This window comes from Tamandua tetradactyla, chromosome 3 (assembly GCF_023851605.1).
Source record: "Tamandua tetradactyla isolate mTamTet1 chromosome 3, mTamTet1.pri, whole genome shotgun sequence".
Taxonomy (NCBI): domain Eukaryota; kingdom Metazoa; phylum Chordata; class Mammalia; order Pilosa; family Myrmecophagidae; genus Tamandua; species Tamandua tetradactyla.
The window spans coordinates 15,426,659-15,715,016 of NC_135329.1; the positions used below are offsets into that span (position 1 = coordinate 15,426,659).

General features: G+C 37.3%; 3 protein-coding genes across 10 annotated transcripts; 2 read left to right on the forward strand and 1 right to left on the reverse strand.

The window, feature by feature from the left end:
- Positions 1-17,741: 17,741 nt before the first annotated feature.
- On the reverse strand, positions 17,742-128,278 carry ADAM2 (ADAM metallopeptidase domain 2). Of its 3 annotated transcripts, none has more exons than XM_077152557.1 (21): positions 128,049-128,277; positions 127,380-127,456; positions 124,191-124,246; positions 120,816-120,894; positions 104,625-104,701; positions 104,053-104,221; positions 86,358-86,414; positions 79,837-79,908; positions 79,251-79,417; positions 78,102-78,183; positions 70,315-70,451; positions 62,799-62,979; positions 61,439-61,537; positions 60,917-61,112; positions 39,665-39,770; positions 31,400-31,583; positions 26,923-27,000; positions 26,564-26,702; positions 22,568-22,727; positions 21,310-21,372; positions 17,742-18,249 (listed from the first exon to the last, which is right to left on the reverse strand). In XM_077152557.1, the coding sequence occupies exons 1-20, from the start codon at positions 128,101-128,103 to the stop codon at positions 21,339-21,341; spliced, it is 2,205 nt and encodes a 734-aa protein (XP_077008672.1). In that variant the 5' UTR covers positions 128,104-128,277; the 3' UTR covers positions 17,742-18,249; positions 21,310-21,338. The 3 variants fall into 3 exon arrangements, with proteins under 3 accessions (XP_077008672.1, XP_077008673.1, XP_077008671.1); XM_077152556.1 differs by lacking the exon at positions 17,742-18,249 and adding an exon at positions 20,231-20,893 and having other exon boundaries at positions 128,049-128,274; XM_077152558.1 differs by lacking the exons at positions 17,742-18,249; positions 26,923-27,000 and adding an exon at positions 20,218-20,893 and having other exon boundaries at positions 128,049-128,278.
- A 41,379-nt stretch (positions 128,279-169,657) lies between these two features.
- IDO1 (indoleamine 2,3-dioxygenase 1) lies at positions 169,658-182,496 on the forward strand. Of its 4 annotated transcripts, none has more exons than XM_077152562.1 (11): positions 169,733-169,846; positions 172,049-172,220; positions 172,401-172,496; positions 172,618-172,737; positions 175,847-175,965; positions 176,895-176,909; positions 178,511-178,610; positions 179,151-179,268; positions 180,289-180,340; positions 180,748-180,896; positions 181,851-182,496. In XM_077152562.1, exons 2-11 carry the CDS (start codon positions 172,182-172,184, stop codon positions 182,204-182,206), a joined length of 1,164 nt encoding a protein of 387 aa, XP_077008677.1. In that variant the 5' UTR covers positions 169,733-169,846; positions 172,049-172,181; the 3' UTR covers positions 182,207-182,496. The 4 variants fall into 4 exon arrangements, with proteins under 4 accessions (XP_077008675.1, XP_077008678.1, XP_077008677.1 ...); XM_077152561.1 differs by having other exon boundaries at positions 172,049-172,159; XM_077152560.1 differs by lacking the exon at positions 172,049-172,220 and having other exon boundaries at positions 169,658-169,846.
- An 18,888-nt stretch (positions 182,497-201,384) lies between these two features.
- Positions 201,385-262,798, forward strand: IDO2 (indoleamine 2,3-dioxygenase 2). 3 transcript variants are annotated; one of them, XM_077152566.1, is made up of 10 exons: positions 201,385-201,459; positions 212,671-212,766; positions 233,495-233,614; positions 237,323-237,441; positions 239,390-239,404; positions 240,769-240,868; positions 244,806-244,923; positions 250,424-250,475; positions 258,241-258,389; positions 259,594-262,798. In XM_077152566.1, the coding sequence occupies exons 1-10, from the start codon at positions 201,391-201,393 to the stop codon at positions 259,950-259,952; spliced, it is 1,197 nt and encodes a 398-aa protein (XP_077008681.1). In that variant the 5' UTR covers positions 201,385-201,390; the 3' UTR covers positions 259,953-262,798. The 3 variants fall into 3 exon arrangements, with proteins under 3 accessions (XP_077008681.1, XP_077008680.1, XP_077008679.1); XM_077152565.1 differs by lacking the exons at positions 201,385-201,459; positions 233,495-233,614; positions 237,323-237,441; ... (4 more) ...; positions 258,241-258,389; positions 259,594-262,798 and adding an exon at positions 222,815-227,370 and having other exon boundaries at positions 212,670-212,766; XM_077152564.1 differs by lacking the exons at positions 201,385-201,459; positions 233,495-233,614; positions 237,323-237,441; ... (4 more) ...; positions 258,241-258,389; positions 259,594-262,798 and adding an exon at positions 212,844-224,934.
- Positions 262,799-288,358: the final 25,560 nt, after the last annotated feature.

Here is a 288,358-nt window from a genome sequence, read left to right on the forward strand (position 1 = left end):
CAAGGAAGTGGCTCAAATGCCCATGCCCCCCAATCTTGATACCTTACCTGTTTCTCTCAGTTCATAGTTATGGTTGTTGGGTACTTAGCTATAGTTAGTTGTCTGAAGGAAAGTAAACTTGGGTTTGGTTTACAGATGGTTCTACACCAAATGCAGTGACCACCCAAAAATGGACAGCTGCAGCACTGCATCTTTTTTCTGGATCATCCCTAGGAGCAATCCCTCCTCTTGGTAGGCAGAACTTCAAGCAGTGCACTGGGTTATTCACTTTTCTTGGAAGGAACAATGGTCAGAGGTGTGTTTGTCCATGGATCCATGGTCTGTGTCTAATGGTTTGGCTGGGTGATCGGGGACTGGGAAAGATCATGATTAGATAATTATGGACAAAGAAGTTTGGGGAAGAGGCATGTTGAATAACCTTTCTGAATGGGCGCATGATATGAAGACATGTGTGTCCTATGTTAATGATTATCTGAGAATGGCCTCAGTAGAGGAACATTTTAATAATCAAGCAGATAGGAAGGTCTTCTCTGAGATACCAGCCAACTTCTTTCCTAAGGCATTCTTGTGATTGTCGAATGAGTCCATGAACAAAGTGGACATAGTTGTAGGGATGGAAGTTATGCATGAGGTCAGCAACATGGACTTCAACTCACCAAGGCCAGCCTGGCTGAGTGCCCAATCTGCCAGCAGCAGAGACCAACACTTAGTCCTTGATATGACACCATTCCCCAAAGCGATCAGCCAGCTGCCTGGTGGCAGGTCGATTACATTGGAATACTTCCATCATATAAGAAGCAATTATTTGTGGGTCCTGAAAAAAGATACTCTGGATATACCATCCCTGCATGCCATGCTATTGCCAACACTATCATCTGTAGATTTGCAGAATGCCTTATCCACAGTCATTGTATTCCACATAGCATTGCTTCTGATCAGTGAATTCACTTCTGAGCAAATGAAGGTAGGTAATGGGCCCATTGCTCATGGAATTCACTGGTTCTATCTTGTTTCCTAACATCTGAAGTAGCTGGGTTGATAGAATGGTGGGATGGCCTTTTGAAGACTCAGTTACTTTGCCTACTGTGTGGCAATATCTTGCAGGGCTGGGCTGCCAATGTTCTCCAGGTGATTGTATAAGTTTGAAATCAGTGTCTACTCTATGGTGTTGTTTTCCCATAGTCAGGATCACAGGTCCAAGAATCAGGAAGTGGAAATAGAAATGGCACCACTCACTATCATCCCTAATGAGCTCCTAGAAAAAAATATTTCCTACTTGTCCGTGTGACCTTATGCTCTTCTGATCTGGAGGTCTTAGTTCTCAGGGGAAGACACAATAATGATTCTATAGAAGTGGGACTATGAGCTTGACCCAACCACTTTGGACTCCTCATGTCTCTGAATCAATAAGCGAAGAAGGAAGTTTCTGTACTAACGGAGGTATTGTTCCTGATTACCAATGGGAAATTGGACTGCTGCCACACAGTGGTAGTAAGGAAGAGCATGTGTGGATACAATAGAAGAGATCCCTTAGGATTTCTTTTAGTGTTACCATTCCTTGTGAATAAAATCAATGGGAAACGATAACCCAATTCAGGCAGAACGACTAATGGTCCTCACGCTTCAGGAATAAAGGTTTGGGTCACTCCACCAGGACAAGAACCATGGGACCAGCTGAGGTGTTTGCTGAGAATAAAGGGAATATGAAATGGGTATGGAAGAAGGTAATTATAAATGTCAGTTTTGACCATGTTATCAGTTGCAGAAAGGAGAACTATAAATGTTATATGTGACTTTCTTATTTTTCTATGAATATCTTTTTTTTCTCCCTTCCATTATCCTCTTATCATATAACTTACATTGCATTAACTTTGTGTCCTAGGATTTAAGGTATAGGATATTAAGAATAAGACTGAACATCACCAAAGGACTTGACTCCTCTTCTGGGGCGAGGGCATGTTGTCAGTTGTACATCAGACAGTTGTATCATATTAGGTGGAAATATAATTCCACTATTGTCTTTATTTGGAAATTAAGTATGGTTTAAGGTGATGTGTATGGATGCCAAGTTGACAAAAGTTGGACTATGATGGTTAATTTTGTGTGTCTACTTGGTTAGATTATTATATTCAGTATTTTGGCCAAAGGCCATCTCTTGATCTGATTGCTACTAAGAGGTTATTTCTTACATCAATTTGCCTCGATAATCAGTTGATTGAGTCTATTGCTGATTGCATCTATAATTATTAAAGAAGACGGGTCTCAGTGATGTGGGGAGTCTCCTCTTTCATTGAGTTGGAGGTCTGAAAAGCCTGACGAATGATTTCAGAAGTCAGAAAAAATTTCTGCCTCTACCTTGGCCAGCCCTATTCCTTTCCTGAGCAACTCAGCTTCTCTTCATTAGGATTCTTTCCAGCTTAAGGCCTGCTCTATTGAATTCAGACTTGTGAGCCCCTATGTTCACATGAGCCAATCCTATAATAACTAATGTACACAGGCATATGTATCTATTTCTCTGTTTCTCTGGACAACCATGACCAATACAACTGGGGAATGCTCATAAATGTTTTGCTTATTGAGGATTTGAAATACCACTTCTGCAAATTACAGTGCCACAGAAGATTTGAACAATCGCAAGAGATGGCACTTTTTCAGAAACAGGTGTATGTGTATGGCCTAAGTCAATCCCTACATATCCGATATGACATTATGCATTTGCTGATACTTTGTTGAAGGGCCATTTCATCTGAATGAGAGCAAGTATATTGATATTTATTTTTATTATTTCCTGAGTAAAATATGAACAATATGGAAATATTTTAAAAATATTTTAAACATACAGATTTTTTAATGCTCCTAATATCTGTCGAACAAAGGGCTATTTAGTCTACTAGACCTTTTTGAATTACTATAGACACAGTTAATTATTTTTTCTTATATAAGTGAAATAAAAGTAATATAATACAAAACAACATAGTACAACATTATGGTAACATGATTTCAAAATGTATAAAATATATGTTATGAAACTTAAGATATAAATCAGCTATTTTTTACAGACTATATATTTGTTTAGATTGAAAGTTTAGGAGATATTACACGTGTATTATTAAAACTTACTAGAAAGTATAGCACATAACTGGCCCTGAAAAACGCATTACTATATGGGATAATGGTGAGAAAGTTAAAATGAGTTTAGGGAAACTGATGATTCTAGTATCCATCACTTTCTAGCTATGTGTCTAAATCAAGATAAACTTAATTTATCTGTATCTTTATTTCCTTTAACTAAAATAGATATACTAATAGAGTGGTACCTAACTCATATTTATATTGTCAGATTTTTTCCCCTTCTTTTGAGAAAAATAATATAAGCAAAAAAGCAATAAATTTCAAAGCACAGTACCACACTTAGCTGTAGAACATATTTCAGAATATGACACGGGTTGCAGTTCCACAATTTTAGGTTTTTACTTCCAGCTGCTCTAAGATATTGGAGACTAAAAGAGATATCAATTTAATGACTCAGCATTTATATTCATTTGCTAAATCCTATTTTCTCTGTTTAACTCCACCATCACCTTTGAATTTTCCATTCCTCTCTTTAGGGGTATTTGGGCTATGATCATTCTAACTTTTTCAACCAGTACCATTCCAGCCAATCCTAAAGAACACCTAGGGCAATATGTAAGATTCCACAAGGGCTGAATGTGCTAGAGTGTGTTAGTTAGATTCAGTTGTCAACTTGGTCAGATGAGCATACCTTGTCTTGTTGCTGCGGACATAAGCCAATGGTACATGAACCTCATCTGTTGCTAATTACATCTGCAGTTGGCTAGGAGGCGTGCCTGCTGCAATGAGTGACATTTGACTTAATTGGCTGGTGCTTAAATGAGAGAGCTCAAAGTAGCACAGCCAAGCAGCTCGGCATTCCTAATCTCAGCACTTGCAGCTTAGCCCAGGCCTTTGGAGATGTAGAAAGAAGTCACCCTGGGGAAAGTTGTTGGAACCCAGGGGCCTGGAGAGAAGACCAGCAGAGACCATCCTGTGTCTTCCACGTAAGAAAGAACCTCAGTGGAAAGTTAGCTGCCTTTCCTCTGAAGAACCAACAAAATAAATTCCCTTTTATTAAAAGCCAATCTGTCTCTGGTGTGTTGCATTCTGGCAGCTAGCAAACTAGAACATAGAGTAATTTTCTTGATTTGGGAAATGTGATGCATATATCCTCACCACTTCTAATCTATTAAGTCAAGACAATGGGAAAGAAAGTGTAAGGGTTTAGGAATGCTTAATCTATTTACGTTTAATGGAATTGTTAAGGTAGGATTTATGTCTGTCATATTTGTTTTCTTTTTGTCATATATTTTTATTATCATCTATTCCTTTATTAATGCTATTTTACTAGATATTTTTAGTGTTCCATTTTAATTCCTTTGTCATTTCTTTAATTTTACTATTTTTCAGTTATTTCCTTAGAATTGCCTTGGAGATTATAAGGATCTATATCAGAGTAATATCAACTTGATTTTACTAGTACACAGAATTTAGCTTCTAGATAATTCTGTTCCTTCTTTTTAGTCTTCTGTGTTATTGTCATAAATTACATCTTTACACATTTCTGTGCCTATCAACATAGATTTATAATGATTGCTTTATGTATTTGTTTTTATATTAGATTGGAGAAAAAATAATTACAAAAATACATTTATACTGTATAATAAGCAGAGTTTTTTAGGGAAACAAAATTAATAGATGTGTGTGCATGTATAATGTAAACATTATGAGGTTTTTAAAAATAGGAATTGGATCATATGATTGTGAGGATGGACAAGTCCAGATTTTTTAGGGCTGGCACAAGCTGGAACTCTGAAGGTTTTTGATGAATTTCCCAGTAGAAGCTGGCTGGCTAAAGTAGAGATGGAAATTCTCCCTTCTCTTCTGGTTCTGTCAGTGTTTAGCCTCTTGCTTCCTTTGGCTTTCTCTCTGTGTTTTTTTCTTTCCATCTGACTGAATTTCACTTCATTTATAAGGTCTCCAGGAATAGGATTAAGACACATCCTGATTGAGGTGAGCTATACCTTCTTAAGTGAAAAAAAAAAAAAAAAACTCATCAGAAGCTCCTACTTACAATGGGCTCAAACCCACAGGAATGAATTAAATTTAAGGACATATCTTTTTCTGGGCTACAAACCACCACATTCCACACACTTAGCTTCAATTTATGCACTTGGCTTCAAAATCTCCTCAGCTAAATACCCAAGTTAATCGCTTTCAAGTTCTGACTTCCATTTGACATCAGAACTCAATTTCGCCAAGTTTTCTGCCATTTTAGTACAAGGATCACCTTGCCAGCAGTTTTCAACAACACATTCATCATTTCCTTCTAAGGCCTCATAAAAAATACTTTTTGCATCCATGTTTCTATGAATCATCTCTTCAAAGTAATCTAGGCTTCTTAAAAGCAAGTATTTCACAATTCTACCACCTCTACCCACTACCCAATTCTAAAGCCATTTCCAAATTTTTGTTATTTGCAATAGTATCACCCCACTGTCCTAGAATCAAAGCCTGTTTTACTTTCCTAAGCTGCTCAAGCAAATGCCATGAAATGGATTGATTAAACAATGGCTTATGGTTTGACAAATTAGCTTGTGGCTTTGAGTCTTAAAGAAATACCAAATCAAAGCTTCATCAAGACAATGAGTTTTCCTCAAAGATTGTGGCATTCTGGGGCTGGCTGCTGGCAATGCTTGGTTCCTCCATCACATGGCAAGGCACAAGACACCATTTCCTGGTCTCTCCCTTCAAACCACAACATATGTCCTCTATGTTTATCCATGTATTTACTTTAGGAGTTCTCTTTATGTGGATTCAATTTCTGTCTATTGTCCTTTATTTCAATACTCCTTCTAGTATTTCTAATACAGCTCGATTGCAAACAAGGGATTCCATCACATTTTGTTTATCTGAGAAAGGTTTTAATTTCTCCTTCATTCTTGACAGTTTTGCAGGTATATAATTCTTGGTTGAAAGTTTCTTTAAACACTTTTAATATTTCATTCCATTGCTTACTAGCCCCCCTAGTTTCATATGAGAAATGCCTGTGATCCCTTATATGTGAGACATTGCTTTTCTCTTGTTTCAAATTTATCATTTTGTTTTTTGACTAATTGTTTTAGATGTGTTTAGGTGTGGATGTTTTTGAGTTTATCCTTCTTGGATTTCATTGAGATTCTTAGATGTATAGATGATATTTTCCATGAAATTTCAGGATATTTTTGGTCTGTTATTCTTTCAAATATTTTTATGGCATTTTTCCTTCTACTTTCCTTCTTGGACTTCCATTATGTGTATGATGGTGGCTAGCTGGTGGCCAGAAGTTCTCTCAGACTTGCACTTTCTTCATTTTTCTTTCTCTTAATCTGACTGTATAAACTCAATTGATCCATCTTCAAATTCGATGACTTTTTTTGTTTGTTTCAACTGCTCTTATCTGTTGTTGAACTCCTCTAGTGAATTTTTCATGTCAATCAATTACATTTCAACTCTAGCATTTCTATTTGGTTGCTCTAAATCACTTTCACAATTTCTACTGCTTAATTTTTTCTATTTCATAAGACATTGTTCTCATACTCTTCTTTAGCTGTTTAGGCATATCTCATTGAAAATATTTAAAATGCCTAATTTAAATTCTTTGTCTAGTATGCTCAATGTCTGGGCTTCCTCAGGTACAGTTTATATTGATTGTTTTATTTATTATGTTTGGATTATTCTTTCTTGTCCTTTGCAGATCTTTAAAAAAAATTTGGTAGAAATAATGAAATTTTAAATAATACAAAGTAGAAATTCTTGAATTCAGACCCTTTTTCCCCCAGGTCGTTATTTGTTTGGTGAATTTTCTGAACTAATGCTGTAATGTCTGTAGACTTAGTCATGTATGGACATTGAAGTCTCTACTCAGTATGCTTAGTGGCCAGCTAATGATATAATTTTAAATTCCAGGGTGAATAAACCTCTTAGAGTTTGCCAATGGGTTCTGTGTGCATGTTGAGCATGTCTTCAACACTCAGTTAGGCAGTTTACAACCTTGTCTTAGTCTTCATGTCCTAGTGGCATAGACCTCCAGATCAGTCAAATGTGAGGTTATGGGCTTTTTCAGCTCTTTCCTGAGTATGTACAAAGTTTTTAACATACTTGTGACCTTCTAGATCTCCAGGAATATGGTAGAAAATTCCTAGAATAAAAAAATGCTTCAAATTTCTGACATTTTACCTAAGCTTTCATGTAGTATACCCAAGATGAATTAAGAAATCAGTCCCTAAGCATTAGACTTTGATTTTTGAAATATGGGTATATTTTTATTTTCAGTTTGTTTTATCAGGAACTGGCATAAGATTTTCAATAACTTTAAAAAGAAGCTTTTAAGAATTTCTTCTTTAGGCTCTGGAAAAGTTCAACTTGCATAAGAAAAATGTTATCATCTAGCATATACTTGGTAATCTATTTTTGCATAGTGAAAAGTAAATGGGAATATTTCTATTTTTATTTTTGTTTGTTTTTACACAACTTGAATATTTCCATAATTAAAAAACATTTTGAGTTTTCTTCCTTTTATTGAATTATTTTTTCTTTAATATTCTTAAAATTTCTGTCCATGACCATCACCTATTTGTTTTTGAATAGTAACTAACAGAAATTCATTATATATTAAAGATGAACCCTTTGTATATCACATTACCATAGCTTTATAATAGGTCTTAATATCTGTCATTTTAAGTTATCTAAGTTAGTCCTTGTTCTTCCAGGTTGTTATGATTTTTCTTCATCCCTCGCATTTTCATATGAATTTCAAGATTAGCTTATCTATTTAAAAATGCGTACAGGAATTTTCTGGAACACATCATTTTTAGTTAAGGTGTGGCCAATTGAAGCATGGTGGAGCTTAATCTAGAATCCTGGGGGCTTTTTAAATAGAAGACCATGGAAGAAGTTTGAAGTCAGTTGAAACTTAGAGGAGGAAAGGAGAAGAGATTTCCAGGTGACAAGAGGGAGAGAAGCTAGCCAAGGAGCCCTAAGTATCACAGCAAGCCAGCACTAGAATTGTACTGGTCCCAGGAGGGAACAAACCTTCTATCCTCTAAAACAGTGAAACAACAATTCTCTGTTGTTTAAATCAACACATTGCATGGTATTTGTCATAACTGGCTGAATAACTAAGACATATACCAGTTTTGGACTTTGGCCGTTGGTTTGGCTAGATGATCAGAGACTTTGAGGGATCATAATTTGAAAAATGGTGACAAGGAGGTCTTTGGAAGAGCTTTGTAGATAGACCTTCTGAATGGGAAGAAAATGTCCAAAATGGCACTGTTCTTCCCATAGCTAGGAATCACGGATGCAGAAGTCCAAGTTGTAAATTGAAATATAACGATATATTATTACCTCTAATGATTCATGGGCAAAATTTTGGCTTACTGTCTCTACTATACTGGTCTAAGGGTGTCAGTTACAAATAGGAGTGTTTCTACCAGGAGACGAAATAATGATTCCATTGAACTAGAAATTAAGACTGTCACCTGGCCACTTTGATCTCCACATGTCTCTGAATCAACAGACAAAGAAAGCAGTTACTGTACTGGTTAGGGGGATTGATCTTGATTACCTGGAATATAGGAGATCCCTTAGGTCATCTCATAGTACTACCATGTCTTGTTCAAAGTCCATGGAAAACTACAACCCAATGCAGGCAGGATAACTAATGGCCCAGACTCCACCAAGCAAAGAACCACAACCATCTGAAATGCTTGCTGAGGGCAAAAGGAATATGGAATGGGTGACGGAAAAATATAGTTATAAATGCCTGTTATGGCCATGTGAACTAGTTGTAGAAACAATAACTGCAATTGTTGTGAATGTTTCTTAATTATTTTTAGTTAATATATTTGTTTAACTCTTTTGTTATTAACATATTTGTATGTGTATGTGCAGAGAGAGAGAAAGAGCAAAATATCTTTGTTTTCCACTCTTCTTTATTTCTTTATCCCATATCATAAGATTGATTAATAATAGTTAAGTTTACATTATGGTATTTAAGTTAAAGCATATCAAGGAGAAGAATGAACATCATCCAAGGCCTGCTATCCTCTTTTGGCAGAAGATTAGAGAATTTTAAATTGTACGCAGAATAGTTGTATCATGTTAGAAGCATGACACTACTATCTTTATTTGTAGATTAAGTATGGTTTAAGGAGGTGTGGAAGGATCCCAAGCTGACAATGTTTGGACTGTAATGGTTGGTCTTATGTGTCAACTTGGCTAGTTTATAGTACCTATTACTTATACACTAATCCAGGTCCTTCTTTGAAGATTTGGTTCTTACGTGAAGATTTTGTAGATGTTGTTAACAATTTATGGTCAGACATTACATAAAGGAGATTGCACTTGATAACGTGTGTACATAAGAGTAAGTGTGTAGGTAACGTAAGACACCTCCTCCAATTAGTTGAAGGCAGGAAGAGCAAATTGGGGTTTCTCAGAGAAGAGGAAATTCTGCCTTATGACTACTACAGATGATAATATGTATCTCTAGTATACAATTGATGGACAATAAACATTTTTGGATTTTTTTTACATACTGAAATAAAGTGACTGTTAATGGTTTGATATGTGAAAAAGTGGTGCTCATGAATGCAGTTTGTAGATAGGTGAAGAAAAGAATTGATTTTTAGAATTGATAAGCAGTTTAGCTATTTCAAGTAATCCGACAGTGAGGTGTAGTGACAACAGAGGATGAAAGAGAGGGATCAAGCTGAGGGAATATGCACTTTGGACAATTACAAAAACTAATGTGAATTAATATGAAAAGATTTTAAACTGAATAACTAAAGGAATGATGTATAGTATGAAGTTTTAGGTAGAACAGAGTCATTTTCTTTTGCTTTCCAAAAGGGAGTTCAAGGAATGGATTATAAGCATTTATTATGAAGCATATTTCATTTGAGGTAGTTATTGAAACACACAGTATGTAGACCAGAGAGACATGATAACATTAGAAATTAGAATTATCATTTATCAGAGTGAGAACAAATTGAATGGTGAGAAAGTAAACTACAAACATTTAAGTAGAATTTGGTCTTTGATTTAGTTTTAAGCATTCCTTAAACCATGGATTTCTGAGTAATGTTTGTTAAAAGGCAAGTCTGTATAAGAAAAAGGAGTTTGGGCCCAGACTGAATTTATGACAAGAACAAGACAGTGCTGCTGTGAGACTGAAAAACTTCCAGGCACAGAAGTAGACACAGATTTATTAGGACCTTATAAACAAGAGAGAGCCTCCAATGGCTGTTGGTCCAGAGAGGGGCAGGAGTGCAATGGGCAATATGTATATGATTTTAGAAGAAAGATATTCTGTATAACATGAGGCCATTAGGTCTCTAGAATAATCATTAAAGGGGCTTACGACCTGATGTTTTACTACGATTAATGGTTGAGATTAAGATACAATCAGTGCCATCCTGCTCCCATCTCTTTACATGTGTGATTACATTCTCTTCCCTCTTGGGAGGTTGTTTATCTTCTTGGCCTTTGTCCTGGTCAAGCAGATGGTTCCATGAATGGGGTTTTGTTACATTCAGGAGGGGGCCAGGGCCCTGGGCCACCAGGACATGTGCATGTATAATGGAAAAAAATCAGATGAAATTGTCTTTATTTTGTAAAGCATCATATAATTCTCTCTGCACCTCTTTATGAGTAGAATTCATAATTTTACATGAACGCTCTTGGCAAAATTGTGTTGAGATTTCTGAGACCTCGAACTTCTTGAAAATCTTACATTGGACCATAATGGGGTCGATCAGTGGCTGACCCAAATTCTCTTACTAGAGAATTATGTGTGGTTGAATAAAAGAAGGGTTAACACAATTGTTTGCTGGGTAATAACAGTGCTTCCCAAGGGAGAAAGCCATAATATACTATACTCATATTCACTGCTTTTTTTTCTCTTTTTGCACCAAACCAGAACAATAGTGTTTTCATGATGACATGATGACCATTCCTAAGACCTACATTTAATGAAAATTTATCCACCTAGGTAATATGCTTTGAATGGTATGCAATATCCTCCCAGAAAATGTTTCTCATACTTCTCAGTCTCAAATTTCATCAGATATGTCCCTGGAGTTAAAAAAAAGAAAAAACAATTTTTATCTACAAGAACAAACCAATAGGGCAGGACACAGTGGCTCAGTAGGCAGACCTCTCACCTGCCATGCTGGAGACCTGGGTTCAATTCCCAGTGCCTGCCCATGCAAATAAATGAATGAATGAATGAATTAATTAATTAATAACCAAAAAGATCTGTCCTATGAACCCATAAGCAATGTCTCCGCTTTATCTTTTTTATTTTTTTAATAATGGTCAGGCACCAGGAATTGAACCCGGGTCTCCAGGATGGCAGGTGAGAACCTTGCCTGCTGAGCCACAGTGGCCCGCCCTCTACTTTATTTTTATTACATTAATTCATAGTTTCCTAAAACTGCAGTTTATGTGCTTCAAAAAGCACAATACAATTCTAAACTTTTGAGCATGTTTTATGTATATATATGAATTTTTACGGGAGGAAATTCCATGGTTTACAATAGGTTATACAATAACTCAAATATCCACTGCCACAATTTATGTAGCATGATACTTGAGACAGTCCAAAGGATGTTGTTTAATTATAGGAATATGATGAGTTCTGTATACTTTATAAAGTGCTATATGAATGGAATATATTACTATTAATGAAGACAAATTGGAAACGGAGTTTATTAAAGTCTTCTCTTAAATTGCAACTAAATTTTCTAGGAAGAATAACTCATCCAAGTTATGCCAGCATTTACTGCCTCAGTATTATACTTAGGCATTGTTCTAGTTTGATAGCTGCCGGAATGCAACACACCAGAGACGGATTGGCTTTTAATAAAAGGGGATTTATTTTGTTAGTTCTTCAGAGGAAAGGCAGCTAACTTTCCACTGAGGTTCTTTCTTACGTGGAAGACACAGGATGGTCTCTGCTGGTCTTCTCTCCAGGCCCCTGGGTTCCAACAACTTTCCCCGGGGTGACTTCTTTCTGCATCTCCAAAGGCCTGGGCTGAGCTGCAAGTGCTAAGATGAGGAATGCCGAGCTGCTTAGGCTGTGCTACCTTGAGCCCTCTCATTTAAGCACCAGCCAATTAAGTCAAATGTCACTCATTGCAGCAGGCACGCCTCCTAGCCAACTGCAGATGTAATTAGCAACAGATGAGGTTCATGTACCATTGGCTTATGTCCGCAGCAACAAGACTTGGTATGCTCACCTGGCCAAGTTGACAACTGAAATCTAACTAACACAGGCATCTTCTGAGGACAAAGGAAACTGAATATTTTCATTGCAGTGGTCTGGAGCAATCCAGCAAACTCTCTACCCTCAGCGGAATTATGTGCTCTGTAGAGGTCTGAATTTAAGCCTTGGAAAATGTTTCCTCCTGCTCTACCCTTTTCAAAATACACTCCTTCCTTGGATACTCTCCTGCAGCCCTAGTGTTAGTAGCTTCTCTCTACATTTTTATGACCACATTCTTTCAGACTTCTCTTTTACTCCTTCTGTCACTCAGATTTTACGTTTGCAATTCTTTATATTAAAATCCTTCTTTTCAAATTATCATGGGTTCCTGTCTCATGACTGGAGTCTGACTTTACAGCATAACATCTTTGTTTCAATTGAAATTACATAGTTACATTTAAACTCCATCAAAGAGTGGTTCTGAGGAAATTGGTGGGATGATATCCTGCAAGTTATCAGAACCATGAACAGTACGTTTCTTTGTAAGTTTGTATGGAGGAGGAAATGACTTCATGATATACATGGACAGTAGCAAATATATTTGTTGGTTGGTCAAGGGCCTACAGGGATTAATATTATACCATAGCTAAGGAGGTCTCAAGGAGAGACATGCAAGTGGCCCTATGCCCATCTGTTTTCCTTATATGAATCCACACCAGTAAATGTGTACCACAGAGGAGTCACTCAATAACTAGCATTGTGGATGATTGATGCAGAGGTTGCAAGCCAGCTTTGACCTTCATGCTTTTACATGGAGTGCTCTGGATTCATGAAGGATAGGTGAACCAGTCTGGAAGGATTTATGTACTCTAGAATTAATCCTAATCAGTACTGAATTAGGATTAATCCATCACTATAGGCTGGAAACTTGATTAGGTTATCTCCATGGAGATGTGACTCAATCAGTTGTGGCTATTAAACTGGATTAGGTGGAGACATGTCTCCACCCATTCTACATGGGTCTTGATTTACTTTACTGGAATCCTTTAAAAGAGGAAGCATTTTGGAGAAAGCTTCAGAATGACATAGCCACAAGAAGCAGAGAGTCCACCAGCCAGGGACCTTTGGAGATGAAGAAGGAGAAAGCGCTTGTTCTCCATGTTCACCAAATGCGTTTCCAGTTGAGGAAAAAGTGCTGAATGTCATCGGCCTTCTGGAACCAGGGTATCTTTCCCTGGATGCCTTAGCTTGGACATTTTTATAGACTTGCCTTAACTGGAACATTTTCTCGGCCTTAGAACTGTAAACTAGCAACTTATTAAATTCCCCCTTTTTAAAAGCCATTCCATTTCTGGTATATTGCATTCCAGCACTAGACATGAGACCAACAACATAGTTTTTTCCTTTCCTCAGTGCTGATCTAACTAATGCCACTGCTGTATTCCCAACATATAACTGATGTCAATGGTGAACGTTTGTATGGCTCTATCTCTTGAGACCAACGAGAAACTTGATTGAGTATTTAGGTCCTTTTTATTTTTTCCCTGGAGGTGGCAGTAATTTTTGTTATTACTGGACATTACTATGCACACGAGTTTACTTACCTTCCTGGCTGGCAACGCCTCTCAGCACCACTATCACAGGGTTTCCAGAATACCTGTTTACTAACACTGGATTTACTAATTCTGCACTTACTTTACATTTTACAATAAAGGGGGTACATCAATAGGTTTATGATCATGCAGCATATACTGTATTATCTATGAGAAACCAGTGTAACAGAAGGCTGCAGACTTGTGAGCACTCCTGGAACAGTCAAAGCTAGCCAACACCAGAAGGGCTGCCTAAAAGAGTGCATGCTAAAATATCAATCTGCAGAATTGTAAGCTGAGCTTATTTTTGTTTTTTGCCTTTTCTAAGCTATCACATTTTGAGGGTAGTTTGGTAGTGGAAGAAACAAATTAATACAATCTTATATTCAGCAACCTAAATTCACTTGTTGATTTAATCATTTCTAGATGCAGCTGTACATTCTTTGGGGTTTTTCACATTTTTCCTTGAATTTCTGAGGGTTTTTTTGTTCGCTTTTTTTTTTTTTTGCACTGGTTATGACTTGGTATGTAAAGCAGATTTGATTATAGCATCCTTAACTCATTCTTTTTTTTTTTTTTTTTCCGCATGGGCAGGCACCGGGAATTGAACCCGGGTCCTCGGGCATGGCAGGCAAGCATTCTTAATCTCAGAAGAAAGACTTTCAGATTTTCACCATTAAGTATGCTATTTTATCTAACTTTATAGATTAAGGAAATTTCCTTATCTTTAAATCATAGATTATAAAATTTATCAAATACTTTTCTCTGAATTCATTAAGATAACCATATGGATTTTCTTCTTGTTATGATTATAGATTTATTTTTGTCCAAAGGTTATATAAATATTATTTCTGGGAAGATCAGTTTGATACTGTTATTCAACCAATACTGCCACCCAAAAGCATTTAATGACCCTTTTGAATTTGCTGTTCCACTTCATGCTTATTGGTCTACTAGATTTCTTAAAAGTTTCTTAGCATTTTTTTTAGTCATTCTTTATATTTTCTACACATGAGCCACTGTCATTTTTATGTGTTGCAAATGTTTTTTTACACTTTATGATTTGCTTTTCACTCTCTTAATAATGTCTTTGGATGAGAAGATGTCCCAGTTTGTCATTTTCATTTGTAAATTTGTTTCTCCTTATTGTGTCATGCTAAAGAAAATTGTGCCTATTCCAAGGTCATGGAGATATTCTATGTTATTTGTAGAAGGTTGTTTTATATACCACATTCACATTATTATATAGTTTAGAGCCTTTATCATATTCTTCAATACATCTGAACTTACTGTTTATGAATACCTGAAACAGGTAATTGGAGACTTTTTTCCATAATGATAGTAAATTGAACCAGTCCCATTTATGAAAAAATACTTCACCAATGTATGTATTACCAGCTGTCCGATTAACCAAATATTCATTTTGTATGATCCATCAGCCTATTAGTTTAGCCTTGAAACATGACATACTTTGATGATAACATAAATCTTATCTACCAGCTTATGTCCTCCAAATGCATTTCTGTTCTTAAATTTTTGACTAGATTATATTTGACTGCCTACATTTTGTATTAATTTTAAAATCAGCTTATCATTGTCCACAAAAAGTATCTGTTGAGAATGTACTGAAATTGGATCAAATTTATAGAACATTTTATAATAGAAACATTACTTCCTGGTGAGATGGAATATATAAAAAACCAGAAAAAGAGAATAAGTCCTATCTCTGAACTCAGTGAAGACACACTGAATAATGACCAGAAGCCTAAAATTCTGAAGAGGAGAGGACCTTGTACATATGAGTTGACTGTAGGTACTTCAATCACATAATTTATAACTTCTAGACATTGGTAGGATGCTGAGAAGTTAAGCTTTGTACTAGGACAGGCCCACATTGGGCATGATGTGCAGAAAAGCAAGAGAGAAATTAGGCAGTTACTTGGTCGGGCTGCTTCATGCCTCAGTACATTTGCCAAATTCTTTTGCCACATTTGGTTTGGGAGACAACCTAGAAGGAAAGACTTAAAACTAGAGTAGAGCTTTTGACAATCTCACAAGCCAAAGACTAGGGTTTGGAGCTCCCAACGGTTGGCGAACCACCAGGCATTCAGTAGGGATACTGAGTCTTATTGAGAAGGCAACTTCCTATGACTTTATTAGCCAAAGAGCCAAATCAGAGAGAATGGTTAATCATCCTTAGAGAAAATCAGTATTTTCTGGAGGCTCTGTATTTTCATACCCAAAGTCAGGCAACAACAATAATGATGACAATAATGTTTTGTAGTTATCCCCAAAGAAGGAACCACACAACAAAGCATTGAAATAAAAAAAAAGATAGATATTAGAAACATCACCAGTGTTCCATAAATCAAAGTTAGTTTACAAAAGCACTTTAAATTCAATTTGATACAGATGCTTGAAAAACAGAGATAAAACATTTGAAAATTTCACCAGATTGGAGTTTAATAAGAAGATACAACTGGGATTCATGACCTGAAAACTGTTAAATCTGAATTAAGAACTTATTACATTAATAGCAGAAAAGACAGTGGAATATACTCAAGGAACTGGAACACAGCTAAATGTTCAATCTAAAGCCCTCATATAAAAAGACTGCGTGCAAACATAAGTTAGAGATGTATGGAAAGAGTCCTAGAAAGAAAGAGACAGAATTTGGGGATGAAACAAAGGTAAGGATATAAGAGAAAATTCCAAACCACATCAACCCACAGATTCCAGCAGCCCTGCAAACACTGGGCATTGTAGATACTCTCCACAAACCTCATCACATCATGGCAAGAATACTGAACCCTTACGGGGAACAGAAATTTTTTAAATCAGACAGCAAATATACATACTGCTCAAAGGACTATTAAGGGGACTGAGAACTGACTAAAGCAAAATATTTTGGGGTTTGTAATATCCAGCTTTGTAATGTAATTCAAGTCATTAGGAATTTTTCTTGCACAAATGGGCTCATACTCCATAGACGAGGAATGAAACAAATGATTTTCCCCTTTTTATAAAGGGAAAGGACACAGCTGTCTTTGTTCTCTCCTGAAAGGGTTTTTGCCATCCTCTTACCTTTTGGTATGAAAATAAAGCATCTCGAGCAGCCATATTGCCTTGCATGCCTCAGATTTTAGGATCTAAAGATGCCTTCATGTTCTGGAACTTCAACACTTTTGATATGAAAATATCTAGGGTGAGAAAGTTTCTCAGGGACCCGGTGGCTGGACTTAGGTACCTAGTCTTATCTGTACCCACTCAGCTTTCTCTGGAGCATAAGTGTTTTAGTTCACTAAGGCTACCAGAATACAATACACCAGAAATGGGCTGGTTTTTATAAAGGGGGTTTATTTAGTTATAAATTTAAAGTTCCTCAGAGGAAAGGCAGCTAGTTTTCATCTCGGTTTCTCTGTCACAAGGGAAGGCACACAACATCTGCTGGCCCTCTCTCCTGGCTTCTGGGTTGAAACGTCTTTCGCTGGGGCTTGTCCTTTCTGCATCTCCATATGCCTGGGTCTGAGCTGCTCTGAGCTGGGTTGTGCTGGGCTGTGCTGAACTCCTTCTCTCTCTTCTGACCTCTCCTTTTATACCTCAATCATTGTGGAAGGCACTCCCCTTAGCCAAACACAGATATAATCAGCCATAGATGAAATCCACATGCTGATGATTTAAGTCCACAGCAACAGAACAAAAGGGCACTACCACCTGGCCAGGTTGACACCTAAACCTAACTATCACAACAAGTTCTATTATTCTTTCAGATCATGTGGGGCCAGGTAAAGGTGGTAGATTCTTTGCCCAGTGTGCTTAAAGACCAATTCCTGAGACACCAGAGATTCAAAGAGAGAAAGTTTATTGTTAGACGTGAAGCAGGAGAGCAGATGGCCTATTGGCCCCCAAAATCTGTCTCTCTGAACCGCAATAATTCTGATACTTTTGTAGTATTAAAAGATGGGCAGATTTTATTATAATGAGCACAATAGCCCTAGATGATGTAGCTAGAGATGATCTGATTACTGCACATGCATAGATTGACTATATACTTAGTCCTAGAATGTATGTAATAAAACAGTCACCTTAATATGATGATGGACATGAGTTGTAATATTATTTTGAGGTATAAATAACTTTTAGGTTAAAGATGAAGCACAGTCAGGCAGGCCCATTTTGGTTAGATCTAGCTTCGGTTAACAAGACAACGTTGGACTTGGGGTGGGTTAGTTCTGGGCTGATCCAAGATGCTTCAGGAATAAGCAGGGAAGATTTTAGATTTAAAACCATATCGTTTCTTCCAATTCATGAACATAGTTTATTTCTCCATTCTCTTTTAGTGACCATAAGACTCTAAAGTAAAAAACAAAACAAAAACAGATAAAATGGGTACAAGTGAAGGTTGCTTACGAGGTTTTGACAATCACAAGGGCACAAGGTGATGGCTACACCATCATTATCAGAGATCAAGGCCTCTGGATTACAATTCAAAGATTTCAGGTATTTCCTTCTGTCTAATATACCAGTAAGCAAAAAGGAATATCTATATATTGATTTAGCAACCATAATAATCTCTTAAACCCTAATTTATTGGCTACACGTGCAGTGTCTAGGGAGCCTAAGGGAAACTAAGCAATCCAGGAAGTTTTATTTCCCAGCAATGAGTATCAGAAAGCAACATAATGACATCTTTAATATGCTAAATCAATATAACCTGTAATGCCATAGTCCCTTAAAGTATTTTTGAAAAATCAAGGTGAAATAACAATATTTTTCAGTCAAATTAAAAATAGAGAAAGTTACCAACAAACCTGCCCCAAAAGAAACAGTCAAATGGGTTGTACAGTTAAAACGAAAATTATCTCAGTGCCAAATATGAATATCATCAATAAGTTCATTAAAGGCACTCATTGACTGCTGTCAGTACCGAGATTAGGAGGTTGGATTTGAAAACACCTAAGACACATTTTAAATATTAAAAAAAATAGCAAAAGAGCATCCAAACTCTGCAATTAATCTAGTGAAGCTCAGCTAATACAAGAGGACTCCAATGAAAAGACAAAAATAGGAAATATAAACAGGATCAATTAATAATGATATTGGGGACTTTTAGCAGAAAGATAATACATTAAAAATCTTTATAAATCCCATTTCAGAACTTCTAAATATACGAACCAACACTTGGGGAAGAGTTAAGATTTAAAACCACATTGGTTCTTCTAATTCATGAGCATAGTATATTTCTTTATTCATTAAGGTCATCTTTAATATCTCATTAATTTTTGTTTCCTGTGTAGAGGAACCACATTTTTTTTCTTTTTTAGTGTCTATTCCTAAGTATTTGATGTATTTAGTGTTACTGTAAATAGTGTTCTTAAAATCATATATTTTTAATGTTTTTATTTTTTAGAGAAATGAAATAGACATTTGTGTACTGACTTTATATCCACCAATTTTTCCAAATTCGTTCCGTAACTATAATATTTTACTTGTAGATTCTTTTGAATTTTTGGTGTGTATAATTGTTTTGGAAAAAGGATTTCTTCAAAGTTTACTTTGTCGTTCTTTTTGCAGTTATGTTTTACTGATTTAGAATTTTCCATAAAATATTTAGATAATAGTAACTTGTGTGTAATGTTAGGAGGGGAGTCTTCAAGTAAATATTAATTTTATGACTATTTTATTCCTTTCATCAGATTAAGAAAGTCCAACCTATTGTTAGAATTTGTGTGTGTGTGTGTTTGTGTATATATACATACATATACATATGTACACACACACACAATCACATGAGCCATTTATATAATATATATAAATTATATGTATTTCTAAATCATATATATAATATATAAACAGCTCATGTGATTGTGGGGTTCGTAAGTCCAGCAGAAGGGTGGAAATAGTGCCACAAGTTGATACTGAAATCTTGACTCCAAACTCTGTAGGACAGGCTGGCAGGCTGGAAACTCAGACAGGAGTTGATGTGGCAGTCTTGAGTCAGAATTTCTTCTACAGCAAATTCCAGGGTTTTGCTCTTAAATAATTCAACTGTTGGATGAGGTCTGCTCACATTATTGAGACTAACCTCCTCTACTTAATATCAACTGATAGTGGAAGCCAGTCATACGCACAAAATATCTTCACAGTAATATCTAGGCTAGTGTTTAACTAAACAACCACAGACTAGTGCAGTTGACAGATAAAATTAACCATCATATAGGCCATGTTTGTGAATCACCTTGTTGAAATCTCTCACTTCGATATTTTCATCTTTTTTTTTACTGTTCATTTTGGCTTCCTACTGTTCATTTTTGCTTCCTATACGTTGAAGACATATTAAAAGGTATACAAGTTTAAAAATTTTAAATTTTTATTAGTATATCTTACTCTTAGATTGACCCTTTTCATTATGATATATTCCTTATCTCTGTTAATGCATTTTAGTGTTAAAGTCTTCCCTGTACATTAATAAAGCTATTATCAACTCTCTTTTGTATAAAGTTCCTATATATTTAGGAAATACATATGATATATATTTTTCCATCATTCTCTTTAAACATTTATATATCGGCAAATCTGTTTGTGTAAACAGTATATGGCTGAATTTTTTTTCTGTCTTAACTATCAAACTATAACATAAGCATTACATATACAAGATACCATATTGCAATTAAAAATATAACAGTGGGCTTTGTTATGATACCATATTTATTATTATATTATAGCCTTTCCTTATCTAAAGCCTACTAACAATAAGATTAGTGTGAGATAACTTAAAAAAAGAGGAATATGAAATATAAAAACTCAAAAACATGCATTTCTTAAAAAGAAATTATCTTTTGGAGATTTTATATATATATATATATATATACACATATATAAGAATCTTCTATCTTCTATATTTTCTTATCAGATTAGATGTGCAGGTTTTGAATATGAGGCAATGGAGTTTGGGGGTTTTCGTCTCCATTTTTTCTGTCCATCATATGTAGTTACTCTGGAATAATGAATAGAGTGGAAAAAGTCACTTGTATGACTAACCAATTTAAAGTGATGGTTAATTCAACAAATAGAAAAGGGTCACACAGTTATTATGAGCTAGACAGCTACTGTGTAATTTAACTTTAATAGATATTTTGAGTACGTGAATTCTAAAGAATTCAACTTTATCCAAAAATTAAAAAAGATAACTGCAAGAATTATTTTCTAAAATTTGGCTTATGACAAACTGAAATGTTATAGCTTCACCATATCTATCATGCACTTTATAATATTGAAATATATTATCCAAGTTAAATTTTTTATGCAGCTATATTACAACAACTGTTTAACATATTATTTATATTTCTCTAATGCATTATTCATTCATTCTTTCTATCTCTCTCTCTCCACTTTAAAATATTTGAAACTCACTGTGATATCATGGATTCTCTTTGTGGACACTATTCTTTGGAGTCACTTTCACTTTCAAATTGCCTATATATTTAAAAATAAAAAATAATAAGTTAAAATTTTCATTTTCTTAAAGGTTGTTCTACATAACTCTCTACTATGAATGGTGAAACATTTGAATCCTGCTTAAGATCTGAAAGCAGCCACTAACTGAGACTATCTTACCACTGAGAATACCTTTCTCCAAGTTTAATAATGTTCCTCTTTTCTCCCATATAAGAGAGAAAGTGTGGTGATATATATTTACCTGAAAATAAACTCATATCATTTTCATAATATTATTAAAATATCTTTAATATTTTTTGCCATTAATTTTCTGCCTTATTTATTGCCATTCATTTACTAGCATATTTCCCCCTAAAATACTTTATATGTTTCTTCACAATAAAGTATAACCAATATAAGAAAATTCTTTTATTATATTTAAGTATTAGCTACATTATATTAACTATTTCGTATGTTGCATATTATTCCCACAATTTCACAAAAAATTCAAAATACTTCTATGAAATGTATTATCTTTTGATTAAGTCTTATGAATTTAATGCATATTTTAAGGATGCTTAATTCATTTTAAGCAAAATGGAAGCTCAGATATAAAATTCATAAGTTTTTATAGTAATTTCTCTAAAGAGAAGTCAACCAATTTTAATATTTATTCTTATTTTTGAAGAATATTTTCAGATATATCCATATTTGCAATATAAATGTTTATTACATATGTTGTGCAGATGAACCATAGGCATGACCTAGATTTTTCAGTCTAATACATTATAAATTAATTTTAATCCATTCCACCTCTGGCAAACTATGCTCAATTTATTTAACAGCTAAAATTTAAACAACTCTCTTGGATTTTCCTGCAAAATTTTGCTAAAATGTTTAAATATTAAAAAGTGAAGATAATCATGCTTAATGCATATTTAATAATTAAAATCAAACACTAGTTGGATAAATTTCAGTAGAAATTAGTTCCATTTAATTTTACTCCTAAGAGTCATTGAGTCTTAATAATATCTCTTTAAGATTGAAACTGCTAGCCTTTTAAAAATTTTTATTTATTATTCATCAATATATTAAGTACTAAATTTCTATATAATGACAAAATTAATTCTGAATTATTATTAGTTACAGCCATCTTGATGTTATTTATTAATCAGTTACTATATATGAAAATAAATTGTAAAAGTAATATATCTTAAATATAAAATCAATTTACTCATCGCTTGTATATTCCTCATGTCTCCATTTTTTTCTTTGGAAAGTAAATTTTACCAGTATAGCGATTAGGACACCAAGAATAATGAAGAAAGGAATGAGTAAGTACAACTGCCATCTTGAAGACGCGGATCCGTAAGTTCTCTCAATGTAGCTTCTGGCTAGGAAACAAAATATCAGAAATTTTTGAAAGTAATAACCAGGAATATAATAAAGACCTTTTTGTATTTTACTGACTATTGGAATACAAAAAATTAAAAGACTACTTCATAATTTTATAATTAACATATTTTATTTGAAATAGGTCAAGTAATAAGTTCATAAGTACAACTAATACCTATATAATAGCCCAATCCTTTACTTTCTTATTGAGAACTTTCTACTCTGAACAGTATATTTTCAGGACTGCTGATAAGAATTAAACTGTGATCCCTGAAGGAATTGAATTTTTTTCCAATACTCAATTTTCAGTAAGAAATACTGTACATAATCATAAAATTTTGATGAAGTTCAGATAATCTTTTCTTTTATTGCTTTGATAGGTATTCTCATCTTTTCCTACAAATCTTTGCCTACTACAAGGTCATGAAAATTTTTCCCTGTTTCTTGCTAGAAAACTTACAGTTCTAGTTTCTAAATCTCATGTTAATTATGAAACATCTCATATTAATTGTTAAGCACGTTGAGATCTTAAATTTCAACTTGTCCTCTGTGGATGTCCAGTTGTTTCTGTACAATGGTTTGAAATAACTTTCCTTCCCCATTGAAATTGTTCTTATTGAAATAGCAACTAACCATGCATTAGTAGATATATTTCTAAATTTTGATTATGCATATTTTAGAATCAAGTTGTCAATTTCTTAATTTTTTAATATTGGTATATTTCCTCTGTTCAAAAGACACATTTCTAGAAGTGTTTTTATAGTTTTCTCAGGATTTTCAATGTAATTAATCATATGCATATGCACATAAAGGCAGTATTATTTTATTCTTTCTAGTCTCTATGCTTGTTGTAGTTAGTAAACTGCTGGAATATGATATATCAGAAATGGAACAGCTTTTAAAAAGGGAATTTATTAAGTTGCAAGTTTACAGTTCCAAGGCCATGCAAATGTCCAAGACAAGTCTGTAAAAGTGTCTGATCTAAGGTATCCAAGGAAAAAAAGGTCATCTGATTAACCTTAAGATATAATGTTAGCTGCAAGGTTTTTTGTTGTTGTTTGTCGATGATGTTTTTTTTACCAGATTGCAGAAGCTTTCTTCCGCTAATAGCTTGATGAATTTGATTTTTAATTCAGTAATGGGTGTTGAATTTTATAAAATTATTTTATTGCATCAAATGAGACAATCATATATATATATTAATATTGTTGATTTGGTGAATTGTAGTGATTCCCTTTCAATCATTAAAACAGTCTTGCATTCTCAGGATACATACTAATTGCCTTGGATGCATGTGCTCTCCTCCTACATCGACAAATACACCATGATCTACATATTTACAACTCCACTGTTCTTGAAGGATATTGTTTTGTAACTGCTTTTCTCTTTACTTCCTTGTCTGATTTGGGCATCAGGGTTATGTTGTTCTTATAAAATGAGTAGATAAGGCTTCTTTTTTTTTAAAGTGGTATTTTTTCTTCGCAAAATTTTAGTGGAATTCTCTTGTGAAGATATCTGGGCCTGTTAATTTTGTTAGTTGTGGTTTTTCTTAATTCTAAACCCACAGATCCAAGGAGTTTAGTCTTCTGGTTTCTTGTTTCTACCCTTTAATTTATTCTTTTTTTGCCATAAATAGTGTCCTTTTGTCAGGTGAGTAGCTTTATCATTTTGCTTTCTACCCATAATTGAATGGGGTCCAAACAGCATAATGTACAATATCGATCATTTTCAGTCCAAGCCAATATAATTCCCTTAAAATGTGATTTTCTTGTATATCAAGTAAAAAAGAAATGCATCCCACTTGACAAAGGCTACGCCTGAAATCTGAGATAAGCTGTTCTCAATATTGGGTTCTGGTGAGGCTGCCATGGGGAAACCCATTTAAGATTCTTAATAACCTTATTGCTTGAAAGATTTTTTGAGGCATTCTTATACTTAGATGTCCTTTTGTCCAAATGAAAAGGTCTGAAAGGCATCACTTTGAGCTTGTCTGAGTTTTTAACAGAAGCACTTAAGAGTCATAGGCTATTCTTAATCATTATTTGAGATACAATTTTTATGCCTCCAATTTCATATTTGGTTTTTGATCATTTCTTAATGCAAGAACCTTGTGCTAGGAGAGACCAGAAATGAGGATCAGTTTTATTTTCAACACTTTATTTTAATTTAAAATTGAAGTTTGCTTTCATTAATGATAACCCACTTGTATTTTATCAAAGTCAACCTGAACAAGTCAGTTTGCACTTTAAAAATCTACCTGGAAATCTTCCCATGTGTTCTATTTTCCACAATACCACAGGGAACATTGAAGCCAAACAATTCACCATTTCATAATAAAGGACCTCTTTTTCTCCACATTCAAACAATATGCTTTAACGGTTCTTGAAACCCTCACTAACAGGTCTTCTGAAGACAATTTCAGCATATACTAAAGTATTCAATGGACTCCTGGAGACATTTTTGGCTTCCACTTACTATCTAATTACAAAGTTAATACCACATATATTTTATTCTTGTTATGGAAAACCACTCTGGTTACCAAATTATTTTCTGTTATACACAGTTGTGTAAGGAAGTATCCCAAAGATAGGTAACTTACAGCAATCTTTTCATTTGCTTACAATTTTGTGTGTCCTAAGTTTGGGAAGATATTAGATGGATGGTTTGTACTCTTGTGTGTCTCAGTGTAGTCAGATTTTATATATAGCAGATTTTTAGCAGAGTGATAGTTCCAGGAATGACAGTTCCAAGTATTCTGAAAGTCTCAGTCAGAATCTTCAGGAAGACCATGCAAACCCTATAATGTTACTTCTGCCATATTTCATTGGTCAACCATATCATTAAGACCAATGAGAATTCTAGGAAAGGAGTAGCCTCCAGTAATCATTGCATGTTCGTGGACAGAAGCAATTATATACAGACAACTTGAAGACAAGTTACTGCAAGCTAATTTTTACTACTAAAATGGAATTATCTTTATTATGCATTATATTTATTATACTTTAAAAAAGTATTAATCTATTTTCATATGCATATATAAGTTCACATTTAAATACTGGAATCGATGTAGAAATATAAAAAGTACCTCTGGCTCAGACATCTGGAAAAACAGATTTTAATAATCTGCAAATTTAGAATCTGTTTTTATATTCAGGAAATCTGGCCTTAGCATTATTGGATATGCTAGTTAAGTAGTGGCTTGCACTGAAATCCATCTCTACATTTCATCTACTTTTATCAATATGGCAGGCAACTGCATTCTCCAAGGTTCTTTACCTTTTGTCTTCTAGTTATGCTTGGCCAATGGGAATCGCTGGATAAACTTTGAATGACTAGAAGAATGAAGTCAACAGAGTATTTCCCCATCTTCCTCTCCAGTTTCTCCAAGAGTGTCTGTGGGCCTTGATTTTCACACCTCACAATGCCTAGCAGTGTTCCTGAAGTGCAGACTCTATCATGCAATTCGAACCATAGTGATATGTCGTGCTAAATGACTCAGATTTGAAGTCTGGTGATAAAAAGTGGTAGTGGATCCCTGACATTGCTAGTCTCTGGGGTGTCTTGCCTCAGATATTACCTAGTAATATCTAATGCCTTAGGGTGAATTTTTTCTGTTTGATGGACCCAGACTGATTTCTCATTTCTTGCCTGGCCTTATTAACATGTTACATGTCATTTATACTCATCTCTGGGAGTAAAACATAAATTAAGTGACCAGATGAAGTTTATTATTTTCTTTCCAAACATCTAAACATGAACTGATAAACTATTGATTATTTTATTAAATCTAAATAAATGAAAAATTTTAATTGTATTTTCCATTTGCTATACTTACCAATGGCTCCAGGCGTTTTGGGGGCAGGTGGGAAATTGCCACTATCAATACTCCCACCAGTCCAACTGTCATCGACTGTTTCACAAGCTGGAGGTAAATAGGTAGGGTTACAGTGACAGTTCTTTTTGTTATTGCACACCTGAAACCAGGAGACATATCACTTCATAAGAGAAGTAACTATGATTATAAATGCTCAAGAAGAATTATAAAATTACGCTTACATTAGAGTAAGGCCAATTTTCCTATGTATGTTTACATGAATGAGTGTGCACATGAGTGAGTACCAATGTACCTGTGTTTGACTTTCCTGGGATATGTCTTAATCGCATCTGTTCTCACCGCATAGCACTGGTACTTACCCCCTGACTGTGGCATTTTTCTGAGGTGCAATCATAACCCAAGTATGAGGAATCAACACAGTGCTTATTCCTGCAAACCTAAAAAGAAATAAGCCAAAATAGGCTAACTCACATGCTAGCTGGATTTATTATTTAATTAAATGGCTTCTATAATATACTGATATGAAAGGTATTCATTTAACAATAAGTAGTAATTAATGTTCTAACAATGAGTGCTTAATTTATATCGTTAATATATTCCCAAAACTAGGTGAGGATCTGATTATATGGCAATAAAGTAACCATAGCAGCATTCTCTCTGCTTATAATTAAGAGGTACAGACATGAAATAAATAAAAATAGAGATGAATATGTGATAAATGTTATAATGATACAATTGATGGTTTTAGGAATTCATAAAATATAAGGAACCTATTCAATATATGAATAAATAAAATCTCACTGATTTCTGATGTCAGATAGGACTTAACTGGACACAGAAACAAAAATCAGAATACTTATAGGGAAAGAAACATGTAAAATAGCTCTTCAATGGAAGACTGTATAGAACACTGTTTGAGAAAAATAAAAGGCAGTATTGATGTTCACAAATAATGACCATTGAATTATTCATTAAATAAACATTTGAGTTCTAACAATGCACCTCACCCTGGGGACACAGCAGTAAAAACAAAACCTCTCATGTTGCTTATTGGTGAACGAGGCAGGCACTACACCCAAAAATACAGATATAACGTAAGAATAGTTATTGGCAAGATTGTGTAGGGTTTTATGCCCTTTATCATAAAGTTTGTTTTTAACCTAGAAACAACAGGCTCTGTTAAGAGATTTAGTAAGAAGAAGGAAGGCTGATCAAAGTAGGTTTTGGAAAAGAATATGGAAAGGGCAAGAGAAATGTGGAGAGATAAATCAATATGCCATTACAGTAGGACAGGATAAAATGGTGAGTAAATTAACAAAATGTGTACATTTTTTTTATAAAGCATGAATATGCTGGTGAAAAAGAAAGACTAATTTTCAGGCTTAAAAATTATGAGACAATGGGAGTCCACAAAATAAATCTAAAGCTGGCATTCCTCAATGGTCATCTGTGACCAAGGGCCAAGAATTTCACTGAACGCAAACTATACCAGTGCTGGAGCTGTAATGCCCATAAATGTTTTACAGGCAAGTTCTCCCAATTGTTAAAAAGAAAAAAATAGACTGTATTTTTTAATCAGTACATCAGAAGCAAGGCAAGAGGTAAGGTTACTAAACTCAGCTATGAGAATAGTTTATCTTGTTGCCCAAATCCTTAAAAATAGCAATTAAATTCTGTCCTATATGAGGAAAATACAATCTGTGCATACTGAATTTTCTGTTTCATCTCCTTCCGTACTGTGATATAGTAAAAATGTGTGTCTGTGTATATATATATATATATATATATATATATATACAGAGTTTTATTCTTTTATATGAGGAGACAAATGGTTTATAGGTTAGCAACTTGAAGCCAGTTCCCTCTTTTCCATTCTGGATGATCATTTTCAGAGACAAAATTTATTTTCCCTGCATTGTAAAGAGCTTTCCATAAGTTTTAAAATTAGTACTCAGGAAAACCTACAGTATCGACATATATGACATGAACAGATATAACACTGCCTACGTCTTCGGGGAGATGTAAGGGTCCCACATGTCCTGGTGGGGGGCCAGATACTGGGAACAATGACAAGAAACTGGATTTTCTTGTCTCCATCACATCTACCCATGACTACCTCAACTGCTTCCACAAAGTCACGCATTGGCATTTTTTACCCTGAACCTCCTCACATATTTTCATGAGTATCTGTGCTTACTTCTGTAGACAAAACATTTTCACATCATTTTTAAAAAATTATAATGGTTATAATTTTATAGTACTAAGAAACAAATTAAAAACACGAAACATATCTTTACTGCCTTGTTTTCACAGAAAAACATGGAAAGTAGTCTCTAGCTATATTACAGGACTATGAGCCAAGACTAACTTTTGGGATCTGATTCTGCTTTTAAGGCTGGTAACTTTTTTTTTTTTTTGCATAGGCAGGCACTGGGAAATACTTTTTTAAAAAAGAAAATATACAGTGTTATCCTGTTATTTTTTTTAATGCAATTTTATTAAGATAAATTCACACACCAAATAATCTATCCAAAGGATACAATTAATGGCTCATCATATAGTTGTGCCTTCACCACCACAATCAAGTTTGGCACATGCTTAAAATTTCTGCTTGAATTCTCAGATCAAGACATTTAAATGCAGATCTCTTCAAATCCTTATTAGGTATGTTTGAAGAGCTGTGCACATGTAGGTCATAGTGTTTATAGCCATTTTCTACATCTAGTCATCACTGTTTGAGAATTGAAATAATATTTACAAGATCCAATATTTCACTTTATCTTTTTTGACAATGTGCTCACTCTCATCCAAATGAACATTTATATATGAAGTATTAAAGAAGGACACTAATTTACAAAACACATAAAACTTGTTACAGCACTCAATATACATCTACCATTATGTACTAATAGGTACTAATAGAAATAATTGACATATATATGTATATAAATAGAGAGACAAACTTGTGTGTCCCCACTGGGGGAACAGGATAAATACCTACTCTACTTTATCTCTCTACATTGAAACAAAAAATTCCCCAATACCATCATGCATTGCCTTTTTATTTTCTTGCCTGGGCAGGCACCAGGAATCGAACCTGGGTCTCTGGCATGGCAGGTGAGAACTCTGCCTGCTGAACAACCATGGCCCACCATGTATTGCTTTTTAATGATCAACAGTAACAGGTATTTGAGCTGGATGCTTAAGTAGATGTTTAAAACATCATCTTGATCATGATTAGTGTGGCAGAATAGTTGACTATTGGATATGCTGATGTTCAGAAACTGTTACGAATAAAGTTGGCTTGCGTCTTTTTTCCCCTTAGTGCTTTCCAATCTTCCTGCTTGAAATGTGGTGACAGCTTGAGTGCTTTCAACCATCGTGAAAGCTTAAGGAGGAAAATCACTGCATAGGATCTACAACTAAAAACTAGACTGAGTAGGGATCATTGATGGCATAGTGGGGCCCCAAACTGCTCTGGACTGATAATATCTGAAATTATTTTACGTATTGGGTAAGATGAAACAACAAACTGTTGAAGTCACTCTTGGTGGTTCTTGTTTACTGAACAAACTCCAACCACTACAGCCTATGATATGTTGTTTAGAAATAATGGAGAAATATAAAATTAAATATAGTCTTGGATATCAAATCCGGAAACATTTCATAAAGTAAAATTAATGAAAACAAATATGCTACAATGTATTAAAATGATTGCATTTTTCTATGAGAATATGAGATAATGATTTGTTCTCTTATGTACATTTTTGCTTCCTAATAGTCTAAGTGAATGTCAGTGAAATTAGGTTGTAAGAGGACTACAAATGTATAGCAAATATTCTGCAATAACAGATAAATATCATTTAGTTTATAATTATAAAATTAAAATATAAACAAGTTATTAGATTTTATATTTGGTTACATTCAAAACATGTTATTTTAATTCATCCTTGATTCACAAAAAATACCTATTCTCTCCCAAAGCCAACTAAATTTTGCCTTGTTCTCTCTTCTTCAACAAATTTGGTAATTAATTAGTGTCTCACTTAAATTTAGAGGCTTTATAATTTAAACAATTTTAAATTTTGGATATGAAATTAATTTGAGCTTGAGTTCCTGTTGCATGTATGTATGTAAGTATAATATATTTCCTATAGTAGAGAAATCTAGCAGGAAAGAAAATGTTGGTATATATCAACATGCATTCATATCACATGAGAAAATAGTAAAAACAGAAAGGACAATGGGGTATTTTATAAATATTTTTATATAGTTGGACAAATACATTTATATCTGTATACGTAATATGTATACAAATGGTTGACAGAAAGGTGTAAATAAAAATGAAAACAGTAGTTATATCTTGTATGTGTCACAAATTGATTTTTGCTTTATTATTTATTATTATTATTATCCTGACAGTAATGAGCATATATTGTTTAAAAAGCTACTTTTAAATAAGTATCAAAAGATAATTCATGACATTGGATTTTTCTCTGTGCAATATGAGATTAATTTAATAAAATGCAAGGAACAAACAAAATACAGTGAACAAATAGAGTACAATCATCTTTAAATCAGTGAATAGAAATAATTTCCATGAGAAAAGCACTAAATACCCAAAGAAATATTTATGGTGATATTATCTAAGTTTGATTATTGATTATTATTTATTATTTATTATGTGATTATTATTTCCCCTTTAAATTTTTTCTTATTTTCCAAATATTCTATATTGAATGTGCATTTGCATTATTAAGAAGCATGCTAAATACATATTATTTTAAAATAGATTATAGAACATTAGGTAGCTACTTAGGATAAAAGACTGCCTACCTTATTTTGTCCACAAACGGTTCCATCATTTACCCACATCCGTTTACTTTCTTTATGATCATATGCATACTCCACAGCAATGCAGATCTGTCCTTCTACATTGGCATAAATAGTAGTGGCATTTTGAAATCTCACTACAGTATTTTTATCATAGGTACATATTAATTTTCCACACTGAACATCTCTATAAACATACAAATAATGAAAATCATTATTGCCTATATTCAGAAATATTAAGATAGAATTTCCAAAGCAAAATTTTTACAAATATTTAAGTGAAACGTTCAAATCTTGCAAAAAGTATATGCAATGAATTGTAAATTACCAAAAAATATGAGGGCATTGTCATTAATTCAGTATTAATCATAAGTGAACATTTTAATAAATAAGAATTATTTCCTAGTTAGCCTGATCATTTTTTGTGTGATGTTTCCTTCATTCTTTTCTGATTCTTAAACATAATCAAATCCAAATTTATTCTATCTCAAAACACTACCCAATTGGCCACAGATGCATGCATGATTTCCAACAAGGGGGACCTAATACCATTCAATGGAGAAAGAATAAGTCTCTTCAACACATGGCTCTGGAAAAACTGGGTATCCACATGCAGCAGAACTGTAAGTGACCTGTGAGATGGTATCAAACATTCTAACATTCATGTAATTGAAGTCAGATAAACAGAAAAAAAAAGAATGAGGCAGAAAAATCATTTGAAAAGCAATGACTGATAATTTCCTAAATCTGTTGACATATCAAAGAACACAACTTCAAACCTGGAATACATAAAAAAATAAATAAAATGAAAATATGAATAGCACTCAGACAAAAATGAGACCAAAAAATTACACAAAGTGGAAAAGATATGACAAAGATGTTTTCTTATTATAAACATAACATACAGAAAACAATTGAACGATATATTTAAGATGCAGAAAATATACTGCAAACATAGAATACCATCTACAGGGAAATTATTCCTTCAAAAATAAATATGAAATAAAGCTACTTTTTTAATAAAATGAAAACTGATAATATTTATTGTCAGCAGATTTGAAATGCAAGAAGTTATATTGGGGTTTTTCAGGATGATAATAAATGCTACCACATGGTATATATTAACTAGAGAAGAACGAAAAATAAACAGCAAGTACTTTGGTCAAGATTTTTGCCTGGGTACTGCTGAAACAACACTTTTGTTGTTTCATTTCTGACTTTTTAATGACATATGAGTATTAAAAGAAAAAAATGAATTGCTATTGTGGGTTTTGTAACGTATATAAATGTAACGTGTGCAGTAAAAATGGTACAGTACAGTGTGGTGGACAAATTATGCTAATTTTGTCACAAAGTTTCTATATTTTACATTAAGTAATCTAATACTAAGAATAAGGAGACTTTAGTAAGTTAATTGTGCATACTGTAACTACTAGAGCAAATTCTAAAAATAATACAAAGAATCATAGCTTAAAAAAAATTGATGATTTAGTCTTAGGACTCCACACCTGGCACAGGACTGGGTGCTTACCCCAGATATGATAGGTGCCACACTCTCATGGACTTCATCTTTGTGACAGAAACAGCAGCTAAAATTCCTCCCACTGAGGAGACAGAATATACATTCTCTCACAGCACTGAAACAGGCCCCTACCATTTGGAGACCAGGGGAACAAGGGAGGATATTTCAAGGCCCAGATCAGTGAGGGACAGAGTCTGAAAAAAATGGATAGAGTCCATATTTGCAGTCCCGAGTCCAAAAGTCCATCCATCAAAGCCTGATCTTTGCCTGGGTACTGCTGAAAACTGGGACAGCTGAGGAAGTCCCCTGCCACAAATAAAGTAGAGGACACAGCCTTACATTGAGCCAGATTTTGGCCAACAAAGTGAGGGCACAGGAACACCATAGTTTCAAACTGCACAATCAGAGGCATCCTGGACTCTGAGGCAAATGACTTCTCAGAACAATTAAGTAATTGAACAGCGCCATCTACTTGGTAGACCGAAAAGTGCAAGAGAATTGAAGGACTCTTCATAGACTATCCAGACGCTATTTCAGTTCTACTAGAGCTGGTCTCTGCTTCCCTTGATGGGAATCAGTCCCTGTTTTGGCTTGGAAATAAAGACAACTCCACTGTTAAAGCAGTGCCCTAAAACAAACACAGGTCTTGATGGTCAGTGAAAAGCAGATAATTCGCTGTGGTGTTGAGTTCCTAATCTCAATCTCTGAGACAGCCACTGTGGGCATCTATTTTGTAAGGAGCCAGGGGCAGAGCCAATCCAACAACTGGCCAGCAAGAGAGATGAACAGATAGAGCACAAACCCGCCCAGCAAGAAAAACCTTGGCAAAAAACAGAATATGACCTCCAAAATAAACTAAGGAAGAAAATCAAAGGCCTAAACAGCAGCAAAACAAACAAACAAACAAACAAAAAACAGTGCTCAGACCAGGAAGAAGATATGGCCAAGCCAAAGAAACAAACAAGCACCGCAACTGAGAGATACAAGAGTTGAAACCACTAATTAAAGTCTTCTAAATCAAATAAGATTTAGAATTTATCCTCAACTCACTGAAGGAAAATCTGGCAAAAGAGATGAATGATACAAAGAAGACAGGGTGACTATGCAGAAGAACTTGAAAGCTTGAAAAAATAAGTGGAAGAATTTATGGGAATGAAAAGCACAACAGAAAAAATGAAAAACACAATGAGGACATATCATAGCAGATAAGAGGCAGAATGAAGGATTAGTGAACAAGAAGTCAGGACATCTGAAATCTTAAGAAAAAGAATGGTAAAATATGAACAAGGACTCAGGAAGCTGAATCACAACATGAAGCACATGAATATTGTGTGCTATGGGTGTCCCAAAAGTAGAAGAGAAGGGAAAAGAGGCAGAAGGAATAATGGAGGAAATAATCACAGAAAATTTCACAAATCTTATGAAAGATGTAGAATGACAGGTCCAAGAAGTACAGCATACCCCAAATAGAACAGATCCAAATGGACCTACTCCAAGACACTAACTTATCAGATTGACAGATATCAAAGACAAAGAGAGAATTCTGAAAGTAGCAAGAGAAAAGTGACCCAGACATACTAGGGGAGCTTGATAAGACTGAGTGTGGATCTCTCAGCAGAAAACTTGGAGGCAAGAAGGTGGTGATATGATACATTTAAGATATTGAAAAAGAAAAACTACCAAAAAGAATTCTATCTCTGTCAAAACTGTCTTTTAAAAATGAGAAAGAGTTTTAAATATTTACAGATAAACAAACACAGAGAGAGTTCACAAACAAGGCACTTGCTTTACAATAAATACTAAAAGGAGTTTTTTTTAGTTTGTATGCTGCTGGAAAGCAATATACCAGAAACAGCATGGCTTTTTGAAAAGGGAACTTATTAAGTTGCAAGTTTACAGTTCTAAAACTGTGAAAATGTCCAAATTAAGGCAAGACTATAAAAATGTCTAAATAAAAGGTGCACAGGTGGTTCAGTGGTACTATGCAGGAGACTCAGGTTTGATTACTGGACCATGCACCCCCCCTCAAAAAAAGTGTCTAAACAGGCATACAGAGAAAGACATGTTGGCTCAAGAAGGCCCATGACATTCAAGGTTTCTCTCTCAGCTGGAAAGGCACATGTGACATCTACTGGCTTTCTCTCCAGGCTTTTTCAAAGGTTCTCCTGGGACTATTTTCTTTCTTCATCTCCAGTGGTCTCTGGCTGAGTGGGCTCTGTTGGTTCTGAGCTTTTTACAAAGTGGTTCCCTCTTAAAGGGTTCCAGTAAACAACCCCACCTTGAATGGGTGGAGACAAACCATCTAATCAAAAGTTACCACCCACAATTGGGTGTAACAATCTCCATGTAAAACAATAAAAAATGATCCCACCCAGAAACTGAGAGGTGCAGCCCTTGGGAGGGCAGTGTGGTAGTTCACAGAAGGCTAGGCTTGGGGCTGCCATATGATCCTGCAACCATTTGCTCAGGATTTACCTGAGGAACTGAGTGCGGAGATATGAATGGATGGAGGTGGCCTAAGGGTACAATGACTGAGGAATGAAAGAGGGAACTGTGGTGTATACATACAATGGACTACTGAGCAGCTGCAAGAAGGAATGAAGTTGTGAGGCGTGCAACTAGGTTAATGAACCTTAATGACTGAATGTTGAATGAAATGTCACAAACAAAAAAGGCAAATATTATCATGCCTCAATCATATGGACTAACTAATAAAAAATTCGGTGAATCAAAGTTGAGAGCATGGGTTATTAGGTTGGGGCTTACTGTAAAGGGTCCTAGATTGTAAGCTCTTACAGCAATCACATATATTCAGGAGGTGTAACTGTTAATTCTGAATTCTAAGATACTGAGTTGTTTTTATATAACATAAATTTTTATATAAAGGAATATTTTGGGTGGCACATTACTTAATTTAACTTGTATGATCAATTTAGTTGAACACTGTAAGTACATGGAATCTTGAATAGGATGTGAGATTTTCTTGGTTTGCCCAGGTTAGTGTGATGCCTCAATAAATCCCATAGTGATTTGGGCAATGTATAAGGAAGTATTTGCAAAGTTTCCTTGGGAGAATGGGGAGAAAGGAAGAAATATTCAGCTTTTCTATTTGGAGAATTTCTGATATCACACAAACAGGGGGGACAACCAAATCAATAGGCTGAGCCCTCAACCTCGGGGTTTGCCCCTATGAAACATATTTCTTATAGACTAAGACCTCTTAAAATTATGACTGAGTTGCTCCCAGAGAACCTCTTTTGTTGCTCAGATGTGGACTCTCTCTCTAAGCCAATTCAGCAGGTGAACTCACTGACCTCCCCCATACATGGGACATGACTCTCAGGGGTGTAAATCTCCCCAGCAACATGGGACAGACCTCCTGGGACTTGCCAAGACCTACCATCATGGAGCTGAGAAAGTCTTCTTGATGAAAGTTAAGGAAAAGAGAAATGAGACTAAAAGTTTCAGCAGCTGAGAGATTTTAAACAGAGTCGAGAGGTTATCCTGGAGATTATTCTTATGCATTATATAGATATCCTTTTTTAGTTTATGGTGTATTTATGGAGTGACTGGGGGGAAGTACCTGAAACTGTGGAACTGTGTTCCAGTAGCCTTGATTCTTAAAGATGATTATATAATGATATAATTTTCACAATATGACTGTGTGATTGTGAAAACTTGTGTCTGATGCTCCTTTTATCCAAGGTATGGAAAGATGAGTAAAAAAATATGGATAAAATAAATAAATAATAGGAGAGATAGGGGTGTAAAATAAATTGGTTTGATTGGAATGCTAGTGGTCAATGAGACCACTTTTTCTTGAGTGATGCAAATGTCCTAAAAATAATCATGGTGATGAATACACAACTACATCAAGATATCTTGAGCCATTTATTATACACCATTGTATGAACTGTAGTTGTGTGAAGATTTGTCAATAAAAACATTTTTAAAAATAGATCCCACCCAGCAGTATTGAATAAGGTTTAAAGGACATAGATTTTCTGGGGTATACAATAGCTTCAACCGGCACAGGAGTGTTACAAACAATTAGGAAAAGACTGGGAATAGAGGTTTGGAGAAGAGTGTATAAATAATGATTAGCAGTAAGGGTAACTAATAGGATAAGAAGACAGAAAAAAAAATTAAATAAGCTAAGTAAAAGCTAAAGGAAAAAAATAGCTTAAGAATGTACTGCCTTTACAGTAATAACATTAATTGTTAATGGATTAAACTCCCCAAACAAAATACATAGATTGGTAGAATGGATTTTTAAAAAAACAGGATCCATGTATATGGTGTCTAAAAGAAAGTCACTTAAAACCCGTAGGTTGAAAGTGAAAGGTTGGAGAAACATACCTCATCCAAGCAACAACCAGAAAATGTGGGGATAGATAAACTAATATCAGACAAATTAGACTTCAACCATAAAACAATTAAAAGAGACAAAGAAGGAAACTGTGTATTAATCTAAGGGATATTCCATCAAAAAGACATAACAATCATAAACATTTATTCACCAAGCTAGAGTGCCCCCAAAGTACATAAGACAAACATTGACAGCACTGAAGGGAGAAGTGGGTATTTATACAATAACTTATACAATAACATGAATAGCTAGAACATCTAGACAGAGAATCAGTAAGGAAATAGAGATTTTGAATAACATGATAAATGAACTAGCCTTAACAGACATTTACAGAATATTGTATCCAACAACAGGAGGACATTCATTTTTCTCAAGTGCTCATGGACCATTCTCCAGGGTAGACTAAATGTTGGTTCACAAAGCAGGTATCAATAAATTTAAAAAGCTCAAAATTATACTAAGCACACACATTTCATGTTCAACTGATCTTTGACAAAAATATAATTCAGTGGGGAAAGGAAAGATTTATTTAAAATGGTGCTTGATGAACTGAATATATATGTAGAAGGAATAAAAGTCAACTTCAGTACCAACCTCATGTCATACATAAATATCAAATTGAAGTTAATCAGAAACCAAAATGTAAAAGCAAAAATATTAAGATTTTAGAAGAAAATATGGGGGAATATCTTTTGACCTTGAGTTAGTAAATTGTCTCTTAGAACACAGAAACTAATAAGTATAAAACAAAACAAAAAAGATAATCTGTCTCCATAAAAATTACAAATTTCCTATTATCAAAAAACCCAACAGGACAGGCCATGGTGGCTCAACAGGCAGAGTTCTCGCCTGCCATGCCGAAGACCCAGGTTCGATTCCCGATGCTTGTCCATGCAAAAAAAAAACCCAATAAAGAAAATGAATTAGTCATGTACACCCATCTAGAAAATATTTTCAAATTATATATATATCACAGATAACCTATTACAAATGGGCAAATGATTCCTAAGTATATAAATGTTCAATTATAAATTAAAGGATTCTATTACTAATGCATCAACAAAAAGGGTAAATTTCAATTTCAATTCATTTACTTGGTGATGGAAGTAATAGAAATTATGTATTGTGTGACTCCATTTCCACAAGGTGTTAGGACTAGCAAAACCCGTATGCATTTTTTATGTGTTCTGAGAACATTCAGAAGAATATTTGTCTTTGTGGGGCAGATTTGGAAGGTAATTGAAGACAATTTCTGAAGTTAGTTTAATGTTTTATATCATGCTAGATATTCTTTAAACTAGAATATCCAATCTTGAGAGAAAATGGCATGCCTTTAAAAACAATGCATTGAATATACATCATTTCAGTGGCTGGCATGCCAAAATTGTAAGCTGAATCTAGGCATAAAAAATATCAAACAAAGCCAATTTGAGGGACATAACCAGACTGCATTATTAAAAAATATATAGGCCAAGAAACATAAATGCAAGCAAAAAATGTTCCTGAGTTTAAAAGTAAAAATATGCATTATGTCTAAATGCAAGTTCATGCCCCTGAATAAAGTGGCCATACATATGTCATCGAGAGAACCAACAATGATTTTATATGACCCATGTTTGATAACTACAATAAAGTTTTGTAAAAAAATAAACTTCATTCTCAAGAAAGACACTAACTTACTTAGGAGTAAAAAGCACAATCTACTTTATACTCAAATGGTTCAGGAAAAATATGCAGGGAGAGAAAGCAGGAGAAAGAGAAAAGAGAGAAAAACATAATAATCAAACAAATTGGCAAAATGTAAACAATTGGTGAATCTAGTTAAAGGGAGCATGGGGGTTCCCTATAGTATTCATGCAAATGACATGACTTTGCAGAATTTTTACTTTTAGTTTCAAAGTATGTTTCAAATAATGTCAAATAAAATATCACAAAAAGATTGGGTTTCAATCATATTTCAGTTCTAAAATTTGTATAATAATATCCATCATCACCATCACTGTCATCACCATCATCAACACACATACCACAGTACCCAACCCAATGATATTGGTAGCATTTTTATTTCACAACTATAAGGATAATCATCCTTTGTAAAATTAAGATGGCACCATGCAAAATATAAATGATCAGCCCTTCCAGTGGGTGAGCAATTAGTGTACCTATATGTAAAATGAACACGTTGTAGGAAAGTACAAGTGATAATTGGGACATGTGAGAAAGAGATATACAGATGGTCTGTCTTAGCCTTATTTATAATTTGATTAAACATGAACTTCCATAGTCAACTGATATTATTGCATGGAAACTAAATTGGTGATATTTTCAAATTGAAGGCAATTAATAGATGCTGTCAAATAAATTTTCTAATACATACTCAGGTTGACACTTTGTGTATCCTGAAGGACCTGAACCACAGTTTCCAGACTGATCAGCCCTAGAATTAAGTCTAAGAAAACAGGCTTCAGTACCAAAACCCGTATCTGAAAGAAAAGCATAGTTAGGTCTTATTAAACTTCATATTCATTTTAAGTAATTAGGGAGTACATTTTGAACTTCCGAAATAGTTTAAAATGTATTTCACAAAATGAAATCATAATACAAAATTGTAAATAGATTAAATCTCAGAAACCCACCATTTAAATGTAATATTTTAAAAATTGAAGGTACCCTTGTCTAACATACAAATGCCTATTACAGAATTAGACATTATATGTTTTGCCTTCTAAATTTCCATGAGTCTATAAATAAGTATCTACAAGTCCACCACAGAGACTTTTTAAAAACAAATAATCATGCTTTTGTCAACAATTAATTTTTGAGTGAGTGTCTTTCCAAGTCAAACCCCTGAACTAATATCTTATATTTTTCATAATAATTTCCTCACACTAAAAACCCTGTTGTCTGTATTAGTCAAATGCTGCCAGAATGCCATATACCAGAAATGGATTGACTTTTATAAAGGGAATTTATTAAGTTACAAGTTTACAGTTCTAAGGCCATAAATATGTCCAAACTAAGGCATCCGGAGAAAGATACCTTGACATTGAAGAAAGGCTCATGCCTGTTACAGGGGAAGACAGGTGGCTGATCCCTGAGGCCCTTGCTTCCAGCGGCTTCCAGCTTCTGATTCCAGTGGCTTCCTCTCCAAGCATCTGAGGGCCCTCACTTAACTTCTCTGGGGCAAAACTCAAGAGTTTCATCTCTTACCTTAGCATCTCCCAGAGTCGGAGATTTCTTCTCTTCAAGAGGCTGTGTTCTGGTTTCGTATGGCTCTCTCAGGGCATCTCCTTGGACTTCTGGCATTTTCTGCATCTCCAAACGTCTGTGTCTGAACTTTCTCCAAAATGTTTTCCCTTTTAAAAGACTCCAGTAAACTAATTAAGACCCACCTTAATGGGAAAGATAACTTGACTCCAAAGAAAGGCCTATGTCTGTCACATGGGAAGGCAAATGGCTGAAATCCGCTGGTCCTTGTTTCTGGTTCTGTTGCTTCCAGCTTCTGATGCCAGTGGTTTCCAATCTAAGCCTTCACTTACATCCTCCAAGACATACTTTGGGTTCTGGCTTCCTTAGCATCTCATGGGAAGTCGCATGGTAACATCTGCTGGGCTCTGGTTGCTGTGTAGCTTCTGTCAGCTCTCTCAGCTCCTGGTGCTTCCAAACACTTGCATTTCTGTTGGGTCTGAAGCAACTGTTCCCCAGTATCTGCATCTGAGTTTTCTTCAAAATGTTTTCCCTTTTAAAGGACTCTAGTAAATGAATCAAGACCCATCTTGAATAAGTGGAGTCATATTACTATTTAATTCAAAAGACACACCCATAATGGGATGAGCCATATCTCCATGGAGTGATCTAATCAAAAGGTCACACCCACAATTGAGTGGGTCTATCTTCATAGAAAAAATCTAATCAAAGGTTTCCACCCTACAATACTGAATCAGGATTAAAGGAAATGGCTTTTCTGGGGGACACAGCACTTTTTCAAAGCAGCATAGTGTCATTCATGGTTATTTCTTATACTCAACATCTTTAGTACATATGCATAATCTGTTTGTTCTAGTTTGTAAGCTGCCAGAATGTGATGTACTAGGAACAGAATAGCTTTTAAAAAGGGGAATTTATTAAGTTGCAAGTTTATAGTTCCAAGGTCTTGAAAATGTCCAAATTAAGGTAAGACTATAAAAATGTCAAATTAAGGCATCCAAGGAAAGATACCTTGGTTCAAGAAGGCCAATGATGTTTGGGGTTTCTTTTTCAGCTGGAAAGACATATGGCAACGTCTGGTAGCTTTCTCTTCAGGCTTCTGCAATGGCTTTCCTGGGGGCATTTTCTTTCTTCATATCCAATGGTCTCTGGTCATGTGGGCTCTGTCAGTTCTGGTGGCTCTAGAGCTTTTTCCAAAATGGTTCCCTCTTAAAGGACTCCAGTAAGCAACCTCACCTTGAATGGATGGAAACACATCTCCATGGAAACCATCTAATCAAAAGTTACCACCCACAATTGGGTGGGTCACATCTCCACGGAAACAATCAGAAAGTTCTCACCCAGCTATAGTGAATGAAGATTAAAGGACATGGAATTTCGGGGGCATCTAATAGCTTCAAGCCCGAACATTGTTTCTGACAAGATCCTACCTGATAGAGATTTTCTCATCATCTCTATCAGTCACACTCAAATTGGAAGGCTAAGTCAAAAACTTCTGATAGGGAGATCAAACTACTATCCTGTATTGCTTAGAAAAGATGACACACATAAGAGAAGCCCAAGGGGATAAACCAGAATATCAGTTAGAATCCACAGATCCATGGTGGCTCAGCAGGCAGAGTTCTCGCCTGCCATGCCAGAGATCCAGATTCATTTCCCAGTACCTACCCATGCAAAGATAGAAAAACAAAAGCTCCACAGAGACAGTAATGAAGTGAAGATTAGCAGCTGATCCCCGACCCCTACCCCAGAGGTCACTTGCTAAACTGGTTATGGGGTAGAAATCAAAATTCTGTTTTTCTGCAGGGCATTGGACCATTGGATGATAGTTAAATATAAACAGATATTTAAGTTAAAGTCTTTATAATAATATTTAAACCACAGTTTCAAGAATCTCAGAGAATACCATGTTATTTTTAGAGTACTAAACTAAGAAAGTTTGTCAACCAAAAAGTCTACATTCATCAAAAGTCACCTTCAAAAATGAAGGAGGAATTCTGACATTCCAAGATAACATCAGAGAGAATTTATCCTTAGGACACCTACCTAGCAAGTAATATCAAAGTGAATTTTCATGCTGAAATGAAAGAACACTGGGCAGTAACACAAATCCACATAAAAAAGTAAAAATAAAGAGTGTTAGTTAAAGCAAGCACATAAGTAAATAGGATATATTTTATTGGATTTTTCTGTTTTAAAAGACAACTGCATAAGACAATTGCTGTCAAAATGCATTCATGGGCTTAAACAGACACTATTTATATGGCAAATAATAGAAGATAGGAGTCATGATATATAGAAGCAGTATTTTTGTTTTGCTTTTAAAATTGTTAGCATGAATTGAAACAAGGTCGTTTTAAGCTAAGATACAAATTGTAATTATGTAAAGGAAGCAAAATGAAATTAAAATATTGAACAATAAAATATTTACTAAGCACAAAGGAAGACATGATTGAAGAATAGTGGGACACATATAGAAACTATCTGGAAAATATATAGCAAAATGGCAGATGTAAATGCTAACCTATTAGTAATTATATTATTTATATAGATTAAAAACTTCAATCCAAATGAAGAGATTTGGAGAAATGGATTTTTAAAAATACATGATCCAATTAAATGATGTTTGCAATGAGCAAAATTTTGATGAAAAAACAAATAGGTTCAAAGGGCAAAGAAATACCATACAAGGGTAACCAAAAGAGAGCTGGAGGATATTTTAATATCCAAAAAGGAGACTAAGAGACAAAAATTATTAGAGACAAAAGGAACATTTCACAATGATAATGGATTCAATCCATCATGAAAATATAATAAATATAATATATAATAAATTAATAAATAAAAATATAATATAATAATTATAAAAATAAATTATAATAATTATAAACCCATATGCACCTAAGAACAGAGCCACAATATCCATTAAGCAAATACTAACAGAATTGAAGAAACAGGAAATTAAAATTAATAGTTGTTTTTGTCAATTTTAAATAATAGATAGAACATCTGGACAAAAGTACAGCAAGGAAATAAAAGTGTAGGTCAGCTACCTATTAGGTAGCTATAGAACTATCTACCCAACAACAGCAGAATGCATATTTTTCTCCAGCATAGAGAAATTTCCCACGGTAGACGAAGACCCGATAACTTTAAAAGGATTGAAATCATACAAAATATATTCTCTGCCCACAATGGAATGAAATAAGAAATCAATAATGGAAGAATATGTGGAAACTTCCAAAACACATGTAGCACTCCTATTTAACCAAGGTGCCAAAGAAAAGTCTCAAGAGAAATTATAAAATACTTTGAGACGAATGTAAGCGAAAATACACATTATGATCACAATTGTAGGATGCAACAAATTAGTGTTTAGAGAGCAAAATTTTAGCTGTAAATTCTTAAATTAAGAATGAAAAAAGATCTCAGAATGATAGCATAATCTTTCATATTAAACACTAAAAAAAAAAAAGAAACAACAAGCTAAACATAATTAAGCATTAGGAAGGTAGCAATAGAGATTAGAGCAAAGAATAATAATATAGAGAACAGAAAACAGAGAAAATCAATGAAACCAATAGTTGGTTTTTTCAAAAGACAAAGTTGACAAAACCTTATATATGTTAACCAGTAAAAAAATAGAGAAGAATCAAATTACTAAACTCCTGAATGAAAAGGAGACTGTTACTATTGATCTTATAGAAATACAAAAGATTTTTAGGGAAACTTTAATTCGTGTATAACATCAAATTAGATAAACTAAATGAAATGGAAACATTCCTACAAAGACACAAAGAACTATGTCTTTTTAGAAAAAGGAAATGTGAATATACTGATAAGAGGTAATAAATTAAATTACTAACAAGAACACTTTCCACAACTAAAAGTTCAGATATAGATAGATTTATTGGTAAATTCTACTAAAAATTCAGAGAAGAATTTTTTGGAAAAAAACCTCAATTGACTATCTTATAAGATTAGGGAAAATTTTCTGACTCACTTACTGAGGACTGGTACTTAAATGAACCAAATATATTAGAAGAAAACAAAACTCGAATCCAATATCCTTCAAGAATATAGATTTGAAAATCTTCAAGAAAATACCAGTAAGCCAGATCCAGCAACATGTGAAAGGGTTATACACCACAACTAAGTGAGAATTATTCCAGGAATGCAAGACTGGTTTAACACACAGAAATCAATCAGTGTAATTTACTATATCAATAAAAAATGCAATTATTTCACTATGTCAATAAAGACAAGCAGGATTTGAAAATATGGCATACTTTACTGATTTAAAGAAAAAAAAAACAACAAACAGAAATAGAAGGGAACTTCTTAACCTTATAACTAAAGTCCATGAAAAACAAACAGGTAACATCTTACTTAACTGTGAAAGACTATATGTTTGTCCCTTAAGTTAAAGAACAAGTCAAGATATCTGTCCTTGCTATGTCTATTTTACTAGCCAAGAAAAACAGCCAATAAAAGAATAGTTATCTATATTAGATTTAAAAAGTAAATTATCTCTGTTTTCATAGTAAGGTATTCTAGAAATAGAAATCATAAGAATACACTAAGAAAAACCAGTAGAACAGATAAATGTTTTCAACACAGTTGCAGAAGAGATTATACAAAATTAACTGATTTCTATACACTAGCAATGAATGATCTAAAATGAAAGAAAAAAATTCCATTTACAGTAGCACAAAAATAATATTTTTAAATATTTTGACAAAAGAAATGCAAAACTAATTCACTGAAAATTTTGACAACTCACACTCCTGATTTCTAAGCTTAATACACAGCTACAAAAGAGTGCTGTACTGGCATATGGACAGACATATTGATAAATGGTCTAGAATTCAAAGTCCAACAATAATCCTTTCATTTATGTTAAGTGATTTTCATCAAGGGTGTCTGGTAAATTAAATAACCATCTTTTCAACAAAGGATGCCTGGATAACTTGATATCCATATGGATGGAATGAAGTTGATATCTTCACACACTAAAGCAAATATTGACTCAAAATGGATCATGGACCTCAATATAAGAGCAAGAACTATAAAGCTCCTAAAAGAAAACAAAGGAAAAGGTATTAATGACCTTGGATTAGGTATTACTTTCTTAGATTGTAACCCAAATCACAAGCAATAAAAGAAAAAAAAAAGATAAATTTGACTTCATTATAAATGTAAAACTTTTGGTCTTCAAAGTACACCATCAGCCAGACTTTTCATAATTCTATCAGACAGAGTAGACACATTCATATGGAATATGATCAATGACCTTAACTTCCACCTCATGACACTACAAGAAGAAGAACAAAACAAAAATCAAAGTTTGCAGAAAGAGTAGAAAAATACGAGTTTTCTTTAATTAAAATGGGAACAGAGACACATTAAAGAAAATCAATGATATAAAAAGCTGGGGTTTTCTTGAGTGATGTCATCAATATGGCAACACAGGACATCCCTTGGAAAAGTGTCCCCCAGAAACAATTAATAAAAGGACAAATCCCACTTGCTTGGAACTTTGGAGAATGATAGAAACTGGAGAAGGACTCCACAAATACTGAATTGAAGAAAAATATAAAACACCAAAAGAAAGAATCTATGACTAGAATTGGCAGTCAGAAACCTTACTCTCCTTCAGTCCCACCAGGGTTAAGAGTCACACAGAATTAGAAAGGACTAGGAACCACCTGCCATTCACAGCAGTGAGTTAGAACCCCACGCATATTCCAGCACAGATACATATTCCAAGTCTGCAGAGACCCAGGGTGGAACACAAGTGGCCAGTGAGTATCACATACAAGAGGGCCCCATGTAATTAATAGAGACCATGAGAGAACAGTTCACAAGAGTTGCATGCACTCAACCCAGTCTCTGATTACCGGATCACCTAAACAACAACAAAAATGAACTTTTTAAAAACATTGACTCCATCTGGCTCCTAGAGATGGTATACTCTAATGGGTAAGTAATTGGAGGCAGAAAAGCCTCAAGGAAAAAAATAAAAGCAGTTGGGGAAACGGAATTGCTGTAACGCAGGACAGCCCCATGATATAAAAAGTATAATGAAAAGAGGGCATTAGGCAAGGGAGAGAAGTTAGACAGATAACGGGAACTGGGGAGTGGGAAGGAGATGCTGCAGAAAAACAAATGGAACACAGGAAGGAAGCTTTCTCCTGGAGGGAAACGATTTCACATAAAAGAGCAATCTTAAAAGTTGAAGCTCATGTCCAGTGCAAGAAACAAGTACAGAAGATATGAGAAAATGTGAGCAGCTAAACATGAGGTATTCTAAAGGGCCAATATAAATTGGACAGAGAATCAGAGAAGAACCTTAACAGACAGCCAATCTAGAACAAAACTCTAGGCAAGAGGGCCACTCTGACCTTCAAGTTAACACCATCAAATAATCAGCTGCCCTGCCTGAGCAGCGGCAGAAAATTACAAGCCATATTAAGAAACAGGAAGAAATGGCTCAAAATCAAGGCGACAAATGAAAATGTCAAAAGAGACACAGACTTTCAAATAACTTATCAAATAATTTCAAACGAATCTCCTAAATCAATTTGAGAAGATGAAGGAAAACATAGATAGAAATAAATTAAGGGTGGATATAGAAAACAATGTGTGAACAAAAAATGAAGAATTAGAAAGTTTAAAAAAGAAACATAACTAATTATGGGAATGAAAGGAGCAAAAATACACTCGGAGGCCTAAAACAGCAGATATGAATAGGCAGAAAAAAGACTAGATGAACTAGAATAAAGGGGACTAGAAATCATACAGTCAGAAGAACAGATGGAGAAAAAGAACAGAAAAAACTTGAGCAGAGTCTAAGGGAAATTAGTGACGATATCTAAGTGAACCAACATATGGATCATGGGTATCCCAGAGGAGAAGAGAAGAGAAAAGGTGCCGGAAAAATATATGAGGATATAATGGCCAAAAATTTTCCAACTCTTATGAAAGCTATAAATATACACGTCCAAAGACTGCAACATGTGCCAAACAGAATAAATCCTAAGAGACCAACTCTGAGACACACACTGATCACAACGTCAGCCACTAAAGAAAGAATTCTGAAAGCAGTAAGAGAAAATTGATTAATCACATACAAGGGATACTCAATAAGATTATTTGCCGATTTTTCATAAAAAACCATGGGGTGAGAAGGCAGTGATAGGATGTATTTAAGGTACTGAAAGAGAAAAACTGCCAGCTAAAAATTCTTTATCTAGCAAAACTGTCCTTCAAGTTTAAGGTAGAGTTTAAAACATTCAAGATAAACAGAAACAGAAAGTTTGTCACCAAAGAATATCTCCTACAAGAATTGCTGAAGAGAGTTCTTCAGGCTAAAAGGAAAAAGTGACTTGGACAATGTGAAGTAGTGAAGATCTTTAGTAAAGGCAAGAAAATAAATGAGTAAATTCAAAATCCAATACTATTATATCCCCATATATAACTCTACCCTTTAATTCCAATAAGAGTTAGAATACAATTGAATAATAAAGTCACATTTCCTGATAGTGAGCACACAAAATATAAAAGGTAATGTGGGGCCAAAAGTAACATATAAAGGGAAAATGGACAGATATAGGAAAAGAGAATGTGTACGCTATTCAAACTAGCTGCTATCTTTTCAAATGAGTAGATTATAGATGTTGGTTGTATGATACAAACTCCAGGATAACCACAAAAATGTATTTTTAAAATATACAAAAACAGGAATGAGAAGGGGATCCATCAAATACATCACAAAAGGTCAACTATACAGAAAGGGAAACAAAGGAAAAGAGAGACAAAAATTACATAAGCCATAAAAACCAAAGGATGAAATGGCTGAAGTAAGTATTCTTTAAAGTAATAACACTGAATGTTAATGGATTAACTTCCCAGTTAAAAGGCACAGATTGGCAGAATGGATAAAAAGTCATGATCCAACTACGTGTTGTTTACCAGAGACTCACCTTATACTCACAGACACAAACAGGTTTATAGTAATAGGATGGAAAAAGATAATTGGTGCGAATAGTCAAAGTTGTTACAAGGGACAAAGAAGGACACTCTGTATTAATAAAAGGGTTGATTCACCAAGAAGAAATAATAATCTTAAACATTTATACACCTAAGCATACTGCCCCAACATACCTTTCTCTAAGGGCAGAAAGGATTGGGAGGAAGGCATGGGAGAAAGGATAGACATACAGTTCAATGGAATAGAATAGAGTTCAAAATCAGACCCACAAAAATAGGCTTTATTTATTCTCAACAAAGGCACAAATGTAATTTCATGGGAAAAGTATAGTGATGAAGGAAATTTGAATATCTATATGCTAAAAGGTAAACTCTCTTCTTTACCTTGATTCCTACACAAAATTAACCAAAAATCAGTGGCCAACAAGTAAAATCTAGAGTCATTAGAGGACTAGAAGAAAACACAGAAACATAAAGGCACTTTTGTGAACTTTGGTTAGATCATTTTTTTTTCTTATGTATGACCCTGAAAGCATGATCTATGTTACATTATTTCAAAACTGTAGAGACAGAAAATGGCCCAATGGCAGGACAAGGAGTCAGCCGGGAGTGGGGCTGACTGGAAAGGAACACATGCGAGTAATCTGGGATAATGGAATTACTACCTTGATTTAGGTGGTGATTAGGTTATAGGACTATCAAATGTACACAAATGAATTTTACTAGATAAAAAATCACAGCTTAATAAAATAAATGAAAAAAAAACAAATGATGCCATTTTATAGAAAGGTAGATTTTACAGAATCTGGAATCAACAATCTGTAATGAATATAGAAAAATAAAAAAATTTTTTGAAAGCCTGAAAGGATACTCAAATAAATACAGATATAGAAAGTTAATCCAAAGAACAACTCAATATTATATGGATATCGATTCAATTAAAATTAATATATGTACTCATTAATCTGGTTCTTAAATTCATATGGAAAGGCAGAGAGCCATGGCAAGACATGTGAAGAAGGTGGAAAAATCTGAATTGAACTGTATTTAATATATTAAAATAATCATAAAGTTTTAAATGTGATAACAGTATGATTAGTATGATGACAATAATCATTAGGACAATGACTAAGAAAAAAGAATAGAAAATTGATAAACGCATATTTAGGTTTAAACGAGCAATAAAAAAATAAAGAAATAAAAATATCTCAGTATACAACAGATACACTGTTGTGTGTGTATATATATTTTTATATTTATATACATATAAATTTATATACATATAAAATGGACACTGCAGTCCATTTCTGGAGTATTAATAATTTTGTGCAGGTACAGTTTATATCCATATTAATATTACATTGAATGTACATCAAACAACACACACATGCACAAACACATAAACTCACATATACATACACACATATACACACACAGAGTTCCAGATAGAATAAAGGCTTGCATGTAAGGACCCGTTTTTTTGAAATTATAGTTGAAAGTATGGGATAGTAACAAGCCCTTATTTCTGAAAGGAATCTCTAAATATAAAATTAAAAATATAACTTCCATTAATAAAAATGCACCAAAAGAAAGTAAAAGGACACCATGGGTGGTGGAAGTTGAATATTGCACATAAAAGCAACAGGGGAACAGAATCCCTATTATATAGAGAATTTTATTAAATAAATAAGAAAAAAAGGCAAAAGCATGAAAGTCACATTCAGAGAGAAGGAAAATTTCATCATTTCTAAAACATAACAGATATTTACCCTTATTCGTAATTATATAAATGCAATACAGGAGCATAGCAACATGCTTTTTTACCCATTACTGGTATATCTAAGAATTATGATAATAAAAGGTGAGGATTATATGAATCAAGAGTAACTAATATACCCCGCTAGTAATAGTGTGAGTGAACAAAAAGTACTTTGGGTAAACATTCAAAATTAATTTTTAACGCTGAACTCTCTTGCACAACTACTTTTCAAAATTTACCAAACTATATACAGGGAAAATACTTGTATAGTACATAACATACTTTTAGAATTAAATAAAAATTAAAAACTGAGAATATTGATGTAATCGGTATCCATATTAAGAAACAAAATTGATGACTTTCCCCAAGTCCTATCCATGCTGCCTTGCAATGATCACTTTCAGATCTGTTACACATCAAATTATTTCTTTATTGCTATTGCTTGCTTTTTTAAATCATATAGTCAGAGCTGTTATAATTGGAGATTTCCCCATTTGATTCTGCTATTTTGTTTCATGGATTTAAAGTTATCTTATTGATTGCTTAAGGATTAAAAGCTATTCCGTCTCTTTTATTCATTGACTACTTTATCATGAATTGTTATTTATTGATAGCAATGCTTCTGACTTCAGAGTCTGCTCTCTGCTATCAATTTAGTTACATCTACTTATTGTAGTTAATATATGCATGGCATATTCTTTCCACTTTCTTACATTCAAGTTGTTTTTTTTACCCAAATTTCAACGCACAATGCAAAAGCAGAATTCAGATAAGGTTTGTTTTATAAAGCCAATCTCATCTTCTTATAATGTTTTCTAGAGTTGGATTTACATGAAGAATTTTGGTATTATTTTTCTACTTGTCCCATTATGTTCCTTATTCAAACTTTTTGTCTTCATTTTGATTAAGAAATTATTTTATCCAATTACATTCTAATATCTTTACATACACTATACTTTTTTCACACACAAATACTTTTAATACCATATTAAAAGTTCTCCTATGATCACAGTATCCATCTCAAACATTTTTAATTGTAAAATATAACACATATACAAATCAATAAAAGGAAAAAGCAATAATTTTCAAAGCACACTTCAACAAATAGTTTCAGAACAGATCCCAGAGTCTGTCATGGGCTACCATTCCATCATCTCAGATTTTTCCTTTTAGCTGCTCCAAAACACAGGAGGCTAGAAGGAATATTAATACAGTGATTCAGCAGCCATATTCATTTGTTAAATCCCATTTTCTCTGTTAAACTTTTTCCTTCTTCTTTAATCCTTCTCCCAATCTACAGGGATCTTCGGTCACTGCCCATTCTGACATTTTCATGTCGACAATGTGTGTCCACACAAAAGGGCCAGGGGATGTAATTGACTGATAATCCTGGAGAGGCTGGTCCCTCTGGATTTCAGGATTTATATGACCTAGGAACCCTCTTCTTGGCTCTCCATATGCCCCTATTATCTGCCACTTCCTTTGTGACCAAGACACATGATCCTGTCTGCTTCAAAATAACATCTCATACACCTTAAAATTAGTATTCTAGAATTTTTCTGTAAACAGGGTTTCTAGTATAAATCATCAAGTTCGTAAAACCCTATCTAGATGTGGATTTCAAAATGAGGTTGCATTGGTTATTTTCCCATATTATCTGGGGGGGAAATGCTGACTCATTTTTTGTACAAACAGGGTGACATTCACAACAGTGGGAGTCAGACAGATGAAAAAGACTGTGCAAAGCCTATCACTAACTGTAGCAGAAGTTATTAATCATATAACTCATCTTCGATAAAAACTTAGTGTTAGCACGTTGGCCCAAGTGGTAATGGATACCTTCACGGCCTTAGATTTCTTACTACCTAGTCAGGTAGGATCTGTGCTGTTGCTTCTATTTCCCGATGCTCTTGGATAAATAAAACAGGACAAGTGGAATAGGCTATACATTGGTCTAAGGAAAAAGCTACTTGGCTTTCTTAAGTGGATCCTTGGGTGTGGGGGAATTATTTGAAGTTTTTCGTTTGGGTTCCTGGGGACCTTTGCTCAGAGATACCCTAATAGAAGCACTTATTATCTTTTAAGTCATAAAACTCATAATATTCCTTATTCATTTCTGGTCTCTTAAGTCTCAAATGCCACTGTGTAGGCACTAAGTAAACAAATGATACAACAGATTTCAGAAACAATGATATTGAAATAATGTCTCAAAGCCTTGAAATGTGCGCTACCAAGCTGTAGGTGATTCATAAGACACGGAAAACAATTAGTGGTAAATGAGAGAGTACTCAATATCTTTGGCCAGCTCCGCATAACTGAGGGGATGACTAAAAAGGGGGAATTGATATTGATAAATATAGCGAAAAATAGCTCCTGGATGTTCTCAGAATCAACATAAAAGTTAAATTCCCCAAAGCAGCAGAAAATTATATGACTAACATCCTGGTCAGAAAGTCCCTCCTCCCAAGACGCTAGACCCCTTAATCCAATTAAGCCTTTGTTTAAATACATCTGGCCCAATTAAAAGTAAGGCCTCTTTTACACATAACCGACTAGTTTAAGACTAAGGATCTCTGCTCCAATCATCAGAACCTAACTCACATCCTTCTTTCTGTTTATAAAAACTGTTTGCGGACTTCCTGGAAGATGGCGGCTCAGTAAGACGCACGGATCTTAGTTTCTTCCCCAGGACAGCTACTAGGGGAGTAGAAACGATACAGAAAGCGCCCAAAGCCACAACAGAGATAAAAAAGACAGTGTACCCCATCCTGGAACGGCTGGCTGGCTGAGAGAAGCAGCTCGGGTGAGATCACCGAGGCGCGCGGGCCTCACCGGGCGGGGCGGGAAGCGGCCGGAGTTACTCCCTTCCCCCTTCCCGGGCCGGCTGGGAGAATTGGAGAGGTGGTCCCCTGAAACAAAGACGGCTGGCGCCCACACCACGCGCAGCCCCCCGGACCAACTGAGAGAATTGGATCGGAAACCCCCAGGCCGCGGAGAACGGTGACGGGTGGGGGAGGCCCCTTCAAAACCCGTGACTCCCGGGGAACGTGCACTCTCTCGGGCGGGCCGCTGCCGCTGGCGCCCTCCTGCCACGCTTGTCACCCAGGGCCGACTAGGAAATTCAGAGGGGCTCTTTCCCGGGCTGCGGCAACCAGCAACCCTCCCTGCGTTCGGACCCCGGGCCGGCTCAAGCTGCTTCGGCAAGCGAACCCCCCGGATGGCGAGAGTTTTCCAAAGTTTAAGGTCCCACAGCACCTTTTACTGGTGGGATCCGCAGACAAACGTGTGCCACGAGCGCCACCTACTGGGCAGGATAAGAAAAACAGAACCGAGAGATTTCACAGGAAAATCTTCCAAACTTTTGGATCCAATACCCAGGGAAATCTGTCTAAATGTGCAGACGCCAACAGAAGATAACCGATCACGCTCAAATAATTGAAAATATGGCCCAGTCAAAGGAACAAACCAATAGTTCAAATGAGATACAGGAGCTGAGACAACTAATGCTAAATATACGAACAGAAATGGAAAACCTCTTCAAAAACGAAATCGATAAATTGAGGGAGGACATGAAGAAGACATGGGCTGAACATAAAGAAGAAATAGAAAAACTGAAAAAACAAATCACAGAACTTATGGAAGTGAAGGACAAAGTAGAAAAGATAGAAAAAACAATGGATACCTACAATGATAGATTCAAAGAGACAGAAGATAGAATTAGTGATTTGGAGGATGGAACATCTGAATTCCAAAAACAAACAGAAACTATCCGGAAAAGAATGGAAAAATTTGAACAGGGTATCAGGGAACTCAAGGACAATATGAACCGCACAAATATACGTGTTGTGGGTGTCCCAGAAGGAGAAGAGAAGGGAAAAGGAGGAGAAAAACTAATGGAAGAAATTATCACTGAAAATTTCCCAACTCTTATGAAAGACCTAAAATTACAGATCCAAGAAGTGCAGCACACCCCAAAGAGATTAGACCCAAATAGGCGTTCCCCCAGACACTTACTAGTTAGAATGTCAGAGGTCAAAGAGAAAGAGAGGATCTTGAAAGCAGCAAGAGAGAAGCAATCCATCACATACAAGGGAAACCCAATAAGACTATGTGTAGATTTCTCAGCAGAAACCATGGAAGCTAGAAGACAGTGGGATGATATATTTAAGTTACTAAAAGAGAAAAAACTGCCAACCAAGACTCCTATATCCAGCAAAATTGTCCTTCAAAAATGAGGGAGAAATTAAAACATTCTCAGACAAAAAGTCACTGAGAGAATTTGTGACCAAGAGACCAGCTCTGCAAGAAATACTAAAGGGAGCACTAGAGTCAGATACAAAAAGACAGAAGAGAGAGACATGGAGAAGAGTGTAGAAAGAAGGAAAGTCAGATATGATATATGTAATACAAAAGGCAAAATGGCAGAGAAAAATATTATCCAAACAGTAATAACTCTAAATGTGAATGGACTGAATTCCCCAATCAAAAGACATAGACTGGCAGAATGGATTAAAAAACAGGATCCTTCTATATGCTGTCTACAGGAAACACAGGAAATAGAGAATCTGAATATTACTATAAATGAGCTAGACTTAACAGACATTTATAGGACATTACATCCCACAACAGCAGAATATACCTTTTTCTCAAGTGCTCATGGATCATTCTCAAAGATAGAACATATGCTGGGTCACAAAGCAAGTCTTAACAAATTTAAAAAGATTGAAATCATACACAACACTTTCTCGGATCATAAAGGAATGAAGTTGGAAATCAATAATAGGCGGAGTGCCAGAAAATTCACAAATACGTGGAGGCTCAACAACACACTCTTAAACAACGAGTGGGTCAAAGAAGAAATTGCAAGAGAAATTAGTAAATACCTCGAGGCAAATGAAAATGAAAACACAACATATCAAAACTTATGGGATGTAGCAAAGGCAGTGCTAAGAGGGAAATTTATTGCCCTCAATGCCTATATCAGAAAAGAAGAAAAGGCAAAAATGCAGGAATTAACTGTTCAATTGGAAGAACTGGAGAAAGAACAGCAAACTAATCCCAAAGCAAGCAAAAGGAAAGAAATAACAAAGATCAGAGCAGAAATAAATGAAATTGAAAATATGAAAACAGTAGAGAAAATCAATAAGACCAGAAGTTGGTTCTATGAGAAAATCAATAAGATTGATGGGCCCCTATCAAGATTGACAAAAAGAAGAAGAGAGAGGATGCAAATAAATAAGATCAGAAATGGAAGAGGAGACATAACTACTGACCTCACAGAAATAAAGGAGGTAATAACAGGATACTATGAACAACTTTACGCTAATAAATACAACAATTTAGATGAAATGGACGGGTTCCTGGAAAGACATGAACAACCAACTTTGACTCAAGAAGAAATAGACGACCTCAACAAACCAATCACAAGTAAAGAGATTGAATTAGTTATTCAAAAGCTCCCTAAAAAGAAAAGTCCAGGACCAGACGGCTTCACATGTGAATTCTATCAAACATTCCAGAAAGAATTAGTACCTACTCTCCTCAAACTCTTCAACATAATCGAAGTGGAGGGAAAACTACCTAATTCATTCTATGAAGCCAACATCACCCTCATACCAAAACCAGGCAAAGATATTACAAAAAAAGAAAACTACAGACCAATCTCTCTAATGAATACAGATGCAAAAATCCTCAATAAAATTCTAGCAAATCGTATCCAACAACACATTAAAAGAATTATACATCATGACCAAGTAGGATTCATCCCAGGTATGCAAGGATGGTTCAACATAAGAAAATCAATTAATGTAATACACCATATCAACAAATCAAAGCAGAAAAATCACATGATCATCTCAATTGATGCAGAGAAGGCATTTGACAAGATTCAACATCCTTTCCTGTTGAAAACACTTCAAAAGATAGGAATACAAGGGAACTTCCTTAAAATGATAGAGGGAATATATGAAAAACCCACAGCTAATATCATCCTCAATGGGGAAAAATTGAAAACTTTCCCCCTAAGATCAGGAACAAGACAAGGATGTCCACTATCACCACTATTATTCAACATTGTGTTGGAGGTTCTAGCCAGAGCAATTAGACAAGAAAAAGAAATACAAGGCGTCAAAATTGGAAAGGAAGAAGTAAAACTATCACTGTTTGCAGACGATATGATACTATACGTCGAAAACCCAGAAAAATCCACAACAAAATTACTAGAGCTAATAAATGAGTACAGCAAAGTAGCAGGTTACAAGATCAACATTCAAAAATCTGTAGCATTTCTATACACTAGTAATGAACAAACTGAGGGGGAAATCAAGAAACAAATCCCATTTACAATTGCAACTAAAAGAATAAAATACCTAGGAATAAATTTAACAAAAGAGACAAAAAACCTATATAAAGAAAACTACAAAAAACTGCTAAAAGAAATCACAGAAGACCTAAATAGATGGAAGGGCATACCGTGTTCATGGATTGGAAGACTAAATATAGTTAAGATGTCAATCCTACCTAAATTGATTTACAGATTCAATGCAATACCAATCAAAATCCCTACAACTTATTTTTCAGAAATAGAAAAACCAATAAGCAAATTTATCTGGAAGGGCAGGGTGCCCCGAATTGCTAAAAGCATCTTGAGGAAAAAAAACGAAGCTGGAGGTCTCGCGCTGCCTGACTTTAAGGCATATTATGAAGCCACAGTGGTCAAAACAGCATGGTATTGGCATAAAGATAGATATATCGACCAATGGAATCGAATAGAGTGCTCAGATATAGACCCTCTCATCTATGGACATTTGATCTTTGATAAGGCAGTCAAGCCAACTCACCTGGGACAGAACAGTCTCTTCAATAAATGGTGCCTAGAGAACTGGATATCCATATGCAAAAGATTGAAAGAAGACCCATCTCTCACACCCTATACAAAAGTTAACTCAAAATGGATCAAAGATCTAAACATTAGGTCTAAGACCATAAAACAGATAGAGGAAAATGTTGGGAGATATCTTATGGATCTTACAACTGGAGGCGGTTTTATGGACCTTAAACCTAAAGCAAGAGCACTGAAGAAGGAAATAAATAAATGGGAACTCCTCAAAATTAAACACTTTTGTGCATCAAAGAACTTCATCAAGAAAGTAGAAAGACAGCCTTCACAATGGGAGACAATATTTGGAAATGATATATCAGACAAAGGTCTAGTATCCAGAATTCATAAAGAGACTGTTCATCTCAACAACAAAAAGACAGCCAACCCAATTACAAAATGGGAAAAAGACTTGAACAGACACCTCTCAGAGGAGGAAATACAAATGGCCAAAAGGCACATGAAGAGATGCTCAATGTCCCTGGCCATTAGAGAAATGCAAATCAAAACCACAATGAGATATCATCTCACACCCACCAGAATGGCCATTATCAACAAAACAGAAAATGACAAGTGCTGGAGAGGATGCGGAGAAAGAGGCACACTTATCCACTGTTGGTGGGAATGTCAAATGGTGCAACCACTGTGGAAGGCAGTTTGGCAGTTCCTCAAAAAGCTGAATATAGAATTGCCATACGACCCAGCAATACCATTGCTGGGAATATACTCAGAGGACTTAAGGGCAAAGACACAAACGGACATTTGCACACCAATGTTTATAGCAGCGTTATTTACAATTGCAAAGAGATGGAAACAGCCGAAATCTCCATCAACAGAAGAGTGGCTAAACAAACTGTGGTATATACATACGATGGAATACTATGCAGCTTTAAGACAGGATAAACTTATGAAGCATGTAATAACATGATGGACCTAGAGAACATTATGCTGAGTGAGTCTAGCCAAAAACTAAAGGACAAATACTGTATGGTCCCACTGATGTGAACAGACATTCGAGAATAAATTTGGAATATGTCCTTGATAACAGAGTCCAGCAGGAGGTAGAAACAGGGTAAGATAATGGCCAATTGGAGTTGAAGGGATACAGACGGTGTAACAGGACTAGATACAAAAACTCAAAAATGGACAGCACAATAATACCTAATCGTAAAGTAATCTTGTTAAAACACTGAATGAAGCTGCATCTGAGCTATAGGTTTTTGTTTTGTTTTGTTTTGTTTTGATTTTACTATTATTACTTTTATTTTTTTCTCTATACTAACATTCTATATCTTTTTCAGTTATGTTGCTAGTTCTTCTAAACCAATGCATATGTACTAAGAAATGATGATCATGCATCTATGTGATGATGTTAAGAATTAATGATTGCATATGTAGAATGGTATGATCTCTAAATGTTGGGTTAATTTCTTTTTTTCCATTAATTAAAAAAAAAAGATAAGGGATAATTGGAGCTGAAGGGATACAGACTGTACAACGGGACTGGATATAAAAACTCAGAAATGGACAGCACAATACTACCCAATTGTAATGCAATTATGTTAAAATAGTGAATGAAGCTGCATGTGAGGTATAGGTTTTTTTTGTTTTTTTTTTTCTTTCTATTATTGTTTTAATTCTTATTCTGTTGTCTTTTTATTTCTTTCTCTAAATCGATGCAAATGTACTAAGAAATGATGAATATGCAACTATGTGATGTTATTAAGAATTACTGATTGTACATGTAGATTGGAATGATTTCTAATTGTTTTGTTAATTCTTTTTTTAATTAATAAAAAAAAAAAAGAATTATACAAAAAAAAAAAAAAAAAAAACTGTTTGCAAGCCTCTAGTGTCAACGCTGGTTTTGCTCTTACACATGACTGGGTTTCTCTGCTGCAGCAATTTTGGCATCCTGAAAATAATGCTGTGAATTGCAGCTCAACTCTGATTTGACTTTCAACAGTGGCAATTTGTTAAAATTCAAAGATTTTAAATTATGGCAAGTTTGCTAAACAGATCAGAGCCTTCTTCATTTAAATATTTACTTTAATGAAATTACAAAGGCATATTTTCTAATGTTGAACCATCCATGATTGATTAGTCAGTTAATTATAGCTAGATTTGATTTATACTCCAAGTTTTATATATACCTTTTTTTTTTTTAAACGAGACAACTGATAAAAACTGTTCTATTCTCCAGGTCCCTTTTGGCTGTTAGCGTTCTGATAAAGCTGAGAAAATAGCTGATTAATTTTAATCTGTATGTTTTAATAAGTTCTTCATAAAAAATAGACATTCTCTGTTCCTTTTAGATGTCTTCAGATTCAACAGTAAATCATTCAAGTGTAATGGAATTCCCATGTGTAGATATTTGATGCCTGTTCATTTTTCCCTGTGTTTACTGATCATATGAAAAGCAAAAACGTGATTATATATTATTTAAACTATATATATTTACTTGTGTTTTTCTGAATGTGTCTTAAAGTATTCCTATAATTTTATGTGGCCTTTTTAAGATTTTTTTTCTTCATTTTTTAGACTCAACAATGACCTTCAATAATTTCTCCTTGCTTTATTCTTCTGTCTTTTGGTTAAAATTTTTTGGGGGGTCGGGGCTTCATTCACAATCATTCTTTGGAAAGTAAAATATATCAGTTCATATATGCATTTTTATTTACTTCTTTTTTTTAAACATCTCTTTTTAGGATTGATGCAGAATTTCTCAATTCAAATTGCTTGCTTGACTTAAGTTCTATCTTTTTGGCAATTTAGTCAATATTTTAATTTATTTTGAAACTTTCAGCATCTTTCAATTAAAGACTTCTTTTTTTTCTCCTCATCCTTCTTTTTATTTTTCTTCCTGCCCTCTTTTCTTCCTTCCCTTTCTTTCTTCATTTTCATTGTTTACATGATATAATTGGGCATCCATATCATCTTCACCAGGAAAGAAGTTTCCCTTTATGTACATTTTCTTCTTGTCTTTTTTATGGCATTCTTCTAACCATCCATCCTTCTTGATTATATGCTCATTTTGATGGGTGACAGTAACTTTGAGATTCTGTTCACAGAGAAACAGAGTTCGAGTTGCCACTTGTTCAAATTTAGAGATGGTTGATCATTTGTTTGCTTTTATTGCAATCTTAAATATTTCCTCTCTCAGTTGCTCTTGATTTTCTAATAAAGGTGTGAAATATTGGTGTCATTGAGCTGTTTTCCTCTTGTTCAGAACAAACGTTACATACATCTTGTATCATGGTTTTTCTTTCTGTTTTCAACTTCAGAGCCTGCCATCTTTAAATGATATAATAGTTTCTGGATTTTCATGAATCTTATTTGAGATTTTGAAGAGATCTCCAGGCAGTTTCCAAGTGTGAGTACGTGCATATGTGTTATGTTTCTGTATCTATAAATTTTATTCATCGGCCTACTTACATCTATGATAATTTTAATGTTCATAGTCATATTTATTTATTCTATATTTACCACAAATTTGTGGTTATGGAGTAAGACAAGGGAAGTGTCAGTTGTGTTCATTCTATCTTCTTTATCTTGAATACAGAATATCCATAGACTTTGAACATTATTGTTTAATATTCTATGGAAATAATTCAGAATTTTAATTCCAAGTTATGTGCTTTAATGTGCTTTATTTCATTATGGTAGTCCTCATAGCACTCTACAATCCACTAGAATATTAATATTAAAATCCCATTATTAGAAAATCACAAACTTATTCTGACATCTATTTCTTCACAGAAAATACATATGAAAAAACAAATTATAATAAATACCTTCACCAAATGTTTCCGTACATTGTTTTATCCCACTGACACATTTTCCTTCCACACAGAGCCATTGGTTCTGCCCACATGGGTGACCATTCTGCACAAAAAAATCGTCTTGACATGATGCGGATGTTCCATTGCAATATTCAGTGAGGTCACATTCATCAACGGGGCTCCTACATTCTTCTCCTTTTGCCTTATACTGATTGGGTGGAGTAAATGATATTAAGTAAAGCAGAATGTGAAAACAGAAGCACTATAAAGAATGATCATTATACTTATGTGGATAAAATGAAAGCAAAATAGGGCAGGAGGGCGGGCCACGGTGGCTCAGCAGGTAACAGTGCTTGCCTGCCATGCCCGAGGACCCGGGTTCGATTCCTCGTGCCTGCCCATGTAAAAAAATAAAATAAAATAAAAAATAGGGCAGGCCACGGTGACTCAATAGGCAGAGTCCTCGCCTGCCATGCCGGAGACCAAGGTTCAATTCCCGGTGACGGCCCAACAAAAAAACAAAATAGCTCTTACAACACATTCCTCACAGCAGTCGCCTGTAATGCAATTTGACCCAGGTTTCATTTTACATGTCTCGTTATTACAGCATTTTCCTTCTGCGGTTTCACAATTCTGAAAGGGAAATAAATCAAATACTCTGAAGTATCTTCCAATTTTTATTTTCCTTGAATAGATATTTTAGTGACAGCATATTATATAATATACAGATAGTTGCTTAACTGATATGTTAGCAAATAACAACAAAAAACAATTAAATCAATTATTCATTCATTTATTTAACAGGGATTTACTGATTGCCTATTATGGGCTAAACTGTGTGTTCTTTACAACCCTAGAGGTGATTTGGTTATAAAGGTGGTAAGATTTTCTGAAGACCTGAATTCCACCACAGCCAAGACATCAAGAATATCTCCAGCTTTTGCAGATGAAGAGATAGTTAAATATGATACATGAAATAAAGAGAAGTTATGATTTACTTTTCATGATAGCTAGCCATTTCATTCTAATGACTAGTTCTTACTCAACTATAGTTCTTACTCAACTATAAACAAGTCTAATATTTCTGAAAGTTTACTCAAATTTTAATTCTCTAATGATGAGGGGAATGAAAATATTATTTCTAAACATGACTGAAATGATTCATCCATATTTTATTATACTCTGTTTTGTGCTGTGACTCGTCTAAACTCAATGAATCTCATGTTTCTAAATTTATGTTTTGAGGGCTAATAGAAGCAATAAATACGAAAGGATACTGATGAAGACAAGATATATTTACCACAAACACATGCACACTTTGGGATTTGAAAGAGGGCTACTTAGTCAAAAATTTTAGCAAGTTATACAAAAGCAAATTATGGATTTCATTAGTCTTGGTATGATTTATAGCAATATATATCAAGATATTTATTAGGACACATTAAATTTGCAGTATTCTTCAGAGTTACTCTATCCAATAAATGTGATTGCTATTGCTTTGTATACAGGAATCCATAGAGGAAATTATATCATAGGGAAATTATATCATATCAATTATATGACATTTAAAAGGCATTTAATTCAAGGGAAGAAAATACCCTTGAGTGGGATATTGCGTATCTGTTGAATAGAGTATAGATTGAGTATTAAGTCTATATTGACTAGGTATAGGTCAATTCAGTTATAGGATTATATGATCTTGAAAATTAGCTCTATAATAATCTTCAAATCACTGAGACCACATACCAATCTATGTTTGTTATAATCCTCATATGTCTTTCTAAAGTCTTCGTAGAACCCTGAGTTTGATAAAGTAAAATAGCATTGTAAAATTATGAAATTAATAATTAGGATGTAATTTTGGTATATAATATTCTTCCAATTTAGTACCAACCTCTGGAGTCCCACAGTCGCATTCTTCATCATCCTCTACTTCTCCATTCCCACAAACTGCAACCTTGTAAGTCGGATCTAAGCGTGGTTGATTTTGAAGACACTGGGACTTTGGCTTTGAAATAAAGCGTGCAAAATCTTCCAGGCTGCAGTTACTAAACATCTTCACACCACTGAAATGACTAAAAATACATCATATTTCAAAATTTTATCTAAGAGTTGTTTCCATAAATTGCCTACCCCTAGAATTCACCTTTTGTCTGGCATTAAACAATAGACCAAATGCTCTGCTTTGTTGGTCAACCTTTAATCTTTTTGTGCGCAATAAGACAAGTGTGCAAGAATTTGTTAAACAAAATCTATTACTAATAAATGATGAATCAATAAATTTCCCTTAGTTCTTATGTAACACTCATTTGTGACACTGCTGTCTTACTTTACCCTCCTACCTCACAAACTGCCCCATCTTTTGTTTCATTTGTTGCATCTTCCTCTTTTTCTGACCTTTAAGTATTGGAGTATCCTCCAATTAAAAAATAAATTTGAGCTTTTTACTTCTTAATTTTTTTCAAGAAAAAGCTTAAAATCTCAGATACTCATTTCTAAAATACTCAGATATTTATTTCTCTCAAACTTTTTTGCTGAACTCTATTTCCTTCAACATCCAATTTCTTGCTCATTGTTTTTTTTTCTTAAGCTTATCATATAAGCATCTTAAATGTAAATTCTCCAAACCCCTGATTTATCTCCCCCAAACCCTGCTCCTCATGATGGATAAAAGTGATTTACTATGCAGATTCTGTAGTCAATCAAATCACATGGGTCAATATCTTGGCTCTGACATTTACAAGTTGTTTGTCCTTGTGAGACAAATGTAAATGGTATGTGTGGTGTCAGTTTTCCCTTATGTAGCATAGAGATAAATTTTGAATTATCTCATTAAGTTGTGAGAATTAATAAAATACATGCAAAGCATGTGCCTCTTCATAGTTTCTATATTAATAATTCCAGACTCAAGAAAGGTAAACTCTGAAAGCCTGGTTGTCCAGAAAAAAAATTCTAAGATGACCTATTTATCACAAGCCCCCCTTTCATGAAATTTTGTCAAATAAACCTACAACTATACCCAGAACATATTCTCTACAACAACCACCTGTCCAAACCCTTCCTGTTCTCCCATACATTGATGCAATAGCCTTCTAATGGGTCTCCATGCTTCAAATTTTGCTCTATTGCCATTTTTTCCTCAAGATGCCAGCAAATATGATGCTTAAAAAAAATATATCATGTTCTTTCACTGTTTAAAACCACCTATGGCTTTTTATCTCATTCAGAGTAAAATCTACTTTATCTATCCGTCAATTCTTTCTCTGAGGTCATCCTCTCCACCTACTTTATCTCACATTGCCAAACTACAGTGACCTCTTTCCTGTCCCCTCCATTAAATATTTAGCTATTTTCTCTACCTGGGAAACTTTTCCTTAACACACATAAATATGACTCCCTCCTCTTATTTTGGATCTCTACTCAAGAGATAGTGTTTCTAAGCACAAATCTAAAATGTCACCCCTTTATTACTCTTCGTTCTCTTTAGTGACCTTTATTTTTCTTCAAAATATTTATCATCCCATGGGATATTATTGATTTATTTGTTGACTGTCTTCTCCTACTAGATTTGTATCTCCAGGAAAAAAGACACTGAAATTGTTTTGATTACTAGTAGAGGATAAGAGCCCATTATTTAAAAAATGAATGAGTACCTAAATAAAACCATCTGTTATAATTAGTAGATGGTTTGTTGTATAATTATTTTTATTACGAATAGTATTAGCACTATCTTAAAAGATTATAATTGTGAAAATCTATTATTTGGTAATAGAGACAGCTAATGTGAAATTGTTGAACTTTTAGTTAATAAGCTTGATGATTTCAAATCTTAGTTGTTTAGATTATTACATGAAAATAATCTTGTTGACATGAGTACCATGGGGAAAAAAAACCCAGGGATTTTTTTGAGAAAACTACAAATTTTGGTGTTATATATTTTTAGTCACATCTTCCTGTTTAACATGACCTTCAGTTATATTAACTGTATAAAATAATTTATTTTGCTTAGCCAATAATTTAGATGATATGCTTCTAAATACCATGAAAGGAAAAGATTAAAACCACTTTAATACTACTAGGAACCAAGAAGTGCACCGTATATTAACCATGTATTAATCTGTTTATAGGGATCCACCTTCTGGTAATAAAATTAATGTTATTAGAAAAAAGTCAATCAAAATTCTGTTCAATTGGAGAAAATATTTAGAGCTTGATACTTGATGCAAATTGGACAGTTGTTTCTAATTTCTATTTCCCATTTTTCCTTGAAACCAGTCTCTGATATCCAGTTGCATATGTGACCTCCTACCACTAAGCCTACATTTCTCAGTCTCCTATAAAGGTAGGAGAGGACATGTGCAAAGGTCAGAACATTGGCTTCCAACGAGGCATTAAGTTCAATTCCTATGAAGTAATGAGATAGCTTTCATATGCCCTTAGTCTTATTGGTGACTATAATTTTGGTTAAATGATAAGGTTAAAACTTTCATCACTGGCTAAGAAGTGAGCTTGGAGATAGAAGCAATGTGTAGAAATATAGTGTAAAATTATATTGTGAAATGTCACACAATTCATAGAATACTAATTTCTCAAAACAAAAATGAACTTCTCTTTGGTTTAAGCCATTATTAATTTGGGTTTCTGTAACTTCGCTCAAATCTAAACTCAGACTCACTTCTAATAAATACACACTCAAATCAGAATATTACTTTATCAATAATATTAAAATATTCTTTTTTCACTTCAAAGTTGCAAAGCATTTTCATAGGATCCAATAATCTCATAATGAGACAGAGAATGATAACACGGAACATCTTTCCTTAATCCCCAAGCAAAGCATCCAATACATTGCATCTTTAGAAGAAACAATATTTATTACAAATAAATGGAAAAACCTGTACTTAAAAGACATACCATGTTCATGGACTGTAAGACACATTACTGTTAAAATGTTGATTCTCAAATAAATTGGTCTATAAATTCATAATAATTCAAATCAAAATACACCACTGTTTTATTTTATTTTATTTTTTTTGCAGAAACTGACAACCTGATTCTAACACAGATAGGAAAATGCAAAGGATTTATAAAATATAAAATAATTTTTAGAAAGAAAATCAAATTTAGTAGACTTACACTACATCATTTCAAGACACACTATCAAGCTATAATAATGATGACATTGTGGTATAGACATACATATAGTTAAATAGATCAGTGAAACAAAATAGGTAGTCCAGAAATGGAATGGCTGATTTTTGCAAAGTTACTAATATGGGGAAAAGACGGTCTAATAAAAAGTGGGTGTGAAAAACTTGGGTATCCATATCGAAAACAGAAAATTAACCTCGTATTTGAAATTTCACTATAAATTTAAAAATTAACTTGTAATGGATTACAACATCAAAAGTAAAAGCAATTCTATTGTTATCCAGGTCACAAAAAAGCACTGAATACATGTAAAATTAAATAAATAAATTGGGCTTCATCAATAATTAATGTATTCTTTCCAAAACATCATTACAAAATAACAAAAGTTATTTTTTGCAATACATACTTCTTAAATAGGACTTCTTTTCAGAATATATATAAAATATTAAAACTTAATGAGGGGTGGGCCATGGTGGCTCAGCAGGCAGAGTGCTTGCCTGCCCTGCCAGAGGACCTGGGTTCGATTCCCGGTGCCTGCCCATGTTAAAAAAAAAAAAAAAAAAAAAACTTAATGAGAAGACAGATGCCCTAATAATGAGACTAACCATTTTAAGACACCTCACAAGAGAAGCTATATAAATAGCCAATTAATCTAAGAGATGTTCAAAACCACAAATGTAATTCTCATTAAAAACTATAATAAATTAATGATATACACCAATAAGAACGGCTGAAAAGGTTAAAAGTCCATGTTTTGCTGGAGATGTGAAACAACCTATTATTACACATAGTTTTGTGGATGTGTTAAATGGCAGAACCATTTTTGAAAAAAACTTGGCTTTTTAAAAATTAAGCACGCTCTCTTAATCTGAGCCAACAACTCCATTTCTAGGTTTATACTCAATGGAAACAAGGCATCTGCCCACCAAAACAAACCAACAAACAAAAACACCAAAAACAACAAAACTTGTTACAGAATAAATCTAAGTAGCCAAAAAATTAGAAACAACTCAAATATCTATCAAAAGGATAAATACATTATGACATATTACACTGTGAATTGCTATTAACAAAAAAGAATAAAATAGCGTTATCTGCAATAGCATTGATAAATTTCAATAATAACATTTTTGAGAAAAAGAAGCCAGTCACAGAAGAATATACTCTTTAGGATCACATTTAAGCGAAATTCTGAAACAGGCAAAAATAATCTGTAGCAACTGAAAGATTAGAGAAGGATTGACTGTAGGAGAAATGAAAGGACTCTTTCGGTGCTGTGGAAACGTTTTATACCTTGACTGGGGTGGTTCCAAACCAAAGAAGGAAGAGGAGAGATCTCTAGATTTCTAGAGAGATCTCTTGAAAGTGGAACTGAATGCGGGGGATGATTATCACTGCCTTTCCTAACTGACTGATTTGGAACTTTTCAAACTGTGCAAGTATTTTATTTCATAGATAAAGAAAATATTTATTTTATTTTATAAATAAATAAAATAATATACAGTTCTCACCGCTAGAGTGACTTCTTGTGCAAAGAACACAAATAGCAAAAAGAATAATATTCCAGAAGACTTAGGAAGAAAAAATGATTTTTTTTTTGTCATGGAGTCATCTCAATAAGATTGAGACAAGATTTAATAAATGTTGACTCATAATTGTGGGAATAAAGATTAAATGCAGATATCACAATGATTAAATGTTACTCCTTAAAACTGCTAACTTAAGAAACTGCATAAGAAAACTTTAAAAACATCCTTTATTTGTGATATGAATGAATTATTATAGTCATATAATCAGTCAGGCTCAATTACAAAAACAGTCCGAATTTATTTACACTTAATATTTTATTTAAAAATAAAGAGGAAACAGCTGGATTTTGAGGGAATCTAACCATGACGGAAGAAGTTATCAGACCTTGAAAAAAAATAACCTGCTTTCAAAACTGAATAGAGAAAACCCTGACAATATTAGGAGGAGGCAGAGGGAACAAAGTGCTGTTTAGTTTACAGTATGTTTCAAGGGCTTGTCATTTCTTCACTATTACAGCCATTATAATCAGCATCATAAGCCATGTATTGGCATCATCACTGTAAAACTCTACATTGTGGTCAAAGGTAAAATGTAATTAACATTGTCTAGCATATTAATAATATTAAGTATATAAAATGTCACCTGTCTTTGTTTAGCTTAACCAGAAGAAAAGCCCAAGGTTTGAGGTGCATTGCAGGAAGGTTCTTTGGGAGGCGATAACAGGAAGTGGGAGTAAGGGTTGGGGATAAAGAAAGAGAATTAGACAAAGTACTGAACACAACTGTCCTTAGGCAGTCAAGGGGGTGATGACCCTTGATTTTGAAGGACGGATTTACAGATGGCCTCAGGGAAGAGCCTGGTTGATATTCATGGTTATGTTGCTGACCAGGTTGTTTAACTGCCTCTTCTGAGGTGGATACTTCATGATGGGACTTGAACTTGAAATACAAAGTTCCACATGCCTCGTGTTTGCTTTCTAAATCAATTCATATGCCTCTTCCCCATATTTCCTTGTCTCTAAACGTTCCATCTTTCGGCTTCCAGATCCTTGACAAATTGCTAAATCATTTATCACTATTCAGGAATCTATGTAAATCCCAATCTCTGGCCACATCTCCCATACAAGGTGGAAAATCGAATGCACTGCTGGCATCTCTGCCCACTGGAACATTTATTTACCACTCATCACTGCCCTTTAAAGTCTAAATCTAATTGGGCTATACAGTACGGCAATAGTGATATGTATTTTCCAACTAATGTATTCAGCAGACCCATTTTTGAAACAAGCCTGAGGTGTCCTTCTTCCTTCAATCAGTTTTAAAGCACCTCATGGGGCCACTGATGTGAACTGATTTAGAAATATTGGTGCCATAGAAGCCCGTGACATGGGGATTTGAGATCCTTGCTCATGTTGCTTATTTCTGCTCTGAGGATCCTCTTTAGCCTGCTTCCAGATATGCTGCTTTGATCATTGGATAGATTTCTAGTGTGCTCATTTGATCTTCTGATTCTGTGGATCTGAAAATACCCAAATTATGTTGAAAATATTTAATTTCAGTAGCATAGTCATCTATTATTTCATGGTCACTTGCTCACCTCTACTAGGAGCTGCAACAGAACCCTAGGGCTCTGCCTGCAGATCTGCTATAGATACTTGCTATAGATTCCACGATGCAACCTAAGCTACCAGGAATATCTCGTTTCATGATTATCTTAATGCTCACAAGAACCAAAGACAGGCTTCCTGCGCCACAGCCTGGGCGCGTTACAGGGCCCTCTCTTTATATCATGTGCTGCCAAGAGGGACTGTGGTTGCTTTCAGATCATTTATTGAGCCAGTTCCACAATGATTTCATAAAGTTGAGCTTTCTGTAGCCACTTCTGGCATGATTATTTTAGTATGGGCTCCCCCAAACAGCCTGGGATAAGGACTTGAATTTACATAATTTTTTTAAGAAGTGATTATAGAAGCAGGAGTGAGAGAATGGAGAGAGTGAGACAAATTCAAGGCTAATGCTGTAGGCAACAGGGCTTGATTCTCCAGGACAACTGTGAAGCATACAGAATGCCTCCCAGAATTGTCCTGCAGAAAGCTTACAGGCCAGGGCACTTATTTACCCACTGGTTCCAGTCCCTGACTATACAATGTTTTCCCTAAATCCTGTGACATTAGATTTACTTATATACTCTAAGAATAATGATAATAAATAAATTGACGAGGTCAAAGGCTAGGTCTTTGGAGCATGATAAGTACACTGCAAAAGTGAGTGGAAAAGTAAAAGCTGGATGACAGCACTGCTGAAATCGGTAGATGTTAACAATTCAGGCCGAGCCAGTGCAGGATGGAGAAGATTCACACAACCAGAGCATACTAATCAATCGTTCTTGCATAGTGAGCACAAGCCAATATTTGGCCTTTATCAAATCATGCATTGTTTTAAAATTACGCAAGTGAACATATTAGTAAATGTAGAGTTGTTTCACATATGAGAAAGCAAATGCGACATTTGATAATAAGAAATATTGAGATAGTTATGAGGTATGGGCATTGGGGTACCTACATTTCTTGATCTGGGGGATCCGTGTCATAGCTGGTATTTGGCCATTATTAGTTATTTTATTAGCTTAGAATTCTTTATTAAAATAAATACACAAAAATTATCTCCTTAGAAATTGTATATATATATATATACATACATATATAAAGAATAAAAAGTAAAACTTCTTACACTGCTTCTGGGTTCATTATGCAAAGAGTTCCTGGGCAATGGCATTTGCTGATGTCGTCATAAGCCAACCCCATACTAAGACTCAGTAATTGAGCTAGAATAACTGCAAGTGATTCCAGACTCATGGTTCTGGGATGCTAGAAAAGAAAAAAAAACACAGATTGGTAGGTAACTACTTTACCTGGAGAGTAATGCAATTATTAAAAAACATAGAAGTGATGAAATGCAGTAGAGGCATCTAACAGAATGCCTTATCTACAGAAGTACCATTTATATTACAGGTAGCTTTGTCAATATAAAAAGTACATGAGAAATGATATCCTGACTTTTACCAAAAATCTAAATGAATCACTCCTTTTGGTGGCATAAGACCAAGAAAAAAATTTGCCAATGTATCTTGTTAACTTTAGGTAAGAATAGTTATGGTCATACATGTACCCTCAAAAACAAAATTTTTAAAGACAAACATGTAATACATACACGAGTGCTAGCTGTCAAATTATGAACAAGTGGTGTTCATTCATAATGTAATTTTTTAAAGATTTAATTTTTATATAAATGTTCCATAAATGTTTTTAAACTTATAAACAACCTCATTAAATCAATTTATATTAGGGCAATAATGACATAAGAATGCTGATTTTCTAAAACTCTTTAAACTTTTTAAAACTTGAATACCGATATGATTTATCTTTCTGTAACAGTAAGATTCTTATATAGCACATTTTATGTAGCAAGTTATATGAAGTTCAAAAAAATCAACAAATCATGCTACCTTGCAAAATATACTTAGTAATATTTTGATGACTATACTTCAAGAGATGTTTCTAGGTATACATTTCGGCTACTTTCTGTTTGCCTCTTCAGTTTCTGTTGTTTTCTGTTCTACTCTCTAGCCCAGGAGGATGACATGAATGCATTATGTCCAAGGCTTTCTTTTCCCTCTGGCTTAACCTTAATTCAGTCCAATGGGGAGGAGAGGGTGGAAGGACAGGAAAAGTAAGGCATTTACGACCATTATTTGACAGGATGCATATGTCTGGCTGTGCCGTGGAACTTGAGCTTCTATCTGTGATGACCACAACATGACTCTTACCTATCCTTCAAGCCTGAGGTGGAAAATCAATATATATTTTTTTAGCCTGAGGTCACTGCATTGTTCCTACACCTTGCATACATGTGGATAAATGGTCCTTTTTTCAAATCACCACATTTTAATGTACCATCAGGTTTCTGTTGGGAATTTTACTAACATTGTGTGTATATGCACAAATGAAAAGAGGAAGGGAAAAAAGCGAGAGGAGACAGAGAACAGCTAATTCTATGGGAAAGAAAATTAAGGGTTCCCCTACGTTTCAAGAGTTTAAATAATAGAATATTAATATTAGTGTAGTTATTTTAGATTATGCTGTTTTCAGGATATTGTAGAAAAGGCCTGGGAATTAATCATTGTATCTTTTTTTTTTTTTTTTTTTTTTTTTGCATGGGCAGGCACTGGGAATTGAGCCTGTTTGTTGCGATGAGGACATTTCATGGACTTTAATCATGAGCACGTCAGCTGCATCCACAGCCCATTCCATTTGTAATCAGCCTAAGGGATGTGTCTTCTGCAATGAGTGTTGCTTAATCTAATCACGGGAAGACTTTTAAGGAGGATTCAGAAGAGACAGGCTCTATTCCTGCTTCCGCTGGCGAGCCTCTCCTGTGGAGTTCGTCCTGACCCTCCATCGGAGTCTTTGGCTTCGCAGCCTGCCCTGCGGATTTTGGACTCTGCTTCCCCGCGGTCACGTGACACACTTTTATAAATTTTATATCCATATAAGCATACTAATAACTAAAGTAAAACATTGTACCGATCACTGATTTTTGATTGGATAATTAAATTAATTTACATTTAAAGCAATTACTAATAAGGACTTTTTCTCTTTGTTTTCTATAAGCCTGATAACTCTTTTTGTCCCTCTCTTTTCATCCTTTAATGCCTGTGTATGATTTTTCATAGTGTACCTGTTTGTTTTTTTAATTCTTTCCTCATTTCCTCTTGTTTCTATTTTTTGGATATTTTCTTAGTGGTCACCATGGTGATTATAATTAACATATTAAATTTATAACAGTTCTTTTGGAATTGATACCAATTTAAATTCAGTGCATATACACATTTATTCCTCTATGGCTCTATAATTCCCCCTTTTCTTGTAACAAACTATATCTTTCTATACTGTGGGAGCAATAACATAATTTTATGACTTTTTATGCATTTGTCTTTTATATCTTGTGAGAATAAAAAAAAGAGTTCCAGTTTAAAATGAAATAATACTGGATTTTATATTTTTCTATGTTGTTAAACGCTATTAGAAATCATTATTTCTTCATAATTTGAGTTCAAATTATGTCTACAATCCTTCACTTAAGCCCTTTAGAATTTCTTGTATGGTAGGTCTACTAGCAATAAAATCCCACAGCTTTTGTTTAACTCAGAATGTTTTTATTTTTCTTCATTTTTGAAGGTTAGTTTTGCCAGATAAAGAATTCTTAGTTGCCACTCTATATTTCAGGGCTTTAAATATGCATTCCCGATGCCTTAGGCATCCATAGTTTTTCATTAGAAGTTAACTATAATCTGACAGAGGATTCCTTTTTTTTGTGATGAGTTGCTTCTCTCAAGAATCACTTTGTCGTTGGGCTTTACCAGCTTGAGTAGAATATCTTGGCTTGAATATCTTTGGTTTTAAACTACTTTGAGTTTGTTGAGCTTCTTGCATCGGTGGTTTCATGTCTTCAATTAAATTTTGGAAGTTTCCAGCCACTATTACTTCAAATACTCACTCTGCCCCTTTCTTTCTCTCTTCTCCTTCTGAGACTCCCATAATGAGCAAGTTTCTCTTCTTGAATGTATTTCACAAGTACCTTAGGTTCCCTAAAAATGTTTTCATTCTTATTCCATTCTGATCCTCTCACTGGATAATTTCAATTGTCCTGTCTTCAAATTCACTGATTCTTCTGCCTTACCACATAAGCTTTTGAACACTTTTAGTGACTTTTTCATTTCAGTTGTATTTTTTTGCTCTAGAATTTCTATATGGTTCCATTGTACAAATTCTCTTTATTAAGATTTTCATCTTGCTCATACATAGTTTTCTTGCTTTCCTTTAGTTCATCATCCATGGGTTCACTTAGCTCTGAACATATTTAAGACAGTTGATTTAAAGTCTTTGTTTAGAAAGTCCAATGTCTGGGTTTGGTCAGGGATCATTCTCGTCAATTTATTTATTTATTTTGAATGGACCATAATTCCTTTATCTCTGTATGCCCTGTACTCAAGCCTGGAAGTCAGCCAGAGGTGAAAGTTTAATGTGTCCTCAGTTTTTGTTTGTTTGTTTGTTTTGTTTTTTTAATTTTCCACCATACTTGGGCATTGGAATGGCTTTCTAACTTCCCCAGTATACATAGGTGCTTTTCAGTGCCATAATTTCCCGTAGAAACTCTCTCCTCAGCTTTTCTACCCAATCATTTCATCTTCTACTGTAATATTTTTCCCCAAGCAGCTGCAGTGCTTTTGTTCATCTTACATTATTTTTGAGCAGTGTCTGCTACTTTTTTGCTCTGAATTCGTTAGGTAGCCTTCACACAAATTAGAACAATTCTTTGGGAATAAGGTCTGCTCTGTTCTTTCTTTTGTGGGACTAGGGTCCCACATTGGAAACACAAGATGCCATCCTCAAAAATGCCAATAAGACAGGGAGTTGGTAGGAGAATTGCAAGTAAAAATTGCTTTTTTTCCCCTTTGTTCATTGGCGATTCTGGTAGCTGTAAAACTTTGGCTGTTTTACAAAGTTCTGACAAAGTTAGTTCAATCAGTCACCCATAGCGTATTTTATGGACTCATGAATGCAGTATTTTCTGTTATCTGAGAATAGTGGTAAAAAGCATAGTCAAAGTTTCATTCCCTGTGCATAGATTTTGTTTTCTCCAAGGTGTTTTCCCATCCTGTTTGTAGATATTGATTTCTGCCTTCCTGTTAAAGGCTTTTCTCATATATGCACTAATCTGACTCATAATTACTACTGAGAGACAATAAAAAGCTCATTGAAAAGCTTTTTTTTTTTTTTCAAATAAGAGCTTACAGTTTCACCATGTGATCATGTTGTAACTTAATTTAGAAAATGTTCAAAGCCAGGCCTTTAGAGTTTTTCTCTAGTGCTTCTCAGTTACCCTAAACCAGAGTCTCCTGATTGCCTGTTATATAGTAAAGATCCTGTTGCCAGGGCTCTGCATTAATTCAGCAGAATCATTCAGCATTGATTCAGCTGATCTCAATTTCTGAAGATTATTCCTAGGCAATCAGCTGAGACGAGCACACAACAGTGCAGAAAACTGCTGCTAGTTACTGCATTCTAGGCTTAAGTGGAGAAGAAAATCTATCTAGGCACATAACTGAGTCTTAAACATCTGGTGCCCTATTCTCCCTACTTAACTTGCCCAACCTCTTCCAATCACTCACCTGCCTGATGATGTCATAAATTAAGACTTTTGGGGACCTTTGGTGTAAATTAGGATATAGAGTTCCCAGATTCCAAAGCTTTGCAGCTGTTGTCTCCTCTATTTTTATTGCTGTATTGTAGGTTACTACTTTAAAAAAATCCCTTCATTACAGTTTCAGTAGTTTCAAGAGGAAGTAAAATACATGCATTTTATCTGTTATCATAAACTGAAATGAACTGCTATTATGTTATTCTTCTTGACACATAAGTTTCTGAGAGGGGCATATTATTATTATAGAGTTATTCCTGAAGTTATTTCCATAGTGCTTTATATATTTTTGAAGAAATCTTTTTAGGTGCATGTGCATTTGTTGTAGATATTTCCTTTTGTTTTAGTGCTAGTTTAATGAGCCTTATTCCTGTTTTATATTTATAATTTAGTCTATTAAAATTCTATTTTCACATATTTATTGGTTCTTATTTCGATGAAATATATTTTATCACTTAAATTTTTAATCAGAAACTCTATCTCTTATTTGGTTGAGTTAACCTCTTTATATTTGTATAATTTCTGTTCTGTTAGGATATATTTAAACAACTTATTTGATATTTTCCATTCTAAATTATTTATTTTAAATTATTGTTCTCTCAATTATATTTTTCCTTTCTTGATTACATTTAATGTATTAATTTTACACAGGGAAGTTTTGTTTTTATTGCTTGTACTTATATATGTTCTTACTCCTTTCTAAATCTTAGCTATATGTATACTGATATCTTAAGAATTTGAATTCAATAAGTATGATTCCATGTCATTTTTACCTCTCCTTACCCTTCTCTCTCCACATCATCATAGATTATGAGCTTTGATTTACTATTGATATATTTATCTTCCCCTCCCTTCCCTGACCTGGTCCCAGCTATTTTGCATTTTAAGACTACAATGATATTTAGCAATATTTATTCACTCTTATATTCAGAAGTTTTCTAGATTTTCACTGATTTAAGTAATTTCTAAAAATATCTCATCAAGATGACATTTTGATGGATTTTTTGAGGTATTATATGCCTGAGAGTATTTTTATTATGCCTTATATTTGAAAGAATGTTTTGTTAGATATAAATCGTTACTTCAGAGTACTTTTTCTTTAATATTCTAAAGAAAGACTTTTTTTTTGCTTCCGATGTTTACTTTGTTTATAAACCTCATCTTCCTTATTATATGTTTTTCTTCCTTTGAGAAACAAAGCAATTTTCCTTTATATCTGATATTTCTCATTTTATCGATATGCACTTTTATGTCTCTTTGACCTTCTATGCACTGTCAGCATCTGACAGCCTGCTTTCCTCCTCTACCACCAGATGGTGAGGGATCTGTGAGGGATATGGTGAGACTCCAGAAAGAGTTTCCTAAAACGGGTGCACTGTCAGTCTGACAATGACTGGACAAAAGTTTCTGTTGATGGAATTCTGAGAAATTTATCTCCGTTCATCCTTCCAAAATCTTCTGGCTTTTACATTTCCAAATCTGTTACTTTTAGTATCTAGATATTGGCACTTCTATTTCTATCATTCATTTATCTTAACTTGCTTTTATCTTTACTATACTTTTTCTGATGTCCACTGGGAGAATTCATTCTTCTTCTATTATTTGATAATCTCCTCTTCAATGTCCTAATCTTACCCCTTACGGTATTTACCATAACTATGATATTGCCCATACTTATTGTTTCCAATTTATCCATTTCTAGGGTAGCTTGCACTTTTATTTGGTTTGAATTTACTAATCTGTCATTACCAATACTTTTGCTTTAAGCAGTACATGCTGCCACTTCTGAGGCAGTTTTTAGGCTTCTACACAATACAGTCCATGGGTTTATATAACATGTATCAACATTATACAAACTGTTGCCTTAGTATAAGCCTCGAAGCCAAGCCCTAGCTTACATCAGTACTGGTTAGATTGAGTATAGCTGAATGAACAAACCCCAGGGAAGAGACCCACAGACATCGAAGACCACTGCTTCCATCTGCCCAAAAGATACTCAGGTTGTGATTTAATGTATAATAATGTAATGAAATTTAATGTATTGAATACTTTCTAGGGACTATATAAATCCAATGCTATTCCAATTTAAGGAGGAATAGCATTGGATTTATATAGTCCCTAGAGAGTATGCAATTGCTGTAGGGGATTGAGTACGGAAGTGGTATGTTTGAGAATCAGAATGCTGGACTTGGTTTTCTTCAACATCTCACTTCTGTGGAAAATAACTGCTATTGATTTTTTTTCTAGTGAAGACTCAGGCAGTGATTATACCAAAGTATAATCCAAAGTTCCCTGTGAAGTCTTATGTAGTTTGAGAGTCACATGTAACCATTTGTGTAAGTCTGCCAAATTCTAGCTTTTCAGACTAAGTAAATCACTTGCCTATAAATACAAGCCACATTTTCCAAGCTATGATTTATGAATTATAAAGATAAAAGTTTGTCCCCATTTGATTTATTCATCACTTTATGTATTCAACTAGTACATAACATGTTTACCGAAATGCATTATCTCTTTCAAACTCCAAAAGACATTGTATGCAAATAAACTAAACAAAAAGGAAAGTTTTTCTCAGAAAGAAATAGCATTATAATACATTGACAAAAACCTACGATTTTCAATACCCCAAATTTTTTGCTAAGCCAAATAATGTCAAAAAGAACAAATCTTTATAGTCTTGAATTTGTTCTGTTATTCTTCATTTATGCTCCATGAAACAGTTTAAGGAAATTGATTAAAAGTTTCAAAAATTATATTTTATTCTGATTCAAGATTCTTTTTTTTTGACACAGGCAGGCTCCAGGAATTGAACCTGGGTCTCCGGCATGGCAGCTGAGAACCCTGAGCCACCATTGCCAGCCCCAGGATTTTATTTCCAAAGAGGACATTTCCAACAAAATTTAGAAATGTAAAAATCTATAGATTTAAATTAAAATTAATAAATGATTCACCCCTGAGGTTATAAAAATTATTAGCATTTTACAATTAAAATAGGGCATGACCCTTGAGAGTAACAACTTTGTAAAAATGGCATGCTGAACACTTGAAAAGAAATCCTGCAAAATTTTTATATGTACTGAATCCTGGGTCTGAGGACTTCTTATATTTCAAACATTTCTATTAACAGCGGAGATAAAGAGCCCTAGAAATATAATGCAAATATTAATATACTTATATATAATAAACAAGGGACAATTTAAATGAATATTAATCCATACAGCATTTTATCTATACGAGCAGAGTAAGCCATACCCTACCAGAGCCACACTTCCGCCATAGTTGCTGTCACACATCTTCCCTTGAAAGGTGGCACCAACGTAATTTGAATGTTCTCTGTAACTTAAGTTCAAAAAAAAAAGGAGCAAGGTCAAATAATTTTTGAAAAACCAAATGCGATTAATAACAGCTTTTCCCAAGACAATTTCTAGTTTTGCATATTTCTATTAAATTCATTGCTCTCTCCACCTAACAGTAGTGTATCAAAGAGCAGGAAGTGGCTAAATGGTTCTTCTTCTCTAGAAAACAATAAAACAGACTTAAAAATGAATAGCAGAAAGTATGCTCTTATTTGAAATTTGAGAAAATATGGAGAGTCAAGTTTTCTATTTATTTCATTATTAAAAGTAAAACAAATAAATCACGTAAAATCAAAATAAATAAAATCTCTTAAAGTTAGAAGGCTAAGGTAAGGCAGCTGATAAATGGGCAGAGTCACCCTATGGACTAAACTCTTCCTTTAATTGGATGGAGTTTACATGACAGAGCCAGGTGAAGACATGGCTTATTTATGGGACAGAGAATAAAAGGATTGGAAATTTTAAATCATATGTTATATATATACCTACACACATATATATATAAACTGACATAAATACACTTTTATATATATATATCTTACATTATATTTATATATATCAAATATATGTATTAGAGCCTGAATATTGAACAAAGACTCATTAAATAAGAAGATTTACATTTTGAAAAATACAGTACAGTGTAAATATGTCAAGATGCAGGTATTAAAAAAATACTATAGTGTTTCCTTTTGTTTGTTATTTTTTTAATGGCCATAAAGCAGGAGAAGGCCAAATTACCATATCTATATACTTTAAGGATGTGTCTTCAGATAGATTTTGCTATTATCTCATGAATATGTAGGGATATTTAACATCTTATACTCTATGGCAAAAATGTATAAGGTAATACAATTGAAGGGTTGAGCTCTTTTTACAAACTAGTATATATGGAATGATTAACATCAAAAATTCTGTTCTAAGTATTTTGTTGTGAAAAATACTATTCACACTCTACTGTGTTTCAGGAAAAATTGCGCTTGAAAATTAGGTTAACATGGGTTTGTTTTATCTGTATAACATTTAGTATTAATGCCAAGATATTGTGCTCACACAAGTAAAAATGCCACATCATGTGGACGCAAAACAAGATAAGATCTTTTCCATTTTAAAAATCTGTGTAATAACTCATTAGCATCTCCAGTGGTCGAAATTTTATTTTCATCTGTCCAAAGCTCCAATGAAGACAAAATTATTGTAATGTTAACTGAAGCAAAAATCTAAAATAGAACACATACGGGAAATATATTCAGACATTATGGTTTAATTAGATTTAGGAATATTTATTTCTACAAAAATGAACAATACACTGACAAATATTAACAACTAATCTGTAAATCCTCATTGAGTCTTCCAAAGTAAATACTGTACTACTAATATTTCAAGTAACAGTTCTTTAAATGCTGGCACTATTTAATTATTTACTAAATGCATTACTTAATTTAATTCTTACAACAACTAAATTAGGCATATGGTATTATTATTATTCCTATTTTACATATAAAAAAATTAAAGTTGTGGTTAAATATTCAAGTTCACTCAAGACTTATAGTCAGGCGGTATTATAAAAGAAGCTACAGGGATTGCTTAAGTAACATAAACAAATCGAAAGGAACTAGAAAATGAAATGAACACTTACAGCATTGGTCAAACCAATCAACTGGAAAATTTTTTGAGTGACAACAGCTGCATCAGAACCCATATGATTATACTGAAAAATATAAATACCTGTTAGATCCAAATATGCATTATTTAATACTTAATAATTGCCATTCTTCTGCTTAAAATTCAATGTAGTAAAATAGGAAATGTTGAAATTACAAAAATAGTAGTAGGTAAACATTATTATAGATATCACATAATATGAATTCAGTATAGAAAAATTGGAAGATATTTTTAAAAATATGATAAAAAGACTACAAACTAGGTATGAGTATACTATCAATTGATCTATGATAAGAATTTTTGAAGGAAATGTTAACTGTAAGGTATAATATTTAAACCTGAAAAGACTTATATTCCAAATGTGAAAATTTAATTTGGAAAGATTCTACATTAAACACCACCTCAAAGGAATGCTTGCTTGAAATTTCACTAAAAACAATGATGAAAATATGAAAGCTGGGTGAGGAAGAAGAAGATGTGGTGGTGAAAAGGCAGCACAAGAGACCCCTGGGCTGATGCAGTCGTTCTGTATTTTGACTGACAATTTTGACAATTTTAATATTCTTGCTCTAATGTTGTACTATAGTAGTTCCCGACATGTTACAAATTGAAGGACATTACTTAAAGAGTACAACAGGATCTGTCTGTATTGTTTCTTGCCACTGCATATAAATATGTAATTATCTTGAAATTTAAATATTAATTTAAAAATAAAGAATTAAATAAGACATTAGAAATTATCCACTTATGACAAACATTGATCATAGAGGAGAACTAGCTTAAGTAATTATGTAACACAGTAAACAAAAAAGGGCAATTCTATATAGAGGAAAAGTGTATTAGTGGTTGCCTATGTCTGTGGGATGGGGGTAGGGGAGAGGGATGAGGAGTGACTGCTAAAGGATATACGGTTGCTTCCTGGGGTGATGCAGGTGTTCCAATATTAGGTTATTGTGTCAATTGCAAACTCTGTAAATATACTAAAAGCCAATGAATTGGTATACTTCAAGCAAATGAACTGTAGAAATTTGGCATGTAAATTTTATTGCAAAACTGTTTTAGTAAACAACAAAAAAGAAATAATTAAACCATATTGTGACTACCCTCTCTTTTCAAATTCAGTGTCTGCACCTTGGCATGCCAAGTGAAGAGGAAGGATTTACTTGCCTGCAAGGTAAAATATGCCTGGGCTGGGAAACAAGAGTAAATTTCACAAAAGAGGAAGATTAAATGCAATGTTTTGTTTTTCAGTTTTCCAAATTGACATACATACATACCTTTAGTAAATACTGCCTGTTCAAAAGAAGAGAGGTAAAGATAGACATCTGTGCTTAACGAAATTAAAAAAGCTCATAGATCCCCCTACAATGAGGTTCCCATTTGAAAATCTCCATCCATGTTTTTAATGACACAATCTTAAAGCATAATGGCATGGTTCAAAGTATGCTCGTACGTTGATTATTACTGGCTATTTGAATGAAGTAATTAACTTAGAAAGGTGGAGGTAATTTTTATATCAGAATTCATTGGGGGATAAAGATAGAGATAAAAATGAAACTGAACTGACTGGAGACAGACATTAAGGAGCCAGAAAACATAGGAAATGTTTTCGGAGTGTTTAAATAAAGACAAAATATTGGAATGTTAGCTGGAGGAAGAAAAGGCTATTTATCTCGTTTGCTTAAGTTGAGAGAATACTTATTGCTGATGAGAATGGCCAAGTATTGATGAAAGTTCATGGTGTGGGTTGGAATTTTTAGAGCCCTACCCTTGAGGAGGTGAGTGTTCATGTAGACTTGAGGACTATCTCATCCACAGTTACAGCCAGGAAAGCAAAGTATATGATTGTATATCCAAACTAAGTGCTTGATAAGGCAGTGAAATTTGGGGAAAGTATTCTTTTCTCCCTATTTTATCAATGAAATATGTATGAGTCATCAAGGGAATCACTAGAAATTTGGGGGCATGGTGAAATTTGGGGATTTATACAATTAAAATGAGAGTATTCACTATCATTGTGTATTTTATTCCAACAGATTATTTGGAGACAGCTCCTTTTACTGGGCCTGAGGTTTTGCCAGGGAAGTGAGTACTGGAAAACAGAGTAAGGTAGTTGAAGATGTTTCCAACAGAGCGACTAGAATAGTGAACCATAGGATAAATGACTGAGTGCAGAATGGGAGAGAATACAAAAGAGGTAGAACAGTGAATGGAGGCCTTGGTGACATCATAAAATATTGAAACCTGGAAACTAGGGGTGAGATGGAAATATTATGAGGAGGTGGTCAGAAATGGGGATGCTCAAACATAAAAATAGGGAAGTAGGATACTGCAGAATCCTATTATATATTAATATAGTGCATAATCATATATAGGTGACTGAAGCAAAGTAAGGAAACTACTTTTGAAGAGGAGCTGCCAAAGTACTGAAAATCAATAGTACCGGAAGAATCATTCATGTTGATACTAAAATTACCAAAAATCAATATATGGGTATTATTGGATAGTGTGATGGAGATCCAACTGTTAAACTCTTTAGGAAAAAAGTGTGAAAAGCTGCAAAAATTACCTCATGTTCTTTTGGTTCCTAGTATGCATGCAGGAGAAGTGACTCACAAATTTATAGGGGACTAAAGCAAGGAAGAAAACTAAGATTTCATGAAAAGGTTTCATTACCAAAACAATGAAGAGAAAATATAAAAATCTAGCAATGGATAATTAGAAAGTTAATTGAATTTGAATTTACTACTAGCGGATCAAAAAAAAAAAAAAAAATCCAGGAGGCAGGACTTACAGAATGGTGAAACCATGAGCTCTGCAAAACTTTTCCACACACAAAAATAATAAAATGGGAAAAAGCAGTCAGAAATAAGTTTATCATTCCATGGCCAACTTTATCGTGGTAATTCTACCAGGGCAAACAAGCCATGAAATCTAGCGGCTTCTATACCGGAGAAGCATAAGTTGATTTGCAGCAGAGAGGGTTAAAAATACATGTGCTGACATACTGACAAAAAAATTCTGCAGGAAATGAGCAGGAAAGACCAACATCATAGCTAGTTTAAGATTTCAGCTTCTTGCTTCCACTCTGTATCTGAACTTCATTTCTTATAAAGGACTCTAGTAATAAGATGCAAACCACCAATCTACGTCCTTATGCTCCCCCAAAACATGTTCTTTCTAAATGTCTTTCTACATATTCATCCCATCACAGCATCCCGAACAGCCTTAAGTCATTTCAACAACAATGCTAAGTTCAAGTCTCATCAAAATTGGTTATGAGTGTGGTATGTCTGGGGCATAATTTCCCTCCATCTGTGGGCCTGTGGAACCCCGAGAACAAGTTACTTGCCTCCCATGTACAACAGAGGATCAAGATTCTCACTCCCACAGGAAGAAATGGAAGGAATCCAGGAATCATAGGTCCCAAACAATTCCCAAACCCAGCAGGGCATACTCCGTTAGATTTCAAGGTCTGTGAGGCATCCATGGACTGCTATTTTGTCCTCTGGGCCTCTACTAGCCCTGTCCCTCCAAGCACTTGTGCAGTGGTCATGTTCTCCAGGAATACTAGGGTGAAGGTTCTATCCTCTCCAAGTACTGGGGTGACAGTCAGACTGTGACCCAATGATTCCCCAGAATCATTGGGACACAGGCTAAAATCTCTCTGACAATGGGGTGGCAACCAGACTCTCCACAATCGCTGGGGAATATGCTGCACCCTCTCTGAAGACAGGTGGCAGCACTCTTCCTGTATAAAGGGGTGGAAGGCTTGCGTTTTCCAAGCACTGGGGCAGATTCACCCTTTCTACACACAGGGGTGAGCTTGCTCTTAGCCTGAAAAGACGCCTTTGGGTTCTGGCATTGAAGTGATTTTTCCTCTAATCTGTCCCATTCCTGCCTCCTTTAGTCCATGCTGGCAGCAGCTCTGCTGCTACAGATCTCACAAAAACAGCAACAGCAACAAGAGCAAAAACACTGGCCAGTTTTGCACATAGTTCACAGGGTGCAGATTATCAGACAAAAGAATGTTCTCAGATTCTTCCTGGACCACTGCATTTCCAATCCTGGCTCACACTGAAATGTGTGACTGGACCCATGTTGACTTAAATCTTCACGTGGGGCACTACTCTCTGGAGACTCATTTTCCAGGAGCTCAGAATTTTCCAAAACATCAATTTCTGTTTTTTTATGTGCCCAGCAGTCCAATTCTCAGCTTATCCCTTACCTCTTGCATTTTACTCTAAGCTGCAAGGAGAAGCCAGGCTGCATTTTCCACATGTTGCTTGGAAATCTACATATCCGAACATCAGAACTCAATTTTGCCAAGTTCTCTGCTAGCTTAAAACAGGGATCATGGGTGGGCCACGGTGGGTCAGCAGGCAAGAATGCTTGCCTGCCATGCCAGAGGACCACGGATCAATTCCCAGTGCCTGTCCATGTAAAAAAAAAAACAAACCAGGGATCACTTTCCCCCCAGTTTCCAAAACTACATTCATCATTTCCATCTCAGACCTCAACAGAAGTACCTTTTTTAGCATCCATATTTCTATCATTACTCTCTTCAAAGCAATCTTCCAGGCTTCACCCACTATGTATTAAAAAGCCATTTTGGCATTTGCAATAGCAGGACTCCACACTCAATACCAAAATCTGTTTTAGTTCCGAGGTGTCCAGCAAATACTATGAAACGGGTAGCTTACACAACTGGAAATTATTGGCTTATAGCTTTATGTCTGAGAAAATGTCCATGTCAATTATCAAGACAATGCTTTCTTTCTGGAGACTGGCTGCTGATGATCCTTGGCTCTTTATCACACGGCACTATCTGCTGGTCTCTCCCTTCTCTTCTGGTTTTCTCTCTTTTGGGTTTCATCAATTTCAGCTTCTTGCTTCCACTGCCCTTTTTCCCTCCCTCTTTGTATTCATTCCATCTGTAAAGGACTCAGTACCAGGATGAAGATTCATCTTGAATGAGGTGGGTCACACCTTAACCAAAGTAGCTTCATCAAAAGATCTTACTTACAATGGGTTCACACCCACAGGAACGGATTAGATTTAAGAACATTTTTTTCTGGGATACATACAGCTTCAAACCACCACAGAAGATAAAACCACAGAAGCTGGCTCAAGAAGAAATAGAATATATGAATTAACCCATAAAATGTAAAGAAATTGAATTAGTAATTAAATCTTCTGTGAAAGGAAAACCTATACCAGAACCTTCATTGGAGAATTCTATCAAACATTTAAAGAAGAAATAATGCCAATCTTTGACAAAATCTTCCCTAAAATAATCATGAAATGGAGCAGTATTAATCTAATAATAAAACTAGGCAAAACATCGTCTCCCAAAAGACTAAAAGAATATGTATACACATGAAAAGGCTCAGCAAAATATCAGCACACTGAAACCATCAACATATAAAAACAATTATATTCACTGTTCAAGTGGGGATTATCTCAAGAATGCAAGGTTGGTTTAACATGGAAAATCAGCCAAGGTAATATACTTTTTAATAGAATAAATGACTCAATAAAGCCTTAATCATCTCAGTAGACACAGAAAATATATTTCACAAAATCCAAAACCCATTCATGATGAAAATTCTCAACCCACTTAGAACCTGGTAAAGGGTTTATATGAAAAAAAATACAAATAATTTCATATTTAATGATGAAAGACTATTGTTTATCACAAACATTGGGATCAAAACAATTACTAGACATTTGAATAAAACATTTAACATTAAATTCAGATGCCAAAGCAATTAGATAATGAGTCAATATTAAAGTTAAAATCTTTAAAATGAAATTTTAATGTCATCCATAGATAGAAAAAGATTTTGTATGCATAAAACCTAAATAGGAAGTTCTGAAATGAATATAGAGGAAGTATAAAATTGCAAACTATGACAGCAAAACTGCAAATATTTGAGATAATAAAAGTTGAGAAATTGCCCACAGAGTAAAGGAAAAATTCTAAAGACAGAGAATAAAAAAGATAATTTCAGAAGTTCCATATTTTGAAATAAGTATAGTTCCATTTCATGGATAAATTCTGAAGGAAATAACCATCAAAAAAGACAGTTCCCTCCTCTATATTACCAATATATCCCTGCTTTGCAAATACACATTGTGGGGGGAACATTTAATTCCTCTTTATATAATATAAATAATGCAAAGCATTATCTTTTAAATTTACAAAAGTAATATGATACATGCCATAATTTTTTTATCATTTTCTGAAGCAACATTATCTCAAAACATTATTAAGAAACTATGCTAAAGGTAGAAACTGGTTTTATTTATATTATTCCTATAAATTTAAGATTAAACATTTCATAATATTTGATTATTTAAAATAAAATAAATGAAATAAAGTCTAAAAAATTGCCATTACTTCTTCACTGTTAAAACTTTGTTTCAACTTATTTTTATAAACTCTATTTGCTTATTAAATTGATAAATACAAATAAATCAGTGTATACTTACCAAATTTTTTTCCATTACAACATGCATTTCTATGTACTGAGCAAAGTCTGATAATGGCTGAAAAAATTCACAAAACTCATGTCAAAATTAAAGAATTCCTTATTTATTCTAATGTATATCACTACTATTGATGAACTCAAAGTTGGAATATAAGATTTTAGACTGAAAAGGTGAAAATTTAAGCCAAAATAGTAACAGAATCCTTTTCAGTTAATTTCTCAGTCACATCTTCTGTACCTACAAATCATTTAATTTGCTTATAAAATAATTTTCCTCTAAAACCATTCTCCTTATTCTCACCGATACTAGGTTGCTTACATTATTTTCCTCTCTAAAAGAAATCCTCCCATCCACTCCCCATTAAAAAAATCCTAGAAACATACAAACTACCAATATTTGACTCAAGAAGAAATAGAAGATTTCAACAAGCCAATTACAAGTAAAGAGATTGAATTATCAAAAATCTTCCTACAAAGAAAAGCACAAGGCCAAATGGCTTCACAGGGGAATTTTATCAAACATTTCAAAAAGAGCTAACACCAATTTTGTTCAAATTATTCCTAAAAATTGAAGAAATGGAGCACTACCAAACTCATTTTATGAAGCTAACATCACTCTAATATCAAAACTGAAGAAAGATGCTTCAAGAAAGGAAAATTACAGATCAATCTCCCTAATGAACATAGATGCAAAAATTCTCAACAAAATTTTAGCAAATCAAATCCAATGATATATTACAAGAATTATACATCATGACCAGGTTGGGTTTTTATCAGGGATGCAAAGTTTGTTCAATCAATGAAAGAAATGTAAAAAAATCAATCAATGTAATTACAGCATGTTAACAAATTGAAAGGGAAAAATCACATGATGATCTTGATTGATACTGAAAAAGCATTCAACAAAATTCAGCATCCTTTTCCAATAAAAATACTTCTGAAGGTAGGAATCAAAGGAAACTTCCTCAATATCATAAAGGACATGTATGTAAAAACCCATTGCCAGCATCATTCTCAATGGTGTGAAATTGAAAGCATTCCCCCTAAGATGGGAAATAAGCAAGGGTACCCATTGTCAATTCAACATTGACACTGTTATTCAACATTGCAGTAGAAGTCCCAACCAGAGCAATTAGGCAGGAGAAAGGAATAAAAGGCATTCAAATCAGAAAGGAAGAAGTAAACCTTTTATTATTTGCAAATGACATGATCCTATACTTGGAAAATTCTGAGAAATCTATGACAAAGCTACTTGAGTTAATAAACAAATTAGACAAAGTGGTGGGATACGAGATTTATGTACAATAATCAGAATTGTTTCTATATACAAGTAATGACCTCACTGAGGAGAAAATTAAGAAAAAAAAAGTCCATTCAAAATACCCTCTATAAGAATCAAGTATTTAGGAATTAACTTAACCAGGGATGTAAAAGACGTGTACACAGAAAACTATAAAACATTCTTAAAAGAAGTCAAAGAAGATCTTAATGGATGGAAAGTCCATGCTTACAGATAGGAAGATTGAATGTTCTATCAATCTACCCAAATTGATCTATAGATTCAATGCAAGATCAACCAAAATTCCAATAACTTATTTGAAAGACTTGGAAAAGCTAGTTATCCAATTTATCTGGAAGGGGAATAAACTTCAAATAGCCAGAGATATCCTTAAAAACAAGAGTGAAGTGGGAGGACTTCACTCCCACTTCACTCCCACTTTTAAGTCACTTCCTGACTTAAAAGCTTACTATGAAGGCACAGTGGTCAAAACAGCATGGTGCTGGCATGAAGACAGAAGTCTTGACCAATGGAACTGACTCAAATGTGTGTAGATTGACCATCAAATCTATGTTCAGTTAATCTTTGACAAAGCTCCCAATCCAGAGAATTGGGACAGAATAGTCTTTTTAATAAATGTGCATGGGGGAACTGGATTTCAATAGCCAAAAGAATGAAAGAGGGCCCTTACCTTACACCCTATACAAAAATGAACTCAAAAAGGATCAAAGACATTAATATAAGACAGTACCATAAAACTTTTAGAAGAAAATATGGTGAAACATCCTCAAGACCTAGTAATAAGAAATAGCTTTTTGAACATTATGCCTAGAGAACAACCTACAAAAGAAAAAACAGATAAATGGGAATTCCTCAGAATTACACTTGATCTTAGCCAAGAGGCAGAGAAGCGATGGGAACTCCTTAGAATTAAAAGCTTCTGCATCTCAAAGGAGTTTGACAAAAAGGTGAAGAGGCAACCAACTCAATGGGAGAAAATATTCGTAACTGTATATCGGATAAAGGTTTGATATCCTGTGTACATAAGGAAATTATAGGGCTCAACGTAAAATAACAAATAACCCAATTATAAAATGGACAAAATCTATGAATAGACATTTTTCCAAGGAGTAAATACAAATGGCTAAAAAACATGAAGAGATGCTCATCTTCATTAGCTAAAAGGGAAATGCAAATCAAAACCACAATGAGACATCATCTCACACCTATAAGAATGGTTGTTGTTAAACAAACAGAACACTCCAGGTGTTGGAGAGGATGTGGAGAAATAAGAACATTTATTCACTGTTGATGGGAGTGTAAAATGGTACAGCCACTGTAGGAGAAGAAAATTTGGCGGTTCCTCAGAAAACTAAATATCAAGTTAACCTATACTCCAGGAATACCACTACTAAGCATATACCCAGAAGAGCTGAAAGCAGTGACACAAACAGGCATTTTCACATTGATGTTCTCAGCAGTAATATTCACAGTCACCAAAAGATGGAAACAATCCAAATGCCATCAACCAACGAGTGGCTAAACAATGCATGGTATATACACATGATAGAATATTATGCAGCTGTAAGACAAAAATGAGGTCCTGAGCATATGCCAACATGGGTAAGCTTAGAGGATATAATGCAGAGTGAAATAAGCCAGACAAAAAAGAATAGATACAGTATGATTTAATATTATGACTGTGGTAAAGAGAGCAAACTCAAAATTATATGACTCAGGAAGAAAATCTGTACTCATATATAGCAATGAACTAGATCTTACATTTCTGCAGCTAGAGTATTCAAAGGTCTTCATAAGAAATGTTTTCCATATATTTCACATTTCTAACATTGACCATGCATAATAAAGACTCTATGAAAAAAGATACTGGCTCTCAGTTACAAAACACCTTGCAAATTTATTATGCACACAGAAACAGAGTTCACACTTCTACACTTACATACACAGAACCAATTTGTTAATAAACACAGACACGCACAAATACCTCCCACCAAAAACATTTAATTTAATTGAGAGTAAAGATATATTAATGGAATAGAGAATTTAAATCTATTTTTTTCTACCAAACAACCTAATAATTAGTTGCCTAAATTTGCCTGACATAAGCCTTGCTTATTTTCATCTCTGAGACTGGAATTGGTAATGAGTTTAGTTTCATCTTTTATCATATGTAAACTGAAAAAAACTTACTTGGAGAAAACATGAGTAGTCCATTTTAGCAAATAAAACAAAATCTAGGAAATAGTACTTAAGAGAATGCTAGGAAATAGGTGTGTTTGACAGACAGATGCCACATGTATAAAGACAGCGAAAGCCACTGCCATCGAGGGAGACAAAAGAGTTTAGATATGTGTTATATAAAGATGATTCTAATTCCAGGAAAGCTACCTTGGCCTAGAAAACATTAAAGAATTGTATCTATGCAAGAGGATTAGAGAATGCACTACCAGGATACTCCAGACTTTGGAGGGAAAATAGTTACTATGCAAATGGATTAAATGGTTAGACTTAAAGATGTTAAAGTAATCAAAATATACAGGGAATTCCCCCCCCCCCCCGTAGGACATGACTTCCAGGTGCTTAAGTCTCCCCGGCAATATGGGACATGATTCCCAGGATGAGCCTGGTCCTGACATCTTGGGTTTGACAATGCCATCTTGACCAAAAGTGGGGAAAGAAATGTAGCAAAATTAGGTTTCAGTGGCTAAGAGATTTCAAACAGTTGAGAGGTTATTCTGGAGGCTACTTTTATGCAAGCTTCAACGAGATATTACAAAATGTCATGTAAGCCAATCCCCCAAAACAGTATCCCTGAAAACCTCAAAGAATACCAAGGGCTCTATCTGAAACTCTATAAAAGTTTCACTCACTAAGTTTATTTTTCAGAAACCTAAAACCTCCAGTTTGTTCCTATGCCAGATAAGTTCTGAAACTCAGAGGTATCTGTCTCTCCAAGAACATTAACCAGTTATATCCCTCTACTCCATAATGTCAATACCCCTTTTCAACATGAAGAAGTTAGAATGGTCATTGCACATATTCCTAAAGATTGAGAGAAGGATCGGATGAGATGGAAGAGTTGTAACAACGAAGACAGTACTTACCAAATGAGTATGACTACTGAATCATTATATTGATATTTCTTTTTAGTCTCCAGTGTCTTAGAGAAGCTAGAAGGAAATACCTGAAATTGTGGAACTATAACCCATACGATACTTTGAAATATGCTTTATAATTTCTTGGTAAAATATACGTTGAAATTTATCAATGCTTTTTTTGAATTACATTTTGGTGTATTTTATCAGCTTTTACATTTGTTACTTGTTCTGGCTTTTTCTATTGTCAACTGGATTATGCTAGGAACTGTATTTCTCAGTATAATTTTCCCTCTAGGGTTCTGTGTAAGAACTATCCACAAGGGAAGAGGTAAGATTTGTGAAAACCAAAGTGAAGGAGCAGTTCTTATGTTCTGCCCTTCATCATTGGTTTGAAGTGGTAAAAGAGTAACAGCAAGGCACAGGGTGGGTTTTGGTTCCCCTATGCTCTTCCCTATTGCTTTGCTAGCTCTCCTTCTTAATTGTAAGCTCTGTTGACCAACAGTGAAATCAGGGCAATCATTAAAATGTTTTTCCAGAGGTAATAGTGAAAAACTTCATCAAATTTCCATGCAGTTCTATAATAGCTTCCCCTACTATACACTTTAAAACATGATATTGGTATAAGGATAGAAAAATAGACAAATCGTACAGAATACACTAAGATGGAAATTAGTTGGATAAACACAAGGTAGAGAAAATGCTCAAGGTACATATAGATGACAGAGAATTTTTAGAAAGGAGAAAAGGAGATATGAGCCCATGTTACTGCCACAAATTCTATCACATACAAAAAAGACTCAATGACCTTGGTTTCAAAGTACTGAATCTTTGTGTGACTAAGTAATTTTAAAAACTAATAAGCTTGATATAATCTATTACTTCTTATTTTATAATATATCATCCTTTGATCAAGATGCCATGCCGGGAATTTAAGAAGTACCCAAATTCCCTGGCACAATAAATCTCAATCTCAACTGAAGGAGAGTGGAGGTCACAATATGGGAGACATTTTACTGAAAATCAATTTAAAAAAATAAAATGAAACTAAATGCAAGAAATGTGTAAGACTAGATAGTGTCAGGTGGATAACAGAAAGTTTCATTTTACCCATTTTTGGTGAAAAACATGTTATTGAAGAAAATGCCAAAAAATAGAAAATCTAAATCTAAAATTAAATCTCAAAAGTCTGATAATTTTTAATAACCTATTAACATATGTGATCAAGCCTTTACTATCAGTATTAACAGCTTTTTAAAAATAATTACAAAATACATAATACTCCCTAAGCAAATCATTTCAAATCTTTCCTTCCGTTATTCCAGATTAAATAATAATGACACCGCCTATAAAAATCTTGGGATTTGGCTAAATTTGCACTGAAAGGAAATGTATCAAATGATTTTCAAAAATTGCTGACAATAAGATTAGTTTTTACCTAAAGTGTGTAACTTTTATTTGAGAATATAAAATTCTGAAACATGGGGATTGTGGTAGATCTAAATATGTACCCCTACAAAGACATGTTCTTAATCTTAATTCGAATTATTGTGCTTGTAAACCCATTTGCAAATCAAACCCTTTGAAGATGTATTATCAGTTAAGGTGTAGTCAGACTGAATGAGGGCAGACCTGAATCGCTATTGCTAGAGGCAAAAAAAGTCAATGGAAATGGAAGAGCTGACACAAGCAGAGAAAAACCACCCTATGAGAGGAGGCAGAGGTGCATGCCACAGTATGCCAAGGATGGAAGCAAGCCAGCACCAAAATGCTAGACATTTAGAGGAGAAAACATGGCCTTGCTGATGCATTGAGCTTTTTTTTTTTTTTCACATGGGCAGGCACCGGGAATCGAACCCAGGTCCACGGGCATGACAGGCAAGCATTCTTACCTGCTGAGCCACCGTGGCCCACCCAGCATTGAGTTTTGACTTCAAGACTGAAAGCATTAGCCAGTAAATTCCTATTCTTAACCCAACCAATTATGGTATTTGTCAGGACAGTTCTACACTCTAGGGAGTGAACTTACAATAGATAATTGTCTTTTATGGAGCCCTTCTACTAGAGGTATTCATCAATGTCTTCTAACATCTTGGACAGGTAAACAAATGATATATAAGCTACATAAGTTGCATAAAAATATAACACTTCACTGTAGATATTTAATTTATATAATATTTAAAACAATATTAAGTGATATTTTCTTGATCTCAGAATTGGTGAATACAGCTCAGAGATTAAGATAAATGGGCATGAAACATTTCTAAAAGTTGCAAAACTTCCCAAAAAAAGTTATTAAAAGGAGTGTTTATCATCAACATGGTGGCGTAAGGCATGGTGGTCCACATCTCCCAGTAGAAAGAAACAAACATAAAAGGGGCAGCTTTAACATTCTAAAACTGCTGGAAGATGATCAAGATTAAAGAGCAAATCAGCAGATGCTGAAATGGAAACATTAAAACAAAAAATCTTAAAAACAGTAGGAGAGCAACTGTCACATTTATTGGTCCTAGCTGCTCCCCCACGCTCCAATCCCTGTGGTGTCTGCATCCCAGTGGTGTCTTGGAAGCCCAAGCACGTGTAAAGTTTGGATCCTTAGAACCTGCTTGACCAGCAGTGGAGAATGGGTGGCATGCTTGCATTTCCAGGGTGGGTTGCGAGGACCTGATTACTGGTGCACCTCAGTGAGAATATATATATGGCTCTGAAGAAGACAGACTTATAATGCAGGTCTGGGCCATGTAACCCAGAAGTTAGAAGGGGCAGAAAAAGCTGCATGATAAGGGGGAGGTGGGCGATGGAAACATAGAGCATACCCAGTGATGAAAGCTGGAGTGAAAAGGCAGACCAGAGTGTGGGGAGCAAAGCTGACTTGACTGTAGCAGCTTGGGAGAAAAAACAGGACTAAAAACAAAAAAGCACAGGCCAGATCCTTAGAAGGAGAGGAACTCCTTTCCTGGAAGGGAAACTGTCACACATAATGGAGAATTCTTGAAAGTTACTGTGCACACCTAGGGCAAGATATAGGCTCTGAGTAACCTGAGAAGGATTGAAGTGTTAACCAAGGACTGTTGCATAGATTCAGTGAGAACTAATATAAGGCCCGCCCGCCCTCCTCTCCCCTCTTTGTCCACCGGCCCGGCACGTGGCGCCCACACCCCACAGCAGCCAGCCCGCCCGCCCTCCTCTCCCCTCTTTGTCCGCCGGCCCGGCGTGCGGCGCCCACGCCCCGCAGCAGCCAGCCCGCCTGCCCTCCTCTCCCCTCTTCCCCCTCCTGCTCCGGTGGCTCTCCAACCACCACCGTGCCCTCTTCCGCCTTCACTGGCTCCTCCGCCACCAGCCTTGACAGCCTTGCCACCCTCACCTTTCCTCCTCCAGAACAGTTACTGGGGGAGTGGAGACAATACAGAGCAGCTCCCGGAGCCACGACGGAGATCAAAGGGACAGCGTACCCTATCCTGGAACGGCTGACTGTCTGGGAGAACCAGCTCCGGTGAGATCGCTGAGGGGCGCGGGCTTTCCCAGGCGGGACGGCAAGCGGCCGCAGTCCCTCCCTTCCTCCTTCCCAGGCCAGCTGGCAGAATTGGGCAGGTGGTCCCCTTGGGCTGCGGCAGCTGGTGCCCCCACCACTCGAGGCCCCCCGGACCAACTGAGAGAGTTGGGTCGGAAATCCCCAGACTGCAGAGAACGGTGACCGGGGGGTCCCTTCCAAACACGTGACTCCCCGGTCTGGCTGGGAACAGTGCACTCTCCCGGGCTGCGACAGCTGGCGCCCTCCCGCCACGCTTGGCACCCTGGGCCGACTAGGAAATTTGGTCAGGCACTCTCCCGTGCTGCGGCGGCCAGCGACCCTCCCCGCGTTCGGATCCCCGGGCCGGCTAGCACTCTTCCAAGACGCTTCGGCTGCTGAACCTCCCCTACGGCGAGAGTTTTCCAGAATTAAAGGACCCACAGCAACTTTCACTGGTGGAACCCGTAGACAAACGTGTGCCACGAGTGCCACCTACTGGGCAGGATAAAAAAACAGAACCCAGAGATTTCACAGAAAAATCTTTCAATCTGTGGGGTCCAACACCCAGGGAAATCTGTCTAAATGCCCAGACGTCAGCAGAAGATAACGGATCATGCTCAGAAAATTGAAAATATGGCCCAGTCAAAGGAACAAACCAATAGTTCAAATGAGATACAGGAGCTGAGAAAACTAATGCTGAATATACGAACAGAAATGGAAAACCTCTTCAAAAACGAAATCGATAAATTGAGGGAGGACATGAAGAAGACATAGGCTGATCAAAAAGAAGAAATAGAAAAACTGAAAAAAACAAATCACAGAGCTTATGGAAGTGAAGGATAAAGTAGAAAAGAAGGAAAAAACAATGGACACCTACAATGATAGATTTAAAGAGACAGAATAGAATTAGTGATTTGGAGGATGGAACATCTGAATTCCAAAAAGAAACAGAAACTATCCGGAAAAGAATGGAAAAATTTGAACAGGGCATCAGGGAACTCAAAGACAATGTGAATTGCACAAATATACCTGTTGTGGGTGTCCCAGAAGGAGAAGAGAAGGGAAAAGGAGGAGAAAAACTAATGGAAGAAATTTTCACTGAAAATTTCCCAACTCTTATGAAAGACCTAAAATTACAGATCCAAGAAGTGCAGTGCACCCCAAAGAGATTAGACCCAAATAGGCATTCCCCAAGACACTTACTAGTTAGAATGTCAGAGGTCAAAGAGAAAGAGAGGATCTTGAAAGCAGCGAGAGAGAAGCAATCCATCACACACAAGGGAAACCCAATAAGACTATGTGTAGATTTCTCAGCAGAAGCTATGGAAGCTAGAAGACAATGGGATGATATATTTAAGTTACTAAAAGATAAAAACTGCCAACCAAGACTCCTATATCCAGCAAAATTGTCCTTCAAAAATGAGGGAGAAATTAAAACATTCTCAGACAAAAAGTCACTGAGAGAATTTGTGACCAACAGACCAGCTCTGCAAGAAATACTAAAGGGAGCACTAGAGTCAGATACAAAAAGACAGAAGAGAGAGACATGGAGAAGAGTGTAGAAAGAAGGAAAGTCAGATATGATATATGTAATGCAAAAGGCAAAATGGCAGAGGAAAATATTATCCAAACAGTAATAACTCTAAATGTTAATGGACTGAATTCCCCAATCAAAAGACATAGACTGGCAGATGGATTAAAAAACAGGATCCTTCTATATGCTGTCTACAGGAAACACATCTTAGACCCAAAGATAAATGTAGGTTGAAAGTGAAAGGTTGGGAAAAGATATTTCATGCAAATAACAACCAGAAAAGAGCAGGAGTGGCTATACTAATATCCAACAAATTAGACTTCAAATGTAAAACAGTTAAAAGAGACAAAGAAGGACACTATATACTAATAAAAGGAACAATTAAACAAGAAGACATAACAATCATAAATATTTACGCACCGAACCAGAATACCCCAAAATACGTAAGGAATACACTGCAAACACTGAAAAGGGAAATAGACTCATATACCATAATAGTTGGAGACTTCAATTCACCACTCTCATCAATGGACAGACCATCTACACAGAGGATCAATAAAGAAATAGAGAATCTGAATATTACTATAAATGAGCTAGACTTAACAGACATTTATAGGACATTACATCCCACAACAGCAGGATACACCTTTTTCTCAAGTGCTCATGGATCATTCTCAAAGATAGACCATATGCTGGGTCACAAAGCAAGTCTTAACAAATTTAAAAAGATTGAAATCATACACAACACTTTCTCGGATCATAAAGGAATGAAGTTGGAAATCAATAATAGGCGGAGTGCCAGAAAATTCACAAATACATGGAGGCTCAACAACACACTCTTAAACAACCAGTGGGTCAAAGAAGAAATTGCAAGAGAAATTAGTAAATACCTTGAGGCGAATGAAAATGAAAACACAACATATCAAAACTTATGGGACGCAGCAAAGGCAGTGCTAAGAGGGAAATTTATTGCCCTAAATGCCTTTATCAGAAAAGAAGAAAAGGCAAAAATGCAGGAAATAATTGTCCACTTGGAAGAACTGGAGAAAGAACAGCAAACTAATCCCAAAGCAAGCAAAAGAAAAGAAACAACAAAGATTAGAGCAGAAATAAATGACATTGAAAACATGAAAACAATAGAGAAAATCAATAAGACCAGAAGTTGGTTCTATGAGAAAATCAACAAGATTGATGGGCCTTTAGCAAGATTGACAAAAAGAAGAAGAGAGAGGATGCAAATAAATAAGATCAGAAATGGAAGAGGAGACATAACTACTGACCTCACAGAAATAAAGGAGGTAATAACAGAATACTATGAACAACTTTACGCTAATAAATACAACAATTTAGAGGAAATGGACGGGTTCCTGGAAAGACATGAACAACCAACTTTGACTTAAGAAGAAATAGATGACCTCAACAAACCAATCACAAGTAAAGAGATTGAATTAGTCATTCAAAAGCTCCCTAAAAAGAAAAGTCCAGGACCAGACGGCTTCACATGTGAATTCTATCAAACATTCCAGAAAGAGTTAGTACCAACTCTCCTCAAACTCTTCAAAATAATCGAAGTGGAGGGAAAACTACCTAATTCATTCTATGAAGCCAACATCACCCTCATACCAAAACCAGGCAAAGATATTACAAAAAAAGAAAACTACAGACCAATCTCTCTAATGAATATAGATGCAAAAATCCTCAATAAAATTCTAGCAAACCGTATCCAACAACACATTAAAAGAATTATACATCATGACCAAGTAGGATTCATCCCAGGTATGCAAGGATGGTTCAACATAAGAAAATCAATTAATGTAATACACCACATCAACAAATCAAACCAGAAAAATCACATGATCATCTCAATTGATGCAGAGAAGGCATTTGACAAGATTCAATATCCTTTCCTGTTGAAAACACTTCAAAAGATAGGAATACAAGGGAACTTCCTTAAAATGATAGAGGGAATATATGAAAAACCCACAGCTAATATCATCCTCAATGGGGAAAAATTGAAAACGTTCCCCCTAAGATCAGGAACAAGACAAGGATGTCCACTATCACCACTATTATTCAACATTGTGTTGGAGGTTCTAGCCAGAGCAATTAGACAAGAAAAAGAAATACAAGGCATCAAAATTGGAAAGGATGAAGTAAAACTATCACTGTTTGCAGACGATATGATACTATATGTAGAAAACCGAGAAAAATCCACAACAAAATTACTAGAGCTAATAAATGAGTACAGCAAAGTAGCAGGCTACAAGATCAACATTCAAAAATCTGTAGCTTTTCTATACACTAGTAATGAACAAGCTGAGGGGGAAATCAAAAACGAATCCCATTTAAAATCGCAACTAAAAGAATAAAATACCTAGGAATAAATTTAACCAAAGAGACAAAAAGCCTATATAAAGAAAACTACAAAAAAATGCTAAAAGAAATCACAGAAGACCTAAATAGATGGAAAGGCATACCGTGTTCATGGATTGGAAGACTAAATATAGTTAAGATGTCAATCCTACCTAAACTGATCTACAGATTCAATGCAATACCAATCAAAATCCCTACAACTTATTTTTCAGAATTAGAAAAACCAATAAGCAAATTTATCTGGAAGGGCAGGTTGCCCCGAATTGCTAAAAACATCTTGAGGAAAAAAAACGAAGCTGGAGGTCTCGCGATGCCGGACTTTAAGGCATATTATGAAGCCACAGTGGTCAAAACAGCATGGTATTGGCATAAAGATAGATATACCGACCAGTGGAATCGAATAGAGTGCTCAGATATAGACCCTCTCATCTATGGACATTTGATCTTTGATAAGGCAGTCAAGCCAACTCACCTGGGACAGAACAGTCTCTTCAATAAATGGTGCCTAGAGAACTGGATATCCATATGTAAAAGAATGAAAGAAGACCCGTATCTCACACCTTATACAAAAGTTAACTCAAAATGGATCAAAGATCTAAACATTAGGTCTAAGACCATAAAACAGTCAGAGGAAAATGTAGTGAGATATCTTGTGAATCTTACAACTGGAGGCGGTTTTACAGACCTTAAACCTAAAGCAAGAGCACTGAAGAAGGAAATAAATAAATGGGAGCTCCTCAAAATTAAACACTTTTGTGCATCAAAGAACTTCATCAAGAAAGTAGAAAGACAGCCTACACAATGGGAGATAATATTTGGAAATGACATATCAGATAAAGGTCTAGTATCCAGAATTTATAAAGAGATTGTTCTACTCAACAACAAAAAGACAGCCAACCCAATTACAAAATGGGAAAAAGACTTGGACAGACACCTACCAGAAGAGGAAATACGCATGGCCAAGAGGCACATGAAGAGATGCTCAATGTCCCTGGCCATTAGAGAAATGCAAATCAAAACCACAATGAGATATCATCTCACACCCACCAGAATGGCCATTATCAACAAAACAGAAAATGACAAGTGCTGGAGAGGATGCGGTGAAAGAGGCACACTTATCCACTGTTGGTGGGAATGTCAAAGGGTGCAACCACTGTGGAAGGCAGTTTGGCGGTTCCTCAAAAAGCTGAATATAGAATTGCCATACGACCCAGCAATACCATTCCCAAGTATCTACTCAAAAGACTTAAGGGCAAAGACACAAACGGACATTTGCACACCAATGTTTATAGCAGCATTATTTACAATTGCAAAGAGATGGAAACAGCCAAAATGTCCATCAACAGAAGAATGGCTAAACAAACTGTGGTATATACATACGATGGAATATTATGCAGCTTTAAGACAAGATAAACTTATGAAGCTTGTAATAACATGGATGGACCTAGAGAATATTATGCTGAGTGAGTCCAGCCAAAAACTAAAGGACAAATACTGTATGGTCCCACTGATGTGAACGGACATTTGAGAATAAACTTGAAATATGTCATTGGTAACAGAGTCCAGCAGGAGTTAGAAACAGGGCAAGATAATGGATAATTGAAGCTGAAGGGATACAGACTGTGCAACAGGACTCGATACAAAAACTCAAAAATGGACAGCACAATAATACGTAATTGTAAAGTAATCATGTTAAAACACTGAATGAAGCTGCATCTGAGCTATAGGGGTTTTTTTTGTTGTTTTTTTTTTTTACTATTATTACTACTTTTTTTCTTTTCTCTATATTAACATTTTATATCTTTTTCTGTTGTGTTGCTAGTTCCTCTAAACCGATGCAAATGTACTAAGAAACGATGATCATGCATCTATGTGATGATGTTAAGAATTACTGAGTGCATATGTAGAATGGTATGATTTCTAAATGTTGTGTTAATTTCTTTTTTTTTTTCCTTTTCTTTCTGTTAATAAAAAAAAAAAAAAAGAGGGAGCCATTTTGAAAAAACTTTAGAGGGAAGAGAGAGAACCTACACAGGCAGCAGAATGGACAGAGCCCTGGGGAAGCTGTTGAAGGGAAAGCTGCAGATCTTGCTGTATGCCTCTCCAGCTGAGAGAAAAACCCTGAACGATGTCGGCCTTCTTAAACCAAGATATCTTTCCCTGGATGCCTTACATTGGACAATTTCATAGCCTTGCCTTAATTTGGACATTTTCACAACTTTAGAACTGTAAACTTGCAACTTAATAAACTCCCCTTGTTAAAAGCTGTGGTTTCTACTATACTGCATTCCAGCAGCTTTCAAACTAGGACACCCAGACTGCCCAAACTTCAACAAAAACTCAGAAGGCAGAGAAAGAAACAAGAGGAGTTGGCCCACTCAGGGCACAAAATTAAACAGCAGAGGAAGCAAAAACATTTGAACAACTAATCAAAGACATTGAATCAATTCTCCTAATGGGCTAAAGGAAAACACAGGCATGGACTAAAGGAAATCAAAAGACAATACAAGAACAAAGGAGGAGTGAGAAGTTTTAGAAAGGAATGAAACAGATGTTTTCAGGGTGAAAAATGCAATAAGGGAGACTGAAAATACACCAGAGGTATTCAACAGCTGGTTTGAACCAGCAGACTAAAGACTCAGTAAACTAGAAGACAGACAACTGAAATCATTCAGTCTGAAAAGTAGAGAGAGAAAGAATGAAAAAGTGAGCAGTACCTTAGGGAACTATTGTACAACATGAAGTATACCATCACACACATTATGGGAATTACAGAAGAAAAGAAAGATAAAGGACAGAAAGGGCATTTCAAGAAGTAATGGCTACAACACTCCCCAAATTGACAAGGTATATGAACATAGGCATCCAAGAAGACCAACAAACTCCAAACCGTATAAACCCAAATGGATCCACCCCCAAAACAAATCATCATCAAAATGTCAAATGACAAAGTTGAAAATTCTGAAATCAGCAAGATAGAAATGACTTGTTGCATACTAAGGATCCCCAATAAGATTAGCTACAAAGTTCTCAACAGAAATCACAGAGTTCAAAAGCAGTGAACAACATATTTAAATACTGAAAGAAAAAAATTGCCAGCCAAGAATCCTAAATCTAGCAAATATTCTCTTTCAAAAATAAGGATGAGTGTGAGACGTCCACTGAGAGAGTTTTTGACCTAGAGACATGCTGTACAAGAATTTCTAAAGAGAGTTCATCAGGTTGATGGGAAAGGACAGCAGACCAGTAGCTCAGAGTCTTATGGAGAAATAAACATCTCCACTAAAGGCAATTACATGGATAAATACAAATCCCAGTATTACCATATTCTTGGGAGCTAACTCTACTTTTTATTTCTTACAAGATATAGAATAAATTGAATAAGAAATAGTTATATCTTATGGGCACAAAAAATATAAACATAGGAGCAGAGTTAAGTTGGTATCATTTCAAAGTAAATGCTTATATATTTAAGTTGATAAACACAACCCTCAAAGAAAAGATTTCAGATACATAGAGAAGTGAGAAAGGTGTTAATCTGTTTCACTAAAAAAAACTATTAACTATATGCAAAGGAATGCTGCAATTAAGGAATAGAGGGACAAAAAAAGGTATAGGAGATACAAAAAACAAAGGGCACAATGGCTGAACTAAGTCTTGTCCTATCGGGAATTAAAATGAATGTAAGGGCATTAAAGTCCCTAATCAAAGGGCACAGTGTGGGAGAATGGACACAAAAGCCTGATCAATTGTATGCTGATTACAGAAGACTCACCTAAGACCCAAAGACAAGAAAGGCTTGAAAGTGAAAAAATAGGAAAAATATTTCAAAATAGGTGGCCATACTAATATCAAACCTAAAATAGGTTTTAATTTAAAAGCTGTTCAAGTAAGATCAAAGGTGATGCTAAAGTTATATAGAGAAGGTAGGGATTAAAAATGAGTATGAATGCTGAATCATTATATTGATGGTTCTTTTAGCTGCTCTTGGAGCAGCTAGTTGTAAAAATCTAAAATTGGGGAACTGTAACCCACACTGAACTCTAAAATCTGTTCTGCAACTAATTGTTGCAGTGTGCTTTGAATTTTTTTTGGACATATGTTATTTTTCACAAAACAGTCAATTGTGATGATAAATGCACTGCTATATGATGATGTTGTGAACCACTGGTTGCACACATTGGATGATTACATGGCATGTGAATATATAATATACATCAATAAAAATGCTAAAAAAAACCCTGTTTAATGACAAAAAAGAAGGACACTATGTATATTAGAAGGGTCAATCCACCAAGATATAACATATATGCACGTAATCACAGAACCTCAAGAAGAAAACATTGACAAAACTGAAGGAAGACATAAGACAGTTTTGTAATTATAGTTGGAGACTTCAATATTCCATTTTCAACGATGGATAGAATATCTGGTCAGATGATCATTAAGAGAATGGAGAAACCGAACACTAATATAAACCAACTAGACATAGCAGATGTATACAGAACACTGCACCAAACAGCAGCAGAGTAAACATTCTTCTCAAGCGCACATGGATAATTCTCCTGGATAGAGCATGCATTTGGCCACAAAACAAGTCCCAATACATTGAAAAAGAATGAAATTACACAAAGTGGCTTCCCTGGTCACTTGGAAAGAAGTCAGAAATCAATAACAGAAAGAAAGTTGGAAAATGCACATGTATGTAGAAATTAAACAACACATTCTTATCAATGGGTCAAAGGAGAAATCACAAGAGAATTTAAAAAATATCTTGAGACAAATGAAAATGAAAACACAACGTAGCAAAATGTATGAGATGCAGTGAAGGCAGTGCTCAAAAGGAAATTTATAGCTATGGATGTCTATATTAAAAATAAGGAATATCTCAAATCAATAATCTAACTGGAAGAAAAATAAGAGTTAACTAAACATAAAGTTAGTAGAAGGAAAGAAATAACAAAGATTACAACTGAAATAAAGGAGAAGATAGAAAAGTAAAGCAAGGTAAAACATTTGAGAGAATCAATTAAACTAAAAGATAACACTTTGAAACAATCCATAAAATTGACAAACCTTTAGCTCGGTTAACAAAGAAAAAAAAGAGATGCAAATCACTGAAATCCAAATGAAACGGGGACATTTCTGCTAATCTGGCAGAAATTAAAAGGATTATAAGGGAATACCATGAATGAATGTGTGCCAACAAATTAGATAATCTAGAGGAAATGGACAAATTCTTAGAAACACAGAACTTAAATCTATTTGAGTAGAAATAGAAGAGCTCAACAGACCGATAACAAGAAAAAAGATTGTGTTAGTAAACAGAAACATCATAACAATGAAAAATCCAAGTGGCTTCATTGGTGAATTCTACCAGACATTCAAAGAAGAATTAACAATATTGATAAAATTTTTTCCAAAAAATTGAAGAGAGAACTTTTCTAAATTCATTCGAAGAAGCCAACATTACCCTAATACCAAAGATAGAAAAAAACATTTGAAGAAAAGGAAACTACATACCAATTTCCCTTACAAGTACAGATGCAAAACTCCTCAATAAAATACTAGGAATTCTAATGCAACTGCATATTAAAACAGTTATACACCATGAGTGTGCCAGTTTGAAACTCTCATGTACCCCAGAAAAGCCATGTTCTTTAGTCCTCATTCAATATTGCTGGGAGGGATCTTTCTTATTGTTTCCATGGATATGTGACCCAGCCAATTGTGGGGGGAAATTTTTGATTAGATGATTTCCGTGGAGATGTGTCTCCACCCATTGAAGTGGAGTTGCTTACTACAGCCCTTTAAGAGAGAATCATTTTGGAAAGAACCAACAGAGCCCACACAGCCATACAGTTTACTCCATTTTTCACCTACCTTTATACTTTGTATCTTATAGGGCAGATCTCTGGACTCAATTTCCTTCTCAGCGTATAAAGAAACACTTGCATTCTTATGTTTTATTTGATAAATCACATGTTCAAAACCAACTGAAGATTCCAGGGGTTCAATTCCATAACTGACATTTTCAAACTGCAGCAATCCCCTAAAAATTCCAAAAAATGGATGAACACATTACACATTTTTAAAAAGTCAACAAAATTCCACTTATTTAGTTGTTTTAAACATTTCATGCAGTTTATGTTCAGCCCTAGTGTTAGTAAAGTAGGAAAGCCTTACCGAGTATCCAGGAACTTATTGAGTGGCATAAAATAGTAATGCTATTGATTTTGACCTAGTTATTAATGTTTCATGTTTCATAAATAAAAAAATCTTAATCATAGAAAGCATAGGAGCCATTGAAAGAATTCCCATGTTATGCTTTGACAATGAGAAATAAGTTCTCCAAATATTCATATCACATCATAGAACCCTTGCATATTATTTTTAATTAAAAAAATACTTCCCCAAAAATCCATTTTGTAAACCATAAAATTATATATCACAACCTGAGTCCAGTACATGTGCTCACAAGTGCCAGAGAATTTGGATAATCTTTAATATATCCTTGGTAGTAGCAGAAATTCTGAAAAACAAAGATAAAAGTGCATATATCTTCATTATAATAATTCATATGAAAGAAACTATTTTAAAATATTTAAAACATAAATATATACGTTGAGATCTCTTTCATGTACTCTCAGCTCAGGAGTAAGTTAAGAATTTATACCTGAGTTAATATGGTTTTTGGCATCATTATCAAAGATAAATACATAATATATATATATATATACCTGTGTAGTTTTATCAAATACTAATTTCAAAAATGGTTAAGAATACTAAATGAACATTTGATTCAATTCTCCAAAAATTTCCATACAGATTCACAAAGAGTAAGTGCATTTTCATATTTTTCCTATTTCATAAATTAAATATGACACTGTTACTCATTAGATCAATGTAAAAAACCATCAAAAATTGATTTTTTATTGTCAGTTCTGGATTATTTTGTCAAGGTAGCAGTAAAAATACAGACTGAGTACAAAAGAGAAATGTTTCTTTTCAAAATTATTTGAGCATGACAGTGTACCTTACACTGGATTAACCTTCCCAAAATAATAATTATAAACTCAGGAAAAATATACTTAAAACTTTAACTACTAAGTCAAGCAGAAAAAATGAGAGGAGAGAATCAATATTAAGAAGAAGAGCCCTGCAAAAACTGGGATTTCCATCGTTCAGGTCCTCACCTGAGGGTACTCTCCCAGGCAGCACAGCACAGCACAGAGTGGAGTATCAACTCAGAGCTCCCTACTACTAGCCGGAGGGTGGAGGCACAACTTCAAATGTGCCTGGAAACTGAGGTGTGATATCCAGGAAGGAGGAAAGCAAAGCATGAGGCCAAAAAAAAAACATATTAACTCAGGTGCGAATTGTTAACTTACTCCTGAAACGGGAATACATGAAAGAGATCCCAAGTAGCCCAGCAGGAGCCAAGGTCCATAAAAGCTGTAAGATCTGAAAAGGAATGTTGGTTATCTTCAAACACAGGGAAACAGAGCTCTAGAAGCTGCGTCCAGCCAACTTATTTGCCGGCTAGAACAAAAATTAAAACTCTCTAGAGAAAGATAACAGAAACACAAGCTCTATAAATTAATTTATCAATGAATGTGGCCAGCATATGATAAAAAAATAGTAATAGATAAGCGAACAAATAGAAAAATACATGTGACCCAAAGTCAAAAGAAAAAGTAGGGTAGAGAAACTGGCCCTGAAGTAAATCCAGAATTTAGAAAACACAGAATATGACTTGAAAGTAGGTCTTAAAAACGTGATCAAGAATAGTAGAAAACTTAGGCCTAATAAAGGAAGTAATGAGGAATTTCAGAGGATAGATATAGGTTGTAAAGATGCCAACCACATATTCTAGAGTAAAATATTTAAGAATACACATTTACAATATTTAAAAGTACACTGAATATACCAAATAAATTAAATACTTTGGTATAAGTTTAACAAATTATGTACAAAATATTCATGAGGAAAATTATAAAACTATGATGAAATAAATTTAATAATATCTAAATAAATAGAGATATATATATGCTCATGGATACAAAGAGCCAATATTATTAAGATGTCAATTCTTCTAAACTTGATTTAAAGATGCAATTCAATCCTAATAAAAATCCTGGCAAATTGCTCTGTGTAAACATATAAACATAGTAAAGACCCAAAATAGTAAACACAATATTGAAGAACAATGTCACAAGACTGACATCACCGGATTTTAAGATTTACTGTAAGCTACGGTGATTAAGAGAGTGGGATACTGGTCAAAGAATAGACAGATACAGGACCAAAATAGGAAGTCCATATACAATGTGTTATTTATACCCACATGAAAAAAAATTGGATCTAGACACAGACTTTACATATTTTACAAAAATTAGTTCAAAATGGATCATAAGCCTAAATGTAAAACATAAAACTTTTTCATTTCTGGAAGAAAATCTAGATGGTCCTGGGTTTGGCAATGACTACTTAGGTGGAACTTTAAAAGTACAACTTCTGAAATAAAAATATGTTTGACTTGATTAAAATTTAAAAATTGTGATCTGTAAAAGACTTAAGAGAATTAAAACAGAAACAAAACGTGGGAGAAAGTATTTGCAAAATGAAAATCTGATAAATTACTTTTATGAAAAATAGACAAACTATTAAAACACAATAGTATGAAAACAAACAACCCAATTACAATATAAGCAACAACAAAAAATAACATGGGAACAGACACCTAACCAAATAGCATATACAGTTGGCAAATACGCACATGAAAAGATGGTCAACATCATTCATCTCTAGCGAGTTATAAGTGAAATCAATGAGATCTCACTACACATATATTAGACTGGCTAAAATCGAAAACACTGATAACAGCAAATGCTAACAAGGATGTAAACCAACAAGAATCTTCATTTAATGCTTGCTGGAATGAAAACGGGTATAGTCACTTTGGAAAGCAGTTTGGCAGCTTTTTACAAAACTAACATAGGCTTACAATACCATCCAGCCACTGCACTTGTACATATTTACCCAACAAGATGAAAACTGATGTCTCCACATGTGATGTGCACATGATTAGTAGTTTTAATCATAATTGCCAAATACTGGAAACAACTGAGATGTCATTCAATACTTGGATTTGATAAACAAATTCAAGCATATCTGTTCAATGAAATATTTTCCATTAATAAAAAGAAATAGGCTATCATTCCATGGAAAGACATGGAAGAGTCTTCAGTGCATATTCCTAAGTGAAAGAAGCCAATCTGGAATGGTTAACTACTGTATGATTCCAACTGCCTGACATTGTGGAAAAAGCAAAGCTATAGAATAAAAGGAAAGAGGATCAGGGCATAAAAATATTTGGGGGGAAAAGGCCAAAAGTTCACCATATTTAGTGAGAAACAGCAATTTATAAATCCAAACATCTCATCACATCATAGTAAACTGCTGAAAATGAAAATAAAATCTTGGTTACAACCAAGGAAAGGCAGCATTCAGGGGAATAATGATACAAATGATGGGTAAACTTTCATCAAATAAATTGGAGACAAGGACATAATGAAATAACACAAAGTTCTGAGACAGGGGAAAACAGGCAACTTAGAAATATACATCCCCTAAAAATTTCCTTTCAAAAATAAAGTTATGGAGGATTAAATTCTAGAATGACAGTGTGAAAATCTCTGCAGACCTTCTGCCCATTAAAATTGATCAAAATTACAACCAAACAACTATTTAGGTCTTCCAGATATGGTAAGGGAAAGTTGTCCTGAAAGAAAAATTAAGAAACATCTATTAGAGGATATCTGTGAAAATACAGTAAGAAAAATAAGAGTGTGGTGTGTGAACCAAAGTCCCTCCCTTCCTTCCCCTTCCAAGTTCCATCAGTGGAAGTGGAAACTCTACTCCAGACTGGTTCAGCTAAGAACAAATGGTTCCCTCTTCCTTAATCTCCAAGTAAGAGAGCTTCCTCCCTGACAGGATAAAGATGTCAGCATTTCTGATCCTGCCTCACCTACCTGCCACTGAGACTAAGGTCTGGAAATTTTACTCAAGAGATGTGGAGTAGCTTCTTCTGCCCAGGCTCCAATCATTGAACAGCAATCTGCCTTGGGTACAGCACTGCTGATTATGCTCTGACTCCAATGACCCTTGCTCTGCCTCATAAGGTGGCAGTTCCATGTTAGAAGAAGCAAGAGGTGACCTCAAAATACATCTCTCCTTTTCACTAAGTTCTCAGCTGCTACAGAACACACAAAAAAGTATAAGAAACACTGTCTTTACAGTAATAACATTAAATATTAATGGGTTAAAATCGCCATCAAAATACATAGGTGGGCGAAATGGATTAAAAAACAGGACCCATCTATATGCTGTGTGGTCGAGACCCACTTTAGACACAAGAACAAAAACAGGTTGAAAATGAAAGGTTGGAAAAAGTTATTTTAATCAAAGAACAATCAGAAAATAGCAGGGGTAGTCATACTAGTATCCAACAAATTAGACTTCAAATATAAAATAATTAAAAAAAGGCAAAGGAGGATACTATTTATTTAAAAAAGGAACAAGTCAACAGGAAGACATAACAATCATAAATATTTATGCACTGAGCCAGAGTGCTCTGAAATACATAAGGCAAACACTGACAGCACTGAAGGGTGAAGTAGACACCTCTACCAAAATAGTTGGAGACTTCAATGGATAGAACATCTAGACAGAGAATCAGTAAGGAAACAGAGATTTTGAATAACACAATAAATGTACTAGCCTTAACAGATATTTACAGAACATTATACCCCACAACAGCAGGATACACATTTTTCTCAAGTGTGCACAGATCATTCGCAAGAATAGATCATATGCTGGGTCACAAAGCAAGTCTCAATAAATTTAGAAAGATTTGATTATAAAAAACATTTTCTTGGATCGTAATGAAATTCACTTGGAAATCATAACAAGAAGAGAGCTAGAAAATTCACAAAAATATGGAGGGTAAACAACATATGTTTAAACATCCAGTGGGTCAAGGAAGAAATTACAAAAGAAATCAGTAATTATCTCGGGGCAAATGAAAATGAAAACACAACATACCAATATGGGAGACAGTAAAGACAGTGCTGGGGGGGTGGATTTATTGCCTTAAATGTCTATATTAAAAAAAGAAGAAATCAAACTTGAGGAATTAACTGTTCGCTTGGAAAAACTAGAGAATGAACAGCAAATAACCCCCAAAGCAAACAAAAGGAAAGAAATTTTGAAGATTAGAGCAGAGATAAATGAAAAAGCATTGAAAAAATGAAAGAGCATGAAAAAAATTGAGAAAATCAATAAAACAGGAAATTGATTCTTGAAAAAAAACAAAATTGATGAGCCCTTAGCTAGGTTGATGAGAGAGAGAGAAAGGATAGGATGCAAATAAAGTCAGAAATGGAAGAAGAGACATAGTCACTGACCCTGCAGATATAAAGGAGGTAATGAGAGGATACTGTGAGGAACCATATGCTAATAAACTAGACAATGTAGATGAAATGGACAATTTCCTAGGAAGGGAAGAACAACCAACATTGACTTGAGAAGAAATAGATGACTCCAACAAACCAATCACAAATAAAGAGATTGATTCAGTCATCAAGAAGCTCCCCAAAAAGAAAAGACCAGCCTTCACATATGAATTCTAACAAACATTTAAGAAAGAATTAGTATCAAACCTGCTCAAACCCTTCAACAAAACTGAGGAGGAAGAAAGGCTACATAACTCATTCTATGAAGCCAATATCACCCTAACATCAAAGCTAGACAAGGACACTACAAAAAATGAAAATTACAGAACAATCTCTTTAATAAATATAGATGCTGGTGATGATTGCACAACACTGTGAATGTAATTAAAAACACCAAATTACATATGTGAAGGTGGTTAAAGGGGGAAATTTTAGATCATATATATGTTATTAGAATAAAAATTAAAAGCTAAAACATAGGACTGTAAAACACAGTGAACCTTATTGTAAATGATGGGCTATAGTTAATAGGACAATTATAAAAATGTTCTTTCATCAGCTGTAACAAAACTACCATATTAGTGCAAGGTATTAATAACAGGGGACAGGGGTATATGGGAACAATGTACTTCTTACATGATTTTTTCTGTCAACCTACAACTTCTTTAATTAAAAATTTGGAAAAAAAAGAAAACAAAAACAGTGGAGGTTGTAGTTGGGGGGGCAACTGGAGGGGATTCATGGATTCAGTTAAGACACAAAGTTAAGACATAAGCTAGGTAATTTGCAGGAAAGTAGATGGATGAGAGGAGCCCTTCTGGGTGTCAGAACAAATATTTAACAGTTACCTAGGAAACTGTTCCTTCAAAGAGGTCAGACTTTGATTAGATTATACTTTGGAGCAATATGGCTCCAAGACATTGTTGAAAACAGAGCAATGCGATAATTAATGCAGTTTAACTGCTAAGTGTAGACAAAGATAGCCTTAACAAAACCACTGTAATCCCAGGGTGACTGTGGGCATACACTAAACTGTGGGTTCCAGAGGTGCACTATGTGAGGCTTAAATAAAGATAAGGGAAGAACAGACTTCAAAATATAATCAATAAGCAGATAAGAATTAGAAGTCCTGGGGCAGATGAGGGAGAGCTATACCAGATACAATATATTATCTAAAATGCCCAGGTTCCAACAAAAATGTATGAAATATGCATACAATGAAAAAAGTAGGCAACATATATATTGTGTGAGTGTGATCAGATGTTGTATTTGACAGAAAATTAATTCTAGCTTGTCATTATACAATATGTTCAAAGAACTCAAAAAACCATGCTTTCAGAAGTAAAGGAAGTTATGATGACAATGTCACATCAAATAGAGAATGTCAATGAAGTGGCATTGCAAATTTCTAGAGTTGATTTTAAAAATTACAGATTCCTAGAGTTGAAAAGTAATTAGTGAAATGAAAAATTCAGCAGATTGTAATTGGCAGAAGAATGAGCACAGCTGAGGATAGATCAATAGCGATTATGCCATCCAAATGAGAGCAAGGAAAAAAATGAAAAAAAATGAATAGCGCTTCAGAGAAGTGTCAGACCCCATTAAGTACACCAACATATGTTAATGAAAGAACCAGGAGAGAAGAGACAGAATTAAAAAAATGGAAGAAATAACAGTTGAAAATATTCAGAATTTATTGCAAAACACTAACCTATATATCCAGAAAGCCCAAAGAATTCCAGGTACAATAAACACAAAGAGAGTGACAAAAATATATATGCTTTAAAAAGTTTGAATATCAAGTAAGGAAATTGAATAAGTCATTAATAAGCTCGCAAAAAAGAAAAGTCCAGGACCAGATGGCTTCACATGTGAATTCAAGAAAGAATTAGTACCAATCCTGCTCAAACTCTTCAAAAAATTGAAGAATAAGGAAGGCTACCTAACTCATTCTATGACGCCAACATCACCTTCCTACCAAAGGCAGACAAAGATACTACAAGAAAAAAAAATTACAGACCAATCTAATGAATATAGATGCAAAAATCCTCAACAAAATTCTTGCAACTCCAATACAGCAGTACATTAAAGGAATTATATACCATGACCAAGTGGGATTTATCCCAGGTATGCAAGGATGGTCCAACATAAGAAAATTAATTAATGTAATACACCATATCAATAAATCAAAGCAGAATAACTATTTGATCATCTCGATTGATGCAGAAAAGCCATTTGGCAAAATTAAAGATACTTTCTTGCTGAAAACACTTCAAAGGATAGGAATAGAAGGGAACTTCCTCAACATGATAAAGGGACTATATGAAAAACCCATAGCTAACATCATCATCAATGAGGAAAGACTGAAAGCTTTCCCCCTAAGATCAGGAACAAGACAAGGATGTTTACTGTCGCCATTGTTATTCAACATTGTGTTGAAAGTTCTAGCCAGAACAATTAGACAAGAAAAAGAAATGCAGGGCATCAAAATTGGAAATGAAGAAGTAAAACTCACTGTTTGCAGATAATATGATACTATATGTCAAAAACCCTGAAAAATCCACAAAAAAGCTACTAGAGCTAATAAATGAGTACAGCAAAGTGATAGGTTACAAGATCAATACTCGAAAATCTGTAGTGTTTTTATACACTAGTAATGAGCAATTTGAGGGGGAAATCAAGAAAAAAATTCCATTTACAACTACAACCAAAAGAATAAAATATTTAGGAATAAATTTAACTAAGGACACAAAAGACGTCTACAAAGAAAACTACTGGAAATTGCTAAAAGAAATCACAGAAGACCTAAATAAATGGAAGGGCATATCATGTTCATGGATTGGAAGATGAAATATAGTTAAGTTGTTAATTCTACCTAAATTGATTTATAGATTCAATGCAATACCAATTAAAATCCCAAAAACTTACTTTGCAGAAATAGAAAACCAATGACCAAATTTATCTGGTACCCTAAATAGCTAAAAATATCTCAAGAAAGAAAAATGAAGTCAAAGGTCTCACACTATCTGATTTTAAGGTGTATTTTGAAGCTCCAGTGGTCAAAACCAGCATGGTACTGGCATAAAGATAGATATACTGGCTAATGGAATTGAATAGAGTGTTCAGATATAGACCCTCTCATTTATGAACAAGGCAGTCAAGCCAACTCACCTGGGACAGAATAGTGTCTTCAATAAATGGTGCTTGGAGAACTGGATATTCACATGCAAAAGAATGAAAGAGGATCCACATCTCATACCCTATACAAAAATTAACTCAAAATGGATGAAAGACCTAAACATTAGAGCAAGAGCATAAACTTTTAGAAGAAAATGTAGGAAAATATCTTATAAAACTTGTAATAGGAGGCGGTTTCCTAGATTTTATACCCAAAGCACAAGCATTGAAGAAAGAGATAAATGGGAACCCCTCAAAATCAAATACTTTTTACATAAAAGAACTTTGTCAAGAAAGTAAAAAGACAGCTTACACAATGGGAGACAATATTTGGAAATGACATATCAGATAAAGGTCTAGTATCCAGAATATATAAAGAAATCATTTGACTCAACAACAAAAAGACAAACAACCCAGTTAAAAAATGGGCCAAAGACATGAACAGACACTTCTCAGAAGAGGAAATACAAATGGCTAAAAAGCACATGAAAAGATGCTCAACTTCCCTGGCATTTAGGGAAATGCAAATCAAAACCACAATGAGATATCATCTCACACTCACCAGAATGACCATTATTAATAAAATAGAAAACAACAAGCACTGAAGAGGATGTGGACAAAGAGGCACACTTATCCACTGTTGGTTGGAATGGAAAATGGTGCAACCACTGTAGAAGGCATTTTGGTGTTTCCTCAGGAAGCTACATATAGAATTAACATATGATCCATCAATACCATCGCTAGGTGTCTATTCAGAGGACATGACAATAAAGACACAAATGGATATTTGCACACCAATGCTTACAGCAGCATTATTTTTGCCAAGAGATGGAAACAGCCCAAATGTCCATCAACAGATTAGTGGCTAAACAAGCTGTAGTATATACATACGATGGAATATTATGCAGCTGTAAGACAGAATAAAGTCATGAAGCATGTAACAACGTGGATGGACTTTGAGGACATTATGCTGATTGAGATTAGCCAGAAACAAAAGGATAAATACTGTATGGTCTCACTGGTACGAACTAACATTAATGAGTGAACTTGGAGAATTTCAGTTAAGAGCAGAGGTTATCAGGAGATAGAAATAGAGTAGAGATTGGGTAACTGGAGCTGAAGGGATACAGATTGCACAACAGAACTGATTCTAAAAAGTCAGAAATGGATAGCACAATACTACCTGTCTGTAGCACAATAACGTAAGTATACTGAATGAAGCCAAATGTGAGAATGATAGAGGGAGGAGGCCTGGGGGTACATATGAAACCAGAAGAAAAGATAGATGATAAAGACTGAGATGGTATAATCTAGGAATGCCTAGAGTGTGCAATGATAGCGATTAAATGTACAAATTAAAAAGCATTTTTGCATGAGGAAAAACAAAGGAATGTCAATATTGCAGGGTGCTGAAAACAGATGGTCATTCATATTTTAAAATTTCAGCTTCTGTTTGAGACTAAAGCAAGAAATGTTTATTTGGTACAAAATTTATATTTTGACTAGTGCATTTCCTAATTTAACTTATATGGACAGTTAAATTGAACACCATAAGTACATGGACCCTTGAATAGGGCATGAGATTTCATAGGTCTGTCCATGTTACTGTGATGCTCCAATAAATCCCAGAGTGATTTGAACAGTGAATAGAGAAGTATTTGCAAAACGAATGGGGAGAAAGGAGGAAAATTGAACTTCCCCATGTGGAGAATTCCTGATATTCTCGCAAGCAGTAAACAAAAAAAGAGTTGAATATCAAAGACAGGGAGAATATATTGAAAGCAGCAAAAGCTGACTATTCATGCAAAACAATGGTGGTCAGAAGGTAGTCAAATAATATATTCAAAGTATGCAAAAGAAAAAAAAAGCTGATACTCCTGTATCCTCTATGCACAAAAGGTATTTTTTTAAATGAAAGCAAAATAATTTCAAGATAAACAAAAACTGAGGGAATTTGTTGCCAGCACACCTGTTACGATGTTTTGAATCTGTTACATATTCTAGAAAATCATGTTCTCAAAACTAATCCATTCCTCTGAATGTGGACCCATTGTAAGTAAGATCTTTTGGTGAGCAGGATCTTAACTTAAAATGTGAATCCCCTCATTCAGGGTGGGTCTGAATCCCTCACTGTAGTCCTCCATAAGAAAACAGTTCAGACGCAGAGAAAAAGACACAGAAACTAAGAGAGAAGGCCACAGAAACAGAGAGGAAGCCCCTGAAACCAGAAGCTGGAAATAATAAAACCCAGAAGAGAAGGGAGAGAGCCACAGTGTCATGTGCCTTGCCACATAATAGAAGAGTCCAGTATCCCCAGCAGCTTGTCTTCCAGAAGAAGACACCTTGATGATGCCGTGATTTAGACATTTTCATTTGACATTCTGTCATTTAGACAGAGGTATTCTGGATGGCATATTCAGATCTGCAAACTTGTAAACGAATAAATTCCCTTTGTTAAAATCCAGCCCAGTATACCAATTATGGCATATTGCATTTCAGCAGCCTAGCCAACTAAAACACCTGTCTTACAAGACATACTTAAGTCTTCATACTGTTGGCACGCTGGTTTGAAACTATTATGTACCCAAGAAAAGTCATGTTTTAGTCCTGATCCAATCTTGTGGGGCCAGACCTATTGCTTAGGGTGAGAAACTTTTGGTTAGATTACTTCCATAGAGATGTGGTACACCCAATTGTGGGTGTGGTCTTTTGATTAGATGGAAATGTGACTCCACCCATTCAAGGTGAGTCTTGAATAGTTTATTAGAGTCCTTTGAAAGGGGAAACGTTCTGGAGAAACCTCAGATGCAGATGCTTGGAGAATAGCTGCTTCAGAGCTGACAGAAACACAGATGTTTGGAGATGCATGGAGTGCTGACAGAGAAAGCAAATGCTCACATATGGGCAGAGCCCAGCAGATGTCACCATGTGCCTTCCCATGAGATGTTAAGTAAGTCAGGACCTGAAGAGAGCCAAGGGAAGCCAAGAGATGAAGCCCAGCCCTGGAAAAGCAAAGTGAAGAACCTCTACAAGAAACAGAGACTAAAAGAAATGAAACCCAGGAGCAAGGGGACAACAGTTTCCAGCCAGGTATCTTCCCAGCTGTCAGAGGTATTCTGACGGCATCAGCCTTTAATAAGTGAAGGTGACCTCCTTCACTTGGTACCTTAATTTGGACATTTTCACAGCCTTAGAACTATAAACTTGCAACTAAATAAATTCCTTTTTTTAAAAGGTATTCTATTTCTGGTATATTGCATTCCAGCAGCTTTAGCAAACCAAAACAGTTGGGTTGTAATATATAGAAATGTAATGTATTTGGATTACACTTGCCAAAAGAGCAAGTAAGTGGGAGAGAACAAAGCCATATTGGCTAAGGAAATGCTACACATGGTGAAGTCATAATTTTAGTGTTTATAGCATTCACAGGTATAATGTAACAATTATATCTCAGAAAGGGGAAAAGTGACTAGATCTAGAGAGGAGTAATGTTTCTAGGTCTCACTGGAATTGAGCTACTGTAAATCTGAAGCTGAATCTAATAGAGTTGAAGAACTAAGCCTCTAAGGCCTAGAGAAACTGCTAAAAGAGTAACTAAATATATGGGGAGAAGCCAATAAAAGAAATTTAAATGATTCATTATAATATATTCACTTAAAACAAGAAAAATCAGCTAATTACAAATAGAGGACAAAAATGGCATAAGACACACAGACAATAAAAAGTAAAATGGCAGTGGTAATACTAACTATATCAGTGATAACAATAAACATGATTGGAATAAATGATCCAATCAAAAAGCAGAGGTTGTTAGACCAGATAAAACAGAAGATCAAACTATATGCTGTTATAATTGAGTTACAAAGATTCAAGGGAAACAGAATACTTGAACAACACTATAAACCAGTCAGACTAAACAGATATCTATAGTTCATGTCACTGCCAACCCAAAACAACAAAATATACATTTTCCTCAAGTGCACCCAGAACATTCTCCATGATAGACAATAAGTTAATCCATGAGACAAATGCCCACAAACTTAGAAGCATAGATATAAAACAAACTATGTTTTCTGACCAGAATGAAATAAAATTAGAAATCATTAATAGAAAAAAAATGGGTAACTCACAGACATGTAGAAATTAAGCAACAAATTCCAAATAACGAATGGGTCAAAGAATAAATAAGAAAGAAGTCAGAAAATACTTTGAGATGAATGCAAATGAAGACCCAACATATCAAAATTTATCAGATGCAGCTAAAACAGCTCTTATGGGGAAATTTATGGCTATAAATGCCTATTATAAGGAAAAGGAAATCTCAAATCAATATCCTAACCTTCTACCTAAGACACTGGAAAAGTGAATAAAATAAAGCTAAAGCAAACAGAAGGAAGGAAATAACAAAGGTTAGAAAAGAAATTAATTAAATAGTGAGTAGACAAATAATAGAGAAAATCAAAAAGCTTGCTCTTTGAAACAATCAACAAAATTGGCAAACCCTAATCCAGACTGACAAGGAAAAAAAGAGTCAAATTAGTGAAATAAGGAAAAAAAGTGGAAACATTACTATCAAATTTACAGAAATAAAAAAAATAGATAACAAATAAATTGGCAAATCCCTAGAAAGATACAAGCTACTTTCCCCATTAACAGTGCTTCTGCCAGCACCACCATCCATGGACTCAGAGAATGTCTTATTTACTCTCAAGGCATTCTGTATAGTGTTGATGAATATCTGATCAAAAAATATTTTAACAGAGATAGTGCATCAATGGACTCATGATCATGAAATCAACTGTCTGTCCATGTACCCTATTCTTGTGGAAACAGCTAGTCTAATTCAAAGGTGGAATGGCTTACTGAAGGCTCATTTACCTTGACATTTGGGAGACAGCACCCTGAAGGGCTGGGATTATGTTTGATCAGAGACCATTATATGGTGCTATTTCTTTGATAGCTAGCATAATGGGCTCAGGAATCAAGGTATTGAAGTGGGAGTGGCTTCTCTTACTATTAGACCAATAACTTGCAGAACTTTTGCTTTCCATACCAGCAATGTTTTGTACTTTGCCCTCAAGGAGAATTTTTCCAAAAGGGGACACAATAATGGTTCCATTATGTTAGATGGTAAAACTACCACCTAGATATTTTGGATTCCCTATGCCACTCTATGCCTGCTATTCAGGACTCTTCTAATAAGGTCTGGATCGCAGCTCTGAAGAGGATAGACTCTTCTTTATTCCAGCCCTAGAGTTAGTGGCTCCTTCCTGTATTTGGTATCCCTATGTTCTTTAAAGTTATAAAGTTCTCTTTATTTCTTACTGATGTTCCATTCTCCTGCATACTTAATAACTCTTCATATTAAACTATCCCATTCAAATTACTGTGTACTTTCTTTCTGTTGATTAAGCACAGACTGAAACAGTCCTACCTTAATTGCTTTTAATATTTTGCTAACACAATCTCATAGTGAATTACTTTGTAAATTTTCATTGTGCACTGAGCAGAATACATCTTCCACAAATCTGAGAGTATAGATATGAGGGTCTGCAGGGGCCCCTTGTTTATTTCTTGCCTAAAATGATATTTTTTTATTAGCTTCTTAACCTGATTGTTCTTGCACCAGGTAGATAAAATAGGCTAGCAATAAATAGGCTGGTAATAAGTTTGATGATGATGGGTATGAAATGGAGGTAAATACATAAATTTATTGAATTTTGAGTATTTGAAATGAATATAATTTTTTGAGTTAATTGTGTTTGTTGAATCTTTTATATTATTGCTTAATTTTTATCTATTAAACTTGTTTTGAGAGATTTTTAATTCCACTAAAACATTTTAATTTTCAAATTTCTGCTAGAATTTTCATTAACGTTTGCTTTATATTTCATTTTCCAACATTGATACCTAAGAATTTAAATAATGCCATTTTCCAAATAGCATACCATCAACTCAACATAATTATATACTAACTCCCCTTATTTTTATAAAGTTAAGTAAAATACTTTATTTTCATTACCAGTTATAGGTCATACTCTTCAATCTTTACAAGATGAAGATGTAAATACTTCTACCTTTCTATCAGCTTTGTTCGTTTTCTTCCAAACACTTGTATTTTACAGATTGCTAACATAATTCTTTTGAACAACCAGAAAGTTATATCATCTTATAAAAAGATTGATTGAAAAAGTTGGAAATCAATAAATAGATAAATTTTATATTAAGACAGGACAAATTTTCCATGGCGGGATCAAAGCACCCATTAATGACACAATTTCCCTCACCATTTTTTTTTCTTATTTTACTATTGTCATTTATCACCCTCTTTCCCTTTTTTGTTCCTTAGTGGATATTCCATTTGCACTTGAAAAGAATGTGTATAGTGCTGTTCTGTGCAGTCTTCTACAGATATCAGTTCATTCAAGTAGGTAATGATGCACAAGGCTTCAACATACTTGCTGATTTTTTTTATATTACCTATCAAATATCAAGAGAAGAATGTTTACATCTTCAATTATAATTGTGGATTTGTCTATTTCTCCTTTAATTTCTGCCAATTTCTGCCTCCTATAGTTGGATTAAATCTTAAAATATGTTTTTCTGGGGTACATACAGTTTCAAACCACTGCAGTGTGCATGCCCTTTTTGGATTATGTCATCCTTATCATTTTACCTTTTCATTATTACAAATCTCCCTCTTTTTGTCCTGGAGAGACCATAAAGTCCAGAATAAAGACAAATGACTTATATGTCTCCTGCTCTAGAAACTGGGGACAGATGCTTTATTAACTGACTGAATAGCATTTCTATAGGTAAGTCTTTTTTTTTGCCAAGATATTATGCCTTATAGAGATGACAATCAGTTGTGGATTTTATGTTAATCAAATAAAGGAATAACTATAGAGTTTTTACTTAATTTTAATTAAACTTTACTATACTGGAGACATGACTGCAGCTTTGTCAAACTAACTTATCTATACGATGCTATAATTTTTGAGGCCAAACTCAACAAATTATCATGTCCAGTTATTAATAAAGCATTCGTTATGCTTTATTAATGCATAATTAATAAACTCCCATCTTTTAAACTGTACATTCATGTCTCATGGTTAGTTCCTGGGAGGTAGAACGCAGAGTTATGTATGGCAGAATGACACAAAATTCAGGTGTGAGAATCTGTGTCCATCTTTCTCACTGACGTATATTACTCCATAAATGACTCACATACACTTTCTTTTATGTTGGGGAAAATTTAAATCAACTGACTTTTTTATTACTTCTGTTAAAACCTTAGCCTCAATAAGAGTGCTTTAATTTCAAAGTACGGGTTGATTCACTACATAAAATGTGGAATGCAATTTATAAAACTACAAAAACAAACAAACAAAGAGCAATTAGTGGGGCAGGGTAGAGGCAAAACCAAACCAACATAAAAGTGCAAAACAGTATTTTTGATATGAGAAATACCTGAAATTCTGTCCACACTTCTCTATTATTTTTACAGCAATTACACACATTATTAATCTTCAAATATCTGAAATATATGAAAATTTAACTCATCCCTCAATCTGCTTGAAATTCCTCGTGCATTTCTTATTTAGTCCTTGAACATACTTCAGACAAAACTTTGGGGTCTTAGCTTTCCTGACTCATTGTATTTTAAAACATACTGAACCCTTACTGCCACAGATCCATAGGCATGTGTCCATTCACACCAAACAAGCATCTCAGCAACATCCCAATCATGTTGGATGTGGTGTGTAACAGAGCTGACTTGGTATACATTATTAAAAGAAAATGATTTCTGTTGTAAATGGCTAAATTCAGACCAAAACAAAACAAAACAAAACATATACCCAACTCCTCATATCCTTGTAACATGTTGACCCTTAAATAAGATGATTTCGAAACTGACATGACAAAGTGAAACCCAGACAGTAAAAGCTGTACCTGGTACTGCTGCTCAAGAGGTTTCATACTTCCTGTGCCAGTATACCCATAGACTCTAAAAGTATTAGGCAAAAAAGTTCTGTAAAATAAAAAGATGAAACTTTTTAATGGGAAAATTTTGTTTCCAAGGTTTTAGTTTGAAAATATATTGATATTTTCTTACCAATATGTAGAGGGAAAGAAAGAGAAAGGAGAGGGCTTCTCTAAATAGATCCATTTGGTTCTAATCGTCACTTAAAATTCCTAATCGCAAAACCTCTCCTCACTCACTCCACTCTAATTGCAATAGTCTCCTAGCTGTTTTTATTTTTTTTCAAATAGAGCAGGTTCAGAGTATTTGAACCACCTGTTGCCCCTTGCTGGAATGCTCTTCAGAAAAGGCTCATCGCATGAGCTATTTCAAATCTTTAATTATATATTAACTTCTCAGTGAGGCCCATCTTGACAAATGAATAAAACACTGAAAATTTCCAAATCACCAAAGCATAGGAATTCCAAACTCTTGCTTTTGCTCTCTAGTTTTGCCTAAGCACTAATCACCTTTTGATATTTCTTACTCTATAAACTTATTTATTATTTCATTATCAGTTTCATCCCATAATAACATAAGCTCAGGGAATTACATCTATCTCACTTGCTAATATTTATACTTGCTGAAAACATAGTAAACACATAATATTTATATCTATGTGTTTACTAACCACATAGAACAAAGTCTGTAAAAAGCAAAAGCTCAATAATTATTTGAACTAATATAACATGAATTCAAGATTAGGTGGAACTCTCATATTAAAATGTTTTTTAATGCAAATATGAGAAGAGTAGGTTAAAAAGCTCTATGAGTAGAAAGGGTAGTGCAGGTGACCCAGTTTCATTTTCCAAATATGTACAAATAAGGATTTGTGGCTTCTATGGCACTCTGGATTTATTGAAGCACAAAGTTAAAGAGCTAATTCAAAATCAGTGACGAAGCAGAGAAAAATTTTTGTCATTCTTACAGTAATAAGGAGAACAGGATCCATGGTGAGGACTCCTAGGAAAACACAGACTCTGAGTTGAAAGTCCTGAGCTGTTGATATGCAGCCACTTCCAACTGGCAAAGCAGGAAGAAGCTGAGTATTCAACTTAGCCCAGGGAGAAAGCCACAATCGGGGAATTTTAGAAAGAAGAAACTTTGGTGGACATGCAGGATTGGAATGAAATTATCGCACACTTTAGGAGCACCAAGCATATAGCTTCTCTCCCCACAAAATCATTTGCCAAATATTGCAGTTGTGCAAAGTGGCCAAGGGGCTAAGCTTAAAATTTCATGAAAAGCAGAGCAACCTTTTTTCACTACCTTGTGACACTGAGGACACTAATGCCCTCCAAAGGCAAAAACCACAGTGAATATACCCCGTTATCTGTTGAAATCCCACGTGAGATGCACCTAAATTATGAAGAGAATTAGAGTTGTACTGAGCCTTACCAAAATGCAATGGAGCCCAGACTCTGCTCAGTGCCCAACTGAATTAAAACATTTTTAAAAATGCTATCTTTCTAACATAGGAAATGATAGATCTTTCGGATGGTAGACAAGGAAATTCAGACGTCCTTGTCAAGTGGTCAAGCAATCCCTGAGTTTACATGGAAAGGCAAAAGACCCAGAGGACTTCCATAGATTCAGATGGTAAGGAGTCATGAGGCCAAATGGATTTAAACAGTTTATTATCCAGAACAGGAAAAGCAAAGCCAGCAAAGCATCACCTTCTTGTATCTCTATTGTGTCCATAGGATAATGTACAACTTGTTAGGCCAGGTGAGAAAAAAATTGATAAGATCCCAGAGATGAAGCAAGAATATTAATCCTCAAATAGAAAAGGCACACAAAGTCTTTTTTTGAGGGGTGAGGGGTGGGAGGAGGAGGTGCACGGTCTGGGCACAAAGGCTTTTGGGAGATAAATGAAAACATATGCACAAGTAGCATATCATTAAGCTATAGCATCATACAATATATCAGAAGCACTCACTGGCATTAGTTTTACCATCTGGATTGCTTCCAAACTGTGAAGAACTCCTTGAGAAAAATAATAAAACTGATCCCTGAGAAATTCAAGGTAAACATGATGAAACACGTGCAAAGCTAATGAGAGGCTTCTGGCACCACTGAGCAGGAAGAAAACACTATTAGGAAGGAACCATCACCTTATTTTAAGGATAACTAAAGACAAGCCAGTTGGAGTTTTTTTCTGAAAATATGTATTTGCTGATAAAAGAATTCCATATCATGGGTTGAAGAGCCAAGATTGAATTACTGATATGAAAGATCAAGTACTCTCCCAGTAGGTATCAACAAAGAATAGAAATGGAAATAGGAGAGAAAAGAGATCATGAGAAAAATACCAGAAACTTAAACTTTTTTAAAGTTGAGAATCTTAGAGGAAAGGAAAAATGACCATAAATTAACAAACGTGGAAGCTGATGGAAAAAAAACAGAGTCCCCCACTTTTACTATACATACCCAAAAAGTTTAAATAAAATAGAAATTCAATGTAATGTTAAAACAAACAACTAAATGTGAAACATATTATTTAGAAATGAACACAGAGAATAACATGTCATACCCAGTCTTTGGGATGTAGCCAATGAGTTTCAGAAGAAATCCCATGTTGCATGGCTGGATGTTATTCAAAAGCACCCCTTTTCATTAGCATTAGCCTCAATCGTAAACTGTATTCCTTCTCAAATTTGACAAGAAAACCTTGAGGTGTGTGCTAAAACCAATCTTTGGTGTTCTCATTTCATGTGTTTGAAGGCCCTTGGAGATTGCCATGATGCTGTACCTGATCAAATATTTGACAACCAATTGTTGTTAGCTCTACACATTCTAGATCTATCACAGCCCAGCTGCTTAATCTATTGAAAGTACATGCGATATCACCCTCTTTATATATAAACTGTTGACCAATTCCTTAACTACCACTATACGCTAGGGAGGGGCTGCAGAAGCTTCATCGGACCAATAACAATAGTAATGGAAGGCTTCATGATTCATCAACAGTTGAATATAATGGAACTCAAAAACAAGTCATATTTATGTTTTCAGAAATGTATAAAATTACCAAAGTTCATACTCCATAAAACTACACGGGCAACCAAATAGAAATCCTGCATTATACAGGAGGAGGAAGAAGAGAACACACACTATGGATTCAAGTTCCAGATATTTATTATATGGACTGGAAAGTTGTTATTTTTAAAGTATAATATAAGATATGCATATAAACCCAGTAACTGAAAACATTTCCAAATGCAAAATAATTGCATTCTGGTTAGTTATAAGTGCTAATTATAAATAAAACAAGGAAAGATGATAAAATAATGTAGATCACCTACTTTTGCGTTAGATTCACAGTATAAGTTTTCCCTTCAATTGGAATGTTGTAGGACACCTGCAAGAGAGTAGGTGAAAAGTGCAAAGAGTGAGAAGAATGTTAAGAAGGAACCATCGCTTTTCATGATAACTAAATTTTAAAACACATTCATGTAATACAAAAGGAAAATTTGGAATTTAATGGAAATTTATTTCAATGGAATTTGATCTTAAAATACTGGCTTTTATAATACATACACATAATGGTTAGAAGAATATAATCCTGTATAATTTATTTTTGTTAATTTTTAAATTTATTCCATGAAAAGAAAATCTGAATAATTGGTTATTTTTCATACAGTAATTAGGTGACCTTAGTAAGACTGAGGCCACCACAAAAGTTATGTTAAAAATGAATGAAGTATATCTAAATTGATTACTCAGAGAAAATTTATTCAGTAGAGTGAAGAATTAGTAGCACATAATGCATACTATTTATAGATTTCATAAAATTTGTCTGTTCCATTCATTGATCCATGTTATTGAGATTAATAAATGAATTCTGAAAGGTGTCTGATAAAAGGACAATTTACTGTGTACATTTGGGAAGCTTGAGATCTTTACATTATTGGGACTTCTACTTTATAAGCATGATATACAACTCCATTTATTTAGATCTTTAAACTCTCTTTATCTAGTTTTACTATCTTCAGTGAGAAGATCTGCTTTGTCTTTATTACTTCATTTATATATAATGTAAATTGAACCTCTGAAATTTTTTCATCTTAATTTCTTTATTTATCAGAATAGAAATAAAATTTTTATATGTTGGTCTGGTTTCCAAGGAATTTTCTAAATTGCCATATTAATTCTAATTTTCAGTAATTCTTTTTTATTTTATTCTATATAAAATAATTTCAGCTGCAAATAATAATGGCCTAATTTCTTCCTTTCCAATTATTATGCCCATTTTTTTGTTCACTTGTTTGTCTTTTTTGTTTTGATTTTGTTTTCTTTCCTTATTGCACTGGCTAGTATTTCTAGGACAATGATAAATCAAAAAGGTGATAGCATCTCTGTTTCTTTCTTGCTTTCAGGAGGAAAACTTTCAATATCTCAACTTATGTATGATATTTCTTTCAAGGGTATTTTGATTTCTCTATAAGCCACCATTATTATTTTTAATTATGAAGTATTTCAGACATAGAAAAGAGATAAAATTATGTAAACACCATGTCACCAATATCTGTACTGAAAAAGATACTGCATTTTAGGTAGCTTTAACTGATATTGTCTTCTAAATTATATAGTGGTTACAGAATGTTAACTATATAGCTGCAATTTTTAAAAATATGTTGTGATAAAACCTGCAGGGTTTTATGTCTATTAGTTCAAACTTAATGTGTTTAAATCTTTTTCCTCATTAATTTTTTATTTGCTATGTTTTTCAATTACTGATTTATTTCAAAATATCCTTCTCTTGGAATTTGTTTCCTTTTTGTAGATTTTTCAATATAGATAGAAGATAGATAGATAGATAGATGACAGATTGCATGTACATATATATACATATACACATATAAATACTGTTCTATATATGTTCATATATATATATAAAATATATATGCTTGGATAAAATAGATTCATTTCTTATATGAGTTTACAATTTTAATTTCTTCCAGGAGAACTGTAATTTTACATATTTCATTATCATCTTCCCTAATTATATGCTCTGCCTTAAAGGTTCTTTTTGTATGATTAAAATATGGCTATATAAACTAATTGTTGGTTACTACTTGTCTTGTACATTTTTCTTATTTTCATATTCTTTTCTGTTTTATTGTGATTTAGGTGTTTCTCAGAGTTGTATATTTAAATCCAATCTGAATATATATATTTTCTGGTAAAGTTAATCAATTATTTTAATTTAAATTTTATTGGGATTTATTATATTACTAATACACTGCTAATTTAATGGTTCCAATTAAAATTTCATATTCAATTTGCTTTAACTTATACATCTATTCACTATTTTTCATAAGCTCCTACTTCATTTGACTCAGTTTTAAATTCTGTCTGCTAAAGTACATTATTTCAACTATTTTATCCTTATTATAATATATAAAGTATTTAATATACCCTAATTTATGAAAGATATTTATTTTGAGAAAATGATTCTATAATGCACATTTATTTAAACTCAGAATATTGAAGCTTTTATTTTACTATGTTCTAATTTCTATTGTTGATTTTGAGAGGCTTTTAGTATACTGATAAATTTGATACAGGTAATTTTTATTTTTTTCATGGCTACCTTTAAGAAATTTCTTTTACTTTGGTACTCTATTTCACTGTGATATGTAAAGGTATTACTTGGTTTTTATTTATTCTGCTTTGAATTCATAACAGTTGATCTGAGGATTCAATTTTTTATCATTTCTTAGTCATATCTGGTCTCTTGACTAGTTTTTTTTTCTCTCCTTCAGGAATGCTAATTCATCTACAATTGAATTTTTAATTTTATCCTTTTTTTTTCTTAGTCTTTCATTTGTTGCATCTGGTTAGGCTCTTCTGCTGTTTCTGATACGTTATTTTTTGCACTTTTTAACAAATGAAACTCCATCTTAAGCTACTGTTAAAAGCTTTACAACTTTCCTTTCCTTTTTAAATGATTAAATTTGAATCTTTGAAGAACAGATACATGCTTGTTTAAAGAATGATATATTGAAATTTTAAACTCTAATCTCTGTATTAGGAAGGCAAATAGATATTTGCAAAGGAAATAGTTGCATAAAATTATCGGAGCATTTACTTAACAAACAAAATAGCAAGGTGTGACATTTCAAGAAATACAATTCACTCCTTTTCAATTATTCTAGAACTTAATAAATATAAAATGCTTTCTAATTAATTCAAAGAAAACGAAAGGAAAACCTATAACCCTGATACCAAAAAGGAACTAAGATGGAATTAAAGGAATAGTTTTAATCACTAAAGTATTTACAACAAATATGTGAAAAGTACTAATATCACACATCTTTAAAATGAAATGAGCATCATTCTGTATAAGGAAGCCAAGGGGCTTTTCCACCTAGGAAAAACTACATAAATATAAAATTCTGCAAATATGCATGGTTGTAAAATGAGAGGTTGACTTAGGAACAAAATAGTTATCTGATTTTAAATTATGAAAAATGTTCATGGTTAATTACTTCTGTTTCAACTCCCCCACTTGTTTTTGACTGTATTTTCTTCGGAACTGTAATTTGCACACGTAGTCTTTCAGAATCTGCAAGGTGCAAAATGTTGTATCAGAGCCATCCCTTTTACCTCATCTAAATCCCAAATCTGAATTCTATATGCCGCCTCTCATTATTGCTGTCTTTTCAAATTCTCTCAATTTCCCACTTCTTTCTAAAACTACAAAGAGAAAGAGAGACATTTTGCTTCAGGAATATTGCGTTTAGGAGCAAGGTCTTGCTATCCTGGGGCGATAGATCGGTCTCTCCATACAAACGAGTTCAGATCCTCTGGGCTCTTCTACCCCAGCATCTAGAAGTTGGGTGTCAGCCTTCATTACCATCAAAACGGCAGAGAAGGGTCAGAAACACCATCTTTAGGCTTCCACTTGAGTCATAGAATAACCCCATCTTTGCTCTGGTCCCGGGACGAGTGGGAAAGCTCCCGCCCATCAGAAGTGAATTTTGGTCGGGGTTGGAGGGTGGGGGGGTGGGGGAGAAGGTTCTGGTGTTTAAGGCAGGTGTGACCCCTTCTTGCGGAGTGGGAGCCTCCACAGGAAGGCACCTTTCCAGAACGCCAAGCCTCACTCCAAGGAAACCTGACGTCTCCCCCAGGGATAGGGAAGGGGTTTTGCCACTTACCAATATCTCCCTGGAGCCTGCTGAGCCCCGTGAGCAGAAGCAGGAGGCTCCACATGGCTTGGCCTCCTGGATCCCAGCGCGAATAGTGGCCGTTGGCCTGGCCAGGAAGCAGTTGGGCTCACGAGGATCCCTCGCATGGCCGCGCACCCGGAGAGGCCACTGTGAGAGCCACGGTGGCCTGAGAGGGTGGCTGGTGGACCAGCACCGCTGCGCAGGCACCGTTGGCTGCAAACTTGCCTGCCGGAGCAGACGGCTATTTAATGTCATGTAGCCTCGAGGCTGAAAAAAGGAGGAGCCACTTAAGAAACGCAGGGTCAAAGAAGCAGCCAATGAACAGAAAGATTCATATACGCTTTTTAAGTGAAGTTTAATTGAAATATTATATATATTTTTAAAATAAGGTTCAAATCATAAGCGCACAGCCCAGTAAATTTCCAAATGAACAATCAAATTTAATCAACTCCCGAATGGAGAAATATAGCATAGACCCTCCAAAGCCTCCAGATTGCCCCCTTCCAATCCTTGCTTCTAACACCATAAATGAGCTTTCTCTGGTTTTTGAACGTTATATAAATGAAATCACTCATCATGGACTTTTTCATGCTTGAGATCTTACAGGAGATTGTGAGATCCTGGGTAACAATGGATGATTTTTTAAAAATGGTTCTTGTCTTCTTTTACATGTTGCTGTACATTACACATGGAATGAATATAGTACCATTTGTTATATCACTTTATTATTAATGAATGTTAGGGCTATGAAAAACAATATTTGGCCATAAGCATTTTTGTACATGTCTTTTGTTGAACACGTATATGGATTTCTACTGGGTGTATTCTTCGTGTGAAGTTGTTGGATCATATGCTTTGATACATATTTCTAAAGAGTTTGTGAAGATGGTTGTGGTCCTGTGTACTCCTGCCAGGAGTATGAGAATTCCACTTCCTCCACATTCATGACGACCGTGGTATTTTTTCCTCTATATTTCATTTTAACCATTTTAATGGACCTGCAGAGTAGTTCTGCATTTTTGTCTTAATTTGCATTTTCATGATGGTTAATGAAGGTTAGCACAATTTCATATGTTCATTACCCACTTATGTAGCTTCTTTTGTCATTGCCTGTTTGAGATGTAGGTCCATTTTCCAATTGAATTGCCTTGTCTTCTTTTATTATAAGTAGAATCTATTAGCATATTCTAGAAAATCTATTGCATAGGGGCTTTCTTTTCACTCTTTCAAAGTACTCAGTTATAGTTGATTATTTATTTTATAGTAGTGCATTAAGTTATAATTTATATTCTGTAAAATGCACAAATCTTAAGAGTAAAAGATCAATTAATTTCTGCACATGAATACATCCAGTAGACTGTCACATACATCAAGATATAAAACATTTTCATCATCACCAGAAGTTCCCTCAAATTCAGGTCAGTCAAAATATCCCCAGGAGTAACCACATTCCGCGTTCTATCACTATTTATCAATTTTGCCTACTCTTGAATTTTATAACAGTGGAATTACGTGGCATATAATCTTTTGCATCTGGTTTCCTTTTCTGAGCATAAATTTTTTATGATTCATTGATATTGTGAAGAAATCAATAGTTTGTACCCTTTTATTTCCAAATAATATTCCATTGTGTGAATATATAGCACTTTATAAATCCACTGTAATTTGATTTTTGATCTGTTACCAGTATTTTGATGTTGCTATGAAGATACGCTTAATTGTGGAATTGTTGGGTCACAGGATAAGTTCAATAGAAACTCTATTAGAAATCCCAAAAGAGTTTTCCAAAGTGATTTTAACTTTAATTTAAAGTTCTAGTTGTTCCACATTTATCACCAGCAATAGGTATTTCATGCTTTTTACTTATAGCCATTTAGTAGGGTGTGTAATGAACATATATTGAAGTTCTAAATTGCATTTTTCTAAAGATTATTTATATTGAGCAACATTTTCCATGCTGTTAGTAATTCAGCACGTGAAACTTTTTGCCACATTTCAAGTTGGCTTGTCTTTTTCTTATTGGTTTTAAGAGTTCACAAATCATTCTGGCAATGACTCTTTTATCTCATTTATTTATTGCAAATGTTTTCCCCAAGTCTCTGGAGAAACTTTTTGATGTGGAGAACATTTTAATTTTGATGCAATCCAATTTGTAAACTTTTTTCTCTTAATGATTATTTTCTTTTGTATCATGTCTAAGAAATTTTTACCAATCTTAAGTTTACAAAATGAATATATATTTTTAACCCTTACAGTTTCAGTACTCTCATTCAGGACTGTGATATTTTTCTCAGCAATTTTTAGGTATGGTGTGAAGTAGACATAAATATTATTTTTTCATTTCTATACAAATACTAAGGTGCTCCAACATCAATTATTTAAAAGACTTTCTGCTTCCTTTATATCTTATCCATATATTTGCAGTAAAGAAATTAATTATATATGTGTGTGGTTCTGTTCTTTTTTTGAGGGGGGTTTAATTCAGTTCCATTGGCTTCGTTTTATTTATTTGTTGTTTTTTATTTATTTATTTAGGTCAGTAACTCACTGTCTTAATTTTTGCTGCTTTACAATAAATGTTAAAATCATGTCATTTAAATCTGTCTCAAGTCTGTTCAAATCAATCCATGTATGTTCTCTTTTCAAGATTTTCTGGCCATTTGAGATATTTTTCACATCCATTTAATTTGAAATCAGCCTGTCACTTTCAACTAAAAACCTCGTGAGATGGGGATTGCACTGAACTGCTAATGTGTTGAAAGCTGATATTTAATCCTCTAAAACGTTTGTACATCTCTCTATTTCTTTAAGTCTTCATTCTGAGCAATTTCAACATCAATATATTGCATATTTTTTACATCTATCTTTAGATATACAATGAAATGTCATGTTGTTGTTAATGATGCTGATATTTTAATTTCATTCCTCCATTTCTTATTGATAGTATATATCATACAATTACTTATTGCTTATTGACCTTGTATCCCATGAACTTGCTACAGTCCATATCTGTTTCAGCAGTTCTTTTGTATTTTTCTTTGGACTATTCAAAGGAAGACAATCATGGCATATACAAATAAAATGGGTTTATTTCTTCCTTCTCAATCTTTCTGTCTTTTATATAATTTACCTCAGGTCATTGTACTGACTAAAATCTCCAACACAATGTTTGATTGAAATGGTAAGATTGGACATCTTTGAATTGTTACCAACCTTAGAAACTTTTGAATATAACACCACGTATGATGTTGGCAGTACGATTTTTGTAGATTCACTTATAATAATAAAACAATAACAAAAACACAGTTTCCTTACATTCTTCAGGTAATTGCTTCCAGTTCTGTTTTCATTTCTATGCAAAGTGAGATAATTCTAAATAGAATTTTAAAAATAGCCTACCAAGCACCCTTAAATATTCTTTTCTTGTAAGAAATAAAGGAAAATAAAATGTCCACATTGATATAAACAAAAGAAACCATACGACAGGCAAACTAATGGAATCAGGAGGACAAAATACTGCTAACTGTAGTTCTGCTGGTTTGTCCAGGGGAGAAATCTGGCTTTGGATTTTGTTCTCCCAGGTTTCAGATAAGAACAGGCATACTTCAGAGATACTGCAAGTTTGGTTCCAGACAACCATAATAAAGCAAGTATCACAATAAAGTGAGTCATATGAAATTTTTGATTTCCCAGTGCAAATAAAAAGTATGTTTTCACTGCATTGTAGACTATGTGTTCAAGAGCATTATGTCTAAAAATCATTGCATACCTTAATTTAAAAATATTTCATTGCCAAAAATCTTAATCATCATCTAAGCCTTCAGTGGATCATAATCTTTTTGCTGGTGAAGGGTCTTGCATCGATGTTGATGGCTGCTGAGTAGTCAGGGTGGTGGTTGCTGAGGGATGTTATAGTTGTGGCAATTTCATAAAATAAGATCACAGTAAAGTTTGCTATAATAATTGACTCCTCCTTTAACAAAAGACTTCCCTGTAGTGTGCAGTGCTGTTTGATAGCATCTACCCACAGTAGGACTTTCAAAACTGGAGTCAAACCTCTCAGATCCTGCCACTGCTTTATTATCTAAGTTTATATAATATTCTAAATTCTTGGTTGTTAATTCAACAATGTTCACAGCATCTTATCCAGGAATAGATGCCAATTCAAAAGACCACTTTATTTGCTCATCCATAAGAAGCAACTCCGCATCCATTAAAGTTTGTTTGTTTTTTTGTATGCTCTATGGCAGGGTTGTATTTCATTATTTTTCCATGTGAGTATCCCATTTTTGCAGCACCATTTGTCGAATTTTTGTTTGTTTTTTGCTTGTTTTTCTGGGGGTGGGTGTGGGGGGCATGCATGGATCAGGAATCAAACCCAAGTCTCCCACATGGCAGGCGGGAATTCTACCACTGAACTACCCTTGCACACAACCTCATTCATTAAGGTTTTATCATGTGATTGGAGCAATTCAGTCACATCTTCAGGCGTCATGTCTAATTCTAGTTCTCTTGCTATTTCCACCACATGTACAATTATTTCCTCCACTGAAAACTTGAACTCCTCAAGGTCATCCATGAGGGTTGGAATCAACTTCTAAATTCCTGTTAATCTTAATATTTGACCTTGTCCCATGAATCACAAATGTTAGTAATAGCATTTAGAATAGAAAAGAACGGTGGATCTTTTCCAGAAAGCTTTCAATTGACTTTGCCCAGATCCACCAAAGGAATTATTATCTATAGCATCTATAGCCTTAAAAATGCGTAATTTAAATAATAAAACTTGAAAAGCAAAACTACTCCTTGGTCTATGGGCTACAGAATGAATATTACGTGAGCAGGCATGAAAACAACATAATTTTATTGTGCATCTCCATCAGAGCTCTTGGAGTGACTATATGCATTGTCAGTGAGAGGTAGTATTTTGAAAGGAATCTATTCTTCTGAGCAGTAGGTCTCAACAGTGAACATAAATTATCCGTTAACTCATGTGGTAAACAGATGTGCTGTCATGCTGACTTCATGGCTCCATTTATAGAGCACGAGTAGAGTAGATTCAGCCCCATGATTTTCAAAAATGGTAAATGAGCATTGGCTTCAACTTAAAGTCACCAGCTGTGACTTTAATAAGAAAGTCAGCCTGCCTTTTGAAGCTTAGAAGCCAAGCATTGACTTCTCCTCTCTAACTATGAAATTCCTAGATGGGAGCTTCTTCCAATAGAAGGCTGTTTTGTCTATATTGAAAATCTGTTCTTGATATTAATCAATTATCTTAGCTAAGAGCTTCTGGATAACTTGCTGCACCTTTTACATCAGCAGTTGCTTCTTCAACTTGTACTTTTATGTTACGGAGAAGCCTTTTTTCCTTAGATTTCATAAACCAACCTCTGCTTGCTCTAAAGTTTTCTTCTACAGCTTATTCACCTCTTTTAGATTTCACAAAATTTAAGAGAGTTAGGGCCTTGCTCCGGATTATTCTTTGGTTTAAGGGAATGTCATGGCTGGTTTGATCTTCTATCTGGACCACTAAAACTTTTTTGATAACAGCAAGAAGGCTGTTTCTCTTTCTTATCATTCATGTGTTCACTGGAGTAGCTCCTTTAATTTCCTTCAACAATTTTCCTTTGCATTCACAGCTTGGCTAACTTTCAACTTGCAAGAGATCTAGATTTCAGCTAGCCTTCTTCACTAAGCTTAATCATTTCTGGTTTTTGATGTAAAGTGTGAAATATCTGACTCTTTCATTTGAACATGAGGCCATTATAGGGTCATTAATTGGCTAATTTCAGTATTATTTTGTCTTAAGGATTAGGGAGGCCTGAGAAGAGGGAGAGAGACAGGGAAATAACAGGGTTGAGCAGTCACAATGCACACAACTTTAACCCAGTAAGTTCACTGTTTTATGTGGGCATGTTTCATGGTGCCCCCAAAACAATTTCAATAGTAACATCAAAGATTTTACTCTTTATTTTATTTTAATAACCACAGATCATTATAACAGATATAATTGCAATGAATTAATTTGAAATATTGTGAGAATTACCAAAATGTGACCCAGAGACATAAAGTAAACACATGATGTGGAAAAATGATGCTAATAGGCTTGCCTGAGGTAGCATTGCCACACATTTTCAATTTGTAAAATAACACCCTATCTGCAAAGTGCAATAAAGTGAAGCACAATAAAATGAGGTATGCCTGTACAGCACATTTTCATCAGACCAAAAGATGTGACTCCACCCATTCAAATGGGTCTTAATCCACTTACTGGTGTTCTGTAAGAGGGAACGATTTTGGAAAAACTCAGAGCCAACACAGACAGAGACATTTGAAAACGCAGAAAGAAAATATTCCCAGGGAAGCTGTTTGAAACCAGAAGCCAAATGACCAGCTGGCAACAGCCACCTGCTTTCCAGCTCACAAAGGTGTTCTGGACGCCATCTGCCTTTCTTGAGTCAAGGTATCCTTCTCTAGATGCCTGAGTTTGGACATTTTTATGGCCTTAGAACTGTAAATTTGTAACTTAATAAATTCCCTTTATAAAAGCCAACCCATTTCTGGCATTTTGCATTTCCAGCAGCATTAACAAATTAAAACAATATGTTTTTAAGAATTATTTGAATCTCAGTGCATAGCTTAACATCTCATTAGAAAATACTGATCTCACATGATTTTAGGCTAAGCATATGTTAGAAGTTAGCCAAAGTCTGAACCACAGGAATTAATTAGAGTTATCCCCTCCAAATCAAGGCTTTCCTCATCATGGATTGGCATAAGAAACTAAATGGGAATTTCTTGGGAGTTTTGCAGAAGCCACAGATGACATGTGAAGGCCAGCAGACAATAAGGAACAAGTTTAGAAACTCAAAAACACAGTAGGTTACCATTATTTGGTGTAGTCTGGCCTTTCCTGATTCTGTGTGAAGCCTCTCCCAGATGTACCTTCCCTCACTCTCTCTTCTGCACAACCCTCTCCTCCTCTGTGCCCTCAGTGCTTTCCTCTGAAAGAGTTCAAAAGGCCCTCGAGGAGAAAGCTGGCCAGTAGTAATACCTTTTCTGCCTGCTAGCAGCTGCTGCTGGAGGTGAACCCAACTGGCAGCTAGGTATGCTGCTGGCTGGCAACCACTGATGATGGTATTTTTTTAGCCATGGCTCAGAAATGGTCAGACACTGTTCCCAGTTCGTCCTAGTGACAAGGCTTTAAATTTATAAAAAATCCTTTGGCAATTGTTTGATTTCCCTGTTCATGTGTTGCCTCTGGAAAATGAAGGAACAGGAGTCCTTAACCTAAATTTTAAATAAGGCACCATAAACATCCCATACAGGAAAAGAACAAATTCAGACTTCTTTTCTGGTACAAATGGAAGGCCAAAATATTTTGCCAGATTTTCCAGATCGTGGAGGCACCATGTCTCTAACCCCCGTGATGTAGAAGGAATAACTGTACAACACAGCTAAACTAAGTATATTTATAACAAACACCAAGATTGGCAGAATTTAAGACAATAAACTGCTTTAGACCACACTATTTATATACTTAGAGAAAATATATCTTGAAAGTTTGGGGAAGGTCTACATTCTGCAAATGTTTTTATTCACTTTGCAGTGTGACCAGGGTTGCATGGCAACCTGATTTTTTTGTAAGAATACTGAAAAAGAAGTTTTAAAATTATTAATGGTATGTTAGTATACATTTTAATAAAGTCTAACAATGCAGTAATTTATGTTATGGTTAGAAAAAATCAGCTCCATCATTAAATCAGTTAGTAGGTGTTTTGGGGAAATATTATGCCAAACATCAGGGGAGACACATTTCTCTAATGTGTCTAATTTCTAAATGGGACTTTAGATTAAATAATTCATTCTTTTTATTTGACCGGAGGTGAAAGATCCAAAATTCCATGAGACAGGCTTCAATCAGAAAAGTATTTTTCAAAGTAGTTATAACAATTTCTCTGTAATTATAGCATTAAGGAATAAACAGATAAAATTAACACTGTTGGGCGGGCCACGGTGGCTCAGCAGGTAAGAATGCTTGCCTGCCATGCCCGAGGACCCGGGTTCGATTCCTGGTGCCTGCCCATGTTAAAAAAGATAATAATAAATTAACACTGTTTTTTCAGCCCCTTTATTCATGAAGCTTCTTAACTTGAACAAGTCAGAGTTCCTAGCTTAATTGAGGAATGACACTTCCAGCCTCATCACATTGGGAGTTCATCCAGATTTTGATTATCTGAAGAGTGATTCACTTCACCTTTTATATTCAAAACTACTGTTAATAATAAAAAGAAAATTTCCTCTTTTCTGCTGAGGCATATGATGCAGAATTTCTGGGTTTTCCATAGAATTATTGCAAAGTAGAATGTATGTAGATGATCTTACAATAAAGAGCAAGAGACAAAGACTGAAGATTACTTCATTCTTTCACTCAGCTTTCTTGCAATTTTATAGATTTATCACATAGGAATGGAATAGATTAATACCTATTAAATATGTTCCCTTCCTTATGTTCCCTTTGTTATGATTTATTGGGTTAAAATTCTCACAACTGAGCTCTGTATTTGAGTACATAAATAATAATTGGGGTATCTATTGCAGGAAATATGAGAGAGATTTTTCAGGATTGGTTGATTAAATTCTAATGAGCTTTGGAAACTTAAGCTAATATTAGCGTAGATAAGCATACAGAGACACTAATCTTTATTGGATGATTACGCTGATCTGGATTTGAAATTTTGCAGGGGTACATAACAAAAAGTGAGGAGACAAAATTACTCAGGGCAATGGTCTGAGAATTATTGAGCAAATTAAAATGAAGGAGCTCCCCATGAAAAGACGAGGTTCTAAAAAGTCACTCTCTCTACCTCCACTCTAACTGCTAATTGAGGATGACCATACATTTACATGGTCTAGGTGTAATTATTCCTAATAACCATTTTTACTCTGGAAGGTATTCTTGTTAAGGTTGGTAATTTATATCACCGTACAACTAAAGATAGAGCCAGAGAGACATCCCAGCAGATTATTTACTATACAAGTATTTTTTTGTGCATTCATTACCACAGGAGATTTGAAAGCAGTTGTACCTCTAAGGGGTGGACTTCCAATAATCAGGCTCAGGATAACAATGCAAAGCATTAGGTGGTCAGTATATTGATGAGTACAATTGCTGCATGCACCAGAATATATTTGTCATCATGAAGAGTAATAAATCCCTATTGATGGACTTACATGAGAAGCCAAATAATAAACAATGCTCGGTTAGCATAAAATTATGAAAATCAGAGTTAGATAAATTACATAAATTAGATAAATTAAATGGTCAGTATGGTGCATTCACCTCACAATAGAAAAGCCTTAGGCACTGAGACCAGGCTAATATCCATTTATCACAGCCAGTGTTCAAACATTGCCACTATGATTTTTTTCTTTGTTGACACAGCTGATCAAGGCACTTATTCCAACTTACACATTAATTGTTATCAGATCTTCATTTTTATATAATACAGGTTGCATCTGATTTCAGTCAAGTCTGTCAAGCTGAAAAGCCATAGAATATTTTATGCGTTTAGGTGATAGATTAAATATAGACACAAATTCTTAGCTGGCCCTCCCACCAAAATGCAGAATCTATCTCCCTACACTTGAATCTGTGCTGGTCTTATGTCTTACTTCCACTCAAAAGTATGGCAAAGTGACATATGGGTGTGAAGCTTCTATTATTTTCTTCCTTTGGAAAGTTGACCACTAAGTTGGAGTTCACTACCATGAGACATCATCTGAAGGGTGCCATATAGGTGAGCACTGGGAGGCCTGTCTTGAGTGAAGACTTCTTGTACACTTCAGTCCAGACAAGCCACCTGCTGAGTACAGCTGAGTCAGTGACTCAAGGTGGGGTCGTATGGAATGAAAGAACCACCCAATCTAAATTGCCAACCTACAGAATTATGAGAAATAATAAATTGTTGTGTTAAGCCACGTATTTCTAGGATGTTATTACCCAGGAATAGATACTTAAATAACTACATATTTTCTTAAACATATCATCAGATAACTTTAAAATTGATTTTCAAGGAGCAGCTTATTTTCCTATTCTGAGTTCTTACAGGAAAACCTCAACTTAACCACTAAGTCTTGATACAGATAGGAGGATGGAAGATGGTGAGGCAGGAGTCAAACCCCTCAGATGGATAATCAAAGCACTTTCAGATAATGGCACCAAAGAAGTATGGAGATAACCACACTTCAAAAAATACATGATTTTGTACTAAAATTTTAAATGTATTTAAAAAATTTTTTACTTACTCTCTACTCACTCTTATTTTTCATGTATATATTTCTTTCATTCAATATGAAATTGGGAGTCATTTCATTATTTTTATTGCTTCTCAGATAGACTCACAGAAATATGGGTTATTTATTTGACCTTTGGTAAGATGAGGTTTATGATACTCAGATAACTAAAGCCTACTCAAAACCAGCATTTGTACATAATTTATACTTTACACTTAAAAGGCCTCAATAATTGATCCTAAATTTACTTAGTATTACTAATTTCACCTTTTTCACTTGTGAGATAATCATAAAAACACACTTTGTATACAATTTAGAGATAAGTTTTACTTGCTCTCACTTCTTTGCTACCCAAGGTAAGAATTTTAGAATACTCCTAAAATTTTTTCGGGGAGAGGAAATAAAAAGTACAGCTGCCTTTCTGATCTTAAGAGGGAAATAAGCATAAGAGCAGGCACAGCAGTGACAGCTGCCACATAGAACTGATAATGAGAGAGCAGCATAGTCTGCATTGGAATGCCCAGTGGGGATCAGGTGTCCAGATCTGCCTGATACCAGGGGAAAATTCAGAAGCATCAACACTCCTCTCCTAGAGACCTGGGTCAAAAAATAGATTTCATGAGTATCAGAGGGCCTTCCATTAGTAAAAGCCTATGAACATTTTCCAGGAAGGAGAAACCTACCTTCTTGGCTGTCCTTAGAAAAATCTGTTAGACTATATAAGTCTGGGGGAGCTGGAGGAGAAATATATTTTTGGACCAGTTTTTTCCTAGTCTTTATTCCATCTTCCACCTGCCTATAGGGATAACTAAAATCAGAGAAGTTTTTACATTTCCAGCAGATAGGAAGTGGGTTTGCAGTTCAGTTTCCACTAACCCACAGGAGCAGAAAAAACTATTTCCAAAACATGTAGGTTTGCCTTTTTTTTTTCTTTTGAGAAACACTGATGGCTTAGCCATATGTCTGATAGTGTACGAGAATGTGACCCAATCAGATAACAAGTCACTCAGAAGATGCAATAACAAGAGGGAAAGGATCAAACTGTACATATGGAAAGTGAAATGTCCATTGAAACGAAAGGGTTAGAAGGCATTTGAAGAGGAGGAGTAAAAGGGAATGCTGAGGAGACATCATTAGATACCACAGAAGGTATTCTGAGGAAAAGCAGACTACCCAGTTTAAGTTTCAATAGTCAAATAAATCTAGGATGATTTCTGTTGACAGACAAATTGGTGGTCTAGAATCCCAAGCCAAAGAAATATTTCATGAATGAGAGCTAAATTGCAAATAAATGTAAATCATCATGGGAGGGAAAAAAAGATAGAATATAAATTGAAGGGAATTATGGAGCTATAGAAAATTCAAGTGCACACACAGAAATTATAATGAGTAATGTACCTACTAGTGACATATCATTGGTTCTTTCTCTAAAAAATAAATCTCATATTCTCATAGGGTATTCCTTTGGCCAGTTGACTGCACCGAGAAAAATTTAATTCTGGTTTTCAAAGATCTGTACAATACACTGACCCTAATAAAAAGCAATCAGTTATGGTATTATAGCACCTCTCAGTGGTGGCTAAGAAAGTAACTGGTAAAAGAAAATCCTGCCAATGCCCTGTCCACTTTGCCTAAGAAAGGTCACCTAAATTCAGGATCTAAACCATATTTGGACAGTGGCCACTGGTTTGACCATAGATAGAAGGAGCAAGATTGGAAGACAGTTAAAAAGGAGAATTTAAGAGGATTTCTAGTTTTCTAGCTGCCAGGATGCAATGTACCAGAAACAGAATGGCTTTTAAAGTAGAGAATTTATTAAGCTGCACGTTTACAGTTCTAAGATCAAGAAAATGCCTCCATTAAAGCAAAGATATAGAAATGTCCATCTAAGGCATTCAAGGAAAGATAGCTTGGTTCAAGAAGGTCAAAGATGTTCAGGGTTTCTCTCTCAACTGGAAAGGCACATGGAGAACAGTTTGCTACCTTTCTTTCCTGGCCAATTGTTTCATGAAGCTCCCCCAGGAGCATTTTTCTTCTTCATTTCCAAAGGTCTCTGGCTGCGTGGACACTGGTGGCTCTCGCGGTTCTTTGTGGCTCTGTTTTCTTGTGCCTCCAAAATGTGTCTTCTTTTCCAGGATTCCAGTCAACTAAAAGACCCATCTGGAATGGATGGACTCACATCTCCCCCTATTAAAAAAGTGAATACCCATAAGTGGGTGTGTCACATCTCCATGAAGATAATCTAATAAAAAAGATTCCAACCTGCATTACTGAATGAGGATTAAAAGAAAGGGCTGCCTCCACAAGATGGATTCGGGATGAAAGCATGGCTTTTCTGGGGTACACAGTCCTTTCAAGCCAGCCCAGTGGAACTGTGTGAAGTGAATCAGAACATGACAATTATTCAGGCTCCAAGTAACAGCATATCAAAAAGTCCACAGAGTGAGGGAGGCTCTGAATAATCAGAGATTCCAATTTATACACTCTGAAGATACCAGTAATACTTATTTTCCGATTTTCTACAACTTGTTTAATAGGCTGATTTTTTTTTTAAGGGACCATTGTGTAATGAATGAAGGCTCTTCAGTTTTCCAGTTACGGAAATGACCCTGAGCCCCAGATATTGTACCATAAGTTCCAGTGTCTAGCTAATAGTTTCTTGAAAATAAATTGCACTGGACACTTTTCATCAGACAAGAGAAACAATACATTTTAATTTGAATGGATACCTGTTCTGAATTCAAATTTGTTTTTTTGCCTCACCTGTTTATATCAGTAACATTATTTATGGATTTATGATATTCTTCACACATGCCCATTTTAACCCACACTCTGTATTTTACCAAGGAATTAATACATAATGGAAAAAGAAATCCCAAGGATTGATATTTCTGGGACATCGCTCATTATTTTAGTGCATCATCCAAAAACTGCAAATTTAAGATGATGAAAAGGCCTACTGAAGACTCAGTTATGGATCAGAAAGGAAGATAAAATTTTAGAAATCCCATATATTTTGAACTAAAGTTATATTGTTGTTCTTTCTCCTCTAGTCAAAAAATAGCAATCAGTAGAGATTTATTAACTAATGGGAACCAAATTAGAAGTGATATGATGTCCAATTTTAAATTAAAATATTCATTTCCTTTTGAAAGAACATTTACTAAGATGAGGTAATTGTACCAGATTTTTTTAAATAAAATTTAAAACCAAGAATAAAATGTTATAAGAAAGTCTATTCTCCTAAAATATTCTCATCTAACCCTAAGACAAGGGAGAAAACTCAAAAGACATTTGAAAAAGAATAAGGAAAAGTGAGGCGATCAATAGGAATTTCTGTTAAAGATATGAAACCCAGTGCCACTCAAGCCTCAATGGAAAATTGGATGAGACAAAGGTTGTTTTCTTTCCTATTAAACCAACAACATTACTAAATGTTAAAACCATGCAAAGTTTGCTAGGAAAACTCAGAATTTGCTAACCACACAAGAGTCATGTCATACTTTCAGAAAATATGATACACTAAAACTCAAGATTTGAAATATAGGTAATGCAGGAATTTCAGTTTGCCTTTCTAAAGTGTTCTTGACTTTATAAACATGTTAATTATGGAATCTGTTTGAAGATTTGGGTTTTTAAAAAATTCCATGTTAGAAACTGAAAAGTCTGAGATTTTGCCCCACCTGACAGGGGTCTGATGGACCTACATGTCCAGGGATTTGTTCCAAAGTTATGAATTTAGGAGCTTACACAGACTGCTTGGCTTATCTACCTCTCTCCTGCCTCCTGGAGAGCAAGGAGAGTGAAAGAGAGAGAAGGCATTTGTTCTGGAATATAAACAAATCCTCTCTGGGGAGAGGAAATAAAATTCCTTAGGTCTATTACTCCTTGAAATATAAGCAACTGGCTCCAGGAGAGTTTCTAAATCTTTGCAGAAAAATCCACACTCTCTAACTTCTAAGTCATATTTGCCATGTCAAGAGACCGCAAGTGCCATCAGGTGCAGAAATGTGAACATATCCATGGAGTTTTTCTCCCAGAAAACTTAAAATAAGTTGTTTTACAACAATAAATAAGTTGAGTTCAACTTCTAGTGGCTCTAACAACAGCAAATATAAATTTTAATGGTTTATAAAAATGAAATTTAAGTCTTTATCCTGTATCAGTTAAACTGAAAGTATGCTTAGGCTGATGCATTAACTCTAAAGTATCAAGGAACTAAGAACTTTCTAGTATGGTGCTTGGCTCTCCCTATGCATGGGATGGTAGAAAATGACTAATAACTACTACATGGGCATTTCAGTCCATGGGATGTTGAAAAGAAAGGAAGGCAAGAGAGCATTCATTTTTAACACCATATCACAGAACAGCTCTGTCCAATAGTACTTGCTGTAGTGTTGGAAATGTTCAATATACACACTGCCAATTCAGTAGTCACAGCCACATGTGTCCATTGAGCGCTTGAATGGGGACAGTGCTACCGGAGTATCCCTGATAACACTTCCAGTCAGCTACAGGGCAAGTGTTTCATCTCCAACCAAAATGACTGTCTCAGAAACCCATGGAAATGATTATGGTAGATACCCTGGGGACCATAGCCTCCTATTTCTACAATAACTTCTACAATAATGTTATTGCTTAAATAACTTTCATGCCACACCACTGGAAATAGGCCATGGGTTGGGAGATTGCTAAGACAAGATTGGGCAGGACAAAGACTAATTACTTAGGGTTCAATAAACTGATTTCATTTTTTCTGATTATTGCAAATATTTAAATGTCCTATTTTCTAGATACACAGAATTCCTTACTCCTCCCCCCCCCCTTATGCTAGCCATAATTCATAAAACATTCATCCTTCCCTTCCTGCTTGGACACTCCAGAATTTGGAAACATTTGAATATTCTTATTTTTATGGCAAAATAATTATTTGCATAGGCTCAGTCAGACTCTATCCTCCTTGTTTAACAGGACAGAATTGGAGATTCTGGTTAATAAACCAGGCTTTGACTGCAATGCCATGGTTAAAAATGATGCTCATTTAGCATTTTCCTAGTGAGTCCTCTTGAGATGAGGAAGAATCGAATGGCTGCTCAAGGTCCTGCAGTTTGGAGCACAGAAGCCATTCCACCCTAGGCTTGGGCTGCTCCCAACATGGCAGGAAATTCTGTTGTCAGCTCCTTCCTCCCCAGTTTGAAGGCCTTGTACAGAGAAAACACAGGCTAAGACGTTCTTTCATTTCAAAGCAATGAAAGGCTAATATTCCTTTCTTCTGCCTGAAATGAGTTTTGAGAACCTGAGGCTATTTGGAGACCCCAGACCCAGCAAAGGGGCAGTTGTCTGGTAGGAGAAAGATCCCCAAAGAGCCAAGGATCTGAACAGAGACTCGGGGTAGAGCAGACCCACATGGCAGGTGAATGACTGAAAGGGGCTCCACTTTTCATGGTGCGGGTGGGCAACAAATCCTCCCTGGGGAGAGGAGGTAAAATTCCTTAGGTCTATTAATCCTTGAAATATAAGCAAATGGCTCCAGAAGAGCTCTGTGTCCTAGTCCTGAGAAATTGCGTGATAAAAAATATTTGCAACTTAAAGAAAAAAAAATCATACTTATTTAATCAGATGTGACCAGAAATTTTAAGGAACTAAAGTTGACAGTAAAGGGTCAATGCTTACAATACCTTCTGGAAAAGCCAGTCTGGTACCTGGCTCCAGAATTCCCAGCCTTAAAGAAAGTTGCTGTCAGGGCTCAGGTGAAATCTGGTACCCAGTTTGTAGCTTTGCTTCCTAGCCTCCAGAGGGTTTTAAAAATCCAATTGGAGGTTCCTTATGAAAACTACCAGCAAATCAAACTTGAAAAAGCCTATATGATAAATTACTATTTTTGCTGCACTACGAAAATAAGTAGGTCAGATCTAATGAAGCTAGCCTTATTTTATGATTAAGAATAATCTTCCTGCAGTTAACTTTAATCAAAAGGAGGGTAACTAGAGAAATTCTGTTTCATTAGAAAACTATAGCACACGCCTCTGGGTTATCAGATTCTGCTTTCATTGTCTGAACTACTTTGCATCCCCTTTGAAAACCACTGGTAAGGGCACGATTTTGTTACCTATCAGTAAATTGAACTGAATCCTGTCATCTGGCATGTACTGTCTACCCTAAATGACAGTGAGAAAGCTAGCTTCATATCTTTTACATAGGAGACCTCAAACTGACAAAAGAGGGTTAAGACCCCCATCCCTCTTTCATGCACGTCATCATGACTTCCCAAGGAAAACATGGCCTGTAGTGAGCAGTTATAAATATATCTAAGGTTATAAAGCAAACTTTAATCCCACTCTAAATGCAGTTTCTCCAGGCTGAAGTTGACTGCTTAGCCTGAGAGTTCTTGCAAAACAGATAGGCTCTAGATACCTTGACTGCCCGTGCACAATGTTGTGTTTATGTTAATAAGTCAGACACAGTGATAAATAACTTGAATATTTTTAAAGAACCAAGCTAAAATAATTCATGATATCAGGCTCAAATGTTTCAATACAGCTGGCAAATGTCAGAACAACATGAATTGGGCCTCTTAGTAGTTCCCTTCAAAATTTATAACAAATCTACTAGACTACCTCATTTAATTTACGCTCCTGAGCCAAACATGAGTTGCCCGGGGGTTTTCCAGCTGCTAGATGGGTTGTTGGACCCTATTTTCTCTGAAGGAAGTTAACATAAATGGAAGTATGACCAGGAACTTAACTATGATTGGAGAAATTGCTGAGTCCATTGCAAGTCTATTGCAGCACAACCAAAATTTCTTAGATTTTGAGGCTAAAATCATCGTAGATGACAGAGTTGTGCTTGATCACTTGCTGACTGAGCAAGGAAGAGTTTGCAGTGTTATCAATATTACTTGCTCTTGCTGGGTAAACATTTCTGGAGAAGTTGCTGCACCTCTCCAGTCACATGAAATAGTCAAACAAGCCACACGTGACTCGGGCAAGTAAATTCTTCGGGATAATTTTTTAATCCATTCAGTTGATTTAGGTCCTGGAGTTCTTGGTGTCAAGTCTCAGAAAAAGTGCTTTACATATAAAATATACTCTTTGACTCAGGGCCCTTCAGCTTCTTTCCCCCAGACATGCCAGCGATAACAGGAGCAATGTGTCAGAACCCCAGCAATGAATCAAATCATAAGTTAACAAGCCCCCATCCGATCAAGGGATTACACCCCACCTAGAGGGCACCCCTCCAGCGTCACTTTCCCTTTAAAACACAGCTCCCAGAACGAAAAGCTCGAACTGTTTTCTCTCTCTTTTCGCTGGCTCCCCAGGTGGGAGCCATTTCCAGGCACCCACCTGCTTTCTCCCTTTCACTCTCCCATCTGCCTTCTCCCACCTGCTTTCTCCCTTGCACTCTCCCATCTGCCTTCTCCCACCTGCTTTCTCCCTTGCACTCTCCCATCTGCCTTCTCCCACCTGCTTTCTCCTTTCACTCTCCCATCTGCCGTCTCCCACCTGCTTTCTCCCTTGCACTCTCCCATCTGCCTTCTCCCACCTGCTTTCTCCTTGCACTCTCCCATCTGCCTTCTCCCACCTGCTTTCTCCTTGCACTCTTCCCTCCATAAGCTTGTTAAGCTTTGGCTCCCCACTCTCCTGCGTGGATTCCTTAGTGACTCTGTGCCTAACACTTAGCTCAGAAGCATACTCCCAACATTGGACATTTTACTATTCATAATAATCATAACAGTTTGCCTGGTTCACTATATCCTCTTAAAGTTTTAAGTGGCTGCACCTAGCCATCTCGCCAAATGTTGTCCCTTGGCCTAGAAAGATAGACGTGTGGAGAAAACAAAAAAAAACAATGCTTCTCTCCCATTCCCCACTCTGGGACATGTTTAACTTAGAGTTAATCACCCATGAGACCTGTCTAGAGCCAGCAAATGGTCCCTGAGAGGGGTGCTTGTCCTTTAAATTTTTATCTTGTTCTCAGCTTGGCTGAGGGTCAGATCAAAAGGAGGGGTTGATAAGTAAAATCTAGTAGGCCAACGTGGAGTAGCCCACACTACCCGCCCTAAACCTTATGGTGAGTTTCTATTTCCAGTAAATGTCCAGTTCATCCAGAAGACCAAATTTAAATACAGTCAGATCTTTATCAATCATCAACAGCTAACTTCCTCATTCCTAAACGACAGCCTGATATCCAATTTGTGAGAACCCTCTAAAGTAAGATGGAAACTCCCTTATTTCCTCACTTGCTTCCACATTTGCCCTCTATGAGTTTCTTCTTTCCATCACCTGGGTGGAGCTCCCTTTATTTTTGAACAGGATATTACCAAACCTGTGAGATCATAAATTGCATGAAAAGTTTTTCTTTCATCAGTAATCACAGTCCAAAGAAATGTCACACTGGTTAAAAATAAAATGAATTCAGAGAACAATAGAGTGCTCATATTTGTCACACTAAACAATAATCCTCGTGTAAAAACAGAAACCCTTTGGGGTAATCACGGATCCCCTATAATAAACTGGTTTCCACTTACCGTGAGTTGATATGAGTCATACCATCCATCATTCTCTCACAAAATTATTTAGCTGAATTTTTTTCCTAAATAGTGAAGACCCAGTGCTTTGTCGAGCATCAAGCACAAGCAGATATCAGATGAAACTGCTTTTTACTCAGCTCTAAAAAGCAAAAGGTGACTACAAGAGCACGTTAATTGCAATATAATTAAAATCCACAAGATGGCACTTGGATTTAAAGAACTGATCACAGTTTCCTGACAGCTGGGCTTCCAATGACTGGCACTATTAACTTTTTGTTTTTTGCAAGGGCAGGCAGCGGGAATCTAACACAGGTCTTCAGCTTGGCAGGGAAGAACTCTGCCTGCTGACCCATCATGGGCCCACACTGCCACTGTTAACTTTTAACAATCCTTCAGTAATAAACAGTTTCTCTGCATTAAATTAGAAATATTATCTTGAGATATTTCTGTATGTGGGGACCTAGCCTCTAGCATATACAGGTGTTATTTAAACCCTCTCCTAAGAAAAGGAAGCTATATAAAATTATATAAATGTATTCCCCACCAAACTCATGAGAGATGCTTAGGTTTATAACACTAAAATTCAAAGGGTGCATGGGTGGCTCAGTGGTTAGAATGTCCACCTTTCATGTGGGAGACCCGGGTTGGGTTCCCGGACCATGCACCCAAAATAAATTTAGTAGATTGAAATGCTAGTGATCAATAAAAGGGAGTGGTAAGGGGTATGGTACATATGATTTTTTTTCTGTTTTCTTTTTATTTCTTTTTATGAATCCATGCAAATGTTCTAAGAAATGATCATGATGAATATACAACTATGTGATCATATTGTGAGTTACTGATTATATCTGTAGAAAGGAATGATCATATGGTAAGAATGTTTGTATTTGTCTGTTGGTATACTTAATAAATAAAATGAATAAAAAAAAACAAAAAAAATTCAAAGTGATATCCATTAGTAGGAAAGATTTCAGAAATGCTAAGTATAGCTCCTTACTCTTCTGTGATAAACCTCCCTGTCATCATTTTTATCCCCTGGGGTGGTTTGGGGCTATGCACCCCAGAGAACATGTTCTTAGATTTAATCCATTCCTGTGTGTGTGTATCCATTGTAAACAAGATTTCTTCAAGTGGTTACTTCATTTAAAGTGTGGCCCAAATAAATCAGGTTGGGCTTTAATCCCAATTACTAGAATCCTTTGTGAGGAGAGTAATAGTCAGATAGAGTGAAAAGTCAGGAAAAGCAACAGGAACTGGGAGTCAATGGAAACTGGAAGAGAAAAGAGAAGCCAGGAGAGGCCACTAGGCACACTGACATGTGGCAGAAAAGCCAGGGACCAAGGATCCCAGGCAGCCCGCCCCAGAATGCCACAGTCTTCTCGGAAAGCATCACCTTGATGATGCCTTGATTTAGGGCTTCTCCTAGCCTCAAAACCCTGAGCCAATACATTTCCATCATATAAGCCAACCTATTGCATAATATTTGACTTAGCAGCCAGGAAACTAAAACTTCCCCCATCCTAATTGTCAGTTATTCTAGCCTCCATTGAACACTCCCTTCACTATTTCAGAATTCTCACGCAAAGAATTGTCTTCAAATAACCCTTCAATGAGGATACATCTTTCTGAATGTGAAAGACTACCTAACTCTTAGGCAGTTTGGGGTGACCAGCACAGTTCTGGGATATATCTCTAAAGGAAGGATGGAAGGAGCAGCCAGCAGTTGCTTTTACAGGGGCAGAGTTATTCATAAGGTACGACTTGCCTTCTAAAATCTTGGAGATGATGGAGGCAGCAACCATTTTAGGAGGCTCAAGTTAATCATGGGTTCTTGACACCATCATGTTTAATATTATCTTTTATATCATGAACAATAGCAGAGTCTGACCTCATTTTGAAACTGTAAACAACTGTGGGGGTTCGAAGCTGTGTGTACCCTGGAAAAACAGGTTCTTACCGTTAACTCATTCCTGTGGGTGTGAACCCATTGTGAATAAGACTTCTGATGAGACTACTTCAGGTAAGGTGTGCCCACCTTATTCAGGATGGGATTAATTCTATTATTGGAGTTCCTTATAAGTGGTATGAAGCAGAAAGAGAGAGAGAGAGAGAGAGAGAGAGAAAGAGAGAGAGAAAGGCCACAGAAGCAAGATGCTGATGTCCAGGAAACCAGAAGAGAAGGGAGAGACCAACAGAGGCTGCCATGTGCCTTTCTGAGTAACAGAGGAGCCAAAGATCATTGGCAGCTGCTCTCCTGGAAGAAAACATCATACTGATGATTCTTTAATTTGAACATTTTCTTGGCCTCAAAACTGTGAGCTAATAAATTCCCATTGTTTAAGCCAACACAATTCAATCTCATGACTTTTGTACAACATTGTACTGGAGAAAATAGCTTACGCACAAAGAGAGAAAAAGGAAAGTCTGGAAAAGAGGAAGTAAGATTGTCATTTGCATATGACACAAATGTATATGCAGAAAATCCCAAAGAATATACAAGCTGCAAGAGCAACTCAGTGAATCTAGAAAGGGGAAGGAACACAAGGTCAATAAACAAAAATCAATCATGTTTAAATAATAACAACAAGCAATTATCAAATGAATTTAAAAGAAAATATCACAAAAGAAAAGCATCAAATATGTAGGATTAAATTTACTGAACTCTATCTGCAAGTTTTGCACATGGAATGCTATGAAAAATTTCAGAAAGAACATTAACAAACAACCAAATCAATGCAAGACAATATTGTTATGATAAAAACTCTTCTCTGATTGATCTATGGATTTGATGCAGTACCTACCAATATCCCAGCAAGCTTTTGACTCTAGGTTCTGGAAACAAAATGAAAAGGACCTAGAATAGCTAAACAATCTACTAAAACATGAGTCTTTTCAACACATTGTGCTGGAACAACTGGGTATTCATATAGTAAAACAAAATAAAAATGCCTTTTAACTCCCACATCATACAGAAAAATTAATTCAAAATAAATCAAAGATTTAAATGTGAAACCTATAACTATAAAAATTTCTAGCATTAAACATACTAGTCACCATGAACTTCGTATAGGCAAAGTTTGCTTAGATAAAATTCTAAAATTCTTCCACCATACAAAAGCAATGTTTTGGTCTTCAAAATTTAAAACTTCTTTTCATCAAAATACACAATTAAGAAAGTGAAAAAAACAAGCCTGCAATTTGGACAAAATATTCTCAATACATGTATCTGAAAATTATTTACCAGTTCCTAATAAGTTAAATGTATAGCTATGTTATCATGCAACAATTCCAATTCTGAGGACCTGAGAAAACATTCTGCATACCAGAATGCTCACAGTATGCTTACTTAAAATTGTCAAAAAGCTGGAAGCAAATGAAACGTCCATTAACAAGAGAATTGTTAAACAACAAAACTGGTGTACTCATATGATGTCAAATTACTCAGCAGTGAAAAAGAATACATTATGAATACATTCATCACAAATCAATCTCCAAATCATATTGTTTGAGAGAAGCAAGACATCCCAGAAAATAGACTGTCTGATTCCATTTACATGAACATTAGAAATAGATGTGACTTATCTGGGATGATAAAAATCAAAATAGCTGTTTAGTCAGTGTGGAAGGGTATTGGGAAGAGGCAAAGAGATATTTCTGGATGATAGTAATGATCTCTACCTTGATAAAGGTGATAGTAAAACACAGGTATCAGTTTTCAAAACTCCGAAACTATAAAATTAATGTATTTTGCTGTATATAAATTGTGTACTCATGAAACACTGTTTCCACAAAATAATTGAAAATTGTTAGAAGCAATGTTCACATATGCTTATAGGCTTTTAATGTGGGTAATTGTCTTATCACTATAACTTGTTTAGCAAAAAGTTATAAGTGCAGTAGTGAACCTGGCTATAGAAATTCCCTAGTTAATGCTTTAAGTGAACAATGTATATAGATTTTGTAGTTCTTATTTCTCTAAGCTGTGTTTGTAATGATTATATTTATGAAAATATAAATATACGTTGTTGAACCTAATAATAGAATGTGGTATTTTATTTTGCATTTGTTTTATTTGATTTTTTAAACAATTAATTTTTATTGTATTTTTCAAAACTATCACTCATGGCACTGAAAATAAAAAGAAATTCTGCCCTTTCTCTATAGATAGTTTGAGAAGAATTTATCTACAACACATATAATTGAGCAGTGATTAGTATACAAAATACTAAGACCAGCTGCAGATCAATAAGTAAATATAAGCATCTCCAGTCAAAATTGGCCACAAGATATGCACAAGTATTTCAAAGGATAGAAAACACAGGTTGCCTATAAAAATCTGAACGTCAGCCTCATCAGTAATCAGAAAAATGAAAAATAAACACAAACACATCCATGCACACAAAATGATATGCCATTTTACACTAACCAGAAAGATGAAAATTTTAAGGGCAGATATTTACAAACATTGATGAGGTTGAAGAATGTCTCCACAAAAATATGATGAGACATACTTACATACTGTTGGGAAGAATATAAGAAAAAAAATTTAGAAAATTTTCAGGCCATAAGATCACGCAACGGATGACACATCAATTTTATGAATTTATTTAAAAGGATATCAAATGAAAACATAAAACCATTAAAACGATATTAGATGATAATTTTCTTTTATGCCAAAATTTTTACTGATAATTTAATTTTTTGGTGAGACAAGTTTCACAGAACCTGGTAAACACAGTTTAGAGAAATATCATGCATAAAATAAATGAAATACACAGTTCTCATAAAGCATCCAATTAATAACTTGCATTACTTAGGTACATTTGTTAATTCATGAAAGAACATTTTTACAATTGTACAATTCACTATGTTGCATCATCTAAAATAAGGTTCATTGTGTTGTACAAACCAGTGCTTTTTTCTTTTAATTTTACTCTGGGAGCATATGTTTAACTTAAAATTTCTCCTTTTAAGCAGATTCACATTTATAATTCAGTGGAGTTAATTATATTCACAATTTTGTGTTACTATCACCACCATTCATTACCAAATTTTTACAATCACCCAGAATAGAAATTCTGTACAATATAAGTAATAACTCCCATTCTCTAACCCCAACACAGTCATGTCAACCTAAATTCTATATTCTGACTCTATGAGTTTGCTTATTTTAGTTAATTCATATCAGTGAGCTCACATAATATTTATCCATTTGTGTCTGGCATATTCAGCATTATGTCTTCAAGATTCATCCATGTAGTGGCATGAATCCAAATTTCATTCCTTTTTAATGCTGAGAATACTCCATATGCCACGTGTGGTGGCCTGATGCCCAGGCCTCCTCCTAAAAATGCCTGTAATAAACTTGCTTTAGCCAAGGACAAAGGTCAATAAAATAAACAATCTCCCTGGAGAGATAAGAATGTAATTACAGGTGTAAAAAATGGCATTGATTTTAACTTAGTAAAACACCATGTTTGAGATCCCTTCAAAGATTATGCTAGAGGCCTATGTCCTCATATTATATGAAATGTCTTTGTTCTGAAATCATATATTGCCTCATATATTTCTGTTCCCTTTGCAGAGTGCTGAAGTCCCACTGGGGGTCACCAGAGAACTTATCCTATTCCTGGGTCCCAATAAACCCATGTCCACTTCTGTGCCTGCTGTGTTTTTGGTCCAGCAGCTGCACCCTCCTAGGCTCTGTATGAGTTTGGTCTGGGCCTGAATTGGTGAGCCAGCCAGGAGACCAAAACACTGACAGCAGCAGTAGGCATGGCTCCAGGGAAGGGAGAATCCATAGGGGATATCCTAAATTGGCCTGTATCATCTATGTGGGGAGGGGTGGTTGCCTTCCTGGGTAAATGGGAACTGCCATGAGAATATGGGGAAGCCCTGAAAAAATCCAGCAAGGTTGTTAATTGCTTTGCAACATATAGCTTGACAACTAAATCTTAGCAGAAGAAAAAGAGAACGCCAAGTAGGGGCAGCCGTAACCTGGTCCCTTTTAGAAGCCTTATGTATGGCCTCAGAGGCAGAACAGATGGCAGAAACAACAGCCCACCATCTAGAAGAACTAAAATTAGAGAGGGGCACACAACTTGCTCAAGGTGACACAAAAGATGCCTTAACTGAGTACCTGCATTATGTGGATGATCGATTAGAAACATTAGCTGGTAAATGGAGCCTCTCCCCCTGGCAAGTACAGCCAGTGCTACAGCAACCAATAAAACCAGCACAGGAGTGACCTGCTGGGGTAGACCCTCAGAATTTATAACCTCCTACCCAGAAACCACATGTTACCATGAGAGATTACACCATGTTTGAAGTAGGGTAACTTGGACAGTGCTATAGGCAAAAAGTCAGCCAGCTATTCACTTTTTATTACCTGATTGGCTTTTATGGCTATGAGACACAGGATCTCAGGGTGTAATATTTACTAGGATGGAAATGAGTAAGTTAGCATCTATCACAATACAACCATCTCTCTGCCAGTGCCTGTGTGCCACCCTAAATCAGATAGAAATGCTATGTTAGCCTGGCTAACAGCTGCAGGCAAGACTGCTTGGCCTAATGAGGGAGCTATTCCAGACTCTACTCCCCATTGGCAATCTATAGAAAAGTATAAGATGTTTTATGGGCTCTTGAGATGAAACGTACAGTATATTGTGAGAATTTTTCAGGCTCTGACAATGAAACTTTCACAGCAGGAATGAAAGACACCGTCGAGCACTCTGCTCCTAGTGATTTTTATGGATGCTTCGTGTCCATTTTGAGTCCTCTAGTAAGACAGCCCATCTTGAGAGCTGCCCAAGCCACAGCAGATCTGGAGAATCTGAGTGACTCCAAAAAAGAGGAGTAAGAGCCACGGGAAAACTCCCTGAGAGCTTGATGCCCTTAATCGGGTCTCTCATAAACAAATGTTGGCTGATCTAACTGCCACGGGGACAGAACTAGAAAGCACAGATAAACAACCAAATGCTGTTTCAGTTAAATTGCGGAGCAAACTACCCAAAGACAAAAGATTTACTAAAATAAATCTCCGAACAGCTGAAGGGGAAAGTAAACTGGCTAAGAAACCTCCTTTCAAAGCATGAGATCCCTCTGCACCCCAAGAAAGCTCCCTTTCTCCTCCCACAGGGGAGGGGTCAAGACTCCAGGTTCACTCTATCGTTGCTCAGATGTGAATTCTCTCTCTAAGCTGACACCGCAAGTGAACTCACTGCCCTCCCCCTCCACGTGGGACGTGGACCCCAGGGGTGGAAACCTCTCTGGCAACATGGGACAGAACCCCCAGGATGAGAGGGACCTGGCATCAAGGGATTCAGAAAACCTTCTTGACCAAAACGGGGAAGAGAGAAATGAGACGAAATAAAGGGTCAGTGGCTGAGAGATTTCAAACAGAGTCGAGAGGTTGTCCTGGAGGTTATTCTTACACGTTGTATAGATATCCCCTTTTTTAGTTTATGATGTATTGGAGTGGCTAGAGGGAAGTACCTGAAACTGCTAAGCTGTGTTCCAGTAGCCTTGGTTCTTGAAGACGACTATGTAACTATATAGCTTTTACAATGTGACTGCGTGATTGTGAAAACCTTATGTCTGATGCTCCTTTTAACTAGAGTATGGACAGATGAATAAAACATATGGATAAAAAGTAAACAAATAATAGAGGCAACAAGGTTAAAATAAAATGGGTAGACGGAAATACTCGTGGTCAATGAGAGGGAAGGGTGAGGGATGTGGTATGTATGAGTTTTTTCATTTTTCTTTTTTACTTCTTTTTCTGGAGTGATGTAAATGTTAAAAAAATGATCATGATGATAAATACACAACTATGTGATGATATTGTGATCCATTAATTGTATACCATGTATGGAATGTTTGTATGTTAAGAATGTTTGTGTGTTCGCATGTTGTTTTATTAATAAAAATATTTTTAAAAAAAGACTCCAGGTTCAAGCAATAACCAGGGACCCCAGGCATTGGAGGTCACCTGTAGGATTAAGTTTACCGGTCTCCTACTAAAAAACAGAGATTGTTGGCATTAGTGGATACAGGGCTGAGTGTACTCTAATTTAGGGAAATGTAGCCCTATTTAACAAACCCATGCAGATCATAGATGGTTATGGAGAAAGAAAAATAGAGCAAAATGGCATAATTTAACCTTGCATATTGGGAGATTGCCCCACCTCCACCTCAGGAATATACAGTTTATATTTCTCTTGTACTTGACTATACATTAGGAATAGATCTGTTCTTAAATTCCACATCTCCAGTGTAGAGTAGTGAAAATGGTCTTAAAGGAACAGGTGAAATAGTCCCCTTGTAAAAGTACCACAATCTCAGAAGATTATAACCATAAACAATATAACCTGCCTGGGGGAAATCAAGGTATTTCTTCAGCCACTAAGAAACTAGAAAAAGTGGGAATATTAATTGAATCTATAGCCCCTCAAAGGGCTATTAAATAGCTCTGTGTGGCCAGGACAGAAAACTGATGGAACCTGTCATATGACAGTGGATTACTGCCAATTAAATAATACCATTTTTGTATGCAGCAGTTTCAAACATTACCTCTTTATTACAAGAAATTAGCGCACAATTATGTCATTCTCTTTGTTTTAGATTTAGCTAATGCTTTCTTTAATATTCCCTTAGATAAAGCCAATCAACTTGCCCTTTGCCTTCACCTGGAAAGGATGACAATGGATTTTTATCATTTTCCCACAAAGCTATTTACGTAGTTCAACCATTTGCCATGGCCTAGTGCAAAAGACTTCGCCAATTGGGAGAAACCTAAATGTGTGACTTTATCTCATTATATTGTTGATATTATGTTAACTGGCAAAATTCTCTTTCAGAAATAGAAAGGTGTCAGAAATGTTAATAGCCCATTTCAAGATTACCTTTAGGGTTCTGGTCACAATTATGGAAAGAAGAGGAATTAAGATATAGCCCCTCAGAAAAGCAACTGTGTGCTGCTTATAATGCTCTATTGCAAGGGGAAGATCTGACGCAAAACTGTCCAGTCACATTTCCTGGTGCTTGCCCAAGCCAAGAAAAAAAACATGCCCAGTCACCTTGAGGGCTGCTCTCCCTATACAGGGGTGTATTACAAACTGCAAGCCGTGCTCTGACTATGTACAATTAAGTAGCTTTGCAAAGCGGAAAAGTTACTTGTTGCAATGCAGTGTTTTCCTTTTTTATTGTGAAAAAACTTATATATAAAAAAGTAAACACACCACAACAATTACAGAGCAGATTTCAGAGTTTGGTATGGGTTACAGTGCCACAATTTTAGGTTTTTTCCCTAGCTGCTCCAAGACACTGGACACTAAAAGAAATATCAATATAATGATTCAGCAGTTATACTCATTTGTTAAATCCTATCTTCTATGTTATAACTCCACTTTCTCCTTTGATCTTTCTCTCAGTATTTAGGAATATTTGGAGTATGCCTATTCTAACTTTTTCACATAGAAAAGGGTTGTTGATTGGGATGAAGAAGAGTCTTATTAAGAGTCAGTAATCGTGCATGAGCCAGTAGATGTGTTAACTGTACCGACAGCTGGGCTGTTTACAAAGTCCTCATGATCTGGATGACAACGTGGAAACAAGGACGATGGATAGTCACAGGTCACCCCTATGGGTATGAGAGGTCTGGGAAGACATTGAGGATGTCTGCCAGCAATGAAAAGTACCTATCTATCATGTCCCTGCCCACACTCCTAGCATGCTACCCATGAATGTTGAGGCAGATGCCCTCGCTCAAGTCCAGAGTTTCAGCAGGGTTCTACTGAAACTGGAAAAGCAGCTAAGTGGTTTTGAAAGAGTGACACCAAGTGTATCACACCTTGTGGTGTTTAGCCCAGAAGTTCCAGCTATCCATCATGTGCCAAGAACTTACAGACATCACACAGGAGTGCCCATCATGTTCCCTGTGATGATCACACCAATTGCCCCACCAGAGGGACACAGTGGCTGATCACAGGCTCGAGTGGGAAGTGGATTTTATCAGCCTACTTCTGCTCTTGGAAGGGGCGAGGTATGTATTCACTGCTGTAGATATTGCCACGGGATTTCTCTTAGCTATTCCAGTAGGGAAAGCTAATCAGAGAGCCACTGTATGCTGCCCAGAGAAGGTAAGCACCCCCTATAGAATACCTACACAAATAAAGTGTTTGAGGAACCCCTTTCACTGGACAAATGGTCTAAGCATGGGCTATGGACTATGATGCAACGTGGGCTTTTCATCTATCCTGTAACCACACAGGTGCAGGTTTTATAGAAAGAATGAATGGCCTCTTAAAGGAACAGTTGAAAGATGATGAGAAATCTCTACAATAATGGACCAAAAGGATTTATCAGGCTTTAACCTGCCTGAATCTACATCTTGAGCTACAGCACCAAGTCCTGCTGAAATGCTAATGGATGGACCTATGCAGGCTCAGAGAATACAAATTAAAGAGTCAGTGGCTGTACAGACTAAAAGGGTTCATAATAATAATTTATTGTTGCCTATGCCTCAGCCCATACAAATGGGGGGAAATGAGGGCCTGTGACGTTGGTGCTGGACTGTGCAGCTGCACTGGCTGGGAATTTCAAGGCCATGGGGAATGGAAGTGACCCAAAATATTGTAATCCAACCACAATTTGTACAAAAAAAATTCCTGTTAAATTTTTTAACACCAATCCAGGGCCTCATATTCTCATGGGAACCTTATGAATGGGGACTCTTCTTATGCCTAGACTAATGATTGACATCATGGGGGAGGACTCTCAAGATTTACAGGCGGAGAGTAAACCTCCCCACAGTGTCCTTCTGCCTGGTGTTTTACAGTCTACAGGTGGAACTCTTGCCTGTCTATTGCTAAACCCACATGTTTTTAGCCTTTTTTATTGTCCTTCATAAACATCTTTCCTTTCACTTTCAGTACCCTAGTAAACATCTTTCAGTAGTAGACTTCAGTGATAACCCATGCCCACAATAGACTCTAATGTTGGGTTTGACATTCTGATTGATATGTATCTCATAGTCGGTCTATTAGGATTTATTTTGGTTCGAGTTTGTTGTGCTTCTTGGACATGAATATTTCTGCCTTTCATAAGAGTTGGGAAATTTTAGGCCACTATTTCCTCACATATTACTTCTGTTCCCTTTCCCCTCTCTTCTGGGACACCCATGACATATAGTTTGTGGGCTTTGCGCTGTCACTCAAGCCCTTGAGAACTTCCTCAATTTTTTCTATCTTTTCTCTATCTGTTTTTTCTGGCTATATAATTTCAATTTTTCTGTTATCTACTTCACTGATTCTTCTGACTGCTAGGGTCTGCTGTTTTATGCCTCTAATGTATTTTTAACTCCATTATTGAGCTTTTCATCCTCATAATTTCTGTTATGTGTCTTTTTAAACTTTGAATTTTTGTTTACATTTGTGTATTGTCTTCTTAACATCCTTTAGCTCTATATCCACCATCAGTTAATTTCTATCTGTATTTTCCTTCATTTCCTTGGATTTACTTGCTTAACTAGCTCTTCAAAATTCTGGGTCTTTTCTGAAGTTTTCATTTGTTCCTTCGACTGAACCATTCCCAGTGTTTTAGTTTGGCTTGCAATTTTTGCTGCCGTCTGGGCATCTGATTATTTTCATGTGCTAATTCTGAAGTCCAGTTTCTCCCTTTGGCCTAGGGTTTAATTGTTGCTTGGCTTTCTGCCCACATTCTTCTTTGATGTTTGGTTCAACTTATTCTGCACGGTTAGAGCAGCCCGTGTTTAACAATTCAGATTTTCTCAGCTCTAATGTATGTGATTCTTGCTCTGGATATGTGGTACAATTTTTTTACGGATTGCCCTTTTCGTTTGCACTTGTTTCACCTCAAGAGAAAGGTTCCTTTCTTCTGTTCCTTCTCTGGGAATCTTGATGTGTTTGCTTTTGTGCAAAATTTTCTCCCCAGCTTCTATGATTTGTTTAAATTCTGTCCCTCACTCAGTGCCCTCTTTTCATTACCACTCTGAGTTTTGTGACTCAACCTGTCTTTCAAAAATTCAGATCACCCTACACCTTTTTTCTTCTTGAGACTTTTCTGCTTCTAGTGGCTGCTTCCCTGTTACACTGTCATGCCTAAGACCCAGATGGGGTTAATCCAGAAGGGTCCATTTTGCATTTAAGTGGCCTCACACACAAAGACTGGATTGAGCATGTACACCTCTTGCCACCTGTTCTGCTGTGGTCTCTTTTACCTTGGGGGCACTTTTGTATGTGGCGCTCCAGCCACTTGTGCTCCACCCCGGGTCTCTGCAGACTTGGGCCCCTGTGTCTGGATACGCATGGGGTTCTAACTTACATTAATCAATTTTCTTTGTCAAATACCAAAGGTAAAGAAAGAATTTTGAAAGCAGAAAGAGAAAAGCAGGTCATCACATTCAAGGGATACTCAATAAAGTTAAGTGCAGATTTCTCATCGTGAATCATGGAGGCAAGAAGGCAGTGGTATGACGTATAAGGAACTGAAGAGAAAAATTTCCAAACTCAAATTATTTTTCTAATGATACTATCTTTTAAAAATGAGGAAGAGTTTAAAACACTCACAGATAAACAGAAACTGAGAGAGTCTGTCAACAAAATACCTGCCCTACAAGAATTACTAAAGGGAATTTTTCAAGTTGCAGGGAAAAGACAGGAGACAGTGGCTTGGAGTTCTCTGTGTGGACTTGACTAGGTTATAGTATTCAATTATTTAATTAAGCACTAGTTTAAGTGTTGCTGTGGAGTTCTTTTGTAGATGTGTAGATATCTATAATCAGTTGACTTTAAGTAAAGGAGATTATCCTGAATAATCTATGTTGGCCTCATTCAACTGCCTGAAAGGCTTTAGGAGCAAAACTGAGGTTTTCCTGAGAAAGAAGAAATTCTGCCCATCAGCTCCTCCTCCAGACTTTCCAGCAGGAGACTCTTGACTGATGCTCAGCCCTTCAAATTTTGGGCTTGCCTTTCCCCACAATCAATTGAAATAAATCCCACATATGAATAATATCTCTACTCATAGCATGCATTATGTTATATAATATTTTATATTACTGCTGTTTCTGCTTCTTTGGAGAATCCTGACTGACAGAATCTCCAATAACGTTATTTTTCTCCATGTCTATGCTGCATAATATTCATAGAGATATATCAGGTAGTTTTATTAGTGTTTGCACGGTATGTATTTTTCATCCTTTTATTTTTTACCCTTTCTGCATCCTTATATTTTAGATTTTTTTCTCTTTTAAACAGCATATAGGTGAGGTTTTTAAAAAATACAATCTGAAGATCTTTATACTTTTTAATTGGAATTCTTACTCCATTTACTTATGGTGTAATTCTCATTTATTTGTTTTAAATCAACTACTGAACTATTTGCTTCCTTTTTGATACTCCTGTTAAGTAACCCTTGTTTTCTATTGTACGTCTTCTCTTAAATTACTTAAGAATTTTTATTAATCAGTTTTTCCCATCTATTGGTTTGTTTAAAATTTTTACACCATTTTAGTTGGTTACTCTAGAGTGACTAACAAACACCTGTGTCATGAATTGAATCATGTGCCCACAAATAAATGTTAGACATCTTCAAGTCCTGATTCCCTGTCTTGATGTAAACTGACTTGTAAATAGGATCTTCAAAGATGCTGTTAAAATAAGGGCAAATGGAATCAGGATGGGCCGCATAAGCTGATTAAATTTAGACACAGTAGAAGTCAGTAGAAGTCAGTTGGGGAGAGAGACAGTGTGTGACAGGGGCAGAAACTGAGTTATGGATTACCAACAAGCCATCACCAAAACGCAATCGGCTTCAGAGAGAGCATGGCCTATGGCATGACAATTTGATTTCTAGCTTCCAAAACTGTGAGAAAAAAAAATTTTTTTAAGCCAACCAGTCTGTGAGATTTGTTACAGCAGACCTGGAAAACTAAGGCAACATGTGAACTTTTCAAAGTCCCAAATAAATTATGTCTCTGAAAAATACAAGAAATTTAAGACCATTTATATTCCTCCTCAAATTCATGCTATTGTTGTGATATATGTTTCTATTTAGCTAGTATCTATTTACTTATCATCTATCTATCTAATCTATTATAATTATCTATAAAAATAAAGCCCTACAAGAACTTTTTTTTTCTTTATTGGCCTGGGCAGGCACCGGCGCGTGAACCTGGGTCTCTGGCATGGCAGGTGAGAACTCTGCCTGCTGAGCCACTGGGACCTACCCTACAAGTACTTATATTCATGAAATTATTGCTATTATTTTATGGACATTCATTTAAATTCAACCAGATAATTACCTTTTTTACTTTCTTCATTTGTTGCTACTACTGGGATTATTTTCCCTATAAAAAATAAACAAAATTTTAAAACTTTACTATTTTGTTGATGTGAGCTTGTTAAATTCCTACTTTTTGCTTGCTTAAAAATACAAACAATTTTATGTACATTATTGAATAATATTTTCTGTGAATATAAAATTATTAGTTGGCTGATTTTTTTTTTCCCAGCACTTTAAAAATAGCATCTTATTGTCTTCAAGATTCAACTGTTTCTTTGGGAATGCATCTGTCAATATTCCTTTGAAAGAAAACAGTATTTTTTTCTAGGTGTTTTTAATATGTGAAAGATTTTTTACTTTGATTTTGAGTAGCCTTACTATGATGCAATTAGGTGTGATTTTCATTTCATTTAACTCTGTTGAAATATGCAGTGTTTTGTTTATTTGTAACTTAATGTTTCCTCATGTTTAGAAATTTCCCAACACTTACTGCTTGCTCACCTCCTCCTTCTAATCCTCTGAGGCTCAGATAATATTCATATTTGATTTCTTCACAGCATCCTCCATGTCTCTTATTTTTTACTCCCCATCTGTATTAATATTCATTCGTTTTTTCTTTTTAAAATTTTTCTACTTTCTGAAAAATTTTCCAATTTTGTCTTTTATGTTTTGAATATATTAAACAGGCAAATTTTAAAGTTCACATCTGGTTTTTCTTTTATATAATCTCCTGTGGTTCCATTTCAATATGATGCTGCTTTCCATGATATCAGATCATATGACTGGCTACTAATTTAGTGACTGTGCAATGTATATAAAAGATGTAGAAATATTTTGAAATTTGAGGTGATGTTTCTTCTATACGATAGTATTTAATTTTGTTTTGTGCAGACAATCAGAAAATCCTGAATCACCCCAGTTCCGTTTCAGGGATATCATGAAGTTTTCCTCATAAGACAGTCATAAAAATTAAATTAATTTTGGCTGTAGGAGGCCATAGAGCAAGCTATGACCCCCAGGTGCTTTCTGTCATGATGATATGAGTGCAGGTAAAGAGCTAAAGAGATAAAAACTCTGTTTGAGGAGATGAGGCAGAAAAACAACACATTAGAGGGAGAAAGTGAAGAAATTGGAGGAAGTACAGAAGGTAGCAAAGAAAAAAAAGATTTTTTCTAAAGAATTATGATGTATGATGTATGGATTTGGGGATGACAAGAATACTTACACTGCGTGAGTAGATATTCTTGAAGACCATGTCGTACATAGAGTTCATCACTGAAATGACCCAAAAGGCAATGCACATTGGAAGACAAGTTTGAGTACAAGTTAAAGATATCATCTTCTTGATTCAAAAGGACCCAAAGATAAATCTTATACTTGGAAGTGGTTTTATAGACTTTACACCCAAAACAAGAGCACAGAAGAAAGAAAGAAAGAAATGGGAACTCCTCAAAATTAAACACTTTTGCGCATCAAAGAATTTCATCAAGAAAGTAAAAAGACAGCCTACACAATGGGAGACAATATTTGGAAATGACATATCAGATAAAGGTCTAGTATCTAGAATTTATAAAGAGATTGTTCAACTCAACAACAAAAAGACAGACAACCCAATTACAAAATGGGAAAAAGACTTGAACAGACACTTCTCAGAAGATGAAATACAAATGGCCAAAAGACACAGGAAGAGATGCTCAACTTCCCTGGCCATTAAAGAAATGCAAATCAAAACCACAATGAGATATCATCTCACACCCACCAGAAGGGCCATTATCAACAAAACAGGAAATGACGAGTGCTGGAGAGGATGTGGAGAAAGAGGCTCACTTATCAACTGTTGGTGGGAATGTCAAATGGTGCAACCATTGTGGAAGGCAGTTTGGCAGTTCCTCAAAAAGCTAAATATAGAATTGCCATATGACCAAGCAAAACCATTGCTAGGTATCTACTCAGAGGACATAAGGGCAAGGACACAAATGGACATTTGCACACCAGTGTTTATAGCAGCATTATTTACAATTGCAAAGAGATGGAAACAGCCAAAATGTCCATCAACAGATGAGTGGCTAAACAAACTGTGGCATATACATGCGATGGAATATTATGCAGCTGTAAGACAGAATAAAGTTATGAAGTATGTAACTACATGGATGGACCTTGAGGACATTATACTGAGTGAGATTAGCCAAAAACAAAAGGACAAATACTGTATGGTCTCACTGATATGAACTGACATTAGTGAATAAACTTGAAATACTTCATTGGTAACAGACCACCAGGAGATAGAAACAGGGTAAGATAATGGGTAATTGGAGCTGAAGGGATACAGACTGTATAACAGGACTGAATATAGAAACTCAGGAATGGACAGCACAATACTACCTAACTGTAATACAATTACGTTAAAACACCGAATGAAGCTGAATGTGAGAATGATAGAGGGAGGATGGCTGGGGGCATAAATGAAATCACAAAGAAAGATAGACAATAAAGATTGAGATGGTATAATCTAGGAATGCCTACAGTGTATAACGATAGTGACTAAATACACAAATTTTAAAAATGTTTTTGCATGAGGAAGAACAAAGGAATGTTATTACTGCAGGATGCTGAAAATAGATGGTAATTAATATTTCAAAATGTCAACCTTTGTGTGAGACTAAAGCAAAAAATGTTTATTTGGTACAAAATTTACATTTTGACTAGTGCATTTCTTAATATAACTTATGTAGACAGTTTAATTGAACACCATAAGTACATGAAACCTTGGATATGACATGAGATTTTGTTGGTTTGTCCAGAGTGATGCCCCTATGAATCCCAGAGTGATTTGATCGGTGAGTGGAAAAGTATTTGCAAAGTCCCTGTCAGGGAATGGTGAGAACGGGGGAAATTCAACTTCCCGAAGTTGAATTCTTGACATTCTCACAAGCAGTGTGGACACCCAAAGCTAGAGGCTGAGCCCCCAGTCTTGGGGTTTGTTCATATGAACCTTAACCCCACCAAGGATAGGGCAAGCCTACTTAAAATTAGACCTAAGAGTCACCCCCAAGAGAACCTCTTTTGTTGCTCAGCTGTGGCCTCTCTCTCCAGCCAACACAACAAGCAAACTCACCACCCTCCCTCTGTCTATGTGGGATATAACTCTCAGGTGTGTGGACCTTCCTGGCAACATGGGACAGAAGTACTAGAATGAGCTGAGACTCACCATCAAGGGATTGAATAAACTTTCTGGAACAAAAGCTTCTCGATCAAAAGGGGGAAGAGTGAAATAAGACAAGGTGTCAATGGCTGAGAGATTCCAAACAGAGTCCAGAGGTTATCCTGGAGGTCATTCTTATGCATTAAGTAGATATCACCTTGTTAGTCAAAATGTAATGGAGAGGCTGGAGGGATCTGCCTGAAAAGTGTAGACCTGTGTTCCAGTAGCCATGTTTCTTCATGATGATTGAATAATGATATAGCTTTCACAATGTGACTCTGTGATTGTGAAAACCTCATGTCTGATGCTCCTTTTATCTACCTTGTCAACAGACAAGTAGAACATATGGAATAAAAATAAATAATAGGGGGAACAAATGTTAAAATAAATTTAGATTGAAATGCTAGTGATCAATGAAAGGGAGGGGTAAGGGGTATGGTATGTATAAATTTTCTTTTTCTGTTTTCGTTTTATTTCTTTTTCTGAATAGATGCAAACGTTCCAAGAAAGTATCATGATGATGAATATGCAACTATGTGATGATATTGTGAATTACTGATTATATATGTAGAACAGAATGATCAAAAGAGGAATGTTTGCATTTGTTACGTGTTTTTTTGGTATTTAAAAAAATAAAATAAAATAAAACAAAAAAAAGAAAAAAGAAAAAGAAAATGAACCCAAAGAAGTTTGCTAGGGTTAAAAACTGACTTAGTATGGATGAGGAATTAAGCATTTGATGAAACAAACTATATATCTTGATATTTTCTAGACTTTCTGAAGCTTCCGTACCTTCTGGAGCAACCATATACAGTAAGTGCATATTTTGTATAGGAAGGTCCTAATACCTAACTATGAAAATGAATGTTGGAGAAGCACAGTTTTCAGCCTTTATTTTCATGTTTTTCATTTTAGAGCATTTGGACCTTTTAATAACCTGCCTTTAAACTGCCATACTGAATTACTTGTCGGGTTTTAACAAGTACTTAAGTTGACTGCTTTGTAATTCATGCAGTTCCTTCTGACTCTCTAAATGATGGAGTAGCACTAATGTGTTAGGTCTCTTTTTGCCATTATAAGCTACATTGTAGCATTTAACATATGAAACTTCAATGGCACCTTTGATCCTATGAGAGCAGAGACAAGTGTTTTATGTTTTCTCAAGCTTTTAGACAAAAGTAGTCTGAGAGATCATTAAAGACAGTGAACCTGTTTTGTGTTTCTCTTAATTAGAAGATGATATAGGAAAGTAAAGTCTTTTTAAAGAATGTTTTGGTGTTTTAAATGGTGAATTGTTTTAATATTCTTCAGATAACAAGAATGATTTTCTTTTTCATAGAAACTAAGTTCCTTGTGGATGCTTCTGTGTTGGAAGGCTTTTTAAATTTAAAGCCTTTGGGGCTGATGCATATTCTTTGTCAAGTTATAGGAAGATTAATTTTCCCAAATCAGATTAAAGCTTCTAAAAATAAATGCTCTCAGTGGCATGAATGGCACTGCTTAGAAAGTCGATGGCAGGATAAGCATTTGGGGTAGTGTTTTTTAGCATATTTGTTAGTACTTTTTCATTGTGGAAATGGGTATTTAGAAAAAACCTTATGTGATCAGGGAAACCAGTTGTGGTTCGGTATATTCAGGCTGTGTGTGTATTTCACTATACTGTATTAAATTATTAATGCACTTAGCTTAAAATAAGGATTGAAATCGCATTTAAGCGGATCAATCAATATTACTTTCTGTGAAACTGAATATTTTGTGTGCTGCTTATTCACATCTAAAATGTAAATAAATTCTTTCTTAACTTGGGAAAATTCTACTCTCTTAACCTACTGATGCAGGTAATAAAGTATGAAAAATTAAACAAACAAATAAAAAAGAGCCTGTCTGAAATAGTAAGATGCTCTTCTGAAACCATGTGAAAAGGGTTTTTCAAGGGTATGTGGTTACTGCTGAAGAAAATCAAGATGAATGAAGACTAAACATTAATTGAGAATGTAGCTTCAGAAACTTGGAAGGGCAAAAAATGAGGGAGTTTACAAAAAGGTAGATTGGCATTGGGGCAGTAATATATTATTGCTTTTCTTTTCTTGGCGCGGGTAGGCTCCAGGAATCGAACCTGGATCTCTGGCAAGGCTGGTGAGAATTCTGCCACTAAGCCACCATGGCCCGCCCCATTATTATTTTTGAAGTCAATGAGAGGATGGGTTTAGTAAAGTAGCTGGATAAGCAGTCAAAACAAATTTTTATTAAGCCACACTTCTTATGAAATCAATCCTGTGAGATTTTTCCAAGATAGAATCATCTAAAACTTTATTACATACCTTTATTTTGACTCACCTGCATAAAAGTTCAGGCACAAAGAACAAAATATGATAAGACCACCCATACATCTTCTAATACTCAATCTTTTCTTGGAAAGTTTTGGCTTTAAATAGATGTGATTGGCTTCCATAATATATATATATATATATATTATATGGCAGGTTCTGGGAACCTTCATGATACTTTGAATTTATTTTTCATTAGGTGTGGTCCCAGAAATATCAGTTTAATAACTTATTGTTTTAGAATCATATTAGTCACTGTAGTATCATTGCTATGTACTTTCGGTTTCAGTTTTCCTTTGTTTTTTTTATACAGCAAACATATTCTTGTAAAAGTCTATGTTTCAGAAAAAGAGGAGTTTGAGAGAGAGGCAGAGAGAGAACACAATGTAATAGAGAGGAACAGGATGTAAGCTATTCTAAAATGTAGCCAAATCCATATGCTTTTAAAATTCAATTTCTCTCAAGTACTGATAAACTGGATAACAATTCTCCATTTCTTCTAAGACAGTGAACACTAACTCCTTCTCTTTTATTCTCTGGAGATCAAAAGGAAGTATTTGGTTTCTGCTTTTGCTTCAGCTTTATTAATAAGGTTGAGCAATGCCTCTTTGTGATCTGAATGAACCCAAAAACCTTTACCAAATTGCAGTCTTCCTTTGCATATTGAGAGAAACATTTTCAAGCTATCTTAACCTTTGTTTTAACTTTTAATATATTACAGTTCCCAAATGTGCAAAATTGTTCCCTCAACAATTCTTGTTTGTCCAATTCAGGAAAATAAAAGTTACTATGAATGTGGAAGGAGAGAGCAGTCTCATCGTGAGTGCAGATAAAAGGCTTTCTAAGAAAAATTAGAGGTAAAAGTTACTGTCTTTCGGAATTCTTCATGTGCTTCCAATTTTTCTACTTAAAAGTCATTGAACAACTTCAGTGTTTGTGGTGATTTGAAACTGTAGGTACCCCAGAAAAAACATGTTCTTAAATGTAACCCTCTCCTGTGGCTTGTAAGTAGGACCTTTTTTTATTATTATTATTTAGTTTTTTAACATATGATCATTCCATTCTACATTTATAACCAGAATTCACAATATCATCACATAGTTGCATATTCATCATCATGATCATTTCTTGGAACATTTGTATCTATTCAGAAGAAGAAAAAGACAACAGAAAAAGAAATAAAATGAAAACAGAAAAAAAAATTATACGTACCATACCCTCTACCCCTCCCTTTCATTGATCACTAGCATTTCAATCTAAATTTATTTTAACATTTGTTCCCTCTATTATTTATTTTTATTCCATATGTTCTACTTGTCTGTTGACAAGGTAGATAAAAAGAGCATCAGACACGAGGTTTTCACAATCACGCAGTCCCACTGTGAAAGCTATATCATTATTCAATCATCATCAAGAAACAAGGCTACTGGAACACAGCTTACATTTTCAGGTAGATCCCTCCAGCCTCTCCATGACATCTTGACCAACAAGGCGATATCTACTTTATGCGTAAGAATAACCTCCAGGATCACCCCTGGACTCTGTTTGGAATCTCTCAGCCATTGACACCTTGTCTCATTTCACTCTTCCCCCTTTTGATCGAGAAGCTTTTCTCAGTCCCATGATGCTCTCAGCTCATTCCAGAGTTTTTCTCAATCCCTTGATGTTGATTCTCAGCTCATTCTGGGATTTCTGTCCCACGATGCCAGGAAGGTCTGCACCCCTGGGAGTCGTGTCCCACATAGACAGGGGGAGAGTGGTGAGTTTGCTTGTTGTGCTGGCTGGAGAGAGAGGTCACATCTAAGCAACAAAAGAGGTTCTCTTGGGGGTGACTCTTAGGCCTAATTTTAAGTAGGCTTGACCTATCCTTTGTGGGGTTAAGTTTCATATGAACAAACCCCAAGACTGGGGGTTCAGCCTCTAGCTTTGGGTGTCCACACTGCTTGTGAGAATATCAAGAATTCAACTTGGGGAGGTTGAATCTTCCCCCGTTCTCACCATTTCCTGAAGGGGACTTTGCAAATACTTTTTTATTCACTGATCAAATCACTCTGGGATTTATTGGGGCATCACTCTGGACAAACGAACCAAATCTCATGTTAAGTAGGACCTTTTGATGAAGCTGCCTCAGTTAAGATGTGACCTACCTCATTCAGGTCTTAAGCCTCTTACTGCAGTCCTTTATAAACAGTATGAATACAGAGAGTGAGAAAGAAAGGCACTGAAGCAAGAAGCTGGAAACAATGAAACCCTAAAGAAAAGGGCGAGAGCCGCGGACTCCGCCATGTGCCTTGCCATGTGGCAGAGTTACCATGAATCACTGGCAGCTGGTCTTCGGAAAGAAAGCATCACCTTGATTTGGGCATTTCCGTGGCCCTAACTGTGAGCTAATAAATTCCCATTGTTCAGGCTCAACCATTTCCCGTACCTATTTTGAGTAGCCTATGAAACTGAAACTGTGTCTAAGAGGCGGCATCTCAGGCCTGCTGAAATAAGACACTGATATTTTCAAAGAAACGTGGAAACTTAAACAAAAGACATTGACAACGATAACAACTGGGTAATTTGAGAATTTTGCCATGGTCAAAGTCATCAGTTTAATTCCAAGTTCAAAAAGTTGCTTTCAAAAAATGCTCTCTAGTCAGAAGTTTTCATGGGTATTTTTGGTCTGTTCTTCACCTTTGCTTTTCCAGTCAGGCCCTTTCTGGCTTCCCATACGGCAGAAAGCAAATGGTCTTCCTAGTGAGAAAGATTTGATGAAAGCAAATGGTCTTCCTAGTGAGAAAGATTTGATAATGGAATATAAACTTTCAGATCTTCATATGAACAGTAGAGATGCTTTTGTGGTTTTGTTGTTTGCCAAATTACAAATAGGGAAAGTAGAAAATGAAACCATTCCAAAAGTGGAAGTAATTTCTCACTGTCTACATGATATGTTGTAGTCATTGGCCATAGCAACCACTATATAGGAATAGATGCTGTGGAAACTCTCTGAGTCTGAGAAGGACCAGAGAAGTGGACTCCAGCTATGGCCCAATTCAAGGTATCTCCTATGGAAACTTCTTGGAAAATCCATGAAGAATTCCACATAGATGAAGATTTGGGTTTTGCTCTGCTCAATCCACTGGTAAGTGAGACCACCAAAACATGAGCAAAAGTATTTTCTTCTCATTGCTGTCTGGACAAATTAACTTCTCCTGAATAAATGTGGTTCAGTAACTTTTAGGAAACAAGTGGATGAAACAGTGCCAAATTAGTGGTAGGGTTTTGAGTAACTTAGATCTCACCTTAAAAATTTTTTTTTCTAATATATTCTATAAATCTATATATAAGAATAGCTTGTTGAAACTGGATTCCCTTTAAACCAACCCATTTCTCCATTGATTCTTATTTAATGAATGCAAGCAACTGTTATATAACTAACTAAAATGTCAAAATTGTATAATTTGGAAAGGATTAGTGAGAGGTCAAAGTAGACGTATATTTACCTATGCTTAATCTGAGATTTTGTAAAAGTAAAATTCATGTTTAGAAAATGAAAAGCTATTCCAGAGAAAACACCAATTATGATGGAATCAAGTTAATTCTAGGACAGAAATTACCTTACTGTGGAATTGCTTAACTTTTTAGTGAACTGCTTATTTAATCAGTTACTGGCATCTGTATCTTAGCTAATACCAGTGGTTCATTGCCTAATTTAATATGAAACTATGGGTTATTCATCTTTATTTGCTGTTAATACTAATTAGGTTGTGAATTGAGGTAAAATGAGACTTTCATCTACAAAGCAATAAAGTGCTGAGTGAAGTTTAAAAAAAAAAAAAAAAAATTTTTTTTCTGCCTAGAAATTTTCAGAGATGCACTTTCAGTTGAACTGATGCAGAGATGAAGAGTGTAGAGATAAGGAAATTACAGGGAGTATTTTAACTTTGCAAAAGAATTGTACTATCAAAATCATTGATTTAATCAAAATGCATTTTCAGAGGGCTTTTTGAAAAAGCCAAAGATTTAAATGACTCATTAGTCAAAAGGAAACCCCTGTATCAGCTGATATTCTTTAAATTGTACAAAGCATATGTTCCTAATTTAATTAGGTTTCTGAAATGGTGCATTAAACTACTGCTGTGTTGTCTTAATATCACTTGATTATTGAGCATAAGATTCAAATTACATTTGTTACATGTGTGTATGTGTGTGAATATCAGCTACACATAAGTACAAGCTAAGTGGGATAAATATGTGTGTCTTAAGAATTATATTTCCTTAATTTGTCTTTGAAAGAATGCTATGTAAACTAGCTTATCAACATTTCAAATATTAAACACCTAAATAGAGTATTTTTATAGGCAATTTACAAATATTAACTCATTCCATCCTCCCAAACATCTTAAAAGGTGTGTGTATTATTCATCCTCTTTTTCTTGATGAGAAAGAGAAGGCATGCAAAATTTAATTAGCTGAACACAAGATTTGGGGGGATAAGGAGAAAAATTCAGAGCAAACACGAAAGGTGGCTCTTCTCTTGAGGGTGATGCCTGAATTTCATTGCCATCGATCTGCTGACATGGTTAACGCTGGCTAATTACATGCCAAAGTCCAAAAGGTTTGATTTTACATGAAAGTTTTCTTCTTGTTTCATAGTTTACTTGTAGTATCAACTCTGTTTCAAAGCTTAAGACTTACCCGTGTGGATTTGAGTTAATCTCTCCGTCTGTACTCAGGCCCCACAACCAGTATTGAGAACCCAGGGGCATACCAGGGAGCAGCTTGAAGGAAAGCAGTGGGACAGGGTGTGGAGGGAGTTGTTTGGGGAGCTGTATCTCACTTCAGAGAGTTTGCTAGGTCTTTTTTGTTTGTTTCCCCTTGAGAGTTAATCATATATACGATCGGATCTTGACAGACACTTTTATTTAGATTTCACTTGCATTTACTGGGTAAAAGATAAGCCGATAATGGAACCAAAAGGAGACAATCAGCAGGTATAGCTACAGCTTCCCCTGTATGTCCTGAGCTGTGTCTCGTGGGAACTACAGAGCACAGTGCAACCCTTCCCCTCCGGTGGAAGGGGAGTACAAACACCATGGCTTGTGATAGTTGGCAACACGTATGTTTGAATTCCAACAAACTATATATGCCCCAAAGTTACATAAACTGAGCCTGAGTTTCCCTGTTTGTGACATTAGGAATTTCCCTATTTGTGACATGAAAATGTCTTTTTAGAATTAAATAAGAACTATATATATATATATATATACATATATGAACTCATTGAGCAAATTGCCTAGTCCATGACCAGCATTCAATAACCTCATTTTTCTTCCATTCAAAGAGCCTAAAATGTAGCCGAGAAGAATAAAATGCAGATAAATAGCATATGAAAAAGCATGATGTGATGGCTAGAAAATGGTGCAATCACGACGATTTCAGTGGGATTTCTGAGGTGAAATTTGCAAAAGAGACCGATGAGAGTGTGTGAATACACCCGGGAGCGTATTTCTTGTGTAAGGGCTGGCGACACGGGGGTTGGCCTGGCTAGCGGGATGGACATATGTTGGGGCTGCACTGCATTGAATGCATTGAGAGGCAGGCAGGCTATCCGTGGGAAGCCAATCTTACTTTACAATAACTTCGGCTAATATATAAAAAGCCCTTTTTCTTTCTTTCTTTCTTTTTTTTTCAAGGAGGAGTTGCCTACTAAGTACGCTGGCTGGATGGTTATTGCTCGAAATCTGCCTGACCTGATCAAGATGGGCCGGTTACGCACAGAAGTTGAAAAGGTTGACTGAAGCGTTACCCTCGCCTTCCTCTTGAATGGCTTCTCAACAGCATTCGTAACATGGTTTTGAAACCCAAAACTCCCTCCCATTTATTGAAGTCAATCTGTCCATCTGTCCGCAGTTGCCAGAGCTCAGCATTGAGGACCTCTGCGGACACAGATCGCAGCGCCTTGCACATCTGGTCCTGGGGTACATCACCATGGCCTACGTGTGGAACCAGGGTGACCGAGATGTCCGTAAGGTCTGGGGATTTTCTAATGCTTCTTAGGCTGTAGCACAGACGTCCTGATTTATATTTAACATAAAAGCATCCAAAAGTATTCTAACTGCATTTTGGCAAAGTTCAGATCACAGAAAAAACAAAGGAAACACAACAGCCATGAGCTGACATAAGATGTCAACTGTTATGACTATTGTATTTTCAGTCTTTCACTGTTTTATGGCATAGTTGCTCTGTCCTGCACATATTCATATACACCCTGCCTCTTCCACTTATTGTGATCAGTTTTTAGTCACTCGGCAACCTTCTTAAGTGAAGTGGCTCTATATTTTTTCATTGTGTTCCTGAACCATAGTTTACTTACTTGATTCTCTATCGATGATACTTGTTTTTAATATTTTCTGTTGTAAATAACACTCTAGTAAATATCTTTGAATATGAAATATTTCTCTCTATGTCTGATTTTTAGGGAGGTCTGAATATTTTATGACTTTTCTTATTCAGTGCCAAAGTGCTATCTTACACCTGTCAATGTAGAAGAATGTACTGATCTCATTGTACTCTCATCAGCATTATACAACCTAAGATTTAAAAAATACCATCTTAGTATGTAATTGTATGTTAGTCAAAGTCATAATTTGGCATACAGGTAGCATCTATGAATACATAGCCGCTGCAAATTAATCCTTGATCACAATTTCACTCAAGTCCAACCGAAATATTTCTCCAGTCACCTCTTCCTAGGAATTGATATAGGATGGGTGAATGGAGAAGGTCAAATAATATGTATAAATCATACCTCTGTATTCTCTACTCAGCAGTGCAACTAAAGTCTGTGTCTTCTCGGTCCACGTAGGGTTGCCACATTTAGAAAGTAACAACATAGGAGGCCCAGTTAAATTTGAATTTTAGAAAAACAACTAATACTTTTTAGTATATGTTTGCCCACGCAATATGCAATAGGCATTCTCTATTTTATTTGGCAACCCTCATCCCATGAATGCAATACATACTGAAATGCCTAATCTTTAAACTACAAAGGGATAACATAGATTCCGAAAGCACCTCGTCCTTTAGCGAAAGTTTATTTCTCTGTTGATAAAGGTAATTGATATTTTATCTAGGTATTTTTCTTTCTGCACCCTGTTTAAATATAGATTAATACACAGAGTCCACCTATTGATGAGTCATCTCCTGATATGTAGAGAAGAGGAAGGAAGCACTCAACATAATCACTGGAACACCTTGTACTTCTTCCTCCTCAAACTTCCCTTGTCCAGGGCAATAAGCTAGATTCTGGGATGACATGAAAAAGTTCAAACTATTTCTAGTCTTACAATCTAACTTAAAATTCAGCTGAGCCCACAGTCTCACTAAACTTTCTAGAATTTAAAAGTCTACCTAAGTTATGTAGTGATTGCATATTAAAAGAGCATCAATAATGGAAGGCAGCAAATGAGAGAGCATAGAAAACAAGAGTGAGTCCAGAGAATTTCAATAGTAGTTGGAATGACCCTGAAATGCTTCTAGGAGGAAGTGGGACTTGAATAAATTTTCAATAGTAGTTGGTATGATCCTGAAATGCTTCCAGGAGGAAGTGGGACTTGAATTACTTCTTGAAAGATTGTAGAATTTATGTAAAAAGGGAGGAGCAGAACAGAAAGAAGAGAACATTAGCAGAAAATAATAATGATGTGTTTGACCATTCCCTTCCTCCTAAGTCGTATCAAGTTAATGACTGGATTAAAATTAAATTTCTTCTCCTTTTATTCCTCTGATCTTTCCTTTAATTCAAAGAGGGTAAAATGTTTTTGCCTTTGAAACACATGGAAATAATTTGCAAATATTTCAGTTCCCAGAGGCATATGTTCGAGCACAGAAAGTACTTTTCTAAGATGTAACTTCAAATAATGGTCAATGATTTGATTCTCACATCTTATTCTCTTCATTAAACCATTATCACTAGACATATTAAACTAATCTGAAAGCACTTGGGCCATAACTCCTGATATATACACAAAACTGTAGAGAGGGCCACGCACCTCTCTTCTCCCTGCTTAGATATATATATATATATATTCCAGCCACAGGCTACCAATGATAAAGATTACCCTAATTATTACATGGGGCCATCTGCTTATCAATCAAATAATAGATGGAGTCACATAGATGAAGAATAAAATATTAGCTTTATGATATATAGAGCTGTTGGAGAACATGGGTTGACTTCAAACATCAATGGATCCCCCTAAAAATGCACCCCAGTATCAGACCGATTGACTCACCCAGTTCAAAGCAGTGCTAGACAAATACAAGAGTGCCCTGTGGCATCAGAAGTCTTTTACTGAATGACTGAACACAGAGCAAATTTCTATGAGTAGAAGGCTCAGGAAAAGAATTGGGAAGAGAAAGGATCTGAGATGAGATCTCAAGTTTTACTCCCACACTCAATAATTGGATACTTTTCTATACCTCTTCTGAGGAAGGAGGAGTGAAGGAGCTGAGATAAGTCGAGTGTTACCCCAATTGATACATTTTTACATGGGAGCATAAAGCAAGAGGAAAGGGAATTCCCTTTTCTGACACAAGTAAATCTTCAAGGTCAAGCACCAATGTCACTCTGAGGTAAAGCTTTCTATAAAACATTCAAGTGAGAGTTTATTTCTGTACTGTGCTCCAGAAGCAATCTATTCACACTTCTAATGTGTATCATAATCAAAAGTCTTAATTGCAATTGAATTTGAACTTCTTTGAGGCAATTGGCTTTGTCTTTATATCACTAGTAGCTAATTTGATACTTTGCATAGAGCCTTACTTAATAAATTTTCATGGGCGTAGTGGATGAATGAATGAACACAATTGACTTGCAAGGCCGGTTGGAAGTCAAGGGTACAGGCTCTTCTTGCCAGTTATCTCCTTCTCTCTGTGTAGCCAGATTATGTATGTCCATATCAGTGCAACACAATTTAACAATGACCCACATTTAGTTCCGAAATGAAGAAGAGAAAAAACTACATATATTTGGTTTTGAAGTACCATTATATAGAAGAGCTAATATTTTGTCGCCCAGGAAGTGGAAGACTAGGTAAGGCACATCAAAGGTTAATAATAAATATTGTGTTTTAATTAGGTTCTACCAAGAAATATTGCTATTCCTTACTGCAAACTCTCTGAGAAGTTGGGACTACCTCCTATTCTGGTTTATGCAGACTGCGTCTTGGCAAACTGGAAGAAAAAGGACCCCAGTGGGTATGTAAAGTGGATTATAATAGGAGTTGAAAGAGTATATACTGTTTAAATCAAGAAATAGTTAGGTATTAATTTTTGCCAGCACAGCTTTCTTCTCTGAAGTTGAGTCTGGTTTATTTGGCTGCTGCATCTATAACTACAAATGTATTGTGCGTATATGAGAGAGGTATATAATTAAAATATATGAGAGAAATGCACAAATATTAAGTACTCAGTTTGATGAGCTTTGACTATTATACATACATGTATAACCACTACTCCAAACAAGATATAGAATATTTCTATTACCTCAGAAAATTCCTTGTGCCTCTTTCTGGTCAGTTCCCCTCTGTGTCCACACACAAATTCATTCTGATTTATCTCACCAAAAATTTAGTTTTGCTTATTAATGATCATCATATAAATGACATCATAGGGTTTGTACTCTTTTGGTCTGACCACTTTTGATTAATATATTTTTGAGATTCTACAAATTTACGTTTTAGCAACTAGTTTAGTCTTAGAATGAAACCTTCCTCAACAGGAGAGATAGTGATTTCAGGGCTCCCAAAGAGAAGAAATGAAAAGACCTGCTGAGAATTTAAGCCTCTCTTAATCATTTAGTGATAGGATCTTCTGCAATAGAGGAACAAGATAATTCTGGACATAAGAATACCACAGATTGAAATGATTTGATTTAAAAAATATTCTTGTTAGCCACAACAAGTATGTATCATATCCATATAACCTATCTGTGCCCCTTGCGTATTTAATTTTTATTTCACTCATAAAGTCCTCACTTATATATTTGCAATGCCAACTTAAAAAAAACACACATTTATTTGTCTTATGATAGATCTAATAAAAATAATTTGAAATCATTTGATTTTTAAGTTGATTTTCTTTCTCTTCTTCCAATTGACCCATCGCTTCGTGGCTGCTTCCCTAAGACCCATGAGTTACGAGTAAGTACATGATTCTTATTTTATCCAAAGAACTATTGGTCATTTAGAATGAATGTGGGTTTATCAACATCCCTCAAATGGACTTTTTTTAATGGTCAATTAAATTCGGCACATAAGTAACTGAAATAATTATTTACAAAGAAAATAACCCCAGCCTTTGACGATATCTATGTAATGGCATTAGTATGCTTGTTTGATATTATAGGCACACATATAAGTGTAATTAAGATGCTTAGATACAAAATGGTCATATATCTGTGTATCTATGACTTAATGATCTCTATGGTCATAATCATTTAACAGGGTCAATATTAACCATACACAACCTGTTCTTTTTTTTTTTTTTTTTTATCCATTTCTTATTCTGTTTCTGACCTATGAGTTAAGGTTTGACTTCCGAGGTGAACTTAACCACCGTGAGACTCATATCATCCATTGGTCGAAGGCTACCTTCATCAAGTGTGACTAATGGGGAGGAAAGACAATATATGAAAATAATATAGATTGCTATATGACTAAGGAAAGGAGTAAGAAGACAAATACCTGGAGCCTAAACAATAAAACGGCGAAAGGAGGAGGCTCTAAGTGAAGTTATGTATGGCAAATCTTGAAGAGTGAATAGGAATTAGCTAGAAGGCTAGAAGGAATAAGTGTGGTATTCCTAATAGACAGTAGCACAGGTGAAAGCCTCAAGGTGACACAAATCTTATCTCATCATTATAACCACAGAAGATGGCCAGTGTATCTGATAGGTAATGAATGATGAAAAGGGCAGCATGAGAAGAGGATGAAGAAACAGATTTTAAAGGAAAAACAAAAAGTAGGGTTCTGATACCCATGATAAGGCGTTTGAAGAGAACCTTAAGTGAGATGGTATGGAAAGATTCAAAACGGGGATGATATCATCAGCTCGTTTTACAGATGAAAACACTGAGGCAGAGGCAGGTGGAACATCTTGTTCAAGGTCACACAGCAAGTAAGCTGGCAATCTCTGGTCTAAGTAAGTTAGACCAATCTCTGGTCTAACTTCAGAGATTAATTTAACCACCGTAAACTCACAATATGCACACTATGGCCATGTCTGCACCAATGCCAACACAACAACTGAACATAAAAATATGGTCTCACTGTTATTTGAAATTACCATTTGATTTCTTTGTAGAGCAGATGAGTCACTGAGAAATGAAATCAGGCTCACAGATAAAACTATGAATATATTCATTTAGAGAAAAAGACTATCTCTTTAAACTACACCTCATAAATCTCTCTATAAACACTGAGTATCTATCTATGGCTTGTGTGTGTGTGTAAATAGTTAATGGGATAATATAACTAGAAGTAGTCTTGGAGTCACAGGAAGAGAATTGCAGTTCTCAACTTCACCTGCTGTTCATTATGATCTCAGACAACTTATCTATCATAGCTGAATCTTTACATTCCCATCTATGTAAAGGAGTAAAGAGAACCTGCCATACTTATTGTGCAAAGATATTTTGAAAATAAAATAGGATAAATGAAGCTGCTTGAATATTTATAAGGTACTGTACAAATATGTAAGGATATTATGTTAAATTCCTATCTCTCTTCACTAATTTTCCTAGGAACATGGACATCCTGTTCTCCTTTCCTGGTGGGGACTGTGGAAAAGGTTTCTTTCTGGTGTCTCTGTTGGTGGAACTAGCAGCTGCTGCTGCAATCAAAGTATGTCCATCCACTTGATTTTGATATGTCGATTTACTTTAGCAGAGCAATCATTTAATGACTGAAATATATTAAGCATGAATGAATTAACTTACTTCTGACTAAATCCAGCATTTGATCATTTAATTGGGGGTAAAGGATGATCTGATGGAAATAAATATTTATTTATTTTTGTGGCAACTTAAAATATAAATGTCAGAGCTGTATATTTAAAACTGAATTTGAAACCCCAATAAGAAAAAAAAAGTTTTCAATGCATTTAGAATTGAAGCTACACTACTATATTTTGACTATACAAATATAAATATGTAAATAGAAAAAAATCAAGAAAGATCTGTAGAAACTTATCTCTAAATGGTAAGGCAATAAAGACAAATCCAAACTTACACAAATATAAAGAAATTAGCCAAAATGGTCAGAGGGAAAAAGTGGAAAATTCCAAATTTAATTTAAGAATTAAGGTTTGAAAAACTTTTATTCTAGGCTAATGTTAAGAGGTAGGAAATCTTAAGGGTTTGCTTTTTTTTTTTTTTTTTTAAGGAAATTCCTATTATATTCCATGCCATACAACATCAGGACCAGGGTACTTTGCAAAAGGAACTGAAAATAATAGCTCATTGCCTGAAGAAGGCCCGGGAAACATTTGGCCAAATTCACAGTAAGTATTATAGGCAGGACAACAGTCTAGGCTGGCAGTCAGGTATTTTGAGACATTGAGGAAAGGGGAACAAAAGCTGTCATTTAATAAGGGCATTTCCCAGTACATATTCTAACTTAATCATTAACCTTTCCATATGGTAGGTATTATCTCCATTTAATGAGATAAAGGGACTCAATACAGGGAGATATGTAAATGATTATATAGGGATTAAACAGCAAGCCAGGACTATGGAACTCTAAGAGCTTTGCTTCCTCCCTTTGAAAACCTTGGAGAAACTTGCCAAACATGCAGGCGCTATTATTTTGGAAAACGTAGCTGCTGCTTGATAGGAGCTTCTGCTATTTCTGCATTTTTCTTCAAGTCAACTAAGAAACCACATAGAAAAGCCACTGAGCTCAAAAGCAGTCACAAAACTAACAACTAAAAGACAGCAATAACCAAAAAAGTTCATAAACAAGGATTTGTAAAAGGAAATTTACTCTACCTGGCAGCCTTAACAAGTATGCGACTATTTATTCCTGGGCTCTGAGTAATTGCTGATTGGTCCTTGATAAGGAAACTGAATTCCAAATAGAAGCCCGTAGCAAGCTTTGGAGAGGGAGACAGTGATGTGTCCATAGAGCTGCTGGTATTATTTCTATATTGTATTGTTTTGTTTTTTATGTATCTCATTTTATCTGCCATGTCTTTGAGAACAAACAGTAGTGCTAAAGAAATGTTAACAGTTTAATTATTTGGTTTCCTGATGACAAGTAGAGGTGGGTCCAGGCTCCTACACATGCATGAGTTCTGTGTATTGTCATACGACAGACCCTGTTCAGTGGCGACATCTGGTGAGAGAGGACCTCTGGGAGTGGGCAGGTGAATGAGGGCCTGTCCACATGGGCTTTATTATACAGAGGAACTTAACACCTTTCCTGTAGCCTGTGCAGAAATCCAGTGTTGGTTGTTTACAACATCTTGTTTCCTCTTATGCATCTGATGCTGCTTAGCTAAACACACTCCATCTTTTTACAGAATACGTGGACCCGAAAGTATTTTTCAATGTTCTTCGCATCTACTTGTCCGGGTATGTGGTATGCGTGAATTTGCTTTCTTCTAAAAAACCTAATGGAAAGAATATACGCTTTGATGGTGCCTATCATCCATCAGGTTCAGATCACAATTTATATTCTAAAATGCATATTACTTGGACACAGATGCACTGGAGGTGGGGGGCAGAAGACTAGCCATTTTAAAGAGAGTGGAATGATTTGTGCTGGTGGCAGATATAAGGTTCCATTCTGAGAATACTGTTGCCAAATTTGCTCAGTCATTTTTATTTACTATTCTTATACATGAAAATTACTGGGGGGAAGATGGAACGCATGGCCAAAGAATAAGACGTCCATCCCATGTCACTTTCTACTGCAAGATTTTATATACGAAAATTGACAATCAAACCAAAGAGCTATTTTTCTTTCCTTCCTATTCCAGCTGGAAGGGCAACTCCCAATTGCCAGAGGGTCTGCTCTATGAAGGGGTCTGGGACACCCCACAGAAATTTTCAGGGGGCAGTGCAGCACAAAGCAGCATCTTTCAGTGTTTTGATGTCCTGTTAGGCATCCAGCAGAGTGTCGGTGGAGGTGAGTGGAAAATGACAAATAATGGTCATCTGTTAGATAATAGAAAGGTATTTTAATGCTTAAAAAGATGCTATCTCATCTGAACTTATCCAATCCTTTTAGAAGAATCGGTGACACAGGGACTTTATTGCCATCACCCGTTTCAGAGATGAAGAAGCAGAAACCTCAAGAGGGCTAGTGAGTGGCTCTGTCAAATAGCTAGAAAGCAGCACAGCCAGAACTCAAACCCGAGTTCACCACAGGTAGTTAAAAGCATAATTGACTGTGGTGTGAGCCAATATCACCGAAAACGTAAGAACAGATTCAAAAAGGAAGCCAACTGCACTTGAGTGAGACAGGAGTGTGGGTAGATGGAGAGGTAGAGACTTCAGTGACAAGGACAGCACCTGTGCCAAAGTGTAAAGATGGGCTGCATTCATTACTTTCCCTTTGGGGGCTATAGCAAGGGGAGGGGAAGAAAGGCCAGGAAGAGCTTCTTTTACCTTTCTCTATTTCCCTAAACTTCTGTTTAATAGTAAAAAAGGAAAAGCATTGCCTTGGGAGAAATTCTTTTTCTTAGCTCAATCACTTATTTGAACACGATCTCTTAAACCTGGTTGGACTCATTGTAATGATCTAGTCATCTGCAGATTATATATAGGCTGCCTATAACATGGGCTTCTTAGAAGGATCAAATATGGTGAGAAGGTAAGAAAAAGCCACAAAGCAAAATCTTTGTTATGAAACAATGAGTTCAGCTAATCTTGTTTGCAGAATTAATAATGTTTTATAAGAACCATCGCGATGGTTCTTATAAAACATACTCACAGATGTTTTGCCTTCAAATCAGATGGTTGTAACCTCACTGTCTCCTGTCGTGGTTTTCAATACCCCCCGCCCCGCCCCCGGCCTACTCCTCTGGATGGGAGAACGGGTTAGTCTTCCAACTAGCTCCTATTTCTCTTGTTCTTTTAGAATATGCTTTTGGGTTCCTCCACGAAATGAGGACGTATATGCCACCAGCTCACCAGGCCTTTCTTCAGTCAATAGAGTCAGGCCCATCAGTCCGCAAGTTTGTCATTTCCAAAGGTGATGCTGGCCTGAAGGCAGCTTATAATAAGTGTGTGGAAGCCATGGTCTCCTTGAGAAGTTACCATCTGCAGATCGTGACGAAGTACATTGTGATTCCTGCATGGCAGCGGCAAAAGGAAAATCAATCACCTGAAGAGTCATCAGAAGCAGGAAATAAAGGAACTGGAGGTACCGATGTCATGGATTTTCTGAAGACTGTAAGAAACACGACGAGGAAATTCATTTTGAAGGATGGTTAATGTAATCTAAGCACAGGCTCATTTTGTCAAGGTGCAGACATCAGTACACATTCCTATCACTGCTCTTTATTCCAGACCCGTGAATTAATAAAATGCAATGATTTGTAAATAACACAGTATAAAAAATAAGCAACCTGAATTTTTTTTTTATATGTGTGGATTCCTTCTACAAATCAGCAAAAGAACGTTAGATGGAAAGAGTGCTTAAAAATAATAACAGATTTAGGATTATAATGAACATATTAAAATATAATCATTAATTAAATAAATAAAAGTGATATAACACAGAATATGTAAAATGTGCTTTATTCCAGACTACAATTAAATATTCTTCTGGATGAAATTTACCCCATAATGCCACCTCTGAGGTATCCTTGAACTTTCTTTGTGGTAATACATTCTTTCACAACTATCTGCTTACTTGTCTGAATTCTGATTAGATGATAAGCTTCAGTCTCATTAGGTGATAAGCTTCAGCAACTCTCTATATTTTTACCACACTTATGCATTCCCAGTAGTTAGAAGATAGATAATTAGCTAATATCTATTGAATATACATAAATATAAAATGAGGGGATGTATAGAATAAATCAACCTGGGCTAATAAGAAACAGTCACTCTTTGAAATACAATTTCTCCTGGGAGATGAGGGCTCACAGGTACTCATACTTTTGCTTGAATTTATTTAATAATGGAATCCTAGAGAGTTAGGTAAAATATCTTATATAAAAATATCTGAGTCAAACTCTTCATTGTAAAGGTGACAAAGTTGAGGCTCAAAAGGGTGAACTTACTTACTTTGGGCCATGCAATTAGGTACAAATTGGAGAACTTAAAAGTTTTTTGATGATTCATCTTTATTTCACTCTGCTTGGAACAGCAGAAGTTAAGAGAGAAAGGGATTTTTGGAAGGGTGAAGGGAGGAAATAAGATGACTTGGGAAGATCTTATGAAGGATTACATGATCAGCTAGAAATCAGCTATGCAATGAAATAGGAGAAGAGAAAAATGTTGCAATGGTCATATGGTGGTGGGATTAGCAAGTACTTTAAATTTAGGAAAATCACAGCACTGAAGCTTTGGGGACCTCAAGACAGGAGTTTAAGTGAGTACACACAGAGCAGGTCTGGAAATGTAGCCTTACATGCTGGGGAGTCCATGGACATATACGAAGCAGCCATCTCCAAGCCCTTGCCACCACATATCCTCTACCCAGGTCTTCTCTTCTATTGTGCTGTTTCCACTCTGCAACCTGGGGAAGATGCTGTCTAATAAAAGGTCCTGACCAGAACTTACATCCAAAAACCAGGAATAAGTAGCTCCATTTACCAATCAAGGCAGAAATTCTCAGGGGCAGACCCCTTCCCCAAGAATGGACAAATGCTACATTCCAGTGTGAAATGGAGTGTGTGGGGCTGCCATCTTCTGATCTTTTTGAGCAGGTTTGGCCGTCCCAGGAGACTGGTCAGGATGGCTTGATTTTTAAAGCCAAACTTCTAAAAAGTATTTTAATATTGTTCCTCAAATATTGACCCATGAAGTCAAGTCAATATTCCTGCTCACAGGTCATGCAAGATTTCTTCTGATTTTTTAGAAAATACCACAAATGGCAAGGGTAATATTTTTCAGGTAGCAGGACACATTTTTTTTCTTTATTCTTCTGTCAATGTTTCTTTGATAAGCAGATATCATTTTATAATGGAAAAGTACAGATACGTACATACATACAAGCCAAATGCATATTTGTGTGTGCACATGTGTAATTTTCAAGGACAGACTAGAAAGATAATCATATCCCAAGAGTTGATTTGGTACAGAAAAGCACTAAACTAAGAGTTATGAGTCTGGGGAGTGGGTTCCATTTCTGACATTTATCAGCTTTGTGACCTTAGGCAAGTCACCTTAAATTTCTGCAAAGTAAGCATAGTAAGACTTGCCCTACCTGAGTCACAAGGTTACTATGAGGACTGAATGAAATATCGGTGCTAAAGTGTTTAGAAAACTAAAAAGTTATTGCTAGAATATAAGCAAGTAAATTGATAAGAATCATTATTGGCTCTCGGTCAAGATTTTCTCCATCTTGTCTGCCTCACTGATCTCTCTGGCCCCACAGTTCTAACAAGGATTTACTTCAGGAGTTTCTCTCCTCTAGTGTTGGTTCTACCTGAGAACTCTTTAATCACTTTGAGATGTAGTTCTTTGCTTCCTTCATCAAGACCCTGCACCCACATCCTCTCCTCTAGAATGTCACATTTATACTGACTTAAGGGGAAGGAGTAGTGATAGGGAGAAGGCAAAGGGCATTGTTACTGATGTTGTAGCTACATAGGTGAGAGAAAGACTGAAACTTGGGTCAATTTCTCCTACAGAGAGTTCAGGCATTCACTCTACAGAGTCCATTCTCTTCTATTTGGCCAAATAACAGAAAGCAAAATCCTTGATTTTCCTCTAATGAACTCATCTAGGACTGAGAGAGGCAATAACAAAATTCAGGTTATGTTTCTAAAAAAGCCCTGTTACTTCCCCCATTCTATGCCGTGTTGCATGCCTTCATCACAGTGAGTGCTCAGGACCTCAGCCTCCTCTGGTGGGGCTCACGGAGCAGTGGAGGTAGTCTCCTACTATAAGGGAAGGTTTAACCCCCCCATGTCACAAATTCTTATGACATGGGTCTTATTTAAATGGAAGTAAGGATTATTCCATCCCAGTACATGTCCCAGTAAAATCAGAAGTTACAGTGATAAATTCTTCTATGAGTAAGGAGAATTTAACTTAAATTATACATCTTTTTCAAAGCAAGGATGCAGAAGATTAAGCATTTCTTTAGCATCTGACTTCTATAATTAGTTTTGTACATTAAATGACTGAAATCCCCTATGCATTATTTACATGCTATTTTTCCTTACTCTAATATACTAAATATAATATTGTGTGGTGCAGAGAAACACTTCTGTCAATTCACATTACTTTGAACTTCTCATCACCTTTTATGCAAGTGACAGCATGGAGACTCAGACACTTGTTACCGGTCAGTCTTGAGCTCCAAATGGAAATTTACTCATTTCCACAGAATTGTTTTACATGAAGATAAACAATTAAAAATTTTTAAGTTCACATGGGTCAAAGATTCATCACATAAACATGTACTTGATGGTCTCTAAGGTTCTTGCTGAGTCTAAGACAGCAACAGCCCACATCATGCACGGATCCACTCCCTAATGCTTCTGGTAATAATAGTAAATACTTATTTAGAGGTTATTCCATGAATTACTGCTCCAAGTGAGTTTGATACATCAACTCATTTAGTCTTCAAAGAAAGTCTATGAAGTAGTCATTATTATTCTCCCCATTTCTCAGATAAGGAAACTGAGATGTGAAAAGGCCAAGCAATTTATTCAAGAACAGGCAACATGGAAGAGGCAAAACCAAGATACAATCCCAGGTATTAAGACTACAAAAATTGAGCTCTTAATCACCAGAGGAAGAAATGTATCCAGTTTCTATGGGATTTCCTCCAGAGAAGGTAAATTCATCAATGCACATGCAGTTTGACTTACTTTGAATAGATACTGCTCCAGAAATGTGGGATTTAAAATTTAATAAAAATCATTCCCTAATCTCAATCAACTCAGGGTTTAATGGACAAGATACCATATTTTGATTCTGTTGGCTGACTACTTTTTTAATTGTTAAACAAATAAGAAAAATAATGTGTTATGAAGACATGGAAAAGGAGATGATTCGTTCTGCTTGTGTGGGTTGAGGAAAGTTTCATGCAGGTGGTAATATGTGATTCTTATGTTAAAAGTTGAATTTCTTGTTAGTGTCAACTGAAAATTTTCTTTGGAATTTTCATTATTAAATAAAAAACAAACATCTAACATTCACAATATAACTTTGCTACTGACCCAGTCTAATGCAGTTCAAAAAGTAAACATAAACAATGTGAATTTTGTAAATGAGCTCAGGGCATCTATGTATATAATCTCCTGAAACTTTTCTAGAATTTATAAGCTAATAACAATCATTAATGCTTACTCAATTCATCTATGTACTTGTGACTATTAAAAATTTCACAGATATTGTTTCACTTAATTATTACAATGAACTTATGATTTATGTACTATGTGAAGACCTAGAGCCCAGGCTTCCCATCCATATTAAGAATAATCTACTGCAAGAAGCCATCGATGTGACCTGGACAGAAGTTAGAGGTCAAGAGACCTCCTTAGGGAAGAAAGGAATGTACAGTTGGTACCATAAACCACTTAGCTTGTAAAACATTGAAACTCTTCTCTCCTGATATGTTGATAACAAAATCTCCAAACCTTTGTGTCATGAGGCCCTGCTGAAACTCTGTTCTCATACCCTATGGAATGCCCTTGTCCTAAACCCTTATAAACTGTCCCCTGGTACCCCCACATTTGTGGGGGGGTTGGCTTCCATTTCCTGAACAGCCTCCCCATCTAGCTCCATGCCAGCCATGTTCTTTGGTCTCAGAACTGTGCCATGGCTTCTCAAGAGCTGGGCTGAAACAATTGGCAAGCCAACCAGGAGACCATGCTGTAGCAAACATGAGGCCTGGGGAGGGACAATCCAGAAGGGAAATCCCCAATTGGCCCATATCATCCATGAAGTGAGGGGTGGCTGCCCTCCTACATGAATGGGGACCACTGCAAAGGCCCACCATCTAGAGGAGGAATTAAAACTAAAAAGAGATATGCACATTTCCCAGGTGGAAATGAAGGGCTTTCTGACTGATTACCTAAACTGAGTAGTGATTAGTTAGAGACTCTGACATGCAGATATGCCTGAGTCAGAGGCTATCAGTTATTCAGGGCTTGAGTCCAGAGAACACTCACTAATCCAGGGTGGGATCCAAAATCTTGGAATTCCATAGATTCTTCATCTGATGGTGAAGAGTAGGTAAAAAAAAAAAAAAAGGTCTAGGAAGCAGAGGATAAAGTAACACCACCTTTGTACATAGTAGTTCCAAAGGTTGCATCTTTACTATAAAGAATTTGGACTCAATTATGTCATTATGATTTTGTTTAAAATTTTGCTAATGCTTTCTTTGGTATTTCCTTAAATAGGCCAGACAACCTGGGAAGGAGAACAAAGGACATTCACCATGCTCCCAGAAGGCTATTTAGCCTGGTCATCTGCCACAGTCTCGGGGCAAAGGATCTGATTAAGTGGAAATGTCCCACAAATGTAATTCTATTTCACTAAATTGATGATGTCACGTTAACCAGTAACTCTCTTTCAGAATTAAAAGAGGCCTCCGGCTCATTGTTATCTCACCTTGAGATTTAGAGAAGGGCAGTCAATCATGATGAGTTGCAAGGCCCTGGCTGCTCTATCAAGTTCTTGGGTATTGTATGGTTGAGTACATCAAAACCTATACCTTCTGCTGGAATTGATAAGGTCCAATGTTTCCCCATGTTGCAAACACCAAAACAACTGAAAACTTCCTGGGGTTCTTGGGGTGTTAGAGACCTTTTGTTCCTCATGTAGCTCAAATGTGAAAGTCTTTGTATGTTTTAATTAGGAAAGCCCATCCCTAGGAATGAGATACCTCCCAAAAGGCTGCTTTTGTAAAGGCAGACAGGACAATAGCACAGGCACAAGCACTGGGGTGGGGGTGGGGGGTGTTTTGTTAAGAAACGTGGGTGAGGCCTCAATTTGAACAGGGTAAGATTCGTAAGTAACACATTTCTCTCTAATTCAAGCAAATAAGTATTTATTGATTAAAATAAGAAAGATTAATATAAAAAAGACAGAGAAATAAAGTAAGTTACATCACCAGGCGAGAATTCACCAATATCAAGGAAGAACGCTGGGGAATCCCGGAGACAGCATTTTTGGGATCTGCCTGGGAAAGTCCTGACTGGAGCATCCTCCTCGCAGATGAAATTCCAAAGTCTTGGGGTTTTGTATGGGGCTTGTATAGCGTAACTTTAGCTACGGTTCAATTGATTTACGTGAAAGCTCAAGTGTTTCTCATGAGACTGGCTTGGTCTCAAGAGAAATTTTCTTGAACAAAAATATTTTTATGAAAGCTACATTCCTGTCTCGGACAGTGGCCAGCCCTCTGAGTCAGATCTGTACATTTTACCATCAAAACAAGATGGTCACAAGATGTTTGTTTGGTACTTTGTGAAATGGGCAATTGCACATGTGTGAGGTAAGCCAGTGTCTGTGGGTGAGAACAACATCATGCAAAGGGTCAAGCTGTTTCTCTAGGATAATAAACAACTTTGTGCTTTTTTCCTGCCTGGCAGTAAGTCTCAAAGAGAGGTAAGCTCTTATATACATACATGCATATGTATGTATGTATGTACGTATGTATGTGTATACACATTTCATTTGGCCCTAATCTCATTCAGCCCTAGAGCATCCCTCACTATTAAGGATTAAAAGGACAGAAAATCTACATGGTTTGAGGGAAAAATAGAAAACAAGAGCCAGTTACACAGCCAGTGCAGTATTCCACATGATCTGGGGAGAAACAAAAAACATCACCCAACCAGTACAACATTTCTACATGGTATAGGGAAAGAAATATCACCCAATCAGTGCAGTATTCTTCGATTACTAGATTAAACAGAGTATGTAGAACTTCAAGTTGTGGTCCGCATTTTGTAGGGTTTCCCATTAAATATTTGCCAAAGAGTACAGTAGCAGGAGAGCAAGCAACAGAGTGTAGAATTAAAGATGCTATTATACCGGCCAATGTTATTAATACCGAACACCAGGTACCAGTGAGAGAGGTCCACCATGACGACAAAGGGTCCTGGGAAAGGATGTGTATGGTTTTACTCGTGACAGCACAAGTTCCTCCTTGAGCAGAGAACCAGCCTGTGGGGAAAGTCACCGGCCTCCACGGTTTGGGGGACTCACGGTTCTGGGTGAGATCACAGATGGTCCAGCTTGTCCAGATTGGTGTACTCTGTGTGTCCAGTCACTGATGTGGCCCCAGCAGTTGTTCTGTACTGCTCCTGGCTGCTCTGGAGGACAAACTAAATTCCATACCTCACTAAGCCGCCATCTTGGAACCCTCTTGACCATTTCATTTTACAGTAAAATGTACAGATCCAACTCAGAGGGCTGGCTGCCCTCTGAGACTGGAGTGTACTTTCATAAAAATATTTTTGTTCAAGAAAGTTTCTCTTGAGACCTAGCTAGTCTCATGAGAAACAGTTGAGCTTGGTCATGTAAATCAATTGAACTGTAGCTTAACTTATACTATATAAACCCCATACAAAATCCTAAGACTTTGGAATCTCATCCGAGAGGAGGACACTCCACTCAGGACTTTCCTAAGCAGACCCCAAAAATGCTGTCTTGGGGATTCCCCAGTGTTCTTCTGGGGAATGCTGTTGGTGAATTCTCGCTTGGTGATGTAGCTTATTTTATTTCTCTGTTTTTCTTATATTAATCTTTTTTATTTTAATCAGTAAGTACTTATTTGCTTGAATTAGAGAAAAGTGTGTTACTCACGAATCCAACCCTGTTCAAATTGAGGCCTCACCCACATTTCTTAACAAAACAGGGGTCATAGATCCAGACTCGCCCTGTGAATTGAATGTAGCCAGCACTGATATTGTTTTGGGTATGGCCTGTCAAAGAGGAAACGTTCTAAGCAAATGTCCCTTGGCTTTTGGTCACAATTATGGACAGGGGCATAATTGAACTACAGCCCCCTGGAAAAGCAATTGTGTGCTGTATTTAATGTCTTATTGTAAGTGAAGAGACTGATGCAAAGATGCCCAGTCACCTTGAAAATGGCCATCCATATTCAGAAATGAATAACCAACATGGCTTCTAAGTCATGCTCTGGCAGTGCCCAGCTGAGCACACTGACCAAATGGAAATCCTAGCTACAGCACAACATTTTCAATACCAGTCCTCTAAGTGCAGAAATGCACAAGATTCTGGGACCAGTATCCTATACAGAAGATTCAATAGTTAAAATCACTGCACCTGAAATAGTTGTTGAAATGCCCACTAAAGAAAGCCTGGATACTATTCCTGAGTCTGCGTGGTGCACTGATGGATTCACCCCACATTGGACAGCTGTGGCGATACAACCCTGTACTGACACTGTGAGGTGGGAGACTGGCACTATGTGAAGCAATCAGTGGGCTAAGTTAGGAGCGGTATGGATGGGAATCGTGCATGAACCAGAAGAGGTACTAACCATCTGATCCCAACAGCTGGACTGTTTACAAAAGCCATATGACCCGATGGCAGCCCGGAAGCAGGAGCAATGGACAGTCATAAGTCACCCCCTATGTGGACAAGAATTGTGGAAAGACATCTGGGACACCTGCCAATGCTGAAAGGTAACTGTCTATTATGTTCCTGCCCACACTCCCAACCGTTACCCTGGAATGTGGAAGCAGACGCACTCACGGGGGTTCAGAGCAGCACAGTTGAAACCAAAGAAGTAGCAGAATGACTTCATCAGAAAAGTGGACACCAAAGACATAAAACTCCATGGTGCCTGACCCAGCAGTTTTCAGCAGCTAATGGACATCACTAGAGAGTCCCATTCATGCTCCCTACTTCAACCATGTAGGCGACCATACTAGATAGGACAATCCACTAGTCACAAGTCCCAGTGACCCAATGGTAAGCAGAGAACATTGGTCCCATTCCACTCTCGGAGGGGATGAGAGATGCTTTTACTGCTGTGGACGCAGCTACAGAACTGTTGTGCAGCATTCCCAGTGGAGAATGCTAATCAATGGGCCACTATCCGATGTTTGGAGAAAGTGAGTGCTCTGTATGGAGTACCTGCACAAATAGATAGTGTTCGGGACACCCCTTTCACTGGACAAATAACCCAACAGTGGGCCATGGATCAGGACATGGCAAAATGGGGAACGAAGTCTTTTGGCCTCGGTGCTGCCTATGCCCTTGGTGCTGCCTCTGCAGCCACGCTGGCTGAGAATTTTAAACCCATGGGGAATAAGAGTCACCCAAAATATTGTAATCTGACCATCAGATTGAAAGTGACTGCTAAAATTTTTATCACTAACCCAGGGTCTACTATTCCCACAGGAATCTGATGCATGGCTATGAGGACCCTTCTTATGTCCAGATTAATAGTTGATCCAATGGTAGAGGACTCTCAAGATTTTCAGGGGGAGAATATCTGGTATTTAACACCCACCCTTCCCCCCCACCCACCGTAATGTTTTTCTGCCTGGTTCCTTATATCAGCCAATAGAACTCTAGCATTTATACTATCGATCAGCAGGAATTATCCCTCATTGTTTCCCATAAACATCTTTTTTTTTTTTTCACCCATAGTTCCCTAACAAATACTTTCCTCCAGTGGGTTTCAGCAGTAATTCGTGTTCACAGTTGAACCCAATGTCGGGTTTGCACAAACCTTTGCCAACATCTCCAGGTGCTACCTGCCTTCCTTAGATTGTGATCCCTGTGAATCGGACTGTGTGGACTACCCTGTTGGACTCCTGGAATTCAAAACATTAGAAAACCTGGAACAGAATTGTCTCATTTAACGCTGAAATCCAACTACTGTCCTATGATGAAACCATGGCTTACACCTCCCTTGTACGGGAACAGTTAAACCAACCTCAACCTGTGTTGGGGTACATTGTTTAGGATGGGTTAGGGTGACTGGCAGCAGAAGCCGTAATAGTAGATCATGTTGTCCCTGTCTGTATGGAATGACGTGATGGAATCCATGAGGTGGAGTGGCTACCCTCTGAACTGTGTAATTTTACTGTTAAGCTACAAAACATTAGTCTTTTCCATTGGAAAAATATCTCCAATCAACATGGGGCATATCCTTCCCCTAAGGGATGGCTATGGACCAATATGGTTGGCCCTATTTGCCCTATAACTGGATAGGACATTGTATGTGGGGACAGCCCTATGTACCTGCTACCTTATATGACTCTTTACTACATTCTACTAGTCATTGGAAAGTGGTGAAAGTTAAATATAGAAAAAAATACCCTCCCCAGTGGTAAGAATCTTCAGCTGTTTTTGCACCTAGTGGAGCTGCAATAGTTACTGGAGAACATATTACAGTTTTAACCACTCACTACAGAGATCCACTAGCTTACTGTATACTCCAGACAATGTTTTTCACAAAAACATGTTTGAAAAGCTCTGGTAATTTTGAAAGATGATCTTTTACATTTTTATCTTCAAAATGCTATGAATGTGAACTGCTTTTATCCCATTCACACCCTATTAACATGCTTTAAACTATTGAAGAACTTAAAAGAATTACAAATGTATAATACATGTTTTAAATTATTCTATAATTTTATTTGAAGGACTGTAGCATGTTGCAGATAGCAAAGGATGTTGCTGAGTGACACCTGTGTAATTATTTGAAGAACTTCTTTTTCTGTCTTTACCCCTAATGCAAAAGACTTAGTTACAACAACATTTGTTAATTTGTCATTGTGTTAGTTAGATTCAGTTGTCAACTTGGCCAGGTGAGCATACCTAATCTTGTTGCTGTGGACATAAGCCAATGGTGCGTGAACCTCATCTGTTGCCAATTACATCTGCAGTCAGCTAGAAGGCGTGTCTGCTGCAATGAGTGACCTTTGACTTAATTGGCTGGTGCTTAAATGGGAGATTGCAATGTAGCACTGCTAAGCAGTTCGGCATTCCTCATCTCAGCACTAGCAGCTCAGCCCAGGCCTTCGGAGATGCAGAAAGAAGTCACCCCGGGGAAAGTTGTTGGAACCCAGGGGCCTGGAGAGAAGACCAGCAGAGACCATCTTGTGCCTTCCACGTAAGAAAGAACCTCAGTGGAAAGTTAGCTGCCTTTCCTCTGAAGAACCAACAAAATAAATCCCCTTTTATTAAAAGCCAATCCATCTCTGGTGTGTTGCATTCTGGCAGCTAGCAAACTAGAACAGTCATCTTTTTCTCATTTGCTTTGATTGTTAAGGTCATGTGCCCTTCAAAGTTATAAAGGCCTAAAAAAGCAAACTGACCAGGCTAAAAATAAAAATTGTTTTTATTTCTTTACTACAAGCATCAAAGTTATTATGCAAATTATGCCTTGTCCTCTAAGACCATAAACAGTTGCCATGGTATTTCTAAAAGAATTTTGTAGTTAATGCTTGGAAGTTCAAAAAAAAAGGTGAGGTACTGAGGGACCGTGCTTATTCTAGGGTCTCGGTGGAGAAATAGGATGTATTTATCTCATCTGATGAATACAGAATAAGTTTTGGCCCAGATGCCAAGCGTGTGCTAGTTTTGTTTTTAATAAAAACCCTCTAGAAATAAGGCGACCTCTCTATTTAGTCTAAGAGTTCTACAAGAAGGAAGACATTTGTTTAGCCTGTAGATTCATCCTGGCATTAACCATGGATGGTGCCTTGTGCCAACAAGTATAAAAAAACAATTTTATCTTTTCTCTCAAGCCCCTTTGCCCAACTGTAATGACTCACCCAAAATGGGATTACTAGATGCTGTGTTGTTCATGAGATTTTCTACTTTAAACTCTAAGTCAAGTATAGAAAATCCTTGGCATATATGTGTGTCCACTTTGTATTAGTCACAGAGACTTTTTAAGCTTTTACTTATTATTAAAACAACTTTACCAAAAAAAGTCCCCTAAGCACAACTATTGACATTTCTTTATAGCCTCTTCTAATCTTTGACATAAATAGGTAGTTTTAACTGCTATTATCTTTTAACTTAGGATTTTTATCTGAGAACACAATGGATTGAAAAGAGTCTTCCGAAAATCAGCTTTCAGATCTTTTTACAGAGTGAATTTTATGCACGGCTACTATTCTCAAGCACTATATGTAAACACAAAATGTATGCCTGAGATTGTTTTATGCAGGAAAGGGACTTTACTTTTATAAGTCTTCATTGTTTAACTGTTTGGGCAGCATAAATCATGTTTGTACATTGTGTAATGATGGCAGAGCGCATAAACGCAATCTACTTTGAATTTTGTAAAACAAAAACAAAAACGGTAGGCTCTCCTTATTTTGCTGTCCATCTCAAGTCGTGTGTGTGTGCACATGTGTGTATATGTGTGTGACAGCCCATTGTAAAGGACAGAAAAAAGAAAATGGAGACCTGGAAATAAATTTTTTTAAAAAAGGGAAAGATATTAAACAGAGACATAACAATCATATTAGCATATTTAAATAATATTCTGGCAGTGGTTGGAAAGAAAAATGGCAGGAGTGGGATAATATGAAGAGTAATAGTAAGGCAGGGCCACCAGTTAGGAGGTTGTAAAAGCTAAGTCTGAAATGGTAGGAACAAATAGTGGGATTTGATTTCAGGCTGAGAGACCAGTTAGAAGGTTATTGTGACATAAAGTTCCAATAGTAAGTGGCAAGGGACTGAAAATGGCAGCAGTGAGACTGGAGATAGAAAGAAACATGAGACATGTGGGAGACCCAGGTTCGATTTCTGGACCGCTCACAACTCCTCGCCCCCCAACCCACCCAAAGAAAAGAAACATTGGAAATCTTATATTAAGGCAATAGGACCAACCAAGTTAGCATTCTATTGGGCATGGCTCTGATGGAGAGATGACTTTCAGGTCTCTAATTGTGAGAATAGAGGTACCAGGACTGGCCTCATGGACATATGACTTTTGCTCAGAAAGGCCCTGTTCTAGTTTGCTAGCTGCCAGAATGCAACACACCAGAGAAGGATTGCTTTTAATAAAAGGGGATTTATTTTGTTAGTTCTTCAGAGGAAAGGCAGCTAACTTTCCACTGAGGTTCTTTCTTACGTGGGAAGGCACAGGATAGTCTCTGCTGGTCTTCTCTCCAGGCCTTTGGGTTCCAACAACTTTCCCTAGGGTGACTTCTTTCTGCATCTCCAAAGGCCTGGGCTGAGCTGCGAGTGCTGAGATGAGGTATGCTGAGCTGCTTGGTCCATGCTATGTTGAGCTCTCTCATTTAAGCACCAGCCAATTAAGTCAAATATCATTCATTACAGCAGGCACGCCTCCTGGCCAACTGTAGATATAATGAGCCACAGATGAGGTTCACGTACCATTGGCTCATGTCCGCAGCAACAGAACTAGGCACATTCACCTGGCCAAGTTGACAACTGAATCTAACTACCACAGGCCTTATGCTCTGCTGCCAGTGTCTTGAAATTCTTCATAATTTTGAACAAGTTGTGACATTTTCATTTTGGTTAGCTTGACTTCCCTCAGATTAAGAGAGGGAAGTCAAGGCCTGAACTATGGAGACCACCAACATTAAATTATAACCAGAAAACTGGGGAGAGAGTAACCAAACAAAAGAGGCCCTGCCTCTAACAGTTAGAAGGGCTGTCTGTGTTCCATTTCTGGCTCTACCTTTTATAAAAAATGTGTTGTCCTTAGCTTTTTGTTGAACTTTTCTGAACTTGAGTTTCCTCAACTGAATTATGGGAATAATAATAGTACCTAGCTCAAAAGGGTTGTTGTGAGGGTTAAATGAGATACCCCATGGAAAATGCCTACTCTTTAGCTTGGCACAAAAGTAGAGTCAGTGACTGTTAGATATTAGTTTTCCTTGTTATTTTTAAGTGTAATAAAACCAGGAAGAATAAATGCCACAGAAGATGTCAAGAAGGAGTTAAAAAAAAAAAAAAAAAAAAGGCAGTAGGCAACAATGCCAGATGCCTGAGCAGTCAATCAAAGAGGACTAGAAAGTCCCTACTGAACTTAGAAACAAAGAAGTAATTAATGAGCTGGACAAAAACAATCTCATTGTACTAGTATTGCTTGGGCTGATGGTTTTTTGGCATTTAGATTTAGACTTTAACAATTTTGAAACTGAAACTAAGTATATCTGATGTTACTACCAGTAAATACTTAAATGATATAAAAATTTCAAGTATGAAAATTTTTATTTCTTTTCTGAACTCCTTGGTACATTTCAGTAAGGCCCTTTTACCCTAACCTAAGAGAAACTGAAACCTTGTTGTTGTTGATACTACTGTGTTTCATGGAAAAACTGATTATAGAATCCAGGACTCTGACACACCCAGCCTTGATTTTAGGAGAGGACATTTCTGGCTATAATTTTATCTAACCCACTTCACTTCTTCTTGGTAAACAGGACAGATGCCAGATAGGGCTTTGTGAAGGGTTTGAGTCCCAAGTTCCCATCCTGAAGGTAAATCTTTGGGTTTGGGCTTAAAGTGGGGCAACAGAGAACAGTACAGAGCTCTACCTGGCATTATCAAGACCCTAGTTCTAAAAATATGTGGTCCACAATGAGACTAAGAGAGCATTCATTTAACAACTCTTTATTGACTGCCAGCTACCAGGTTAACATGTAAGAAAAGTTAAAGTTGGTTTAGATTTGGGTTCTATTCTCAAAGAGCTTGCAACCTAACAGGAAATATGAGATAAATGTGTTAGTAACAGCCAACCAAGGTAGCACTTGAAATATGATATGAAAAAGGATAAGGTGATGACTGGATTTTCCAGCAAGAGAGAGCTCATGTTTCAGGGCAATTATGAAAAAGGATTCAAGAAAATATTAGCGATGATGGTCTTTTTTTAAGACTGAGATGAGTCTTAAAAAAGAAGTAGAGGAAGTCAGGAAGGTATTTTGGAAAGAAGAAATATAAAATATTAAGAATTTGGACAGAGGTGGCAAAGTGCTAGTGAGTTTCTGGAGCAGCAATTCATTTTTGGAGACATGGGCACAGGTCTTGTGTACAGCTAGACCCCTCATGTGTGCTTAGGGGTCACATGAGGAACATGCCTAAATGCCAGGTGGAGGAATTTGAACTTTATTTCGTTTGCTGTAAGGAGCTCTTGAAAGTTTTTGTGGCAGGAACTGAGATGTTCATGGATTCACAAACAACATGGGCCTGGACTTTGGAGCAACAGAGGCCAAGACTGAAAATTCATACTTGGAAAGCTAAGGATAGAATTGATAGATTGGCGCATGTGGACGCAGAGGAGAGTAGTGGAGAGAAAGTATGATGTACTGATGACACAATAGCACGAAATATCTATATATTCAGGGCTGAAACAGAAAAAGGAGTCAAAATCTATTTTAGTTTGCTTGGCTGCCAAATCAAATACCATGCAGTGGGCCAGCTTAAACAATGGGAATTTATTTGCTCACCTGTTGAGGTTTGGAAAAAGCCCAAATAAAGACCTCATCAAAGCTTTCTTTCCAAAGACGGTGGGTTCTGGGGCTGGCTGCTGGCAAACCCTGGTCCTGAGCTTGTTGCACGGCAAGGCCCATGATGGGGTCTCCTGGTCTCTCCTTTGTTTTACAGGTTCTGTTGATGCTCAGCTTTTTGCTACTCCTTCTGAGGCCTCCCTTCCTTATGTCTAAATTTCTTACCATGTATGAAGGGCTCCAGAAATAGGACTAAGATCTATTCTGATTGAGGTGGGCCATGTCCTAATTGAAATAATCTCACCAAAAGGTGCTACTTATAATGGTTCACACAGACAGGAATGGATTAAGAAGACTATGATAAAAATAACATCTATTGTTATACGGTAGGTGCTTCACTTGTGGTTTCTCATGTATTTATCATAAAACATTATCTGGGATTAATATTGCTATTTCTTACAGGTGTTAAAACAGAAACTAAGAATTGTAAGCCTGATAAAAGTGGGTCATGCCCTAATTGAAGTCACCGCACCAAAAGGTCTTAATTATAATGCTTTCATGCCCACAGAAGAGTGAGAAAAATAACATATATCATTATATGGCAAGTGCTTCACTCGTGGTTTCTCACTTATTTATAGCACAATTTCTGTGGGATAAATATCACTATTTCTTGCAAATGCTGAAACAGAAGCTCAAAATTTTAAGACTGACTGAGGTGAGCCATGCCCTAACTGAAGCAACTTCATCCAAAGGTCTTACTTACAATGGGCTCACACCCACAGGAATGGATTACTTTTGAAAACATGTTTTTCCAGGGTGCATAGCTCCAAACCACCACACTCCATCTTCTGGATCCCAAGAAGACATGTCCTTTCTACATGCAAAATGCATTCATTACATCACAAATCCAAAAAGCTTTAAGTCATTTCAGAAACAATGCTAGATGTGAAGTCCCATCAAAATCGATTGTGGGTGTGGTCTGGTATGGGGTAAAATTCCCCTCTGTCTGTGGATCTTTTGAAATCTAGAAAACACGTTATCTGCTTCCAATATACAATGGAGGGCTAGGCATTGGATAGACGTTCCCATTCCAGAAGGAACAGATTGGAAGGAAAGCAGGGGCCACGGGTCCCAAACAATACTGAAACCCAGCAGGACAAACGCCATTAGATCTTTCTGTCTGAGAGTCATCTGTGGGTCCATATTTCTTCCTCTAGACCTGATGGAGCAGCAGTCTCACCCTTTCCAAGCAACTTGCACAGCCATCATGCTTTTCTTGAAAACTACTTTCTTCAAGCATAGAGGATGGTGCTTCACCTAGCTCCAAACCACTACAATGTCGGCAAGAGAAAAGACACAATCAGAATGACAGGAAAGACATCCAGAAAAATATGATATTAGAGAAGGTTTCCAGAAGGTGTGAAGAAGAGTGTCAAAAAAATTGCATGGATTCTTATATGGTAGGTGCTTCCCTCATGGTTTCTTATTAATTTTATTTCACAAAATTTCTCTGAGATAAATATTGCTATTTCTTGCACGTTGAAAGAGAAGTTCACAATTTTAAGCCACTTGTTTGAACCCACATCACTGATAAATGACAGAGATTCATTCTCAGATAAGCCAGGCTTGAGTCGACAGTGGGAAATTCCTGGATTGAAAAATAAGTCAGAACACAAGTCTAGTTCAAATGCCAACTTCCTGGGTGACATTTGATAAGCTACTTCACTCATAAATGTCAGGTTCCCCATATGCTTAATGAGGATATTGAACTAGATTGTTTATTCTAGACTATTTCTTTCAGTTCTGGTATTATATGATTCCATGGTCTTGAAAGTTGCAATAAAGTCTTGAGTGGGGGCAGAGGGAATGGATAAAAAATAACATGACTGGAATGAAGAGTTTGGAGTTATTATCAACCAATCACAAGGCAAGGGATTTCAAAATAGTTGTGCCACAGGAACTCAAGAGTCTTTGGAGCATTCACATTTACCCAGGCCGTACCCTGAAGGCTTCAGAACCAGAAGTCCAGTGGGTGATGAGTATACAGCAAAGCACAGGCATTCTCATAGAGTCTTGTTTCTTTGAAGGAGTCTTCTTGCCTAATACTGAATGAGGTATTATTGACAGTCCCTTCCAACATGCAAAACTTAGAATGGGCACAGCCTAAACACCCTTAAAGAGTGGGGGAGAAAGATCAAAGGTGATGGTGGAGTTGTACAGAGAAGGTCAGGCTTAACAAATGAGTGCTGATGCTGAATCATTACTGATATTTCTTTTAGCTTCCAGTACCTTAGAGCAGCTAGAAATAAACCTACAATCATGGAATTGATATCAAACTCTGAAATCTATTATACAACTAATTGTTGTGATATACGTTGAAATTTACTGCTTTTATGTATATATGTTATTTAAATAGAAGGAAGAGTATAACAGAGAAGATAGGATTCAATAAGTAAATATGAATGATGAATCATTATATTGATATTTTTGTTGGTCTCCAATGTCTTTGAGCAGCAAGAAGAAAAAATGAAAAATTGTGGAACTATAATCCAAACCAAACTTTAAAATATTTCCTATAACTACTTATTAAAATACACTTGGAAATTTATTGCTTTTTTGTATAGGTGCTATATTTCACAATTTAAAAAAAAGTTAAAAAATAACATGACTGGTAGAAAAACATTAGCTGGGCCAGCTTTTTAATCTGAAGTTCAAGGGAAAAACAGGGAAGATGATTAAACATACAGAGTTTGAGGCCTAAGAAACTGAGCTTTAAGACTAGTTAGATATTGGACTGAGGGGAAGTGGATAATTAAGGATGACTTTCTAGTGTCTCATGATGAAACATAAATCAATTAAGTTGCTTTGGGCACACAACTTTCAAGTTTGAAACTTCTGTTGGAACTGTTAGATTAGTTAGCAAGATACTTCCTATTCTTAGTTTTTATATTAATGTTAGAGTAAGTGGAGGAAAGAGTATGTGTATTGGTGAAGGTAGTTTTAAAATAGATCTGTTTACAACCTGCTGACTTAAGTTCACAATCCACTGGGTAAAAGACAGGGTCTTCAGAATTTCCGTAGTGCAAATGTATGGCCTAGACATTATCACGCTGAGCTCCACATTAAAACAAATTACCTTTGACAGGCAACCTGGCGGCCTGATCCAGTGAACAGAGCAATAGCCTGGAAATCAAGAACACTAGCCCTAGTCCTGACCCTACTAACTATTAGTGGAGTGGCACTGAACATGTTTAGTCACATGTCGTGCCTCGGTTTACTGATCTATAAATTGGAATCAGTAGTACCTAGTTCATAGGAGTAGTAAAACCTTAATGGTAGGGCCTCAAATGTTGTTTGATAAAAGGCAGTTGAATCGAACGATCTGTTCAGGCTATTACCAATGACCTCATTAGTTAAAATAAAAACGGTATGTTCTCCTTTCATATGATTGGAGTTTTCAAAAAAAACTAGTAGAATATGATTTCTTAAAATATATCAAAGAAATTATAATTTTAGAATATGTTTTTCCAAGTATATACAGAACCCTTTTGAGGTTCCTATAGGACTTCAGAGCCATCCTTCTCACACTATGCTCCATCAGTTATTGAAATGAGGGCGTAATGGTTCTGTTCTAGTTGTAGTGATGATCTACTCCTTCGAGATTAAGACCCACTTATCAAAGTTCATCTCAGGCCATGAAAGAAGGTCTGGCCCACTTCCCCTTTTTTGGAACAGTGTTGTCTTGGGGTTTAAAATCATATTCTCATATTACAGGGCAGAGGGAATTTTCTCTGAGGTGGTTTCGCCTGCCTGTTTGCTTTACTCAGCAGTATTTAACTGTTTACTCAGCTTTGTCTCACAGAAAGTTCATGGCAATCTGGAATTCAACCTCAGGACAAAGTTCTCCCCCATTGCTGAGACACTGCACAACCAATTGCACAACTCACTGTTGTTTTGAAGCTCCCTTAATCTGGATGTTTAATGTATTTAAAACGGTTTCTTCTGTGACAGTTTCAGTGCAGATACTTCAAGCAAAAGTAAAGAACCTCAATTCAGAACTTGAAGACAATGCTTCCACTGTCTTTAGAAAGATTTCACATTTCTGAAGATTATGGCTTTCTTCTCCCAAATCCTCTGGTAAGAATGGAACCATGTATTGCCTTGGAATAGGTTTCCTGAGATGCTGATTTGTATTTTTTTTAACTCCTGTGGTTGTTAAAAGAGATGCAATATAAATATCAAGTCAGCCAACTCAGAAAGATGCTACCAATGAAAAAATGGTAGTTGCCCTCAAAAGGTAAATGACAGCCATAACATTCAAATTGAATGTTATAGTGCCGGTTTACTTGAATATATTATCATGTAGGCCCAGAAACCAATAATCAAATCTATGTTTATCAACAAAGTGACAGAAGTTAGATACAGGTAAATGGTGTGGGCAAATAGAGGACCTCAACTATAGCAGCACAGTATTTCTATGGTATTTGATTCTACCGCATGATGTAAGGTGCCAACCAACAATGAATGAAATCCCCCTATTACAGAATCAATGCTTTGTATTGTATACATGTTTGTAATGCAAATACCTCCAGGAAGAATTGCTCATAAACTCTTCTAGGTCAATACCACTAATACCTTGATGTGAACAAATTTATCTGAACTTGCTAGTGGGGAAGAAAAGAGAGCATGAGAGACCTTAGGTGCCTTGAGAGTTGGTAGAAAGCTTTTATCGGTCACTGAAATTGCTAAGAAAAAGAAGGAAACCTTGAGAACAAACAGTATCTCTTTCTTAATCCTACTTCGGGCTCAACCGGTAACGCAACTCTGTTTTGTCGGTTAACTTTAATGACCCTGTTTTTCTCTTTGAATGTAGTTGTGGTCTGAGGTCTCAGCCATCAAGTCTCATTTGGGCGAGTTTGAGTCTGGAGGATGTGATTGACCCTAAGTCATGTTAGGGGTAAAAGCAGAACTAGAATTTAAGACTTTGGACGTGTTTATTTCTACAACGCTATGATTAAGAGCCAAGACCACTCAGTTAAAAATTAAGGAATCTAATGCTTGGCATCATTGCAGTAGAGTATTAGAACTAACTTTCTTTTTCCCACAGGTCTAAATTGGCATTTAACTGTGATTAAAGAATGTTCTGAAATTCAATGAGCTGTTTTTGAGTATCTACTCTGATGCTTGTTTTCTTCTGAGTGTAATTTGGAAGGATGCAAGTGAAGATAAGATGTATATTTTGCTCTCAAAACTCTCTGTAAAGAACTGTTGGTTGTGAAACTAAGTTACAGATCTGCAAGTAACTTGGGCATTGAAAATAATCACAAGGTGTTATGCACAGTAAGGCTGTTGAAGACATTGGATTGTGCTCTCTGACATTGACAATATGGTAACCAGCTGTCCCCATTTGCCTTGGACAGATGGATTCCCAGGATGCAAGATTTCCCAGGATTCTGACTTGGGAAATCCTGGGGCAAACCAGAATGAATCAGTCACCTTAACTTGCATTTATTATTAGTGACCTTGAGTGAATCACACACATTGCCTAAACCTCAGTTTTTACACCAAGTGAAAGAGCTAGCTCCATCCTGTTCTAGTTTGCAAACAGTCGGAATGCAATATACCAGAAACAGAATGACTCTTAAACAGGGGAAATTTTCAAGTTTCAAGTTTACATGTTCTAAGGCTGTGAAAATGTCCAAATTAAAACAAGGCTATACAAATGTCCAATCTAAGGCATCCAGGGAAAGACTCATTGGTTCAAGAAGACCAATGATGTTCAGGGTTTCTCTGTCAAGTGGAAAAGCACATGGCAAACACGGTGATGTCTGCTAGATTTCTCTCCAGCTTCTTGTTTCATGAAGCTCCCCTGGAGGCGTTTTCCTTCCGCATCTCCAAAGGTCTCTGGCTGTGTGGGCTTCGTGGGCTCTAGAGCTTTTTACAAAAAGGTTCCCTCTTAAAGGTGCTCTAGTAAGCAACCCCACCTTGAGTGGGTAGAGACACATCTCCATGGAAACCATCTAATCAAAGTTTACTCCCCACAATGGGATGGGTCACATCTCCATGGAAGCGATCAAAAAGCTCCCACCCAGCAATACTGAATGAGGATTAAAGAACTTGGCTTTTCTGAGGTACACAACAGATTCAAATCACACACGTCCCCACTGGGTTGCTGTGAAGCATGAATGTGAAAGCACTGTGATAAGTTCAGTGTGAGAAATGGATGCCAGTTCTGACCTCCAGGCCAGTGTTCACTGATGAAACCTCATTTCTGTATATTACACATTTCAGAAATATTTCCATCCTCTCTAGGTCACAAGGAAGAAATGTCAGTACACCAACATGCTATTATTGTGATTAAATATGTTCACTGAGAACATATTTATGACAGTTCCCCTCTTTATTGTTTTCTTTTTTATATAAATAAGGGAACCAAAAGAAACAATCACCACATTAAGTGCTTGTGACATTCAGAACCAGATTGCATGCAGTTGATGGATACCCCTTAGAAGGAAATTTCCATTCCTGAGCTCATATAAAATATTCCCTGGCATGCTGTTTCTACTCTCTCATAGTCAAATTTCCCAGACCTCTCAAAATATAATTCCTTGTTTCAGTTTTAATTTCTTCATTTGTGTGATCTTAAACATCTCTCTTTCTGGGAAGAGGTGGAGGGAGAATCTGCCACAGGTTTCCTAACAGATCAGGAGAGACTCTGTCACTAACATCGTGAGGCAGTAGTTTTGTAATTAATTCGTGGTTTGCAAAATATCAGTCACTGATTGCATAAGGCCATGAACAGGCTTTTGCATTCCTTTAATTTAAAGGCTAGCAGTGGGAAAGCCATTCCCCCTTGTCAAGAGTGACAAAGATGCTCTTGTGGCAAGCTTGGCTGTTTACTGGATCTAGTTACTTATTTGAAAGTCCCTCTGTAATGTACAGTCAAGCTAATGAATAAACAAAAGATTCTGTATTTTGAAAGATAAAGGCTGACTTGGTTTCAATTACTCTATCCTACAGTGTCTATAAACTTGCAAGCATTTCCAGCTTCCAATGCTTCAGTATGGGAAAAATTTATACCTCCCAGAATGTCTTGATTTCCACAGACTGTGTAACAAAGTACCACAATCTGGGTGGCTTAAAATAACAGAAATATATTGTATCACAGTACTGAAGACTAGAAGTGTGAAATCAAAGTATGGGAAGAGCCATGTTCCCTCGGAAGTATATAGGGAAAGATCTGTTCCATGCCTGTCTTCGGGCTTTTGGTGTTGGCTGGCCGTCTTCAGTGTTACCATCTCTGCCTCCTTCTTCACACGACCCTCTTCTCTGTCTCTGTGTCTCCTCTTCCCTTCTTATAAGGACATAAACCATGTCAGGTTAAGGTCCTGCCCTACTCCTATATGACACCATTATAAATTGCTTAATTCCATCCGTAAGGGCTCTATGTCCAAATGAGGTCACATTCTGAGAAACTGGAAATTAAGACTTCAACATGTCTTTTTGGGGAACACAATCCAACGCATAATCCAGACTCCGATGCATAAACATGCCGCAAAAATCCTTTGCTAGATCATGTGAACTGGGTTTGTGTGTGTTCGTGTGTTTGGGGGACGGGGGCGAGAAATACAAGGAAATTAGCTCAGCGGGAAAGGAGGGGTCGAGATGGATAGGCAGATTAGAGTGGGAGACCAGATTAGGACAGAATGTAAGGACCCTGCATGTTAAACTCAGGAAAATTGGTGTAACACAGCTGGTAAATGACATGACACAGCTAGCATTTTTAATATTTTTCTAACTGTTCTAAGTGCAGGGGGGTTAGAGCACTGTTCCCACACTGCACATTAAAATCACTGGAGGAGTTTAAGAAAAAATAAAGATGCCTGACTCCCACCCAGAACAGTTAATTCAGAATCTCTAGCTTAATTGGCCCCAGTACTTGAAAACTATATAATATTGACATTTCAATGGCATTTAATACTTCAAATGCTTCCAGTATTCTCACTTTGAATAAAACTTGCTTATAAAACTTTTGCACCTATTTCAGCCTCAAAGTTTTAATTCAAACCAAACTGTTTGCACAAACATTCCCCAGATTGTCCCAAAATGTAACCTGTAGGCACTGGCTGATTTTGAGGGCAGTTGTTTAGAACTCTTTCCCACCCTCCATTCTAACATCTTACCACTGTTTCTAGTTTCAAATTAATGACACTCCCCAGAGTTACTATTCTCTCTGCATTTTAGTGGCCATTTTTATTTATTCCTTCAATTTAGTGAATATTTATTCACTATTTTTTATGTTTAAAGGGACTTAGGTAGAATCTTAGGCTGTGGATCAGGAGACAATGTGAACTCTGTACTCCTGGACTTTACATCGTATTCACCAAGTCCTGGCATTTAATGATGCCTCAGTAATTCCAGGCATTTCCTCCATTAATGAGTTCAATTTATTTGTAACACACATTCAATGTTCCTGAGCCACAACTTTTAAAAATTATACATTGGCAGATGTAGAAATCTAGGAAAAAGTACAAAACAAGGAATTGGTTTTTTAATATAGAAAAGCTGAAGACTTTATTATTTCAATCCATCCCACATCCGGGTCTTCTCATTTTCGGAATGAGGCAAAGAGAAACATTTTAAATTTCTTTCAATTTCCTATCCTCTTGTACCAGCCCTGCATTCCTCCCTCCCCACCTCCTCCACGTGCTTATCTTAAAGAGGCATTGGAAAGTCCAATGAACTTTGACTCAGAAGAGGTTTGGCTTCACCACTGAAAGCTCAGGAATGTCATCTAAACTTTTTTAGCTTCAGCTTCTCGTACTTCAAAACGGAAATAATGAGATTGTTATGCCCCAACTCATAACATATAGAAAACAAAGGCAGATGGGTTAAAAAGTTAAGCATTAGCAATAAAAGGATAAATGCCGCGTCCTCTTTTTCCTCCCCGGTTTGACACGGTTCCCTGGAAGGAAGGGCGGTGGCAAGGCCTTCAACGCCCCAAAAGAGGACGAGGCATAAAATGGTGTAATAGAAAAATACTGGGATTAACGACACTGATTGTGTGTTTCCTGTTGCTGGTTGTTCTCCAAGCATTATGTCAAAACGAATCAGAAAGCAAAAATTTTATATTAAAAACTGGAAAAAATAATACAAATTGCAAAACTTTGTTAATGACTGTTTGGCAAGAATTAGGTTGGGATGCCCCCATTAAGCAAGTCATGCTGCAGATGCAGTAGGCAGAAGTGCTTTTAGAACAAGTCACAGAAAAGTACTCCATAGAGAGTAAACACTTACAATTAAAAAACCCTGCATTGAGCCATCCTAGAAATTTACTCCCCACCACGGCACTGGTCCATTGCTATAAAACAATAAAAAATCTAAGTAAACAATGTAACCTTTTAATCAAAACAAGCTAACCTTTAACCAGATTAAAATAGGTCTTGACATATTGCCTCACCTGTAGAATAATAGGAAAAGAAAGTCTAAACTCAGAAAACTGCAAACACAATGTCTGCGGTTTAAGCCAATATCTTGCTGCTATTGAAATCTTGTGTAAATTTTCCTAAAAAAATCAGAACGTGTACTTTCGCTTTGCTTCCCTGAACCTGTAACTTTACCTAAAACGTAAGCCATGACACAACCATGATTCTGTGATACCTGTTTCCTTGCCAAAAATAAGGGTATAAAATCAGTTAAGCAAAAATAAATCTAAGCAACTCTTCTCAGAAGAAAATTCTCTAAGCTGTCTCTTAGTGTTCTTCTCGCGCCGACGACCCTCCACAACTTCAAGCCCGTTCCCTCTGCTGCGGCTGGACCGCGGCATATAAATATTCTAAAATAAGTGATTTGGAGGTGGGAAGACCTTTCTGAGCATGAATTGAGACCAATGGCATAAATGAAAGTACTGGTTCATTTGACTATTCTACTTTGAATGGCCATTTCACAAAAAAGTGAAAACCGGGGCATATGAACAGAGTTTCAACTCATTAATAATCACAGAAATGTAAATTTAAAAATAAAATGATATCCAATTAATGATGACGTGGTTTACAGGCCATAAAAAATATCTGGAAATACAAACAAGAAATTTTCAACTTTATACATTTTACTGTTCATTTTATGAATTTGGGGTTTTTATAATGTCTTGTCATAAGCATTTATTTCATTGTTTTCTAGTCATGCTGCTAAGAAAAGTATATCTGTTGGAGGATTATTTTAATAAGTTTAGTAAACATAAGATTGTAGAATTCTAACACAAATCATGATAAATTATATCTCAAAAACAACAGAACAAAAAGGATCAGGAATGCTCGGTGTTGCCAGAAGCACAGAATCATACTCCCATTATAATTCACATATTATCTAAGTTGTTACAAATTGATGTAATTTTTTCTGTAGAAAAATCAAGAAGGAGCTTTCAAACTTTTAAATGGAGTCTTTAATCCAGCAAAGCCATTTTTAGAAGATTGTCTGAAGGGGATCATCAGAAAATATCTAAAAATAAAAGTGCGAGGATGATTCTTTCACATATGTCAAAAATAGTGAAAAATGGTATGCAATCAGTAACATTAATCAATGGACTACTGGGATACTGTGCAGAATTTAAAACAGATGTGGGAGGTAACTATGAACAGACAGGGTAAGGGATATTATTTAGTGAGAAAACCTATCAACTGATCCTGTCTTCCACACACCGTGGCTTTCAAAGAAATAGCTTGGTAATGGCAAAGTAATTAACATAATTCAATACATGCTTCAGTCTCTAAAGGAAAATCCAATGGAAAGAGTCCGATTATGAGACTTCTAAATCCTTTCTCCCTTTCTTGATCTCTTGCAAGAGTGCCACAAGAAACGTCCTTCCTTTAGGGTGCATCAGCATCACCAGAAGAATTTATTAAACTTACTAAGACAATGAAACAATAACGCTGGGCCCCACACCAGTTTCTAATTCGGCATGTCTGGGGTGGGAGCGCAGCATTTGTATTTCTCAAATGTTCCCATGTAAGGCTGATGCTGCGGCCCGGGGACCACACTTTAAGAGCCCAGAGCTCATGACTTTCTCGTGTCTGTGGTTTCTTGTGATGCAGAGATCCAAGCATTAGAAATTAGAACACATATCGAAAGGGAGAGGATGAGAAGGAGGCTGAAGAGAAGGAGATGGCGGAATCTGTGGGAAAAGAAAAAGTGGCCTTTGAAAAACAGGGTGGACCTAGATTGAGGCAAACTGTAGTGTTTAAGGATTTCCAGGTAAGGTGAGAAGGTGAAATCCATGGCGCTTCAGTTTAATGCTTAGAAAGTGATCCTGTTTCTAGACATCAAAAAAGGAAAGAGAGAGGTGATGATTTAGCAAACACTGATTTTCCTAAAACCCATTTCCAAGAGTCCACCTGAATACTTTAACTCTGTATCCTTGACTTTTTGTTACAGAATCAATTTCTAATATTCTCTTCTATCACCTCTGCAGTTGTATGCAATTTTTGTTCTTAAACTACGCATTATATAAATGAGGCTAAAACCACGTTGCCAGTTCAGAGCCAGCTTAACATATGTCTTTCTGCATATATTGTTTCTAGCGTTCTCAACTCAGCCACTCCTCAGTTAATCCCTAAACTTGGATCAATTTGGTATCAACTTTCTTTGATTTTGTACCTACACTTAAAGCTGAGCATTGCTGGAGGACATTATACTGCCATGCTTATAAACTTTATTTCCCCATAGAAAGTTAACTGGCTTTCTTGTCAGGGCTACTCCCTGGAAGAAAAGCAGTGGAGTGAGAGAAAAGAAGTAGACTCTACCTTTCAGAAGCTGAAATGTTACAGAAGGAATACATGAAGATGAAAACATAATGTGATTTCTTCCTTATGAATCTTCAAAACTTTAATTAAAATGCAAAAAGTACTATCTGTTTTGGATTCATTTTTGTTGTTGTTGTTGTTGTAAGAGTTAGCAGAGGGTCAGAAATTGTGTGCCCAGTTTATTCTTATTGATTCATGGTCAAAGTTAGAAAAGACCAAGAGTGAAAAGAGTTTGTAAATTTCAAAGATTACTGATAGGATACTGGATGAACCCAGGTTTTGAATTAAGAATTTGAGCCTTGATTTATCTTAGATTCTGGACCTCCAGCAAGTGACTTTGAACAACCTATAGATTTATAGGCATCCAAACCCATGTTTTTTAAATTCCCCAGGGTCCTCAGTGTAGCTTCTATATTATGTTTATTTGTTTATGTTTAGTTTCCTATTCTTTTCCTTTCTAAAGTTAACACCAATTCCTCTCCTTAAGTCATATAACCTGATCTTCACTTTTCTTTGCTGAGAAATTGAAGCCATGGGAAGTGAGCTCCCTCAAACTCCAGACCTTTTCCTTCTACCACTTCAAGGTCAGACCCTACACATGGCTCTTACTTTTCCTCCATGACCTTTGGCCATCAATTACTGTCCTCTCTCCATAATCCTCAATCTCTTTCTTTTTCAATAGAAGACTAAACTGCTCAATTTCTCATTTTTAAATGCAGATGGCTCTCCTTCACCATTACAAAGCCTTTTGGGGGAAAAAAAGTATCTACATTTTCTGTCTCTATTTTCTTACTTCCTCAACACACTAAAATGTGAACCCTGCTTCTATGATTTTGACCTAAATTTCTATGTTGTGTATATAGAAAAGAGTGGTATAGTTTTAGTGACTTCTTAATTATTTTTTTTTAAAGAGGGCAATCTTACTTCAATTTTCAAATGATATATTTGATCTTCTGATGATTTCCTACTTTTGCAAAATCGTATAATATCTTGATTTCTATCAGGTCATTCTCTTCTGGTTCACTGAACCTTTATACGAGTCCCTTTGATCTTTGAGACTGGATCACTTCCTCTGCCAGTCTTGTAAATATTTCCTAGTATCCCAGCCTAGGTCTTTGGGTTTTGTTTTTTGTTTTTTGTTTTTTTTAACATGGGCAGGAACCAGGAATCGAACCCAGATCCTCTGGCATGGCAGGTGAGAACTCTGCCTGCTGAGCCACCGTGGCCCACCCCCTGGGTCTTCTTTACATTTCACTTTATATCATTGCCTGAATGACCTCATACACTCTCGTGGTTTTAACCAGAGCATGGGGATTTTACTGAGGTTAAACCTCCCGATTACAGATCTATAATCTGAATTATTTCCTGAACTTCAAGCCGTACACCCAACCACTTAGTACAACCATATCGTTATATTCCATAGATATTTCAAGCTCACTATATCTAAAAATAAACTCAGTACTTTACATCTACTCCTTGATCTCCACCTGCATTTGTTTCAATTTGCATTCCCACTAATTCATTTAGTCACCTGATTCATCTGCAGTCCGCTAGGAGGTGTGCCTGCTGCAATGAATGACGTTTGACTTAATTGGCTGGTGCTTAAATGAGAGAGCGCAATATAGCACAACCCAACCAGCTCGGCATACCTCATCTCAGCGCTCAGCGCAGGCCTTTGGAGATGCAGAAAGAAATCACCCCGAGGAAAGTTATTGGAACCCAAAGGCCTGGAGAGAAGACTAGCAGAGATTACTCTGAGCCTTCCCATGTAAGAAAGAACCTCAGATGAAAGTTAGCTGCTGTCATGATCAGGGACATGTGTCAACTTGGCCAAATTGTGGTACCTGTTTGTCTGGTTGGGCAAGTGCTGGCCTTTCTGTTGCAATGAGGACATTTCATAGAATTAGATCATGAGCATGTCAGCTGCATCCACAGCTGATTCCATTTGTAATCAGCCAAAGGGGAGTGTCTTCTGCAATGAGTGATGCTTCATCTGATCACTGGAAGCCTTTTAAGGAGGATTCAGAAGAGACAGGGTCCATTCCTGCTTCGGCTGGCGAGTCTCTCCTGTGGAGTTCGGCCAGACCCTCCATCAGAGTCGTCGGCTTCACAACCTCCCCTGCAGATTTTGGATCTGCATTCCCATGGTCACGTGAGATACTTTTATAAATTTTATATTTGCGAGTGTTTCCTGTTGATTCTGTTTCTCTAGAGAACCCTAACTAATACAGCTGCCTTTCCTCTGAAGAACTAATAAAATAAATCTCCTTTTATTAAAAGCCAGTCCGTCTCTGGTGTGTTGCATTCTGGCAGCTGGCAAACTCGAACAGAAGAGAAATGCAAAGATGCTTCCATGTGCATAACCATGTGGTGGAAAAGCCAAGGATCAAGGATTGCTGGCAGCTAACCTCAGAAATGCCAACAATCTTTGGAGAGAAAACATCACCTTGCTGTCACCTTGATTCTGGACTTGTAGCTTCCAAACTGTGACCAACTGTTCAAGCCAAACCATTGCATAGTATTTGCTTCAGAAGTGAGGAGACTAAAACAACACCATTTCAAGTTTACTTTCCAAAGAAATCTTGAATACATGCTCACTCCTCTCCAAACTCGATTGCCATTGCCTAAATTTAGTCCTTGAACGTATGTCACAGGCTTCCTGATGTGACTATATCCTCAAATCTTACAGCCAAAATTATCTTCCTAAAATTCAAATCATACCATATGCTCAACATAAATGAAAGGGAAATTCTTTTATATACCATATTGAACACTTTTTTAAAAATAATACTACCATTTATTGACTCTTCACTAAGTGCCAAACATAATTCTCCAAAGTAGATAATATTTCTATGTGGTTTTTTTTTTCCCATTTTAATTCTGGTAACACATACAAACTAAAATTTTCCATTTTAACCACTTTCAAATATACAATTCAGTGGTATTAAATATATTCACAATGTTGTGCTACTGTCACCAGCATCCATTACACTTCCATTACCCTAAATGATAATTCTATATAAATCATTTTTGATCTAATAGTCTAGCCTCGTCTTCCATCACTTTCTCTTGAGCTTTCTGTTCTAGCCACAGTGAATCACTTGTAGTCCTAAGAAGCACAACAGTCTTTTAGCTGTTCCCTTTACCTTTATTTCCTCACCTCCTTCAATTTTCCAGCTAGAAAAGCCATTTTTAGACTCTAAAGCTGGGCTTAACTGTCATATTTCTGTGTACATTTCCCCACAACAGCAGAAGTACCCACTTTCTCCTCCTTACCAGTTAACCTTACACACACACATCAGTAATTGCACATATTATACCACACTGGAACATATCTAACTACATTTTTTCCTCCCTCACTGGGCCATGTTCCCCTTAAGGACAAGGCGTATATTTTAGTCATCTTTAGTATCTGCAGAGCCCAGCTTATAGTGATGGTGAATGTGTGTTGAACTGAATTAACTTGAATTACGCCTATTGACAAGAATCTGAAAGCAGCTACCCCTGAAGAGAGGTCTAAAATACTGAGATGTACCTATTTTCAATGCAGAAAGAACTTCCAGATCATTATAGACCCTGGATGGAAATTGCTAACAATCTTCCTCACTTGATTGCAAGTCACCAGCTTCGAGCTCAAGTGAACAAGGTACAACTTTTTAAATTTTTCTTTTCACCCCTTCTTACCACCCTGATTTTCAGTCTCATGCCCCTTTTCTTTTTCAGGTACTGCATAAGAAGTTCAGTTGACCTAGGTAAACTGATCATTGGCATGAGCATGTCAACAAAGCTAGTTCACCCTTCCTGAGTAGCAGAATGGCCCCACCTGATACGTTACGTGTGTTTCCCCAGAGTTTCCACAGGCTGCGCAAAATAATTGTCTGGCACATATTGAACCTGCAACAAATTTCCTTCCTTTAAAGAAGGAAGACAGTCCTTGAATATATGCAATGGAAAAAGCAGAGTTTAGAAACTTGCAAAGATAGATAAGAGATTGTCTTCAGTATCTGTGATGATGGCAAACTAAACCTAACAATTCCTTATCCTGTTGCATAAAAATTCTCAATGACATGATTGATGAAATACAAAAAAGAAGAACAAATAAATAAAGATAATATCTACAGATGCAGGAAATCAGGGGAAAATGCCAATGATGGAATAAAAAATTAAAGAAATTTTGGACCCGAGTAAATGAATTGTATGATCCCAAGTCAGTCTCTGGTGTCCGTGCCAAGTGTTCAACTAAAACAAAAGAGGACCAGCACTAGGTGCTCCATCTCAGGAGAACAGAAGCAAGAGGGAGTATGGGACAGTTGGCAGGAGTGCAGATTAAAGGAGTTCCATTTGTGAACTACAGTCTTAGGCTTTCATGAGGCTTCATTTGATTAAGCTGCCATCAGTGAAGTGAAGTACTTGTTGACTGGGGTCCTGGTATATTAAATGTCAACAGGAAAAGTCAAGGAGTGTCCCAGTTAACTTCTTACTACTGAAAATGCTGTAGTTAGGGAAACAGCCAAATTAGCAGGGCAAGTGAAATCAATCCTTTGATGCTCTTGCCTCTCTCTATTTCTGATGATTTATAAATCATCTAACTAGATACAATCACCATTTTTAAGACTTCACCACTAAAGTCTGAGATGGTGAATTAGTTGGATATCAGTGGTAAGGAGCAAATATAATGAACTCTAGAATGACTTGCAGAGCTATAGACTAAAACATTTACCCTTGGAGTTGTTTATTTGGCAAGATAACACAGTAAGTGTATTTATAGTTTTGAGCTTAGATAACTGAGGCTAGCCACCGTGCTCGTAGAAAGTCCTATTTTACCTATTTGTATTTGGAAAGAAAACTTGTTCATTGGCTTAGATCTATCTATTTACATGTCCCAGGAAAACCTTCATCTACAAAATACTTCCAGCAGCTGACATGTTCACAAGGAGTTCTGCAGTAGGAAATTCAGGAGTAATTTGGAAGTGTGATAAGGAAAGTCATATTAGCTATCAGTCCAGATAAACTGACCTCCATTCATAATTGTGAATAGACAACCCAAAATTATCAAACAAGAAGACCAGTGGACACCTCAAAAAGGGGGGCCCACTGGGTATTCTGCACCAGTAAATAGCAAAAGATGAGATTGATGCTGTCTTCAATACATTAACCTCATAAAATAAGTAGTCTCCTGTGTAAAAGGGACTATTAAAATGCAAACAAAGAAATAAAATATCTCAACACAAACTCCATAAATTCAGCAAAACATTGTAGAAGTATACAGTAATTTAGGGACTCACTTGAGAAGTTCTCATGTAGCATAATGCAAAAACTAAAGAAATGCCAACCATGAGAAAAACAAAAGATATGTGAGGAAAAGAAATATAGATGATTCAAATTTCATATATGTCCCAAAAGCAGACTTACATGGATGGGTGAAGAAGAAGCAAAAGTGAAAGCATATAAAAGCAATATTTTCCAAATCTTAAGATTTGAGTCTTCATATCACAAAGTTCATGGAGGGAAGCACACTTAAATATTCAATAAAATTTCAAAATTTTTAGAATGAAAAGAAAATTCTATAATCAGAAAACAATAAAAACCAAAAGTAGTTCACTTACAGAGTAACCTAAAATAGGGCTATTCATTTATAGTACTAAGTATTAAGACAATTTAACACCTATATGAGTGATTGAGATGCAAAAATCTAGCAACATCAAATATTGGCAAGGACTGTCATTCATAAGTGGTATGAAAGCAAAATGGTACAGCCACTTAGGAACACAGCTTGGCAGAGTATTACAAAAGTCAAACATATTTACCATATGACCCAGCAGTCACAATCTTAAGTATTTACTCAGATCAACTGAAAATTTATGCTCACAGAAAAAAAACTTGGATGAGAATATTTATACCTGTCTTGTCATGATCACTAAAAACTGGAAGCAGCTAAAATGTCCCTCAACAGGAGGGAATATTATTCAATGATAAAAATGAATGAGATGACATGTGTGACAACATGGATGAGCCTTACATGCATTTTGATAAATGAAAGTTTCAGATCCAAAAGGCTACATATTGCATGATTCCATTCAAGTGACATCTGTAAAAGGCAAAACTATAAGGGAAGGAAACAGAGCAATAGTTAACAGGGATCAGGGAGGAGGGCATGGTCAACTGCAAATGACACATGAGGGAGGGTTTTGGGGTGACAGAACTGCTCTGTGTGGTTCTCAGGTGGTAGGTACATGACTTAATGAATTTGTAAAACATAGAGCTGTACACAACAAAAAGTGAACATGCATGTAAGCAAAGTAAAAGGAATTAACCAGAATGTTTAATGCAGATGTGGCAAATGAATATAATTGTATTACAGATGTGCAAGGACCTCTTTGAAGGGGATCGGGGTAGAGAGAGGGGGCTGATTAAGTTACTGTGAAAACAACATTTGATTGGAATTTGCAAGATTGAAGAAAAAAGGAACTGCACATAATCTCTATACCTTAGCTGGTAAATTTGGTTTTACCAGGGCACAGGTAAACAGTTCTAAAACCCTCTACATGTGCATGAGGATTGCACAGCTGGAGCGATGTGAGTGATCAAAGTAGCATTGACTTAGAACCCAAAGCGTTCAATGAATACACAGCCATCCATAGTGATAAGAAAAAAAGACAATGTCAGAATAGTTATAGAGTTTTAGGAAAACATATTTAGAGCCTAGGATTTTATTGTTCATCCATAGGGACAAAAGAAAATCATCAACCAAATCAAGAAATAAAAAGTATACCATCTTTCAATTGCTCAGAAATTGTTCCAGCAGTGTAAACCACAATAAAGAAATCAGGAAAAGGAAGTATGAATTGGTTTAGTTTCATTGTTGCTCAAGCAAATACGATGCAATGAGTTGGTTTAAGTAATGGGAATCTATTGGCTGACAGTGTTGAGGCTAGAAGAAGTAAAAATGCAGGTGTCATCAAGGTGACCCCTTTACCCTGGATGGGTGGTCGGGGCTCCTCTGTCTCATGGCATGCACACGGTGGCCTCTCCTGGCCTCTCCTTTCTCTTTGAGGTTCCATTGATTTCAGCTTCCAGCTGCTCCCTATGTGTCCATTAATAGATCACTTATTAATCTGGGCTGAGGTGGTGATGAAATGACAATATGTGTGGATATATTTCTCTCTTTACTATATACACCTTTGCTATAATGTTTGCTGAAAAGAAAAATGAATAACAGTACATACAGTTGTTGAAAATACGCAGTTATTTATACAGACATATATATAGTATAAGTCTATGTATATAAATACACAGAGAGACAATGTAGGGAGAACCCCTGTTCTCACTGTGTTAGTGTCTAGACATAGAGACACTACGTTTTTAAAGGCATTTACCAGTAGGGAGCAATATGCAGACTAATAGAAACCATTTTTTACTTTAAATATATACGTGTATTTGATGATTTTTACAGTTAACTTTTATTACTTTTATAACTTAAAAAAATGAATATACATTTTAAAAGACATCATTCTTCTTCCCCAGAAGCTCATGGGGTTACTGAGATCAAATAGTGGAAATACTTGTTCCTGCATTACAATTAAAGTATTTTCAGTGCAACTTCCTTCATGTTTGCACAGAGAGAAATTACAACCAACACTAAGAAAATTAGGAAATATGTCAGCTAATGATTGTGAGGTGCAAAAAGAAAACTGTTTTATGGTAAGCTGAAATCAAGTTCTTTCTGCAAAGTACTTGACACCTTTAATGTACAACGAAACAAGAACATGAAATCATGTTGATTACCTTATCTCGGGGGCATATTAAGTTAATGGCTCACTCTTTCAAAACACTGCATTCCTTTGTAGGGGAAACAAGTTCCAAACAAGTTTATCCTTCTAGTTGTTTTTTATTGCTTGTCTGCTTGCTCGGAGGAGAGTAGTCAGGGATTCTGGAATGTACAGGAAGATTCCAGGAAAAGGAATTCCTCTAAAAAATGATTCCTCTAAAAAGGAACATTCCCACTGTTGTAAAGAAGGATTTTATAAAACTTAACAGTAGCTAACTTTTCTTATGTAAAGAAGGATTTTATAAAGAAAAGAGTTATGGGCCCCATCAGGCTAAAACAACCCGGGACTTCCCAGGGGCGGTTATCTGCTGCCTTTGTTATGCAAGGTTTTCTGCTGCCTTGGTTATGCAAGGTTGTAACTGCCGGAGAAAGTTTATCTAAGAATGCAACTGAGAAGGTTGAGTAAGGGAGTTTTGCACGAGACAGCTGCTTCTTGCAAGAAGCAGCTCCCATGACTCATGCGCGAAAAATGTTTGTTATCTGCTTCTTGCAAAATGTTCGTTATCTACTTCCTGCATAAAGCAGAACCTGTAACTAATGTTCAACCCTCAAACCCCACACCCTTATCCTGGCCCTCAAAAGGCTTCCCAAAACCCAGGTTCGGGGCTCTCTGTTCCTGCGTGTTCAGCGAGCCCCACACATGTGTGGAAAATAAACCCCTTGCGTGTTGCATGAGAGAACATCTCTTGGAGTCCTCCTTTGCGTGGCAAAATTCTCAAATTCTTACATTTGGAGGTTCCACCGAGATCGGCTCTTCGTAAGGGGAGGCTCCAACAGCTCTTTCTCTCGGGGTAAGTGAGGCCTTTTTGTCTGAGGTGCGATCGCTTAGTCTGTCAGACTGGCAGTGACTGTCGGAGAGTCGCGTGAGCACTCCCCGACCGCAACCGACAGACGTGTCCGGGGTTGCAGGTCACTCTTCCGAGGGACGCCTCGGGATTGGGGGACCTCCGGGGACGCCTGGAGGCTTCCTACAGGGCCGACTCTGATTCTGTTTCCCTTCTGACGGGGGAAACTCGATCAAAGTCATCAGGCCAGTCTGAGCTGTGTCTCTGAAACTGTGTAAACGTGGTGTGCCGGCTCTGTGTGTGTCTGTCTGTATTTGTGTGTTGGGAATTGTTTTTGTTTTACCGAAGATGGGTCAGGGAATGTCGACTCCACTTTCTCTGACCTTAAGACACTGGTCTGAGGTCAGGAAAAGAGGTCAGAATCTATCTCTTATTATAAAAAAAAAAAAAAAAAGGCAAATAGCAGACGTTCTGCTCGGCCGGGTGGCCCTCTTTTAACATGAAATGGCCTTGTGAAGGAGCTTTTCATCTACCCTTGATTCAGGCCGTCAAGTCAGTCATCTTCCGCCCTGACCCGTATGGCCACCCGGACCAGCAGCCCTACATCATGGTGTGGCAGGACCTGTGTGAAAACCCACCTCCGTGGATAAAGCCGTTTCTTACTCCTCTTGGTCAACATGACTCTCCCTCTGTACTTCCAATCAAGGAGCTGGGTCCTTCTCAAGCTCTGAAACTCTATCCTTCTTTGCCTCCTGCAGTCCTACCAGAATCCCAATCGGATCTACTCCTCTTCGAAGCAGGTCCTTCTTCCCCTCCTCCCTACCCTTCAGCTCCAGTACAGGACCCCCCTTCTCTCAGCTCACCTTCTCCCTCCTCTAGTTCTCTCTCCCCGCAGGTTCACCAAGAGATGATCCCAGATGAACCGGGACCGGCACATAGTACACGAAGCAGACGAGCACTAAGCCCATCTGATGTGGCGGTCACTCTCCCCCTCAGACCGTACAGGCCTCCAGTGGATGACGGACACGGGGGAGAAATGCCCGCTCTACAATACTGGCCCTTTTCCTCCTCTGACTTATATAGTTGGAAAAATAATAACCCTCCTTTTTCCGAGGCTCCCACTAGGCTGACTGGATTGGTGGAGTCCCTTATGTTCTCTCACCAGCCCACTTGGGATGATTGTCAACAACTCCTGGGGACTCTCTTCACCACGGAGGAGCGAGATCGGATCCTACTGGAAGCCAGGAAGCAAGTTCCTGGACAAGACGGGAGACCCACCCAACTCCAGCATGTCATCGACGATCGGTTCCCGCTGCGCCGCCCTAATTGGGACCCGAACACCTCTGAAGGTAGGGAGCATCTGTCCATCTATCGCCAGACTCTAGTAGCGGGTCTCCGAGCAGCCGCACGCCGGCCCACCAATTTGGCCAAGGTAAGAGAGGTTATTCAGGGAGCGGACGAATCGCCCTCAGTCTTTTTAGAAAAACTAATGGAAGCATACCGTAGGTATACTCCCTTTGATCCTCAATCGGAGGATCAAAGAGCCTCAGTGGCCATGGCCTTTATCGGCCAATCAGCTCCAGATATTAGACGCAAGCTGCAGCGCTTAGAGGGGTTGCAGGACCTAGCCTTGCGAGATTTAGTCAAAGAAGCTGAAAAAATGTTTTATAAGAGAGAGAGGAAAAAGAGTTGGTAAGAGAGAAAAGGAGAACGAAAGAATTAACAAAGATCCTGGCCACAGTAGTTGAAAGAAACACTGAAGGTAGAGGACAAGCTAAAGAAAATCCCTCGGGCCGGTGTTATCATACCCCTCTTAATCCAGACCAATGCGCCTACTGCAAAGAAACTGGGCACTGGGCCAAAAACTGTCCAAAAAAAAAAAAACGGAGGGGTACTAGGCCCCCAAATTGGCAACAGCCGGCCATGTTGGCTCTAGAAAGTGAAGACTAGGGGAGTCAGGGCTTGGCACCCCTCCCCGAGCTCAGGGTAAAATTTAATGTGGAGGGGGTACCAATTAATTTTGGAGTCGACATGGGAGCAGTAATATCGGCCCTCCAAGAACCTATAGGCCCGCTCTCTACAAAAAGGTCCTTGGTGCGGGGAGCAAATGGCAGTCGCTACTGCACCTGGACTACCAAAAGAACCATGGACCTGGGGAAGGGGAAGGTTCAACACTCCTTCCTAGTCATTCCTGAGTGCCCTGCCCCGCTTATGGGAAGAGACTTGTTAACTAAACTAAGGGCGAGAATCACCTTCAATCCTAAGGGGCCAAAGGTGGAATTTTTAAACCCGCTAGTAAGCCAACCTGTAATAACTGCCCTCACCTTGCCAGTCGAAGAAGAATATCAGCTGTACATAAAACCAGAACAGCTCCACAGTTCAATTCCTCAGGCCTGGCTTGAAGAATTCCCTAATTCCTGGGCAGAAGTTGCCGGGTTAGGGTTGGCAGTCAATCAGCCCCCAGTAGTAGTGACCCTAAAGCCCACCGCCTCTCCAATTCGGGTAAAACAATACTACTTAAGCAAGGAAGCCCGGGAAGGAATCAAGCCCCATATAGAGAAATTCCTTGGCTTGGGAGTACTTAAGCCCTGTCAATCAGCCTGGAACACTCCCTTATTGCCGGTCAAAAAGCCAGGGACTAGAGACTATAGACCGGTGCAAGACTTACGGGAAGTAAATAGCAGAGTGCAGGATATACATCCTACGGTGCCAAATCCCTATAACCTGCTCAGCACTCTCCATCCTGAAAAGACTTGGTATACTGTGCTTGATCTAAAAGATGCTTTCTTCTGCCTGCCCTTGCATAAGGACAGTCAACCCTTGTTTGCTTTCGAGTGGGTCGATCCAGAGACGGGATCCTCGAACCAACTGACTTAGACACGCTTGCCCCAGGAGTTCAAAAACTCCCCCACCATTTTTGACGAAGCTCTTCATAAAGACTTAAGCTCCTTCAGAATTCAGCATCCCAGAGTCACCTTGCTACAATATGTGGACGACTTACTGTTGGCAGCAGACACTAAGGAGGACTGTGAGTATGGAACCCGAAAACTGTTAAGTGAGCTAGCCACACTGGGGTACCGAGCCTCGGCCAAAAAGGCCCAAATCTGTAAAAGGGAAGTAATCTTCCTGGGATATACTCTTAAGAATGGAAAGCGATGGCTCACTGAGGCTAGAAAGAAAACTGTAACACAGATACCCCCGCCCACGACCCGAAAGCAGCTACGAGAGTTCTTAGGGACAGCGGGATTCTGCCGGTTGTGGATCCCAGGGTTTGCAGCCCTTGCTGCCCCATTATTCCCCTTGCTCAAAGGGAGCGCTGATTTCCAGTGGGGAATAGAACAGCAGGAAGCCTTCGACAGCATTAAGAAAGCGCTCCTGTCAGCTCCAGCTTTAACCCTCCCAGACGTGAATAAACCTTTCACGCTCTACATAGAAGAAAGGAGAGGCGTGGCTAGAGGGGTCCTAACACAGGCTTTAGGCCCCTGGAGGAGACCGGTGGCCTATCTGTCCAAGCGATTAGACTCAGTTGCCAGCGGATGGCCACGCTGTCTCAAGGCCATCGCGGCAGCTGCCCTCCTGGCAAAAGACGCAGACAAACTCACTCTAGGACAGAAGCTGACCATAATAGCCCCTCATGCCCTGGAGAGCATAATCCGCCAGCCTCCAGATAGATGGATGTCAAATGCCAGAATTACCCACTATCAGAGCATCCTCCTAGACAAAGACAGGGTGACTTTTGGGGCCCCATCAGCTTTAAACCCGGCTACCCTGCTCCCGGACGAGACCGCGGGACCTGTGCTGCACACTTGCCAAGAGATATTAGCTGAAGAGACCGGAATCTGCAGAGACTTAAAAGACCAACCATTACCTAACTCGGAGGTAACCTGGTTTTCGGATGGAAGCAGCTTTCTCCAACACGGTAAGAGACGAGCGTGAGCGGTGGTAGTCAGTGGGACAAAAGTTATTTGATCATCTAGCCTCCCGGAGGGAACATCTGCCCAAAAGGCTGAACTAATTGCCCTCACAAAAGCTCTAAAATTAGCAAAAGAAAAACGAGCAACTATCTATACAGATAGCCGTTCTGCCTTTGCTACTGCCCACGTACATGGGGCAATTTACCAACAAAGAGGGCTATTAACCTCAGCTGGTAAAAAAAAATCAAACACAAAGAGGCTCTGACCCAATAACCCTGGGTAATAAGCAAGCAGATGAAGAAGCAAAAGCGGCAGCATTAAGGGACCTTATAAACTTGGTCCTAGTAACCAAAGAAAACCAGCAACCCCCTGAAACACTATCTGAAGTTGCACCCCTAGGAGAATCGGAAGCCCTAGCTTACATACAGCAGGTCCACCAGCTCACTCACCTGGGGACAGGGAAACTACAGCAGCTCCTGCAAGACCAGAGGGAATTGTACCCTCTGACAGCCTCAAAAAGGAAAAAGCTGGCAGATCGCGTAGCTAGAAAATGTCAGGCGTGTCAAATTGTGAACGCCTACCCCACCAAAGCTCCTAATGGAAAAAGACTAAGGGGAACTCGACCTAGGCAGTTCTGGGAAGTCGACTTTACTGAAATTAAACCTGCAAAATATGGACTTAAATACTTACTAGTTTTTATAGACACCTTTTCAGGATGGGTTGAAGCCTACCCAACTAAGAGAAAAACAGCCCAGGTTGTAGTCAAGAAGATTATGGAAGAAAATTTTCCCCGGTTCGGTCTACCAAAGGTAATAGGGTCAGATAACGGACCCGCATTTGTAGCCCAGGTAAGTCAGGGTGTGGCCAGGATATTGGGGATTGATTGGAAATTGCATTGCGCATACAGACCCCAAAGTTCAGGACAGGTAAAAAAAAAAAAATGAACAGGACAATTAAAGAGACCCTAACCAAATTAGCTTTAGAGACTGGCTTGAAAGATTGGACCATGCTCCTGCCTTATGCCCTGTTCAGAGCCAGAAATACCCCCTCTGCTCTCTTGTGTAATCTAACCCCTTATAAAATCTTATACGGAGCGCCAACTCCAGTCAAGGACATGTCTTCCATTCTAGAGATTAATAGTTCCCTTCATACCCCCTTGCTTGACAGGCTGCGAGCCTTGGAAAAAGCCCAGTGGTTCCTGTGGCGGCAGCTCTCCACCTCCTACCAGCCAGGAGACAACAGAACTCCGCATCAACATCAGGTGGGAGACTTCGTCTATGTCCGCTGCCACCAGGTCCAGACTCTTGAACCTCACTGGAAAGGACCGTATGAGGTACTCTTGACCACCCCCACCTCAGTCAAGGTCGATGGCATCGCATCCTGGATCCATGCATCTCATCTCAAACCTGCGCCTTCACCCTCTGAGTCCCAATGGAAACTGGAAAGGACTGACAATCCTCTCAAGCTGTGGGTTCGTAGGGTTACTACTTCTTCTCCTCCTTCCCCCAGGGGAACCCAATTCCAACCCGCATAAGCCTTAGAAATGGACAATATCCAGATGGGAAAATGGGAAGACTATAAAAACTTGGGAGGGAGCAGGGGAGCCTTCTTTTCTAGTGACCCCTTGTAATCTTACCACTCTGGGGGTAACTGTCGCTGCCGGTATAGGCACAGGGACTGCTGCCATTGTACGTAGCAATCAACAAACCAGTCAATTACAGGCCGCGATAGATCAAGACTTAAATGAAATAGAAAGATCTGTCTCAGCCCTTCAGAACTCTCTAACCTCCCTTTCAGAAGTAGTTCTGCAAAATAGGCGAGGACTTGACTTACTTTTCCTTAAAGAGGGGGGACTATGTGCAGCTTTAAAAGAACAGTGCTGTTTCTATGCGGATCACTCGGGTGTTGTTAAAGAGTCCATGACAAAACTCAGAGAGCGCCTTCGTGAAAGACAAAAAGAACGAGAGGCGCAACAGGGGTGGTTTGAATCTTGGTTTACTAAGTCCCCCTGGTTGACAACGCTATTATCTGCTCTCGCTGGGCCTTTAATTGTGTTACTTTTAATAATAACTATAGGACCATATATTCTAAATAGAATTATACAGTTTTTACAAAGGCAGATTGGAAATGTCAAATTAATGCTCATCAGACAACAGTACTCAGTATTAAATAACCCAGAAAATCTCTAAGATTAGAGATATGTACAAAAAGGAGTGGGGAATGTAAAGAAGGATTTTATAAAACTTAACAGTAGCTAACTTTTCTTATGTAAAGAAGGATTTTATAAAGAAAAGAGTTATGGGCCCCATCAGGCTAAAACAACCCGGGACTTCCCAGGGGCGGTTATCTGCTGCCTTTGTTATGCAAGGTTTTCTGCTGCCTTGGTTATGCAAGGTTGTAACTGCCGGAGAAAGTTTATCTAAGAATGCAACTGAGAAGGTTGAGTAAGGGAGTTTTGCACGAGACAGCTGCTTCTTGCAAGAAGCAGCTCCCATGACTCATGCGCGAAAAATGTTTGTTATCTGCTTCTTGCAAAATGTTCGTTATCTACTTCCTGCATAAAGCAGAACCTGTAACTAATGTTCAACCCTCAAACCCCACACCCTTATCCTGGCCCTCAAAAGGCTTCCCAAAACCCAGGTTCGGGGCTCTCTGTTCCTGCGTGTTCAGCGAGCCCCACACATGTGTGGAAAATAAACCCCTTGCGTGTTGCATGAGAGAACATCTCTTGGAGTCCTCCTTTGCGTGGCAAAATTCTCAAATTCTTACATTTGGAGGTTCCACCGAGATCGGCTCTTCGTAAGGGGAGGCTCCAACAGCTCTTTCTCTCGGGGTAAGTGAGGCCTTTTTGTCTGAGGTGCGATCGCTTAGTCTGTCAGACTGGCAGTGACTGTCGGAGAGTCGCGTGAGCACTCCCCGACCGCAACCGACAGACGTGTCCGGGGTTGCAGGTCACTCTTCCGAGGGACGCCTCGGGATTGGGGGACCTCCGGGGACGCCTGGAGGCTTCCTACAGGGCCGACTCTGATTCTGTTTCCCTTCTGACGGGGGAAACTCGATCAAAGTCATCAGGCCAGTCTGAGCTGTGTCTCTGAAACTGTGTAAACGTGGTGTGCCGGCTCTGTGTGTGTCTGTCTGTATTTGTGTGTTGGGAATTGTTTTTGTTTTACCGAAGATGGGTCAGGGAATGTCGACTCCACTTTCTCTGACCTTAAGACACTGGTCTGAGGTCAGGAAAAGAGGTCAGAATCTATCTCTTATTATAAAAAAAAAAAAAAAAAGGCAAATAGCAGACGTTCTGCTCGGCCGGGTGGCCCTCTTTTAACATGAAATGGCCTTGTGAAGGAGCTTTTCATCTACCCTTGATTCAGGCCGTCAAGTCAGTCATCTTCCGCCCTGACCCGTATGGCCACCCGGACCAGCAGCCCTACATCATGGTGTGGCAGGACCTGTGTGAAAACCCACCTCCGTGGATAAAGCCGTTTCTTACTCCTCTTGGTCAACATGACTCTCCCTCTGTACTTCCAATCAAGGAGCTGGGTCCTTCTCAAGCTCTGAAACTCTATCCTTCTTTGCCTCCTGCAGTCCTACCAGAATCCCAATCGGATCTACTCCTCTTCGAAGCAGGTCCTTCTTCCCCTCCTCCCTACCCTTCAGCTCCAGTACAGGACCCCCCTTCTCTCAGCTCACCTTCTCCCTCCTCTAGTTCTCTCTCCCCGCAGGTTCACCAAGAGATGATCCCAGATGAACCGGGACCGGCACATAGTACACGAAGCAGACGAGCACTAAGCCCATCTGATGTGGCGGTCACTCTCCCCCTCAGACCGTACGGGCCTCCAGTGGATGACGGACACGGGGGAGAAATGCCCGCTCTACAATACTGGCCCTTTTCCTCCTCTGACTTATATAGTTGGAAAAATAATAACCCTCCTTTTTCCGAGGCTCCCACTAGGCTGACTGGATTGGTGGAGTCCCTTATGTTCTCTCACCAGCCCACTTGGGATGATTGTCAACAACTCCTGGGGACTCTCTTCACCACGGAGGAGCGAGATCGGATCCTACTGGAAGCCAGGAAGCAAGTTCCTGGACAAGACGGGAGACCCACCCAACTCCAGCATGTCATCGACGATCGGTTCCCGCTGCGCCGCCCTAATTGGGACCCGAACACCTCTGAAGGTAGGGAGCATCTGTCCATCTATCGCCAGACTCTAGTAGCGGGTCTCCGAGCAGCCGCACGCCGGCCCACCAATTTGGCCAAGGTAAGAGAGGTTATTCAGGGAGCGGACGAATCGCCCTCAGTCTTTTTAGAAAAACTAATGGAAGCATACCGTAGGTATACTCCCTTTGATCCTCAATCGGAGGATCAAAGAGCCTCAGTGGCCATGGCCTTTATCGGCCAATCAGCTCCAGATATTAGACGCAAGCTGCAGCGCTTAGAGGGGTTGCAGGACCTAGCCTTGCGAGATTTAGTCAAAGAAGCTGAAAAAATGTTTTATAAGAGAGAGAGGAAAAAGAGTTGGTAAGAGAGAAAAGGAGAACGAAAGAATTAACAAAGATCCTGGCCACAGTAGTTGAAAGAAACACTGAAGGTAGAGGACAAGCTAAAGAAAATCCCTCGGGCCGGTGTTATCATACCCCTCTTAATCCAGACCAATGCGCCTACTGCAAAGAAACTGGGCACTGGGCCAAAAACTGTCCAAAAAAAAAAAAACGGAGGGGTACTAGGCCCCCAAATTGGCAACAGCCGGCCATGTTGGCTCTAGAAAGTGAAGACTAGGGGAGTCAGGGCTTGGCACCCCTCCCCGAGCTCAGGGTAAAATTTAATGTGGAGGGGGTACCAATTAATTTTGGAGTCGACATGGGAGCAGTAATATCGGCCCTCCAAGAACCTATAGGCCCGCTCTCTACAAAAAGGTCCTTGGTGCGGGGAGCAAATGGCAGTCGCTACTGCACCTGGACTACCAAAAGAACCATGGACCTGGGGAAGGGGAAGGTTCAACACTCCTTCCTAGTCATTCCTGAGTGCCCTGCCCCGCTTATGGGAAGAGACTTGTTAACTAAACTAAGGGCGAGAATCACCTTCAATCCTAAGGGGCCAAAGGTGGAATTTTTAAACCCGCTAGTAAGCCAACCTGTAATAACTGCCCTCACCTTGCCAGTCGAAGAAGAATATCAGCTGTACATAAAACCAGAACAGCTCCACAGTTCAATTCCTCAGGCCTGGCTTGAAGAATTCCCTAATTCCTGGGCAGAAGTTGCCGGGTTAGGGTTGGCAGTCAATCAGCCCCCAGTAGTAGTGACCCTAAAGCCCACCGCCTCTCCAATTCGGGTAAAACAATACTACTTAAGCAAGGAAGCCCGGGAAGGAATCAAGCCCCATATAGAGAAATTCCTTGGCTTGGGAGTACTTAAGCCCTGTCAATCAGCCTGGAACACTCCCTTATTGCCGGTCAAAAAGCCAGGGACTAGAGACTATAGACCGGTGCAAGACTTACGGGAAGTAAATAGCAGAGTGCAGGATATACATCCTACGGTGCCAAATCCCTATAACCTGCTCAGCACTCTCCATCCTGAAAAGACTTGGTATACTGTGCTTGATCTAAAAGATGCTTTCTTCTGCCTGCCCTTGCATAAGGACAGTCAACCCTTGTTTGCTTTCGAGTGGGTCGATCCAGAGACGGGATCCTCGAACCAACTGACTTAGACACGCTTGCCCCAGGAGTTCAAAAACTCCCCCACCATTTTTGACGAAGCTCTTCATAAAGACTTAAGCTCCTTCAGAATTCAGCATCCCAGAGTCACCTTGCTACAATATGTGGACGACTTACTGTTGGCAGCAGACACTAAGGAGGACTGTGAGTATGGAACCCGAAAACTGTTAAGTGAGCTAGCCACACTGGGGTACCGAGCCTCGGCCAAAAAGGCCCAAATCTGTAAAAGGGAAGTAATCTTCCTGGGATATACTCTTAAGAATGGAAAGCGATGGCTCACTGAGGCTAGAAAGAAAACTGTAACACAGATACCCCCGCCCACGACCCGAAAGCAGCTACGAGAGTTCTTAGGGACAGCGGGATTCTGCCGGTTGTGGATCCCAGGGTTTGCAGCCCTTGCTGCCCCATTATTCCCCTTGCTCAAAGGGAGCGCTGATTTCCAGTGGGGAATAGAACAGCAGGAAGCCTTCGACAGCATTAAGAAAGCGCTCCTGTCAGCTCCAGCTTTAACCCTCCCAGACGTGAATAAACCTTTCACGCTCTACATAGAAGAAAGGAGAGGCGTGGCTAGAGGGGTCCTAACACAGGCTTTAGGCCCCTGGAGGAGACCGGTGGCCTATCTGTCCAAGCGATTAGACTCAGTTGCCAGCGGATGGCCACGCTGTCTCAAGGCCATCGCGGCAGCTGCCCTCCTGGCAAAAGACGCAGACAAACTCACTCTAGGACAGAAGCTGACCATAATAGCCCCTCATGCCCTGGAGAGCATAATCCGCCAGCCTCCAGATAGATGGATGTCAAATGCCAGAATTACCCACTATCAGAGCATCCTCCTAGACAAAGACAGGGTGACTTTTGGGGCCCCATCAGCTTTAAACCCGGCTACCCTGCTCCCGGACGAGACCGCGGGACCTGTGCTGCACACTTGCCAAGAGATATTAGCTGAAGAGACCGGAATCTGCAGAGACTTAAAAGACCAACCATTACCTAACTCGGAGGTAACCTGGTTTTCGGATGGAAGCAGCTTTCTCCAACACGGTAAGAGACGAGCGTGAGCGGTGGTAGTCAGTGGGACAAAAGTTATTTGATCATCTAGCCTCCCGGAGGGAACATCTGCCCAAAAGGCTGAACTAATTGCCCTCACAAAAGCTCTAAAATTAGCAAAAGAAAAACGAGCAACTATCTATACAGATAGCCGTTCTGCCTTTGCTACTGCCCACGTACATGGGGCAATTTACCAACAAAGAGGGCTATTAACCTCAGCTGGTAAAAAAAAATCAAACACAAAGAGGCTCTGACCCAATAACCCTGGGTAATAAGCAAGCAGATGAAGAAGCAAAAGCGGCAGCATTAAGGGACCTTATAAACTTGGTCCTAGTAACCAAAGAAAACCAGCAACCCCCTGAAACACTATCTGAAGTTGCACCCCTAGGAGAATCGGAAGCCCTAGCTTACATACAGCAGGTCCACCAGCTCACTCACCTGGGGACAGGGAAACTACAGCAGCTCCTGCAAGACCAGAGGGAATTGTACCCTCTGACAGCCTCAAAAAGGAAAAAGCTGGCAGATCGCGTAGCTAGAAAATGTCAGGCGTGTCAAATTGTGAACGCCTACCCCACCAAAGCTCCTAATGGAAAAAGACTAAGGGGAACTCGACCTAGGCAGTTCTGGGAAGTCGACTTTACTGAAATTAAACCTGCAAAATATGGACTTAAATACTTACTAGTTTTTATAGACACCTTTTCAGGATGGGTTGAAGCCTACCCAACTAAGAGAAAAACAGCCCAGGTTGTAGTCAAGAAGATTATGGAAGAAAATTTTCCCCGGTTCGGTCTACCAAAGGTAATAGGGTCAGATAACGGACCCGCATTTGTAGCCCAGGTAAGTCAGGGTGTGGCCAGGATATTGGGGATTGATTGGAAATTGCATTGCGCATACAGACCCCAAAGTTCAGGACAGGTAAAAAAAAAAAAATGAACAGGACAATTAAAGAGACCCTAACCAAATTAGCTTTAGAGACTGGCTTGAAAGATTGGACCATGCTCCTGCCTTATGCCCTGTTCAGAGCCAGAAATACCCCCTCTGCTCTCTTGTGTAATCTAACCCCTTATAAAATCTTATACGGAGCGCCAACTCCAGTCAAGGACATGTCTTCCATTCTAGAGATTAATAGTTCCCTTCATACCCCCTTGCTTGACAGGCTGCGAGCCTTGGAAAAAGCCCAGTGGTTCCTGTGGCGGCAGCTCTCCACCTCCTACCAGCCAGGAGACAACAGAACTCCGCATCAACATCAGGTGGGAGACTTCGTCTATGTCCGCTGCCACCAGGTCCAGACTCTTGAACCTCACTGGAAAGGACCGTATGAGGTACTCTTGACCACCCCCACCTCAGTCAAGGTCGATGGCATCGCATCCTGGATCCATGCATCTCATCTCAAACCTGCGCCTTCACCCTCTGAGTCCCAATGGAAACTGGAAAGGACTGACAATCCTCTCAAGCTGTGGGTTCGTAGGGTTACTACTTCTTCTCCTCCTTCCCCCAGGGGAACCCAATTCCAACCCGCATAAGCCTTAGAAATGGACAATATCCAGATGGGAAAATGGGAAGACTATAAAAACTTGGGAGGGAGCAGGGGAGCCTTCTTTTCTAGTGACCCCTTGTAATCTTACCACTCTGGGGGTAACTGTCGCTGCCGGTATAGGCACAGGGACTGCTGCCATTGTACGTAGCAATCAACAAACCAGTCAATTACAGGCCGCGATAGATCAAGACTTAAATGAAATAGAAAGATCTGTCTCAGCCCTTCAGAACTCTCTAACCTCCCTTTCAGAAGTAGTTCTGCAAAATAGGCGAGGACTTGACTTACTTTTCCTTAAAGAGGGGGGACTATGTGCAGCTTTAAAAGAACAGTGCTGTTTCTATGCGGATCACTCGGGTGTTGTTAAAGAGTCCATGACAAAACTCAGAGAGCGCCTTCGTGAAAGACAAAAAGAACGAGAGGCGCAACAGGGGTGGTTTGAATCTTGGTTTACTAAGTCCCCCTGGTTGACAACGCTATTATCTGCTCTCGCTGGGCCTTTAATTGTGTTACTTTTAATAATAACTATAGGACCATATATTCTAAATAGAATTATACAGTTTTTACAAAGGCAGATTGGAAATGTCAAATTAATGCTCATCAGACAACAGTACTCAGTATTAAATAACCCAGAAAATCTCTAAGATTAGAGATATGTACAAAAAGGAGTGGGGAATGTAAAGAAGGATTTTATAAAACTTAACAGTAGCTAACTTTTCTTATGTAAAGAAGGATTTTATAAAGAAAAGAGTTATGGGCCCCATCAGGCTAAAACAACCCGGGACTTCCCAGGGGCGGTTATCTGCTGCCTTTGTTATGCAAGGTTTTCTGCTGCCTTGGTTATGCAAGGTTGTAACTGCCGGAGAAAGTTTATCTAAGAATGCAACTGAGAAGGTTGAGTAAGGGAGTTTTGCACGAGACAGCTGCTTCTTGCAAGAAGCAGCTCCCATGACTCATGCGCGAAAAATGTTTGTTATCTGCTTCTTGCAAAATGTTCGTTATCTACTTCCTGCACAAAGCAGAACCTGTAACTAATGTTCAACCCTCAAACCCCACACCCTTATCCTGGCCCTCAAAAGGCTTCCCAAAACCCAGGTTCGGGGCTCTCTGTTCCTGCGTGTTCAGCGAGCCCCACACATGTGTGGAAAATAAACCCCTTGCGTGTTGCATGAGAGAACATCTCTTGGAGTCCTCCTTTGCGTGGCAAAATTCTCAAATTCTTACACTGTAAGCCTTGTTTCTTTACCTTAAGGGTACACTGTAGGTAGCTAGTAGCCATTTGAATAGTGTTCTTGAAATGCAGCTAGGAAAACTTGAGATACAAAATACTTAATGGATGGTTGAGATATATGAAAAAAAAACTCAGTATTTTGATTTTGATTGTATATTGATAATATTTGGATAAATAAGAGAAAATAGATTATATTATTAAAACTAATTTCACCTGTTTTTTTGTTTGTTTACTTTTTCAATGTGGGTACTAAAAATTTTGCAAGTACACGTGGGGCTCACATTTTATTGACAGTGCTAACGTAGGGAGAAAACAGAACTGCGGTCACCCGACTGGAAGTAGCATCCTGGCTCAGTCTCTTCAGGCTCTGTGACTGGGGCAAGTCTCACAACCTCTCTGAGCTTCAGTTTTGTCCTCTGGATTTTCAGGAACAGGAAATAATATCCTACATTGGAAGTTTTTAGCTTCTTGTCTTAGACATTGTAGAGTAAAAGCCTTAGAATAAGTACTTAATAAATACCTGCTGTTATACTTACCAGTGTAAGTTGAGGTTAAAATGCAACATCTCAGCAGCCTGCTACCCCCACGGCACCCACCCCCACACACTCACACTCACAAACCCAAACGCACCCCCCACCCCCGACAAGTCTTGGGCACATTAAGTTTGCAACTCTGAGAACCATCAGCAACCTGCTACCCTCACCCCACGCCCACTCACACCCACAAACCCAAACGCACCCAACCCCCAACACACACACACGTTTTGGCAAGTTAAATTCACAGCTCTGAGGGCTAGCTTTTGAAAGGTGGAAGAAACACGGAGCCTGCGGCCTGGCGGACAGATGCAGAACGGCTGCCCCCTGGCGGAAAGCAGAGGAAGTACCACGACGTCAAATGCAGACCGCCCGGTCCTGCGAAGATCCGCGCCCATTTGGAGACTCCCGGAGATTAAACGGGCGTTAAAAATGTCGCCTGGGTAGGGGCTCCTGGCCAAGTCTAGATCAGGTCATGTCTAGCTGGGGAGGGAGTGAGGGGGCGAGGGGTTGGAGATTGCTTGGAAGCTGGAGTTCAGAAGTTGCTGGTGTCAACCAGTGCAGGCAGGGGTGACCCGGGCACGTTGGGGAACTGGTGATGTTTGTTTTGGCAGAGCTTCCACTAATGACTAACTTATGTATAGGGCGTTCCGTTTAATGACGATCTCATAGAAACCTCACAAAGCTGTTCTTGTGCCCATTTTGACAACAAGGAAACAAGGCGTGAAGAGGTGAAGATCTAGCCAGATACTTGGTAATGTTCAAACAAGGGCTGAGCTAATCCACCTCAGCGGCCTCCTCGTAGGGATTTAGTCACATTCCTATCTCTGCTGAGCCTCCTTTTATCCATGTTTCAGATGGAGATAGTAACACCCACCACACAGGACTGTGATTAAGGTTAGATGATACCAAGTAAGCAGACGCACTTTCATAAGACAGGGTTGAAAGAGTTGTCACGAGAGAAGCCTATGAAATACATCATCTCTTGGGTGTTGATTATTCTACAACCCTCTAACCAGGTAGTATCTTCAGGGAGTCTGACAGAGTCATGGGGAGAATTTGTGGGTTCTTAGGTACTTCTTAAATAATATTGTATGGACCACTTCCTTTATATCTGTGTCCTATGGTCTGGTGATGCATGGGGTGTGCACAAAGACTCTCTGTGCCTTCTCTGTAATGTAACTCTTTCCCTTACTTCCCAGTGGACCGTCAAGTCATAGAACCCTTGTCCTCATTGTGCTAAAGTTCTCCAGAGAAACAGAACCCATAGGATGCATATGCATATACGTTCTATATGTAAATATATGTACATGCGAAATATATGTATATGTAAATGTATACAGATATTCGTATATGTTGATGTAGAATGCATGTAAATGTTAAGAGATTTATTACAGGAATTGGTTCATGCCCATGGGGATTGGCAAGTACAAATTCAGTAGAGTAGACTGCAAGTTGAATTCAGCAGGAGAAACTGGATAGCTCAATAGAGCTAGGAAATCTTTCTGATTTCTGAAGTTTTTAGCTTTTGCTTTAAGATCCTCCAACTGAATAGATGAGGAGACTCCTCTCATTGCTGAGAGCAATCTCCTTTGTTGATTGTAGATACAATTAGCCATAGATGCAATCAACTGACTATAGATACACGTCTATCTACGAAGTGCCCTCACAGTCAGAATTGGACCTGTGCTTGCTTGACCAAACACCTGGATGGCATAACCTAGCCAAGTTGACCTGTGAAATTAACCATCACACCCATTCTCTCTCTTGATAATCTTTGAAATTTCTCTTGAACAGATGCCCCTCTTAAGCTGCCAGTTCCTAAAAGGTTACCGGGAACAACGTCTGGCCCACCTTATCCTGAGCTTTATCACCATGGGGTATGTCTGGCAGGAAGGAGAGAAGCAGGCCACACAGGTAAGGGACAAATCAATACTCTCATGTCAGCTGGCAGGTTGCCTGCACCTGGAATACGCCTCACTGTTTCCCTGGCAAAGTAACCCTTTCTTATTCTTTTACCTGTATGTCGTTACAGGAAGGGGAAGGGCCCATTTAAACGAAAGTTTTTTTTCCCTGTTAATGAGACTAATTTCCTTTGAAATGTGGAGCCATTTCTCCCTTTTATTATGTTCTAAATCTTTTTTCTCTGTCATCTTCTTCCAAGAATGTTTGCAGAGCCTCATTTGAAGGCAGGTTCTGAGAACTCATTAGAAATTTAATGATAGCTTACATTTTACAGCATTTTGTCCTCCCATTTGTATCAGTTGTCTCGGTTAATTTTTATAGCCCCATAAAGTCAGTTTTATAGACAACTGAGGACCGCAGAAGTTGAATTACTTGACCAAGGTCACATAGTAAGTTAGTGGAAAAGCTATGGCTACAACCCAGATCTGATGTTCATTAATGTGACCTTTTCTCCCCTGAGGAAGACATTGACATTTACATCACATTTTTAATGCATCTTACCATCTAGCCAATTATAGGTCTGTCTAATGATAATTTGCATAAATCTCTTCTGAATCTTTGTATTTGTTTACTTACTTATCTTTTGGTAAATTTCTAAGTTTCTACCTGATCCAGACCTTGGGCATCAAATCCTAGAATTCCATTATCCACAGTGTAAATTGTGGCTCCATTCATTTCTTATAAATGCACCTTTTCCAGAAATCAGGGAATTATTCTTGTTCTAGAACTCCATGGTTAGGTGAGCAGCCCATGTTCATTTTGTTCGCCTGGTTGATCCTACCTCTTTTCTTTTCTCACTTGGATTATGGCAGGAGACAGAAACAAAGAAAGTGTACAGCTTTGTATTAGCTAGGGTTCTCTAGAGAAACAGAATCAGAATTTATCCATAGATATAAAATTTATAAAAGTGTCTCCTTATAACCAGGGGGATGTAGAGTCCAAGGTCTGTGGGGCAGGCCGCAAGCTGGCAATGCCAATGAAGTTCTGCAGAGAACTCTCAGGGAAGCTGGCTGGGCAACCATGGAAATGTAAGGGTACAAGGTCTCTAGGGCAGGCTGCAAGCTGGTAACTTTGATGAAGTTCCTCAGTGAGCTCTCAGGAGAGGCTGGCTGAACAACCATGGAGACGAAAGAGTCCAGATCCGCAGGGCAGGCTGTGAAGCTGTCAACTGCAACAAAAGGTCTGGACAGATTCCACAGGAGAGGCTCACTGGCTGAAGTAGGAAGAGTGACTGTCTCTTCTGAATCCTCCTGTAAAGCCTTCTGGTGATTTGATTAAGCATTGCTCATTGCAGAAGACACTCCCCTTAGCTGATTACAAATGCAATCAGCTGTGGATACAGCTGACATAATCATGATTTAAGTCCATGAAGTGTCCTCATAGTAATGCACAGGCCAGTGCTTGCCTGACCAGGTAACTGGGCACTACCAACTGTCCAAGTTAACACATGAATCTAACCATGACAAGTTTCTTCATACTTTTTATTTTTAAAAACCATGTCTAGCTACCTCTGCTGTTTTTTGGCCTGCTATTTGCATGGTATATTTTTTTCCATCCTTTCACATTCAACCTACTATTATAACCTAGCTATACTAATATAAGATAAAATCGACTTTAAGACAAAAACTGTTTTGAGGGTCAGAAAAGATTGCTATATACTGATGTAAGGGTCAATTCAACAAAAATACAACAATTATAAATATACGTGCACCTAATGCCAAAGCTTCAAAATATATGAAGCAAATATTGACAGATTCAAAGGGAGAATAGTAGGTTCTGCATTAGCAGTAGGAGACTTCAACATATCACTATCTAATAATAGATAGAACATCTAGACAGTAGGTCAATAAACAAATAGAAGACATGAATGATGCTATAAACCAATCAGACTTCACAGATGCATATAGAACGCTCTGCGCAATAGCAGAATTCACATTCTCCTCTAGCTCAGGATCATTCTCACAATAGAGCGTATGTTAGGTCACAAAACAAGTATCAAGGAATTTAAAAAATTATTGAAATGATACAACATCTCTTTTCTGACCACAACCGAAAAAAGCTAGATATCAATACAGCAGAACTGGAAATTTTACAAATATGTAGAAAATAACAACACCTCTTAACCAATGGTACAGGAAGAAATCATAAGGGAAATTAGGAAACATCTTGAGGCAAATGAAAACAAAAACACAACATACCAAAACCTATAAGACGTGGCAAAGGCAGTGCTGAGAAGAAAATGTATAGCTTTACATGCATAAATTAAAAAGGAATAGAGAGCTCAAATCAGAGATTTAACTTCACAACTTGAGGATCTAGAAAAGGAAAAGCAAACTAAACTCAATATAAGCAGAGGGAAGGAAATAATAAAGATTAGATCAGAGATAAATGAATAGAAAATGAAACAATAAAGAGGATCAACAACACCAAAAGTTGGTTCTTTGAAAAGAAAAACAAATTCACATGCCTGCTATTAGGAAATGTGATACCTACATACACAAGAAAACATATCAAACAGTCCCCTTTCCCCATCTGCCCCCCAAACCATCATTTTGGATAGGAGGGTGGAGGGGTAGTGGAGAAGGTGACAGGTGAGGAAAACTAGCTTTGAGGTATGTCCATGTACTTCCAGGCAACCAGGGAGCCCCCTCTCTGCATTGGACCATCTCTTACTTTCTTCAGGTTTCCTCCTTAATGAGGCACTTCATTGCTCCACTGTCCTCCCCATCCTCTGCCTCCTGAGAAAAGGTTAACTTAGTCTTGAATGTCCAAACTCTTTAAAACCCTTTATTGTTTTGTACCTAAGAAAGGGTCATGTCCAAAGTCTATTCAAGAATCTGGTGGAAAACAAAGGCAGGAGAAAGTCTTCTTCAATAGATACTTCTGTCTTTAGAGAAATGAGAAAGGAGATGGGAGATGGGGAAACAAGAATGTTCTTTTGCAGCTCGACTAATTTAGCCTTTTCCAAGGATAGAGATCTCACTGGGCATGGGTAGCTGTTCTTAATTTATGGGCAGATAAGGCTCTGCAGAGCGGTCCTCTGAGAATTTAGAAGTTAAAGGGCATCTGTGTTGAGGTGGCTTGGAGCTCTTCTTGGGTGGATGAAGTGAGTGGCAGAGTCTGCTTCCACACAGGATGGGGTGGTTTATCTCCCTATTCCTCTCTAGGGTGTTTTGGTCTCCCTGATTGACAGATGGTTCATTGTTCGTATATATCTATAAATATCAGTATAGACGTATACATACATAAACATGTACATATATATACTCAATTTTATACACACATTTGCACACTTAAACACACATAAATATATGTGTATATGTGTATAATAATACACATATATATACATACATATATTTATTCTGCTCAACAACTCACTACCTAATTTTAAGCTTAAAGGTTTTTCCTGGCAATGTTTTTCCTTGGGTGGGCAGTTTTCAGAGGTTATATTATACTGTATATGTATGCATAAGTTCCAATTTCATAATTTTGATACATACTGCAGTTTTTACTCATATATGGTGCTTTCACAAGATTATTGATGGAAAAGATGTGTGAAATATGTGTGCACAGACCACTCGGATAATTCAAGTTTGGTCCCCACTTCCTCCACTGCATTCCTTCTACCTTATGCTAATTAACTGGATTTATATCCGAAAGGTCCTGCCAAGAAATCTTGCCCTTCCCTTTGTTGAAGTCTCCAGAAGCTTGGGGCTCCCTCCTATCCTGGTGCACTCAGATTTGGTGCTGACAAACTGGACTAAAAGAAATCCAGAAGGGTAAGAAAGAGAGAGAAAATGCTTTGGATCTAAACAGACTGAAACACATTAAGCAGTAGTCTTGTAACTTTTGCTTTCCTCACAGGAAAAGTCTCAGGCTTTTTGTTTTTGATTTATGTTGTGATCAAGAATGCTCATCTATATTATCTTCTAAGGTTTCAAAGAAGGGAGTAAACTTGATCACAAGTCGGAAACTGAGAGGCCCCAAAATATTCCCATCAACTCACTCTAAATATATTGCCCCAGACCACTTTCTCTCATTTGCTTCCATGTCAAATATGAATTTTTCAGCCTGACTTCCAGGCTCCTGCATAATTAAACTCACCCATCCTTTCGAACATATTTTTTTAACTATTCCTTAATAAATGTCCTTCATTTGTGTCAAATTAGGGACAAGGACATCAATAAGTAATCATTATGGAGGGGAAAAATTAACAAATGAAAATGAATGGACAGTAGATGCTCTAGGGATGTTGCACTGAGAATTTGATTATAATATCTGTCTAGCTTTCCACCTGGCTGTCACCATTCCCTTGAGAGTTGGGCTGGGAGATATGGGCATTTGTCTATAGAAGAAATAGCCTGAGTCTAACAGAGGAGGAATTTCAAAAAATAATCAGAATGGTGTAGAAGTGGTGAAGTGTGAAATTTTCCCCGTGAACAACAGGAGATAGTACTTCCTTTTGTGACACACTAAAACAGCTAAAGATGCATTAAAGTTAAATGTGAGGAAGAATTTCTTAAGCCTAGGGGCTGTGCCCAACCATGGGGTTGCCAAGGAGATGAGGGGAATCTCCAGTAAAGGATTAAGTACTCAAAGGACAGCTTAGTTCTTTGGACTAATTGATGTGCTCCTCGGAGGCAGCAAGATTGGGTCAGCTCATCTCTCTAAGGACCGCTTTGCTCTATGTTTTATACAATTGTTAATTATCATCTTTGACCAATCTACTTTAATGAATTAATTGATCACCCATATTCTCATGGGAAGTTGCTGAATCTGGTTCAGAATTTGGATGGAAAAAATGATTAATAAATTTCTGTGTAGCTATGATTCTGGCCAAGACATTGAATATTGAATAAGCTGGAATTCTGAGTCAGAGAGAAAGAGAGAGGGGGAAGTTGAAAGGAAAAATGCCTGAACCGGAAGGGTAGTGTAAAAAAATACAACCACGAAAAAGCTGGTTTCCTAATCAGTGAGACTGCACGGCCAGTTTCATCTCAGAATTACAGACATGGAGTCCTGGGTTTACTGGGTACTCTTGGTAATTATTATTTTGAAGACCTTGAAGTGCTTTGGAAAAAGCTGATTTCTATGAAGAAATGGAAGAAATAGAAGCAAAGTACACTCAAAGTGGATAAATAACAAATCAAAGCAGCATATGACAAATGTCATAGTGACACAAACAATAAATCCTTTAGGATCACAGAAAAATTACATTGATAGAGGCTTTAAAAATAAGGAAAAATACTTGGTGGGGGGAGGTGGGGCGTGGAACCTGATCTAAGGCAAGTCCTAAATGAAGAGTAGGAGTAGAACGGTATGGCAGAGAATTTTGGGTTTGTGATAATTACAAAATTTTAAAAAAAGATCAAGGATATTTATCAAGATGGCCAAAGGCTAAATGCTCTGGGGCTGATATGTGAGTTGAGTTTTGGCCCACTTTTTATCACACAGTGGCCCAGGGTCTAGTCATTATCTGTGAATTGTGGACTCAGTGCATCCATACTACAAGGGAAGTGTGTGTGTGTGTGTACATGTGCATTGCACACAAAATGTGCGTACCTCTGCACATGTGACACAATGTGGTGGACACCTGTGAGCAGTGAGTGTTCACAGTACAGGCTCCCAATTTCTCTGTGTATATGTAGACTCATATCTGATTTATGATCTGAATTGTTCTTTTCTTTTTTTTTTCTCTATGACTGCCCAAAACTGAAATTTGATTAGACCTCTGGAAATCAGGTAAATTCTCAGAAATCTTTTACTTTCCTTAGCATCCATGCCAACTTTAAAAACTCCAAATAAGACAAAGAAGAAAATAAACCCAATTTTATGTTTAGTATAAAATCAACTGTGTAAAAATGCGTGGAAAAAAAGACTAGAAGGAAATGTACCAAAAATTAAGTATCAAAAAGTTAATGAAGGTTGTCTCTGTCTGGTAGAGATTAGAGAACTAATTTTCTTTATTGTATTTTCCAATCTCAACAAAACAAAATAAGTCATTCTAGAAAAAGAAAACTCACCAGCCCTCTGTGGCCCTCTGAAATCTAACAGTCTGAAACAATCTCCCTTCTCACCGTAACTTTTGTGAAAGGACATATGGCAGGCAGTGGCTGCTATAGCTACAGAAGGATCATTTTGAAACATCCTGTTATTACAGGGATCTGGGGATCTGGTAGGAGAAGTCCTGTCCAGTTATCTTTAAGTTTCAGTTTCCCTGGAGGAAGAGTTTGCCTCCGAGTCGATGCTCCCTTTCCCATCACAAAACATAAGCTCAATAAATGAGTTTAGTGTAAAAGCTGCAGCTCGGGAGGTGGGGAAATGGCAGAGTGATGCTAACACTCTGTACACCAATATGACTGTGCTGAAACAATGGCGTTCCTGACTCACGTTGGTTTTGTTTCTAACTCTTCTCATGCTTAAAACATTAAGGCAGAAGTGAGCTATACAGTGGCGTTTGAGATTTTGTAGGCTGGATCTGTCTCTGGTCTCTTTGAATCTGCATGATCATTTAGAAATGATCCCTCTAGAACAATCTTTCATTCCCCAGCTTCCCAGCATTTTCTAAAAAAAATCTAATGGGTTAGAAAGAGCAATGACCTTAGTTATGAAGCCATTCTAGACCTGGTCCTGTCACTAACTAGCTGTTCTGATTCTCTGGGCCATAGTTCCTTACCTGCAAAGAGGGAGCCTGGGATTAGTTGTTGCCTGTGGTGACTTTAACTCTGAGACTCCCTGGCCCCTGGCAGAAGCATTGCAGGGTTGTCCCTGTGAAGAATCAGCTGTGCTTGCTGCTGAGAGCTGCCTGCCCCTGCTCCAGCCCCCTTTTCCCTTGTGGAAACCACCTTGGTCGAGAACCATCAAAATCACGCTGGATTTTGGAACCCCTCGGGTCAGGGGAACTTGGGCTTGAAGTGATCCGTTTCCTTTCTTCCCTGGATGTTGCTGTAGGTCGATGTTTGTCCTCGGCTTTTCTTATGAAGAGGAGAAAGTTGCTCACAGATTTCAACTTGCAGTTTTCTAACGTGGTGGGGTCCTGTGGGCAGTGGGCGTTCACAGTACAGGCTCTCGATTTCTCTAACCCTGTGGTCATCTCTTTCCCAAAGGAACCTGAACGTCATTTTCTCACTTCCTGGGGGAGAAAGCCTGCGTGGTTTTATACTGGTGACTGTCTTGGTGGAGAAAGCAGCAGTATCCGGGATTAAGGTAGCTTCCCACTCCACAGTACTTTATCATTACGGTGGTGACTTTTTAGGTGACACATTAGTTGGAGCTTTATCTCCCACCTGGTCCCTTTCCCTGCAGTTGATCTTTCAATACAGATGGCCATAGGCCTCGTCCTCTTTGCTTCAAGTCTGAGGAGAGAGACTTGAACTCTAGCCCATAATGATATCCTCCTTTCCTTAATGTCTATAAAACCTGGAATCAGTTGATTGTCCAGTCAACAAACAGGCATTGCTCTAGGAAGGAGGATAACAGAAGGTACAAGGCAGACATTGTCCTGGCGCCACAGAAGGTCATGATCCAGTGGAGGCAGATGGATTGATGCATAGAATAATAAGAAAAAAATACAGTGCATTTTTCACAAAGAGACACCTGACACCTAATATAGACTCAAAGGGTCAGGGAAAGAATCCTGGAAGAAAGCAGTGCTAAGTTTAAAGTTGGGGGTGGAGGGGTGGGGTTGGGAACAGGAGGGGAGTATTCCGGGAAGTGAGAACTACATGCAGTGGCTCAGAGGAAAATGAAAGTATTTAGAGCTGGAAAGCATCATTGACATAATTTAGAAGTATTTATCCAAACTGGAAAAGAGAGAGCATACCTGTTTTCACAAATGGATTGCTGACAGGGTTTTAATGGATTAAATGGTTTTGTGTTAGGAGGGGGAAGGGATATTAACACTAAGATTTTTGTTTATCTGTGTCATGAGACATTATTGTGTGCAGTGCTGTCAAATGATGGATTTCCAAATAGCAGCGCATGGTGGAGTACCGTAATTCACCACATATCCCTCCTCTCACTAGGATCTCCCTTCACTCAAGTTCCCTGCAAGAACCAAATCTTATTTAATATTCATACTTGTCCCCCACTCATCCCCATTCATCACATGTATTTATGCCATTTCTAATGGGTCTGAGGTGTTTCTTTGTATTGGTATGTTCTAGTAAAGAGGAGTATTGCTTTATATGTACCACACTATATTTATATGATACATATATAAATATGCCATAATTATATTGTTCTCTAGACTTCACTCTCATCTTTTGCTTTTACTCCAAATATAGGTTTACCTTCATCTCATATTCTAGGGTACACATCTGGTCAATAACCTCTCATTATCTCAGGATATGTTGCATTTTTCCTATCACAGATATTTCTGGTCCCTCCCATTTCCTTCTGCAAATGCTTGTACAGCATATTGCTTCTAGCTCCTTCCTACCATGGGAAATTTTGTGAGTGAAACCCCTCCCTCTGTGTGAAATTATGACCTGCTAGAGAAATATACCAGAAGCAGGATTGCTGGATCACTTGGAATTAGAAAGACCATTTGGAAAAGTGCCTTTCCAGACTGCTGTATGGAACTGCAGCAGCCCTTGATCCTTGCACGAGATATGCATGATTGCTTCTAAACCACCCATCTCTGCCAACACTTGAAATTTCTGATTTCCAAATATTTAGTAATTTTAATGGGCTAAAAATGATATGTAACAGTATTCAAGCTCCATTTCTCTAATTCCAAAGCATTTGAACCTCCATTCTTATGCTAGGAAACTACCTAGTTTTCCTCTCCTGTTGATGGCCTATGGGGTTTTGCTGGCACCCAGTTGATTAGCCTCCTCTTGGTTGGTATCCTGTTGAGTGTCTGCCAGTTCATTTTGTCAGGCCTTTGATTTCTCACTCATTAATAAGAATTCATTGTATATTCTAAAGCTGGCCAGGTTTAGATATTTTAAATGTCATCTCTAAATCCATGATTTTTCTCCAAACAGTCATGAGATACATGAAATTTAAAATTTAGATGTAATTATATGAATCAATTTTTCACGTAGTAATTTATGTTTTTAGATATCTAAAATCTATTTTTATATGCCCAAATCATCAAAAATATGCTTAAAGTTCACAGTCTATTAATTTATATAAACGAATTCATTAAACAACTACATGAATCAATTTAACAAATATTTATTGGGGTCCTGTTCCACTATGCAAGAGACACTGCAGGGAACCCAGTGCTACCTTTCATGGCGCCAGAATTCGGGCAGTAAAGGAGGTAAAGGCATGCCATCTGCTAAAACGTGCTGGAATGCCAACTCAAGCAGAACACCGCGAAAGAGCAGAACTTGAATTTCAATCACAGATATTGTGTCCCAGGAGAAGCCTCATCCTAGTCTGATATTTGAGTAAAAACACGAAGGGGGGTGTGGGAGGACAAGCCACGTACATATGTGGGGACCAGGTTTCCAGCAGTGGGCACAAGTGCACAGCCTCTAAACCCGGAGTCTGCTGGGAACGTCTGAGAAGCGTCAGTGAAGCCAATGAGGCTGGCGCACTGTGGGCAGGGAGAGAAGTGGCTGCAAACTTTGAATCAGACAGGAGTCAGCAACGGCCAACCACACAGGACCACCATGAGAAATTGAGGATTTAGAATGTGTGAACTCTTATAGGCAGAGTTCTGTGCGATGAGGCCCCCTTTTTTCTCTCCACATGCTAATAAGGCTGCCCTTGTTTAAGGACCACTTTCCTATAACTTTCCAGTGCTTCTTTAGACGTGGTGGATCACAACTTCTTGCACTTTATTTTCAAAGTTGTCTTGGCTTCCACTGAAATTTTCTTTGTTTTCTATAAATTCTAAAATAATTTTGCGAAGGCGTTCTCATGTGCTAGCTGCCAGAATGCAACATACCAGAAACAGAATGACTTTTTAAAAAGGGGAATTTAATAAATTGCTAGTTTACAGTTCTAAGGCCATGAAAATGTCCCAATTAAAACAAGTCTATCAAAATGTCCAATCTAAGGCATCCAGGGAAAGATACCTTGGTTCAAGAAGGCCGATGAAGTTCAGGGTTTCTCTCTCAAGTGGAAGGGCACATGGCAAACACACTCAGGATTTCTCTCTCATCTGGAAAGGCACATGATGAACACGGTCAGGATTCCTCTCTCAGCTGGAAGGGCACATGGTGAACACGGCATCATCTGCTAGCTTCTTCTCCTGGCTTCCTGTTTCATGAAGCTCCCCGGGAGGCATTTTCCTTGTTCATCTCCAAAGAGCGCTGGCTGGTGGACTCTGCTTCTCGTGGCTATGTCGTTCTGCTCTGCTCTCTCTGAATCTCTTTCTTTCCCCCAAACGTTTCCTCTTTTATAGGATTTCAGAAACTAATCAAGACCCATCCAAATGGGTGGAGACACGCCTCTACCTAATCCAGATTAATCTTGATTAAATCACATCTCCAGGGAGATGATCTAATTACAGTTTCAAACATACGATGCTGAATAGGGATTAGAAGAAACGGCTGCCTTCACAAAATGGGATTAGGATTAAAACACGGCTTTTCTAGGGTACATACGTCATTTCAAACCAGCAGAGAAGATTTTCAAGAGTAAAAAAGAAAAATGAAAAAAGAGAAACTAAATGGTCACATCAGTCCTCACCCATGTGTTGAGTTCATTGAAAGATACAATTTAAGTATTGACCTTCCAAATATAGTTCAGATAAATTCCCTCTGAGATAGGGAAGTGTTCATGAAGAAGCAGGCCCCTTGAGCTGAGCTCTAAATAATCTGATTTTTTTCTTCTAAGACAGAAAATGCAGAAGTAGAAATGTTCATAACGTGTAATAAATCCAGACAGGAAGCAAATACTGTAGCTCAGGGCCCCGAGAGGTGGAAGAAGTGGCAGTCAGTGGACATACCCAGAATAGCCTAACCCGGGGTTCTGTTGGGAGGTACCTAGAGAGGGTGGATTCAGGCTCTGAGCCTGATCCCACATCAGGTTTACTTTGGGAGCACTCCCAGGGAGCACTGATAAACAGTTGGGCAGTCAGAAAGGTGCCCCTCCCCTTGGTCACCACAGTGCTGGGGCTTGCTCCACCTCAGTGGGCTTTAAATGAATGCTAATACATTGAGTAATTGAATTTCACCTCCAGGCACTTGTTCAGGCAGTGAACGCCATCCTACAGTCTGCCCAGGACTCCTTGCTCCCAGCTCTGCAGCAGCTGAGACTCTCCATTCAAGACATGGCCAGAGCCTTGGCACAAATGCATGGTACGGTGATGCTGCTGCTGCTTGCTGCAGGCTCCCCAAAGGGTGGGGTCCCTAGTTAGGTGAAAAGGGCCTGCAGGTGGGGCATATGCCAACTGCACTGGGATAGGCTTCCCCAAGAGATGATGCTGATGCATCATCTTTGCTTTAAGGTTAAAAAAAAAAAAATACTGTTCCTGCTATCACAGGATGATTTGTCAGTTTGCAGAGGTGCTTTTGAGGGTTTGTTCTCTTCTACATTCTCTTGTGATTAGGATAGTTTCGTGTTTCCTCTCTCTGGTGGCAAGCTATTTCTTTGACATGTTGAAGTCTTGCATGAAGCTTGCGGAGAGGGGATGGGGCACATAATAATGTAGGGTGTACCTGTGCCGTCCAGCAATATGCCGCTACTGCAGGGGAGAAGCATGATGATGGAACTTGGTTTTAAACTCTCTAGGCCCCCTTTAACTCCTTCTCTCAGCTGTTTCCAGAGACGGCTTTCGGCCTTTGCTAATGAACTGTCCAACTTTCCAGCGAACATTTTCTGTGGCTAGTAGAGGAGAAGTTGGTAAGGGTGTAGCCAGTTAAATGGTGTGCACCTCCTAGGATTGTTTACATCTTATTCTGATGAGTCCATCTCCATTATCTGGGAGCTTTTCAACTTATTCTATTAAAAGAATCTAAAAAAATGAATCCACTGTGTATTTAAGGAAGGATATGCGTGGGGCAGGGAGGGGTGTGTGTGATCAGTCAATAAGGAAAAAGCATTTACGTTTCAGTTTCCCTGAATCTTGCTTCACTGAAAGAATGACAGATTCTTGGAAAAGAGAGTGTTTACAGAAAAAAAAGGCCAACAAGGCAGGAAGAAAGAGACTAGGTGATGACAACCTTTATTTGAATAATTGTATTTGCCATCCCAGACTCTGCACTAGCATAAGTTCATCCAAAGTTACAAGATTATGTATTACTTCCATTCAAATTCTCTGTGTATTTTATTTCCACATTTTCTTCATTTCCCTGAATTTCAACTTTAAAACCTTCTTGATCACATGAGCCATTCTCCTGCCAAATAAGTGCTCTCCAAATTAGGGAGATGTATATCAGCTTTGCCAAAGCCTCCCGAGTTAATGACTCGGCATAACAAAATCATTAGGGATACATCCCAGCTATGTTCAGATCATATGGGTGAGCACTGAAGGTCATTTTAGGAAGTTGAGAGACGCTGTTCGCCATGTTACAGTACATCTTGCAAAGATAGGGCACACCTACTGTTCAACCACTGCAGTCTTGCTTAGTGCTGATTGTCAAGGTTGCTTCTTAAGCCCAGAACATTCCCTTATGCTTTCTGGATTATTCTCTGCAGCAGGTCTGATGGTGCAAACTTTTGCTTGGAGTCTTTTCTCCTACATCTGGTTGCAGAGTACAGTTTTCCCAGGGCTGCCTTCCTGATTACCCCCAAAAGCGAAATTTCCCATGCAGACATAATTTGTTTTAAAGGTTTTACTACTAGTCCCTACACTGAAATAGATGGTTGCATGAGATTGTATTTTCCAACATGGGCATACAATGCCTTCCATCCCACTTGCTTCTCTACAATGGAACATTGACATGTTTGTCATCTGGACATGGGGTCTGTGTCCCTGCTTGTGGCATAGGTGGGCTTGGGATATGCTTGCAATCAGTACCTAAGTCACGAGGCCTCATCCAGACCACACACTGTATCTACTTCACGGTCTTACACCATTCACACCACTGACCGGCAGATCAAACCAGAATACTCTATTTTCATGTTCTGGCTCCCTATAATTCAGAAGTCCATGACACTATTAATTACATGCGCCGTACCTACCTCAATATGTGTTTGTTTGTCACGTGTCCACACAGTATCTGCAGAAACCCTGTCTAGCTATTTTGAATCACTGGTTTACATAGAGCTTATCTCAGCCTGGTCTGAGCTTTATGATCAGCTGGAACGCTAAAACATTTTCAGATTTTCAAGCATCTGGATTACTACCAGCCATGTTTTCTTTGTCACAGTTATGACTAGTTCCTGTTCTCTAAGAATTAATTTTCTCCTCAGAGAAACTGAAAATTATTTTCCTTTCTGAAAAGCCATGGAAATTTTTACCAGGTATTTCCTTCTGAGTCAACAGAATTTCCAGCTTCTGTTTGACCCATTAGTAGCTTTTTGAATTTTTTTTTAATAGTAATGGAGAGCCAGGAGGTTTCCTTCATAAAATTTGGTATATGAATTTATGTTTCTTATTCAGTAAATCTGTGGTAAACTGTAGTGTGAACTCCTATGGTCAGACCTTTCTGTTCATTTTGTCTAATGAATTTTCCTTCTTAGCTTCTGAACTTGTGTCTAAACGCACTGGAATTCTTCTCTGTTAAATTTCAGATCACAATACAATTATATTTCTAAAGTTGTCTTCACTTGTGAATTAGTTTCACACAGTAATTTGAATATACTTTAGCCATTTGAGCCACCATCTTTTACCTTAAATCCAGTCTTATTATGACTGCATCAAAAATGAAAACGTGTACACACATGCATACATAAAACCAACTCTCAAAACATTGAAGAGTACTATAATCTTTATATAAGAACTCTTAGAGATATAAGGAAGAACTTAAAGTGCATATTATATATCAAGAGTACCTGAGAATCTATAACACATGACTATTATTGTTTTATATGGTTATATTCATTTTGATTTACATGCATATTTACAGCTTTCCTTTTTTTTCCCTCTCCTTTTTATACACTTCTGCCTGAAGTATATTCTTTAAGAGTGTTTCCTCTAGTACGAGGCTAGTGGTGGTAATAACTCTCCTCTAAAAATTGCCTTATTTCACTAATTCCTGAAGGATATTTTTGCTAGCAGTTGCATTCTTTTGGCTGTTGAAGATATCAACTATCTTACAATTTCTGTCATCGGTGTTGACAAGTTGGCTGTCAATTTGCAACTCCTTTGAAGAATGTGTTGCCTTTGATTGCTTTAAAGATTTTCTGTTTCTCTCTCTATCTTTACTGCTGTTCAATGTATCATGCTTAGGTTTCATTGTGTTTCTTTAACTGATATTGTTCATCACCTCTGAAAAGTCCTAATCACTGAATCTTCACAAATTGTTTATGCCTCATTCTCTCTCTCCTCTCCTACTAGAACTTGGATTGAGACTTTAGACCTGCAAATCAGATTATACCATTCTCACTCTTAAGACTCTTCAGCATCTCTCCTGGCACAATCTAATATAGTAGCCTCTAGTCTCTAGTCATGTGTAGCTATTGATCACTTGAAATGCGACCAGAGTGACTGAGAAATTGGATATTTGATTTTATTTCATTTCAGCTAATTTACATTTAAGAATAGAATAATTTTTAAATTGTTAATAGTTGCCTGTTAAACAGAACCTTATTGTTTGGTAAGACTACATTTCATTTAATGTTGAAAATTGAATGCCTAAATTGAGATCTGTTGCATGTGTAAAATAGGTTTTAAGGGTATGTATAAAGGATTTCAATGGCATGTCACATAAAAAGAGCTCAATCATTTTTATACTGATTACATTTTGAAATGATAGCATTTTGGTACCTGAAGGTAAATAAAATACATTATTGAAATTACTTTTGCCTAATTTGAATTCTTACTTTTTGAAATGTCAATACCATGAGATTTTAAATTACATATTTAGATCACACTGTATTTCTATTAACAACACCAGTTTGTCCATTACTTTAATGAGAAGACAAAATACCTTAACCTGTTCTGCAAAATGCAGCATGCCCTGAACTCAATTACTTTAATTTTAATTTAACTTCTTTTGACACCATGTTTTCCCTTCATTTGTTCATTCATTAGCTTTCAGTTCCTGAAACGACTCATATTTCTTCTACTTCAAGGCCTGTGTACCTGCTATTCCCTCTGCTTCAAACACTCTTTCCTGAGCATCCTTTGCCTAGTAAACTTCCATTTCTACTTCAGATTTCTGCCTAAATGTTACTTTCTCAGCAAGAGCCCTGATCTCATCCAGAGACACAGCCGCTTAAACTCTGTCAGCTTCCACCAAACCCAGGAAGAGGAGAAAGCACTGGAGAAAAGATATGAAGAAGAGATTCCATGGAGGACTGACCTAGTTAGGTGTGATCAGAGACAGAGGAGGTATCAAAGATGAATCTGTGATTTCAGAACTGGCTAGAATAAATCATGATGCCTCTGGCAAAGAATTGTCGTTTGGTAGATTGAACGGAGTTTTGCCTGGTTGGTCAATTGATTTTTTTAAGTAGAAAAGGAATAAGGGAGAGGATGAAGAATTTGCTTTAAGACATGTTTCATGTGAAGTGAGACATCCAGTAGAAATGTATGGCTTTAGGTGGGAATCACACAAAAGAGAGTTTTGTGGCCATCCCTAAAAAAATGTGTAGTTAAACCCACCAGAGTAGGCTGTGCATCTAGAATGCTTTGTTTTACATGGTGATAGGGTGATTTTCTTCTAAGTGTGACTTACTGAATGTTAATATTGTAACATGAAAACATTGCAGTGATTCTGGATCTGTGGCTGTTCAGTATCTATCCAAAGGGGTTTTGTCAGAGAAAAGCCGAGAGAATGGGACCCCCACACAGGAAAACTAGGGAGCTCTGAGGCTGAACGGAGGCATGACTCAGCTGGGCCCCTGGGGCTTCGGAGAAAGTAGAGATCTGGAAGGAGAGAGGGGACGCGAGATTAGATGTGATAGTAGAAGAGAGGGAATGGGTGCTGTGACAATACCATTGCCATATAAGAAAGATGCTTCTTATCCTCTCAGAAACAGGGGGACGCAGAAAGGAATCTGCATGAGGTAAACATATGCCAGGTCATAGAATTCTGAAGGTCCCATTCATAAGTAGAAAAGATGACAACCTTTAAAATTTTATGAATAGCGATTTAGTACAAATAAGAAACCATGCTTCTTTGCATAAAAGTTAATACTCTAATACACCCATGGCATAAGTTTAAAAAGAGCTGCACAGATGAATGAATGCAGCTAAACAAGGAGGTAAAGGAACCTGAAGCTGACCTGGTGTGGAAGTCTCTGGGTAAGGGACCTTCCACTGTGTCCACTTGCTAAAACAGAAATTCACTTTAGCATTGCTGACTAGTTTTCCTCCTTTGTGAAAGCCTAGATAGAGGTAATGCTTTTTCTCTGTTCTTCTCTTCTCCACTTCCCTCATCAGGGCTGTTTAAAGTATTAAACATTTAAAGATAGAGACTTGATCTCTTTTTTGTTGTTATTAAGTACCCAAAAGGGAAGTACCACAAATAGTAAAGGACAGCAGAAGGAATAGTTTAAAAGTTCAGTAAGTGCCAATGGGGGCGACCACAGAAGAGAACATTCCATCCCTCTTTTGCTGTTGCTTTAATTCCAGCTCCTTGTGTAGATCAGATAGAGGAGGCAGCCTCAGGAGAACAGCAACGCCCATGCACATGTAACCAATTGCTCTTTTTGCCTGTAGTAAAGTTCGCATTTCGATTGTTCCTCCAGATTATGTAGACCCAGACATATTTTACGCAGTCATCCGGATCTTTCTTTCTGGGTAAGTATAGTTCAACTGTTTTCCTGCATGAGGCCTCTATACTATTTTCCAAACTTATGTGGAGGGACAGACAGAAGCTTCCTCAAAGAAAAAACACACCAAATAATCTTTGCTAGTAATTATCTGGATCCACTCTTGGACGAAAGAAGTGGAATGCCATCTGCATGACAAAGGAGTCTGAGGGTTGAATGTTTTATGTTCAGTGATTGTCCTTAGGCCATCGTACTAGATCCATTCCCATTCATCTTAGTTAGTAGCCACCCTAACCCTCCCACCCCCCGGACAGAGAGCCAAGATGCCACACACATAGCTCTCTCTCTTACATCCTTTCTCTCCCCTTATGACTATGGGAAGTGGCTTGGTTGATGTTTAAAAGGGCTATTCGAACATTCCTGGAAGAGCTACCCCAAACCAGTTTTCAAACCCTGAGAGCTCTTGTCACATGGCCTGAAGTGTACCCAGAAACAGAATATATTCTTTGATGTGTTTCTTTTCTCAAATACCTTATCCAGTCCTACCTTGATGTGTTTCCGATGGTTTTCCTGTTCACTTAACTGAGGGAAATTGAGTTAATTAAATGGTGAAATGTGAAAGGTGGAGGCAGTGGAAGGGGCCAATGAAAAATGTAAAATAGTTATCTGCTCTAGTTTACTAGTTGCCGGAATGCAATATACCAGGGACAGAATGGCTTTTAAAAGGGGAATTTAAAAAGTTTCTAGTTTACAGTTCTAAGGCCAAGAAAATGTCCCAATTAAAGCAAGTCTATAGAAATGTCAATCTAAGGCATCCAGGGAAAGATACCTTGGTTCAAGAAGGCCGGTGAAGTTCAGGGTTTCTCTCTGAACCGAGAAGGCACATGGTGAACACAGTCAGGGTTTCTCCCTCAGCTGGAAGAGCACATGGCAAACGTGTCATCATCTGCTAGCTTTCTCTCCTGGCTTCCTGTTTCATGAAGCACCCAGGGAGGCATTTTCCTTCTTCATCTCCAAAGGTTGCTGGCTGGTGGACTCTACTTCTTGTGGCTACGTTGTTGTACTCTGCTCTAAGTCGCTCTTTCTCCAAAGTGTTTCCTCTTTTATAAGATTTCGGTAACCTAATCAAGACCCACCCAAATGGATGGACACACGCCTCTACCTAATCCAGTTTAACAACCGTTCTTGATTGAATCACATCTCCAGGGAGATGATCTAATTACAGTTTCAAACATACAATGCTGAATAGGGATTAATAGAAATGGCTGCCTTTAAAAAATGGGATAAGATTAAAACATGGTTTTCCTAGGGTACATACATCATTTCAAACCAGCACAGTATCATTTAGAGTGTCATCTTGATAACTAGGGGGTGCCTGAAGTACTATCAGTGGGAAGATTTGGAAGCTGTGACATAGCAAGAGATGTGCCCAAATGCAAAAATCTATTAGTGCTATATTCCATTGGTGCACAAAGGGCGTGATCGTGTGTCCTAAGTATTTTCTCTAGGTTGGATAGGTCTAGACGGTGAGACACTTGAAAGAGCAGACACCTGGGTGGGAATCCTTACTGTTGGAATTAGAGTGCAGAACCAAGGAGGTTTTTAGAGAGTAATGGGTGCCTGGAATATGTAGAAAAGAGAAAAGAGGAGGGGCACAGAAATGAACTTGAGTATGTCTCAGAATTTAGGCTTTCCTTTTAAACCTTCACCCCTTTCCTAGTGCACCTTCACTCCATTCCTTGTATACCTTTACCCCTTCACGCCTGAAACCCTCCCCAAAGAGCAGATCTCTTCGCTAGACTCTCCCTGCTCTCTGCATTCTCTGCAGGTCGTCAGACTCAAGACAAAGATCCAGATAGAGACTCTAGTAATGACTATTAAGTAAGACATGCAGATATGCTTGGTAGGATGAAAGGGCCTTTTAAAATTATTAAACTCCTGCTACCATACAGCAAGCTTATAATAGAATCAGAAATAGACTGAGGTTCAGGAAGCAATTAATCCTGGGACATCTTTTTGTGCTTTGCTTTGCTATGTAAATATGTATTCATTTTCTGTTGTTATGTACGAATCGTCACAAGCTTAGGCATTTAATACAACACACATTTATTATCTCACTGTTCTTTAAGTCAGACGTCTAGGCAAGCCAACTGGGTTCCCTGCTTTTAGGGTCTGACAATGCTGAAGTTGAGTTGCTGGGCTGGGCCCTTATCTAGAGAATCTGGAGAAGAATCCACTTCCAAACTTACTCAGGTTGTTAGTAGACTCCACTTCTCATTCTTTGTAGTGTAGGACAGCAATGTCTGTTTCCTTGCAGGATGTCAGCTTTTAGAGTCTGCCTGCATTCCTGGTCATATGACCCCTTCCGTCTCAGCAATGGCACTTCGAATCCTTTTAGTACTTCGAATCTCTCTGACTTCTCCTTCTGCTGCTAGACAGAGAAGACTCTGTATATAAAGTTCTCATGTGATTAAATTTCATTCATTTGGATAAGCCAGAATAATTATTTTAAGGTCAATTGATTTTAAAAACAATTATTTTAAGGTGAATTGATTTAATAACTTTGATTACGTATAAAAAGTCCCTTTTGCCATACATCAGACTATATTCATTATAGTCTGTGTGATATCATTATGTGATATCTCATAATATTAACAGTACTGAAAATTAGGGCAGGATAGCTTGGTGGATCATTCTTAGAATTATACCTATCACAATATCTTTCAGGGAAGTAAATTCTGCCTTTCCTTATATTGGAGGCATCTGAGAAGGAAAACTGCATATTCTGAAATCCTCAGGATTAGATGAGCACCAAAGGATAACTTTGTTTTCCTTAAAATAAGATCTGGGTCAGCGCTGCACTTTTTTTTTATTGTGAAATATAACATATATACAAAGAAAGCAGTAAATTTGTAAGTACGTTTTAAAAGGTATTTGTAGAACAGATTTTAAAGTTTGCTTTGGGTTACAGTTTCACGATTTTTCATTATTTACTTCTAGCCACTCCAAGGCACTGGAGACCAACAGAAATGACAATGTAATGATTCAGCAGTTACACCCATTTGTTAAATCCTATCTTCTCTGCTATACTCCTCCTTCTCTTTAAATAACACATATACATACAAGCAATAAATTTCAAAGCACTTCACAACAATTAGTTGTAGAACAGATTTCAAACTTTGGTATGGGTTACAATTCCACAATTTTAGGTTTTTATTTCTAGCTGCTCTGAGGTCCTGTGGGATGAAAGAAATATCAGCATAACAATTCAGCACTCATACTCATTTGTTAAACCTGAACTTCTCTGTATAACTCCGCCATCACCTTTGCTCTTTCTCCCACTCTTTAGGGGTGTTTGAGCTATGCCCATTCTAACTTTTTCATGTTGGAATGGGCTGTTGATAATATGGTTTAGGGCGATGCAACTAGTTGATGTTCTGGAAAGGCTGGTCCCTCTGCATTTCAGAGCTTATCTGGTCCAGGGACCTATCTAGAGGTTGTAGGTTTCTAGAAAGTTACCCTAGTACATGGAACCTTTGTAGAATTTTATATAATACCCTAAGTATTTTTAGGATTGGCAGGAATGGTTTTGGTTGGAGTTTGGTTGGAGTTAGGTAGCAATGTCTAACGAAAACATGGGTAAGAGTGACTTCCAGAGTAGCCTCTATTTGAACTCTCTCAGCCACTGATACCCTACTTGTTATACTTGTTTTCCCCTTTTTGTCAGGATGGCATTATTGATCCCACAGTGCCAAGGCCAGGCTCATCCCTGGGAGTTATCTCCCTCGCTGCCAGAACACCCCTGGATGTCATGTCCCATGTAGCAGGGAAGGCACTGGTTTCACTTGCACAGCTGGGCTTACAGAGAGAGAGAGAGAGGGCACATCTGAGCAACAAAAGAGGTCCTCCGGAGGTGACTCTTGGGCATACCTATAGGCAGGCTAAATTTCTCCACAACATATGTAAGCTTCACAAGAGCAAGCCTCAAGATCAAGGGCTTGGCCTATTTATTTGGGTGTCCCTAACATTTAGCAGAGTAACTGGGGTTTTCCTGGTGGTAAAGTTTAATAGTTCTCAGCAATGCATTTAATCTGTGATCTGGATAAATTCTTCCTTTCTGTTTCTGATCCTCAAAAATCTATTTCCCATTACCCACACTAAGTGGTCGGTAACCTTTAAAGTATTGATAAGTGTAGAAGGCCAAAAATATCTGGATTGTTGAGAATTCCTAACAAGGTTGTCTTGACAACTCTAAATTTGCATTTGTGTTCTTTATTTGCCCTATGTTTGGCTTGTTATATCTGTTTATAATTTTTTTTATCATTTTTATTTAGAAGAGCTGAGAGATTTAATCTGTTGATGACACGTATTCCTTTGAGTTTCCACTCACATTTAATTTCTAAAGGACACTATCGACTGCTGAGGAAAAGAATTTATTTCCTTTTTTTTTTCTGTTTAAACTTCCTCTTTTCTTGGGGTTGCCAGAACTATATTGCAAGAAAGGGTAAAAATAACCTTGCCACTGAGGTTTGAAAGGAAAATAATTCCTTTCATTCTGAAACAGCAATTTGGCCTGAGAGTGCCTGGGAGCAAGTCACAGGCTGCTCAGAGATATTTGATTTCCTTTCCTTAGACTAAACTTCTGATAACTGAAAAATATAAGTTCTGAAAGTAAATCCCCTCCTTTGGTATTTTTTGGCTCTTATCCTGGTGTTTTCTCCATGGGCTTTGATGTGGCTTCAACACACCCTTTTTAAGTTGGGGCACTAAAAATATATTGATTGATACCTTTGGACATTTGAGACATCAGATGGCTCTTTCAAGCTGGTCAGGTCCTTTCTAGACATGACATTGGGTCTGTATACTCTGGATATATGATACACAGTTATAGATTATTATCATTCATTCATTGATTTATTTGTCAAATATTTAGTAAGTGCTTTCCACATGACAGACTGAACAGTAAAACAAACAGCTTCACTCCTGTGGAGCATACATTTTAATAATACGAGACAGGCAATGAATAAATAAACAAGTAAATATAATAATTTTGTACAACATGTCACGGCAATAAGCAATGTAGAGAAATGTAAAGTGTTAAGGGCGGTGGCAGGAACGTATTTATATAGTGTGATACACAAGAATGCTGTCAGCTAAGGTGACATTTTAGCACATACACAAGAGAAATGAGGGAGTAAGCCATCCAGATAACTTTTCCAATTGAAAGGAACATAAATTGTAGTGACACAGATGTTAATGTTTGTTTTCATGGAAGAGTAGCAAGGAAGTCACCAGGAACAGAGTGAAATAAATGCAGAGAATATTGATAGAAGATGAGTCTGGAGCCATAGTGGAGACCATTCTTGGAGGGGCTAGTTGGTTTCTTTTCTGAGTGAGAAGGACAAACATGGAAAGTTTTGAGAGAAAGAATGACACAATCTGTCTTAAGTTTCAAATTCTCCATCTGTCTGTGGAGTGAAAAATACACAATTTGAGAACAAGGTTGGAAGCAAGGAAGGCGTTTAAGAGGCTGTTACAGCAATCCAGCGGTTCAGGGTGGTAGCAGTGGAGGTGCTGAGAAATGGTAAGTTTCTGTATATATTTTGAAGATGAAGTAGACAGAATGTGCTATTGGATTGAATATGAAATGTAAAAGATCAAAGATGATTTTAAGGTTTTTGACCTGATTCCTTAAATGAATTGCACTTCCATTTACTGTGAAAGAGAAGGTCTAAAATGAACAAATTTGGTGATGGGGAGGGGAAATCAAGAGTCAGGTTGGGATGTGTTGATTCCTGTGAAGATATATAATAGGCAGTTGAATATAAGAGCCTTGAGTATAGGAGAGAAGTCCAGCCTGTATTTACGATTTGTGAATAGTAAGAATATACTTGGTTTATAAATCCATGAGGCTAGATAAGATTACTTGGGGACTGAGAGTAAAGAAGTCCAATGACTGACCCCTATAAGAATTCAACATTTAGAAGTCATCAGGATGGGAAGGAGCCAGTGAAGTAGACTGAAATGACTATGTAAGACCATCAACCAGTTTATAAAGAAAAACATGCAGAAGTCTATCTATGTATTTGGCCCAACGAATATAAATCACATCTTCAGTATTTCTTCCCCATAAAATGTGTTCAGCAATTTATTGGACCAGTGTCCATACCATCAACTAATCACAGAACCTCTCTGAAGCCTATTTAATTCTTTCAGCACCTTTAGGAAGTAGGTACAATTTGGGGAAACTAAGATTCAGAGAGATTTGCTTTGTTGCTCAAGGTTACAAAATAATTATAGAGGGAGCCAGGATTCCAACTTACTCTGAATAATATAGTAAACTAGCTAATATTTATTCAATGCTTAATACCTTCCAGGCACTGAGCAGGTATTATTTTAATTAGTTCTCTTAAGAACCCAATAAGGTAGATACAAATATTGCTACCATTTTACAGATGAGGAAACTGAGGCTCAGGCTAATTAATTAAATCAAAGTCCACAATTAGTAAGTAGCAAAAGCTGAGATTAAATTCCATATCTGCCTGGAAAAGAGCCCTCGCTCCTAACAGTTACCTGACACAGCCTGTTGTGGTCTAACAATTAAAATCTTTCCTTTGCTCTTCCCCCATGTCCGCCCTGCTTTGTTTTCTGTGCCTCATTTCTCTTTGCAATATAATAGTCTCTCCACTCCAAAGGCCACCCTGTTGTTTAGCCAGTGAAACCCTTAGAACAGCCAACCCAAAAAGACTGCAAAAGAAAACCCAGCCAATATAGCATTTCCTGTGTCAGGGAGGAGTTTGAAAAAGGCCTGGATAGCAAAGCAGAGCAGTGTGTCTACCACTTTTGACATTTGTGTGTGTATATGTGTGTATTTTACCTCTTGAGAAAAGTGACTTTTAAAATTGCAGGAAGAAGATGAAACATCAGTGTAAACCTGCGATTTATTAAACAAGGAGGGCAGCTGGTTCCTAGTAAGAAGAGGAAAAGTAGAAATCCACGTGTGGCATTTTAGGGAAAATGAAGAGAAAGACTTACAGGAAGAGGGATGAGTACAGGAGAGGAGAGGAGAGGAGAGAAAGAAAGGAAATGAAAGAAAAGCCCACTTAGTCCAAGCAGGAAAGGGCTTCTCTACGTCTTGTCTTTCACTTTGGCCAGCTGCAGTGTTGCCTTGGCTGTCTTCTGCTCTCTTCCTTCCCACCCATATTAATCCACCTGTGCTATCAACACCTGTGATCAACAAAGTATTCGGTCTAGTCGTTCCCACAAAGTCAGGTGTTTAGAACTGATAAGACTTAATGTGACGGCTGCTGCAGTTATGGATGTTGTTTCAGGGAGATGCAAAGGGATGTGCGTGTGTGTGTTACATTTAACTTGTGGACTTGCAGACATCAGGTCATCAAGGTTGAGATTAGCATAGGGAGTGGAGAAGACTGTTCCAGATCCCCTAGACTGTTTGTTGACCAGCACGGATGTCATCTTTATAACTGAATTTTTCCAATGAATATGTCATGGGACCAATACCAAGGATTCCTCTTCAAATTTCTCCAAATATCTTTTACTTCTCTGCAAGAATCCTTTACATGAAGAAGAGTGGGGCTGGATTACAGGACCAGTTATGAAGGTGGGAGTCAAGATGATGCATAAATACATATCCTACAAAGATAGCCAGTCCCATCTCCTAAAATTACCACTGAAATGAGGTTTACTTTCCTGCTTGCTCTCTGTTTTTTGTATCAAAATATACTTTTACCTCCAAGGACTCCTTCTTCTCTCTGACTTGAACTATTGCTTAGATGGAGCGATAACCCAGCAATGCCTTCGGGGTTGATATACGAAGGAGTCTCCAAAGAACCCCTGAACTACTCTGGTGGGAGTGCAGCTCAGAGCACAGTGCTTCATGCTTTTGATGAGTTCTTAGGCATTCGTCATAGCAAGCTGAGTGGTAAGTCAGGCATTTTTCTTCTTCTGTTATTCCATAAGAGGGAGACAACTCAGAGCTGCATTTACCAATTGATAAAACCAAGTACAAATTAAAATGTCACATCATCTGTCCTTCTCCATTTAACCATGAAACTTTGTGCCTGCCATATGCTATTGTGTCAAGTTAATTAATATGAGATACCAGCAGGAACTGGGGTTTCATTTCCAAATTTTAAAGCATGGCTTTATTTCCAGCTGTTCCTTATGAATTTGGTTTGGATCCTTAGGTAGTAGCTTTCTTTCTCTAAGAAAGACATCTCCAGGGAGGTGTCTAGAATTTGAAGGTTATGGAAGGATGAGACTAGAGCCAGGTGGTGATGGGTTTAAGCTCCTTCCCTAAAGCTCTTCCCCATCAAAATGGGGCAAACTTGAGCCAAAAGAATTTAGACCAGAAAAGGAAACTATCTCTTTGGAAGCTTGAAATTTCTCACTTCCTTACCTGCCAGCACCAAGCCAAATGTTCAACAGCTGCCCCAAAGGTACTTCATGCTGAAGAAGTAAAGAAAATGAACTACAACTTGGAGTCATACAGAGTCCAATCTCATCCACAAAAGTCATTCCTCCAGAACTATGATAATTCTTCCAAGAGTTTGCATTTGGTGATGTTTAATCTTGACTTACCAAGCAAAATACTAAACACATGCTTCCTCTAAATATCTTTTGATTTCATTTTTAAGCCACTTTACTTCATGACACTGTAACTTAAACAGTTGGTCTTTTTTTTTTTTTTTCAGTGCCCTTATAAACTTGATAACTTTCTTCTTTCCCACTGTTCCTTCCAAAACAAAGCACTTGGGGAACAGAATTCACCAGATTGTTTAGCTGAACAGTTTCAGGAATTGTGCCTTACATTTGTGGATATCGCTCATAGTAGCTTGCGAGATTCTTCATTCACATTTGGTGAATAATAAATATATATAGATTTGTTGATAAAATTTCAATTCAGTTAAACAAGAAGTTACTGTTTCTTTTTTCCTTCCCCATCACCTGTCAGCAGTCAGGAATATGCATTTAAGTATTTCAGGTTTATCAGCAAGAGTAAGCAAAGTAGATTGGACATTTAGGACAATATAACAGTTTCTGCAGTACTGTTCCTAGAAATGTAAGCAGGGCTTTCCTACATTTCCATTTGGAGCAATAACATTGTTCTGGATTGTTTCTTTCAGCTGACTTTCTGAACAGAATGAGGGACTATATGCCTCCTTCCCATAAGGCCTTCATTGAAGAAATCTGCTCAGCACCTTCGTTGAGGGAATATGTCCTGTCCTCTGGAAATTGCCAACTTCTTACAGCCTACAACCAGTGTGTGGAGGCCCTGGCAGAGCTACGCAGCTATCACCTCAATGTGGTGACCAAATACCTCATCACAGCTGCAGCCAAAGCAAAGAGCAGGGGGCCTAGCCATCTGCCAAGGCCACCGCAGGCTTTGGAAGAGAAAGGCACAGGTGGGACTGCAGTTCTGAGCTTCCTGAAAAGTGTCAGGAATAAGACTTTAGAGGCAATCCTCCATCCAAGTGGTAATTAAGAGCATGCCTTTCTCTAAGATTTCAGGACACAGGTTACCCGTTGGACTGCAGGCAGGTCTAGAGAATGTGGGTCAGGATTCTGCTTGGAAGAATCCAGTAAGGACCTCAGTTCCCCATAGAACATCATATTCTCCTTTGTTGAGCACTATTCGTCTTTAGAGAGGAATTTACATTGCCAGACACTTTCCATCTCTGTCTGATCACTTCTGAATAGCTGCTTTTGAAGCTTCCTCATTCAGAACCCCATAAAGGAGCAAATGTACCCCATTCTGTTTGCAAAATAATAGAAACCCAATCTAAATTTCAAAAGCTAAACAGAACTGCCTGCAAACAGATCACCCTGATGATTTCTCTGAAAAATAAATCGGGGTGCACTGATGGTTCAGTGGTAGAATGTTCGCCTTCCGTGAGGAAGACCCAGGTTCAATTCTTGGACCATGCACCGCCACCCCCCTCCAAACAAACAAGCAAACACAAAAATAAATGAAATATTCATTCACTTAATAATTTATTAAATCTTGATTGAGTACTGGTTTAGGGATTAGAACAGAGATTTTGTGGCCTCAGTCCAGCCCCCTTCTCTCTGCATTTGTTGCATTTGGTGGCTGAAGATTAGAAATGCTGGAGTGGATATATGGAGAGAAACAGAGGATGTCAATATGGAATTAGAAGCCCCCATTATGAAAATACATAGTTAATGATATGGGAATGGATGAGACTTTTCCACCTGGTGCACAAATTGGCAAATTCTATTTTGATTTCCTTCTTTGTTTTTAGAAGAATCATTCCCTTTCATCACACTGAAAGCTTGTTATTTATAAAATGAATTAATTGACCTTTTTCATGAAAATGAACAAAATAACCCAGTGCAGTGGGAATAATTGTAAATCTGCATGCTTAATAGGCCAGTGTAACCGATTTTATGATTTAGTTACTATCTCAATGTCTCATTCTGCTTGACAGCAGAACACTAGAAAATTAGGGCTAAATTCCATTAATTTAAAATTTCCACTCACTACACACCTGGGACTGTATCTAATTTCCTGAGAGATTATTTTACATCCTGGCATCAGGGAGAGGCACCTAATTAGTGCTGTGAAGTCCCTTTCTCCATGTAGGTACCAATCCAATGAACCTTGATGCATCTTTCATTCTGTTCAAAGGAACTTTCAGGTCTTTCACCTCCTCAAAGTCCTATCATATCCCTCTTAAAGGCATTTGACTACCTCCCACATCTCCTGGGAGCGTTAGGAGCCTGCAACACTTGTGCAGAGCCATTCTCCAGCATCCAAAACAACAGATTCCACTCTCCAGTGCCATGGCAGGAAAGAAAATTCTGAACGGTTGTCCATTCTCAGTGACAACAGTGAGAAGTCCTGAGCCCGCATCCTCTGCTTGGGGTGCTGCTCCTGCTGTCCACCTCCCCACGGACTTGGCATGGCTGGGATGGGAGGGTGGAGTGTGAGGGGACCAAGAGCTGCTTCCCAGGCAGCTTCACTCATCCTCTTCTCTGTGCCAATCACTGCATCTCCCGAGCCCAAAGAGAAAGAATCTTTTTCTGGTCTGTGTTAAACAAGGTAAAACATTGGGCCGGGCAGTTTCCTTTTTGCCTATTTTTTTTAGGTCCGGGTCTCAGCTCAAAAGACCTAGGCTCTTATAACTCCAAATGCTTTCTGTCTGTGCCGTCCTTGTCTTGAGTTTGAAAACTCCATTTTGAAACTCAGAAATGAGCAGAGATATCCTTATTTCTCTTGGCTTTGCTTTTCTAATCGCCCTACCTTGGAGTCAATGACCTCACTCTCTCTTCACCACCTCCCTCTGTGCAGAGTTCAAGGAAGTGGGCTGGGTGGCGGAGTAGAACAGAAGCTCACTGGTTTATAATTCAGGATATCCCTTCTCATGATCACTCTCTCAGGTAAAAAAGAATGTGAACTTCAGAATAAAACCTCTCTTTGAATTCTGGCTGCCATTTCTTTCTAGCAATGTGGCTTTTTGCTAACAATTTCTTGTAAAATGGGAATGACTGGATTTGTGTCACGGGTGGTAATGGGTGAAGAGGGGACAGTCCCTGGCATGGAAAGAAGGTCCAATAAAAGTTTACTTGGTTGTGAGGTGGGGTTCAGACCATGGTGTGGACACTAGTCCAAGAGAGAACACTGATTTCCTCAAGCTTGTTGGGCTCACAGAGTCTGAAGAAGCAATAAAATTAACCCTTTATCATTTGAGAATGCTGACAGGTAGACAGTGGCAAAAGTGTGGGCTTAAAGAGAAGAAACCTGGATTTGAATTCTAAATTTGATACTTACTTTTTTTTGATTAGTCATTTTATTGGTATGACATTTACCCCCTCAATAGACTGAATATGTTCTAAGAAATGTAATATTTTGATATTACAATTTCAGACAATGTGATACTCATCAATTGACTCAACAAAAGTTATCTTATCACAAAATATCATATGAACTAAATTTCAATTGCTCTAGATATTTGGTTGGAATTATGTCATTAAAGTGCAGCCTATCAGACATTGTAGAAGAATGCTAAAGTGATTCAATCAGCATGTATCCTAATTAACAACCTAATAAATTTTACAGAATTAGATGCTACTGAAGTTCATGGAAAATTTGTTCTTTTTAAGAGTTTTAGACTTGCTCCTATACTGTTACCTATACTTTCCAATGGCTTTCTTCACACCGAATTCTAAATTAAACGTAGGTCAATCTTATCACATACTATGAATTAATGGGGTCTAAATTCATTGATATAAGAGCTGAGATGATGCAGGTATCTCTCATGCATTCAATATCTAGCGAATTGACTATTTAGGATTGAACATGTCATAATTTTTCCCACTAAGAAAAAATATATATATTTAAGAATTTGTCACTTAGCAGATAGGTTTTCAGAACTAATCAAAATTATTTAGCAGGAATTGGTGAATTTGAATCTCTATTTCAGACTTTGCTGATACTCTGATGCTGGAATAATAATCTCTGAAGTAACAATTCATTGTACTTAATTGTGACCCTGTAGATAAATTTGACTCCATTTTTAGAGAAAGAGATTTTTTCAACTATTTTGAGAATTGATCCCCCAAACAGTGCCAATCTGTACCCATGTGATATGGATCCACTTTTCCAAAAATTGTTTCTAGTCTCTATGCAGACACACAAGGTGAAGTGATCCAATGGATCCCCTGCTCATTGCTTAGAAAAAGCCAATATATTTTGACATTGTATTTTGAGACACTTTATCTTCTTGTTCTATGACCATTGTTTTATTTAAATTAGATACTTATTTTATAATGGCAGACCGGTTGTTTAACATTTCAGAGTCACTATTTACTCACTTGTAAAAAAAAAGGCACTTCATAAAATTGTCTGGAACTAATATATAAAATTAGTAATTAAATGGAGGTTATCATATGATGATTTTGATTTATGTATCCTTGAATTAGAGGGAGAACCTACCAACTGTAGGAACTTGAAGGGAATTTGGAACTTGGAGTCTGGGAGTCATTCTCTCTGCCCTTGGTGAAGAAAATGGTTAGCATGACCCCAAACAAGCAAACAAATGAGACAGAAACTGAATTTTTCTTGAAATAATGTAGGCACATGGAGGGGGGGTATGATGACAAGCACCTCTGAGAACTTGACAAAGGAAGCCTTAGTCTCCTCAGGCTTTTAATGCAGGGCTGTACCAGAATAAGCCCTGATTTGTCCCTCAGAGTGACAGAAATAAAGAATCATCTTTACTAGTTTACTTGCAACTGATCCAAGTCCACTCAAAGAGACTACAAAGCCTGACACAAAACAGGTTTTCAGTAAATGCTAAATATAGGGAATCCCATATTGACTAAATGGGATTCAAAGGAAAGCTACAACATTTTGAATTTCAAAGACTTCAGAATATGTTCTGTTTGTTTGTTGCCATCAAGCCTTGTACCCAAGTAAATGCAAACAAAAGTCTGTATTTTATTTGCTGAACAACTGAATCCCGGTTTATGTGTCAAGGTATGCCATCTCAGGGGGTGGTCGTTATGATACAGTAGGGGCAGGAATCTAATAGAACAAAAAAGAAAACATTTTTCTAGGGTAATTTAGGGATTAGAACAGAGGTTTTGTGGCCTCAGTCCAGCCCCCTTCTCTCTGCATTTATTGAATTTGGTGGCTGAAGATTGGAAATGCTGGAGTAGATATATGGAGAGAAATGGAGGATGTCAACATAGAATTAGAAGCCTAGAATCTAATAGCACAAAAAAGAAAACATTTTTCTAGGGACAAAGTATATGCTCATTTTATCGGGTTTCCACCGGTGAAACAGAAGTGGTAGGACAAATTGTGTGTGTGTGTGTGTGTGTGTGTGTGTGTGTGTGTGTGTGTGTGTGTGTATGTATTGACAGATTTATTGCAAAGAATTGGTTTATGTGATTGTGGGGGTTGATAGGCAAGTCAGCAATTTGCAGGGCAGGTTTTCAGGACAAGTAGGCTGGACACTCTTAGGCAGGAATGGAAGCTGCTGTCCACAAGTGGAATTTTTCTTTTTCAGGGAAACCTCAGTTCTGCTCTTAAGGATTGTCAACCGATTAGATCAAGCCCACCTAAATTGTCAAGGATAATCTTCTTCAATTTTGTCAACATATTGTACATGTTAACCACATCAGCAAAATACCTCACAGTAGCACTTTGATATTCGATGGAATAAACTGGAGGCTTAGTACAGTTGACACATGAAACTGACCATCACATCAATGAAAAACCTAGTTACTATTATCATCACTGCTCTTATTATCTAGGGTGACTCCTGCATGTTTGATGAAATGGCTAAAGTGTGGATTTAGAAACTAGACAAAGTTGGGTTTGAATCCTCAGCCTGCCATTTACTTAGAATATGAGCTTGTTCCACTTGCTTAACATTTCTGAGTCATAGTAGTCATATTTGGAAATGAGGATAATAATAGCTACCTTGCAGTGTTTTCGTGAAAAGTAAAGCTATTATTTATACATTTGTCATGTAGCAGACTCTGGGTAAATGTGAAATGATGGTGCTGTATGCTCCCCAAGGAGCCCCCTGAGCTGGATAATAAAACGAAGTTTGGGAAAAAGAAAGCAAGGATGTAGGGAGCTTCTGCTTTGTAAGCTCTAAGGAGAATGGAGAAGAGCCCAAAAGGCATGTGTTTCAGTTTACTAACGCTGCCAGAATGCAATATGCCAGAACTGCATTGGCTTTTACAAAGGGGATTTCTTTGGTTACAAATTTACAGCTCAAATGCCATGAAAATGTCCAAATTAAGGCATCAAAAAGAAGATACTTTCTCTGAAGAAAGGCTGCTGGCGTCTGGGATTTGTCTGTCACATGGGAAGGCATCTGATTGGTGTCTGCCAGTACTTTTTCTCTTCGAGCTCTCTCCAAATATCCTTGGGTATTTTCTCTCTCTTATCCTTATAAAGGACCCAGTAAAGGGATTAAGACCCCTCTTGAACAGCTTGGCCATATCTCAATTGAACCGAAAAGTCCAACCCATAAGAAATTTGCACCCACCGGGATGGATTAAAAGAACATTGCCTCTTCTGGGGTACATGACAACTTCAAACCAGCACAGCAGGCCATCAGAAAGTGCTGCAGAAACCATTTTCTTGGAATCATGCATGTATGTATTTAGGCAAAATAAAAACTTACAATTGAGAACAAAGAGGATGCCAAGTCAGCCCAGAGTCAAACCCTAGTACAGCACGCTGGGTTTCAGGATTTGTACGTTTTGTCTCGTAATGATAAAAACCAAGAAGGATGTTATCATGGGATTATACTTTAAATTCACCCAGATGTGATCAGAACCAATGACAGTGTCTAACACAGAGTACTTTGTCAGTACCAGTAGAATAAATAAACACCAGATTAAATGGGTAGAGGGGAGGCTTTAAATTCTTGCCTTCAGGAAATGGTTTCCTTCAGGATGTTCAACCTTACTGCCAGGGCCACGTGCAGGCGGAGGAAAATGCCTGTTCTCTTCCTGTTGCAGGGAGCTCACATGGCTGGTTGTAAAGCCAGTGCTACAAATTGATGTAGGAGTTACCATTTATATGTTCATTTTGAAAGTTGATCGAATTTGTGTCCACACACAGATGCCTCCATCAGTGGCTTTCTAAACATTTGAGATTCTGTCATTCAGGGTCTTCTGAAGGAGAACCAGAATTGGAATAAGTTATGATGATATCTGAGTGGGGTAAATGTCCCTTCACTCTTCATTAGAGAAATGCAGTCCTGTTTAATGATTGAGAGGAAGTTAAAAATGATGTAGTGTAGCAATTCCAAGAGATGCCAGCAGGGGGCGCAGGGAGGAGGGCACTCCAGACAAACCTGGCCTCATTCACCTCTCAGTGCTTGAGGATCCACCTGGAACGAGGCCACTGTTGCGCTTAATAAAAATGCAAACCCTGAGGCTGGGAATGTAAGAGGAATCTTCACCTGGGTAGGGGTGGCCAAGCCTTGAAGTGCTGAGCCTTGCGAATAAGATGGATCTTCACCTTGGTTCCTCTCACTCCTGACCCTGGCACATTGATTCCTTTTTAGTTCTGTGCCTGAGTCCAGCTAGGGTTCATCTGATAAAGATTCAGGGATGATTTTCAAAATAAACAAAAACCGTGTAAAGGAAATAACATCTAAGTAACGCGTCTACCCTGCCGAACTCTGTGGTGCCCACAGATCCTATTCTGCTCTGAGTCCTGGTCTGCTCTGGTGGGTGAAGCCCCCTCAAATCTGGGGTCCTACTTTGTTAGCTGCCCAAATGCCATCTATCAGGAACGGAATGGCTTTAAAGAGGAGGAATTTCTTAAGTTGCGGGTTTACAGTCCTAAGGCCGTGAAAATGTTCCAGTTAAAACAAGTCTACATAAATGTCCAAATGAAGGCACCAATAAGAGGTGACCTTCACTCAAGAAAGGCCGATGGAGTTCAGGGTTTCTCTCTCAACTGGAAGGGCACGTGGCAAACATGGCGACATCTGCTGGCGTTCTCTCCAGGCTTCTTGCATTCATGAAGCTCCCCAAAGGGGCATTTTCCTTCTTCATCTCCAAAGGTCTCTGGCTGTGTGGGCTGTCATGGTTCTTGTGCCTCGCTTGTGGCTCTCAAGCTTTTTCCAAAATGCTTCTTCTCTTAAAGGACTCCAGGGTCCAATCAAGACCCCCCTGGAATGGGTGGAGTCACACCTCCTTCCAATCTGAGGTTAATACACACAATTGGGTGTGTCACATCTCTGTGAAGATAATCGAATCAATTTTCCAACCCACAGTGCTGAATAGGGATTAGAGAAAATGGCTGCCTGCATGGGATTAAAACGTGACTTTTTAGGGTACACAATCCTTTCAAACCAACACATCTGGAAGCAGAGACTTCTCCACTTTCAGACTTTGAAGCTAAGGCTGTGATGAATTCCTCTTCCCTCGCTGATTGTCTGAAATTCATTTTGTGTTTTTCCCTAAACCAAGGTTAAAGTAAAAAATACAATTAACTGAAAAAAAAAGTCAAGAAAAAGAAATTCTTAACACCTGTGAGATCATTTCCAATTTTAAGATGTGGAATATTAAAGTTTCTTTATCTGCAGGTCAATTATTCCATTCACAACAATGAATTTCTTCCACCAAATTTAGTCTTGAAGTTTCTTGTGCACAGATGTCCTGTTTGCTTTGTTAATGGAAGAAATTCCCTTCTTTTTCTATGTTCACTAAATAGTAAAATCAATGAAGAAGTCAGATATCACTTCTGAAATGCGGTTCCTAGTTAATTTTTGCAGTTTAGCATCTGTTTCCAAGTGACATCAAAAACTTATTTCTTGAATGTAAGCATCATCAAAAATAAATGATTTTTTTTGCAAAGTAATTTCCTTTGTAAACTTATAAATCTATTGGACCACATGTTTTTGTGACAGCTGTATAGATCTCAAACCAAACTCTATTACATATTTGCGTTTGATTTCCTATAAACGTTGTTTTCCTCTCTAAAGGAAATCTCACTGAGAGATTTCTACTTCATCTTACGTTGACATCCAATTTGCAGTAGGCCCTTTGTCCCCCTTTGGGCCCATCTCAGGCTACAGAGCCCCTTATAAGGCAAATCATGGATCCAAAAGGACTTGTCTTTAAGATCACAAACATTTTAGAGAACCAACTTCACACAGCCAAATCATATAAAAAATAATAAAAATATTGATATTATATATAGCAGATAAATATATACAAATATTTATCATAAAAATATGAAACTAAGTGTTTATTTGAAATGTTCTATTATTCTGTATTCCTTTTCTGATATATAAATGCTGATGTTCAACAAACCAAAAAATAAGCTTGTTAACATGACAATTAGTAGTAATGAATAGTAGCGACTAATTAAACAAACTATGTATAATTGATCTCATTTATCTAAACTCAGAAGGAGTTCAGGAAGCATAATAACAATATCTACAGCGTAAAAATTAAACCAGCACCATCCATCTCAATACAAAGCACAATAGGCAAAATCAAAGAGACTGTTAATGCTCACAGTTACAACCCTTTACCTGTATCACTCAGACTGAGCCACAGTGGTACACCCATTATTGTGAACCATAAGTAATGATTACCTTTATCATTGCCTGGGGAAAGCCCAGTGGCATCGAACATGAACGGCAAATAACATATCCATTTAACATTAAATACAGTGTTGCTTTCAACCCCCATTCTTTGGGCTGCTTTGTGGGTTTTGCCCAATTCCTCTTAACTTCTGCATGTATTACCCCAAACTGGAACTTTTAGCATCTCAGTAAAGAGTTTCTCTAGAGATGAGACTTTTGGCACCCAAACCAGGACAGTTCTAGGGAAACCAAGTAGGTTGGTTGCCGCAAACATCTAGCACATGCACGTAGAGTATCAGAAACCCTAGAATTCATTGTCCGAATAGTCCCCAGCCTGTTTCTTGAACCTGTAATGTCTGCTCTCCTGGATTTGCTCCTGAGTGTGCCAATTTGTGTTCACTTCCCTAGGCCCTGGTGAGTGTGTGAGGAGGGGGCTCTGTGCAGGTGTGTGTATGGAGCTCAGAGGGGTGGGGGGCCAGGGTGCCCGTGTACCTGCTGGAGCAGCCCCTCAGTGCCACCGAGGGGGGCTTGGAGGAATGGGGCTGGGCCTGAGACCAACTGTCCCTGTGACTCCACGATTGACATGGAACCTTAAGGAGCCTGAGAATTTTAATTTGAGACTGGGCTTCCCGATCATTACGAAGGTATATTTTTCAAGGTGGGAGGATAGTGCCTCTTTTATTTAATAATTTTCTAGCTTGGCATATCAGTTTTAAAGAGGTATAGAAATGGCATGCAGACATTGGTTTATATTCTTATCCCTGGCAAATGCTAGGGCTGGGGCCTATCTGTCTGAGTCTTGTTTTTAAAGAGAGAATTTACACTTTGCTTGTAGGTCTCAATGATGACCACAGGAGGGCAAAAGCGACCTGCAATACTGAGGCTGATGCTCCGAGCTAGGTGTGGATTTCCCCAGCTGATGTCCTAGGCTTGGGGCTTTTCCTATTTGTTAGATAATAGCTTCTGCCTGCTAGGGCTGGGGCTGACCCTGGAGACATTATCTCACACAAGGCTCTGCCCCAATCAGAACAATATCAATCCACATGGATAAAAATGTCTGTGGGTTCAAAAGCAAATCTTTTATTTATTTGTAAAAACTAATAGGGAAGTGGGAAGTTCTAGATTATTTTTATTGCTCTTTTCATTTTTTCTTTTTGTTTGTTTAAAATATATATGTGTATGTGTGTGCATATATATATATATATATATATATATATATATATATTTTTTTTTTTTAAAGTTGAAGAGGAATTCTTTACCTGTGCATGAACCAGTGTTGTCTGTGACTCTTCCTTCACTGCCAAGGAAGCTCAAATGGAGCAAAATTGTGAAAAGATGATTAGTATTAGTTCAAAAGCGTTGAGAAAAGAGATCATCTAAATAATGTAAACAGGAAGAGCCAAATCACCCTCTCAGGCTTTGGAAGAGATTAGCCGGATTTTGTTTATACAAAGATCTCGTCATTGAAATTAGATCTTTCTCCTCTTGGTCCTCTCGGCCCATCCCTGCTGTGCCGCACTCAGCCCTGCGCCCCCCCAGTGAAATTCCCACCGTCGTCATAACTGAGTGGTGGGGGGTCTGCACATGCAATAACAGTCCACTTAAAAATGTCCCCTTATGGCAATCACTGAATTTCCCATTATGACAAACTCTGGGGATGGAGTAGGTCAATGTGATATCTAGCTAACCTTCTCATTTGTGATCAAGTCCAACCTTCTTTTAAGCTGCAAAAACAAGCGGGCTAGACTTTTTTTTTTTTAATTCTCATGAGAATGACAAATCTAGACTCCATACTACTCAATCTGCTATAGCCCCCTAGTAAACATGAATTTAGAATTAGTGATCTAACACTGAATACGAAGCCCACACAAATCTACTTACAGCATTCTTGCTTTCTATCCCATTTGCTTAGGAACAAATTCCAGTGTCTCCATCTAATGCCTTATAACATCTCCATGTGTCAATTTTAGGGTAATAGCAATATTTATATTATAGGGTTATGATGAGATAATATTTGTAAAACACCCAGACTAGTGTCTATGCAGAGTAAACATTACAGAACGCTTTGCTGCTATTATTATTATTATTGCTAATTATTAATTGCTAGGGACTGTTAGGTGCAGCGTTGGACTTGAATTCAAGGCATAGAGTCATAGAAGAGTTCTAGTCATTTCAGTCTTCTCAAGTGTAACCTTGGAAGGAGAAGTTTATGACTTAAAAACCTCAGAGGAAGCCTTTTGAAAAATTAAGAAATTTCTATGGTATTGCTTCCTTATTTTTAAATGGAGATGTCTTTCTAACACTGTTTGATTGCTGTCATGTTCACCTACACTCTGTAAGAACTTCTCCAACCCTACACTAAATTCTAAGTGATATAAAAGATATTCACTTTTAAGATGAAATTAAACTCATGTCAGTTTCCTTGTTGGAGCTTACAACACTTGTAGAGTATTTAGATATACTAAATAAAGGGTTTGGAAAAAACAGAACTAGAAGTTCAGAGCTCATAAAATATGTTGGGAGGGTTACAGGGCTAATTTTCTATGTGAAGGAATATGAGATCCTACTACCTAACAGGACGGAAAAACCATAAAGTATGGGAGGTATAGCATCCATACTTCTAACTTCCCACTTCTATGCTACCCGCCCTTCAACCTGTGGCATCTCTTCTATCTGTCAGGCTTAGGTTGGATTTCATATTATCAAAAAAAATCCCAAGGGTAGAAGGTTGTTTCTTTCTCATGTTTTAAAATACCCAGGGCTGAAATGGTGGCTTCATAGTGAAATCAGTGAGTCAGGATCTTCTCTCACCATGACATACTCAGAAGGTTTTTTCCACTTCTTCATCTAAAATGGTTGTGAGAGAGCCAGCCCTTTACATCTACCTACCAGGCCATGAGGAGAAGAGGGGATAAAAGGGCAGCCTTCTCCAGTTTGAGGAGACTTCCAAAAAATTTCCTAGGTATTCTTTGCTTTTTGTTGGGTGTATCTTGTTCTCCTAGCCTTTCTAGCTGCAATGAAAACTGGCAGATGTCCTTTTATATAACAACCATATACTCAGCAAAAGTAGGGTTCTGCTGATAAAGAAGGGATGAAATAAGTTGAGTTAGGTAACAAACTCTCATCTTCATCACACCTTCCTTAAATACTCCTGAGAATTTGTTTTCTAATAAGGTAATGTCATTGTAAGTTAACGTTTGAGAACCAGTCTTATGGCATTTCCCCCTTTTTCTTATGTAATCTTTTCCTATTTATGGAAGAGAGCTTTGCTTTCTGAAGGGGGAGACTTAAGCATAAATTTCCAAGGTTGGTTTGATGGCACAAATACCTCTCCCTTCCCCAAAACATGCCATCCTGTCACGTTAGGGTCTTAACTCCTTTGGTTTTTAGTTTCAGAAAAATATTTGATTATATTATAAAGGAAACTATTTCATTTTGATCACACTATTGTACTGTTAAATTTCAACATTATAGTTCAGAAAAAGAACAAATTGAACTTTCAGGAAAAGGCAATACTATTTTTCAATGAAGGATAGTAAATATTCTAAGACAGGCTAGGCCAGAAGATGCAGGAAAGGAGATGGATGGTTTCCTTCAAATGGCCACATCCCCAAGCAACTGCTGATTATGGTTTTATCAGAGGAAAGACTGGTTCTAGGACTTGCATTGTAAATGTACTACTCTGGTACATTTATTAAGTGATGCAAAAATTAATGGATAAAATATCCCTTCAAAAATTGGTAAGAATAGAAAGAGCTGGAAAATGTTTAATAAGAGTCAGGATTTGTCTGCAAATAATTACTAATAAGGCAGAGCTAATTTGACGTTTTTTACTGGGAAACATTAATACAATATATCCACATTAGTTTTGGGGGGAAACCAATAAAAGGAGTTTTCATGTGGCTCATTTTGTTTCTGCTTATTTTATCTGAGATGCTTTGTGTGGAGTACTTATCACAAGATTTATAAAGTGTTTCAGTAGCCTACAAAAGTTCTAAATGATAGATATATATTATTTCTTTGTTTTTAGTTAGAAGATTGCTGCTGTAGTTTTTGAGATTCAATTGGTGTAACTATTTGTAAAGATTATTTATAAATACACACAGGGTTGGTTTTGGTTTGAAAGAATACCTTTCAGCAAATATTAGCCTACAATGTCAGGATTATAAAGAAACATAAAACAGACTCTTTGTCCTTAAGGCATTGATCTGTAGCAGACACACAAAATACATAAAGCAGCATGTGAGTGTCTTTTGAATGGAAGAGGGGACACCTTTTCAGAGGACAAAGTCATCACCGGCAGCTAGAATGGTCATGGTAAGTTCCATGTCCAGGTTTAAATGTGAACTCTGGTTTGAGGAAAGGATATGCAGAGAGGAGTAATGAATAATTTGGCCATATAACCCTGGGGTCTGTTCTAGTTGCTAGCTGCCAAAATGCAATATACTATAAACTGAGTGGCTTTTAAAAAGGGGAATTTAATAAGTTGCTGGTTTACAGTTCTAAGACCAAGAAATGTCCCAATTAAAGCAAGCCTATAAAAATGTCTGCATTAAGGCACCAACAAGAGGTTACCTTCACTCAAGAAAGGCCAATGAAGTTCAGAGTTTCTCTCTCAACTGGAAAGGCACATGGCCAACATGGCGACATCTGTTAGCTTCCTCTCCAGACCTCTTGCTTCATGAAGCTGCCCCAGAGAAGTTTTCCTTCTTCATCTCCAAAGGCTGCTGGCTGGTGGTCTCTGTAGTTCTCACGTCTCTGCTGCTCTCGTCATTCTCAAACTTTCTCCTAAATGCTTCCTCTGTTACAGGATTCTGGTAAAGTAATCAAGACCCACCTGGAATGGGTGGAGTCACATCTCCCTCTATTCAAAAATTAATACCCACAATTAGGCGAGTCATAGCTCCATGGAGATAACCTAATCAAATTTCCAACCTACAGTACTAAATAGGGATTAGAAGAAACAGTTGCCCCGACAAGATAGATTGCAAAACATGGCTTTTCTAGTATACATAAATCATATCAAACTGGCACAGGGACTCTGACTCTCTCATAGACCCTCAGTTTCCTCATCTGTGAAATGGGCATGTTGAAGTGGATGATCTCTAAGGACTCTCTCTTTTCTGACATTCAACAATTCTGTAGTGAGTGAGCAAAAGCCCTCATGTGCTGAGTACACAGGGGATTGGTTCTTTCTGCCACATCTCCAGGAAAGTTTCCAGACCCTTGCTAGTTTGTTGCCATTGAGGCTGGACTCTGCCTGTTGGCATTAAACCCAGAAAAAGCTTATGACAAAGAGGATATAATGAATAGACCAGTTAATCAAACTCTAACAAAGAAATTTATCCAAAAACCAGTTTTTTCTCCCTTAACTGAACTCCCCTCCCACCACACACCAGTTCCAAAGAACAATCACATACTATACCGCACCCTCTTTCCTCTCTAAACAATGTCACGTACAACTTCAAGTGGTGACTGTTGCTATTTTAAATCAGGTTATCTTAACTCATAATTCATGATAGTTATTTAAGTATCCATCTTGGGAGAGGTCTGCACCTTCCCGCTCTTTCCTTTCCTGACAAATCCCTAAACTCAGGTCAGGCATCACCCCTGGGAGAGCCTCTTGACCCCTTGATTCCCAGCCTCTGTGTTTGCCAACACCCTGCCTTACCAGGGAGCAGGAGATGAATTATCCCTGGAGTATCTGCAGCTTGGTGCAAATCGCTTTTGTGGCCTTCCCTCATTGCACTTTTGCCCTCTTAAAAGCTTACCTAAGTTTATATCAAGGGAAGTTTTGGGCATATGCATCAGGACTGGTTCAGTGGAAGGGCTTAGGGCATTCATGACAATAGCAGGCGTGTATAATTGACCACATGTTTTCACAAATATTATTTCATTTACTTTTACCAGAGCCTGGCGAGTTGGGTGCTGTTATTCCACTTTTGCAAGTGAAGAATCTGTGTCTCAAAGAAGGAAGGGGACCTGCTCACGTGCAGGAGCATCGTAAGTGGCAGAGCTGGAACTCAATGAAGATATTTTGGCTTCGAACTGAATTGTTACCTTTTGACACAGTTGTCAAAGGAGAGCTGATTTCACAAGGTAGATGCACGTTTTCTGGTGGGGAGAGGGGAGTCGTTCGTATCTCTGGTCCTTCCTAGGTGCCTTAGGGTCGGTTCTGTCCTTTAACCCTGGCAGGTAGGAACTTTCACTCCTGGTCCCCGTGTTTTGTCCCTGAGCTTCTGTGTTGCTCTGGCAGCACAAACTGGGACACACGACCCCCCAAAGTGATGGCCCTGATTACGGAGCCTGAGCTCATGGCTTTGGGCACAGGTTCCCCTACAGTGAATCATTCCACTATCACCTGTGCGTCGGGCCGTTTAGGTCTCACCTTTAATTCCTATCTCATAAACAGTTCTATTTACTTCAGAATTTTGTTTAAAAGCCAGAGTAGCAGACAGGAGCCGTGATAAGAGATCCCCTCACAGAGAAAAAGGAGAGAGGAAAATAAAAGCAGATGTCCCTTTTATTTCTCAAGAGAAGTCAGCTTTGCTGTGGCCTCTTCAACGACATCTCTACCTCCATGATGACCTCCAAGGCCTTGAAGGTGAGAGGGCGCATGATACAAAAGGACATCGGTCATCTCCTCTCCTGTCTCTGAGATTAAACAAGACCCAGGGATTAAACTAGACCCAGGGATCACTCCTAAATGACGGTTTTTGGCAGCAGGTATGAAGGAATTCCGCAGGTGTGGCTTTGAACAGCTCCCCCCTGGGTGGAGAAAACACTATGGTTTGGTTTGGTGCTTCTTTAGTGCCTGATCCAGACCCTAATGATATGGCAAAACCAAATTTCTGGATTACATTTGTGTCCAAAGAGGAAAGGAAAGTTGGACTTATTGTCCCAGATGTAGAGGAGTTGACCCTGGATGGAAATTCTTGGAACATTGTGAAAGTACTGCGTGATGTCGACTCGTGACACTCGCAGTCAAGAGGCTGTATCATAATCACTGTATTCGCTATTTTTTTTGCATGGGCAAAACCCAGGTCTCTGGCATGGCAGGTGAGAACTCTGCCTCTGAGCCATCATTGCACCGCCCACCATATATGCTTTTACACAAAGCATAGTAAAATAATTCAAGGATTTTAGAAAGCAGTAAAAATAAGAAGACATTATATATTGTGCATCCCTAACAAGGGTAGAATTCAGCTGTCTGGTCTGGTCCTCAGCACACTCTTCTCTAGACCATAAAATCATTTTTTGAAGCATCTTTTATAATCCAGGGAGGAATTATGCATATAATTTGTACATATCTATTACATGATCTCAAGACTTGTCCTTAGTGAGCTGTAAATCATTAGGAAGTCAGGGAAACAGTGAGGCTTGCTTCGTCAGCATTATGGGACACCTCACAAAATACAGAACATGAGCCTTGGGCAGAGATGACAATAGATCTTGCTAGATTGTTTATTTTTCGGACCTTTTTGTATGCCACTTCATGCAAGGTTTGGGGGGTAGCCAAACGCTATTCCAGGGGTCCAATATTTTCAGTTTCTTCACCTCCACTCCTGAGGAGGGTCCACAGGCTGACCTGTCACAACGTGGCTTTCATTTCTCTCTTGGAAAAGAGAGTCCTTCCACACGAGCAAACCCGGGACGTGACTGTCAAGCCTGGAAACTGCTTGGTGTGGTTGCAGGGAGTTCAGACCTCCCACCTTTCTGCCTTTGACCTTTCATGTAACTAACCTAGTTTGGTATTTGTAAAAATTGTTCCATGTGTGCCTCTTCCTATTTGTCTTTTCTGAGAAAATGCTGAGCTCAGTATTTATTTTTCGCCTACCGCTCTTCCCACATCCCCTGCCTGTTTTCTTTTATGCAATCCTGTCCAACACCCCGATGCTTTCCTCCCCATCTCCTAGGTCCCCACCTGCCCCGTTCTGCATGAGTACCCTCTGCTTTCGTCAGTACTTTAGGACTGATGTGGCAATTGCTTTTTTCCATGTCGTGGGTCCCAGTAGGGCCAGTTCCAGGTCTCCAGATGTGAGCCTGTGACCTGAGCATGTGTGAAACAGACCATCTCCCAGGGCATAGGAGCAATACATGTGTGTGTGTGTGGGGGGGTGTACTGGGGCTAAAGCAGGGCCACCCACAACTTCCCTGACCTGGATATCTGGGTGCTGAAAGGGGGTCATGAAAATATAGATTTGGGTCTCTCTGTGGACGAAGAGGGAAAAGCACATCTGAGCACAAAGACAGCAAACAGGCAGAGCTGAGAGGCTGGGGATTGGAAAGGAGGAAGAAAGGGGGAGAGGTGGGGGGCTAGAGGGGTGGAGGAAGGGAAGGAAGGAGGAAAAGGGGTGTGGGAGAGAGAGAGAGAGAAAGAGAGTAAAGGAGGGGGAAAGAGAAAGGGAGTGGGGAGAGAGGAGAGAGCTTGGAAAACATTTTCCATGGTGACTTAAGCCAGGTCTGTCCTTGGACTTTCCAGTAACCTAAACCAGTAAACTCTATTATATATTTTTAAAAATGCCTAGACACAATGAACTGCTGTCCACAACTATTTGTCCTAGCTATATACCTGTCCTGGCTTCTGTACCTGGTTTGCTTGTTAACTCTGCCAGATATGATCTCAAAGTTATTAATAGACTTCCATGCTCATCGATTCCCAGAGTAGGTTTTATAGTCCCTCTGGAGCTAAGTACGTTTCTAATGCTGACCATGCCCATGCCTCTATTTTTGCTTTATAAATAAATCTTAGAATCTTCCTCCCGAAATTCCATCTATTGCAGCCCATTGGAACCCACCACGCCCTATCCTCATTCCATCCCACCCCATGCCTGGGTCTTCTTTTCTGTTCCTATTTTGTTCTGAAAGCACACAGCACCTCTACTCCCACGCGCAGTTACGACTGGGTACTCATACGAATATCAGCCAGCTCTTGGGAAGAAAATATCTTAATTAAAGGAACATACCTTTATTAGTACTTCCTCTATACCTCTGCATTTTGAAACAGAAGACGCCCTAACTGAAAAAGGAATGAGATAATATTTCAAGCAGTGTGACAGGTCAATGGGCTTTGAAACCCTCCTAGCATTCTTCAAGCAAAGCTGCCCTTGTGATATTGATCATTTCCTGCTCTGCCCACATTCCCTTCTGCCTAAATGGTTACATTTTGTACTGCATGACCTTGTCCTCTCAGGATCCAAGGTCAAGAAGATGGAAGTGGAAAAGACAGAGCAGCATGGACATTTGCTGAGCCTTTGAAGGTGTTTTACAAATATTTGAAGGGGAAACACCACAAAACTACAAAGAAAGTTCACAAAAAACCACCTCAACTCAAAAAAATATAGTTTGAAGTTTCATATTTTGAATATCCACGGAAAGCCCATTTCCCAAACCACTGTACTTGAAGAAATACAATATTCTCCAACTGAGCTCTTGGTGCTTGAAATAGCCTGGTCAGTCTCTGCCCCTGGCAACCAGCCAGATAAGTCCAATAAATGTTATGAAGGAGTAGTGTCACTTTTACCAACATATAAGGATAACTCATCCTCTCAATAGATTAAGATGGGTGGGGTGGGTGTGAATTGTGTGATTATATTCAGTGGGAAAGAGAACATAAGTCAAATTTAGCATAACCTGATTTATATTAAAGAAAAGAATGACTAAATGTAATTCTAAGGGCTGTTCCTCTTTTTCAACATGTATCTCCCAGAAGTCTTTCCCTACTCTTGCAAGGAGATAAATCATTTCCATAAATGTTGCATATCAGTTAGGGTCATTGGTAGGAAAGAAAGACATGCTATATAAGGCAGAATAAAGAAAAAAAGAACTTGTTGAAGGTATACCAGGGAGTTATAGAACCAAAGGAAGGCTATATAACCAACTGGCTTTTTTTAAAGAAAAATAAAATTGTTTTTAAATACAGAGTCCCAAGAAATTGCAAAGATAATATAAGGAGTTATGGAAAGGTCCTGTATTCCATTTATCAAGTTTTTTCAAAGGTTACATCTTACAAAACTATAGTATATTATGTATGATATTAAAACGCGAAAATTGATACTGGTACATTGGTATGTATTTATATTTTTTCATTTTATCAGTTGTTTAGATTTGTCTAACTACCATTTTAATTAAGATACCCAACTATGCTGTTACTAAAAAGATATCCCTCTTATAACCTCTTTTAGTCATACTCCTTCCCTCCTCCCCACCATCCTTATCTAATCCCTGGCACCCATTAATCTGTCTTCATTCTCTCTCTATTTTTTCGTTTTGAGAATGTTATAAAATGGAATCATACAGGATGGCACCTTTGGCAATTGGCATTGTTTCACTTGATGTAAGGCTCTTGAAAACTTGAGATTCATCAGAGCTTGTTGCAAATTTCAGTAGTTTGTTTTCTGATTGCTGAGCTATATTCCATGGTGTTAATGTAGCACAGTTTGTCTCATAATTCACCTATAGTATGGAATATAAGTTGTTTCCAGTTATTAGCTGTTACAAATACAGCTATTAGGAATCATCTCATGTACAGTTTTGTGTAAGCATATGTTTTCAATTTCCTGGGATAAATTCCTATAAGTGTGATTACTAGGATACAAGGTAAATGCATGTTTAAGTTTTGAAAGAAGCTGATAAACTATTTTTCAGAGTGACTATACCATTTTATTCCCACCAGCAATGTATGAGTGATCTAATTTCTTCACGTACTTGTCAGCATTTGGTATTGTCAGCATTTTAAAATTTAGTCATTCTGAAAGGTGTGTATTGATGTCTTGTAGTTTTAATTTGCATCTCCCTAATAACTAGTGGTGTTGAATATTTTTCCTGTGCTTTTCTGCTGTTTGCATATCCTCTATGGTAAAATGTGAACTCATGTCTTTTGCCTATTTTCTAATTGTGTCTAAGTTGTCAAATTTATTTGTGTAGAGTTTTTCAAAAATCTTTCCTTTCATTCTTTTGATGTCTGCAAGATCTATGATTTACTCCTATTATTGGCATTTATGTGTTCTTTCTTTTCTCCTTTGGTAATCTTGCTAAAGGTCTGTTAATTTTATTGATGTTTTTACAAAGAACCCACTTTTTCTCCATTCATTTTCTTTACAGAATTTGTGTTTTCTGTTTCATTGATTTCTGCTCTTATCTTTGCATTTCTTTCCTTTGGCATGTTTGGGTATATTTTTCTCTTCTCTTTTAAGAAGTAGGAACTTGGATCATTGATTTGAGACTCTTCGTCTTTTCTGATGTATGCATTTTGTGCTATACCTTTTCCTTTAATCACTGATTTAATTATGTCCCACCAAATAGCTATATTTTATTTTCATATGAAATTAGTATGCAGAATTTTAAATTTCCCTTGACTTCCTCTTTGATCCATGGATCACTTAGAAATGTTTTATTTGGTTCCCAAGTGTTTGGAGAAGTTCCTAATATCTTTCCGTTTTGAATTCTAGTTTGATTCTATTGTGGTCAGAGAATATACTTTATGATTTCAATTCTTATATATGTGTTGAATTTTGTTTAATGAACCATAATAAAGTCTATTTGGAATATGTTCTGTGAATGCTTGAAAGAATGTGTACTCTGTGGTTATTGAGTGGAGTGTCCTATAAATTTGAAATTACATTTTGTCAGTTGTTGTTGTTGAGTTCTATATAATTATTGATTGTTCAGTTGTTCTATCAATTTTTGAGAGAGGGATGTTGAAGTCTCCAACTATAATTGCAAATTTCATTTCTATCAACTTTTCTTCACATATTTTGCATCTCTTTTTTGGTGCATACACACTTAAGTTGCTACATCTTCTTAGTGAATTGACTCTTTTATTGTTATATAATGTTACTCTCTATTCCTGATCATTTTCTTTGATATGAAGTCTCCCTTATCTGATATTAATTTAGCCACTCCTGTTTTCTTTTGATTGTTGCTTGCAGGGTATATCTGTTTCCATTCTTTTACTTTGAACTTGTCTACATTGTATATTTAAAGTGAGTTACTTGTTGAAAGCCTATAGATAGGCCATTTTTTTTTAATACATTGCATCATTATTTGTTTTAAGTTGTTATTTTAGACTATTAATATTTAATGTAGTTGTCAAATGCTTGGGCTTAAGTGTGTCACTTACTTTTTCACTTGTTTATTTTCTCTGTTATCTTTCTTCCTTGTTTCTCTGTGTGTCACTTGGACATTTTTAGAATTTCATTTTGATTTATCTATGGTGTTTTTGAATGTACCTCTTTGTATAAAATTGCTGTATGTATCTTATTATATATGTAATAATTTTCAAAGTCTACAATTAACATCATACCAATTCACGTGAGGTACACAAACATTACCTCTCTTTATATCCCTTTATCCTTCCCTATTTACAAGATCATTGTCTTAAATATTTTGACCACATAGAGAATCACAGCAGATAATGTTAAACTTTTGTTTCAAATAAGAATTTTTAAAGTTCAAAAGTAGAAGGAAAGTTATTGTATATTTACATTTTTTCACTCTTTTCAATTCTCTTTCTTCTTTCCTGGTGTTCCAAGTTTTCTTCCTTTATCTTCTCCCTTCTATTTAAGAAACTTATTTTTGCCATTCTTTCAGCCAATGTGGGCTGGTGACAAATTTTCTTAGTTTTCCTCTATCTCAGAATATCATGATTTCCCCTGCATTCCTGAGGGATATGTTCACTGGGTATAGAATTTTGGTTTAGCATTCCTACTTTTTAAGCTTTAAAAAAAAATGGTGTGTCACTTCCTTCTGGTCTTCATAGATTCTGACAATAAATCTAATAACTTTCAAATTGTTTCCCCCCTGTAAGTAAGGCATAATTTGTCTGTTGCTGCTCTCATGAATGTTCTTTGTTGTTGATTTTCAAAAATTTTACTAAGGTGTATCTTGGCGTTAACTTTTTTAGCTTATCCTGTTGGAGGCTAGCTTAGTTTCTTGAATCTTAAATTTGTGTCTTTTAAACAATTTGAAAAGTTTTCAGCCTGTATTATGTCAAATACATTTTCAGCCGTACCCTCTTCTTTTCTCCCTCTGTGGTCTCAATGACACAAATGATAGATCTTTTTTATTATTTTTCCTGTCCCGGAAGGTCTGTTCATATCTATTGGCCAACCTTAGGATATATACTTGACCTTTGATAAAATAAGTGAAAGTTAGAGTCACTTTAGCCCTCAGAGCTTTCATTGTTTTAAGCAGGCTTCAGGATTTCCTATCTTCCTAGAACTTTAAATTTTCCCCAAAAGAAAATAAGATGCTTTGGGGTAGAAAGAATGGATACTAAGAAAACTGGATCCATCCAAAATCCATCAAATGTGTATCGCAGATCATCTTTTATGTTGCCTAATACTTATATGTTTTTCCTTTTGCTGTACCTTCAAAAATGCCCCCCATCTAATATAATGCAACTATTTCACACACAATAAAAAATATATAACTCAAATTCCTACAAATAATTTATCCATCTCCAAACTGAAGAACTCTGTTTGATGACCATTTCCTCCCAACTAGTTTTGCTGTGATTTCATGTACTCGTTGTATACCATAACCACGAAAAATATTCAATTAATCATTAGTAGGGGAAAGGAAAAGATATAAAAAGACACATTAATGCAAATATATAATACTTGTAAAAATATAAATTCAAAACACAGAAATGAATGTATAAAGATAGGGAATATAGACCTTATTTCTGTAGCTGGTCACAGGACCAAAACTTAGATTTCGCTCTTCGCTCTTTGTACATTCACTGTGTTCCCTTGCCATTGGCCAACAACAAATTGGTCAGGAGACTGCTTGACAGACCAACAAAACCTTTGTTTTCTTAAGGGATCTGAGCCCTTGGCAGTCCTTCCATTAAGGACTTCCATTAGCCATTACTACCAGACAAGTTTGTAGAAGGAAGTCCCAAAGGGAATAATTTGGGTTTCATCAATATTTTTTTCCCTGCCAAAACATGAATGGATTTCCACACACAGCTCAAACCATAACACTCTCTCTGATACAGCCACTCCGTGACTTATGGAATGCCAAGATCCTAGGGAAATGAGTATTAAATTCTCCGATCTCCCAGTCCTGAGAGCGAGAACCAATAATGTTGTAGATGGCAAATAAGCATGTAATCTTGTGAAGTACCAAATTTGTTTTGATCTCTAGTTTCTCAAACCCATGGATAGCAGCTGTGGGTGAAATGGCATCATATTTTGGGTGACTGCTTCATAATATTTAATACATTTTTCAAGACAGCAACACAACCTGGGGAGATTTATCTCCTAGCTGTGTTACAACCATTTCATCAATAACTTAGCTGCTTCAGGGTGATGCGATACAGGATAGGCCAGTGAATATATTACTATTAGATCACTGACTCACTTATTTTACAATGATATCATAAATGTGTGTCATATCATGATGTTGCATAAATAATTCTGCAAGCTCATGATGACAGTGCTGGCAAAGGCATACCAGGCAGGAAAAGCAAATACAACTCCAGAAAAACTGGTTGCACCAGTAAAATAAAATCTCTGCCCACTTCATAATGGAACTTCCTACTGTCAGGAAGTGGACTTCCTTTAACATCACGTGGTGTTGTACTGGGTGCAAAGCAAATGAGGGCCAAATGGACATTCTGCAATGATCAGTTCCATACCAACCTTTTCGAGAAGTCCTTGTGGCTGATTACCTGCATAACCTCCCTTGTGCTGCTTAGTTTGCCAAGGTTGTTGTAGCAAAGTATCACATACTAATGGGCTTTAACTCAGAAATGTATTGTCTCATAGTTCTGGAGTTTAGAAGCTCAAAACTAAGGTTTTGGCAGAGCCATGCTTCATCTGAAGTCTGTAGGCTTCTGGCTTGGTTTGAAGAATAACTCAATCTCTATCTCCATCATATCATCTCTCTCTCTCTCTCTCTCTCTCTCTCTCTCTCTCTCTCTCTCTCTCTCTATCCTCTCTGTATTTTCTACATATAGGGACACCTTAATCTGGTTTGCTTCATATTAAGTAATAACTTTCCCAAATGTATGCTTTTCAAATAGAATCAATATCATGGGACTGTACTTGAGCATATTTGGGGGGGGATGACACAGTTCAAGTCTTAACAGTTGGTACTAGGTCTATTTTGTTCATCAGTGTACTGAGCAAATTATAGGATAATCAATAAGGAAACTTATTAGTATCCACAGAGCAGGTGATTTTGTCCACTTGATTATTAAGATCCCCTCTGCATGAGGGATTTTCATGAGAATTTATACAGAATAGGATTATTGTCACCTTCTGGATCTGTGGCTGACCTACCAGTTACTCCCAAATATCCATTCTCTTCATTGTCTTTTAGTAACAGAATTATTTAGAGCATCAAATAATCTAATTAAAAAGCTAACTTTCCAGCCACGTCCCATCTTATTGCAGTTGTGTAACAAATTATGATCGATGAAATGTAAATGTAAATATTTTGTGGGACTTCCAGGAAGACTGCTTAGAGGAAGTTGGCCACTTTTTGCTTTTCTCTCCTTCCTCCTTTTTGATGTCTAGAATATAATTGGCTGGATTTCCAACAGACATCTTGGACCATGAGATAATCGTAAAGATGGAAGCCACATGATAGGATAGGGGCAGAGAAATAGAGGAGTCTAAGCCCTTGATGAACACAGATGAATCCAGTCCTGGATACCCACCTACAACTCATTTTATGTGGAAGCAAAAACAAAATAAAAACAATACAAAACAAAGTGGATTTCAATTCTTATTTGTTTACTTTATTTGTAGGGTTTGCTGCTGTTTTAAGCTGAAACTTATCCTAAATTTATAAGATATGTTCTTTAAGATCCATCCACAGCAGACACTTGAACCAAACTTCCTCATCACCAATCACCCAACCAGGCTTCTTCCAAGTTTCTCACCATCTGACAACCATCACTGCCCATCAATTAGTAAGAATCTTATCTTAGACCATTTCTCCTTCTAAGCAAAGTGGATGAAATATATTATTTGGATTCAGCCCATGAAAAGAATTCCTTTCTCCGTGATCCTTAAGAGTCATTTCTGCAAGGCTGCAATAATGCAGATATCACAGGAATGATCTCATAGCAGAAACAGTTTGATGAGGAAGCTACTAAAGAGATAAATACACTCCAAAGATGATTCATTATCAGTCAATTAAAATTCAAGTTCCTAAAAAAAGTATTCCAATGGTCAAATTTATATCTTTTGTCCACATCTTATCCACAATGAGTTGATGAAACATAAAATCTGGTTCCTGGTTCCTTTAACTTCTTTTGGAAGGAACCTGGATTTACCGTTCCGACTTCTCTATATACACGAGGATACATAATTGACCCACTGCCACTCCCACCCCCACCACTGTAAAAGCAAACAAACAAATGGAAAAATCAGGCTGTTGGTAGGAAGGAAGAAAGGATGCTGCACAGACAAGCACTGGTAAATGGCCATTATAGATCCTGTGGCAATTTCCACCCTATTGGACACAATAGAATGTACAGGGGATCTGATAAGGCTTTCAGGTCAGACAGAACTGCTTTTACTTCCAGCTCTACTATTTACTTGCTAGTCATCTAGAGCTGGTCACATGATCTTTTAGAGCTTACATTTCCTCATCTTATAAAGAATCAATAGTATTTAATTTATAAAATACACAGCCTATATATAAAATAAAATGATGTATGATATACTTAGCATAACATTTGAGGATCACTTTTATAACAACTCCTGTTTTTTAAACCATGATCATAATTTTAGCTTTTTGTAAAATATTTCTGCATATATGTTCGTAAGGTAGTTAAGAGGGTTTTTTTGTCAAACAGACCCGAATTTGAAACTCTGCTCTACTATTTACTAGCTATATGATTTTGATCAAATTACTTTCCTCTCTAAATTTTCATTTCCTCATATATAAACTGAATGTATTAATAGATGCTTCAAAAGTTTAATTTAAAGAATAAATATGATTCTGTATATAAAACATTTAATATAGATTGTATCAGATGGTAAATGCTCAAAATGGCAGCTGTTATCATTATTATTTCATTATTATTAAATATAAGAAGTGTTGACGCAAGGAAAAGTATTTGTACAACATTCCAGCAATGTTCAGTGCCAATACAGGGGAGGGGATAGCATAATGCCTCAATTCCGCAATATCATTGTAAAGTGAAGAAAAGAAACTGCTTTCTATATAGCACTTTGAAACAGATTTAACTGAATAAAGATAACAATTAGTGTACCTATTACTCTACTATGGTTTTATAAAATGCATTGGGTGCTTACAGTGTGTTTTAAATGACATGGCTACTACCTTTGCTCAGGGACTAGTCTTCTATACTTACACCTCACACAGACTCTCATCCAATTAGAGGATCCATCTGGAACCCAGCTAAAGCCTTAGATCTCTCCCGCTTGATAGCCCTGCCTAGATGCCTCAAAAACTAATACAAAACAGGATATGGTTAAAGGGCATATTCTAATGTGGAAAACTTGAATAAAATGATATGGAACCAATCTCGGCCATGTAAACTATATCAAGAATCCCTTATACGAAGCTGTACTCACTCAGTGGGTTCAAGGTAAAACCCACCAACAGCAAGGTGGGAGTATATCCACAGGCCTCCATAGTGATTTATGCTCTGCAAAACCCTTTCAGGCAAATTATTGATGTATGAATTCACAGTCATTGGGCACCCGCTAGGCACAGAGCTAATTACCCAGGAAATATATTCATAGTGTAAGCCCCAACCCTTCGAGCTAAAAGAATTATTCATATGTTCATTAATTCATTCATGCAAATACCCAAGGATTCAACAAATATTTAATGAACATCTGTTATGTGCCAGACACTGTATTTAGGAATAGGATGCAAAGCTAAATAAGACAAAAATCTGCAAGATGTCTGCTGAAGTTTGATCAAGAATAACCCCCTGCTTATGAAACGCATTTGCCTTTCTGTACTTGAAATTCCTTCCTGGTAAATTAAAGTATATAGTGGGGTCTATACAAGGGTAAGATAGCTGGAGTGAAGAAAGCAGCAAGTTGGCGCCCAAGTGGTACCAAGCAGGCACCCACCCTCATCCCCAGAGAAAGGTGGAAGGAGAACCCAGATGAAAGGTGAACATTTTGTGCTGGAGGAGGCACTGTGGTGAATCACTACATCAACCTTTGGATTTTAGAGAAATGCCCCTTGAACAAACAAATGTTTCAGCAACTCTGGGAGAACCGGTTTCAGGAACCTGTTGTGAAATAGTTGACAAAGGGCATTTGGCGGGCCACTCATTTGTATTTTGCTGTGTGGGGATGTTTTACTCCATGCCCACCCCATCCTTTTTGAGTGGACTGTCCAAAACTAAATGTGTGTGTCTGGAAGTTAATGCTCTATTGTGCTGTTGGCTCTGTCTGCCTCAGCTAAGGGTGGGTAGGCTGCCATGGCTGTTTGCAGCTTCTGGCCTCCCCTTAGGAATTCTAGTCAGTAATTCCAGCCAGTTCTGATAAACAAGGGACGGAAAGAACTGGCACAGAGGTTGGAAATTGCTTGCTCTGTGCCAGTTGCTAGCCTGCCACAGGTCAGTGCCCTGAGGGTGCCAGTGTAGCTGCGGGAACTCGGGGCGGGGGGAAGAACAGTTATCCCCAAGCATGACATCTGACAAACATGACTACCTGGAGTCGAACGAGTGACTTCTCAGAGATGAAAAGGACCTAAGAGAGCATCTTCTGAGAAAGTAGATGAGGATCACGGTGGGGGAATGTTTTTCAAGGACACATACTTAGTGTTAGAGAGAAAGCCTTGCACTTCTCTCTGTCCTTCTTGGTTGTTATGGACCTATCAGTTCTTTGCTTGATTTTCCCAAAAGAAGACCCTTAGACAAAGACGTAGATGCAGGTTATTTAATTGTGAACGAATTCCTGTTAGGACAGATGGGTGATGGGGGAGGAAGAAAGCCATTGAAGTGTGTGTTGTTGTGTGGGTAAGCCTCTGTGGGCCACCGGGGCTCAATCCCAGCGGGGACCCTCCAAGAGCAGGCGTAGCACATCTCAGAATTGCCTACCAAAGGATGAGTGATTTGGTCATTTATCTAGCAACATCCATCCCCCTAGAATGACAGCTGTTCCCAAGGACATTAACTCCCTGCACAACAGTTCAAGGTCACACACGTATACAGAGAGCAAGTTCCTGTGGTACCGAAGAAGCTCTAACGCAAAGGAGAAGGAAAACATAGGCACTTGAGGAGCTTGGGAAGTTCTCAGCATTCTGCAAACTGTCTTCCATAGCCACAGGTGAAAAGAGAGGTAGACTCTGAAGATATGGGATGGGGATAGGGAGTTTAAAATATTTGAAGGCATAAAAGCCTAAAAAATATGATATGACTAAGATCTGCAAAAGATTCCATACAGCTGGAATGTAGAGAGTAAGGCGTGGATAAAGCAGGAGGCGGGGGCACTGAGAGGTTGGCAGGATTCAAATCATAAGAGGACTTAGGGGGTGAATAAAAATTTTTAGAAAGGGGAAAGATATGATCACATTTGTATTACAGAAAATCATTCTGACTGCCACAAAAGGAAAGAATGGTTACAATGTGTAAGTCTTTTGGTTCCCTGCTTTGCCCCCAGACCATCACTGGAAGGGGAGAAGCACAGGGCAGAACCCATTCTCCCCAAAGAGCCTACCTTGGCTTGTGTGCCTTTCCCTACCACCATCTCTCCACAGCCCTGCACGCCAACCAACAAAGACTCATGCTTGGCTGTGTAATGCAAACTTTTAATTTGTTGCCATATGTTATTTTAGGTGGTTTTACATA

Bases quoted from the DNA above. Each gene is read 5' to 3' on its own strand.
- IDO1 (XM_077152560.1), top strand. From the start codon at position 169,748: ATGGCCCAATTCAAGGTATCTCCTATGGAAACTTCTTGGAAAATCCAT. The intron at 178,611-179,150 runs GTATGTCCATCC...TTTTTTTTTAAG, and splicing joins CAGCTGCTGCTGCAATCAAA to GAAATTCCTATTATATTCCA. The intron at 180,341-180,747 runs GTATGTGGTATG...TTCCTATTCCAG, and splicing joins CTTCGCATCTACTTGTCCGG to CTGGAAGGGCAACTCCCAAT.
- ADAM2 (XM_077152557.1), bottom strand. From the start codon at position 128,103: ATGTGGAGCCTCCTGCTTCTGCTCACGGGGCTCAGCAGGCTCCAGGGA. The intron at 104,222-104,624 runs GTTGTGATATAT...TGGAATTTTTAG, and splicing joins AGCACATGTACTGGACTCAG to GGGATTGCTGCAGTTTGAAA. The intron at 61,538-62,798 runs GTTGGTACTAAA...TTTCCCTTTCAG, and splicing joins GCGACTGTGGGACTCCAGAG to AATTGTGAAACCGCAGAAGG.
- IDO2 (XM_077152566.1), top strand. From the start codon at position 201,391: ATGCTTCCACTGTCTTTAGAAAGATTTCACATTTCTGAAGATTATGGC. The intron at 212,767-233,494 runs GTACAACTTTTT...TCTCTTGAACAG, and splicing joins TTCGAGCTCAAGTGAACAAG to ATGCCCCTCTTAAGCTGCCA. The intron at 244,924-250,423 runs GTACGGTGATGC...TTGTTCCTCCAG, and splicing joins AGCCTTGGCACAAATGCATG to ATTATGTAGACCCAGACATA.